Consider the following 288358-nt stretch of genomic DNA (forward strand, 5'->3'; position numbering starts at 1 on the left):
CCTTGGGGCGTGATTATCATTTTAAAAACAGTTACGTTATATATGTATGCATATAAATATGTTATTTCATTTTAATAGAAAATAACTAGTGTATTAAAGCCACAAGAGTAGACAAAGGCAAACTAACAACCGACATTGAATTGGCGCGATATCATTGGTCGAGATTTTGAGTTATCTGTGATATTCATTATGGACTTGCGAAAAAATTGCGTTTTATCCGAGAAAGTAGTTAAGCTGAGCTATTAGCGACTATCACGGGATATGGAAATATAAAGTTAGTTTATATTTACTCCTACGATTGGAATATACTAAATATACATTTCAACTAATTGTAAATGGTGTATTAAATTCAATATTAACACGTACATAGTGCTATTTTGATTTTAAATAAGAATATTTAATTTAAATCTCAGTTTATTTGAAATTTTAAGTCAACTAACTTCTAAATAAGTTATTATTATAACAATTTAACATACGATAAGATTATCATAGTCGTGTCACCGTGGCGTCACGGAAGGGTAGATAGGCAAACATGGTATAACTAAGAATTTAATGTTTTTGAATGTACATATTTTCAAATATAAAGACATAACCTTTTACTGTTGCGATTTCTGTTTCTCTTTTTTAATTTCAAATGAAATTTTGGTGGTAATTCTCCACCGCGTCATTGGCGTTTTAAGAAATATTAACCATCATTTATATTGTCAATGTGCCACCAACATTGGGAACCAAGATGTAATATCCATTGTGTATGTACGTTATTCCATAAATCTAGTCATATAATTATTTAATATTAACTAGAAATTGGATGTATGTGTGTACATACATAATTTATATTATTATATATATATATTTATATATTGCAATATTATTTATACATAAGCATAGACGTTTTGCATGTATGTTATATACGTAATAAAAACTCTGACACTGATTAATTAACTGACTGAATAAAAATGAGTTATGAGTGAAAATTTGCTCGATCACATATGATGGTTTATTAAAAATTTGTCCGCTAGTGTTAAATATATGAAAGTTTATATGGATGGTCCACATTTTTTTTATACAGTGTTGCCAACTTGGGGGTTTTCCCCCTAAAGAGGGCTATGTCAGATGAAATCAAATAGGATATTTTCTGGTTAGACATTTTTTAGGAGGAACATTTTTTAAAGAAATTCTCTCCGGGGATTAACTCTTCAGCTTCATTTAATTGAGTATATTTCAAGTTTACTAATGCTACTTGCAGTACTTGATTTGCTTTTTTTTAACATCATTTTATAAATGTATTTTGTATTTGTTTCAATTCATCCGTCAGGAGGATGCTTCTAAGAGGTTGGCAACACTGTTTTTATGTAACATAAAAATACCATCATCGATTGTCGTTTTTTGTAATTTAATCCGCAAGGCGAAACGCCCCCCATGCAATCATGAAGTGAACACGACAAGAAAACTGGTTACAGATACAATTAATATATTTAATTTATCTAGAATATTCTAGAGAGATCTTGAATTTTACATTGGAGCCGTGTTCTATAGAATTCATGGTATGTACGGGAAGGTTTGCGTGACCCGGCCAATGGCTCTGTAACAAAACAATTTCGTTAATATATAAAATGGCTGTTTGTGTATCTTTTTGTGATTAATAGAGTTCGGACCGTTTGAATCACCATCATAGTTGAAATTTAGATGTATGTCTCATGGATGATTTTATAATATCCACTTCGTTGTAACGCCGCTAGATGGCGCTGTACCACATTAACAGCCACCTTCCGGGTTTTGCTAGTAAAGTACAAAAGTGTCTGTTGGTCGAAGATATCTCTTCTTAAGAACAAAACTTATTCCAACATGATTCAAAACAGTTACAGTATATAAATGTCCCACAGCTGGGCTTAAACCTCTCCTTCTCAGGAGAAGGTTTGAGCTTATTCCACAACCTGCTTCGATGCATGGATTTCCTTCACCGAACACTTATAAATTAAATTTGTGAAAGTCAGTGGAGCTAGCAATCTCGAATACCAACACTGAGCTGACGATATACTTTATTGGCTCAACAATTCAACTGTAATTAGAAGTTATCGTTGGGTTCGTTGAGCGGTACCTGGTCCCCAGCCCCGCCGTGAACAGCAGCCGGCGGCCCCGCACGAGGTACTCCGGACAGCGGGCGAACCTGAACAGCACGGAGGCCCCCTCGCCCGCCCTCAGCACGTTGTTCGGAGACATTATACCCTAAAGCGAAAAATATACCCGTGGTCAGCGATGAGATGAGCTACCCGATGTGATAAGTGGTCACCACCGCCCATAGACATTGACACCGCAATAAATATTAACCATCGCGTACATCACCAATGCGTCACCAACCTTGGGAACTAAGATGTTATGTCCCTCGTGCCTGTAGATACACTGTTTTACTCACCAACAACAATGCTATTGCTGTTTGGCGGCAGAATATATTATAAGTGTGTGTGGTAACTGGTGGTAAGGGAATTGTGCAAACCCGCCTGGGTAGGTACCACCCACTCATCAGATATTCTACCGCTAAACAGGAATATAACATAAAAATTAAATATCATTATCATACTTAAGTATTTTACGTAACACCACAAATGATACCAAAATTAAACTATTTAATTCCATTCCGCAAAGTGAGTTTAATATATGTATTCGTTACCTCGATAATGGCCGTCTGACGCACGTTCCCGACATGCACAGAGCACTGGAACCCTGGGTAGATGGCCGTGGAGTGTCTCAGGACATGCACGGATACCTGTTACATTCAATCAAATTTAATTCATGACCGCATTACATATTATATTGCACAGTCTGTGCTAATATTGCTAGCATATAAAAAAAACAGCCAAGATGGTTCAGGCACCACTGAATTTTCATGTACTTAATTTGTGATTATAATTCATCTCGTACTTTACGATGAAGGAAAACATCGTGAGGAAACCTGCCTGTGTCTAATTTCACTGAAATTCTGCCACATGTGCATTTACCAAACCGCACTGGAGCAGCGTGATGGAATAAGCTCCAAACCTTCTCCTCAAAAAAGGGAGAGGAGGCCTTTAGCCCAGCAGTAGGACATTTTATATATGGTTTGTAAGCAAGTTATTGGTCGGTATTTATCTGGATTTGTGGTATCATGTTTATCTTTAGGTACTAAGTATGTGATTCCATGTGTTATATATTTCGGTAGTAAATGTGGTGATTGAATGAATGTATTTAAGTACTTATGTATGTATGAGTGTATGCTACTAAATTTCTTGTACCAATAGTTGTGAATATTGTCTGAGCCTGGGGATTTCCAATTGTGCATTCGTTTGATGACATCTATAAATGTTTCTATTGGTATGAAGTTGAACTCCATCTCTGGAATATGTGTAGTTATTTCGTTAACCCAGTCTGCATGTTCGTTATGTTCTATGGGGTTTTCCCATGTCTTAGCCCAGAATTGTCGAAATATTTCAGGGGGAGGTATTTCTAGATTTTGCTCATTATCTTTGCAGTTAGATAATAAATTCTATAGAAGATTTTTTCATTGTTAGCAAATGTTTTGTTTTCTATTTTACGGGCAGTACACGTCAAATATCTCTTAAGTCTACTAGCTGCTGCATTGAGTTTCTGTTTTAAGGTATCTAAGAAGTGTTCTATATGCGTGTTTGTATTTTCATATTGTGCGTGTGATTGATATTGTGTCTTTATGAGTTCTACTGCAGCTACTACTTTTCGGTTTCTATTTCCTCTAATAAATTGTGTTAACCTGCCTATATTGGCTCGCAACTTCCTTATTTTATTTTCTAATCTTCTTTGCCAACTAGGTTTTCTGTATGATTTGTTTTGGTGGTTGTTTTGTGTTAAGAATGTCATTCTTGCCCCATTACATTTAGCTGCTGTCCATGCTGCACAGTAAATTATTGTCTGTAGAGTGATAAAATCAGTATCAGTGCTTACAAATTTTGTCAGTATCATCGTATCTATGTATTTCATTATTAATGAAAACTTTTTAGAAGTCCTTTGTTTAGGAATGTATGGTCTGCTAGTTGGTTCAGTATCACAAAAATGTTCTAGAGCATGAACGAATGTGTTCTCTATTTCAGTGTTTACTTCTAAAGTCATATCATGATCGTGGGTGATACTTTCTATGTTTTGTTCATCGATAGGGGTTGATGTAACGGAATCAGTGCATGTAACTCTAGTGTTTTGCATTTTCCTAGCTTGTGAGTTTGTTTTAATGCATTGCTGAATTAGATTTGAATGCATCGTAGTGTGTAATATTACTTTGTTCTGTTGTTTGTAAATGTTCATTATCTGTGTCTTCCGTTAGTGTGTGTGTATAATGTTGTAGTGTTATGTACAATTAAGAAGGAGTGTTGAGCGAGTAAAAGTTGAAGAGAAAGAGTTTATAGATAGAAAAGACAGTTTATTGAAAGTCACAAGCACACACACACTAAAAGTCAGAAGAAGAAGAATGAGTTTAGAAGAGGCACAGAATTACACAGAGACAGTTACAAATTATAAATTATATAAATAGGACGCGGCGGATACAATTTACTTAGAATTTCGAATTGAGTTAATAGCGTGTAAGCGTACAGCTGACTGACTCGATCGGCCGGTGCATCGTCCATCCGCGCGGCGCAAGCGCCGCCCCTCTGTGACGTAGTCGTTCGAGACAATGGGACCGGGCAGCGGCCGATCTATTTATTAACTACTAATAATTATGTTTGCGTGTCCGCTTTACATACAAATAAATATGTGTATTATTTTACAATATATTTTTTTATATTTATTTATTTTTATATTTATGAAAATATATAATTATGCTACATCACCCCCCTTCAGAGACCGGGTTACGGGCGATAATAGTCGGGAAATTTTACAATGCGGCCCGAGTGTGTTTTCTTAATATTATCACCGGCAAAAGATAACCTCTGATGTTTCTCTCGTGTGTTGTGATGATGAGTGTGAACGTTGGATGGTGGTGTATTGTGATGGTGTGTGAGAGTGTAGGATGGTAGTGTGTTTGTTGGATCACTAAGTATGTAGGCCGGTTTTAAGCGATCTATCGATACTGTAACCTGTTTACCATTTACCATGATTTTGTACACCTTGTCGCTACGTGAAATAACTAAGTGAGGTCCGAAGTATGCTGGTGTTAGGGATCGTTTAGTGGTGTCGTCTCTGAGAAAAACGTGAGATGATGTGGGTAAGTCCTTATTTTTTTTTTTTTTTTTTTTTTTTTTTTTTTTTTTTTTTTTTTTTTTTTTTTTTTTTTTTTAAATAAGTTTACAAAACTGACTTACAACTAGTGCATACAAAATAAAATCTACGCTAAACAGAGTGTTAATAAGTTGCAGTCTTCTGGATGTAAACCTAGCATGCTTTAAAAAAACATATTTAACAAGAACAGTACTTGTGCAATTACTAACTAGTTAATTATTTCATTATTACATAAACTAATGTGATTTTGTTTTAAGTTTATTCTTAAGAGAACCAACAGATTCACTAAAGACATCTAGGTGTTGACGACTACAATTCGCAAGCGAGCAAATACGGTAAATTGGCGAATGTTGACCAAGATTTGATTTGACATCAGGTAGGCTAAATATTTTACGATTTTGTAAACGGCTACCTTGACGCGGAATGTAGAAACTAATTTTAGCAAGTAGATCAGGTGCATCAATATATCCGTGCAATAATTTGTATAAAAAAAGAAAGTCAGCAGCTTCTCTTCTATATTTAAGAGTTTGCACTTTATAATTAATTAGGCGTGCATCGTAAGAGTTAAAATTCTTAGCATTTAGATCTGTGTACGCTAAGTAATATAGAAAACGTTTTTGTACACGTTCTATTCTATCAGAGTGCACCTCATACCCAGGACTCCAAGCAACTGAACAATATTCTAGGATACTCCTTATTATACTATTGAAAACTAATATTGTCAAGCTTGGATCTTTAAAGATTTTCATTAATCTTAACACCAGACCAGATACTTGCGAGGCTTTTGATATGATGTAATCAATGTGATCTCTAAAGCTTAAGGTGTTATCTATTATCACCCCGAGATCCCTTACACTCGTTGACTCCGTAAGGGGCGTACCGTCGATGTAGTAAGTGTGTTTTAGTGGTTTTCGTTTTCTACTAAATGTAATATGAACACATTTATCCTTATTTAGAGTCATACGATTTGCAAGACACCAACAAACAAGGTTGTCGATGTCACTTTGCAGGATTTCTATATCCTCTGGTGATTTAATTTCCCTGTATATTTTTAAATCATCTGCGTATATTTGATATTTGGATTTAAGTACTTTTCCAACATCATTAATGAAAACAAGGAAAAACAAAGGTCCTAGGTGTGACCCTTGCGGTACACCAGAGGGTATATTACATTCGAGAGATTTAAAACCTTTCATGGCAACTAATTGGGATCGATTCTTTAAGTATGACTCACACCAACGTAACAAGGAACCATGAATACCCATACATTCCAATTTGGTTATAAGAATGTCGTGGTGGACTAAGTCGAACGCTTTTTTAAAATCCAGATATATAGCATGTACCTCATTATTCTTATCCACAGCTTCAGAAATATCAGATATGTAACTAACTAGATTAGATGTTGTGGATTTATGTGGACAAAAGCCATGCTGGTATGAATCAAAGTAAGGTTTTAAATGAGAATACATCTTTTTTTGAATTAGTGACTCAAAAACTTTCCCAAAAGTAGATAGTATGGATATTGGTCTGTAATTAGTTATATTATTAATGTCTCCAGACTTATGAATTGGTGTTATATAAGCAACTTTCCATTTAGCTGGGAATATTCCCGATTGAAGTGATTTATTATATATAGTTGTAAGAGGGTTAACTAAAACTTTAGCACAATTTTTAATAAATATAGGTGGTATTAGATCGGGTCCCGCCCCTTTATTGCAATTTAAGGATAGAAGCTGTGTTTTAACCTCATGGTCTGTTACAGAACATTTGGCGTATGTGTTATTAGTACATTTAATACTAGTTAAATATTTTGGGTTGAAAGGTGGTAACTTATGTGTGGTATCATAGATCGACTGAAAATTATAGGAAAAAAGATTACATATTTCCTGTCCTCCTGTAGCTTTTCTATCATTTAATATCATTTGATTGGGAATCGACTTAGAATTGCATTTTCTGTCTTTAAAATATTTCCAAAAGTATGTAGGGTTGTTACGAATATGGTCTGATATATTTTTTTTGAAGAAATCATAGCATTCAAATATCATTTCGTTTGAGCGATCTCTTAGGAGATCATAAGTGTATTTATCCATAGGATTTTTATACTTCTTGAATACTTTATGATATTTTGATTTTTCCTTAAGAGTACGTATTAGAGAACGTGAATACCATATGGGATGCTTGCCATCACGGGGTTTGGATTTTGGGGTATTTTTGTAAATAGCATTTAGTAAAGTTTCATAAAAAACTTCTATCATTTCATCTACAGAGCCACAATTTTTCCATAAATGTGCCCAATCAATTTTTGAAAGTTCCTCAATAACAGTATTATAGTCGCAAAAAGCAAAATTATATTTAGGTTCAGTGTTACTTTTAAGATAGTGTTTTTGAGTAGAATACTGTAGATCTATTAATAAGGCTGGGTGATGACAATCAAGCGGAACTAAGGGTTTTTCTTCAGATACCGTAAGAAAAGATGGATGTGAGCTAAGTACTAGGTCGAGAATTCTATCGTTATTATTAGAAATTGAGTTGCATTGATGTAGGTTGCAAAAAAATATTGTGTCAATAAATAAAGAATCCACATTATTGTTTGTACGTACAGGTATTAGACTACGACTGTAAGTGCTATATTCCCAGACAATATTGCTCAAATTGAAATCCCCAATCACCACGTTTATTGTGCCGTCATCTGTATTAGAGTTAATAACTTGTGCAGTATTTTTAAGACAGTAATTAAGTTCCAACTCCTTTACTGGAGGTGGAATATAGACACCACAAATATTAATTTGAGTACTTTGACCTATTTTAAATGAAACCCAAAGATCTTCACATACAGATTCCCAAGTGATTTTTCTCAGACTCTCAAACTTTTTGTGTATGGCAATTACAACACCACCACCATCTTTCAAATAAGATGAAGTTGTACTACGATCGCGCCTAAATACTGAATATCGAGTGTCAAATAATTCATGATCAAATATTGTATCATTCAGCCAAGTTTCCGTAAGAATAATGACATCATAATCACAACAGAGAACAGATAGATATACCGTTTACTTGTCTAGTTAAAGAATTTATTAATATTTTTTGTAACAGCAATATTTCAATAAATGATAAAATAGAAAAGTTAGCAAAATTATGTGTCGAGTGGATTATCTCTTGGATATTACAAAACATCTCAAGTTTGCCTTTTTTTCAAAGATTAATATTTAATTATGAACAGTATTAATATTAATATATTGCAATGGAATGCACAAAGCTTAAAACCAAAAATACTTGAGTTGGAACAATTACTGTGTCAGGAAAAAATACATTTTGCTTCATTGTGTGAAACGTGGCTTAGTTCAGTAAATACATTCAAACTTACAAACTTTAATATTTACAGGTTGGACCGGGATGACTCTTATGGGGGTGTCGCTATAGTGGCTCATAGATCCTTTAAAACAGAGCCTCTGTCAATTCAAAGTGGAAATACTGCCATTGAGATTATTTCTGTTAGGGTATTGAACTGTGAAAGATTAGAAAACATAATTTCAGTGTACTGCCCCCCGAGTGTTGTACAACAAACGCAGATTGGGATTTTATATTCTCAATTTCTCATAGAAGGACTATAATACTCGGTGACTTCAATGGACACCACCCAAACTGGTCCAATAAAACTGACGTCAGAGGAATGCAAATATTTGACGCACTAATGGACCATGATTTTGTTACGCTTAATGATGATAGACATACGCGCATAAAACTTGCAAATGGTGTATTACAAAAGTCGAGTCCTGACATCTCTATAGTTTCGTCGGATATTGCATTGGGGTTCTCCTGGAATGTTACCAATGAATGTCTAGGCAGCGACCACCTCATCATAAAATTATCAACATCTTCTAACTATAACCCTATATTTAACAAAAAACGGAATTACAAATTAGCAGATTGGGAAAAATATAGGAAATCGATAGAAAATGACCTAGTACAAATAAGTTTGCCAGTTGAACCCCAAAAAGCTTACGATGTTTTTGTTAACATAATTAATAAAGCAGCAAATTTATGCATTCCATATACTAAGGTATGTGTCAACCCTAGTCCTAAATTTGTCACAAAAACCTACTGGAAACCGGAACTTTCTAAAGCCGTAGCGGAAAGGAGACTGGCATTATTAGAGTTTCGGAAAAACCCAACACCTATTAAATTAGAAGAACTGAAAGCCAAAATATCTGACGTTCAAAGGCTCATTAGAAAAGCAAAGAATAAGGAATGGTGGGACTATTGCTCTTCAATAAATGAGGAAACTTCTGTTAATCAAATGTGGATGCGAATGAGATGGATAAAAGGACACAAATTTGCTAAGCGAATGGTGGGCAAAACTGTAGGCGAAACGATGTTAAATAACCTCACACCCGATTTTGTTACTCCATGCCACCCTCGCTGTACATCTCGAAACTTAAAATTAGAATCCATCATTTCGACACATGAATTAGAAAAATGTTTAAAATCTAAGGACACGGCACCAGGTTTAGACGATGTCTCATATTCAATGATTTTTAATTTACCTACTATAGGAAAGACTACGTTACTAAAAAATTATAATATGTTCCTCAATAGTAATATAGTTCCTAATCAATGGCGATACATTCGCATACTTCTCATTCCTAAGCCTGGCCGGGACTGTACCCAAGTATCATCTCTTAGGCCAATATCCCTGATGTCATGTATATGCAAAATTTTTCATGCTATCTTAAAGAATAGAATCGAATGGTATCTTGAAAAAAATCATATATTTTCCGAACAAACAAAAGGGTTTAGAAAAACCCGCTCTTGCTTAGATAATCTAACAGACTTCGTATCTAGTGTACAAATTGGATTTAGTAAAAATCTAATGACAGTGGGGTGTTTTATAGACGTAGAAAATGCTTATAACAATGTTGATGTTACATATCTTATTTGTAAATTAGATCAATTAGGTGTAGGCAGTATGCTTTGTAATTATTTGTGGGATTTTTTACATAAACGATGTCTGATTATTGAAGGCCAAGACTTTAAAATTGTAAGATGTACGGGAGTAGGCCTTGCACAGGGAGATCCTATATCTCCATTACTATTTAATGTTGCAACAATTGATATATGTGATACTATTAATTCGATGGATTATATTAGTTTTTCGTAATATGCCGATGACTTTGTAATATTTACTTCTTCTGATAATTTAGTTGACATTCAAAGCCGATTACAAACTGCTTTTGATTGTATAGCCAAAAAATTCCATGATATTAATTTAGAAATTTCATCAACAAAAAGCAAAATATGTATTTCTTCAAGAGGGCACAAATTGCACAATATTACTATTACTCTAAATGATGTAGTTTTGGAAGTCGTGGATAATGTTAAGTACCTGGGGATGTGGCTGGATCGCGGTCTTAGATGGACTAAACATATTAAAGAGATTGTGTCTAGGGTGTCTAAGTTTTTAAATATATTTAAGGTGTTAACAGGATCAGGTTGGGGAGTCCATCCAAAACATGACTTCATTTTTGTATGACAACTGTTGTAAAACCAATTTATCGAAATTGGACAAAATTCAAAATCAAGCAATGCGAAACATTGGAGGGTTTATAAGGACCACTCCCATACATGTGATGGAGAGTGAACTTTGTTTACCTCCTTTGTATTTAAGAAGATTATATTTGGCAGGAAAATTTTGGCTTAAAAACAGATCATTCTATAATAATACTTCTTTTTCATTAATTAATCAATTAACAGATCTGACACATAACAGATTCTGGACTAACAAGAAAAAACCTCAGTACAGTACAGTAACAGCCTGTTAATGTCCCACTGCTGGGCTAAGGCCTCCTCTCCCTTTTGAGGAGAAGGTTTGGAGCTTATTCCACCACGCTGCTCCAATGCGGGTTGGTAGAATTCACATGTGGCAGAATTTCAATGAAATTAGACACATGCAGGTTTCCTCATGATGTTTTCCTTCACCGTTAAGCACGAGATGAATTATAAACACAAATTAAGCACATGAAAATTCAGTGGTGCTTGCCCGGGTTTGAACCCACGATCATCGGTTAAGATTCACGCGTTCTTACCACTAGGCCATCTCGGCTTTAGCAACAAGAAAAAACCTTTACTTACACAAATTTCCGAGATGTACAAATCTCAACCATGCAACTCTTTCTCAAGTTTAGGCATGTTTTCATTAGATCAATGGGCAACTAGTATTGATATGTCAAGCATTTTAAAAACAAATATCGAAGGATTTACCGGTTCTAAGCGAGGCTATTTTAGAGGCTTTAGGCTATATTGAGTGTACAAGCTACAGTAAAGTAGTTATCTTGTCAGACTCCAAAAGCGCGCTTCAACACCTAGCTCGGTGTACCTCGATCTGTCGAGGGTTACCTGTAGCTTACGCGATTCTAAAGCTTCTATCTAAGTTACAATCAGATGACAAAGTAATTTTCTTTCAATGGATACCATCTCACGTAGGCATAGAAGGGAATGAACAAGTAGATGTACTAGCCAAAGAAGCTATATCTGACGGTGTTGAAGTCCTCTTTACACCTTCATTTGAAAGTTACTTGCCAAATCTAAAAGTGCATTGCTATGATTTATGGAAAGAGTACTTTGACGAAAGAGCTAAGGAGAAAGGTATATGGTACCGTACGATCCAGCCTCATCCATGCAGATATCCTTGGATTGAGAATAGTAAAATGAATTTTAATGAAACGAAATTAATTCTGCGGCTTCGGTCTGGGCACATCCCATGCAATAAATTTGCATTTCTGATGCGGAAATCAACTTCTCCAAACTGCTCAACTTGTAATGTACCTGATGATCTTTTGCACGTATTGATGGAATGTGCTCAGAACGAATCTCTTAGAACTAGACTTAATTTGGATATAAAGTCTGTTGGACAATGCAATGTCATTCTGTCAGATCCGACGTCAAATCTCGCAAAAATGTTGTCCAAATTAAGTCTTAGATCTGTGATTAATTAAGGTATTTTTAAGTTTAATATATTATATTTTGTACCCTCCTAAGAATTCTCAACCAGGGCGGCATGTTCGCTTATGCGAAAAAGCCCTTAAAAATTAACAAAAAACATCACTTACGTATCATCGCAGAAGTCTTCCATATCATCAGAGCTGTAGAAGAAGTCACTCTCCAAGTCCTCGGAATTGAAATCACCAGCTAAATACATATCGTCCTTTATCCTGACCTTCTCCAACTTATCGATGACATTGTACACTCTATCGGCAAACTTTGTCCCACTTCTCGTTGCATCCTCATCATCATTGGTCGGTTTCCTCTTCGTCTTCTTAAAATCGTCTTCCGATTTCAAAACGTTGACGTTCTTTCCGATTTTCTCGTCACAGACCTTTGGTATCGACGATTGATTATTCAACGGTTCCGGTACTTCTTGTGATGAACTCTGCCATGCTGTTGTTAGGACGTCCTTCGCTGGCGATACTTTGTTCTTCTTAATTCTGTTCTTTCTGCCCGAGTTCCTTCTGCAGGGTTAAATTTTCAAAAATCCTTCCTAAGTGCTAACCTATTGCGTAAAAGGAACCCGTATGCAAATTTTCATGTCGCAGTAGTTTGGGCTGTGCGTTTATATGTCAGTATGTTATATATATGTAAATGAAGCTCTTTGGGCTCTTCATTAAATTTAAATTGCACGTGCATTAACTTCGACTTAATACGTCCAAGTATTATCTATTGTGGCAACACTTTGCATTATGTCATGTGTCATTCTATAATTAGAGAAATTCACACTGGCTTAATATAATAAAAAGTTAACGACGTTTTTTTAAAAAAGAAACAATTCAGATTGTAAAAAAATATTTGAAGCAATAGCTTTTAATGTTGTTTCTTTTTACGGGTTAGTAAATAATTATAATTTGTACTCATACTTTGTTTGCAGAAGTAATTTGTGATATGATATAAAAAAGAATTAATTTCGCTTAACAGAGCAACGACTTTAGTTTTTATTTCAATAAATAAACTTATTACATATATACAAAGGTTTGTACATACCCTTGAGTGCGTCTGGGTTCTTCCTGCCGTTCTCTTGATCGTTTTTATGTTTTTTCTTATTATTCTGTCTGTTCGTATTGCCATCTGACGGATCGAAGAGGCTGAAGAACGAGTCCATTTTTGTCTGAAAAATTAGATTACCCATTATTGTTCGAATAATAATAATATCCTGGGACATTATTCCCACACGGCCATCTGATCCCAAACTAAGCAGAGCTCGTACTACGGAAATCAGACAACTGATATACTACATATACTACTTTTCTTTTACCCAGACTAGGGACAAACAGACATGTTCATGCACACGAATATCTGTCCTGGTGGGAATCGAACCAACAACCTTCGGCGTGAAAGGTAAGTGTCTACCAACCACGCCAACCGGCCCGTCAATAATGAAATTTAAATATTAAACAAATGGAAGAAATATGTATAATCCGCGCGCGATTAGAATGGTATAAGACATTTTGGAACCAAGACTCGCGTGGATTTTTGCTTATTATTTGTTATTTTATTGATTTATGGTTAGACAATTATTTTAGAATGTCTTACTTATACTTTTAGATTTAGTTATGTTTATTAAGCTTATTTTTGTTTTGCTTTTAGAATACTAGTTAACACTCGCAGTTTCGCACGCGTTTTATAGGAGGGTGGTTAAGCCGTGAAAGCGTAACAGACATACAGTTACTTTCGCATTTATAATATTAAGTATAGATGATATTTTTGTTCAGAACTTCATTGCTTACGTTTCAACAATACAACAACAACCGAAGGGAGTCCAAGCGCTTGACCAACGGCTTTACGTGCTTTCCGAGGCACGGGTATGAACACACATCTAACATCCAAACTCCGAGCTGCTATTGAGAATTTTCAAAAGAATAACCCAATAACTTTCTATCAGCCCCACCCGGGGATTGAACTGAGGACCTCGAGATCAGCGGCCTTATATATCGCTTCTAGACCAACAGGGTCAAAAGAATCCTTACTAATATTACGAATGTGAAAGTGTGTTTGTTTCTTTGTTACGCTTTTACGTTTTAACTTCTCGACCGATTATCATGACCGAAAAAATGTTGACATTGTAACAGAAAAGGACAAAGGACATACATCTGTCTCAGTCCCTCAAACATGGGTCAAGCTGCGGGCGAAAACTATTATTATATAAATAGATGTACTTCGCAGTGTCACCCTCTTTTTTTTTTTTTTTTTTATAGTAAAGGAAGGCGGACGAGCATATGGGCCACCTGATGGTAAGTGGTCACCAACGCTCTTAGACATTGGCATTGTAAGAAATGTCAACCATCGCTTACATATCCAATGCGCCACCAACCTTGGGAACTAAGATTTTATGTCCCTTGTGCCTGTAATTACACTGGCTCACTCACCCTTCAAACCGGAACACAACAATATCAAGTATTGCTGTTTTGCGGTAGAATATCTGATGAGTGGGTGGTACCTACCCAGACGAGCTTGCACAAAGCCCTACCACCAGTAAAAATTTAATCTTTAAATTTAGACTCTTAACGTGACAATCGTGAATTTTCTTATTATAAATAAATTTAAATAGAGTTCACTGACACGATAAAAATAAAATTAGCATGCTTTGAATCCGTAACAGCCTGTGAATGTCCCACTGCTGGGCTAAAGTCCTCCTCTCCTCTTTTTGAGGAGAAGGTTTGCAGCTTATTCCACAACGCTGCTCCGATGCCGGTTGGTGGAATACACATGTGGCAGAATTTCAGTGTAATCAGACACATGCAGATTTCCTCACGATGTTTTCCTTCACCGTAAAGCAAGAGATGAATTATAATCACAAATTAAGCACATGAAAATTCAGTGGTGCTTGGCCGGCTTTGAACCCACTATCATCGGTTAAGATTCACGCGTTGTTACCACTGGGCCATGTCGGCTCTATGTTTTGAATAAAACTACTAATATACATAATAACATTAAGCATATTAATAAATGAAAAGGAATGTTTGTAAGTATGTTTGTCGTTATGTAAACGTTCTTGAACTAATCATTCGATTGTGTATGAGTTTTGGTGAGGTGTTCTGTGTAAAACTGCGAAGATTTCTGACTCAAAAATAAGTAATTTTTTTTTGTCTGCCCTTCCGTAAAAACATTTTATTTAAGCCCTTAAAATATTACGGAGTTAGTAATCTATATAATAACGCGCTTCTAACCACGAGGGTAATGCAGTAACCTGAGACAGCTCCTAACCTTCATAGAGGGATATAAGACCTTAAAGCTTAAAGCAGCAGTAGATACTTGTCTTTTTTGTATCTTGTAAAATGCTCGAATTCAGGGTGTCATTTTTTTTGACGTCAAAAAAAAAATCTGTCATAGTTTTTTCTTATAATCATTGTATTAAAGAAAAATCATGACGGCAACTTTAAAATAACATATATACTAATATTATCGACATTAGCTAGCCCTTACTACATCTATAAACATACTTACACAGGTACAAGTTCTGTAGACATATATGAATTTGCATATTTCGACCGTAATTTTTTCTACTCTTTAATTTTTTTTTATGAATAACACTAAAGCTCAAAAAAAAGAATCCTTTAACAAAGGAGATGAAGGCACTGAACTGTTTTATCTAAAGTCTATATAATCTGATACAGTGAAGTGGCATAATTTCATCGGACTCACGTGTGGATTCTACCGAGACGATACGACACGAAATTAAATATAAGTATATTGTTTTATATTAATAATTACTACCTAACGTTGAAAATAACAAAAATTAAAACAAACTAAGCCTTAATTTAAAATTGGAACTCAATTTGAAAGCGAATATTTATTTGCTCATACAATAGACATACGATAACGCGACCACAGAACCGCCAACTAATATTTATTGTATAGCTCTATGTATAATAATAATAATAATATCCTGGGACTTTATTCACACACGGCCATCTGATCCCAAATTAAGCAGAGCTTGGGCCATGGAAACCAGACAACTGATATACTACATATGTATACTACTTTTCTTTTGTAAATACATACTTATATAGATAATTACACCCAGACTCAGGACAAACAGACATGTTCATGCACACAAATGTCTGTCCTGGGTGGGAATCGAACCCACAACCTTCGGCGTGTAAGGCAGGTACCTACCAACCAGGCCAAACGGCTCGTCATATAATATAAATACTACTGCTAGGCTTCAAATTAGTTCCGCCCGAGGTTTTATTCACATTCCTTTTTTTATAAACAAATTGGTCTCGTAAAAGGCTCGAATTCAGGGCGTCATTTTGTTTAACTTCAATTGGATAGAATGCGAATAAAACTGCGGGACAGCGCTTGTATATTTTGAAGTTTTATTTTAACAAATAAATATTGAAAATCGATTTCATAATTATAGTATTATTGTAAAATAAAAGCTTTATAAATTGTTTTGGCAACACACCATATTTTCATTTCTGACATTGGTTATTTTTTTTTATTGAAGTGGTATATTGCCAATTTCTGTATTTATTCTGGATGTTCCGAAAATGTCATTATATGTAACAGAGTCGAACAAGCAATGTAATTCAAAATTATTTTATGTTATTTTTAGGAAGTACGAGTAAGCTGGCTGGTTAAGGTCTGTTCTACCTTTTTGGATAATACACAGTGGATTGTTTAGCAGAATTTCAGTGAAATTTGATAATTATAAATGCAGGCTGTCTCACGATATTTTTAAACGCAAACTAATCACATGAAAATTCACTGGTGCTTGTTTAGGTTTGAAACAGTCATTATTGTTTAAGGTAGTGTTATATGTATTTCACTATGCCTGCTCGATATATATATTTAAAAAAACACACAGAAAGTGACTTGGGAACAGATAAGTAACGTTTCTTTTGAATACAATAACATAATATAATACAATAAAATAATGACAAATTTCATTATCAAAATAATCACAACAGATAACCGATACGGCATTTTAATGTTTTTATTAGTCATAACAGATTCAATCAACAGCCAATCGTTGTCCACTGCTGAACATAGGCCTCTCCCAAGGTGCGCCAAAGCTCCCTGTCCTCCGCCTTCCGCATCCAGTTGGTGCCCGCCACCTTCTTAAGGTCGTCGGTCCACCTGGCTGGAGGGCGCCCTACGCTGCGCTTGCCGATTCGCGGTCTCCACTCTAGGACTCGTCTGCTCCAACGGCCATCGGTCCTACGACATACGTGACCAGCCCACTGCCACTTCAGCCTGCTAATTTTGCAAGCTATGTCGGTGACTCCGGTTCTTTTCCGGATAATCTCATTTCTGATCTTATCCTTCAAAGATACTCCGAGCATAGCTCGCTCCATAGCACGCTGAGCGACTTTGAATTTGTGGACTAGTCCCGCAGTTAGTGTCCACGTTTCGGCACCGTATGTCATGGCAGGTAAGACGCATTGGTTGAAGACTTTCGTCTTCAAACATTGCGGTATAGACGACTTGAGGACTTGACGAAGGTTGCCAAATGCTGCCCATCCCAAGCGAATTCTTCGATCGGCTTCCTTCTCGAAGTTGTTCCTACCGACTTGTATTATCTGTCCTAGGTAGGTATATTCACTAACAACTTCGAGAGGTTTCCCCTCGACGTATATCGGTCCCGGCACGACATGCCTATTGAACATGACCTTGGTCTTGTCCAAGTTCATACCGAGACCGACACATCGGGAAGACTCGCCTAGGCTACGCAGCATTTCGGTGAGTTGTTCCAGCGACTCTGCTATGATGACGATATCGTCGGCAAATCGAAGGTGTGAGATGTACTCGCCATTTACATTGACTCCATACCTAGTCCAATCCAGCGTTTTGAAAACGTCTTCCAACGCGTTGGTGAACAGTTTCGGGGATATTACATCCCCCTGTCTCACCCCTCTGCGCAGTTGGATCGCCTTCGTCTTACAGTCCTGGATGTGGACAGTCATTGTAGCGGCGTTGTACAGACATCTCAGTACCTCGATATATCTCCAATCGATATGACATCTCTGCAATGAGTCGAGCACTGCCCAGGTTTCGATGGAGTCGAAGGCTTTCTCGTAGTCCACAAATGCCATACACAGCGGCTGATTGTACTCTTCGGTCTTCTGCACAATCTGCCGAACAGTATGGATGTGGTCCACGGTGCTGTAGCCTGATCGAAAGCCGGCTTGCTCTGGGGGCTGGAACTCGTCAAGTCGTCTGGCGAGACGGTTCGTGACGACTCTTGAGAACAGCTTATACACGTGACTCAGGAGGGAGATTGGTCTGTAGTTTTTCAAGAGGGTTTTATCACCTTTCTTGAAAAACAGTACCACCTCACTCCCGCTCCACGTTTCCGGGGTCTTGCCATGTTGGATGACGGAATTAAAGAGGCTTGCTAGCTCTTTCAGGACCGGAGTCCCGCCTGCCTTAAGCAACTCTGTTGTGATTCCGTCATCTCCCGGAGCTTTGTTGTTTTTAAGCTGTTCTAGAGCCGCCCTAATCTCTCCTTGGTCAACGACCGGGAGCTCCTCGGAGTAATGGCGCATAAGAGGGGCGCGCTGGTCATCAATACTGATTCCCACGGGTTTATCCGATCTTGAAGAGAACAACTGCCCATAAAACCTCTCTACTTCTCCGATAATCTCAGGCCTAGAGGTAACGACCCCACCATTTTCAGTTTTAAGTTTTGTCAGACGCGGCCTCCCAAACTTGCGAGCGAACACTTTCGATCCCCGATTTTGCTCAATCGCAGCCTTGATGGCACGGGTATTGGAGCGTCGGAGATCGCGTCGCGTCAGCGTTTTTATTGTTCGGTTTAAGGCCTTATCTGACAAAAACGATGGTAGTTCTCGTCGTTTTCTCATGAGCTCGAATGTCTCAGCAGAGAGTTTTGGTGCGTTGTCTCTTCTCTGTGGCGGAAAACACTTGCGGGATGTGTTTTGCAGTATTTTGACCAGCGTGTCGGTTCTCTCATCAATGCTGCTTATGGTTTCCAACGCGGTGAATTGATTTTGAAGTTCCATTTGGAACTTTTCGGAGCCTTGAGCAGCTTGGAGCATGGTAGGTCGGAGAGTAGACCTCATCATTCTCGATCTTTCGGCTTTTAAGTTGATATTTAGAGTGCCTCGAACCAAGCGGTGATCACTTCCGGTATTAAACCTGTTGATCACTGAAACATCTCTAAATATGTGCCTTTTATTCGAAATGATAAAGTCTATCTCGTTCCTTGTCACGTTATCGGGGCTTCGCCAGGTCCACCTCCTCTGAGGCTTCTTTTGAAAGAAAGAATTCATCAAAAAAAGCCCCTGCGCTTCGAGAAAGTTTACCAGCATTTGCCCCCTGTGATTTCTGCAGCCCAAGCCGTAAGGTCCGACTTTCGATTCACCGCTATCTTGTACTCCCACTTTAGCATTAAAGTCTCCCATAACAACATTGTAGTGGGCCCTCGAGGTGTCGTTGAGGGCCTTTGCGATGTCCTCGTACATCGCTTCGACCACATCATCAGAGTATGTCGAAGTTGGCGCATATACCTGTACAACCTTCAGGGAGTACCTGTCGGAAAGTTTTAGGACAAGGTACGCTACCCGATTCGACACACTACTGATTTCCACAACGCTGCTAATGAGATCCTTTTTGACAAGAAAACCGACACCACCCTGGGAGAGGTTATCACCTTCGCGGAAGTAGAGTAAGTTACCGGACTCTAGAGTTATCGTGTCCTCCCCCTGTCTTCGGACTTCAGATAACCCCAGTATATGCCAGTTTATATGACTTAACTCTACTTCTAATTCGGCGAGGTGATGGTCCAGCCTCATCGAGCGTCCATTATACGTTGCCATTTTCAGTCGTTTTATACGGTAGCCTGCCGTGAACCGGTGATTCTTAGCACCCCCTGCCCTGCCGATACCGCGACCGCTACCTTGGTCGGGCCTAGCGGGCTTGCCGGTAACTGGGGGCCTTTTTTTTGGGCGCATCTGCCATTAAGGGAGGGGTTTGCCCATACTCGCCGCGCTGGGCAGGCGTGTTGGCGAGCGCAGTAGGGGGTAAGATGTTTATGGGAGGGGGGACGCTGCTGCCCATCCCCCCTTTTCCCCGTCCCTCAGTCGCCTCTTACGACACCCACGGGATGAGATTGGGGGAGTACTATTCTAAGCCGGTACTCCACGGAAGTACAAAAAGTTATATATATATATTACAACCATTTTGGTTGAATATATTAAAAATAAAATTCTTCAACTTTGACTTCGTTTAAAAATTATACAACAGAAATGACACTTTTTTCATAATTTCTCTCATTGTTTTATAATAATATCAAAAGATTATAACAATTTTTATTTAATCTGTAAACACATTAACATTAAGCTTAAAAGTTAACATTTTTTTATTAACTAAGCAAATTGATAAAATATTTTTAAAACAAATGTATACAGTGGTGGTCATATATTAAGAACGCTTATTTAAAGGTTTTTTTTTTCAAACTAAAAAGTATATTATAATTGCATGTAATTTTTTGTATTTGTCTTGGTATCGCAAAAGTTTTTCAAACTAGCGCTTCATTCGTTGATATAAAAATCGATTGGCTAAATAATAAATGGGTAAACTTTATACATTAGATCTGAACCTTGTGTTACTACTTACTGGCTCACATAATTAAGAACGTTGAATAGTTAATTTTTTTTTTTTAATTTAAATAGGGAACACTCTTTGGGTCTGTGGTTGTAGGTCACTATTCGTATAATTTAGGCTCCATCTAGTGCTGTAAAAGTCTAAAAACTTGCTTCATATGAAAACAATGGGGAAAAATATTAGTTGTGAAAAATCTATAAGGTAAGTAATAATAAAACTTCGCGAGAAGAATTGATCGTGTAAAAAGATAACCTACCATCTGTAATTCTCAAAAACGATGGTTTTCCATGCTGTGAAGCATTTTGCCACGTATCAAACTACTCAAATGTTCCGCGTGTACTTAAATAGAGAAAGTCATCTCGTCGAGATGGTCGACATATTGTTCGTGTAAAAAAAATTTAGTTAAATTGTTCTTAATTATATGACCATAACTGTATATATTTGTCGATAAAAATCCTTCATGTTGAAGCATGTACATTGTACAGATAAAATATATAGTACATAACAGATTAGAAAAAGTTAAATTAAAAAAAATCTTTTTGTATGTTTACTATAAAATATGTTTATAAATGTTATATTATTTTATAAGAAAGGGGGGTAAGGGGGGAACGGAACTACCATCTAAACCGACCCAATTGCCAACCTCACCTGCACGTGGTGCTCCCTGCTAGATAACAGACGAGGCTCTGGCGACCGATCAATGGCGGTATAACCATACGCACCATGATTGGAAAAAGGGAAACAGCGACCTTGAGGTACAAGTAACCTCTAAAATGTCTGGTGCAGAAGGCAAGGGGAAACCACTGCACTATTATTCCCTAGTTATCGTCAGCTTTATGGAAACGTCTAAGAAAGAAATGGCCCCGAGTTCCTGGCGTCCCTTAGATGGGACAGGGGTGATAAGAATCTCCAGGTGGAAAAAACAACAAATGAAGATAGGAACGTGGAACGTCAGAAGCTTGAAGAGTCCTGAAAAAGTCTATAATGTCTGCAAAGAAATGCAACGAATGAAGATTAACATCATGGGACTAAGTGAGATTAGATGGATAGGCAAAGGTAAACACCAAATAGATAATAATTACACCATGTATTACTCTGGTTCCGAGGATAGCTCCAACAAGTATGGAGTGGGAGTAATCATAAACACAAAATACATTAATGCACCTGTTAACTTAGTACCAAAATCAAACCGATCCATGTTAATATCATGTAGACTCAAACAACTAAAGAAGAGAACACAGTACCACGCAATAGACGTGAGGAAACTTAAAGAACTTAACATCCAAGATAAAGTGGCGAAAGAAATAAACGAGTGGGCAGCAGATGAGAAACCTGGGATAATGCGTACGGTGGAGGAAGAGTGGTGTTCAATGAAGAACAAAATATTAAACATCAATAAGACACACTTGAAAAGAGATTGGATTCCTAAGCAGAGTGGGATGACAGAAAAAATATATGATCTTATCGAAGAAAGGAGAATCTACAAGAATTCCGACAATAGCAAGTATACTGAGATTGATAAGAAAATTCGGCGTGAAGTTCGTTATGCTAGAGATGCTTGGTATCAGTGCAAGTGTGATTTTGTGGAGGACCTTTATGCTAAACATCATGCATTTAACCTGCATAAGGAAATAAAATCTTTGGTAGGACACAAAAAGACGACTCACCAACTTACGGATGAAAATAATATTCCCATATTAGATATATCAGGAAAAAAACACCTATGGGAACAATACATTTCATCAATATACCGACGATTTCGATTTAGACGATTAAGAAAAATGCCAGCAGGTCATTTACCAGTTGATGTTGATGTTGATGACAGCTGTAACGGTATTGACGAGTAAGCTTAATGTGTGTAGACGAGTAAGGGGTGCTAGCGGCCGTATTGCGTTCGACCGTACCTGTAGTTATTACGTAGTCGTAGCCCGGTAGAAGTCGGTAACTCTTGAGGCAACTCAAGTAGACCGTGGGTGCGCGGTGCGCGTTTAACTCAGGCGGAGGTCGGGGTCTAAGAGAGACCACAATGGTGTGTAGTCACGGGGTGATACACATGGACACATGCAAGTTTTCGATCCACGCGGTGGATGCGGCAGGGCAATGTGATTGCCAGTCGGCTAGAGCCGTGGCGCTAGAGGTTTTTACTCGTAGAGTTTTGTAAACTTTAAAGATAATGTTGCAGTATAGTGTTAATGTGGAATAAAATGACTGTGGTATCTGGCCTGGCGTGGTGATCTTGACTGTAATTGTAATTTTGATTATTTTGAATTCCTATTGTTCGATATTGTTTTAAAGTAGAGTTGAAGTTGAGTTGTTAATAGAAATTAAACTGTAGTGATCTAAGAGTTTCTTTATTTATCCGATGTGTATGTAATGTCAGAAGTGGCCGAGCAGAACAAGGTTTTCCTGTGGTATGTTTTGTCGGCAGGTTAACAATCACACGTGGGCGTGTGCAAGCAGGATGGCCGTGTCGCAACCGGGTGAATTATTTCGGTCAACGCCATCTAGTGGTATACGTTCGAGACTACGTTATGGAATCGTTTCCGGAACGCCAGCGCCACGTAGCGGCACTCGATGGAGTTTGTGTAAGCATGCGCCAGAGGGGAACGTCCTACCACCAGATCGTCGCCATAAACAGGATGCAACGCGTGTTGGATCTGATACCGGATTGGCTAGACAAGTGGAGGATGGCTGTCAACGTTGGTAAGACGGCCGCTCTGCTTGTCGGTGCTGATAAGCCGATGCGTCGGCTCACCTTCCGAGGCCAGGAAGTGTGATGGCAGACCTCAGTCTGCTACTTGGGGTGTCACTTGGACCGCAGGCTGCGCATGATACCCACCGTTAACAAGGTGGTGAGTCATGCCGCGGCTGCCCGGTCTAAGCTGCACACCCTCTTCACGTCGCGGCTTCCGTTGAAGACCAGACTGAGGGTCTACGGTGCCTACGTCCGCTCGCGCCTGACGTATGCGGCCCCCGCCTGGTACGCACTCTGCTCAGCGTACCAGAAACGGAGGATTCAGATCCAACGGAACCGATGCCTACGCTTGATTGTAGGAGCTCCAAAGTACGTCAGAAATGATGTCATCCATAGAGACACCAGGACACCCACCGTGGAGGAGTTCGTCCACAAGCTCGCTCGCTCGCTATTTGCTAAGGCAGATATAGCAGTGCGAGCGTACACCTCCACGGTATAGCACCACTGCATGCCAGACCACCTGAGGGGCGTCCGTTACCTCGTGAGTCCCTACTGTCGCCGACCATCAGCGCCGATGCGGGCATCGGTGAAGAGGACGACGACGATCTGGAGATCAATTCCTTTTCCTTATCAGATAGAGATCAATTCCGATTCCTTTGTCATGACCTTATTTCGCATCCTAGGGGCTCCCGTAGTGTATGGCCATAGCCAACGCCCATAGACATTGGCATTGCAAGAAATGTTAACCATCGCTTACATCGCCAATGCGCCACCAACCTTGGGAACTAAGATGTTATGTCCCTTGTGCCTGTAATTAAATACTCAATATTATAACAAAGAAACTAGCGCCATCTCAAACCCAACCATAGAACTTAGTTAAACCTTTCATCACTAGATGGTGCTTTACGATACGCGACCAAAGCTGAAACGCGCTGGCAAGATTCGCTCACGAATAATGACCTGCTCGGTGTGTTTAAATATTTGTATCGAGTCTTAGGGATCTTGATAGCTGCAAGATAGTGCTTCCACACCTGCTGGGACATTATTTGAAGGCTTTCTAAGAAAATACTCGCTTCTAGATACGAGTGCTACCGGCTACTTCCACCTGGTGGGATAGTCTGCTGGCTCCGTACTTAGAGGTGCATTCGCCTATTTGTTAAGTGTAACCACCCGCATGATGGAAAATAAACCGCATTTGTAAGAGCAATTAGTCTTGTTTTTCCAAAGAGTATCCTCCACCAGACACCAGCCCATTACAATATTTAATTTAGTTACTAGAACTCACGACTTCAACAAGATAATAACGAACGTACCTTGAGTGAGAACGCCTATGAGCGTCGACTTGCCCGCCTCGTTCGCCCCCATCACTGCAACCCGCAGCACGACGCTCTGCTGCGTGTCCGCCAGCTGCGAACCGAGTACGTACTGTAGCGTAGACAGGTTTAGACAGAGATAGAATTATCAAATCTTTTGACCCTTATCGTGTAACCAGTGTTGGTGTTTGTTTCGTTACTTAAGTAGCGAAACAAACTTGACAGTTGGTGCGTTCATTGTGTTTTATGTTCAATTTTCGCTTATATTTATGTTAGAAAACGATTCTAATCCAGTGTAAAGGCCGAGAAACAATCCTTATATCATATCGATGGTTATACAGTGGTGCAGTGTCGTATTATTTCATGTTAAAGCGACAGCAAGAAGAAAATTGCCGGCGTGTGTTTTCACGCGTAAGTACGACTATTTTGTCTCAAAATATAGTTTCTCAGTGATGTTTATTTATGCCATAGCATGACGGAACCTTATATCGCATTAAAATCCTAAAGATAATATGATTTTCCAGTTTTTATTATTCATAACCTATAATTATTTATCATGTAAGTGCTGAAAGCATCGGCTAAAAAAAGTCCCGATATTCGATAAAAAATATCGACTCGTCGACAATGAAACAAATAAATACGGAGTCCATTAATAAACTAAAGTGCTTCGTTATATGTATATATGATATTTTAATTTATTCGTTATCCTATTTATAGTTTTCTAACGACAACATGATTTAACATTCTTCATGAATTTATAATATTATTAGATTCCGAGTCAAGAGGGTAACATAGAAATATATGTGGCAACCATTCTTTATGAGGAGAACGCTAATCCAGTACCATATAAAGATGCCGAAGTACTATTGATAACGGAAACAAAAACAAACAATGCAACGGTTTTCGGGTGTAGGAGGATAACAAAAAAATATTATAATTAAAAAAATGTATAATAAACATTAAAAAGTAAAATTTAATAACCCTATTTAGTTTTAATTAAGTCCCGAAAATCTCCCAAAACAGGGAACGCGGGTACTATGGCAACGTTATAAGCACACATCGACAAACCATCTCCGTCTCGATCGCGGCCTCGCGGCCCCTCGGTGTACCAGTTCCAGGCGTGCCCACCTTGCGGATGTACACCTCGGCGACGGCGCGCGCGGGCGCCACGCGGCGGGCCCGCGCGCCCACGAGCGCGGCGCCGAGCGCGTGCGCCATGTCCCGCAGCGCGCCCGCCCGCAGCCCGCGCAGCGCGCCGCAGTCGCGCACACCCACCACGTACACCGCCGCGCCACCGCCCGAGCGCAGCCACCACTTCAGCTGCGGGGGGGGGGGGGGGGGGCACGTGTTGAGGTGTCGGGGTGACAATACGATATATTTTTACTGGTGGGAGAGCTTTGTGCGAGCCCGTCCGGGTAGGTCCCACCCCCTCGTCAGATATTCTACCGCAGACCAGCGGTACTCGGTATTGTTGTGTTCCGGTTTGAAGGGTGAGTGAGCCAGTGTAAATACAGGCACGGGGGACATAGCATCTTAGTTCCCGAGGTTGGTGGCACATTGATGATGTGAGCGATGATTAACATTTCTTACAATGCCAATGTCTATGGACGCCGATGACCACTTCCCATCGGGTGGCCCATATGCTCGTCCGCCTTCCTATTCTATAAAAAAAAAAAAATATCTCGCTGAATGTCAACCGCCTATCAAAATTCATTTTAATTAAACGATTCGCTAACTAACAGCTTCACACGTGTGTATCCGGGGCATTATTATGCTTTTGACATGCCGCTTAACGTTGTACGTCACTCGAAACGGCGCCACCTATCGGCCCCGAGTGGAACTACGAGCATCGCATCGATATATTTCACGAGCACAACCTCAATAAAATTGTTTGTATTATACGCTCAAATTGAATATACATATATATTGCTTAAACGACATATAAAAACGCTATTGTTTTTTTTTAATCCGTGTTATAAAATGAATTACCTCATGGCGTTGAGCTGTCAAGACCACAGGTTCCCGAAACGAGGCTCCGGGGGTAGACTCTAGCACTCGTCGCCGGAATCGTCGGCGTCGGATGTTCTGAGCTCCAAATCGAATATATTTAACATTGATCTTATTATTATTATAACATTGATCTTATATATTAGATAAAAAGAGTCAATTAGTTTCAGATAGGATTACAGTGTTAATGTACTAGGAGATCATAAACAGTGAGTCGGTCTTACCGAACGATTAGATTAAAAGAGTTAATTTTGACTAGACGTTTAGCGCGGTTGGTAGATACTTGCCTTTTCACGCCGAAGGTTGTGGTTTCGATTCCCACCCAGGACAGACATTTGTGTGCATGAACATGTCGGTTTGTCCTGAGTCTGAGTGTAATTTTCTGTATAAGTATGTATTTACAAAAGAAAAGTAGTATATGTAGTATATCAGTTGTCTGGTTTCCATAGCACGAGTTTTGTACAAGCTTAATTTGGGATCAGATGGCCGTGTGTGAAAAATGTCCCAGGATATTATTATTATTAGTTTCAAATATTTAGAATAAGGATTACGATGTTAATGTACCAGGAGAACATAAACAGTGAGACGGTTTCACCGAACGATTAGATTAAAAGAGTCAATTAGTTTCAGTTAGGATTACAGTGTTAATGTACCAGGAGATCATAAACAGTGTGTCGGTCTCACCTAACGATTAGATTAAAAGAGTCAATTAGTTTCAGTTAGGATTACAGTGCTTGCATTTGTGTGCATGAACATGTCTGTTTGTCCTGAGTTTGGGTGTAATTTTCTGTATAAATATGTATTTACATAAGAAAAGTAGTATATGTAGTATATCAGTTGTCTGGTTTCCATAGCACGAGTTTTGTACAAGCTTAATTTGGGATCAGATGGCCGTGTGTGAAAAATGTCCCAGAATGTTATTATTATTAGTTTCAAAGATTTAGAATTAGGATAACGTTGTTAATGTACCAGAAGAACATAAACAGTGAGACGGTTTCATCGAACGATTAGATTAAAAGAGTCAATTAGTTTCAGTTAGGATTACAGTGTTAATGTACCAGGAGATCATAAACAGTGAATCGGTAGCACCGAACGATTAAATTAAAAGAGTCAATTAGTTCCAGTTAGGATTACATTGTTAATGTACCAGGAGATCATAAACAGTGAGTCGGTCTCACCGAACGATTAGATTAAAAGAATCAATTAGTTTCAGTTAGGATTACAGTGTTAATGTACCAGGAGATCATAAACAGTGAGTCGGTCTCACCGAACGATTAGATTAAAAGAGTCAATTAGTTCCAGTTATAATTACAGTGTTAATGTACCAGGAGATCATAAACAGTGAGTCGGTCTCACCGAACGATTAAATTAAAAGAGTCAATTAGTTCCAGTTAGGATTACAGTGTTAATGTACCAGGAGATCATAAACATTGAGTCGGTCTCACCGAACGATTAGATTAAAAGAGTCAATTAGTTTCAGATAGGATTACAGTGTTAATGTACTAGGAGATCATAAACAGTGAGTCGGTCTTACCGAACGATTATATTAAAAGATTTAATTTTGACTAGACGTTTGGCGCGGTTGGTAGATACTTGCCTTTTCACGCCGAAGGTTGTGGTTTCGATTCCCACTCAAGACAGACATTTGTGTGCATGAACATGTCTGTTTGTCCTGAGTCTGAGTGTAATTTTCTGTATAAGTATGTATTTACAAAAGAAAAGTAGTATATGTAGTGTGGGGCCTACATTACCTACCACACGCAGCGTCCATACAAAACATCAAGCATATGACCGTCGCGAGCCGAAGGCGCGCGGTTACTAAAACGTAGGAGCGCATACGCCGAGTTTTGTATGGACACAGATAGGCGCGTATTTATATGGTGCCCCCCGCGGCGACGGTGCGCCCCTCACCTCTCGTACAATTCGTAAGAAATAATTATAGTTCTTACATACTCACTCGCTATTGGTAGAAAAGCCAATGTTTTTATTTGTACATAATTTTCTTAAAGAATTTTATTCTTGTTATAGCCCTTCCGATTGGTAAACCGGTAATTAAATTGTAACTCACATTATAATCCAATTTCATTGGTTATAATGTGAAACTTTTTATTGGAGACGAATTTCTGTAAATATTGTTTATTGGTTATTAATAATTGTCATTTTTGTATATATATCTGTGTAAATTTCAAATAAATCATTCCACCTGAAGCATAAACAAGTTTATTACGATACTCAAGAAACCTCCGAAATAGTTAGGGAAGCAATAGCCCCTACAGTGGTGACCTACCGACGTTGAGAAAATGGATCAAGATACTGCTGCTCAAGACCCCAAACCTCTGGCCGAGGTAGACCTGGCAGCCATCTCCGTACAGTCACGGATACTACCATTCTGGAGGGACCTTCCACGAGCCTGGTTCATACAATTTGAAGCTGTCGTCGACCCCTTGAAGACGTCCGATGATCAGAAGTTCCGTTACGTCCTGCAACAGCTGCAAGCCACGGACCTGCAACACGTCACCGACATTCTATACGACACGCCGGCTACTGATAAATACATCACATTGAAGAACCGACTACTCGCCGTATATGAAAAATCAGACGTAAAGAACTTCCAGAAGCTCGTCAGCGGTCTACAGCTGGGTGACCAGAAACTCTCTCAATTACTTCGCAAGATGCGAGAACTAAGCGCCGGTATGATTACGAACGAAGGGCTCCGTATCGAGTGGCTTAACCATTTACCTACTCAGATACGCGTTGTTCTATCCGTAAATACCGAGTCATCACTCGACACACTCGCCGCCATGGCCGACAAGATGGCGGAATACTCCGAGCTCGCGATGATCGCCGCTGTATCGACCGTAACAACAACTACGAACGACGCCGTATCAACACAAATAGCAATGTTATCGAAGCAGCTAGAAAAATTGTCGCTAGAAATCAACGAAATACGCGGCCGCTCCACACATCGTCAATACCGTCGCTATCGCTCCCAGTCAAGGCCACGATCCAATTCAAACTCAACAAGAAACAAATCATCTGTGAAGCCCGGCGATGCCACGTGGGAATGTAAATACCATTACCGATTCGGCGATAAAGCGAAGCGTTGCGAATCGCCGTGTTGCCGAAGAAACAAAGCTTTAAACTAGCTCCGACATCGACTACGGCGGACCTCGATGTCCCTACTGCCAGCAACCGCCTATGTATCTACGATCGCAACACTCGAGAACGTTTCCTCGTGGATACCGGCGCCGATATATCCGTATTATCAGCATCAAATTATAGAAGCAATACAAAAATCGAAAACGCCTGCAGATTATTTGCCGCAAACAACACACCTATCAAGACGTATGGCGAAAAAACGTTAAGATTGGATTTTGGTTTACGACGAAACTTTCTATGGACATTCATCATCGCTGACGTCAAAACATCGATCTTGGGAGCTGACTTTCTACGACACTTCAAACTATTAGTAGACCTGCATAAGAAGAAACTAATAGATAAAGTCACCGAACTTTCCGTCGATGCTATTGAAATTTCTACAGGCGCTGAAACAGAAACAGAAAAGGTACACGTAATCGGCACAAACCAAGCCTTTTACCACGTACTGAAGCAATATCCAGATGTACTTCGACCCATGTCACTCAAACAACCTTCGAAGCATAACGTCGTCCACCATATCGAGACAACTGGCCCGCCACTCTACGCCCGTCCGCGTCCGCTTCCACCGGATAAGTATAAAGCTGCAAAGACTGAGTAAGAGAATATGCTGGAAATGGGCATCTGCAAACCGTCAAACAGTCCCTGGGCGAGCCCGCTACACGTTGTGAAGAAGAAGGACGGCGGCTTACGAGTTTGCGGTGACTACAGACGTCTAAATGCGATCACACTACCCGACCGCTATCCGATACCTCGCATACAAGACTTCACATATCAACTTCATAACAAGACAATATTCTCGAAGATCGACTTAAAAATGGCTTACTACTGGATACCAATTGCTGAGGAAGACGCACAGAAAACCGCGATTATAACTCCATTCGGTTTGTTTGAATTCAACTGCATGACCTTTGGACTACGTAACGCGAGCCAGACATTCCAGCGATTTATGCACGAAGTACTCCGAGGCGTCGAAAACTGCTTCTGTTTCGTCGATGACATCTTATTATATTCCGAAAACGAAGAAAAACACATTGAATTATTACATCAAGTATTACAGCGATTAGAAAAATTTGGCGTCACACTGAAAATAGAAAAATGCGAATTCGGAAAAAGCAAAATTAATTTTCTCGGTTACGAAGTCTCAGCGGACGGAATCAAACCGACTGAAGATCGCATCGAAGCCATTTCAAAATATCCGAAACCGAAAACCATCGTCGAGTTACGTCGCTTCCTAGGCATGTTGAATTTCTATCGAGACTGCCTACCACATCAAGCCGAACTTCAACACGAACTCAACAAATATTTGCACAACCGTAAGAAAAACGACAAAACCCCGATCGAGTGGACACCGGAAGCCGACGTAGCCTTTGAAAATTGCCGTCAAAGCATTTTAAAAGCTACAACTTTGACTCATCCGCTACCCGGTACACAACTCAGCATCATGACTGACGCTTCAGATCACAGTCTCGGCACCATACTACAACAGAAAGTAAACAACGAATGGAAACCGCTCGCATACTTCTCAAAAGCAATGAGTGCTACACAACGCCGCTACAGTGTATACGATCGCGAATTACTAGCGATCTATACAGCTGTAAAACACTTCCGACGACTCATCGAGGGATGCGAAGTGACTGTGTACACCGATCACAAGCCACTTGCCTACGCACTACATCGCCAAGCAAATAGTACCGACACTCCGAGAAGAGAACGACAACTACATTTCATTAGTCAATTCTGCTCAAATATCAAATACATACAAGGGGAAGAAAACACAGTCGCCGACGCTCTCTCACGCATAGAAGACATTCAATGCCCGACGATCATCGATTTCAATCAATTAGCCATCGATCAACATAACGACGAAGAACTAAAATCATTACGAAGACAACCTAACTTGAAATTCGCCGACATCGCGATGCCTGGGATACAGCAGCCAATTACATGCGAGCTGTCTACCGCGACGCCGCGACCGTACCTACCGAGCATTTATCGCTACGCAGCATTCAAAGCGCAACACGATCTATGCCACCCGAGCGTGCGGACATCAAGAAAACAAATAAGTTCGAAATACTTTTGGCCGAACATGAACACAGACATCGGTACATGGACTAAGGCGTGTATTAATTGTCAACGAGCAAAAATACATCGACACGTCATCACACCCTTAGGCGAGTTCCCGCCGTCACAGCGCTTCGAACATATACACATCGACATAGTCGGACCGCTAAGACCGTCGAAGGAGTGTCGATATCTAGTGACTATGATCGATCGCTGTACGAAGTGGCCCGAAGCAGTACCGATACAAGATATAACAGCTGAAAACGTCGCAAAAGCCTTATACGAACAATGGATCGCACGTTTCGGTTGCCCGCTGCGTATATCAACGGATCAAGGACGTCAGTTCGAATCCGAGCTATTCAATTCTCTCATGAAAAGATTCGGAATTACAAGAATTCGAACTACTGCATACCACCCGCAATCGAATGGCCAAATTGAGCGATGGCACCGAACCCTGAAAGCTGCACTGATAGCGCGCGAAGCTACAATTCAATGGACGGACGAGTTACCCACCGTGCTACTCGGTTTACGCACGGCGTTACGCAGCGATAACAACTTTAGTCCGGCAATTATGACCTACGGTACTACTCTGCGCATACCTGCGGATTTCTTCGTACCTACACAGTCGAAGATTGACGACGCCGAGTATGTACGCCGCCTCACCGAGAACATGGCAACGCTACAACCAACGCCGCGCTCGCACACGCCGCAAAACAAACCATTTGTTTACAAAGACCTAGCGACGTGTACGCATGTATTCGTGCGCAATGATACAGTTCGAGCTCCACTAACTTCGCCGTACGATGGGCCTTACGAAGTTTTGAAACGCTACGACAAGTACTTCCAGATACATCTGCCAACACGCACGACAGTTGTCACATTGGACCGACTCAAGCCAGCATATACATACAACGAGTCGCCATCGTCTGAGGACCCACCGGTCAGCAGCAGATGCCAGGACAACTCTCCGACCTACACGACGAGATCTGGAAGAAAAGTCAAGCCATCCGTACGATTTTCTTGAGGGGGAGTGATGTGGGACCTACATTACCTAACCACACGCAGCGTCCATACAAAACATCAAGCATATGACCGTCGCGAGCCGAAGGCGCGCGGTTACTAAAACGTAGGAGCACATACGCCGAGTTTTGTATGGACACAGATAGGCGCGTATTTATATGGTGCCCCCCGCGGCGACGGTGCGCCCCTCACCTCTCGTACAATTTGTAAGAAATAATTATAGTTCTTACATACTCACTCGCTATTGGTAGAAAAGCCAATGTTTTGATTTGTACATAATTTTCTTAAAGAATTTTATTCTTGTTATAGCCCTTCCGATTGGTAAACCGGTAATTAAATTGTAACTCATCACAAAGTTTTTATTTTTATTGGAGACGAATTTCTGTAAATATTGTTTATTGGTTATTAATAATTGTCATTTTTGTATATATATCTGTGTAAATTTCAAATAAATCATTCCACCTGAAGCATCAACAAGTTTATTACGATACTTAAGAAACCTCCGAAATAGTATTATTATATATAATAGTATTATAACTTTTTATTGGAGACGAATTTCTGTAAATATTGTTTATTGGTTATTAATAATTGTCATTTTTGTATATATATCTGTGTAAATTTCAAATAAATCATTCCACCTGAAGCATCAACAAGTTTATTACGATACTCAAGAAACCTCCGAAATAGTTAGGGCAGCAATAGCCCCTACAGTAGTATATCAGTTGTCAGGTTTCCATAGCAAGAGTTTTGTACAAGCTTAATTTGGAATCAGATGGCCGTGTGAAAAATGTCCCAGGATATTATTATTATTAGTTTCAAAGATTTAGAATTAGGATTACGTTGTTAATGTACCAGGAGATCATAAACAGTGAGACGGTTTCACCGAACGATTAGATTAAAAGAGTCAATTAGTTTCAGTTATGATTACTGTGTTAATGTACCAGAAGTTTTACAGTTTTAATCTAACCGTTCGGTGAGACCGACTCACTGTTTATGATCTCCTGGTACATTAACACTGTAATCATAACTGGAACTAATTGACTTTTTTAATCTAATCGTTCGGTGAGACCGTCTCACTGTTTATGATCTCCTGGTACATTAACACTGTAATCCTAACTGAAACTAATTGACTCTTTTAATCTAATCGTTCGGTGAAACCGTCTCACTGTTTATGTTCTCCTGGTACATTAACAACGTTATCCTAATTCTAAATCTTTGAAACTAATAATAATAACATCCTGGGACATTTTTCACACACGGCCATCTGATCCCAAATTAAGCTTGTACAAAACTCGTGCTGTGGAAACCAGACAACTGATATACTACATATACTACTTTTCTTATGTAAATACATATTTATAAAGAAAATTACACCCAGACTCAGGACAAACAGACATGTTGATGCACACAAATGCAAACACTGTAATCCTAACTGAAACTAATTGACTCTTTTAATCTAATCGTTCGGTGAGACCGACTCACTGTTGATGATCTCCTGGTACATTAACACTGTAATCCTAACTGAAACTAATTGACTCTTTTAATCTAATCGTTCGGTGAAACCGTCTCACTGTTTATGTTCTCCTGGTACATTAACACCGTTATCCTAATTCTAAATCTTTGAAACTAATAATAATAACATCCTGGGACATTTTTCACACACGGCCATCTGATCCCAAATTAAGCTTGTACAAAACTCGTGCTATGGAAACCAGACAACTGATATACTACATATACTACTTTTCTTATGTAAATACATACTTATACAGAAAATTACACCCAGCTCAGGACAAACAGATATGTTCATGCACACAAATGTCTGTCCTGGGTGGGAATCGAACCCACAACCTTCGGCGTGAAAAGGCAAGTATCTACTAACCGCGCCCAACGTCTCGTCCAAATTAACTCTTTTAATCTAATCGTTCTGTGAGACCGTTTCACTGTTTATGATCTCCTGGTACATTAACACTGTAATCCTAACTGAAACTAATTGACTCTTTTAAACTTATCGTTCGGTGAGACCGACTCACTGTTTATGATCTCCTGGTACATTAACACTGTAATCCTAACTGAAACTAATTGACTCTTTTAATCTAATCGTTCGGTGAGACCGACTCACTGTTTATGATCTCCTGGTACATTAACACTGTAATCCTAACTGAAACTAATTGACTCTTTTAATGTAGATGTTAGTTAATGAGCTTAAATATAAAGCCTTGATTGAAATCCCGGATGAAGCGAATAGATATGTTATTGTTTCTTGCTCTTCCATACCGTGGAAAGCAAAGCAAAGCCTTAAGAAAAAACGTATAATTACCCAAAATTACAACACATAAGAGATGAGATGGTCTTGTGGTAAGAACGCGTGAATCTTGAACGATGATCGTGGGTTCAAGCCCGGGCAAGCATCACTGAATTTTCATGTGCTTAATTTGTCATTATAATTCATCTCGTGCTTTACGATGAAGGAAAACATCGTGAGGAAACCTGCATGTGTCTAATTTCACTGAAATTTTGCCGCATGTGTATTCCACCAACCCGCATTGGAGCAGCGTGGTGGAACAAGCTCCATACCTTCTCTTCAAAAAGGGAGAGGAGATCTTAGCCCAGCAGTGGGACAAACACAGGCTGTTACTTTACTTTACAACACATAAATTATAATACTTTTTTTTAATTAACAAAAAACAGTATAATTTCAATTGTTATATTGCTTGGACGTGTTTCATTGTTTTTATTATATTGTGAGTATCGCTTATCAGTTCTCGGAATTGTTTGCTAACGGCCGGTTCTAGTGGACTGGACCGGTTAGTGATATTTAGACCTTATCGCAATGAATGTGGATCCAATCTTGAGTGAAGTGGGAGAAGTATGCGAGGAAGAAATAATAGTACCCTCACCAATTATTGAATACGGCGAAAAAAGACTAGCTAAAAGAAGCAGGGAAGATGAAGGGGATGAGGAATGGGTTGAAATCAGAAATAGAAAAGCAAGGCGAAGGGAAGTGAGGGGTATTATAGATATTTGCATTTCCTCAACAAATATTTTACCCAAACAATTTGCTTTAGCCAAAATATTCAGGGATCAGGGAATCACCGACATAAGCCGCGTTAAATATATAAACCCATATAAAATAATCGTGGAGGTAACTAACGCGTGCAGTATGGAGAAATTAACTTCCTGCGAATACCTTCTCGGGTTGGTATGGAGATTTCAACGACCGATGGAAGTTGCTCTTTCCTATGGCGTTATCAAACATATAGAGCTGAATTTGTCTGAAGAAGAATTGCTAGATGCGATCACTAGCGTATATGAGGTAGCTAGTTTGAAAAGACTTAAGCGTCGGTCTGAAGTAGAGGGAGGTTGGACAGACAGTGAAGCAGTCATTCTTGGATTTAAAGGGCCGTCTTTGCCTGCCTACATACACATTTATAGCATGCAAGTGAAAGTTGAGCCCTATATGTTTCCAGTGACGCAATGCTCTAGATGCTGGCGGTTCGGGCATACTATTAAGATGTGTCCTACGAAAACAGTATTTTGTCCAAAGTGTGGTGGGAAACATGATAACTGCCCAACGACAGTGTATAAGTGCATTAACTGCTCTAAAGACCACATGGCGTTAGATCGTAGCTGCCCGGAATATCGTAGGGAAAAAAAGATACGGGAAATAATGGCCGAGTTTAATGTCTCATACCGAAAAGCTATTACAATGTATGTTCCGCCGCAACTTAATGCAAAGGAGGCTACGCTCCCAGCGAACCAAAGTTATCCTGATCCTCGTGCCCCAACGCCGGCACCTACAAATCATCAATCCCCGGCGAAATCTACCACAGAAGCCCTGACGTATGCACAAGTTGCATCAACTCGTGCGAGGAAGACAGAAATTACTAATAAAGTAAAGAATAGAAACACAAGTGACGCTAAAAAGAAGAACAAAGAAAAGGAAAAAAAACAAGAACTGGAAGCAAACAGCGATGAAGAAAATATGATGGTTATAGACTCCGAGGAAAGTGTGTCTTATTATTCGAAAAGGGAAAAGAGTAGGCAAAAGGGAAAGAGACTATCAAGAGATTTTTTTTTTTTTTTTTTTAATAAAAAGTTTACAAAACTGACTTACAACTAGTGCATACAAAATAAAATCTACGCTAAACAGAGTGTTAATAAGTTGCAGTCTTCTGGATGTAAACCTAGCATGCTTTAAAAAAACATATTTAACAAGAACAGTACTTGTGCAATTACTAACTAGTTAATTATTTAATTATTACATAAACTAATGTGATTTTGTTTTAAGTTTATTCTTAAGAGAACCAACAGATTCACTAAAGACATCTAGGTGTTGACGACTACAATTCGCAAGCGAGCAAATACGGTAAATTGGCGAATGTTGACCAAGATTTGATTTGACATCAGGTAGGCTAAATATTTTACGATTTTGTAAACGGCTACCTTGACGCGGAATGTAGAAACTAATTTTAGCAAGTAGATCAGGTGCATCAATATATCCGTGCAATAATTTGTATAAAAAAAGAAAGTCAGCAGCTTCTCTTCTATATTTAAGAGTTTGCACTTTATAATTAATTAGGCGTGCATCGTAAGAGTTAAAATTCTTAGCATTTAGATCTGTGTACGCTAAGTAATATAGAAAACGTTTTTGTACACGTTCTATTCTATCAGAGTGCACCTCATACCCAGGACTCCAAGCAACTGAACAATATTCTAGGATACTCCTTATTATACTATTGAAAACTAATATTGTCAAGCTTGGATCTTTAAAGATTTTCATTAATCTTAACACCAGACCAGATACTTGCGAGGCTTTTGATATGATGTAATCAATGTGATCTCTAAAGCTTAAGGTGTTATCTATTATCACCCCGAGATCCCTTACACTCGTTGACTCCGTAAGGGGCGTACCGTCGATGTAGTAAGTGTGTTTTAGTGGTTTTCGTTTTCTACTAAATGTAATATGAACACATTTATCCTTATTTAGAGTCATACGATTTGCAAGACACCAACAAACAAGGTTGTCGATGTCACTTTGCAGGATTTCTATATCCTCTGGTGATTTAATTTCCCTGTATATTTTTAAATCATCTGCGTATATTTGATATTTGGATTTAAGTACTTTTCCAACATCATTAATGAAAACAAGGAAAAACAAAGGTCCTAGGTGTGACCCTTGCGGTACACCAGAGGGTATATTACATTCGAGAGATTTAAAACCTTTCATGGCAACTAATTGGGATCGATTCTTTAAGTATGACTCACACCAACGTAACAAGGAACCATGAATACCCATACATTCCAATTTGGTTATAAGAATGTCGTGGTGGACTAAGTCGAACGCTTTTTTAAAATCCAGATATATAGCATGTACCTCATTATTCTTATCCACAGCTTCAGAAATATCAGATATGTAACTAACTAGATTAGATGTTGTGGATTTATGTGGACAAAAGCCATGCTGGTATGAATCAAAGTAAGGTTTTAAATGAGAATACATCTTTTTTTGAATTAGTGACTCAAAAACTTTCCCAAAAGTAGATAGTATGGATATTGGTCTGTAATTAGTTATATTATTAATGTCTCCAGACTTATGAATTGGTGTTATATAAGCAACTTTCCATTTAGCTGGGAATATTCCCGATTGAAGTGATTTATTATATATAGTTGTAAGAGGGTTAACTAAAACTTTAGCACAATTTTTAATAAATATAGGTGGTATTAGATCGGGTCCCGCCCCTTTATTGCAATTTAAGGATAGAAGCTGTGTTTTAACCTCATGGTCTGTTACAGAACATTTGGCGTATGTGTTATTAGTACATTTAATACTAGTTAAATATTTTGGGTTGAAAGGTGGTAACTTATGTGTGGTATCATAGATCGACTGAAAATTATAGGAAAAAAGATTACATATTTCCTGTCCTCCTGTAGCTTTTCTATCATTTAATATCATTTGATTGGGAATCGACTTAGAATTGCATTTTCTGTCTTTAAAATATTTCCAAAAGTATGTAGGGTTGTTACGAATATGGTCTGATATATTTTTTTTGAAGAAATCATAGCATTCAAATATCATTTCGTTTGAGCGATCTCTTAGGAGATCATAAGTGTATTTATCCATAGGATTTTTATACTTCTTGAATACTTTATGATATTTTGATTTTTCCTTAAGAGTACGTATTAGAGAACGTGAATACCATATGGGATGCTTGCCATCACGGGGTTTGGATTTTGGGGTATTTTTGTAAATAGCATTTAGTAAAGTTTCATAAAAAACTTCTATCATTTCATCTACAGAGCCACAATTTTTCCATAAATGTGCCCAATCAATCTTTGAAAGTTCCTCAATAACAGTATTATAGTCGCAAAAAGCAAAATTATATTTAGGTTCAGTGTTACTTTTAAGATAGTGTTTTTGAGTAGAATACTGTAGGTCTATTAATAAGGCTGGGTGATGACAATCAAGCGGAACTAAGGGTTTTTCTTCAGATACCGTAAGAAAAGATGGATGTGAGCTAAGTACTAGGTCGAGAATTCTATCGTTATTATTAGAAATTGAGTTGCATTGATGTAGGTTGCAAAAAAATATTGTGTCAATAAATAAAGAATCCACATTATTGTTTGTACGTACAGGTATTAGACTACGACTGTAAGTGCTATATTCCCAGACAATATTGCTCAAATTGAAATCCCCAATCACCACGTTTATTGTGCCGTCATCTGTATTAGAGTTAATAACTTGTGCAGTATTTTTAAGACAGTAATTAAGTTCCAACTCCTTTACTGGAGGTGGAATATAGACACCACAAATATTAATTTGAGTACTTTGACCTATTTTAAATGAAACCCAAAGATCTTCACATACAGATTCCCAAGTGATTTTTCTCAGACTCTCAAACTTTTTGTGTATGGCAATTACAACACCACCACCATCTTTCAAATAAGATGAAGTTGTACTACGATCGCGCCTAAATACTGAATATCGAGTGTCAAATAATTCATGATCAAATATTGTATCATTCAGCCAAGTTTCCGTAAGAATAATGACATCATAATCACAACAGAGAACAGATAGATATACCGTTTACTTGTCTAGTTAAAGAATTTATTAATATTTTTTGTAACAGCAATATTTCAATAAATGATAAAATAGAAAAGTTAGCAAAATTATGTGTCGAGTGGATTATCTCTTGGATATTACAAAACATCTCAAGTTTGCCTTTTTTTCAAAGATTAATATTTAATTATGAACAGTATTAATATTAATATATTGCAATGGAATGCACAAAGCTTAAAACCAAAAATACTTGAGTTGGAACAATTACTGTGTCAGGAAAAAATACATTTTGCTTCATTGTGTGAAACGTGGCTTAGTTCAGTAAATACATTCAAACTTACAAACTTTAATATTTACAGGTTGGACCGGGATGACTCTTATGGGGGTGTCGCTATAGTGGCTCATAGATCCTTTAAAACAGAGCCTCTGTCAATTCAAAGTGGAAATACTGCCATTGAGATTATTTCTGTTAGGGTATTGAACTGTGAAAGATTAGAAAACATAATTTCAGTGTACTGCCCCCCGAGTGTTGTACAACAAACGCAGATTGGGATTTTATATTCTCAATTTCTCATAGAAGGACTATAATACTCGGTGACTTCAATGGACACCACCCAAACTGGTCCAATAAAACTGACGTCAGAGGAATGCAAATATTTGACGCACTAATGGACCATGATTTTGTTACGCTTAATGATGGTAGACATACGCGCATAAAACTTGCAAATGGTGTATTACAAAAGTCGAGTCCTGACATCTCTATAGTTTCGTCGGATATTGCATTGGGGTTCTCCTGGAATGTTACCAATGAATGTCTAGGCAGCGACCACCTCATCATAAAATTATCAACATCTTCTAACTATAACCCTATATTTAACAAAAAACGGAATTACAAATTAGCAGATTGGGAAAAATATAGGAAATCGATAGAAAATGACCTAGTACAAATAAGTTTGCCAGTTGAACCCCAAAAAGCTTACGATGTTTTTGTTAACATAATTAATAAAGCAGCAAATTTATGCATTCCATATACTAAGGTATGTGTCAACCCTAGTCCTAAATTTGTCACAAAAACCTACTGGAAACCGGAACTTTCTAAAGCCGTAGCGGAAAGGAGACTGGCATTATTAGAGTTTCGGAAAAACCCAACACCTATTAAATTAGAAGAACTGAAAGCCAAAATATCTGACGTTCAAAGGCTCATTAGAAAAGCAAAGAATAAGGAATGGTGGGACTTTTGCTCTTCAATAAATGAGGAAACTTCTGTTAATCAAATGTGGATGCGAATGAGATGGATAAAAGGACACAAATTTGCTAAGCGAATGGTGGGCAAAACTGTAGGCGAAACGATGTTAAATAACCTCACACCCGATTTTGTTACTCCATGCCACCCTCGCTGTACATCTCGAAACTTAAAATTAGAATCCATCATTTCGACACATGAATTAGAAAAATGTTTAAAATCTAAGGACACGGCACCAGGTTTAGACGATGTCTCATATTCAATGATTTTTAATTTACCTACTATAGGAAAGACTACGTTACTAAAAAATTATAATATGTTCCTCAATAGTAATATAGTTCCTAATCAATGGCGATACATTCGCATACTTCTCATTCCTAAGCCTGGCCGGGACTGTACCCAAGTATCATCTCTTAGGCCAATATCCCTGATGTCATGTATATGCAAAATTTTTCATGCTATCTTAAAGAATAGAATCGAATGGTATCTTGAAAAAAATCATATATTTTCCGAACAAACAAAAGGGTTTAGAAAAACCCGCTCTTGCTTAGATAATCTAACAGACTTCGTATCTAGTGTACAAATTGGATTTAGTAAAAATCTAATGACAGTGGGGTGTTTTATAGACGTAGAAAATGCTTATAACAATGTTGATGTTACATATCTTATTTGTAAATTAGATCAATTAGGTGTAGGCAGTATGCTTTGTAATTATTTGTGGGATTTTTTACATAAACGATGTCTGATTATTGAAGGCCAAGACTTTAAAATTGTAAGATGTACGGGAGTAGGCCTTGCACAGGGAGATCCTATATCTCCATTACTATTTAATGTTGCAACAATTGATATATGTGATACTATTAATTCGATGGATTATATTAGTTTTTCGTAATATGCCGATGACTTTGTAATATTTACTTCTTCTGATAATTTAGTTGACATTCAAAGCCGATTACAAACTGCTTTTGATTGTATAGCCAAAAAATTCCATGATATTAATTTAGAAATTTCATCAACAAAAAGCAAAATATGTATTTCTTCAAGAGGGCACAAATTGCACAATATTACTATTACTCTAAATGATGTAGTTTTGGAAGTCGTGGATAATGTTAAGTACCTGGGGATGTGGCTGGATCGCGGTCTTAGATGGACTAAACATATTAAAGAGATTGTGTCTAGGGTGTCTAAGTTTTTAAATATATTTAAGGTGTTAACAGGATCAGGTTGGGGAGTCCATCCAAAACATATTCGTAAGCTGTATATAACGTTACTTAGAAGTAGATTAGATTATGGTTCATTTTTGTATGACAACTGTTGTAAAACCAATTTATCGAAATTGGACAAAATTCAAAATCAAGCAATGCGAAACATTGGAGGGTTTATAAGGACCACTCCCATACATGTGATGGAGAGTGAACTTTGTTTACCTCCTTTGTATTTAAGAAGATTATATTTGGCAGGAAAATTTTGGCTTAAAAACAGATCATTCTATAATAATACTTCTTTTTCATTAATTAATCAATTAACAGATCTGACACATAACAGATTCTGGACTAACAAGAAAAAACCTCAGTACAGTACAGTAACAGCCTGTTAATGTCCCACTGCTGGGCTAAGGCCTCCTCTCCCTTTTGAGGAGAAGGTTTGGAGCTTATTCCACCACGCTGCTCCAATGCGGGTTGGTAGAATTCACATGTGGCAGAATTTCAATGAAATTAGACACATGCAGGTTTCCTCACGATGTTTTCCTTCACCGTTAAGCACGAGATGAATTATAAACACAAATTAAGCACATGAAAATTCAGTGGTGCTTGCCCGGGTTTGAACCCACGATCATCGGTTAAGATTCACGCGTTCTTACCACTAGGCCATCTCGGCTTTAGCAACAAGAAAAAACCTTTACTTACACAAATTTCCGAGATGTACAAATCTCAACCATGCAACTCTTTCTCAAGTTTAGGCATGTTTTCATTAGATCAATGGGCAACTAGTATTGATATGTCAAGCATTTTAAAAACAAATATCGAAGGATTTACCGGTTCTAAGCGAGGCTATTTTAGAGGCTTTAGGCTATATAGAATGTACAAGCTACAGTAAAGTAGTTATCTTGTCAGACTCCAAAAGCGCGCTTCAACACCTAGCTCGGTGTACCTCGATCTGTCGAGGGTTACCTGTAGCTTACGCGATTCTAAAGCTTCTATCTAAGTTACAATCAGATGACAAAGTAATTTTCTTTCAATGGATACCATCTCACGTAGGCATAGAAGGGAATGAACAAGTAGATGTACTAGCCAAAGAAGCTATATCTGACGGTGTTGAAGTCCTCTTTACACCTTCATTTGAAAGTTACTTGCCAAATCTAAAAGTGCATTGCTATGATTTATGGAAAGAGTACTTTGACGAAAGAGCTAAGGAGAAAGGTATATGGTACCGTACGATCCAGCCTCATCCATGCAGATATCCTTGGATTGAGAATAGTAACATGAATTTTAATGAAACGAAATTAATTCTGCGGCTTCGGTCTGGGCACATCCCATGCAATAAATTTGCATTTCTGATGCGGAAATCAACTTCTCCAAACTGCTCAACTTGTAATGTACCTGATGATCTTTTGCACGTATTGATGGAATGTGCTCAGAACGAATCTCTTAGAACTAGACTTAATTTGGATATAAAGTCTGTTGGACAATGCAATGTCATTCTGTCAGATCCGACGTCAAATCTCGCAAAAATGTTGTCCAAATTAAGTCTTAGATCTGTGATTAATTAAGGTATTTTTAAGTTTAATATATTATATTTTGTACCCTCCTAAGAATTCTCAACCAGGGCGGCATGTTCGCTTATGCGAAAAAGCCCTTAAAAATTAACAAAAAACATCACTTACGTATCATCGCAGAAGTCTTCCATATCATCAGAGCTGTAGAAGAAGTCACTCTCCAAGTCCTCGGAATTGAAATCACCAGCTAAATACATATCGTCCTTTATCCTGACCTTCTCCAACTTATCGATGACATTGTACACTCTATCGGCAAACTTTGTCCCACTTCTCGTTGCATCCTCATCATCATTGGTCGGTTTCCTCTTCGTCTTCTTAAAATCGTCTTCCGATTTCAAAACGTTGACGTTCTTTCCGATTTTCTCGTCACAGACCTTTGGTATCGACGATTGATTATTCAACGGTTCCGGTACTTCTTGTGATGAACTCTGCCATGCTGTTGTTAGGACGTCCTTCGCTGGCGATACTTTGTTCTTCTTAATTCTGTTCTTTCTGCCCGAGTTCCTTCTGCAGGGTTAAATTTTCAAAAATCCTTCCTAAGTGCTAACCTATTGCGTAAAAGGAACCCGTATGCAAATTTTCATGTCGCAGTAGTTTGGGCTGTGCGTTTATATGTCAGTATGTTATATATATGTAAATGAAGCTCTTTGGGCTCTTCATTAAATTTAAATTGCACGTGCATTAACTTCGACTTAATACGTCCAAGTATTATCTATTGTGGCAACACTTTGCATTATGTCATGTGTCATTCTATAATTAGAGAAATTCACACTGGCTTAATATAATAAAAAGTTAACGACGTTTTTTTAAAAAAGAAACAATTCAGATTGTAAAAAAATATTTGAAGCAATAGCTTTTAATGTTGTTTCTTTTTACGGGTTAGTAAATAATTATAATTTGTACTCATACTTTGTTTGCAGAAGTAATTTGTGATATGATATAAAAAAGAATTAATTTCGCTTAACAGAGCAACGACTTTAGTTTTTATTTCAATAAATAAACTTATTACATATATACAAAGGTTTGTACATACCCTTGAGTGCGTCTGGGTTCTTCCTGCCGTTCTCTTGATCGTTTTTATGTTTTTTCTTATTATTCTGTCTGTTCGTATTGCCATCTGACGGATCGAAGAGGCTGAAGAACGAGTCCATTTTTGTCTGAAAAATTAGATTACCCATTATTGTTCGAATAATAATAATATCCTGGGACATTATTCCCACACGGCCATCTGATCCCAAACTAAGCAGAGCTCGTACTACGGAAATCAGACAACTGATATACTACATATACTACTTTTCTTTTACCCAGACTAGGGACAAACAGACATGTTCATGCACACGAATATCTGTCCTGGTGGGAATCGAACCAACAACCTTCGGCGTGAAAGGTAAGTGTCTACCAACCACGCCAACCGGCCCGTCAATAATGAAATTTAAATATTAAACAAATGGAAGAAATATGTATAATCCGCGCGCGATTAGAATGGTATAAAACATTTTGGAACCAAGACTCGCGTGGATTTTTGCTTTTTATTTGTTATTTTATTGATTTATGGTTAGACAATTATTTTAGAATGTCTTACTTATACTTTTAGATTTAGTTATGTTTATTAAGCTTATTTTTTTTTTGCTTTTAGAATACTAGTTAACACTCGCAGTTTCGCACGCGTTTTATAGGAGGGTGGTTAAGCCGTGAAAGCGTAACAGACATACAGTTACTTTCGCATTTATAATATTAAGTATAGATGATATTTTTGTTCAGAACTTCATTGCTTACGTTTCAACAATACAACAACAACCGAAGGGAGTCCAAGCGCTTGACCAACGGCTTTACGTGCTTTCCGAGGCACGGGTATGAACACACATCTAACATCCAAACTCCGAGCTGCTATTGAGAATTTTCAAAAGAATAACCCAATAACTTTCTATCAGCCCCACCCGGGGATTGAACTGAGGACCTCGAGATCAGCGGCCTTATATATCGCTTCTAGACCAACAGGGTCAAAAGAATCCTTACTAATATTACGAATGTGAAAGTGTGTTTGTTTCTTTGTTACGCTTTTACGTTTTAACTTCTCGACCGATTATCATGACCGAAAAAATGTTGACATTGTAACAGAAAAGGACAAAGGACATACATCTGTCTCAGTCCCTCAAACATGGGTCAAGCTGCGGGCGAAAACTATTATTATATAAATAGATGTACTTCGCAGTGTCACCCTCTTTAAATTTAGACTCTTAACGTGACAATCGTGAATTTTCTTATTATAAATAAATTTAAATAGAGTTCACTGACACGATAAAAATAAAATTAGCATGCTTTGAATCCGTAACAGCCTGTGAATGTCCCACTGCTGGGCTAAAGTCCTCCTCTCCTCTTTTTGAGGAGAAGGTTTGCAGCTTATTCCACAACGCTGCTCCGATGCCGGTTGGTGGAATACACATGTGGCAGAATTTCAGTGTAATCAGACACATGCAGATTTCCTCACGATGTTTTCCTTCACCGTAAAGCAAGAGATGAATTATAATCACAAATTAAGCACATGAAAATTCAGTGGTGCTTGGCCGGCTTTGAACCCACTATCATCGGTTAAGATTCACGCGTTGTTACCACTGGGCCATGTCGGCTCTATGTTTTGAATAAAACTACTAATATACATAATAACATTAAGCATATTAATAAATGAAAAGGAATGTTTGTAAGTATGTTTGTCGTTATGTAAACGTTCTTGAACTAATCATTCGATTGTGTATGAGTTTTGGTGAGGTGTTCTGTGTAAAACTGCGAAGATTTCTGACTCAAAAATAAGTAATTTTTTTTTGTCTGCCCTTCCGTAAAAACATTTTATTTAAGCCCTTAAAATATTACGGAGTTAGTAATCTATATAATAACGCGCTTCTAACCACGAGGGTAATGCAGTAACCTGAGACAGCTCCTAACCTTCATAGAGGGATATAAGACCTTAAAGCTTAAAGCAGCAGTAGATACTTGTCTTTTTTTGTATCTTGTAAAATGCTCGAATTCAGGGTGTCATTTTCTTTGACGTCAAAAAAAAAATCTGTCATAGTTTTTTCTTATAATCATTGTATTAAAGAAAAATCATGACGGCAACTTTAAAATAACATATATACTAATATTATCGACATTAGCTAGCCCTTACTACATCTATAAACATACTTACACAGGTACAAGTTCTGTAGACATATATGAATTTGCATATTTCGACCGTAATTTTTTCTACTCTTTAATTTTTTTTTATGAATAACACTAAAGCTCAAAAAAAAGAATCCTTTAACAAAGGAGAAGAAGGCACTGAACTGTTTTATCTGAAGTCTATATAATCTGATACAGTGAAGTGGCATAATTTCATCGGACTCACGTGTGGATTCTACCGAGACGATACGACACGAAATTAAATATAAGTATATTGTTTTATATTAATAATTACTACCTAACGTTGAAAATAACAAAAATTAAAACAAACTAAGCCTTTATTTAAAATTGGAACTCAATTTGAAAGCGAATATTTATTTGCTCATACAATAGACATACGATAACGCGACCACAGAACCGCCAACTAATATTTATTGTATAGCTCTATGTATAATAATAATAATAATAATATCCTGGGACTTTATTCACGCACGGCCATCTGATCCCAAATTGAGCAGAGCTTGTGCCATGGAAACCAGACAACTGATATACTACATATACTACTTTTCTTTTGTAAATACATACTTATATAGATAATTACACCCAGACTCAGGACAAACAGACATGTTCATGCACACAAATGTCTGTCCTGGGTGGGAATCGAACCCACAACCTTCGGCGTGAAAGGCAGGTACCTACCAACCACGCCAAACGGCTCGTCATATAATATAAATACTACTGCTAGGCTTCAAATTAGTTCCGCCCGAGGTTTTATTCACATTCCTTTTTTTATAAACAAATTAGTCTCATAAAAGGCTCGAATTCAGGGCGTCATTTTGTTTAACTTCAATTGGATAGAATGCGAATAAAACTGCGGGACAGCGCTTGTATATTTTGAAGTTTTATTTTAACAAATAAATATTGAAAATCGATTTCATAATTATAGTATTATTGTAAAATAAAAGCTTTATAAATTGTTTTGGCAACACACCATATTTTCATTTCTGGCATTGGTTATTTTTTTTTTATTGAAGTGGTATATTGCCAATTCTTGCAGCTTCAATGCGGGTTGATGGATATACATAGCAATACTTCATCCCATAAAAGCAGATCTCCTGACAATGTGCCCATTAATTAAGCACATCAAAGTGCAGTGGTGTTTGCCCGGGCTTTCCAAGTGGGTGGGGGATTATTCTTAATTTAAATAAACGTCAAAATAATCATTAGCGCACCTGAGCATCGAAGCCGAGTATCTCGTGGCTGAGCGAGGACGTCCTACCACTTTTCACTTCGTGCAAATGCCTGAACATGTTCAGGCGAGCGCTCCCTCTACCGTTATCGAGTTCACCTGTAGAAAAGAAAAACTATTGTATTGCGCACTACAAACAGCTCACATACCATCAACCAATGACGTCATTACAATTTCAAGATCAAATTTTATACTGCCATTGTAATTACAACTCAGTTTCTTGACCATAAAATATTTATCTGAGGATAAAATAAATGATATTACAATATAATATTAACAAAGTCGATTTTTGTCCCGACTGAGTAGGTATCATTTAATTTGTTTAAAAATGTAACAGCATTTTTACCCACAGCTGGGATAAGGCGTCATCTCCTTATTACGAGTACACACGTATAGGATCTCTACATGATAATCGAATCAAAAACTTCTGGATACGAAGCCTTATAAATATTTTTTTTTTATAGAATAGGAAGGCGGACGAGCATATGGGCCACCTGATGGTAAGTGGTCACCAACGCCCATAGACATTGGCATTGAAAGAAATTTTAACCATCGCTTACATCGCCAATGCGCCACCAACCTTGGGAACTAAGATGTTATGTCCCTTGTGCCTGTAATTAAATACTCAATATTTAATTTAGTTACTAGAACTCACGACTTCAACAAGATAATAACGAACGTACCTTGAGTGAGAACGCCTATGAGCGTCGACTTGCCCGCCTCGTTCGCCCCCATCACCGCGACCCGCAGCTCGACGCTCTGCTGCGTGTCCGCCAGCTGCGAACCGAGTACGTACTGTAGCGTAGACAGGTTTAGACAGAGATAGAATTATCAAATCTTTTGACCCTTATCGTGTAACCAGTGTTGGTGTTTGTTGAAACTTGACAGTTGGTGCGTTCATTGTGTTTTATGTTCAATTTTCGCTTATATTTATGTTAGAAAACGATTCTAATCCAGTGTAAAGGCCGAGAAACAATCCTTACATCATATCGATGGTTATACAGTGGTGCAGTGTCGTATTATTTCATGTTAAAGCGACAGATAATATAGTTTCTCAGTGATGTTTATTTATGCCATAGCATGAGGGAACCTTATATCGCATTAAAATCCTAAAGATAATATGATTTTCCAGTTTTTATTATTCATAACCTATAATTATTTATCATGTGAGTGCTGCCAGCATCGGCTAAAAAAAGTCCCGATATTCGATAAAAAATATCGACTCGTCGACAATGAAACAAATAAATACGGAGTCCATTAATAAACTAAGTGCTTCGTTATATGTATATATGTTATTTTAATTTATTCGTTATCCTATTTATAAATTTCTAACGACAACATTATTTAACATTCTTCATGAATTTATAATATTATTAGATTCCGAGTCAAGAGGGTAACATAGAAATATATGTGGCAACCATTCTTTATGAGGAGAACGCTAATCCAGTACCATATAAAGATGCCGAAGTACTATTGATAACGGAAACAAAAACAAACAATGCAACGGTTTTCGGGTGTAGGAGGAAAACAAAAAATATTATAATTAAAAAAAATGTATAATAAACATTAAAAAGTAAAATTTAATAACTCTATTTAGTTTTAATTAAGTCCCGAAAATCTCCCAAAACAGGGAACGCGGGCCCACCTTGCGGATGTACACCTCGGTGACGGCGCGCGCGGGCGCCACGCGGTGGGCCCGCGCGCCCACGAGCGCGGCGCCGAGCGCGCGCGCCATGTCCCGCAGCGCGCGCAGCGACGCCCGCAGCCCGCGCAGCGCGCCGCAGTCGTGCACGCCCGCAGACCGCGCAGCGCGCCGCAGTCGTGCACGCCCACCACGTACACCGCCGCGCCGCCGCCCGAGCGCAGCTGCCACTTCAGCTGCGGGGGGGGGGGGGGCAAGTGTTGAGGTGTCGGGGTGACAATACGATATATTTTTACTGGTGGGAGAGCTTTGTGCGAGCCCGTCCGGGTAGGTCCCACCCCCTCGTCAGATATTCTACCGCAGACCAGCGGTACTCGGTATTGTTGTGTTCCTGTTTGAAGGGTGAGTGAGCCAGTGTAAATACAGGCACGGGGGACATAGCATCTTAGTTCCCGAGGTTGGTGGCGCATTGATGATGTGAGCGATGATTAACATTTCTTACAATGCCAATGTCTATGGACGTCGATGACCACTTCCCATCGGGTGGCCCATATGCTCGTCCGCCTTCCTATTCTATAAAAAAAAAATATCTCGCTGAATGTCAACCGCCTATCAAAATTCATTTTAATTAAACGATTCGCTAACTAACAGCTCCACACGTGTGTATCCGGGGCATTATTATGCTTTTGACATGCCGCTTAACGTTGTACGTCACTCGAAACGGCGCCACCTATCGGCCCCGAGTGGAACTACGAGCATCGCATCGATATATTTCACGAGCACAACCTCAATAAAATTGTTTGTATTATACGCTCAAATTGAATATACATATATATTGCTTAAACGACATATAAAAACGCTATTGTTTTTTTTTAATCCGTGTTATAAAATGAATTACCTCATGGCGTTGAGCTGTCAAGACCACAGGGTCTGTATGAAAGCACGCACTGTAGCTCGTGGTTGCGTTTTATCAGCGTTAACAGTCAAAATTAGCATATTTTTAAAACCTTCGTGATTTAATAAAATATTTCGAACAAGGAAAATGTTTTCCTAATAAAGTGTTTGTTTTATATCAATTAATAACCTTTGTGTGATATCAAAGGTATTTTTTTTTTATAGAATAGGAAAGCGGACGAGCATATGGGCCACCTGATGGTAAGTGGTCACTAACGCCCATAGACATAGGCATTGTAAGAAATGTTAACCATCGCTTACATCGCAAATGCGCCACCAACCTTGGGAACTGAGACGTTATGTCCCTTGTGCCTGTAATTATACTGTCTCTCTCACCCTTCAAACCGGAACACAACAATACCAAGTACTGCTGTTTTGCGGTAGAATATCTGATGAGTGGGTGATACCTACCCAGTTAGCTACCTAAGTTATATATAATGTTATACATTTAATATTATTTATTATTCACTTGCGTCACCAGGTGCTGGGAGCGTCGCTCGCATGGCGAGACCAGCTGCAGTTGGTACTCGACGTTCCCGAAACGAGGCTCCGGGGGTAGACTCCCGTAGCACTCGTCACCGGAATCGTCGGCGTCGGATGTTCTGAGGGCCAAATCGAATTTATTTAACATTGATCTTATTTCGATTAATGCCATCCGCGTTCGGTGAGACCGACTCACTGTTTATGATCTCCTGGTACATTAACATCGTGATCCTAATTCTAAATCTTTGAAACTAATAATAATAATATCCTGGGACATTTTTCACACACGGCCATCTGATCCCAAATTAAGCTCATACAAAACTCGTGCTATGAAAACCAGACAACTGATATACTACATATACTACTTTTCTTTTGTAAATACATACTTATACAGAAAATTACACCCAGACTCAGGACAAACACAAATGTTCATGAACACAAATGTCTGTCCTGGGTGGGAATCGAACCCACAACCTTCGGCGTGAAAAGGCAAGTATCTACCAACCGCGCCAAACGTCTCGTCAAAATTAACTCTTTTAATCTAATCGTTCGGTGAGACCGACTCACTGTTTATGATCTCCTGGTACATTAACACTGTAATCATAACTGGAACTAATTGACTCTTTTAATCTAATCGTTCGGTGAGACCGACACACTGTTTATGATCTCCTGGTACATTAACACTGTAATCCTAACTGAAACTAATTGACTCTTTTAATCTAATCGTTCGGTGAGACCGACTCACTGTTTATGATCTCCTGGTACATTAACACTGTAATCCTAACTGGAACTAATTGACTCTTTTAATTTAATCGTTCGGTGAGACCGACTCACTGTTTATGATCTCCTGGTACATTAACACTGTAATCATAACTGGAACTAATTGACTCTTTTAATCTAATCGTTCGGTGAGACCGTCTCACTGTTTATGATCTCCTGGTACATTAACACTGTAATCCTAACTGAAACTAATTGACTCTTTTTATCTAATCGTTCGGTGAGACCGACTCACTGTTTATGATCTCCTGGTACATTAAGACTGTAATCCTAACTGGAACTAATTGACTCTTTTAATTTAATCGTTCGGTGCTACCGACTCACTGTTTATGATCTCCTGGTACATTAACACTGTAATCCTAACTGAAACTAATTGACTCTTTTAATCTAATCGTTCGATGAAACCGTCTCACTGTTTATGTTCTTCTGGTACATTAACAACGTTATCCTGATTCTAAATCTTTGAAACTAATAATAATAACATTCTGGGACATTTTTCACACACGGCCATCTGATCCCAAATTAAGCTTGTACAAAACTCGTGCTATGGAAACCAGACAACTGATATACTACATATACTACTTTTCTTATGTAAATACATATTTATACAGAAAATTACACCCAAACTCAGGACAAACAGACATGTTCATGCACACAAATGCAAGCACTGTAATCCTAACTGAAACTAATTGACTCTTTTAATCTAATCGTTAGGTGAGACCGACACACTGTTTATGATCTCCTGGTACATTAACACTGTAATCCTAACTGAAACTAATTGACTCTTTTAATCTAATCGTTCGGTGAAACCGTCTCACTGTTTATGTTCTCCTGGTACATTAACATCGTAATCCTTATTCTAAATATTTGAAACTAATAATAATAATATCCTGGGACATTTTTCACACACGGCCATCTGATCCCAAATTAAGCTTGTACAAAACTCGTGCTATGGAAACCAGACAACTGATATACTACATATACTACTTTTCTTTTGTAAATACATACGTATACAGAAAATTACACTCAGACTCAGGACAAACCGACATGTTCATGCACACAAATGTCTGTCCTGGGTGGGAATCGAAACCACAACCTTCGGCGTGAAAAGGCAAGTATCTACCAACCGCGCTAAACGTTTAGTCAAAATTAACTCTTTTAATCTAATCGTTCGGTAAGACCGACTCACTGTTTATGATCTCCTAGTACATTAACACTGTAATCCTATCTGAAACTAATTGACTCTTTTAATCTAATATATAAGATCAATGTTATAATAATAATAAGATCAATGTTAAATATATTCGATTTGGAGCTCAGAACATCCGACGCCGACGATTCCGGCGACGAGTGCTACGGGAGTCTACCCCCGGAGCCTCGTTTCGGGAACGTCGAGTACAAACTGCAGCTGGTCTCGCCGTGCGAGCGACGCTTCCAGCACCTGGTGACGCAAGTGAATAATAAATAATATTAAATATATAACATTATATATAACTTAGGTAGCTAACTGGGTAGGTATCACCCACTCATCAGATATTCTACCGCAAAACAGCAGTACTTGGTATTGTTGTGTTCCGGTTTGAAGGGTGAGAGAGACAGTATAATTACAGGCACAAGGGACATAACGTCTCAGTTCCCAAGGTTGGTGGCGCATTTGCGATGTAAGCGATGGTTAACATTTCTTACAATGCCTATGTCTATGGGCGTTAGTGACCACTTACCATCAGGTGTCCCATATGCTCGTCCGCTTTCCTATTCTATAAAAAAAAAATACCTTTGATATCACACAACGGTTATTAATTGATATAAAACAAACACTTTATTAGGAAAACATTTTCCTTGTTCGAAATATTTTATTAAATCACGAAGGTTTTAAAAATATGCTAATTTTGACTGTTAACGCTGATAAAACGCAACCACGAGCTACAGTGCGTGCTTTCATACAGACCCTGTGGTCTTGACAGCTCAACGCCATGAGGTAATTCATTTTATAACACGGATTAAAAAAAAACAATAGCGTTTTTATATGTCGTTTAAGCAATATATATGTATATTCAATTTGAGCGTATAATATGTACAAACAATTTTATTGAGGTTGTGCTCGTGAAATATATCGATGCGATGCTCGTAGTTCCACTCGGGGCCGATAGGTGGCGCCGTTTCGAGTGACGTACAACGTTAAGCGGCATGTCAAAAGCATAATAATGCCCCGGATACACACGTGTGAAGCTGTTAGTTAGCGAATCGTTTAATTAAAATGAATTTTGATAGGCGGTTGACATTCAGCGAGATATTTTTTTTTTTTTATAGAATAGGAAGGCGGACGAGCATATGGGCCACCCGATGGGAAGTGGTCATCGGCGTCCATAGACATTGGCATTGTAAGAAATGTTAATCATCGCTCACATCATCAATGCGCCACCAACCTCGGGAACTAAGATGCTATGTCCCCCGTGCCTGTATTTACACTGGCTCACTCACCCTTCAAACCGGAACACAACAATACCGAGTACCGCTGGTCTGCGGTAGAATATCTGACGAGGGGGTGGGACCTACCCGGACGGGCTCGCACAAAGCTCTCCCACCAGTAAAAATATATCGTATTGTCACCCCGACACCTCAACACGTGCCCCCCCCCCCCACCGCAGCTGAAGTGGTGGCTGCGCTCGGGCGGTGGCGCGGCGGTGTACGTGGTGGGTGTGCGCGACTGCGGCGCGCTGCGCGGGCTGCGGGCGGGCGCGCTGCGGGACATGGCGCACGCGCTCGGCGCCGCGCTCGTGGGCGCGCGGGCCCGCCGCGTGGCGCCCGCGCGCGCCGTCGCCGAGGTGTACATCCGCAAGGTGGGCACGCCTGGAACTGGTACACCGAGGGGCCGCGAGGCCGCGATCGAGACGGAGATGGTTTGTCGATGTGTGCTTATAACGTTGCCATAGTACCCGCGTTCCCTGTTTTGGGAGATTTTCGGGACTTAATTAAAACTAAATAGGGTTATTAAATTTTACTTTTTAATGTTTATTATACATTTTTTTAATTATAATATTTTTTTGTTATCCTCCTACACCCGAAAACCGTTGCATTGTTTGTTTTTGTTTCCGTTATCAATAGTACTTCGGCATCTTTATATGGTACTGGATTAGCGTTCTCCTCATAAAGAATGGTTGCCACATATATTTCTATGTTACCCTCTTGACTCGGAATCTAATAATATTATAAATTCATGAAGAATGTTAAATCATGTTGTCGTTAGAAAACTATAAATAGGATAACGAATAAATTAAAATATCATATATACATATAACGAAGCACTTTAGTTTATTAATGGACTCCGTATTTATTTGTTTCATTGTCGACGAGTCGATATTTTTTATCGAATATCGGGACTTTTTTTAGCCGATACTTTCAGCACTTACATGATAAATAATTATAGGTTATGAATAATAAAAACTGGAAAATCATATTATCTTTAGGATTTTAATGCGATATAAGGTTCCGTCATGCTATGGCATAAATAAACATCACTGAGAAACTATATTTTGAGACAAAATAGTCGTACTTACGCGTGAAAACACACGCCGGCAATTTTCTTCTTGCTGTCGCTTTAACATGAAATAATACGACACTGCACCGTTGTATAACCATCGATATGATATAAGGATTGTTTCTCGGCCTTTACACTGGATTAGAATCGTTTTCTAACATAAATATAAGCGAAAATTGAACATAAAACACAATGAACGCACCAACTGTCAAGTTTGTTTCGCTACTTAAGTAGCGAAACAAACACCAACACTGGTTACACGATAAGGGTCAAAAGATTTGATAATTCTATCTCTGTCTAAACCTGTCTACGCTACAGTACGTACTCGGTTCGCAGCTGGCGGACACGCAGCAGAGCGTCGAGCTGCGGGTCGCGGTGATGGGGGCGAACGAGGCGGGCAAGTCGACGCTCATAGGCGTTCTCACTCAAGGTACGTTCGTTATTATCTTGTTGAAGTCGTGAGTTCTAGTAACTAAATTAAATATTGAGTATTTAATTACAGGCACAAGGGACATAACAGCTTAGTTCCCAAGGTTGGTGGCGCATTGGCGATGTAAGCGATGGTTAACATTTCTTGCAATGCCAATGTCTATGGGCGTTGGTGACCACTTACCATCAGGTGGCCCATATGCTATAAGAACAATCCCCCACCCACTTGCAAAGCCCGGGCAAACACCACTGCACTTTGATGTGCTTAATTAATGGCGCACATTGTCAGGAGATCTGCTTTTATGGGATGAAGTATTGCTATGTATATCCATCAACCCGCATTGAAACAGCAATTTAGAGCTCCAAATCACAAGTGGAGGGGAGGGCTTAGCCCAGCAGAGGCGTTATTTTTTTATAATAAGTAAATAGAAAAGAAAAGTAAAAGTAAGTTGTACACTAGAAGTGAGATTTGGAAGCATGTAAAGACATTGTTTGCGCCTGAACTCTCTCTAATTTTCACCCTGGGATTTTATGTAAATGTCTATGTCCCACGGCTGGGCTAATCCCTACCTCTTCTCCCTTTGATGAGGAGCTTATTCCAATACGCTGTTCCAATTTAGTGGTGCTAATCTGGGTTTTAACACGCTATCATTGGTAACGATTTACACATTCTATTCACTACCATCTCGGTTCTCAATAGGATTAAGAGTGTGTGGGAATAGAGACTGTCTGTGCTTGCACGCACACACAAGTACCATTATTAGTCCCGTGCAGTTGTCTAAGCCGTTCGTTTCCGTAACAGCCTGTGAATGTCCCACTGCTGGGCTAAAGGCGGGTTGGTGGAATACACATGTGGCAGAATTTCAGTGAAATTAGACACATGCAGGTTTCCCCACGGTGTTTTCCTTCACCGTCAAGCAGAGATGAATTATAATCACAAATTAAGCACATGAAAATTCAGTGGTGCTTGCCCGGGTTTGAACTCACGATCATCGGTTAAGATTCACGCGTTCTTACCACTGGGCCATCTCGGCTACAAGCTGTCTAAACATCTTTATCTAGTTTTCATACTCATTTTTCAATTATATTAATCTTTGTAAAAGCTTCCGTTATTCTATTATCCAGTTGTATGATGGCGTATGTTACACCCCGTTAACGATAGATGGCGCTCATTCGAAATGTCACATTTCTGAATCGCGCTGTCTAGATATTCGCTACTGAGTATATATAGTGTAGAAGTGATTGTTCTAGTGATCTAATAAATTGTAGTTTCATTTACCTAATCCCAGGTATCAGTGTTGCAGAACTATCGATAGTTTGACCTCGAAAACTATTATCGACAGTACTTCCGAAAGTATCGTCTTGTGTCAATATTGTCGATATTATCGATAGTTACTATAGCTCTCTGTTCACAATACTATTGATAACTCGTTTGCCTGCCTCGTTGGTCTAGTGGCTTGATATAAGACCGCAGACCCCGGAGGTCCTGGGTTCAATACCCAGGTCGGGCCAATAAAAAGTTATTGGGTTTTTCTGTCAGAAAATTCTCAGTAGCAGCCCGGAGTCTGGAAGTTGGAAGTGTGTACACTCCCGTGCCTCGGAAAGCACGTAAAGCCGTTGGTCCTGCGCCTGAACTCTTTCCGGTCGTATCGGATCGCCGTCCCATCGGATTATGGGAGTTAGGGAATAGAGAGTGCACCTGTGTTTGCGCACACACTTGTGCACTATAATATCTCCTGCGTAGTTTGCTAATCTCTCTTGAGATTGGCCGCCGTGGCCGAAATCGGTCTGGAGGACATTATTATTATTAATACTATTGATAACAGCAATCCATAGGTATTCATTCGATAGTAACGATTTAATAAAACTTCATTAATAATAGTGTTGTTACTGGGCCTACGACATTACTTATCTTGAGAAAGCAATAATATAATAATAATAATAATAATAATAATAATAATAATAATAATAATAATAATAATAATAATAACCCCACCGACGTATCTTTACGTTGCCGACGTGGGGGGGCATGTTTTTTTTTTTTTTATATGTCCGGGATGGCAAATGACTCTACTCCACCTGATGGTAAGTGTTAGTAGATTCCAAACGCGACGACGGCCAGTACAGTCGGGAAGAATGTTCTGTACTAGCCGTCACCGCCTTGCCGGCCCGCAAGATGCCTCTTCACGCCTCGTTTGAAGGAACCCGGGTTGTAAGAGGAGGGGAACACGTGAGCTGGTAAGGAATTCCATTTTTTGGTAGTGCGACAAAGAAAGGAGTTGCCAAATTTCTTTGTGCGCGATGGAATTGATGTCACAGTTAGGCGGTGAGGCTATCATTGAAGCGCACAGTTGTGCGCTTCAATGATTCTTAGGGCTATGCCAATAGAGCTACTCATGTTGGATTGGCCTAAGATGAGAAGACAGACCAAGAGAGATACAACCCAAGCCAAGGTGGGCGAGGGCTCCATGGCTAAGGGGGTGCTTAGTCGTTAGTATGCGAACTTTAGAGACAAGGCGACCTCTAATTTAATTTACCCTTATCACAGTGAATGCAGGGCTCTGCTATGATTGACTTTTATGTCCCTAGCTACTCGTGGGAATAATATGATAACTAGGTCTAAAACTTAAAAATATATACAGGCGAACGAGCCATCGTTAGAAGAAGAGTCCACGCAGACTTCTAATTCATCCTCCAAATCTTTATTCCCATCAATACCCTCTTCATCACCAATTTTGTATGCATCTTCACCAAATTCATCATCAACCGGTGCTCAACTGGCGGATGTTGCACAGGAGACAAATTTTGTCAGTGAACCTGTGCCCACCACCAGTGGCGTAAAAAAACGTAAAAAATGGAGTATGGAAATGAATAAGTTCATCCTACGTACCTACCTATATCTTACAAATTTAGAATCATACACAAATTCATATATTTCTTCATTACATATAAAATTTATAGATAAATATCCACATATGAAAGTAAGCAGACAGATAATTGGTGACCAACGTAGAGCTATTATACAAAAGAAATTATTATCACAAGAAACCATTGATCAGATTTACGATGAAGTTAGAACAGAATTGCAAGTAATCCAAACTCAGATACAACAAAACGCCACAAATCTTAAAACATCCCTTAACACACTAACAGGAAAACGTATGAAATGGACAAATGAATGCAATGAAGCAATTATTAGGATTTATTTCAAAATAACACAATTAGAGACTAATAAGACCGCTTATAGAGAACGTTTGTATGAAGAGTTTATAAACTTATACCCAGAGTTTACACACATTACAGAGCAAAGATTAGCGGATCAACGAAGGGCAATAATAAATAATAAATATATTAAACAAGATAGATTAACACTGATTAAACAACAAGTAGCAGATGAATTACATTATACACACACACTAACGGAAGACACAGATAATGAACATTTACAAACAACAGAACAAAGTAATATTACACACTACGATGCATTCAAATCTAATTCAGAAACAAACTCACAAGCTAGGAAAATGCAAAACACTACAGTTACATGCACTGATTCCGTTACATCAACCCCTATCGATGAACAAAACGTAGAAAGTATCACCCACGATCATGATGTGACCTTAGAAGTAAACACTGAAATAGAGAACACATTCGTTCATGCTCTAGAACATTTTTGTGATACTGAACCAACTAGCAGACCATACATTCCTAAACAAAAAACTTCTAAAAAGTTTTCATTAATAATGAAATACATAGATACAATGATACTGAAAAAATTTGTAAACACTGATACTGATTTTATCACTCTACAGACAATAATTTACTGTGCAGCATGGACAGCAGCTAAATGTAATGGGGCAAGAATGACATTCTTAACACAAAACAACCATCAAAACAAATCATACAGAAAACCTAGCTGGCAAAGAAGATTAGAAAATAAAATAAGGAAGTTGCGAGTCAATATAGGCAGGTTAACACAATTTATTAGAGGAAATAGAAACCGAAAAGTAGTAGCTGCAGTAGAACTCATAAAGACACAATATCAATCACACGCACAATATGAAATACAAACACGCATATAGAACACTTCTTAGATACCTTAAAACAGAAACTCAATGCAGCAGCTAGTAGACTTAAGAGATATTTGACGTGTACTGCCCGTAAAATAGAAAACAAAACATTTGCTAACAATGAAAAAATCTTCTATAGAATTTATTATCTAACTGCAAAGATAATGAGCAAAATCTAGAAATACCTCCCCCTGAAATATTTCGACAATTCTGGGCTAAGACATGGGAAAACCCCATAGAACATAATGAACATGCAGACTGGGTTAACGAAATAACTACACATATTCCAGAGAGCAGCAATACTTGATATTGTTGTGTTTCGGTTTGAAGGGTGAGTGAGCCAGTGTAATTACAGGCACAAGGGACATAAAATCTTAGTTCCCAAGGTTGGTGGCGCATTTGCTATAAGCGATGGTTGACATTTCTTACAATGCCAATGTCTAAGAGCGTTTGGTGACCACTTACCATCAGGTGGCCCATATGCTCGTCCACCTTCCTATTCTATAAAAAAAAAAAAAAAGATGGAGTTCAACTTCATACCAATAGAAACATTTATAGATGTCATCAAACGAATGCACAATTGGAAATCCCCAGGCTCAGACAATATTCACAACTATTGGTTGAAATTTAGTAGCATACACTCATACATACATAAGTACTTAAATACATTCATTCAATCACCACATTTACTACCGAAATATATAACACATGGAATCACATACTTAGTACCTAAAGATAAACATGATACCACAAATCCAGATAAATACCGACCAATAACTTGCTTACAAACCATATATAAAATTTTATCAGCTTGCATAAGTGAAGAAATATACAAACATTTAACTAAACATAATATATTAGCCGAACAGCAAAAGGGGTGTAGAAAAAATAGCCAAGGTTGTAAGGAGCAGCTTACTTTTGATGCAATCATTTTAAGTAGTGCGGTAAAATCAAAATCAGATATCCATACTATGTTTATTGATTATCAAAAAGCCTTTGATTCAGTCCCGCATAGCTGGTTATTGTATGTCTTAAAATTGCATAAAATAAACCCAACCCTCATATCATTTCTTCAAAATTCTATGCAAAACTGGCAAACTGTATTAAAAATAAAACAATCGTCCATGAAATCTCTAACTACTGATCCAATTCCTATCCAACGAGGAGTTTTTCAAGGAGACGCTCTGAGCCCCCTCTGGTTTTGCTTGGCCTTAAATCCTCTTTCACTCTTGTTAAATAAAACCAATACAGGATTCACACTTTACGGTAATAACACCCAATATAACTTATCACACCTCATGTACATGGACGATATAAAACTTTACTCCACTGACAAAAACACGCTGCTTGAGTTAGCAAGCATTACGGAACAGTTCTCCAAAGATATTCATATGAAATTCGGTGTCGACAAGTGCAAAATTCTGTCAATCTCGAAAGGAAAAATCCTTAATAATAGCTACACACTCGAAACTGGTGAACAAATTGAACCAATGGATGAACAAAGCACATATAAATACCTTGGTTTTAAACAATCTAGGCAAATACTACAAACTACGACAAAACAAGAACTGCTTACAAAATTCTCGCACCGATTAAATCTCGTATTAAAGACACACCTTAACTCTAAAAACACAATAAAAGCTATTAACACATTTGCCATACCCTTACTCTTTCGGAATAATACAATGGTCAAAAAGTGACATAAAAAAATTGCAGCGTACTATAAACACTCACTTCACTAAATATGGGAAACATCATCCAAAATCTTGTATTCAAAGGCTCACACTATCACGCAAAGAAGGAGGAAGGGGATTAATCGACATACACAATTTACACAATAAGCAGATACTCTCACTCAGACCATACTTCCATGATAAATTCGAACACTCACCTCTACATAGACACGCAACAGAAATAGACAAAAAGCTTACACCATTAAACCTACATGACAAAAACACTCAAGTAAACGAACATATCATAAGTACACATTTGCCGTGGAGTACCGGCTTAGAATAGTACTCTCTCAATCTCATCCCGTGGGTGTCGTAAGAGGCGACTGAGGGACGGGGAAAAGGGGGGATGGGCAGCAGCGTCCCCCCTCCCATAAACATCTTACCCCCCTACTGCGCTCGCCAAAACGCCTGCCCAGCGCGGCGAGTAATGGGCAAACCCCTCCATTAATGGCAGATGCGCCCAAAAAAAGGCCCCCAGTTACCGGCAAGCCCGCTAGGCCCGACCAAGGTAGCGGTCGCGGTATCGGCAGGGCAGAGGGTGCTAAGAATCACCGGTTCACGGCAGGCTACCGTATAAAACGACTGAAAATGGCAACGTATAATGGACGCTCGATGAGGCTGGACCATCACCTCGCCGAATTAGAAGTAGAGTTAAGTCATATAAACTGGCATATACTGGGGTTATCTGAAGTCCGAAGACAGGGGGAGGACACGATAACTCTAGAGTCCGGTAACTTACTCTACTTCCGCGAAGGTGATAACCTCTCCCAGGGTGGTGTCGGTTTTCTAGTCAAAAAGGATCTCATTAGCAGCATTGTGGAAATCAGTAGTGTGTCGAACCGGGTACCTTGTCCTAAAACTTTCCGACAGGTACTCCCTGAAGGTCGTACAGGTATATGCGCCAACTTCGACATACTCTGATGATGTGGTCGAAGCGATGTACGAGGACATCGCAAAGGCCCTCAACGACACCTCGAGGGCCCACTACAATGTTGTTATGGGAGACTTTAATGCTAAAGTGGGAGTACAAGATAGCGGTGAATCGAAAGTCGGACCTTACGGCTTGGGCTGCAGAAATCACAGGGGGCAAATGCTGGTAAACTTTCTCGAAGCGCAGGGGCTTTTTTTGATGAATTCTTTCTTTCAAAAGAAGCCTCAGAGGAGGTGGACCTGGCGAAGCCCCGATAACGTGACAAGGAACGAGATAGACTTTATCATTTCGAATAAAAGGCACATATTTAGAGATGTTTCAGTGATCAACAGGTTTAATACCGGAAGTGATCACCGCTTGGTTCGAAGCACTCTAAATATCAACTTAAAAGCCGAAAGATCGAGAATGATGAGGTCTACTCTCCGACCTACCATGCTCCAAGCTGCTCAAGGCTCCGAAAAGTTCCAAATGGAACTTCAAAATCATTTCACCGCGTTGGAAACCATAAGCAGCATTGATAAGAGAACCGACACGCTGGTCAAAATACTGCAAAACACATCCCGCAAGTGTTTTCCGCCACAGAGAAGAGACAACGCACCAAAACTCTCCGCTGAGACACTCGAGCTCATGAGAAAACGACGAGAACTACCATCGTTTTTGTCAGATAAGGCCTTAAACTGAACAATAAAAACGCTGACGCGACGCGATCTCCGACGCTCCAATACCCGTGCCATCAAGGCTGCGATTGAGCAAAATCGGGGATCGAAAGTGTTCGCTCGCAAGTTTGGGAGGCCGCGTCTGACAAAACTTAAAACTGAAAATGGTGGGGTCGTTACCTCTAGGCCTGAGATTGTCGGAGAAGTAGAGAGGTTTTATGGGCAGTTGTTCTCTTCAAGATCGGATAAACCCGTGGGAATCAGTATTGATGACCAGCGCGCCCCTCTTATGCGCCATTACTCCGAGGAGCTCCCGGTCGTTGACCAAGGAGAGATTAGGGCGGCTCTAGAACAGCTTAAAAACAACAAAGCTCCGGGAGATGACGGAATCACAACAGAGTTGCATAAGGCAGGCGGGACTCCGGTCCTGAAAGAGCTAGCAAGCCTCTTTAATTCCGTCATCCAACATGGCAAGACCCCGGAAACGTGGAGCGGGAGTGAGGTGGTACTGTTTTTCAAGAAAGGTGATAAAACCCTCTTGAAAAACTACAGACCAATCTCCCTCCTGAGTCACGTGTATAAGCTGTTCTCAAGAGTCGTCACGAACCGTCTCGCCAGACGACTTGACGAGTTCCAGCCCCCAGAGCAAGCCGGCTTTCGATCAGGCTACAGCACCGTGGACCACATCCATACTGTTCGGCAGATTGTGCAGAAGACCGAAGAGTACAATCAGCCGCTGTGTATGGCATTTGTGGACTACGAGAAAGCCTTCGACTCCATCGAAACCTAGGCAGTGCTCGACTCATTGCAGAGATGTCATATCGATTGGAGATATATCGAGGTACTGAGATGTCTGTACAACGCCGCTACAATGACTGTCCACATCCAGGACTGTAAGATGAAGGCGATCCAATTGCGCAGAGGGGTGAGACAGGGGGATGTAATATCCCCGAAACTGTTCACCAACGCGTTGGAAGACGTTTTCAAAACGCTGGATTGGACTAGGTATGGAGTCAATGTAAACGGCGAGTACATCTCACACCTTCGATTTGCCGACGATATCGTCATCATAGCAGAGTCGCTGGAACAACTCACCGAAATGCTGCGTAGCCTAGGCGAGTCTTCCCGGTGTGTCGGTCTCGGTATGAACTTGGAGGTCAAAGGCCAAGGTCATGTTCAATAGGCATGTCGTGCCGGGACCGATATACGTCGAGGGGAAACCTCTCGAAGTTGTTAGTGAATATACCTACCTAGGACAGATAATACAAGTCGGTAGGAACAACTTCGAGAAGGAAGCCGATCGAAGAATTCGCTTGGGATGGGCAGCATTTGGCAACCTTCGTCAAGTCCTCAAGTCGTCTATACCGCAATGTTTGAAGACGAAAGTCTTCAACCAATGCGTCTTACCTGCCATGACATACGGTGCCGAAACGTGGACACTAACTGCGGGACTAGTCCACAAATTCAAAGTCGCTCAGCGTGCTATGGAGCGAGCTATGCTCGGAGTATCTTTGAAGGATAAGATCAGAAATGAGATTATCCGGAAAAGAACCGGAGTCACCGACATAGCTTGCAAAATTAGCAGGCTGAAGTGGCAGTGGGCTGGTCACGTATGTCGTAGGACCGATGGCCGTTGGAGCAGACGAGTCCTAGAGTGGAGACCGCGAATCGGCAAGCGCAGCGTAGGGCGCCCTCCAGCCAGGTGGACCGACGACCTTAAGAAGGTGGCGGGCACCAACTGGATGCGGAAGGCGGAGGACAGGGAGGTTTGGCGCACCTTGGGAGAGGCCTATGTTCAGCAGTGGACAACGATTGGCTGTTGATTGATTGATTGATAAGTACACAACAACAAATGTTGGCATGGACTGAAAAAACACTGCATGGGAGGCACCGAGCCTATTTGAACCAACCCCACGTCGACAAAGAGAAGTCGAACGAATGGCTCAAACGAGGTGAACTGCTCCCTGAGACCGAAGGTTTTATGCTCGCCATTCAAGACCAAATAATAGCAACTCGTAACTATAGGAAGTACATAATGAAGGATAATAATCAACCTACTGACTTATGTAGACAATGGCGTTCCTTTAAAGAAAACCAACCTGGTTCGTGATTTAGGCGTTCTCCTAGACTCGAAACTGCTATTTAATCATCACATAGATTATATAACTAATAAGGCCTATAAACTACTAGGTTTTATAAATAGAACATGCAAACCTTTTCGCGACATTAATTGTCTAAAAATAGCCTATTTCTCTTATGTGAGAAGCATATTAGAGTATGCTAGTTGTGTTTGGAATCCTCAATATTTTAAATATATCGAAGGAGTTGAGGCCATACAAAAGAAATTTATTAAATATCTGAACTTTAAAACTTACAATAACACAAACTACAGGGATGCTTGTAATCTTTATCGCATATCCAGCTTGACAGATCGACGTGAAACCATCATTTATATTGTCAATGTGCCACCAACATTGGGAACCAAGATGTAATATCTATTGTGTATGTACGTTATTCCATAAATCTAGTCATATAATTATTTAATATTAACTAGAAATTGGATGTATGTGTGTACATACATAAGAAGCCATTAGTTCCATATTATATTTTCATATATATATATAAGCCTTTATATATTGCAATATTATTTATACATAAGCATAGACGTTTTGCATGTATGTTATATACGTAATAAAAACTCTGACACTGATTAATTAACTGACTGAATAAAAATGAGTTAAGAGTGAAAATTTGCTCGATCACATATGATGGTTTATTAAAAATTTGTCCGCTAGTGTTAAATATATGAAAGTTTATATGGATGGTCCACATTTTTTTTATACAGTGTTGCCAACTTGGGGGTTTTCCCCCTAAATAGGGCTATGTCAGATGAAATCAAATAGGATATTTTCAGGTCAGACATTTTTTAGGAGGAACATTTTTTTAAAGAAATTCTCTCCGGGGATTAACTCTTCAGCTTCATTTAATTGAGTATATTTCAAGTTTACTAATGCTACTTGCAGTACTTGATTTGCTTTTTTTTAACATCATATTATAAATGTATTTTGTATTTGTTTCAATTCATCCGTCAGGAGGATGCTACTAAGAGGTTGGCAACACTGTTTTTATGTAACATAAAAATACCATCATCGTTTGTCGTTTTTTGTAATTTAATCCGCAAGGCGAAACGCCTCCCACGCAATGATGAAGTGAACACGACAAGAAAACTGGTTACAGATACAATTAATATATTTAATTTATCTAGAATATTCTAGAGAGATCTCGAATTTTACATTGGAGCCGTGTTCTATAGAATTCATGGTATGTACGGGAAGGTTTGCGTGACCCGGCCGATGGCTCTGTAACAAAACAATTTCGTTAATATATAAAAATGGCTGTTTGTGTATCTGTTTGTGATTAATAGAGTTCGGACCGTTTGAATTACCATCATAGTTGAAATTTAGATGTATGTCTCATGGAAGATTTTATAATATCCACTTCGTTGTAACGCCGCTAGATGGCGCTGTACCACATTAACAGCCACCTACCGGGTTTTGCTAGTAAAGTACAAAAGTGTCTGTTGGTCGAAGATATCTCTTCTTAAGAACAAAACTTATTCCAACATGATTCAAAACAGTTACAGTATATAAATGTCCCACAGCTGGGCTAAAACCTCTCCTTCTCAGGAGAAGGTTTGAGCTTATTCCACAACCTGCTTCGATGCATGGATTTCCTTCACCGAACACTTATAAATTAAATATGTGAAAGTCGGTGGAGCTAGCGATCTCGTATACCAACACTGAGCTGACGATATACTTTATTGGCTCAACAATTCAACTGTAATTAGAAGTTATCGTTGGGTTCGTTGAGCGGTACCTGGTCCCCAGCCCCGCCGTGAACAGCAGCCGGCGGCCCCGCACGAGGTACTCCGGACAGCGGGCGAACCTGAACAGCACGGAGGCCCCCTCGCCCGCCCTCAGCACGTTGTTCGGAGACATTATACCCTAAAGCGAAAAATATATCCGTGGTCAGCGATGAGATGAGCAACCCGATGGTAAGTGGTCACCACCGCCCATAGACATTGACACCGCAATAAATATTAACCATCGCTTACATCAACAATGCGTCACCAACCTTGGGAACTAAGATGTTATGTCCCTCGTGCCTGTAGTTACACTGTTTTACTCACCAACAACAATGCTATTGCTGTTTGGCGGCAGAATATATTATAAGTGTGTGTGGTAACTGGTGGTAAGGGCATTGTGCAAACCCGCCTGGGTAGGTACCACCCACTCATCAGATATTCTACCGCTAAACAGGAATATAACATAAAAAAATAAATATCATTATTATACTTAAGTATTTTACGCAACACCACAAATTATACCAAAATTAAACTATTTAATTCCATTCCGCAAAGTGAGTTTGATGTATGTATTCTTTTGTATTGTGTCTGACGCACGTTCCCGACATGCACAGAGCACTGGAACCCTGGGTAGATGGCCGTGGAGTGTCTCAGGACATGCACGGATGCCTGTTACATTCAATCAAATTTAATTCATGACCGCATTACATATTATATTGCACAGTCTGTGCTAATATTGCTAGCATATAAAAAAAACAGCCAAGATGGTTCAGGCACCACTGAATTTTCATGTACTTAATTTGTGATTATAATTCATTTCGTACTTTACGATGAAGGAAAACATCGTGAGGAAACCTGCATGTGTCTAATTTCACTGAAATTCTGCCACATGTGTATTTACCAAACCGCACTGGAGCAGCGTGGTGGAATAAGTTCCAAACCTTCTCCTCAAAAAAGGGAGAGGAGGCCTTTCGCCTAGCAGTAGGACATTCACGTGCTGTTACGGATAAAAAAACACACACACACACAATGTGCTGTGCAAACATATACAAGTCTATAGTCGATTCCAATAGCAAGTAGAGTATATAAGCAACTTTGAAATTTGGTCGAAATCTTAATAATCTGTGGTATTGACTATGGATTCGCGAAAAATTTAGCCTTTTGGTTATCTGTGAAGTTGTTATCGGAACTTTGTAAGTAAAACTAAAGTGTATATAAGTGGTTAAGTGTAACAGTGTCGTGTTATATATAGAGATATATTGATCGAGAAGTGTTTGTGGTGTACAATACAGCAGAGCTGGTAGCGAATCGCGTTGAATCACATATCTAAGGTTTGCTAATCTTTTAAAAACGAGTAGAGTTTTCTGCTCACCTGAAAGTATATACAGCGTCTAGGGTCGTTTGGGTCTTCGAGGAACACCAGGTCGTCACACACGCACTTTTCCTGCGTGTCGCTCGACACGTGCGCGTCGCTGTACTTGCTCCCGTCGTCCGACACGTACACGTTCGTGCACTTCGTGTCCGATGTCTTCGTGAGGCTGTTCTTCACGTTGGCGATGTCCTGGAGGATATTTTTGTTCTGTCTCCTCGCGTTCTTTCGATTCTTCTCCGAAGCTTGCGACGAAGGACGAGGAGTTTTACAGTTTTAATCTAATCGTTCGGTGAGACCGACACACTGTTTATGATCTCCTGGTACATTAACACTGTAATCATAACTGGAACTAATTGACTCTTTTAATCTAATCGTTCGGTGAGACCGTCTCACTGTTTATGATCTCCTGGTACATTAACACTGTAATCCTAACTGAAACTAATTGACTCTTTTAATCTAATCGTTCGGTGAGACCGACTCACTGTTTATGATCTCCTGGTACATTAACACTGTAATCCTAACTGGAACTAATTGACTCTTGTAATATAATCGTTCGGTGAGACCGACACACTGTTTATGATCTCCTGGTACATTATCACTGTAATCATAACTGGAACTAATTAACTCTTTTAATCTAATCATTCGGTGAGACCGACACACTATTTATGATCTCCTGGTACACTAACACTGTAATCCTAACTGAAACTAATTGACTCTTTTAATCTAATCGTTCGGTGAGACCGACTCACTGTTTATGATCTCCTGGTACATTAACACTGTAATCCTAACTGAAACTAATTGACTCTTTTAATTTAATCGTCCGGTGAGACCGACTCACTGTTTATGATCTCCTGGTACATTAACACTGTAATCATAACTGGAACTAATTGACTCTTTTAATCTAATCGTTCGGTGAGACCGTCTCACTGTTTATGATCTCCTGGTACATTAACACTGTAATCCTAACTGAAACTAATTGGCTCTTTTAATCTAATCGTTCGGTGAGACCGACTCACTGTTTATGATCTCCTGGTACATTAACACTGTAATCCTAACTGGAACTAATTGACTCTTTTAATGTAATCGTTCGGTGAGACCGACTCACTGTTTATGATCTCTTGGTACATTAACACTGTAATCATAACTGGAACTAATTGACTCTTTTAATCTAATCGTTCGGTGAGACCGTCTCACTGTTTATGATCTCCTGGTACATTAACACTGTAATCCTAACTGAAACTAATTGACTCTTTTAATCTAATCAATCGGTGAGACCGACTCACTGTTTATGATCTCCTGGTACATTAACACTGTAATCCTAACTGAAACTAATTGACTCTTTTAATCTAATCGTTCGGTGAGACCGACTCACTGTTTATGATCTCCTGGTACATTAACACTGTAATCCTATCTGAATCTAATTGACTCTTTTAATCTAATCGTTCGGTGAGACCGACTCACTGTTTATGATCTCCTGGTACATTAACACTGTAATCCTAACTGAAACTAATTGACTCTTTTAATCTAATCATTTAACACAATTTATGACTTTAAACAAACATAAAATAATTAGTAATATAATTAAATCGGTAATTATTCCGGCAGAGCTTCCGCACACTTCAAAAGTTAACGTAATAATGAGCTCTTATCGCCAACATCTCGTCTTATATAGGCAGGTGTGGTGTTGCTGAATTAAAATATTAGTCTTCCTCCAACACGGCCTCTCCTGACGGGGCTGCGTCCCTGAAGCCCTCAGATGAACTTGTGGATGGACCGGTAACACCCACAACATCCGATAACTGCTCAGCATTGTCATCATTGGTTTCTGAGGAAATAAACACACAAAAATCCATCATTAGTCACGTCTGTTCTATTACTCAACAAGGCATATATTTGTATATTTGTCAACTACACAAGTCAGTTTGAATAGACTACATAGGTTTTACACAGGTCTGGTCCCACGCAACCGAATACCTCGCACAAAGTCGTGTGTACGAACAGGTTTTATATCAGTCTATAGTAGGTCACCCCAGATACCTATACATCATGGATTTACACAGGTCTGTTGTCAGCTGCGCAACCGACTCACCCCAGAAACCATTGTGGTCAACCCAATACCGCGCGCACAGGTTTTACATGGGTCTTTTCCACTAGCACGTCTCACATTTACATGCTACAATAAATAAATAAAGTCAAGACAAACTCATGCACAACAAGTAAATACCTTCAAAAAATGCAGCACAAGTTTCAGGTGTCCATTCACCCTTCCATAAAACCATATATGTTGCAGCTACCCGAGTAGTTTTGCCATAGGCACCAGCCAACAATTGGACTTCGTATCTATCATTAGGGAGCGCCTTCGTTACTTTATAAGGGCCTCTCATACCACTATCAAGTTTCCCGGTGCTTTGAGAATTCTTGATCACGTAAACCAAGTCATTTACTTGATACATTTTAGGAGGTTTTCTATTTTTATTAACATAAGCATCTTGTTTGTTTCTATTATCGCGAATAAGCTCTTCAGCTCGTTGCCTTTTTAATTCGCGAGTCGCGTCGCGATTTGGATTTGAACCTTCGTAGGTTATGTCTTTAATCAAGCTATTTATTAACGGAGTAGTCGAATCGGTGCCAATGAGAAGATTAAGTGCCGGGTATTGGGTTGTCTTATGTTTAGTGATATTTAATACTAGTTGTAATTTCCACAATACTTTTGACCAATCATTTTTATTATAATTTACTTCAACCCTTATCATATTAAGTACTGTGCGGCAGTAACGTTCAACTTGGCCGTTTTCTTGGTGCATTTCGGGAGTAATAAAATGCACTTCGACACCGTAACCAGATATCCAGTTAATAAATTCGTATTTATCAAACATACGACTTCTATCGCACACTAGCTTTTTAAAAGTACCGAACAGCGATATAATTTGAGTTATTACACGCTTTAGCTCACTACTATCTTGGCGTGTTAACGCGAACAGTAAACAATATTTTGTATATGCGTCAATTATAATGAGTACGTGTTTATGACCATCGCTATCTCTCAGCGTCTCGAGTACGTCGGCGTGTATCACGTCAAATGGTACCGAATCTTTTTGCCACGAAGATATAGGTTGTAAAGGTGCTCGGGGAGTTTGTTTATGAGAAATGCAAATAACGCAGTGTGTTGTCACACATATTTCGCGACAAATCGTCTTAGACCGGGGAACCAAAAGTGCCGTAGGATCAGATCAATCGTCTTGTCTATACCGATGTGTTCATGCTCATCGTGGAAAACGCGTAACAAGCTTAATCTAAATGCTTTTGGTACATAACACAAGAATCGCGCTTGCTTACCCGTGACGTCGTATTTATAATACAAGAGGTCATTACGTTTTACATAACGCATGTTATCTAATTCACCGTTATTTAATTTCTCTAACAAAGAAATAGTTTCCTCGTCACCTGCTTGTGCCACTTGAGCCCAATTTTGGGGCTTTCGAATGATATCGACAACATTGACCGGGTTTCTGCTTAAATAATCGACATGTGACATAAGTGTGCCCTTACGATATTCTAGCGAGAAATCAAAATCCTGCATATACATCCACCACCTTGCAACTCTGGGTTGGAGATCCTTTTTGCGTTGCGTCATTTTTAGCGCATTACAATCTGTGATTATTTTAAAAGTTTTGCCAATTAAATATTGTCTAAAATGTTGCAATGATTTTACTACGGCAAGGGTCTCCAACTCATAGCTGTGGTATTTGGACTCCGCGCCGGCAGTTAATTTACTAAAATATACGACTACCCGCCTACAACCGTCTTTATGTATTTGCATAAGAATACCGCCATAGCCAATTGAACTGGCATCAGTATGTAATTCGGTCATTAAGTCAGGGTCGAATATAGCTAGAATTGGTTCATTTGTTAAATAAGAAATTATTTCCTGACGTGCGTTTTCATGTTCGTCGGTCCAGTCAAAAATTATTCCCTTTCTAGTTAGGGCTGCAATGCGCGCGGTCTTAATCGCGTGATTAGATATGTATCTACGAAAATACCCAGCGAGGCCTAGGAATTGCCGCACCTGTTTGACATTATTCGGGGGTGGTGATTTAACTAACGCGTCAATTTTATAAGTGCTCGGCCTAACCTGACCATCGCGTATAATCCTACCGAGATATTCGATTTCATTGGTTAGAAAAGTGCATTTCTTTAAGTTGATAGAAAATCCTGCCTCTGTCAAAGTTTTAATTACCGAATCTAATAAAATAAGGTTTTCGTTAATGCTTTGTGTCAATATAAGTACGTCATCGATATAGACTACAACCTGTCCGGCCTCAATAAAGGATTTTAGCGTCTTAGCAATAGTTTTCTGATAAAAAATCGGTGCATTTGCTAATCCGTAGGGGACCTTACAATATTCGTAGTGGCCTTCCGGGGTAACAAATGCCGTCTTATGAATAGACTCCTCAGCAACTCTAAGTCGGTGAAACCCAGATACCATATCTAAGGAACTAAACCAGCGAGATTTACCTAATCGGTCTATGTAGTCATTAATCAACGGTAGGGGATGTCTAGTTTTATCAGTAATCCGATTCAGTGCACGGTAGTCCACCACCATTCTATCAGAACCATCTGTCTTTTTCACCAATAGAATTGGGCTAGCGTACTCCGAGTCAGATTCACGAATTATACTTTTATTAAGCAAATCTTTAACTATTTCGCGAACTTTTAATTTTTCATCGTGTGATAATTTATAGGGTCTATAATACACGGGTACATTAGTTGTCAGTTTAATATGCATTTCACTATTCTTTACAGTTGTGATCGCGGTACCACTTAAAAAGAATTTTGAATACTTGGCTAGAATCTTTAATAATCGTTCCCTATCTTTTCCAGACACAGACGTATTTACTTGTTCGGATAAACAAATTGAATTTACTGGCAAAATATTGCTTTCAATAGGTTCACTACGAATTATACGCTGACAATCACCGGTATCATCGACGATATAAAAATCAATTTCTATTGTTAAGTCACTGAATTCAACGGGCAACGTTACATATGATTCTGATTTCACTTCCATATCACCTAAGCCACGTAATAATTGATTTGTAGGTCTTAATTGACATGAAAAATGTTTAACAATATTTTTCGACATTAGAGAGACTCATGAACTACTATCGATCAAAAAATCTAACGGAATTCCCGAGATAACAGCAGTTGTTACGTCACGATTTTTATAACTACCCACAAGTTCGCGACAAAAATTAACACCATTATTGTTTCGTGAACTCGACCGTTCTTTGGCAAAACACATATTCTCGGAATGACCTACTTTTTTACAAAATGTACACTTCAACACATCAACACGAGACGTTGCCGGTAGCGCGATTGCTCTTTCGTTGTTATTATTATTTGTAGTTGTATTCAATCGTTTACTACAATCTACACTTTTATGGCCAAATTGCTTACAATTATAACATTTAATTGATTTTGAATCGTTTGAACTGTATTTGCGTTTTAAAAGGTTGCGATTTAAATTATTATTATTAGAGAATTTATCAAACCGACTATAGTTAGTAGATATTTTTCTATTTGAATTGTTAGAAGTTTTAACAAAGCTAGACAAAAACTCCACTATAAAATCGGGCGATAATTTAGCGTTAATAGCCATAGCGCGGATTTGTGGGTCTACGATTCCACGTATAATAATGGCAGTAAGTAGCTCGTTGCTTAGACCTTTAACTATGCGTAACCTTAAAAGCGATCTATGAGCATATTCGGCGTATGTGGAGTATTTGTCGGACTCTGTTCGCATAACGTCATAAAGAATATTCGTGACATCGACAGAGCGTGGGCATAAGGCTTTTAATTCTAGTTTGAAATTGGACCATGTGCGAATATCACTTGTCCATTGGCTAAGCCAGGTACGAGATTCCCCTTTTAGACAATGTCCGATGCGAGCAAGGCATTCTTTGTCGCCCCATTGGTTCAAAATACGCGCTCTTTCTACCTCATCACACCACGTGTCGAAGTCATGAACACTCGGATCAAAATCAGAGACAAAATATCGATTGGATCTGACCTGAGCACAGCTGATAGCGGTCAAGAGCCGCTCGGTAGCAATCGTCACCACATCTTCGGACTGCGATAACCCCGTCTGGCTGGTTTGCGGAGTCGGTGGCGGCGTAACCACGTGGTCGCGTGGCGGAGTCGACGTCCCAGGCGTCGATGCGGCTGCTGGTGTGGCGCTTTGCAGCGCGACAGAGCGACTAGTGCCAGCACTGACTGATGCACTGGCTTGCGTCTCCACAGACGCACGAGACTGCTCCTCCAAAGCGCGCAGTCTGGTCAGGATCTCTTCCATTGAGTTGGGTGGAGTTTGTCCTCGACGTCTTCGTTTGTTACGTTTATCGTTGTTCGACATTACACTGATGGAAGCATTGCCTGAATATTTAAATTACTAAGCCGCGTGGGAGGGTAGAATTAAGTTTCATCTATAGCACCAGAAATGTGTTTGCGGCTATAACAGCCTTCGAATCCCACTTCTGATGTTATAAATCAAACAATTATTAAAATAAAAAAAAGATTTATTTTGCCTTCGGCCTCAAGTACATACACAATTTATGACTTTAAACAAACATAAAATAATTAGTAATTTAATTAAATCGGTAATTATTCGGGCAGAGCTTCCGCACACTTCAAAAGTTAACGTAATAATGAGCTCTTATCGCCAACATCTCGTCTTATATAGGCAGGTGTGGTGTTGCTGAATTAAAATATTAGTCTTCCTCCAACACTACATATACTACTTTTCTTATGTAAATACATATTTATACAGAAAATTACACCCAGACTCAGGACAAACAGACATGTTCATGCACACAAATGCAAACACTGTAATCCTAACTGAAACTAATTGACTCTTTTAATCTAATCGTTCGGTGAGACCGACTCACTGTATATGATCTCCTGGTACATTAACACTGTAATCCTAACTGAAACTAATTGACTCTTTTAATCTAATCGTTCGGTGAAACCGTCTCACTGTTTATGTTCTCCTGGTACATTAACAACGTAATCCTAATTCTAAATCTTTGAAACTAATAATAATAATATCCTGGGACATTTTTCACACACGGCCATCTGATCCCAAATTAAGCTTGTACAAAACTCGTGCTATGGAAACCTGACAACTGATATACTACATATACTACTATTCTTTTGTAAATACATACTTATACAGAAAATGTAACCAGAAAATATAACCTAACCTGTCCTAACCTAACCTAACAGTGTGTCGGTCTCACCGAACGATTAGATTAAAGAGTTAATTTTGACGAGACGTTTGGCGCGGTTGGTAGATACTTGCCCGTGGCGCCCGCGCGCGCCGTCGCCGAGGTGTACATCCGCAAGGTGGGCACGCCTGGAACTGGTACACCGAGGGGCCGCGAGGCCGCGATCGAGACGGAGATGGTTTGTCGATGTGTGCTTATAACGTTGCCATAGTACCCGCGTTCTCTGTTTTGGGAGATTTTCGGGACTTAATTAAAACTAAATAGGGTTATTAAATTTTACTTTTTAATGTTTATTATACATTTTTTTTAATTATAATATTTTTTGTTTTCCTCCTACACCCGAAAACCGTTGCATTGTTTGTTTTTGTTTCCGTTATCAATAGTACTTCGGCATCTTTATATGGTACTGGATTAGCGTTCTCCTCATAAAGAATGGTTGCCACATATATTTCTATGTTACCCTCTTGACTCGGAATCTAATAATATTATAAATTCATGAAGAATGTTAAATCATGTTGTCGTTAGAAAACTATAAATAGGATAACGAATAAATTAAAATATCATATATACATATAACGAAGCACTTTAGTTTATTAATGGACTCCGTATTTATTTGTTTCATTGTCGACGAGTCGATATTTTTTATCGAATATCGGGACTTTTTTTAGCCGATACTTTCAGCACTTACATGATAAATAATTATAGGTTATGAATAATAAAAACTGGAAAATCATATTATCTTTAGGATTTTAATGCGATATAAGGTTCCGTCATGCTATGGCATAAATAAACATCACTGAGAAACTATATTTTGAGACAAAATAGTCGTACTTACGCGTGAAAACACACGCCGGCAATTTTCTTCTTGCTGTCGCTTTAACATGAAATAATACGACACTGCACCGTTGTATAACCATCGATATGATATAAGGATTGTTTCTCGGCCTTTACACTGGATTAGAATCGTTTTCTAACATAAATATAAGCGAAAATTGAACATAAAACACAATGAACGCACCAACTGTCAAGTTTGTTTCGCTACTTAAGTAGCGAAACAAACACCAACACTGGTTACACGATAAGGGTCAAAAGATTTGATAATTCTATCTCTGTCTAAACCTGTCTACGCTACAGTACGTACTCGGTTCGCAGCTGGCGGACACGCAGCAGAGCGTCGAGCTGCGGGTCGCGGTGATGGGGGCGAACGAGGCGGGCAAGTCGACGCTCATAGGCGTTCTCACTCAAGGTACGTTCGTTATTATCTTGTTGAAGTCGTGAGTTCTAGTAACTAAATTAAATATTGAGTATTTAATTACAGGCACAAGGGACATAACAGCTTAGTTCCCAAGGTTGGTGGCGCATTGGCGATGTAAGCGATGGTTAACATTTCTTGCAATGCCAATGTCTATGGGCGTTGGTGACCACTTACCATCAGGTGGCCCATATGCTATAAGAACAATCCCCCACCCACTTGCAAAGCCCGGGCAAACACCACTGCACTTTGATGTGCTTAATTAATGGCGCACATTGACAGGAGATCTGCTTTTATGGGATGAAGTATTGCTATGTATATCCATCAACCCGCATTGAAACAGCAATTTAGAGCTCCAAATCACAAGTGGAGGGGAGGGCTTAGCCCAGCAGAGGCGTTATTTTTTTATAATAAGTAAATAGAAAAGAAAAGTAAAAGTAAGTTGTACACTAGAAGTGAGATTTGGAAGCATGTAAAGACATTGTTTGCGCCTGAACTCTCTCTAATTTTCACCCTGGGATTTTATGTAAATGTCTATGTCCCACGGCTGGGCTAATCCCTACCTCTTCTCCCTTTGATGAGGAGCTTATTCCAATACGCTGTTCCAATTTAGTGGTGCTAATCTGGGTTTTAACACGCTATCATTGGTAACGATTTACACATTCTATTCACTACCATCTCGGTTCTCAATAGGATTAAGAGTGTGTGGGAATAGAGACTGTCTGTGCTTGCACGCACACACAAGTACCATTATTAGTCCCGTGCAGTTGTCTAAGCCGTTCGTTTCCGTAACAGCCTGTGAATGTCCCACTGCTGGGCTAAAGGCGGGTTGGTGGAATACACATGTGGCAGAATTTCAGTGAAATTAGACACATGCAGGTTTCCTCACGGTGTTTTCCTTCACCGTCAAGCAGAGATGAATCAATCAATCAACAGCCAATCGTTGTCCACTGCTGAACATAGGCCTCTCCCAAGGTGCGCCAAAGCTCCCTGTCCTCCGCCTTCCGCATCCAGTTGGTGCCCGCCACCTTCTTAAGGTCGTCGGTCCACCTGGCTGGAGGGCGCCCTACGCTGCGCTTGCCGATTCGCGGTCTCCACTCTAGGACTCGTCTGCTCCAACGGCCATCGGTCCTACGACATACGTGACCAGCCCACTGCCACTTCAGCCTGCTAATTTTGCAAGCTATGTCGGTGACTCCGGTTCTTTTCCGGATAATCTCATTTCTGATCTTATCCTTCAAAGATACTCCGAGCATAGCTCGCTCCATAGCACGCTGAGCGACTTTGAATTTGTGGACTAGTCCCGCAGTTAGTGTCCACGTTTCGGCACCGTATGTCATGGCAGGTAAGACGCATTGGTTGAAGACTTTCGTCTTCAAACATTGCGGTATAGACGACTTGAGGACTTGACGAAGGTTGCCAAATGCTGCCCATCCCAAGCGAATTCTTCGATCGGCTTCCTTCTCGAAGTTGTTCCTACCGACTTGTATTATCTGTCCTAGGTAGGTATATTCACTAACAACTTCGAGAGGTTTCCCCTCGACGTATATCGGTCCCGGCACGACATGCCTATTGAACATGACCTTGGTCTTGTCCAAGTTCATACCGAGACCGACACACCGGGAAGACTCGCCTAGGCTACGCAGCATTTCGGTGAGTTGTTCCAGCGACTCTGCTATGATGACGATATCGTCGGCAAATCGAAGGTGTGAGATGTACTCGCCGTTTACATTGACTCCATACCTAGTCCAATCCAGCGTTTTGAAAACGTCTTCCAACGCGTTGGTGAACAGTTTCGGGGATATTACATCCCCCTGTATCACCCCTCTGCGCAGTTGGATCGCCTTCGTCTTACAGTCCTGGATGTGGACAGTCATTGTAGCGGCGTTGTACAGACATCTCAGTACCTCGATATATCTCCAATCGATATGACATCTCTGCAATGAGTCGAGCACTGCCCAGGTTTCGATGGAGTCGAAGGCTTTCTCGTAGTCCACAAATGCCATACACAGCGGCTGATTGTACTCTTCGGTCTTCTGCACAATCTGCCGAACAGTATGGATGTGGTCCACGGTGCTGTAGCCTGATCGAAAGCCGGCTTGCTCTGGGGGCTGGAACTCGTCAAGTCGTCTGGCGAGACGGTTCGTGACGACTCTTGAGAACAGCTTATACACGTGACTCAGGAGGGAGATTGGTCTGTAGTTTTTCAAGAGGGTTTTATCACCTTTCTTGAAAAACAGTACCACCTCACTCCCGCTCCACGTTTCCGGGGTCTTGCCATGTTGGATGACGGAATTAAAGAGGCTTGCTAGCTCTTTCAGGACCGGAGTCCCGCCTGCCTTAAGCAACTCTGTTGTGATTCCGTCATCTCCCGGAGCTTTGTTGTTTTTAAGCTGTTCTAGAGCCGCCCTAATCTCTCCTTGGTCAACGACCGGGAGCTCCTCGGAGTAATGGCGCATAAGAGGGGCGCGCTGGTCATCAATACTGATTCCCACGGGTTTATCCGATCTTGAAGAGAACAACTGCCCATAAAACCTCTCTACTTCTCCGATAATCTCAGGCCTAGAGGTAACGACCCCACCATTTTCAGTTTTAAGTTTTGTCAGACGCGGCCTCCCAAACTTGCGAGCGAACACTTTCGATCCCCGATTTTGCTCAATCGCAGCCTTGATGGCACGGGTATTGGAGGGTCGGAGATCGCGTCGCGTCAGCGTTTTTATTGTTCGGTTTAAGGCCTTATCTGACAAAAACGATGGTAGTTCTCGTCGTTTTCTCATGAGCTCGAGTGTCTCAGCAGAGAGTTTTGGTGCGTTGTCTCTTCTCTGTGGCGGAAAACACTTGCGGGATGTGTTTTGCAGTATTTTGACCAGCGTGTCGGTTCTCTCATCAATGCTGCTTATAGATGAATTATAATCACAAATTAAGCACATGAAAATTCAGTGGTGCTTGCCCGGGTTTGAACTCACGATCATCGGTTAAGATTCACGCGTTCTTACTACTGGGCCATCTCGGCTACAAGTTGTCTAAACATCTGTATCTAGTTTTCATACTCATTTTTCAATTATATTAATCTTTGTAAAAGCTTCCGTTATTCTATTATCCAGTTGTATGATGGCGTATGTTACACCCCGTTAACGATAGATGGCGCTGATTCGAAATGTCACATTCCTGAATCGCGCTGTCTAGATATTCGCTACGGAGTGTATATAGTGTAGAAGTGATTGTTTTTGTAATCTAATAATTTGTAGTTTCATTTACCTAATCCCAGGTATCAGTGTTGCAGAACTATCGATAGTTTGACCTCGAAAACTATTATCGACAGTACTTCCGAAAGTATCGTCTTGTGTCAATATTGTCGATATTATCGATAGTTACTATAGCTCTCTGTTCACAATACTATTGATAACTCGTTTGCCTGCCTCGTTGGTCTAGTGGCTTGATATAAGACCGCAGACCCCGGAGGTCCTGGGTTCAATTCCCAGATCGGGCCAATAAAAAGTTATTGGGTTTTTCTGTTAGAAAATTCTCAGTAGCAGCCCGGAGTCCGGAAGTTGGAAGTGTGTACACTCCCGTGCCTCGGAAAGCACGTAAAGCCGTTGGTCCTGCGCCTGAACTCTTTCCGGTGGTGTCGGGTCGCCGTCCCATCGGATTATGAGAGTTAGGGAGTAGAGAGTGCACCTGTGTTTGCGCACACACTTGTGCACTATAATATCTCCTGCGTAGTTGGCTAATCTCTCTTGAGATTGGCCGCCGTGGCCGAAATCGGTCTGGAGGACATTATTATTATTATTAATAATATTGATAACAGCAATCCATAGGTATTCATTCGATAGTAACGATTTAATAAAACTTCATTAATAATAGTGTTGTTACTGGGCCTACTACATTACTTATCTTGAGAAAGCAATTATAATATAATAATTATAATAACCCCACCGACGTATCTTTACGTTGCCGACGTGGTGGTGCTTGTTTTTTTTTTTTTTTATATGTCCGGGATGGCAAATGACTCTACTCCACCTGATGGTAAGTGGTAGTAGAGTCTAAACGCGACGACGGCCAGTACAGTCGGGAAGAATGTTCTGTACTAGCCGTCACCGCCTTGCCGGCCCGCAAGATGCCTCTTCACGCCTCGTTTGAAGGAACCCGGGTTGTAAGAGGAGGGGAACACGTGAGCTGGTAAGGAATTCCATTTTTTGGTAGTGCGTCAAAGAAAGGAGTTGCCAAATTTCTTTGTGCGCGATGGAATTGATGTCACAGTTAGGCGGTGAGGCTATCATTGAAGCGCACAGTTGTCCGCTTCAATGATTCTTAGGGCTATGCCAATAGAGCTACTCATGTTGGATTGGCCTAAGATGAGAAGACAGACCAAGAGAGATACAACCCAAGCCAAGGTGGAACAGCGTACGCCGAGGGCTCCATGGCTATGGGGGTGCTTAGTCGTTAGTATGCGAACTTTAGAGACAAGGGGACCTCTAATTTAATTTACCCTTATCACAGTGAATGCAGGGCTCTGCTGTGATTGACTTTTATGTCCCTAGCTACTCGTGGGAATAATATGATAACTAGGTCTAAAACTTAAAAATATATACAGGCGAACGAGCCATCGTTAGAAGAAGAGTCCACGCAGACTTCTAATTCATCCTCCAAATCTTTATTCCCATCAATACCCTCTTCATCACCAATTTTGTATGCATCTTCACCAAATTCATCATCAACCGGTGCTCAACTGGCGGATGTTGCACAGGAGACAAATTTTGTCAGTGAACCTGTGCCCACCACCAGTGGCGTAAAAAAACGTAAAAAATAGAGTATGGAAATGAATAAGTTCATCCTACGTATCTACCTATATCTTACAAATTTAGAATCAGACACAAATTCATATCTTTCTTCATTACATATAAAATTTATAGATAAATATCCACATATGGAAGTAAGCAGACAGAGAATTGGTGACCAACGTAGAGCTATTATACAAAAGAAATTATTATCACAAGAAACCATTGATCAGATTTACGATGAAGTTAGAACAGAATTGCAAGTAATCCAAACTCAGATACAACAAAACGCCACAAATCTTAAAACATCCCTTAACACACTAACAGGAAAACGTATGAAATGGACAAATGAATGCAATGAAGCAATTATTAGGATTTATTTCAAAATAACACAATTAGAGACTAATAAGACCGCTTATAGAAAACGTTTGTATGAAGAGTTGATAAACTTATACCCAGAGTTTACACACATTACAGAGCAAAGATTAGCGGATCAACGAAGGGCAATAATAAATAATAAATATATTAAACAAGATAGATTAACACTGATTAAACAACAAGTAGCAGATGAATTACATTATACACACACACTAACGGAAGACACAGATAATGAACATTTACAAACAACAGAACAAAGTAATATTACACACTACGATGCATTCAAATCTAATTCAGAAACAAACTCACAAGCTAGGAAAATGCAAAACACTACAGTTACATGCACTGATTCCGTTACATCAACCCCTATCGATGAACAAAACATAGAAAGTATCACCCACGATCATGATATGACTTTAGAAGAAAACACTGAAATAGAGAACACATTCGTTCATGCTCTAGAACATTTTTGTGATACTGAACCAACTAGCAGACCATACATTCCTAAACAAAGGACTTCTAAAATGTTTTCATTAATAATGAAATACATAGATACGATGATACTGACAAAATTTGTAAACACTGATACTGATTTTATCACTCTACAGACAATAATTTACTGTGCAGCATGGACAGCAGCTAAATGTAATGGGGCAAGAATGACATTCTTAACACAAAACAACCATCAAAACAAATCATACAGAAAACCTAGCTGGCAAAGAAGATTAGAAAATAAAATAAGGAAGTTGCGAGTCAATATAGGCAGGTTAACACAATTTATTAGAGGAAATAGAAACCGAAAAGTAGTAGCTGCAGTAGAACTCATAAAGACACAATATCAATCACACGCACAATATGAAAATACAAACACGCATATAGAACACTTCTTAGATACCTTAAAACAGAAACTCAATGCAGCAGCTAGTAGACTTAAGAGATATTTGACGTGTACTGCCCGTAAAATAGAAAACAAAACATTTGCTAACAATGAAAAAATCTTCTATAGAATTTATTATCTAACTGCAAAGATAATGAGCAAAATCTAGAAATACCTCCCCCTGAAATATTTCGACAATTCTGGGCATTCGACAAGACATGGGAAAACCCCATAGAACATAATGAACATGCAGACTGGGTTAACGATATAACTACACATATTCCAGAGATGGAGTTCAACTTCCTACCAATAGAAACATTTATAGATGTCATCAAACGAATGCACAATTGGAAATCCCCAGGCTCAGACAATATTCACAACTATTGGTACAAGAAATTTAGTAGCATACACTCATACATACATAAGTACTTAAATACATTCATTCAATCACCACATTTACTACCGAAATATATAACACATGGAATCACATACTTAGTACCTAAAGATAAACATGATACCACAAATCCAGATAAATAACGACCAATAACTTGCTTACAAACCATATATAAAATTTTATCAGCTTGCATAAGTGAAGAAATATACAAACATTTAACTAAACATAATATATTAGCCGAACAGCAAAAGGGGTGTAGAAAAAATAGCCAAGGTTGTAAGGAGCAGCTTACTTTTGATGCAATCATTTTAAGTAGTGCGGTAAAATCAAAATCAGATATCCATACTATGTTTATTGATTATCAAAAAGCCTTTGATTCAGTCCCGCGTAGCTGGTTATTGTATGTCTTAAAATTGTATAAAATAAACCCAACCCTCATATCATTTCTTCAAAATTCTATGCAAAACTGGCAAACTGTATTAAAAATAAAACAATCGTCCATGAAATCTCTAACTACTGAACCAATTCGTATCCAACGAGGAGTTTTTCAAGGAGACGTTCTGAGCCCCCTCTGGTTTTGCTTGGCCTTAAATCCTCTTTCACTCTTGTTAAATAAAACCAATACAGGATTCACACTTTACGGTAATAACACCCAATATAACTTATCACACCTCATGTACATGGACGATATAAAACTTTACTCCACTGACAAAAACACGCTGCTTGAGCAAGCATTACGGAACAGTTCTCCAAAGATATTCATATGAAATTCGGTTTTGACAAGTGCAAAATTCTGTCAATCTCGAAAGGAAAAATCCTTAATAATAGCTACACACTCGAAACTGGTGAACAAATTGAACCAATGGATGAACAAAGCACCTTGGTTTTAAACAATCTAGGCAAATACTACAAACTACGACAAAACAAGAACTGCTTACAAAATTCTCGCACCGATTAAATCTCGTATTAAAGACACACCTTAACTCTAAAAACACAATAAAAGCTATTAACACATTTGCCATACCCTTACTTACGTACTCTTTCGGAATAATACAATGGTCAAAAAGTGACATAAAAAAATTGCAGCGTACTATAAACACTCACTTCACTAAATATAGGAAACATCATCCAAAATCTTGTATTCAAAGGCTCACACTACCACGCAAAGAAGGAGGAAGGGTATTAATAGACATACACAATTTACACAATAAGCAGATACTCTCACTCAGACCATACTTCCATGATAAATCCGAACACTCACCTCTACATAGACACGCAACAGAAATAGACAAAAAGCTTACACCATTAAACCTACATGACAAAAACACTCAAGTAAACGAACATATCATAAGTACACAACAACAAATGTTGGCATGTACTGAAAAAACACTGCATGGGAGGCACCGAGCCTATTTGAACCAACCCCACGTCGACAAAGAGAAGTCGAACGAATGGCTCAAACGAGGTGAACTGTTCCCTGAGACCGAAGGTTTTATGCTCGCCATTCAAGACCAAATAATAGCAACTCGTAACTATAGGAAGTACATAATGAAGGATAATAATCAACCTACTGACTTATGTAGACAATGTAACGCAGCCTCTGAAACTATTCAGCACATAACGGGGGCTTGCAAATCTCTCGCACAGACCGATTATAAGCATCGACATGATCAAGTGGCTGCAATCATACACCAACATTTAGCATACAAATATAAACTTATAACAGAAATGAATCCATATTACAAATATAAACCGGAAAGTGTATTAGACACTAGAAACCACAAAATCTACTGGGATAGAATAATAATAACTGACAAAACTATCTGTTATAACAGACCAGATATTACCGTTCATGATAAAATCAATAGAATCATTTATCTTATCGATATAGCCGTTCCTAATTCACATAACATACAAACCACAATATCTGAAAAGTTAAGTAAATATCAAGATCTCGCCATAGAAATTAAAACGCAATGGAAAGCACAAACAGTACACATAGTCCCTATAGTCCTATCATCCACAGGTATCGTGCCAAAATCCTTGACGCAAAGTCTGAACACCTTACAAATGCCAGCGTATATCCTCCATATACTTCAAAAAGCCATAATCCTTAACACCTGCCGTATCACCCGAAAGTTTATATCATCATCCACTTTATCATCAACGTTTTTAATATAAGCAACACTCCTTAACGCTTGGCTGCAGCCCGCGTTTTCGGTTTAAACCCTTTGAAAGAAGAGAAACTTTAAAAGTTAAATAGAAATAATAATAATAATAATATTGGACATTATTCACACACGGTCATCTGATCCCAAATTAAGCAGAGCTTGTGTTATGGAAACCAGACAACTGATATACTACATATACTACTTTTCTTTTGTAAATACATACTTATATAGATAATTACACCCAGACTCAGGACAAACAGACATGTTCATGCACACAAATATCTGTCCTGGGTGGGAATCGAACCCACGACCTTTGGCATGAAAGGCAAGTAACTACCAACCACGCCCACCGGCTCGTGAAAAAATCAATACGTCAATACTATCGAAAAATCATTGATTATCGATAGTCCAAAACTATCGATTTTATCGATAATGGACTATCGACATGCAACACTACCCGGTATTACTTATACCTAAAATGAAAGTCATGTAATGTATTACATTCATATAATCGGGGTAATGTCGTCAACTACGGTTGTTCCGAGCTGATGACAGCGGAGCGCATCGGAGAGAGGAGCGCCAAGCTGGTGTCTTTCCTGGACCTGGCGGGCCACAGCAAGTACCAACGCACCACGCTCCACGGGCTCACGGGTTACTCCCCGCACTACGCCATGCTCGTTGTAAGTATGTTTATTTATTACTAGTTCCCATAAGTGTGGGGGGGGGCTCAGATTTTAGGTATCCTAAGTCTTATTCTATAGCCCTGATAACGTGTTTTCAAATTATTATTAGGTAAGGATTTTTTTGGAGTCCTGACATATCAAACCAAAAGTTAATTTTCATTTTATTGAATAAATATCTTATCTTATTAATACATTTTTACAAACAGCTCAAAATCAAAATAATTTATTCAGGTAATAATATATAAACCTAACACTGGCTCAAACTGTAGATCCTACTAAAAATAATCGGCAAAAAACTAAACTCTTTTGCTACAATTAAACTATGTAAGAGTTTAAACACAATTTTTTATCATATTTATAAACCCTTATCGAGCAATACGTCTTATTAATGAAAGTTTTTTAAGAGAGAGAGTTGGTTCCTCCTAACTGGCCTAGGCCAGTCTGGGTACGGGCCGCGGGGTTGCCCCCTAACCTGTCGTGTCTTTAATTTTTGGCCCAAGGGGCCAGGGTAACAGCGACCCAGTGGCTGTAAGTTTTTTAATTCAGCTACAAGATAATATTATAGATGGCACTGTAGTCATATTATCAACTTATACTATAAAGTTTTTTTTTTTAAAACATCTTAGTTCCCAAGGTTGGTGACGCATTGTTGATGTAAGCGATGGTTAATATTTATTGCGGTGTCAATGTCTATGGGCGGTGGTGACCACTTACCATCGGGTTGCTCATCTCATCGCTGACCACGGATATATTTTTTGCTTTAGGGTATAATGTCTCCGAACAACGTGCTGAGGGCGGGCGAAGGGGCCTCCGTGCTGTTCAGGTTCGCCCGCTGTCCGGAGTACCTCGTGCGGGGCCGCCGGCTGCTGTTCACGGCGGGGCTGGGGACCAGGTACCGCTCAACGAACCCAACGATAACTTCTAATTACAGTTGAATTGTGGAGCCAATAAAGTATATCGTCAGCTCAGTGTTGGTATCCGAGATCGCTAGCTCCACTGACTTTCACACATTTAATTTATAAGTGTTCGGTGAAGGAAATCCATGCATCGAAGCAGGTTGTGGAATAAGCTCAAACCTTCTCCTGAGAAGGAGAGGTTTTAGCCCAGCTGTGGGACATTTATATACTGTAACTGTTTTGAATCATGTTGGAATAAGTTTTGTTCTTAAGAAGAGATATCTTCGACCAACAGACACTTTTGTACTTTACTAGCAAAACCCGGAAGGTGGCTGTTAATGTGGTACAGCGCCATCTAGCGGCGTTACAACGAAGTGGATATTATAAAATCATCCATGAGACATACATCTAAATTTCAACTATGATGGTGATTCAAACGGTCCGAACTCTATTAATCACAAACAGATACACAAACAGCCATTTTTATATATTAACGAAATTGTTTTGTTACAGAGCCATCGGCCGGGTCACGCAAACCTTCCCGTACATACCATGAATTCTATAGAACACGGCTCCAATGTAAAATTCGAGATCTCTCTAGAATATTCTAGATAAATTAAATATATTAATTGTATCTGTAACCAGTTTTCTTGTCGTGTTCACTTCATGATTGCGTGGGAGGCGTTTCGCCTTGCGGATTAAATTACAAAATACGACAAACGATGATGGTATTTTTATGTTACATAAAAACAGTGTTGCCAACCTCTTAGAAGCATCCTCCTGACGGATGAATTGAAACAAATACAAAATACATTTATAATATGATGTTAAAAAAAAGCAAATCAAGTACTGCAAGTAGCATTAGTAAACTTGAAATATACTCAATTAAATGAAGCTGAAGAGTTAATCCCCGGAGAGAATTTCTTTAAAAAAATGTTCCTCCTAAAAAATGTCTGACCTAAAAATATCCTATTTGATTTCATCTGACATAGCCCTATTTAGGGGGAAAACCCCCAAGTTGGCAACACTGTATAAAAAAATGTGGACCATCCATATAAACTTTCATATATTTAACACTAGAGGACAAATTTTTAATAAACCATCATATGTGATCGAGCAAATTTTCACTCATAACTCATTTTTATTCAGTCAGTTAATTAATCAGTGTCAGAGTTTTTAGTACGTATATAACATACATGCAAAACGTCTATGCTTATGTATAAATAATATTGCAATATATAAAGGCTTATATATATATATATATATATATATATATATATATATATATATATATATATATATATATATATAAAATTCATATATATATATATATATATATATATATATATATATATATATATATATATATATATGAAAATATAATATGGAACTAATGGCTTCTTATGTATGTACACACATACATCCAATTTCTAGTTAATATTAAATAATTATATAACTAGGTTTATGAAATAACGTACATACACAATGGATATTACATCTTGGTTCCCAATGTTGGTGGCACATTGACAATATAAATGATGGTTAATATTTCTTAAAACGCCAATGACGCGGTGGAGAATTACCACCAAAATTACATTAGCCTTCCTATTCGAAATTAAAAAAGAGAAACAGAAATTGCAACAGTAAAAGGTTATAAGTCTTTATATTTGAAAATATGTACATTCAAAAACATTAAATTCTTAGTTATACCATGTTTGCCTATCTACCCTTCCGTGACGCCACGGTGACAGGACTATGATAATCTTATCGTATGTTAAATTGTTACAATAATAACTTATTTAGAAGTTAGTTGACTTAAAATTTCAAATAAACTGAGATTTAAATTAAATATTCTTATTTAAAATCAAAATAGCACTATGTACGTGTTAATATTGTATTTAATACACCTTTTACAATTAGTTGAAATGTATGTTTAGTATATTCCAATCGTAGGAGTAAATATAAACTAGCTTTATATTTCCATATCCCGTGATAGTCGCTAACAGCTCAGCTTAACTACTTTCTCGAATAAAACGCAATTTTTTCGCAAATCCATAATGAATATCACAGATAACTCAAAATCTCGACCAATGATATCGCGCCAATTCAATGTCGGTTGTTAATTTGCCTTTGTCTACTCTTGTGGCTTTAATACACTAGTTATTTTCTATTTAAATGAAATAACATATTTATATGCATACATATATAACGTAACTGTTTTTAAAATGATAATCACGCCCCAAGAAACAAATCTTTAGGTTTGTATTTTTTTTTTTTTTGGTAATGGTAGCTCTTACAATGCCGATGTTACTTTTGCATTAAGCCGCGCTGATATGTAAGACTCCAATAAAAATTGATTTTAAATTTAAAACAATAATGTTGTACGGTAAAATAATTTTTGTATTTATTTAAAAAAAAACATGCTTAGCATTTTAAAAACACAAACGTCATGACGCCAGTTTGAATTACAATTTTGGCGCCATTAATATAATCACTACCTCAAGAGGTAAACCAAAATTAGCTTTCATATTTTTGTATTTAAACTTTGTACATTAAATGATATATCCAGTTCCTGTTTATAAATTGCAATTTTAAGTTAATGATACATATTTATATAACATTACGATATCTAACTATCAATGATCGGATTATTTAATGCCGATTTTACTTTAGACGATATGACATTGAATTTTTATGATTTGTATTAATTAATATTTTTATAGCTATCTGAATAGTACTCCCCCAATCTCATCCCGTGGGTGTCGTAAGAGGCGACTGAGGGACGGGGAAAAGGGGGGATGGGCAGCAGCGTCCCCCCTCCCATAAACATCTTACCCCCTACTGCGCTCGCCAACACGCCTGCCCAGCGCGGCGAGTATGGGCAAACCACCTCCCTAAATGGCAGATGCGCCCAAAAAAAGGCCCCCAGTTACCGGCAAGCCCGCTAGGCCCGACCAAGGTAGCGGTCGCGGTATCGGCAGGGCAGGGGGTGCTAAGAATCACCGGTTCACGGCAGGCTACCGTATAAAACGACTGAAAATGGCAACGTATAATGGACGCTCGATGAGGCTGGACCATCACCTCGCCGAATTAGAAGTAGAGTTAAGTCATATAAACTGGCATATACTGGGGTTATCTGAAGTCCGAAGACAGGGGGAGGACACGATAACTCTAGAGTCCGGTAACTTACTCTACTTCCGCGAAGGTGATAACCTCTCCCAGGGTGGTGTCGGTTTTCTAGTCAAAAAGGATCTCATTAGCAGCATTGTGGAAATCAGTAGTGTGTCGAACCGGGTACCTTGTCCTAAAACTTTCCGACAGGTACTCCCTGAAGGTCGTACAGGTATATGCGCCAACTTCGACATACTCTGATGATGTGGTCGAAGCGATGTACGAGGACATCGCAAAGGCCCTCAACGACACCTCGAGGGCCCACTACAATGTTGTTATGGGAGACTTTAATGCTAAAGTGGGAGTACAAGATAGCGGTGAATCGAAAGTCGGACCTTACGGCTTGGGCTGCAGAAATCACAGGGGGCAAATGCTGGTAAACTTTCTCGAAGCGCAGGGGCTTTTTTTGATGAATTCTTTCTTTCAAAAGAAGCCTCAGAGGAGGTGGACCTGGCGAAGCCCCGATAACGTGACAAGGAACGAGATAGACTTTATCATCTCGAATAAAAGGCACATATTTAGAGATGTTTCAGTGATCAACAGGTTTAATACCGGAAGTGATCACCGCTTGGTTCGAGGCACTCTAAATATCAACTTAAAAGCCGAAAGATCGAGAATGATGAGGTCTACTCTCCGACCTACCATGCTCCAAGCTGCTCAAGGCTCCGAAAAGTTCCAAATGGAACTTCAAAATCAATTCACCGCGTTGGAAACCATAAGCAGCATTGATAAGAGAACCGACACGCTGGTCAAAATACTGCAAAACACATCCCGCAAGTGTTTTCCGCCACAGAGAAGAGACAACGCACCAAAACTCTCCGCTGAGACACTCGAGCTCATGAGAAAACGACGAGAACTACCATCGTTTTTGTCAGATAAGGCCTTAAACCGAACAATAAAAACGCTGACGCGACGCGATCTCCGACGCTCCAATACCCGTGCCATCAAGGCTGCGATTGAGCAAAATCGGGGATCGAAAGTGTTCGCTCGCAAGTTTGGGAGGCCGCGTCTGACAAAACTTAAAACTGAAAATGGTGGGGTCGTTACCTCTAGGCCTGAGATTATCGGAGAAGTAGAGAGGTTTTATGGGCAGTTGTTCTCTTCAAGATCGGATAAACCCATGGGAATCAGTATTGATGACCAGCGCGCCCCTCTTATGCGCCATTACTCCGAGGAGCTCCCGGTCGTTGACCAAGGAGAGATTAGGGCGGCTCTAGAACAGCTTAAAAACAACAAATCTCCGGGAGATGACGGAATCACAACAGAGTTGCTTAAGGCAGGCGGGACTCCGGTCCTGAAAGAGCTAGCAAGCCTCTTTAATTCCGTCATCCAACATGGCAAGACCCCGGAAACGTGGAGCGGGAGTGAGGTGGTACTGTTTTTCAAGAAAGGTGATAAAACCCTCTTGAAAAACTACAGACCAATCTCCCTCCTGAGTCACGTGTATAAGCTGTTCTCAAGAGTCGTCACGAACCGTCTCGCCAGACGACTTGACGAGTTCCAGCCCCCAGAGCAAGCCGGCTTTCGATCAGGCTACAGCACCGTGGACCACATCCATACTGTTCGGCAGATTGTGCAGAAGACCGAAGAGTACAATCAGCCGCTGTGTATGGCATTTGTGGACTACGAGAAAGCCTTCGACTCCATCGAAACCTGGGCAGTGCTCGACTCATTGCAGAGATGTCATATCGATTGGAGATATATCGAGGTACTGAGATGTCTGTACAACGCCGCTACAATGACTGTCCACATCCAGGACTGTAAGACGAAGGCGATCCAATTGCGCAGAGGGGTGAGACAGGGGGATGTAATATCCCCGAAACTGTTCACCAACGCGTTGGAAGACGTTTTCAAAACGCTGGATTGGACTAGGTATGGAGTCAATGTAAACGGCGAGTACATCTCACACCTTCGATTTGCCGACGATATCGTCATCATAGCAGAGTCGCTGGAACAACTCACCGAAATGCTGCGTAGCCTAGGCGAGTCTTCCCGGTGTGTCGGTCTCGGCATGAACTTGGACAAGACCAAGGTCATGTTCAATAGGCATGTCGTGCCGGGACCGATATACGTCGAGGGGAAACCTCTCGAAGTTGTTAGTGAATATACCTACCTAGGACAGATTATACAAATCGGTAGGAACAACTTCGAGAAGGAAGCCGATCGAAGAATTCGCTTGGGATGGGCAGCATTTGGCAACCTTCGTCAAGTCCTCAAGTCGTCTATACCGCAATGTTTGAAGACGAAAGTCTTCAACCAATGCGTCTTACCTGCCATGACATACGGTGCCGAAACGTGGACACTAACTGCGGGACTAGTCCACAAATTCAAAGTCGCTCAGCGTGCTATGGAGCGAGCTATGCTCGGAGTATCTTTGAAGGATAAGATCAGAATTGAGATTATCCGGAAAAGAACCGGAGTCACCGACATAGCTTGCAAAATTAGCAGGCTGAAGTGGCAGTGGGCTGGTCACGTATGTCGTAGGACCGATGGCCGTTGGAGCAGACGAGTCCTAGAGTGGAGACCGCGAATCGGCAAGCGCAGCGTAGGGCGCCCTCCAGCCAGGTGGACCGACGACCTTAAGAAGGTGGCGGGCACCAACTGGATGCGGAAGGCGGAGGACAGGGAGCTTTGGCGCACCTTGGGAGAGGCCTATGTTCAGCAGTGGACAACGATTGGCTGTTGATTGATAGCTATCTGTGGTATCGATATTAATTAAACTACAATAATATTAAACATAATTTAATAAAAGCAATTAATGGTTGATAAGTATGGAATAAATCGTTTTTCAATATAAGGGCGCAATAAGATTTTTTTTAAACAAAGATAATTAGTATCATTTACGTTTTTGGTCTAAGAAAACGTGTCGCGTTAAAAGTTATTTTTTTAAATAAAAAAACATATTCAAACCTTTACTAACCTGATTATTATATTACACATAACAAATTTAAAAAAATTGCAGCATAAAATAATGTTAATTATATATAAATTAAAAAATAAACATCCAGGTATTTAGGTATAAGTTGTAATAACTCGGTCATATTTTTTTGAGAACTTCAGGCATTATAAGCACGAACTATTCCCGTCAATCTTATTCTGATCAGCTATAAATATAAATGAAATTTCGTCTATTACCTAACTTATGCAATACTAAATTTGAATATGTACCAAAACAAAATTATATATTACTATTTTGGTAAATTTTTACAAAATTCAAGCGATTCATCACTGCTTGAAAATTATATTTTATTCTTATTAGGCGCCATTTTGAAAATATAAGGAATGGCCTGTGTTTAAGACTCTGCGGCAACATGAATGGAAAAAAATACCGCTAAGCTAAATAACAATAATTATTAAAAGAATAGCAGACCTAACATCAGAAATAGCATTTGAGTGATAACCATCCTCAAGAATATTAAAAAAATGCTCTGTATGTCATATTCTGTTATTTTGAAAAGACCCCATTTTCAAATTCGTATTGTGTTATTTAAATTTATTAAAATATTAAATATTTTCAAACATAATCATGACGCCATTTTAAATTTAAATTTTGGCGCGATTCATATTATTGTATTGTTGTATACATATCTTTTGTCGAAGTATTTAAATTTTGTACATTAAATCTAAATGATTTTTCTAGTTCCTGTAAGCTGATATAACTTGCTATTTTAAGTTAAATATACGTATTTATGTAACACAAACGTAAGACATTATTAAGTGACACCATTTTGAAATTCAGAAATATTTATGGGAACAAAATTAATTAAATAATTTGCTGTTTCGTTTTTCATATATATTATTTTATATATATTCCACTAAGATTCATTTTAACTTTTATCTTCTTCTTAACGACTTTAAAATTTTCTTACATATCTTATTGTTTATACAAAAATAGTCCTTATTACATAAATTTTAAGTACGTATTTTATTAGATCTCTTTGCCTCAAAGTATCAATTAATCCGAATTAATTTAATTTGATAAAGTAATGGTAAGCGATGAAATGATGGTGTTAAATAATTAATTGTGTATTATCTGTGGCAGTTCGCTTAGAATATTAATTTGAAACGTGTGTTTCTTTAATTTTTTAATTTTGTCAGAGTAAACGGCCAATTAATAAAAGTTAGCTTCATGTCATCGATTTATGAAAATTTTAGGGTGTTATTAGACTAAATTAATCTTTTTATTTAATTATGCTTTGAATAAAACGTGTGATTGTGACTTAAAAAATAAAACTCCTGGTACATTAAAACTGTAATCCTAACTGAAACTAATTGACCGACTCACTGTTTATGATCTCCTGGTACATTAACACTGTAATCCTAACTAAAACTAATTTACTCTTTTAATCTAATCGTTCGGTGAGACCGACTCACTGTTTATGATCTCCTGGTACATTAACAACGTAATCCTAATTCTAAATATTTGAAACTACTAATAATAATATCCTGGGACATTTTTCACACACGGCCTTCTGATCCCAAATTAAGCTTGTACAAAACTCGTGCTATGGAAACCAGACAACTGATATACTACATATACTACTTTTCTTTTGTAAATACAGAAAATTACACCCAGACTCAAGACAAACAGACATGTTCATGCACACAAATGTCTGTCCTGGGTGGGAATCGAACCCACAACCTTCGGCGTGAAAAGGCAAGTGTCTACCAGCGCGCGCCAAACGTCTCGTCAAAATTAACTCTTTTAAACTAATCGTTCGGTGAGACCGACTCACTGTTTATGATCTCCTGGTACATTAACACTGTAATCCTAACTGAAACTAATTGACTCTTTTAATCTAATATTTCGGTGAGACCGACTCACTGTTTATGATCTCCTGGTACATTAACACTGTATTCCTAACTAGAGCTAATTGACTCTTTTAATCTAATCGTTCGGTGAGACCGACTCCCTGTTTATGATCTCCTGGTACATTAACACTGTAATCCTAACTGAAACTAATTGACTCTTTTAATCTAATCGTTCGGTGAGACCGACTCACTGTTTATGATCTCCTGGTACATTAACACTGTAATCATAACTGGAACTAATTGACTCTTTTAATCTAATCGTTCGGTGAGACCGTCTCACTGTTTATGATCTCCTGGTACATTAACACTGTAATCCTAACTGAAACTAATTGACTCTTTTAATCTAATCGTTCGGTGAGACCGACTCACTGTTTATGATCTCCTGGTACATTAACACTGTAATTTATTTATTTATTTATTAGGGAAACATACAGCATATCGTATATTACAACTTAATATAATAATCATATTTTAACACTTATGCCAGTTAAGTTTCCACTACTGTTTTAACAGGGAAGTGGACTAATTTTGATGTTACATAAAATATAACTATTTATGACAAAGTAAAATTTTAACGTAAATATGGTTATGGTTAATTACTAATAAGTATTTTTCACAAGATTATAAAATTTACTTATACTATTTTTAAACAGATCAATGTGTTTATATTTTCTATTATGACTATTACAAGATCTTAGAATAAAAGAATTTTTGAAATAATTAGTTTTATAAATGGGTATTGAAAAAGTATCCTGAGAGCGAGCGTTAAAACGAGGACACTTAAATAAAATCTCACTGAGCAGATATGGAGAATCAATTAAATTATTTAATATTTTGTAAAGAAACATTTGTTCTCTACGTTCTTCAAGTGGCATAAAAACAGAGTCATGAAAAGTAAATTTGTATCGCAACCTCCTGATAAATTTGTTTTGTATATTTTCAATTAAGTTGACATATTTTGCATATTGTGGATTCCAAACAGTTGACGCATACTCTAAATGTGATCTAACGAAAGCATTGTACAAAATTACAAAGGTATGAATATTTTTAAAATCTGCCCCTTGCCGAAAGATAAATCCAAGCATTTTATACGACTTCATCACTATTTCCTCAATATGCTTATCGAATATAAGTTTGTTGTCTAGTTGTACCCCAAGGTCTCTCACCTCGGTTACCCTTTTTAATTTAGTATTAAATATGGAATAGTCAAAAATTATTTGTTCTTTTTTTTTCGAAAATGTAATTACACAGCACTTGTCAACATTAAGCTGCAAATTATTAGCAATGCAATATTGTCCTAATTTATTTAAATCCTCTTGTAAATGAAAACAGTCTTGATTATTTTTTATTATCTTAAAAATTTTAGTGTCATCAGCGTATAATAAAACTTGAGAATTTTTGAAACAATTAGTTACGTCATTAATAAAAATGTTAAAAAGTAAAGGGCCAAGGTGAGAACCTTGTGGTACACCCGATGTTACAGGAATAAAACTAGACGTATATCCTTTAATAGCAACGGCTTGAGATCTTTCGCGGAGATAAGATGTAAGCCAACGTAGAAGGTCACCATGTATACCGATGTTGTTAAGTTTTTGTAATAACAAATTGTGCGATATCTTATCAAATGCTTTCGAGTAATCAGTGTATACGACATCTACCTGAAAACCAACTTCCATAGCACTCAATACTGTTTGCAAGAACTCACACAGATTGGACTCAGTGGATCGCTTATTAATAAAACCATGTTGGTTACAGGTAAGTAGAGGCCTTAATAATGGAAATATCGTATCATAGACAATCTTTTCAAAAAGTTTTGGAATAACTGACAATTTAGAAATACCACGATAGTTTTTTATATCGTTTTTATTTCCAGACTTATAAATCGGCGTAATTAAAGATTTTTTCCAAATAGTTGGTAATAATCCGTTGTCCGATGATTTTTTGAAAAGCATTGTTAAAGGCACACATAACACTTTACTGCAGTTTTTTAAGAAAATGGGATGTATTCCATCTGGACCATAACCCTTGGATGTATCTATGTTCGATAAATTTCGTTCCACTTTTATGTCAACAATCTCGATAGAGCTGATGATAGTCTGATTTGCGCTAGTAGAATAGTGATCCATTGTTTGATTTCCACTATTATCCTCAAAAACTGAATGAAAATAAGAATTAAACATATTTGCTATATCGTGTCCATTGTATCCAACCTGAGAGTTAAAATACATTACATTAGGTACAGATGTATGGACCTTTTTTAGTCTTTATATAGGACCAAAACTGTTTTGAGCTAAAACGAATATTATTCTCTGCTCGTTCCAGAAACTCATTATAACACGTTCCTTCTAAGTTTTTTGATTGTAGTCGTAATTCAGAGAACTTGTTATAATCGTTTTGTTGGCCATAAATTTTCCACTTTTTGTGGAATTTTAATTTTTTATTAATTAATTTTATCAAGGGTCGCGTAAACCAGCGTGGATATTTATTGATCTCATTTATACACTTAGACGGGACAAATGTCTCTATAATGTGATTTACGATAAGATAGAACGTATCAACTGCCTGACTAATATCTTTGTTTTTAAATTCGTGTTGCCAGTTGACTTTAGCTAATTCAAAATTAATTTTATCATAATCAGCGCTGTGAAAGCGACGTACAACACGAATAGCTGGATTTAAATTTCGCTCAATGGTATTCATATCAACTTTAATACAAAGGAAAGGATGATGTTCATCTTCAGGTTCTGATAAAGGGTCCACACGAGATATGTTACAATTCAGATTGGAAAGTACTAATCCTAACTTTTTTTTTTTTTTTTATATGTCCGGTATGGCAAATGACTCTACTCCACCTAATGGTAAGTGGTAGTAGAGTCCCAACGCGACGACGGCCAGTACAGTCGGGAAGAATGTTCTGAACTAGCCGTCACCACCTTGCCGGCCCGCAAGATGCCTCTTCACGCCTCGTTTGAAGGAACCCGGGTTGTAAGAGGAGGGGAACACGTGAGCTGGTAAGGAATTCCATTTTTTGGTAGTGCGATAAAGAAAGGAGTTGCCAAATTTCTTTGTGCGCGATCGAATTGATGTCACAGTTAGGCGGTGACATCGAGAACCAGCTCGCGTGGACTTAAGAAGGAAGGGGGAAGCAGGAATTAGAGAGAATAATTCCTCAGAGCACTCGCCGTGATACAGTCGATAGAAAGCGCTCAGTGCTGCTATCTCGCGACGCAATTGTAAAGGTTCAAGGGTGTTTGTGACCTTTACGTCGCTAATAATGCGTACTGCATGTCGCTGCAACCGGTCCAAGGCCTCCAGTAGGTACTTAGCGGAGTCATCCCAAAGGTGCGAGTAATATTCAACGCAAGATCGTACCTGTGTTTTGTATAACAGGCACAGTTGTTGTGGCGTTAAAAAAACGCCGCACCTTGTTCAGAACTCCGAGTTTTCGTGAAGCTTTTTTTATAATAGCCTCGATGTAATTATATGCCCTTGGACTAAGGTCGCAGCGAACGTCCATCCCCAGCATGGCGATTTTGCTTTGTATCATCAGCGGTATGCCACAGAGGGAGGGATGAGGGTAAAATGGTGACTTTTTCGCTGTGAGAGCGCATACCTGTGTTTTCTTGGCATTAAACTCAACAAGATTATCAGAACCCCATTTGGCAATGAGCTCTAACGTCCTATCGAGTTCAATGACAAGATTCTCCCGCCTCTCCTCAGTTTCCGCCCGCCCAGCCACTGCGCGTCCGTGGTATCCACCATGCACTGTACTATCATCTGCATAGCAATGTATGTTCCCAAGGGAGAGCATGTCATTGATATGCAAAAGAAAGAGTGTGGGAGATAGCACAGATCCCTGGGGGACCCCAGCATTCACTACATAGAATTGTGAAGCGCAACCATCTACTAAAACACGAAGGCTACGCTTGTGTAGGAAGCTGGCAATCCAGGTGCATAGCTGAACAGGCAGACCATATGCCAGTAGCTTGGAGAGAAGACTTCTGTGCCAGACCCTGTCGAAAGCCTTGGAGAAATCGAGGCTGACAGCCAACGATTCTCCATGCTTGTCGATAGCTTCACCCCAGAGGTGTGTTACGTACGCTAGAAGATCACCTGTGGACCGTTTTGGTCGAAACCCGTACTGACGATCATTAATTAGACAGTGATCTTCTAGGTAATGGATCAGTTGGTTGTTTAAAATCCGTTCAATCACCTTACAAAGTACTGAGGTGATAGCTATTGGTCGATAATTTGCCGGGTCAGACCGATCCCCTTTTTTGGGAACCGCTTGCACATTAGCTCTTCTCCAAGCCTCCGGCACACATCCCAAAGAAAGAGAAAGTTGGAACAGGCGCGTTAATACAGGAGACAGCTCCGCCGTGCACTTCTTCAGCACAATGGCTGGTATTCCATCAGGACCGCTAGCTTTCCGTATATCAAGTGATTGCAGCTCCGCACGCACATCACGTTGCCTGATTTTGATGTCAGGCATCGTGTGGCCACATGAAGGTATTGTTGGTGGCTGCGCACTACAATCATCGATCACAGAGTTGTCGGCAAAGAGTTTAACCAGGAGGTCGGCTTTTTCCTGCGCACTGTGAGCTAGCGATCCGTCCGGATTTCTGAGCGGTGGCAGCGAAGGTTGACAGAAATTGTTTTGCTTAGGCTTGGTCAGACGCCAGAAGCTACGGGAGCCCCTAGGATGCGAAATAAGGTCATGACCAATCTGTACAATGTACTGTGCATCCGCTCTCGTGTATGCCTTCCTACAGGACTTGGAATTTTTATTGTAGTTTGCTTTCAGTGAGTCAATGTTAGATGCCCCGCTAATGCAGCCGTTGATCCACTTGCGATATGCCGCCTGCTTAGATGATACAGCGTCGGCACATTCACGAGTGAACCAACGGTTACGCGTACCCCTATTGATGAGATCTGAGGTAGGAATGTAGTATTCCATTCCTAACATGATCTCATCAGCAACAGCAGCGGCACTAGCTGTCGGGTCATTCCCACTGAAGCAACGTTCCTTCCAAGGGACTGACGCATAGTAATCCTGACATTCCACAACCTGATATTGTATGTATTTACAAAAGAAAAGTAGTATATGTAGTATATCAGTTGTCAGGTTTCCAAAGCACGAGATTTGTACAAGCTTAATTTGGGATCAGATGGCCGTGTGTGAAAAATGTCCCAGGATATTATTATTATTAGTTTCAAAGATTTAGAATTAGGATTACGATGTTAATGTACCCGGAGAACATAAACAGTGAGACGGTTTCACCGAACGATTAGATTAAAAAAGTCAATTAGTTTCAGTTAGGATTACAGTGTTAATGTAACAGAAGATCATAAACAGTGAGTCGGTCTCAGCGAACGATTAGATTAAAAGAGTCAATTAGTTTCAGTTAGGATTACAGTGTTAATGTACCAGGAAATCATAAACAGTGAGTCGGTCCCACCGAACGTGGATGGCATTAATCGAAATAAGATCAATGTTAAATAAATTCGATTTGGCCCTCAGAACATCCGACGCCGACGATTCCGGCGAACAGTGCTACGGGAGTCTACCCCCGGAGCCTCGTTTCGATAACGTCGAGTACAAACTGCAGCTGGTCTCACCGTGCGAGCGACGCTTCCAGCACCTGGTGACGCAAGTGAATAATAAATAATATTAAATATATAACATTATATATAACTTAGGTAGCTAACTGGGTAGGTATCACCCACTCATCAGATATTCTACCGCAAAACAGCAGTACTTGGTATTGTTGTGTTCCGGTTTGAAGGGTGAGTGAGACAGTATAATTACAGGCACAAGGGACATAACGTCTCAGTTCCCAAGGTTGGTGACGCATTTGCGATGTAAGCGATGGTTAACATTTCTTACAATGCCTATGTCTATGGGCGTTAGTGACCACTTACCATCAGGTGGCCCATATGCTCGTCCGCTTTCCTATTCTATATAAAAAAAAATACCTTTGATATCACACAACGGTTATTAATTGATACAAAAGAAACACTTTATTAGGAAAACATTTTCCTTGTTCGAAATATTTTATTAAATCACGACGGTTTTAAAAATATATTAATTTTAACTTTTAACGCTGATAAAACGCAACCACGAGCTACAGTGTGTGCTTTCATACAGACCCTGTGGTCTTGACAGCTCAACGCCACGAGGTAATTCATTTTATAACACGGATTAAAAAAAAACAATAGCGTTTTTATATGTCGTTTAAGCAATATATATGTATATTCAATTTGAGCGTATAATACAAACAATTTTATTGAGGTTGTGCTCGTGAAATATATCGATGCGATGCTCGTAGTTCCACTCGGGGCCGATAGGTGGCGCCGTTTCGAGTGACGTACAACGTTAAGCGGCATGTCAAAAGCATAATAATGCCCCGGATACACACGTGTGGAGCTGTTAGTTAGCGAATCGTTTAATTAAAATGAATTTTGATAGGCGATTGACATTCAGCGAGATATTTTTTTTTTTTATAGAATAGGAAGGCGGACGAGCATATGGGCCACCCGATGGGAAGTGGTCATCGACGTCCATAGGCATTGGCATTGTAAGAAATGTTAATCATCGCTCACATCATCAATGCGGCACCAACCTCGGGAAAACATCACTGAGAAACTATATTTTGAGACAAAATAGTCGTACTTACGCGTGAAAACACACGCCGGCAATTTTCTTCTTGCTGTCGCTTTAACATGAAATAATACGACACTGCACCATTGTATAACCATCGATATGATATAAGGATTGTTTCTCGGCCTTTACACTGGATAAGAATCGTTTTCTAACATAAATATAAGCGAAATTTGAACATAAAACACAATGAACGCACCAACTGTCAAGTTTGTTTCGCTACTTAAGTAGCGAAACAAACACCAACACTGGTTACACGATAAGGGTCAAAAGATTTGATACTTCTATCTCTGTCTAAACCTGTCTACGCTACAGTACGTACTCGGTTCGCAGCTGGCGGACACGCAGCAGAGCGTCGAGCTGCGGGTCGCGGTGATGGGGGCGAACGAGGCGGGCAAGTCGACGCTCATAGGCGTTCTCACTCAAGGTACGTTCGTTATTATCTTGTTGAAGTCGTGAGTTCTAGTAACTAAATTAAATATTGAGTATTTAATTACAGGCACAAGGGACATAACATCTTAGTTCCCAAGGTTGGTGGCGCATTGGCGATGTAAGCGATGGTTAACATTTCTTGCAATGCCAATGTCTATGGGCGTTGGTGACCACTTACCATCAGGTGGCCCATATGCTATAAGAACAATCCCCCACCCACTTGCAAAGCCCGGGCAAACACCACTGCACTTTGATGTGCTTAATTAATGGGCACATTGTCAGGAGATCTGCTTTTATTGGATGAAGTATTGCTATGTATATCCATCAACCCGCATTGAAACTGCAATTTAGAGCTCCAAATCACAAGTGGAGGGGAGGGCTTAGCCCAGCAGAGGCGTTATTTTTTTATAATAAGTAAATAGAAAAGAAAAGTAAAAGTAAGTTGTACACTAGAAGTGCTAATCTGGGTTTTAACACGCTATCATTGGTAACGATTTACACATTCTATTCACTACCATCTCGGTTCTCAATAGGATTAAGAGTGTGTGGGAATAGAGACTGTCTGTGCTTGCACGCACACACAAGTACCATTATTAGTCCCGTGCAGTTGTCTAAACCGTTCGTATTCGTAACAGCCTGTGAATGTCCCACTGCTGGGCTAAAGGCGGGTTGGTGGAATACACATGTGGCAGAATTTCAGTGAAATTAGACACATGCAGGTTTCCTCACGGTGTTTTCCTTCACCGTCAAGCAGAGATGAATTATAATCACAAATTAAGCACATGAAAATTCAGTGGTGCTTGCCCGGGTTTGAACTCACGATCATCGGTTAAGATTCACGCGTTCTTACTACTGGGCCATCTCGGCTACAAGTTGTCTAAACATCTGTATCTAGTTTTCATACTCATTTTTCAATTATATTAATCTTTGTAAAAGCTTCCGTTATTCTATTATCCAGTTGTATGATGGCGTATGTTACACCCCGTTAACGATAGATGGCGCTGATTCGAAATGTCACATTCCTGAATCGCGCTGTCTAGATATTCGCTACGGAGTGTATATAGTGTAGAAGTGATTGTAATCTAATAATTTGTAGTTTCATTTACCTAATCCCAGGTATCAGTGTTGCAGAACTATCGATAGTTTGACCTCGAAAACTATTATCGACAGTACTTCCGAAAGTATCGTCTTGTGTCAATATTGTCGATATTATCGATAGTTACTATAGCTCTCTGTTCACAATACTATTGATAACTCGTTTGCCTGCCTCGTTGGTCTAGTGGCTTGATATAAGACCGCAGACCCCGGAGGTCCTGGGTTCAATTCCCAGATCGGGCCAATAAAAAGTTATTGGGTTTTTCTGTTAGAAAATTCTCAGTAGCAGCCCGGAGTCCGGAAGTTGGAAGTGTGTACACTCCCGTGCCTCGGAAAGCACGTAAAGCCGTTGGTCCTGCGCCTGAACTCTTTCCGGTGGTGTTGGGTCGCCGTCCCATCGGATTATGAGAGTTAGGGAGTAGAGAGTGCACCTGTGTTTGCGCACACACTTGTGCACTATAATATCTCCTGCGTAGTTGGCTAATCTCTCTTGAGATTGGCCGCCGTGGCCGAAATCGGTCTGGAGGACATTATTATTATTATTAATAATATTGATAACAGCAATCCATAGGTATTCATTCGATAGTAACGATTTAATAAAACTTCATTAATAATAGTGTTGTTACTGGGCCTACTACATTACTTATCTTGAGAAAGCAATTATAATATAATAATTATAATAACCCCACCGACGTATCTTTACGTTGCCGACGTGGTGGTGCTTGTTTTTTTTTTTTTTTATATGTCCGGGATGGCAAATGACTCTACTCCACCTGATGGTAAGTGGTAGTAGAGTCCAAACGCGACGACGGCCAGTACAGTCGGGAAGAATGTTCTGTACTAGCCGTCACCGCCTTGCCGGCCCGCAAGATGCCTCTTCACGCCTCGTTTGAAGGAACCCGGGTTGTAAGAGGAGGGGAACACGTGAGCTGGTAAGGAATTCCATTTTTTGGTAGTGCGTCAAAGAAAGGAGTTGCCAAATTTCTTTGTGCGCGATGGAATTGATGTCACAGTTAGGCGGTGAGGCTATCATTGAAGCGCACAGTTGTCCGCTTCAATGATTCTTAGGGCTATGCCAATAGAGCTACTCATGTTGGATTGGCCTAAGATGAGAAGACAGACCAAGAGAGATACAACCCAAGCCAAGGTGGAACAGCGTACGCCGAGGGCTCCATGGCTAAGGGGGTGCTTAGTCGTTAGTATGCGAACTTTAGAGACAAGGGGACCTCTAATTTAATTTACCCTTATCACAGTGAATGCAGGGCTCTGCTGTGATTGACTTTTATGTCCCTAGCTACTCGTGGGAATAATATGATAACTAGGTCTAAAACTTAAAAATATATACAGGCGAACGAGCCATCGTTAGAAGAAGAGTCCACGCAGACTTCTAATTCATCCTCCAAATCTTTATTCCCATCAATACCCTCTTCATCACCAATTTTGTATGCATCTTCACCAAATTCATCATCAACCGGTGCTCAACTGGCGGATGTTGCACAGGAGACAAATTTTGTCAGTGAACCTGTGCCCACCACCAGTGGCGTAAAAAAACGTAAAAAATAGAGTATGGAAATGAATAAGTTCATCCTACGTATCTACCTATATCTTACAAATTTAGAATCAGACACAAATTCATATCTTTCTTCATTACATATAAAATTTATAGATAAATATCCACATATGGAAGTAAGCAGACAGAGAATTGGTGACCAACGTAGAGCTATTATACAAAAGAAATTATTATCACAAGAAACCATTGATCAGATTTACGATGAAGTTAGAACAGAATTGCAAGTAATCCAAACTCAGATACAACAAAACGCCACAAATCTTAAAACATCCCTTAACACACTAACAGGAAAACGTATGAAATGGACAAATGAATGCAATGAAGCAATTATTAGGATTTATTTCAAAATAACACAATTAGAGACTAATAAGACCGCTTATAGAAAACGTTTGTATGAAGAGTTGATAAACTTATACCCAGAGTTTACACACATTACAGAGCAAAGATTAGCGGATCAACGAAGGGCAATAATAAATAATAAATATATTAAACAAGATAGATTAACACTGATTAAACAACAAGTAGCAGATGAATTACATTATACACACACACTAACGGAAGACACAGATAATGAACATTTACAAACAACAGAACAAAGTAATATTACACACTACGATGCATTCAAATCTAATTCAGAAACAAACTCACAAGCTAGGAAAATGCAAAACACTACAGTTACATGCACTGATTCCGTTACATCAACCCCTATCGATGAACAAAACATAGAAAGTATCACCCACGATCATGATATGACTAGAAGAAAACACTGAAATAGAGAACACATTCGTTCATGCTCTAGAACATTTTTGTGATACTGAACCAACTAGCAGACCATACATTCCTAAACAAAGGACTTCTAAAATGTTTTCATTAATAATGAAATACATAGATACGATGATACTGACAAAATTTGTAAACACTGATACTGATTTTATCACTCTACAGACAATAATTTACTGTGCAGCATGGACAGCAGCTAAATGTAATGGGGCAAGAATGACATTCTTAACACAAAACAACCATCAAAACAAATCATACAGAAAACCTAGCTGGCAAAGAAGATTAGAAAATAAAATAAGGAAGTTGCGAGCCAATATAGGCAGGTTAACACAATTTATTAGAGGAAATAGAAACCGAAAAGTAGTAGCTGCAGTAGAACTCATAAAGACACAATATCAATCACACGCACAATATGAAAATACAAACACGCATATAGAACACTTCTTAGATACCTTAAAACAGAAACTCAATGCAGCAGCTAGTAGACTTAAGAGATATTTGACGTGTACTGCCCGTAAAATAGAAAACAAAACATTTGCTAACAATGAAAAAATCTTCTATAGAATTTATTATCTAACTGCAAAGATAATGAGCAAAATCTAGAAATACCTCCCCCTGAAATATTTCAACAATTCTGGGCATTCGACAAGACATGGGAAAACCCCATAGAACATAATGAACATGCAGACTGGGTTAACGATATAACTACACATATTCCAGAGATGGAGTTCAACTTCCTACCAATAGAAACATTTATAGATGTCATCAAACGAATGCACAATTGGAAATCCCCAGGCTCAGACAATATTCACAACTATTGGTACAAGAAATTTAGTAGCATACACTCATACATACATAAGTACTTAAATACATTCATTCAATCACCACATTTACTACCGAAATATATAACACATGGAATCACATACTTAGTACCTAAAGATAAACATGATACCACAAATCCAGATAAATAACGACCAATAACTTGCTTACAAACCATATATAAAATTTTATCAGCTTGCATAAGTGAAGAAATATACAAACATTTAACTAAACATAATATATTAGCCGAACAGCAAAAGGGGTGTAGAAAAAATAGCCAAGGTTGTAAGGAGCAGCTTACTTTTGATGCAATCATTTTAAGTAGTGCGGTAAAATCAAAATCAGATATCCATACTATGTTTATTGATTATCAAAAAGCCTTTGATTCAGTCCCGCGTAGCTGGTTATTGTATGTCTTAAAATTGTATAAAATAAACCCAACCCTCATATCATTTCTTCAAAATTCTATGCAAAACTGGCAAACTGTATTAAAAATAAAACAATCGTCCATGAAATCTCTAACTACTGAACCAATTCGTATCCAACGAGGAGTTTTTCAAGGAGACGTTCTGAGCCCCCTCTGGTTTTGCTTGGCCTTAAATCCTCTTTCACTCTTGTTAAATAAAACCAATACAGGATTCACACTTTACGGTAATAACACCCAATATAACTTATCACACCTCATGTACATGGACGATATAAAACTTTACTCCACTGACAAAAACACGCTGCTTGAGTTAGCAAGCATTACGGAACAGTTCTCCAAAGATATTCATATGAAATTCGGTGTCGACAAGTGCAAAATTCTGTCAATCTCGAAAGGAAAAATCCTTAATAATAGCTACACACTCGAAACTGGTGAACAAATTGAACCAATGGATGAACAAAGCACATATAAATACCTTGGTTTTAAACAATCTAGGCAAATACTACAAACTACGACAAAACAAGAACTGCTTACAAAATTCTCGCACCGATTAAATCTCGTATTAAAGACACACCTTAACTCTAAAAACACAATAAAAGCTATTAACACATTTGCCATACCCTTACTTACGTACTCTTTCGGAATAATACAATGGTCAAAAAGTGACATAAAAAAATTGCAGCGTACTATAAACACTCACTTCACTAAATATAGGAAACATCATCCAAAATCTTGTATTCAAAGGCTCACACTACCACGCAAAGAAGGAGGAAGGGTATTAATAGACATACACAATTTACACAATAAGCAGATACTCTCACTCAGACCATACTTCCATGATAAATCCGAACACTCACCTCTACATAGACACGCAACAGAAATAGACAAAAAGCTTACACCATTAAACCTACATGACAAAAACACTCAAGTAAACGAACATATCATAAGTACACAACAACAAATGTTGGCATGGACTGAAAAAACACTGCATGGGAGGCACCGAGCCTATTTGAACCAACCCCACGTCGACAAAGAGAAGTCGAACGAATGGCTCAAACGAGGTGAACTGTTCCCTGAGACCGAAGGTTTTATGCTCGCCATTCAAGACCAAATAATAGCAACTCGTAACTATAGGAAGTACATAATGAAGGATAATAATCAACCTACTGACTTATGTAGACAATGTAACGCAGCCTCTGAAACTATTCAGCACATAACGGGGGCTTGCAAATCTCTCGCACAGACCGATTATAAGCATCGACATGATCAAGTGGCTGCAATCATACACCAACATTTAGCATACAATTATAAACTTATAACAGAAATGAATCCATATTACAAATATAAACCGGAAAGTGTATTAGACACTAGAAACCACAAAATCTACTGGGATAGAACAATAATAACTGACAAAACTATCTGTTATAACATACCAGTTATTACCGTTCATGATAAAATCAATAGAATCGTTTATCTTATCGATATAGCCGTTCCTAATTCACATAACATACAAACCACAATATCTGAAAAGTTAAGTAAATATCAAGATCTCGCCATAGAAATTAAAACGCAATGGAAAGCACAAACAGTACACATAGTCCCAATAGTCCTATCATCCACAGGTATCGTGCCAAAATCCTTGACACAAAGTCTTAACACCTTACAAATGCCAGCGTATATCCTCCATATACTTCAAAAAGCCATAATCCTTAACACCTGCCGTATCACCCGAAAGTTTATATCATCATCCACTTTATCATCAACGTTTTTAATATAAGCAACACTCCTTAACGCTTGGCTGCAGCCCGCGTTTTCGGTTTAAACCCTTCGAAAGAAGAGAAACTTTAAAAGTTAAATAAAAATAATAATAATAATAATATTGGACATTATTCACACACGGTCATCTGATCCCAAATTAAGCAGAGCTTGTGTTATGGAAACCAGACAACTGATATACTACATAAACTACTTTTCTTTTGTAAATACATACTTATATAGATAATTACACCCAGACTCAGGACAAACAGACATGTTCATGCACACAAATGTCTGTCCTGGATGGGAATCGAACCCACGACCTTTGGCATGAAAGGCAAGTAACTACCAACCACGCCAACCGGCTCGTCAAAAAATCAATACGTCAATACTATCGAAAAATCATTGATTATCGATAGTCCAAAACTATCGATTTTATCGATAATGGACTATCGACATGCAACACTACCCGGTATTACTTATACCTAAAATGAAAGTCATATAATGTATTACATTCATATAATCAGGGTAATGTCGTCAACTACGGTTGTTCCGAGCTGATGACAGCGGAGCGCATCGGAGAGAGGAGCGCCAAGCTGGTGTCTTTCCTGGACCTGGCGGGCCATAGCAAGTACCAACGCACCACGCTCCACGGGCTCACGGGTTACTCCCCGCACTACGCCATGCTCGTTGTAAGTATGTTTATTTATTACAAGTTCCCATACGTGTGGGGGGGGGTTCAGATTTTAGGTATCCTAAGTCTTTTTCTATAGCCCTGATAACGTGTTTTCAAATTATTATTAGGTAAGGATTTTTTTGGAGTCCTGACATATCAAACCAAAAGTTAATTTTCATTTTATTGAATAAATATCTTATATTAATAATACATTTTTACAAACAGCTCAAAATCAAAATAATTTATTCAGGTAATAATATATAAACCTAACACCGGCTCAAACTGTAGATCCTACTAAAAATAATCGGCAAAAAACTAAACTCATTTGCTACAATTAAACTATGTAAGAGTTTAAACACAATTTTTTATCATATTTATAAACCCTTATCGAGCAATACGTCTTATTAATGAAAGTTTTTTAAGAGAGAGAGTTGGTTCCTCCTAACTGGCCTAGGCCAGTCTGGGTACGGGCTGCGGGGTTGCCCCCTAACATGTCGTGTCTTTAATTTTTGGCCCGAGGGGCCAGGGTCACAGCGACCCAGTGGGTGTAAGTTTTTTAATTCAGCTACAAGATAATATTATAGATGGCACTGTAGTCATATTATCAACTTACACTGTAAAGTTTTTTTTATTTTTTTAATTTAATTTTTAAAGGCTTATAGAAAATATAATATGGAACTAATGGCTTCTTATGTATGTACACACATACATCCAATTTCTAGTTAATATTAAATAATTATATGACTAGATTTATGGAATAACGTACATACACAATGGATATTACATCTTGGTTCCCAATGTTGGTGGCACATTGACAATATAAATGATGGTTAATATTTCTTAAAACGCCAATGACGCGGTGGAGAATTACCACCAAAATTACATTAGCCTTCCTATTCGAAATTAAAAAAGAAAAACAGAAATCGCAACAGTAAAAGGTTATAAGTCTTTATATTTGAAAATATGTACGTTCAATAACATTAAATTCTTAGTTATACCATGTTTGCCTATCTACCCTTCCGTGACGCCACGGTGACAGGACTATGATAATCTTATCGTATGTTAAATTGTAAATTAAATAAGAAAATTATGTACAAATCAAAACATTGGCTTTTCTACCAATAGCGAGTGAGTATGTAAGAACAATAATTATTTCTTACGAATTGTACGAGAGGTGAGGGGCGCACCGTCGCCGCGGGGGGCACCATATAAATACGCGCCTATCTGTGTCCATACAAAACTCGGCGTATGTGCTCCTACGTTTTAGTAACCGCGCGCCTTCGGCTCGCGACGGTCATATGCTTGATGTTTTGTATGGACGCTGCGTGTGGTAGGTAATGTAGGTCCCACATCACTCCCCCTCAAGAAAATCGTACGGATGGCTTGACTTTTCTTCCAGATCTCGTCGTGTAGGTCGGAGAGTTGTCCTGGTATCTGCTGCTGACCGGTGGGTCCTCAGACGATGGCGACTCGTTGTATGTATATGCTGGCTTGAGTCGGTCCAATGTGACAACTGTCGTGCGTGTTGGCAGTTGTATCTGGAAGTACTTGTCGTAGCGTTTCAAAACTTCGTAAGGCCCATCGTACGGCGGAGTTAGTGGAGCTCGAACTGTATCGTTGCGCACGAATACATGCGTACACGTCGCTAGGTCTTTATAAACAAATGGTTTGTTTTGCGGCGTGTGCGAGCGCGGCGTTGGTTGTAGCGTTGCCATGGTCTCGATGAGGCGGCGTACATACTCGGCGTCGTCAATCTTCGACTGTGTAGGTACGAAGAAATCCGCGGGTATGCGCAGAGTAGTACCGTAGGTCATAATTGCCGGACTAAAGTTGTTATCGCTGCGTAACGCCGTGCGTAAACCGAGTAGCACGGTGGGTAACTCGTCCGTCCATTGAATTGTAGCTTCGCGCGCTATCAGTGCAGCTTTCAGGGTTCGGTGCCATCGCTCAATTTGGCCATTCGATTGCGGGTGGTATGCAGTAGTTCGAATTCTTGTAATTCCGAATCTTTTCATGAGAGAATTGAATAGCTCGGATTCGAACTGACGTCCTTGATCCGTTGATTTGGTTTTGTCGTTTTTCTTACGGTTGTGCAAATATTTGTTGAGTTCGTGTTGAAGTTCGGCTTGATGTGGTAGGCAGTCTCGATAGAAATTCAACATGCCTAGGAAGCGACGTAACTCGACGATGGTTTTCGGTTTCGGATATTTTGAAATGGCTTCGATGCGATCTTCAGTCGGTTTGATTCCGTCCGCTGAGACTTCGTAACCGAGAAAATTAATTTTGCTTTTTCCGAATTCGCATTTTTCTATTTTCAGTGTGACGCCAAATTTTTCTAATCGCTGTAATACTTGATGTAATAATTCAATGTGTTTTTCTTCGTTTTCGGAATATAATAAGATGTCATCGACGAAACAGAAGCAGTTTTCGACGCCTCGGAGTACTTCGTGCATAAATCGCTGGAATGTCTGGCTCGCGTTACGTAGTCCAAAGGTCATGCAGTTGAATTCAAACAAACCGAATGGAGTTATAATCGCGGTTTTCTGTGCGTCTTCCTCAGCAATTGGTATCCAGTAGTAAGCCATTTTTAAGTCGATCTTCGAGAATATTGTCTTGTTATGAAGTTGATATGTGAAGTCTTGTATGCAAGGTATCGGATAGCGGTCGGGTAGTGTGATCGCATTTAGACGTCTGTAGTCACCGCAAACTCGTAAGCCGCCGTCCTTCTTCTTCACAACGTGTAGCGGGCTCGCCCAGGGACTGTTTGACGGTTTGCAGATGCCCATTTCCAGCATCTTCTCGAACTCAGTCTTTGCAGCTTTATACTTATCCGGTGGAAGCGGACGCGGACGGGCGTAGAGTGGCGGGCCAGTTGTCTCGATATGGTGGACGACGTTATGCTTCGAAGGTTGTTTGAGTGACATGGGTCGAAGTACATCTGGATATTGCTTCAGTACGTGGTAATAGGCTTGGTTTGTGCCGATTACCTGTACCATTATATGTACCTTGCGATGATGATGAATGTCCATAGAAAGTTTCGTCGTAAACCAAAATCCAATCTTAACGTTTTTTCGCCATACGTCTTGATAGGTGTGTTGTTTGCGGCAAATAATCTGCAGGCGTTTTCGATTTTTGTATTGCTTCTATAATTTGATGCTGATAATACGGATATATCGGCGCCGGTATCCACGAGGAAACGTTCTCGAGTGTTGCGATCGTAGATACATAGGCGGTTGCTGGCAGTAGGGACATCGAGGTCCGCCGTAGTCGATGTCGGAGCTAGTTTAAAGCTTTGTTTCTTCGGCAACACGGCGATTCGCAACGCTTCGCTTTATCGCCGAATCGGTAATGGTATTTACATTCCCACGTGGCATCGCCGGGCTTCACAGATGATTTGTTTCTTGTTGAGTTTGAATTGGATCGTGGCCTTGACTGGGAGCGATAGCGACGGTATTGACGATGTGTGGAGCGGCCGCGTATTTCGTTGATTTCTAGCGACAATTTTTCTAGCTGCTTCGATAACATTGCTATTTGTGTTGATACGGCGTCGTTCGTAGTTGTTGTTGCGGTCGATACAGCGGCGATCATCGCGGGCTCGGAGTATTCCGCCATCTTGTCGGCCATGGCGGCGAGTGTGTCGAGTGATGACTCGGTATTTACGGATAGAACAACGCGTATCTGAGTAGGTAAATGCTTAAGCCACTCGATACGGAGCCCTTCGTTCGTAATCATACCGGCGCTTAGTTCTCGCATCTTGCGAAGTAATTGAGAGGGTTTCTGGTCACCCAGCTGTAGACCGCTGACGAGCTTCTGGAAGTTCTTTACGTCTGATTTTTCATATACGGCGAGTAGTCGGTTCTTCAATGTGATATATTAATCAGTAGCCGGCGTGTCGTATAGAATGTCGGTGACGTGTTGCAGGTCCGTGGCTTGCAGCTGTTGCAGGACGTAACGGAACTTCTGATCATCGGAAGTCTTCAAGGGGTCGACGACAGCTTCAAATTGTATGAACCAGGCTCGTGGAAGGTCCCTCCAGAATGGTAGTATCCGTGACTGTACGGAGATGGCTGCCAGGTCTACCTCGGCCAGAGGTTTGGGGTCTTGAGCAGCAGTATCTTGATCCATTTTCTCAACGTCGGTAGGTCACCACTGTAGGGGCTCTTGCTTCCCTAACTATTTCGGAGGTTTCTTGAGTATCGTAATAAACTTGTTGATGCTTCAGGTGGAATGATTTTATTTGAAATTTACACAGATATATATACAAAAATGAAAATTATTAATAACCAATAAACAATATTTACAGAAATTCGTCTCCAATAAAAAGTTTCACATTATAACCAATGAAATTGGATTATAATGTGAGTTACAATTTAATTACCGGTTTACCAATCGGAAGGGCTATAACAAGAATAAAATTCTTTAAGAAAATTATGTACAAATCAAAACATTGGCTTTTCTACCAATAGCGAGTGAGTATGTAAGAACAATAATTATTTCTTACGAATTGTACGAGAGGTGAGGGGCGCACCGTCGCCGCGGGGGGCACCATATAAATACGCGCCTATCTGTGTCCATACAAAACTCGGCGTATGTGCTCCTACGTTTTAGTAACCGCGCGCCTTCGGCTCGCGACGGTCATATGCTTGATGTTTTGTATGGACACTGCGTGTGGTAGGTAATGTAGGTCCCACAGTGCTATTTTGATTTTAAATAAGAATATTTAATTTAAATCTCAGTTTATTTGAAATTTTAAGTCAACTAACTTCTAAATAAGTTATTATTATAACAATTTAACATACGATAATATTATCATAGTCGTGTCACCGTGGCGTCACGGAAGGGTAGATAGGCAAACATGGTATAACTAAGAATTTATTTTATTTATATACTCTTTATTGCACACCAATATAGACAAAAATAATAGGAGTAAAACAAAACAAAGAAAAGAAAAATGTACAATAGGCGGCCTTATCGCTAAAACAGCGATCTCTTCCAGGCAACCTTTGGTAGAGGAGAGAGATAGGATGGTAGGGGTGTGCAATTATTTAATACATAAAAAAAAAAAAATAGATACAATATATATATATGTATATATACGATACATAAATAAATATTCCATAAATATATAATTATATAATAATATAATATACATACACATTATAAATATATACATTTACATACTATAGATACTTACATAATAAATAAAATATTTAATTGCAGTATTTCTTCATGAAGCAAGATAGTGCTCTTTTATCATTTTTTTAAAAGAAGTAATAGTTGGTGCACGTCTTGCTTCTAGTGGAAGAGAGTTCCAAAGACGAATTGAATGGACTGTAAATGAGTCACTATAAAAAGATGTTGTATGAGGTGGTATTTTTAAAATCAAATTCTCTTCAGAACGAAGATTATGGCTATGTGAAGAACTAAGAAATTGAAAACGTTCTTTTAGATATGAAGGAGAAGACGGATTGAACAGACTACAGTACAGAAGTTGAAGGATGTGAGTATTCCTGCGAAGCCGGATTGGGAGCCACTTGAGCTTTTTACGAAATTCAGAAACGTGATCATATTTACGAAGACCAAATATGAATCGGATGCAAAGATTTTGGAGACGCTCAAGTTTATTAAATTAATGTTTTTGAATGTACATATTTTCAAATATAAAGACATAACCTTTTACTGTTGCGATTTCTGTTTCTCTTTTTTAATTTCAAATGAAATTTTGGTGGTAATTCTCCACCGCGTCATTGGCGTTTTAAGAAATATTAACCATCATTTATATTGTCAATGTGCCACCAACACCAACAATCCATTGTGTATGTACGTTATTCCATAAATCTAGTCATATAATTATTTAATATTAACTAGAAATTGGATGTATGTGTGTACATACATAAGAAGCCATTAGTTCCATATTATATTTTCATATATATATATATATATATATAAGCCTTTATATATTGCAATATTATTTATACATAAGCATAGACGTTTTGCATGTATGTTATATACGTACTAAAAACTCTGACACTGATTAATTAACTGACTGAATAACAATGAGTTATGAGTGAAAATTTGCTCGATCACATATGATGGTTTATTAAAAATTTGTCCGCTAGTGTTAAATATATGAAAGTTTATATGGATGGTCCACTTTTTTTTTATACAGTGTTGCCAACTTGGGGGTTTTTCCCCTAAATAGGGCTATGTCAGATGAAATCAAATAGGATATTTTCAGGTCAGACATTTTTTAGGAGGAACATTTTTTTAAAGAAATTCTCTCCGGGGATTAACTCTTCAGCTTCATTTAATTGAGTATATTTCAAGTTTACTAATGCTACTTGCAGTACTTGATTTGCTTTTTTTTAACATCATATTATAAATGTATTTTGTATTTGTTTCAATTCATCCGTCAGGAGGATGCTTCTAAGAGGTTGGCAACACTGTTTTTATGTAACATAAAAATACCATCATCGTTTGTCGTTTTTTGTGTCCCTCGTGCCTGTAGTTACACTGTTTTACTCACCAACAATAATGCTATTGCTGTTTGGCGGCAGAATATATTATAAGTGTGTGTGGTAACTGGTGGTAAGGACATTGTGCAAACCCGCCTGGGTAGGTACCACCCACTCATCAGATATTCTACCGCTGAACAGGAATATAACATAAAAAAATAAATATCATTATCATACTTAAGTATTTTACGCAACACCACAAATTATACCAAAATTAAACTATTTAATTCCATTCCGCAAAGTGAGTTTGATGTATGTATTCGTTACCTCGATAATGGCCGTCTAACGCACGTTCCCGACATGCACAGAGTACTGGAACCCTGGGTAGATGGCCGTGGAATGTCTCAGGACATGCACGGATGCCTGTTACATTCAATCAAATTTAATTCATGACCGCATTACATATTATATTGCACAGTCTGTGCTAATATTGCTAGCATATAAAAAAAACAGCCAAGATGGTTCAGGCACCACTGAATTTTCATGTACTTAATTTGTGATTATAATTCATCTCGTACTTTACGATGAAGGAAAACATCGTGAGGAAACCTGCATGTGTCTAATTTCACTGAAATTCTGCCACATGTGTATTTACCAAACCGCACTGGAGCAGCGTGGTGGAATAAACTCCAAACCTTCTCCTCAAAAAAGGGAGAGGAGGCCTTTAGCCCAGCAGTAGGACATTCACGTGCTGTTACGGATAAAAAAAAACACACACACAATGTGCTGTGCAAACATATACAAGTCTATAGTCGATTCCAATAGCAAGTAGAGTATATAAGCAACTTTGACCTTGAAATTTGGTCGAAATCTTAATATTCTGTGGTATTGACTATGGATTCGCGAAAAATTTACCGTTTTGGTTATCTGTGAAGTTGTTATCGGAACTTTGTAAGTAAAACTAAAGTGTATATAAGTAGTTAAGTGTAACAGTGTCGTGTTATATATAGAGATATATTGATCGAGAAGTGTTTGTGGTGTACAATACAGCAGAGCTGGTAGCGAATCGCGTGGAATCGCATATCTAAGGTTTGCTAATCTTTTAAAAACGAGTAGAGTTTTCTGCTCACCTGAAAGTATATACAGCGTCTAGGGTCGTTTGGGTCTTCGAGGAACACCAGGTCGTCACACACGCACTTGTCCTGCGTGTCGCTCGACACGTGCGCGTCGCTGTACTTGCTCCCGTCGTCCGACACGTACACGTTCGTGCACTTCGTGTCCGATGTCTTCGTGAGGCTGGTCTTCACGTTGGCGATGTCCTGGAGGATATTCTTGTTCTGTCTCCTTGCGTTCTTTCGATTCTTCTCGGAAGCTTGCGACGAGTGGACTAGTTCTGATATCTGTAACAATGAATTTTGAAAATAAAAAATATATCACTTTTTTAATTTCGTATAGGTACGCTGGCAAATGACCACCTTATGGTAAGTGGTCGTCACTACCCATAAACTTTGTCACAGTCTATTAACCACCCCTAACATCGAAATGCGCCGTCAACCTTGGGAACTAAGATATTAAGTCTCTTGTGCCTATAGTTACACTGTCTAACTCATCTTTCAAACTAGCACACAATAATACTAAGTATTGCCATGGCGGTAGAAACGTTATTCAAAAAAGCCTTTTTAAATCGTTTGTATAATATAATTTTAAATATAAAGCTACAACCAGTATGGCTACTCTGTAAGAACATTCTCTCACTCATCATCATCATGTCAACATTTCAACGGAGAGTGATGAATCTAAGATTCTAGAATAGCACTACTGGCCGCGTATATATATTCTGTCTTAAATACATGTAAGTTTTTATTTAGTAATAAGGTTTGAATTAGCGACCCACCTGTCGTCCTCTGCAAGTCCCGCGCGGACAGCCTCCGAAGGTGGGCCGCTCGTGTCCCGCGGCGTAGCCCCCCGGCCGCGCTAGCAGCACCATGCCCTGCCGCAGTCCCGGCGGGAAGCGACCCAGGCCCAGCGACGCCGACTGTCCCGCGCGCACGCTGCCGCACGGGACCCGGTTGCGGTATATCGTGAGCACGGATATCTCCGAGAACTCGCCGGACTCCAGAGGTTCTGCAGGGGGGGGGGGTGTTAAATGTACGTCGCTCTATTCATCTCACAACTAACAGAACGCAACGCACCTATGACAAGTTCGTCGCCCTCGTAGAGTCGCCCTCGCGCGAGCAGTCCCCCCACGACGGGCCCCGTCGAGTCCCCTACGTGGAAAATTTCGTCTATTTGAAACTCGCACGCCTCCTGTAAAGTGACATAAATTATAACATTTATAATTTAATAAAAAGGATACTAGTCAACTGCGCAACATATGGTTCACTCACGTCCTCGGAGCGCTGCAGGTCACGGCGCGGCGCCAGCGCCAGCAGGCACGCGTGCAGCGCGTTGAGGCCGGCGCCGCGCGCGCAGCTCACCGGGAACACGGCCACCCTGCCGGCCGACACTACCGTGATTTGCGTTCAACTATATATATATATATATCTGATCCGAAACTAAGCAGAGCTTGTACTATGGCAACCAGACAACTGATATACTATTGTATAGACAATTACACACAGACTCAGGTAAAACAGACATGTTAATGCATGATATATATTGGTATTATTACAGAAACCGCTGTTAATAACTGACGAGAATATGGCAAGGAACTGCGTCGCGCCGCAAAAGTCGATACTGGACACCATAGATAATGTAGACAAGGAAATCAAAAAGGATGAGGAGTGAGTAGCTTCACAAGCCTTTATTTATTTATTTATTTATTTATTTTTTAAGGACCACTAGTAGCTACTACATGTTTTAATGACAAATGTAAAACAATTTAGTGAAAATAGCTAACATGTGAAGCTTTTTAAAGTAGCCACAACAATTACAATATTTGTTTTAAAAATACATTAACACATAATTATAGCAACATGAGTAGAAAGATTAAAAAAAAAAAAAGTCCAAATTGGTACAAATTAAAGATCATAAAAAAATAAACATGCACTTAATAAAATTAAAATTAATAACACAAATAGTTTGAAATTGATATAGGTACAAATTAAAATTAAATAATTCATTAAATTCATGCAAAGTTTACGTTACAAAAAAATTACTAAAAATATACTAATTAATACAAAATAAAATTAAGATAACATTATTTATTATTTATTTATTTATTTATTATTTATTTGCATCTCTCAACAATTCTAGCGCCCGTTTACGATAAATCATGGCAGAGTCATTAAAAATATCTAGATCTTGACAAAAACCATTGTACAACCGTGATGATCTAGGCATTGGTGCATTACATCCTAATTTCGTTTTTGATATTCTGACATCAAAAGTGCCCAGAAAACTACGAACATTGCGCCCTGGAATACGATAGTATATCTTTTCAAGTAAGTAAGTACAGTCGATCTCGTTACGAATTATCTTAAATAGGAAAGAGAGATCTAATAATTGTCTGCGTACAGAGAGACTATCCATATTAAAGTCTTTCAAGAGATTGCTGTAATTTTTATTAGATTTATTGTATGAGGTTTTTTTGTTTCTGGATAGATGATATACAAATCGCTTCTGTATTCTCTCTATACGCAGACGATGTACATTGTAACAAGGATTCCACACAACACTACCGTACTCCAGTACACTACGCACGTAAGCGTTATAGATTATTTTTTTCGTGTTATTCGTGAAGTGTTTACCATTTCTAATTAAAAATCCTAACGTTTTGGAACTTTTCGTAATTATTTTATTGAAGTGCGGGACAAAAGTAAGCTTGTCATCAAAAATGACACCCAAATCACTTATTTCAAAAACTTCCTCCAACTTGATGTTATCAATGCTATATATTGTTTTGATTATATTGAGCTTCCGCGTAAATTTTATATGCTTGCATTTACTGACGTTTAATTCCATTTTATTATTTTTACACCAATTATATATAGCATTAATATCCACCTGTAAGAGCTCTGAGTCAGCTAAGTTGTTTATTACTTTTGTTAATTTTAAATCGTCCGCAAATAAAAATACTCTACTATAATGTACCGTATCGCAAATATCATTAATGAAGATATTAAAGAGCCAAGGTCCTAAGTGTGACCCTTGAGGAACCCCGAAGCAGGCTTTATATAGACTCGAGCTAAAACCTTTTAAGACAACAAATTGTTGTCTATTGTATAAATATGATTTGAACCACTCAAGCATATTACCATTGAATCCGTACTTGCTTAGTTTTAAGAGTAAAATATCGTGCGAAACTTTGTCGAAAGCCTTGGTTAAATCGGTATAAAGTCGTCGGTATAAAGCGTCAACTTGCTTGTGATTATCAATAGCTGGCACAATGAATTCACTGTACGAAACAAGATTTGATGTTGTAGATCGACCCTTTATAAAGCCATGCTGGTAATTATTATTCATTTGCTTTACATGACATTCTAGATATGGGTAAACTATTGCTTCAAATACTTTGGCAAAAGTGGAAAGTATGGAAATCGGTCTATAATTCTCAATGCACTCACTACCCTTGGACTTATATACTGGTACGATCCTAGCTATTTTCCACTTATCGGGAAAAACACCTGAGCGAAGTGATTCGTTGTATAATAAATATAAAGGGAAACTTAACTTTATTTAACCCGAAGTGTTTCTGGGTGAACTCTTATGTATGACCTTAAAACGAGTTCCATACTATTGGTAATGGTAATAGTATTGTCTATAGCTACGCCAACCACCCTTGCTAGATACTTGCCTTTCATGCCAAAGGTCGTGGGTTCGATTCCCACCCAGGACAGACATTTGTGTGCATGAACATGTCTGTTTGTCCTGAGTCTGGGTGTAATTATCTATATAAGTATGTATTTACAAAAGAAAAGTAGTATATGTATTATATCAGTTGTCTGGTTTCCATAACACAAGCTCTGCTTAATTTGGGATCAGATGACCGCGTGTGAATAATGTCCAATATTATTATTTTTTTTTATTATTATTATTATTATTATATTATTGCTTTCTCAAGATAAGTAATGTAGTAGGCCCAGTAACAACACTATTATTAATGAAGTTTTATTAAATCGTTACTATCGAATGAATTTCTATGGATTGCTGTTATCAATAGTATTAATAATAATAATGTCCTCCAGACCGATTTCAACGACGGCGGCCAATCTGAAGAGAGATTAGCCAACTACGCAGGAGATATTATAGTGCACAAGTGTGTGCGCAAACACAGGTGCACTCTCTACTCCCAAACTCTCATAATCCGATGGGACGGCGACCCGACACGACCGGAAAGAGTTCAGGCGCAGTTTTTTTAACGGTTTTACGTGCTTTCCGAGGCACGGGAGTGTACACACTTCCAACTTCCAGACTCCGGGCTGCTACTGAGAATTTTCTAACAGAAAAACCCAATAACTTTTTATTGTCCCGATCTGGGAATTGAACTCAGGACCTCCGGGGTCTGCGGTCTTATATGAAGCCACTAGACTACCGAGGCAGGCAAATGAGTTACCAATAGTATTGTGAACAGAGAGCTATAGTAACTATCGATAATATCGACAATATTGACACAAGACGATACTTTCGGAAGTACTGTCGATAATAGTTTTCGAGGTCAAACTATCGATAGTTCTGCAACACTGATACCTGGGATTAGGTAAATGAAACTACAATTTATTAGATTACAAAAACAATCACTTCTACACTATATATACTCCGTAGCGCTTTCTATCGACTGTATCACGGCGAGTGCTCTGAGGAATTATTCTCTCTAATTCCTGCTTCCCCCTTCCTTCTTAAGTCCACGCGAGCTGGTTCTCGATGTCACCGCCTACCTGTAACATCAATTCCATCGCGAACAAAGAAATTGGGCAACTCCTTTCTTTGTCGCACTTCCAAAAAATGGAATTCCTTACCAGCTCACGTGTTCCCCTCCTCTTACAACCCGGGTTCCTTCAAACGAGGCGTGAAGAGGCATCTTGCGGGCCGGCAAGGCGAAGGCGGCTAGTGCAGAACGTTTTTCCCGTCTGTACTGGCCGTCGTCGCGTTTGGACTCTACTACCACTTACCAACAGGTGGAGTAGAGTCATTTGCCCTCCCGGAGAATATAAAAAAAAAAAAGCGAATATCTAGACAGCGCGATTCAGGAATGTGACATTTCGAATGAGCGCCATCTATCGTTAACGGGGTGTAACATACGCCATCATACAACTGGATAATAGAATAACGGAAGCTTTTACAAAGATTAATATAATTGAAAAATGAGTATGAAAACTAGATACACATGTTTAGACAACTTGTAGCCGAGATGGCCCAGTGGTAAGAACGCGTGAATCTTAACCGATGATCGTGAGTTCAAACCCGGGCAAGCACCACTGAATTTTCATGTGCTTAATTTGTGATTATAATTCATCTCTGCTTGACGGTGAAGGAAAACATCGTGAGGAAACCTGTATGTGTCTAATTTCACTGAAATTAGACACATACAGGTTTTAGGAGTACACAAGTAGTAGGTGTATTCCACCAACCCGCATTGGTGCAGCGTGCTGGAAAAAGCTCCAAACCTTCTTAAAAAAAGGGAGAGGAGGCTTTAGCCCAGCAGTGGGACATTCACAGGCTGTTACGGATACGAACGGTTTAGACAACTGCACGGGACTAATAATGGTACTTGTGTGTGCGTGCAAGCACAGACAGTTTCTATTCCCACACACTCTTAATCCTATTGAGAACCGAGATGGTAGTGAATAGAATGTGTAAATCGTTACCAATGATAGCGTGTTAAAACCCAGATTAGCACCTCTAAATTGGAACAGCGTATTGGAATAAGCTCCTCATCAAAGGGAGAAGAGGGATTAGCCCAGCAGTGGGACTTAGACATTTACATAATCCCAGGGTGAAAATTAGAGAGAGTTCAGGCGCAAACAATGTCTTTACATGCTTCCAAATCTCACTTCTAGTGTACAACTTACTTTTACTTTTCTTTTCTATTTACTTATTATAAAAAAAATAACGCCTCTGCTGGGCTAAGGCCTCCCCTCCACTTGTGATTTGGAGCTCTAGCTTGCTGCTTCAATGCGGGTTGATGGATATACATAGCAATACTTCATCCCATAAAAGCAGATCTCCTGACAATGTGCCCATTAATTAAGCACATCAAAGTGCAGTGGTGTTTGCCCGGGCTTTGCAAGTGGGTGGGGGATTGTTCTTAATTTAAATAAATGTCAAAATAATCATTAGCGCACCTGAGCATCGAAGCCGAGTATCTCGTGGCTGAGCAAGGACGTCCTACCACTTTTCACTTCGTGCAAATGCCTGAACATGTTCAGGCGAGCGAACCCTCTACCGTTATCGAGTTCAACTGTAGAAAAGAAAAATTATTGTATTGCGCACTACAAACAGCTAACATACCATCAACCAATGAAGTCATTACAATTTCAAGATCAAATTTTATACTGCCATTGTAATTACAACTAAGTTTCTTGACCATAAAATATTTATCTGAGGATAAAATAAATGATATTACAATATAATATTAACAAAGTCGGTTTTTGTCGCGACTGAGTAGGTATCATTTAATTTGTTTAAAAATGAAACAGCATTTTTACCCACAGCTGGGATAAGGCGTCATCTCCTTATTACGAGTACACACGTATAGGATCTCTACATGATAATCGAATCAAAAACTTCTGGATACGAAGCCTTATAAATATTTTTTTTTTATAGAATAGGAAGGCGGACGAGCATATGGACCACCTGATGGTGAGTGGTCACTAACGCCCATAGACATAGGCATTGTAAGAAATGTTAACCATCGCTTACATCGCAAATGCGCCACCAACCTTGGGAACTGAGACGTTATGTCCCTTGTGCCTGTAATTATACTGTCTCACTCACCCTTCAAACCGGAACACAACAATACCAAGTACTGCTGTTTTGCGGTAGAATATCTGATGAGTGGGTGATACCTACCCAGTTAGCTACCTAAGTTATATATAATGTTATATATTTAATATTATTTATTATTCACTTGCGTCACCAGGTGCTGGAAGCGTTGCTCGCACGGCGAGACCAGCTGCAGTTTGTACTCGACGTTCCCGAAACGAGGCTGCGGGGGTAGACTCCCGTAGCACTCTTCGCCGGAATAGTCGGCGTCGGATGTTCTGAGGGCCAAATCGAATATATTTAACATTGATCTTATTTCGATTAATGCCATCCGCGTTCGGTGAGACCGACTCACTGTTTATGATCTCCTGGTACATTAACACTGTAATCCTAACTGAAACTAATTGACTCTTTTAATCTAATCGTTCGGTGAGACCGACTCACTGTTTATGATCTCGTGGTACATTAACACTGTAATCCTAACTGAAACTAATTGACTCTTTTAATCTAATCGTTCGGTGAGACCGACTCACTGTTTATGATCTCCTGGTACATTAACACTGTAATCCTAACTGGAACTAATTGACTCTTTTAATCTAATCGTTCGGTGAGACCGACACACTGTTTATGATCTCCTGGTACATTAACACTCTAATCCTAACTGAAACTAATTGACTCTTTTAATCTAATCATTCGGTGAGACCGACTCACTGTTTATGATCTCCTGGTACATTAACACTGTAATCCTAACTGGAACTAATTGACTCTTTTAATCTAATCGTTCGGTGAGACCGACTCACTGTTTATGATCTCCTGGTACATTAACACTGTCATCCTAACTGAAACTAATTGACTCTTTTAATCTAATCGTTCGGTGAGACCGACTCACTGTTTATGTTCTCCTGGTACATTAACAACGTAATCCTAATTCTAAATTTGCACTGTTTGTTACATAGCGACAAGACGTATTGACTATTGGTGCTTTAATATTGTTATAAAAATCAGTGATTTTGCTAACAGTTTTCTCGAAAATTAAGATATAAATACGTAGTATATCTTCGTTTAAAAGAATAAGTAAACTTATAACAATTTCAGTGCCAAAATATAATAGTTTTCAACAATAACTTTGCAAATATAAAAGTGATTTACATATGTTTAACGTTGGACAAGTGCATCGTGATCTACTTCGTGCGTCAAGACGTTAATGAGCTTCATATTGAAAAAACATACCGCAACCGATAGGTCATTGACCACACATAAACAACGTACAAAACTGATAACTATTTTTGCCCGGTCAACTTAAACAGTTGTTGGAACAGAGGTTTCGAACGCACCGCATACGCAGTCGATACAGGTTCAAATCTCACTTGTGCGCATCGTTACTTTTTTTTTTTTTTTTGGTTACGAAGTAATAATATGGAGTTCGCCTGCTGTAGCAAATCAATAAAAGATGCTGAAGATCCTATTGTATGTACATCTTGCGATAGGGAATTCCATGTAGCTTGTATGCTACAGCTAAAAGATCAAGAACTAAAACCGGACGATGATCTTAGACTCTCCTGGCGGTGTTCATCGTGTACCTCAAATAATTCTCGGGACAACAAATCTGATACCCCAATTCGCAATGTCACAAAGCGGTCCAAGCAAAAAACTGATAAGAGTACGTCTTCTGAAAAAAATACACATAAGGTAAATCTCACTGCGCTACAAATATCAAGAGATGAAATTCGAAATATTATTAAATCTGAGTTTAAAGAGGCTTTTTCTGGATTTCAAAATATCCTTGAGGATGTTAAAAAGGAAATTTTGTCACTCCAAAACTCTGTGAAATTTTTAAGTGATACTCATGATGCGATTCTTAAGAGACTAGAAACAGCCGAGAATGGGATAAAAAAGTGTGGTGCATTATATTCCGATGTAAAAAACTGCCAATTATCTATGATAAACCTCCAAAATGAAATTAATAATAAGGAACAATGGTCCAGGCGTTCTAATGTTGAGATTATTGGCCTTCCCGAATCCAAAAACGAAAATTTAATGACAACAATGAATAAGTTATCGGAACTGGTGGATCACTCAGCTTACAGTCATTCGGACATCGATTTTATAACACGCGTGGCCCCTAAAAACAATGATTCTAAAAAACCAAGACCCGTAATTATTCGATTTTTGTCTAGATGGAAGAAGGATGATTTCCTTGCTAGATTACGAGCAAAGAAGAATATCAGGGCTTGCGACCTTGGCTACGTGGGAAATACTAATCGTGTTTACTTTAACGATCATCTCACAAGTGCTAATAAGGCGCTTCTTCGTAAAACAAAAGAAATAGCTCGCGATAAAAAATATACGTATATTTGGGTAAAAAACTGTTCTATTATGGCTAGAAAAACTGACACTAGCCCAGTTATTCATATACTTAACGAATGTGATTTAAAAAAATTGTAATACGCGCAATTAATTTATCCAACATATTATATATAAGTACGTTTGGTGGCTTCTTTATAAATTTACTAAAATTATGTTGGCTTTTCTATTTGATTGTAATTTTATTAGGCTTTGAGAGAGAGATGAAACTGCTAAATCTGTTTAAGGTTTATTCTATTTGTATAATTTTAGAAAGGAGAATTATTATAATTAATTTAGATGAAATGGTCAGTTTAAATGTATTTAGTATAATTCTTAAGTCTTATATGATTTATAAATTACTTATTTCGCAATGGTATCCAAAATAGCGATTTTGTACCAAAACGTGCGAGGTCTTAGAACAAAAACTTCTGAGTTTTTTTCGAATATATTAAATTGTGAACATGACATAATTTGTCTAACTGAAACGTGGTTATTACCTGGAATTTTTGATTCAGAAATTTTTGATAGTCGCTACTCGGTCTATAGATGTGATCGTAACTACAATGAACGTAACGATAAAATGGGAGGCGGTGTCCTGATTGCGGTGCGTAACGGACTCGTTGTTAAAGACCCTGTCTTTTTGCCGTCAAACGATATTGTTTCCTGTGACGTTTTTTCATTATGCGTAGCTTTAAGGACAAAAGGTAAGCCCGTTAATTGTAGATTTTTTTGTTGTTATTTTCCTCAGTCGGGTTCACAATTTCAAGATCAGTTGAACTTTTATGAACGTATCTCTGAATTAGTGATATTGAATCCGAAAGATATATTTTTAATAGTTGGTGATTTTAATGTTCCCAGTGCTATTTGGTCTCCTTCGTCCACATCCGCTGAGCTCTGTGAGAATATTGGAAACTCAATGGTCAATGCAATGTCTTCCTTCATGTCCTTAAATAACTTTTCCCAATATAACTTAGTCTCAAACATCAATAATCGCCAATTAGACCTTGTCTTCAGTAACTCAAATTGTAGGGTTATGCGCTGTGAAACACCTTTAGTAAAGGAAGATTTACACCATCCCACGTTGGATATTATGTTAATAGATATTAACATTAGTAGCCCTCCTCGTATTGTTAAACTTTTTCATAAAGCTGACTATAAAATAATTAATGAATTATTGGCTAACATTGATTGGTCGGTTATTTCTGATTACTATGATATTGACACATCCGTTGAGAAATTCTATTACATAATCAATGATATAATTACAAAGAATATTCCTTCTAAAGTGGTTGTTGATCTTAGTAAGTATCCAGCGTGGTATTCTCCTGCACTTATTAAAATTATTAAAGAAAAACTAAAATATCACAAAAAATGGAAAATGTATGATAATTACAGTGATTACAGTACGTTTAAATTACTTCGTGATAGACAAAAAAGGGTTGAAAAGACATGCTACGATAACTATCTTGATTTTGCGGAAAATAATATTTTGAGAAACTCTAAGTGTTTTTGGACATTTGTCAAGACCAAACAGAATACAAATGACATACCTGAGCGGCTATATTATAACGATATCTCAACAAGTGACGGTCAGCAAATAAGCAATCTATTTAATGAATATTTCTATACATCCTTTGAACATAGTACACATCTTAACAATTTTTCCTGTAACAGTCAAAATAATAGTGGATATGCTAATACAATTAATTTGTCATCTGTTGATATTTCACTTGCTGATGTTCGTAAGTATTTGAAAACCTTAAATATTAAAAAAGGTAGCGGACCCGACGGTATACCACCTCTTTTTCTAAGTAAATGCTATATGACTATATCTATTCCTTTACATTTATTGTTTTGTATTTCCCTTCATACATGTACTATGCCTTCAATTTGGAAACAGTCTTATGTTGTGTTTATTTTTAAAAATGGAGATAGACATGAAATCAAAAATTATCGTCCTATTTCGAAATTAAGTTCAATTCCAAAACTTTTTGAACGTATAATTTATGACAAAATCTTTCCAAGCATACGTCCCATAATTATTGACCAGCAGCATGGATTTATTAACAAGAAATCAACTGAAACTAATTTGTGTGAATTCACTGACTATGTTTTGACTGCAATGGACAAAGGATATCAGGTGGACGTTGTGTACACCGATTACTCCAAAGCGTTTGACAAAATCTCTCATTCTATCTTAATAGCAAAAATGGAGTTCATCGGTGTACATGGTGACCTCCTTAGATGGATCAAGTCATATTTATGGAATAGAAGTCAAGCCGTTACTGTGAAAGGATATTGCTCATCTTTTCTACCCGTTCCATCTGGAGTCCCTCAAGGCTCACATCTTGGACCACTGTTTTTTAATATATATATAAATAATGTTGTTTCGGTATTTGCATCTTCTAAATTTCTATTATATGCTGATGATACAAAAACTTATAAAATTATTAAGAGTGTTGATGATTGTATTAGTCTGCAAAAAGATTTGAACTTACTTAGCGATTATTGTACTACCAATTCGCTGTTTTTGAATATAAAGAAATGTAATTGTATAACATATACCAGAAAAAGAAAAGTGATCATTTACAACTACCGATTTAAGGAAGATGATATAAAACGTGTATCAGTGGTCAAAGATCTTGGAATAACACTCGATTCTAAACTTCTTTTCGATGAACACATAAATTCCATAACTTCTAAAGCGTTTCGTATGCTAGGATTTGTGCTGAGGATTTCCAGAGAGTTTAAGCGTGTTTCAACTTTTGCTCTTTTATATAAATCATTTGTGAGACCTATTCTAGAATACGCTTGCACTGTCTGGAATCCACGGTATAGTAAATATATAGAATTCATCGAAAATATTCAGGAAAAGTTTTTAAAATATTTAAAATTTTCGTCTATAAATAATTTGAATCAAATAGAAAAGATACCGACAACTGAACAGAGACGACTTGAACGTGATATGGTGTTTTTATATAAATTGATCCACAACATATTTGATTCCCCTTATCTCCTTTCTAAAATAAATATCAAGTGTCCTCGCCCTGGTAGTCGCAATAAATCTATTTTTGATTTTCCATTGACAAAGACTAAATATGCAGCAAATGCATTTATTAATAGATCATCTAAACAGTACAATAAAACATTTATTGAATGTGATATATTTCATCTCTCCCTTAAAAAATTCAAACTGCAAGTAAAAGAAATATTATACTCTCAAGAGCCTTAATTTACTCATGCATTTTTAATTAATTAATTATAAATTGATTATTTATTATTAAATTATATTTTCTTGATTTAAAAATTAAATTTATATTAAATTAAATTATATAAATGAATTATATAATTTCATGTACCTATTAAATATAAAAAATGTCTTGTTTTGTAATTACTTATGATTAATTTATAAATGGAAACTGTTTTGGTTTATGAATTGTTTTATATTTTTTATTTTATTGTAATTATTTCACTGTTTGTTTCCTGTACACTAAATAAATAAATAAATAAATAAATCCTTGAAACTAATAATAAAAACATCCTGGGACATTTTTCACACACGGCCATCTGATCCCAAATTAGCTTGTACAAAACTCGTGCTATGGAAACCAGACAACTGATATACTACATATACTACTTTTCTTATGTAAATACATATTTATACAGAAAATTACACCCAGACTCAGGACAAACAGACATGTTCATGCAAACAAATGCAAACACTGTAATCCTAACTGAAACTAATTGACTCTTTTAATCTAATCGTTCGGTAAGACCGACGCACTGTTTATGATCTCCTGGTACATTAACACTGTAATCCTAACTGAAACTAATTGACTCTTTTAATCTAATCGTTCGGTGAGACCGACTCACTGCTTATGATCTCCTTGTACATTAACACTGTAATCCTAACTGGAACTAATTGACTCTTTTAATCTAATCGTTCGGTGAGACCGACTCACTGTTTATGATCTCCTGGTACATTAACACTCTAATCCTAACTGAAACTAATTGACTCTTTTAATCTAATCGTTCGGTGAGACCGACTCACTGTTTATGTTCTCCTGGTACATTAACAACGTAATCCTAATTCTAAATCTTTGAAACTAATAATAAAAACATCCTGGGACATTTTTCACACACGGCCATCTGATCCCAAATTAAGCTTGTACAAAACTCGTGCTATGGAAACAAGACAACTGATATACTACATATACTACTTTTCTTATGTAAATACATTGATTGTCACAGTTAGGAATTGATGTCACAGTTAGGCGGTGACATCGAGAACCAGCTCGCGTGGACTTAAGAAGGAAGGGGGAAGCAGGAATTAGAGAGAATAATTCCTCAGAGCACTCGCCGTGATACAGTCGATAGAAAGCGCTCAGTGCTGCTATCTCGCGACGCAATTGTAAAGGTTCAAGGGTGTTTGTTACCTTTACGTCGCCAATAATGCGTACTGCATGTCACTGCAACCGGTCCAAGGCCTCCAGTAGGTACTTAGCGGAGCCATCCCAAAGGTGCGAGCAATATTCAACGGAAGATCGTACCTGTGTTTTGTATAACAGGCACAGTTGTTTTGGCGTGAAAAAACGCCGCACCTTGTTCAGAACTCCGAGTTTTCGTGAAGATTTTTTTATCATAGCCTCGATGTAATTATATGCCCTTGGACTAAGGTCGCAGCGAACGTCCATCCCCAGCATGGCGATTTTGCTTTGTATCATCAGCGGTATGCCACAGAGTGAGGGATGAGGGTAAAATGGTGACTTTTTCGCTGTGAGAGCGCATACCTGTGTTTTCTTGGCATTAAATTCAACAAGATTATCAGAACCCCATTTGGCAATGAGCTCTAACGTCCTATCGAGTTCAATGACAAGATTCTCCCGCCTCTCCTCAGTTTCCGCCCGCCCAGCCACTGCGCGTCCGTGGTATGCACCATGCACTGTACTATCATCTGCATAGCAATGTATGTTCCCAAGGGAGAGCATATCATTGATATGCAAAAGAAAGAGTGTGGGAGATAGCACAGATCCCTGGGGGACCCCAGCATTCACTACATAGAATTGTGAAGCGCAACCATCTACTAAAACACGAAGGCTACGCTTGTGTAGGAAGCTGGCAATCCAGGTGCATAGCTGAGCAGGCAGACCATATGCCAGTAGCTTGGAGAGAAGACTTCTGTGCCAGACCCAAAAAGGCGGCGTAAGCGCACGGAACTATATAGCTCCGTAAAAAAAAATTGTTTTAAAAATATAAGGACTGTGTTTTGAAATCATAAAACGTAGATATGTGTAAATAACAAAGACAGTGTGTGATCTATATAAAAACATTATTGTTTGAATAAGTTTAATACGCAAAAGGGTGAAACGATAATTATATAATATAGGTACTTTTACTGAGGGCAGTGACTTATTTTACGAGCAAAATAAGTTAAGAAAGTAGTGTATTAATAAAAATAAATGCTTTATAAAACGATTTTAAGAAACACTTAAAGTTCTAGTAATTTATTTTAAAACAAAGAAATACTTTAAAAAATATACAGTGACCTATTTCAATTTATTTATTTTTCTGTTAAGAAGTTGCTGTTATAGTCGTTACTAAGTAAGAATGATTCCACAGAAAAAAAAAATAACAACAAGAAATAATACTTCTCCAGAATCTTACAATGTGACAAATCGGCAAAAAAGCAAACAGTCTGAAAAGTGGTCGCCTGCATCAGAACAACTTACTAAACAAGACGTTGAACAAATCATTCGTAATTAGATTCAGGCCTTTAAAAAAATTTACTATTGGAAGATATCACTAACATGTTAAACAAAATGATTCAAGAAAATCTTAAACCTATAAAAGAGCAAATATCTACTATTGAAAACTCGATGACTTTTTTGAGCGAAGAATACGAATCTACTAAAAAAATAATTGCAAGTTACGACGATAAATTTGCGGAAATGGAAAGAGAGAAAAATGCACTAAAAAATGTAACATCTGATTTGCAAAAACGAATACATACTATGGAGCAGTATAATCGATCAAATAACATTGAAATACAAATGATTCCTGAGCATAAAAATGAAAATTTAATTAGTGCAGTAATGCAACTGAGTAAAGCAATATCATGTGATCTAAAGGAGTCTGATATACATCACTGTACTAGAGTTGCAAAATTGAACAACAGCGACAAAAGACCCAGATCTGTGATTGTAAAGCTATCCACACCACGAATGAGAGACACGATGCTAGCATGTGTCATCAATTACAATAAATCGCATCCTGACGATAAACTGAACACAAGTCACATAGGTATTGCAGCAGATAAGCAGCCAATATATGTTATGGAACACTTGTCACCGGCTATTAAGTCTTTACATGCAGCAGCTCGAATTAAATCTAAAGAAAAAAAATACAGATTTGTGTGGGTTAGACAGGGCAAGGTATTTATGAGAAAGACAGAACATTCAGAATGTATTTATGTAAAAAATCATACTGTTTTGAATAATATCCAGTAAATTGCTTTGCTCTCTAAACTCATAGATCATTTTAGTGTTTCATGTTATAAAATTCAACGGTCTTAATATATACTACCAGAACGTCCGAGGTCTCCGTACTAAAACACATGACTTCATCTGCAATTTATCGTGTACAAATTATGATGTTATTATATTAACAGAAACGTGGCTTAAGAATTGTATAGTGCGGTCGCGTGCGGTCGGTCACGGGTCAGTGACCTCCGTCGGTATGGATACGTTAAAGTGTAATAATTGTAACATTGTGATAAACGAGGTGCTTAGTTTCATTCAAAACAAATTAGATGTTATGAACAATGTAAGCTTGGCCCTTATATGCCGCCAATCCTTTGATGAACAGGAAATTCTTAAAGCCAAGTGTTTATTGTTTCAATCGATTCCGCAACGGCTAGTTAAAAGGAAAGGTGAAGACCGAAGACAGAAAAATATTGATGATATAATTGGGGTGTTAAGGAGTATAGATCCCGAAAATATCCCCATATTTGTGGCAAAAGACTTGCAAAAGTTACCGCCTGTTACGTTTGATCATATAGATGTAACGCGACTACTAAAGGATATTGTTAAGCTTCAAAGTCAAGTCCAGGCCATAGAAAATCAAAAGGAAGAATATATCACAAAAAGTGTATTTGAAAAATATTTTAGTGAAAAAGAAAAGAAACAAGCATCAGAAGTTGTATCAAGGGACAATGGTCAGTATGTAAATACAAAGAGAGGTGGTTTCTGCATGCGGGATAGTCCCGATTACGCTAGCGAATCGATGGGGTCAACGAACGAACTAGAGAATATTGCAACAAAGAGAATGACTGTGCAAAAACAGGTTCCGGATCATCCATCGCCGACGCACGCATGCACTCCGGCAATAGTAAATGATACAGCTATCTCTGTCACCCCGCTGATGCAACACGTGGAGGCTCACCGCGGCAATAATTCGCATCGACGGAACGACGTGCGTGAGGCACCGTTACCGGTGCCGATAGCGGCAGATGGTTTAGTGACGTCACACGATGTAATAATGTGCGAGCAAGACGGAGTGGCGGACACTCACAGTGGCGGTGAAGGCGAATGGATTCGAGTTACAAAGCGTAAATCGTTGCGTTTTAAAGGGATGCGAGGTACTGCCGTCTCGAGTTCAACTACAAAATTAAAAGCGGCAGACATTCAAATTCCGTTATATATTTACAATATTTCAAAAGAAAACACGGAGCAAGATATAGCGGATTATATATATGAAAAGACGCAGATAAAAATATTGCCAGAGAAAGTACATACGAAAGGTTCAAGAAATTATCTATCTTTCAAATTTTATATACCACGAAGTAAATTGGCCGTATTTACTAACGCTAATTTATGGCCGGAAGATATTTATTTCAGAAAGTATATATATTTTAGACATGGAAAAAAGGCTTCAGTAAATTTAAACAAACAAAATGGATAAGAATAACTTAAAAAGTCATAAAATAAAGGTGGTGAGCTTTAATTGTAAATTTCTTAAGCGTTCAATAGACAGTGTGAGAAGACTTTGCTTGAGTGCCGACGTAGTGGCACTACAGGAGACTTGGTTACTACCTCATGACCTTACCTACCTCGGCACTGTTCACGACGAGTTTGAATCTACTGGTACGTCGGCTGTGGACACCAGTGCCAGCATTCTGCTAGGCAGACCCTATGGTGGCGTCGCGCTCTTATGGCGAAAGGGTGTTTTTTCTTCTGTGTCAGTGGTTAAATGTAATAACGTGAGGCTGTGCGCGATCAAATGTAAACTTCGTGAGTATAATATACTATATTTTTCTGTTTACATGCCTACAGACTGTGCAGATAATTTAATAGAATACACAGAGTGCCTGAGTGAAATTAATGCAATTGTTGAGGATTGTGGAATTAGTATAGTTTTTGTATTAGGAGACTTTAATGCGCATCCTAAAGAGTTATTTTTTAATGAAATGATGCAATTTTGTACTGATCAGTCTTATGTATGTGCTGACTATGAAATGCTTGCTAATAAGAACAATGTTTACACATATGTTAGTGACAGTCATGGGTCCTCGCGGTGGTTAGATCACTGCATTGTAACGGAACTAGCTAGAAGGCATATACAAAGTATCAATGTTATAAATAATGTGTCATGGCCTGATCACTATCCTCTGGAAGTCCATTGTAGTTTTAACTATAATGCACAAGCCAATCATAAAAAACTAGAATCGACCCCGCTCTCTACTAACAAAATAATATGGGGTCATAGGGATAGTGACCAGATTAAACTATATACTGAATTATGTAACAATAGGTTAAGTTTAGTTAATTTTCCAATAGAAATGATCGATTGTTGCAATAACGTATGTAATAAGTCCGAGCATAAAGTAATTATAGATAAACTGTATAGTGATATTATAGGTATATTGCAGGAGGCTGCAATATTATCCAGCCACAAAACTGTAAAGCGTAGTAAGAAAGAATATGTTATGGGATGGAATAAGCACGTTAGGATGGCTCATTTGAAAACTCGTAATTGCTTTCAGTCGTGGATATTAGCTGGAAGGCCGACATGTGGAGGACGTACGACGAGATGCGAGAATCACGTAAGGTTTTTAAGAGCAAATTAAAGTGGTGCCAAGACAATGCCGAAACAATAAAAATGGATATCCTCGCCTCGTCGTATGAGGCTAAACATTTCAGTAAATTTTGGGAACAAACTAACAGGCTGAATGCAAAGGCGAGCCTTCCGGCTGAGATAGGAGGTACCAGTGGCTCTAAAAATATTGCTAATATGTTTAAAGCCCAGTTTAGCGTGGACCCATGTGAAATTTGTGACTGTGGGGATGAGAGCGATGCTGGGGGTGTTAGTGTCGCTGGTGAGGGTCCGGTCTGTTTCACAAGAAATGACATAATGAAAGCGTTAAACAGCATGAAACGTGGGAAATCGCCGGGTCACGACGGCCTCAGCATCGATCATTTAAAGTATGCCGGTATTCACCTTTCCAGAGTTCTCAGGTTACTCTATAATCTTTGTTGTAGCCATGTTTATCTACCAGATGCAATGATGATGACTGTTGTGGTGCCCATAGTTAAAAACAGAACAGGGGATATGGCAGACGGGTCAAATTACAGGCCGATATCACTGGCGACAATCACAGCAAAGGTCCTGGACAGTCTTCTTGATGCACAGTTAAATAATTCAGTCAAAATTCACGACGCGCAGTTTGGCTTTAAGCCTGAATTATCAACTGAGACCGCAATACTGTGCCTCAAGCAGACTGTGAGGTACTACACTGACAGGAAATCGCCGGTATACGCTTGTTTTTTGGACCTGTCTAAAGCTTTTGATCGAGTGTCATATAAAATTCTTTGGCAAAAGCTCAAAACCGAAACTAGCTTAAGATCCAAACAAATCTCATTGCCTAAGTACTGGTATGAAAACCAAACGAACGTGGTGAGATGGGGACAGTCACTAAGCGATTCATACAAATTGAAGTGCGGAGTAAGACAGGGTGGCCTCACATCGCCCAGGCTTTTCAATTTGTATGTGAACCAACTGATTCGGAGGCTGAGTGGAGCCGGAGTTGGATGTTCCATCGATGGCGTGGCTATGAACAATTTCAGCTACGCGGACGACATGGTTCTGCTGAGCCCTTCAGTCAGTGGTCTCAAAAAATTGCTAAAGATCTGTGAGGACTATGCCAGGGTGAATGGACTCAGTTACAATGTGAAGAAAAGTGAATTTATAATTTTCAGGGGTAGGAACAAGCCGATAAATTGTAATCCTGACATAAGACTATATGGCACACCCCTGAAATAGGTAACTGATTTCAGATACCTTGGTCACATAGTTAATGAAAACCTCAGTGATAACAGTGACATTGAACGTGAGCGTAGGGCTCTGTCGGTCCGAGGTAATATGTTGGCTCGCAGATTTGCACGGTGTACGACACCTGTAAAGCTGGCCCTGTTTCGAGCATATTGCCAATCATTTTACACGTGCAGTCTGTGGACGAACTATACGCTGAGGGCCTACAGTGCCCTACGCGTCCAATACAACAATGTGTTGAGGGCGGTGTTGAGGAAACCTCGACACTGCACTACAGTGTCGAGGTTTCCTCAACGGCAATGTTCGCTGATGCTCGCGTGGACGATTTTTTCTCTATAATACGCAAGCGTGTCGCCTCCATTATGAGCAGAACTTCGAAAAGTACCAACACCCTCCTCAGCACATTGGCTTGTAAATTGGACAGTCACTTCTGGGAACACTGGAATGGTGTACATGTGAAGCGGGTCTAATTCTAGGATTAAGTACTAACATAGTTTAAGCATTCGTTACTAATCTATTTAATTTTAATTTTAATTATTTATTTTAATTTATTTGTTATTATTTTTTTAATTTTATTTGAATTTAATGTTAATTTTAATTTAATATGGATTGTTTAATCTGAAATAAAGTATTATTATTATTATTATTATTATTAATAATAATAATAAAATAGAGAACCATGAAGTATTCGACAACCGTTATACAGTATACAGAAGAGATCGTGATAGTTCACTTTTACATTGTAAAAAAGATGGTGGTGGAGTTTTAGTGGCGGTCTCAAATAAACTGAAATCAATGCGACTCAGTTTTTGTGAAAGTCAGTGTGAAGATCTTTGGATAAATATTGAACGAGAAAATTGTCACGATGAGTGTAACTCAATTGCATTATGTGCAGTTTATTTGCCTCCTCCCGTTAGCCGTAATATGCTATCTAATTTTATCAAAAATTTTAATAGTAGAATTGCAGAGAATAGACAAAATGTTATGCTCGTGGGTGATTTTAATTTAAGTAATATCAATTGGTTCGCTACTGATGATAATGTTATTTCTAATAGTTCCTTAGGAAATTTGCTAGTTGATTTTGCATCTCTCAATAATTTAGTTCAACATAATAACATTTGTAATAACAATAATAAAATATAAGACTTAATATTCAGTAATCATAATAACATAAAAATTAGTAAGTCTATTTTGCCAATAGTGCCTCCAGATCACCACCATCCTCCCTTAGATATATTAGTTTCTTATTCATCAAGAACTTCTTTAAAAAGTAATGTTATTGGTGAAAAGAAGAACTATTTTAAAGCTGTATGTAAGTATAATTTCAGAATTAGATAATATCAATTGGTTAAGCGAATTTTGTAATTGTAAGTCAATAAACTTAATGATCGATAAATTTTATAAAATTTGGAACAAATTGATCGAAAAATATGTACCAAAGAAGAAACAAAAAGGTAAACAATATCCTCCATGGTTCACTAAGGAAATGATAAATTTATATAACGAGAAACAAGTTTTTTTAAATAAATACAAAATATATAAAAACCCACTTGATGAAATTTCATTACGTCTTTTGAGCAAACGTTGTGCAGATTTATCGAAAATTTGCTACAATAATTACATTAAGATTGTTGAAGAAAATATTAGTAGAAATCCTAAATATTTTTGGTCATACCTTAAGGGCAAACAAGATAATAGTACCGCACTCCCAGGCATAATGACTTACAAACAAAAAGTAATGAAATCGGGATCAGAAATTTGTAACGAATTTGCCTCGTATTTCGCTTCTGTTTACACACAATCTCAAAGTTCATATACATTACCATCTTATAATAATCAATGTAAACATGACTTTGGAGCGTTCACTAATTTTGTAATATCGCGAAGACAGATTTATCAATACTCAAAAAGACTTGATACAACTAAAGGGACAGGTTATGATAATATCCCTCCTATATTTATTTCTAAATGTGCATGGGTACTAAGTTTCCCTTTATATTTATTATACAACGAATCACTTCGCTCAGGTGTTTTTCCCGATAAGTGGAAAATAGCTAGGATCGTACCGGTATATAAGTCCAAGGGTAGTGAGTGCATTGAGAATTATAGACCGATTTCCATACTTTCCACTTTTGCCAAAGTATTTGAAGCAATAGTTTACCCATATCTAGAATGTCATGTTAAGCAAATGATTAATAATAACCAGCACGGCTTTATAAAGGGTCGATCTACAACATCAAATCTTGTTTCGTACAGTGAATTCATTGTGCCAGCTATTGATTACCACAAGCAATTTGACGCAATTTATACCGATTTAACCAAGGCTTTCGACAAAGTTTCGCACGATATTTTACTCTTAAAACTAAGCAAGTACGGATTCAATGGTAATATGCTTGAGTGGTTCAAATCATATTTATACAATAGACAACAATTTGTTGTCTTAAAAGGTTTTAGCTCGAGTCTATATAAAGCCTGCTCCGGGGTTCCTCAAGGGTCACACTTAGGACCTTGGCTCTTTAATATCTTCATTAATGATATTTGTGATACGGTACATTATAGTAGAGTATTTTTATTTGCGGACGATTTAAAATTAACAAAAGTAATAAACAACTTAGCTGACTCAGAGCTCTTACAGGCGGATATTAATGCTATATATAATTGGTGTAAAAATAATAAAATGGAATTAAACGTCAGTAAGTGCAAGCATATAAAATTTACGCGAAAGCTCAATATAATCAAAACAATATATAGCATTGATAACATCAAGTTGGAGGAAGTTTTTGAAATAAGTGATTTGGGTGTCATTTTTGATGACAAGCTTACTTTTGTCCCGCACTTCAATAAAATAATTACGAAAAGTTCCAAAACGTTAGGATTTTTAATTAGAAATGGTAAACACTTCACGAATAACACGAAAAAAATAATCTATAACGCTTACGTGCGTAGTGTACTGGAGTACGGTAGTGTTGTGTGGAATCCTTGTTACAATGTACATCGTCCGCGTATAGAGAGAATACAGAAGCGATTTGTATATCATCTATCCAGAAACAAAAAAACCTCATACAATAAATCTAATAAAAATTACAGCAATCTCTTGAAAGACTTTAATATGGACAGTCTCTCTGTACGCAGACAATTATTAGATCTCTCTTTCCTATTTAAGATAATTCGTAACGAGATCGACTGTACTTACTTACTTGAAAAGATATACTATCGTATTCCAAGGCGCAATGTTCGTAGTTTTCTGGGCACTTTTGATGTCAGAATATCAAAAACGAAATTAGGATGTAATGCACCAATGCCTAGATCATCACGGTTGTACAATGGTTTTTGTCAAGATCTAGATATTTTTAATGACTCTGCCATGATTTATCGTAAACGGGCGCTAGAATTGTTGAGAGATGCAAATAAATAATAAATAAATAAATAAATAATAAATAATGTTATCTTAATTTTTAATTTGTTGTTGAAATAGTTGTTGAATTATTTAATTTTAATTTGTACCTATATCAATTTCAAACTATTTGTGTTATTAATTTTAATTTTATTAAGTGCATGTTTATTTTTTTATGATCTTTAATTTGTACCAATTTGGACTGCTTTTTTTTTTTTTTTTAATCTTTCTACTCATGTTGCTATAATTATGTGTTAATGTATTTTTAAAACAAATATTGTAATTGTTGTGGCTACTTTAAAAAGCTTCACATGTTAGCTATTTTCACTAAATTGTTTTACATTTGTCATTAAAACATGTAGTAGCTACTAGTGGTCCTTAAAATAAATAAATATTGCTAGCATATAAAAAAAACAGCCAAGATGGTTCAGGCACCACTGAATTTTCATGTACTTAATTTGTGATTATAATTCATCTCGTACTTTACGATGAAAGAAAACATCGTGAGGAAACCTGCATGTTTCTAATTTCACTGAAATTCTGCCACATGTGTATTTACCAAACCGCACTGGAGCAGCGTGGTGGAATAAGCTCCAAACCTTCTCCTCAAAAAAGGGAGAGGAGGCCTTTAGCCCAGCAGTAGGACATTCACGTGCTGTTACGGATAAAAAAACACACACACACACAATGTGCTGTGCAAACATATACAAGTCTATAGTCGATTCCAATAGCAAGTAGAGTATATAAGCAACTTTGACCTTGAAATTTGGTCGAAATCTTAATATTCTGTGGTATTGACTATGGATTCGCGAAAAATTTACCGTTTTGGTTATCTGTGAAGTTGTTATCGGAACTTTGTAAGTAAAACTAAAGTGTATATAAGTAGTTAAGTGTAACAGTGTCGTGTTATATATAGAGATATATTGATCGAGAAGTGTTTGTGGTGTACAATACAGCAGAGCTGGTAGCGAATCGCGTGGAATCGCTATACTAGTCAACTGCGCAACATATGGTTCACTCACGTCCTCGGGGCGCTGCAGGACGCGGCGCGGCGCCAGCGCCAGCAGGCACGCGTGCAGCGCGTTGAGGCCGGCGCCGCGCACGCAGCTCACCGGGAACACGGCCACCCTGCCGGCCGACACTACTGTGATTTGCGTTCAACTATATATATATATATATATCTGATCCGAAACTAAGCAGAGCTTGTACTATGGCAACCAGACAACTGATATACTATTGTATAGACAATTACACACAGACTCAGTATCTAGCAAGGCAAGTATCTAGCAAGGGTGGTTGGCGTAGCTATAGACAATATTATTACCATTACCAATAGTATGGAACTCGTTTTAAAGTCATATATAAGAGTTCACCCAGAAACACTTCGGGTTAAATAAAGGCTTGTGAAGCTACTCACTCCTGATCCTTTTTGATTTCCTCGTCTACATTGTCTATGGTGTCCAGTATCGACTTTTGCGGCGCAACGCAGTTCCTTGCCATATTCTCGTCAGTTATTAACAGCGGTTTCTGTAATAATACCAATATATACCATTACTTTAAATTTAAATAAATCTATATATTATACAGCATCCCTGATTTATCATCTCGTGCTCCTTGAAGAACATCGCGAGGAAACCTGCATGTTTCGAATTACAATATAAACTAATATTATAAATGGGAAAGTAAATATATCTATTTATCTGTTAAACTTTCCCCCCCCCCCCCGGCTTCTCTTTATGTTATATGTGTGTGGACGGGCAATTGGGCCACCTGATGGTAAGTGGTCACCATCACCCAAAAGCATTGATGTAAGAAATAATAACCTAGTTTATAAGCTAGTCTTTATAGATGCTATTTAAAATAAAATTACTGACCTTATTAGCGGGTTCCAACAATTGAGCCAGCCTCGCTACAACAGCATTGATGTTGCTAACCAGTTCACACTTGTAGATGACTGCGAAGAATGGCATGTCCAAAGCCAGCAGAAGACCGATGTGTTCTTCTGTGATGCGAGTTATACCGGCTGTTGCCGAAATCTAGAAATAAAAAAAAACTTTATAGTACAAGTTGATAATATGACTACAGTGCCATCTATAATATTATCTTGTAGCTGATTTAAAAAACTTACAGCCACTGGGTCGCTGTTACCCTGGCCCCTCGGGCAAAAAATTAAAGACACGACAGGTTAGGGGGCAACCCTGCGGCCCGTACCCAGACTGGCCAAGGCCAGTTAGGAGGAACCAACTCTCTCTCTTAAAAAACTTTCATTAATAAGACGTATTGCTCGATAAGGGTTTATAAATATGATAAAAAATTGTGTTTAAACTCTTACATAGTTTAATTGTAGCAAAAGAGTTTAGTTTTTTGCCGATTATTTTTAGTAGGATCTACAGTTTGAGCCGGTGTTAGGTTTATATATTATTACCTGAATAAATTATTTTGATTTTGAGCTGTTTGTAAAAATGTATTATTAAGATAAGATATTTATTCAATAAAATGAAAATTAACTTTTGGTTTGATATGTCAGGACTCCAAAAAAATCCTTACCTAATAATAATTTGAAAACACGTTATCAGGGCTATAGAAAAAGACTTAGGATACCTAAAATCTGAGCCCCCCCCCACACTTATGGGAACTAGTAATAAATAAACATACTTACAACGAGCATGGCGTAGTGCAGGGACTAACCCATGAGCCCGTGGAGCGTGGTGCGTTGGTACTTGCTGTGGCCCGCCAGGTCCAGGAAAGACACCAGCTTGGCGCTCCTCTCTCCGATGCGCTCCGCTGTCATCAGCTCGGAACAACCGTAGTTGACGACATTACCCTGATTAGATGAATGTAATACATTATATGACTTTCATTTTAGGTATAAGTAATACCGGGTAGTGTTGCATGTCGATAGTCCATTATCGATAAAATCGATAGTTTTGGACTATCGATAATCAATGATTTTTCGATAGTATTGACGTATTGATTTTTTGACGAGCCGGTTGGCGTGGTTGGTAGTTACTTGCCTTTCATGCCAAAGGTCGTGGGTTCGATTCCCACCCAGGACAGACATTTGTGTGCATGAACATGTCTGTTTGTCCTGAGTCTGGGTGTAATTATCTATATAAGTATGTATTTACAAAAGAAAAGTAGTTTATGTAGTATATCAGTTGTCTGGTTTCCATAACACAAGCTCTGCTTAATTTGGGATCAGATGACCGTGTGTGAATAATGTCCAATATTATTATTATTATTTCTATTTAACTTTTAGTTTCTCTTCTTTCGAAGAGTTTAAACCGAAAACGCGGGCTGCAGCCAAGCGTTAAGGAGTGTTGCTTATATTAAAAACGTTGATGATAAAGTGGATGATGATATAAACTTTCGGGTGATACGGCAGGTGTTAAGGATTATGGCTTTTTGAAGTATATGGAGGATATACGCTGGCATTTGTAAGGTGTTCAGACTTTGTGTCAAGGATTTTAGCACGATACCTGTGGATGATAGGACTATTGGGACTATGTGTACTGTTTGTGCTTTCCATTGCGTTTTAATTTCTATGGCGAGATCTTGATATTTACTTAACTTTTCAGATATTGTGGTTTGTATGTTATGTGAATTAGGAACGGCTATATCGATAAGATAAACGATTCTATTGATTTTATCATGAACGGTAATATTTGGTCTATTATAACAGATAGTTTTGTCAGTTATTATTGTTCTATCCCAGTAGATTTTGTGGTTTCTAGTGTCTAATACACTTTCCGGTTTATATTTGTAATATGGATTCATTTCTGTTATAAGTTTATATTTGTATGCTAAATGTTGGTGTATGATTGCAGCAACTTGATCATGTCGATGCTTATAATCGGTCTGTGCGAGAGATTTGCAAGCCCCCGTTATGTGCTGAATAGTTTCAGAGGCTGCGTTACATTGTCTACATAAGTCAGTAGGTTGATTATTATCCTTCATTATGTACTTCCTATAGTTACGAGTTTCTATTATTTGGTCTTGAATGGCGAGCATAAAACCTTCGGTCTCAGGGAACAGTTCACCTCGATTGAGCCATTCGTTCGACTTCTCTTTGTCGACGTGGGGTTGGTTCAAATAGGCTCGGTGCCTCCCATGCAGTATTTTTTCAGCCCATGCCAACATTTGTTGTTGTTTACTTATGATATGTTCGTTTACTTGAGTGTTTTGTCATGTAGGTTTAATGGTGTAAGCTTTTTGTCTATTTCTGTTGCGTGTCTATGTAGAGGTGAGTGTTCGGATTTATCATGGAAGTATGGTCTGAGTGAGAGTATCTGCTTATTGTGTAAATTGTGTATGTCTATTATTCCCCTTCCTCCTTCTTTGCGTGGTAGTGTGAGCCTTTGAATACAAGATTTTGAATGATGTTTCCTATATTTAGTGAAGTGAGTGCTTATAGTTCGCTGCAATTTTTTTATGTCACTTTTTGAATTTGTATTATTCCGAAAGAGTACGTAAGTAAGGGTATGGCATATGTGTTAATAGCTTTTATTGTGTTTTTAGAGTTAAGGTGTGTCTTTAATACGAGATTTAATCGGTGCGAGAATTTTGTAAGCAATTCTTGTTTTGTCGTAGTTTGTAGTATTTGCCTAGATTGTTTAAAACCAAGGTATTTATATGTGCTTAGTTCATCCATTGGTTCAATTTGTTCACCAGTTTCGAGTGTGTAGCTATTATTAAGGATTTTTCCTTTCGAGATTGACAGAATTTTGCACTTGTCGACACCGAATTTCATATGAATATCTTTGGAGAACTGTTCCGTAATGCTTGCTAACTCAAGCAGCGTGTTTTTGTCAGTGGAGTAAAGTTTTATATCGTCCATGTACATGAGGTGTGATAAGTTATATTGGGTGTTATTACCGTAAAGTGTGAATCCTGTATTGGTTTTATTTAACAAGAGTGAAAGAGGATTTAAGGCCAAGCAAAACCAGAGGGGGTTCAGAGCGTCTCCTTGAAAAATTCCTCGTTGGATACGGATTGGTTCAGTAGTTAGAGATTTCATAGATGATTGTTTTATTTTTAATACAGTTTGCCAGTTTTGCATCGAATTTTTAAGAAACGATATGAGGGTAGGGTTTATTTTATACAATTTTAAGACATACAATAACCAGCTATGCGGGACTGAATCAAAGGCTTTTTGATAATCAATAAACATAGTATGGATATCTGTTTTTGATTTTACCGCACTATTTAAAATGATTGCATCAAAAGTAAGCTGCTCCTTACAACCTTGGCTATTTTTTCTACACCCCTTTTGCTGTTCGGCTAATATATTATGTTTAGTTAAATGTTTGTATATTTCTTCACTTATGCAAGCTGATAAAATTTTATATATGGTTTGTAAGCAAGTTATTGGTCGGTATTTATCTGGATTTGTGGTATCATGTTTATCTTTAGATACTAAGTATGTGATTCCATGTGTTATATATTTCGGTAGTAAATGTGGTGATTGAATGAATGTATTTAAGTACTTATGTATGTATGAGTGTGTGCTACTAAATTTCTTTTACCAATAGTTGTGAATATTGTCTGAGCCTGGGGATTTCCAATTGTGCATTCGTTTGATGACATCTATAAATGTTTCTATTGGTATGAAGTTGAACTCCATCTCTGGAATATGTGTAGTTATATCGTTAACCCAGTCTGCATGTTCATTATGTTCTATGGGGTTTTCCCATGTCTTGTCGAATGCCCAGAATTGTCGAAATATTTCAGGGGGAGGTATTTCTAGATTTTGCTCATTATCTTTGCAGTTAGATAATAAATTTCTATAGAAGATTTTTTCATTGTTAGCAAATGTTTTGTTTTCTATTTTACGGGCAGTACACGTCAAATATCTCTTAAGTCTACTAGCTGCTGCATTGAGTTTCTGTTTTAAGGTATCTAAGAAGTGTTCTATATGCGTGTTGGTATTTTCATATTGTGCGTGTGATTGATATTGTGTCTTTATGAGATCTACTGCAGCTACTACTTTTGGGTTTCTATTTCCTCTAATAAATTGTGTTAACCTGCCTATATTGGCTCGCAACTTCCTTATTTTATTTTCTAATCTTCTTTGCCAACTAGGTTTTCTGTATGATTTGTTTTGGTGGTTGTTTTGGGTTAAGAATGTCATTCTTGCACATTTAGCTGCTGTCCATGCTGCACAGTAAATTATTTTCTGTAGAGTGATAAAATCAGTATCAATGTTTACAAATTTTGTCAGTATCATCGTATCTATGTATTTCATTATTAATGAAAACTTTTTAGAAGTCCTTTGTTTAGGAATGTATGGTCTGCTAGTTGGTTCAATATCACAAAAATGTTCTAGAGCACGAACAAATGTGTTCTCTATTTCAGTGTTTTCTTCTAAAGTCATATCATGATCGTGGGTGATACTTTCTATGTTTTGTTCATCGATAGGGCTTGATGTAACGGAATCAGTGCATGTAACTGTAGTGTTTTGCATTTTCCTAGCTTGTGAGTTTGTTTCTGAATTAGATTTGAATGCATCGTTGTGTAATATTACTTTGTTATGTTGTTTGTAAATGTTCATTATATGTGTCTTCCGTTAGTGTGTGTGTATAATGTAATTCATCTGCTACTTGTTGTTTAATCAGTGTTAATCTATCTTGTTTAATATATTTATTATTTATTATTGCCCTTCGTTGATCCGCTAATCTTTGCTCTGTAATGTGTGTAAACTCTGGGTATAAGTTTATAAACTCTTCATACAAACGTTTTCTATAAGCGGTCTTATTAGTCTCTAATTGTGTTATTTTGAAATAAATCCTAATAATTGCTTCATTGCATTCATTTGTCCATTTCATACGTTTTCCTGTTAGCGTGTGTTTTATTGACCCGACCTGAGAATTGAACCCAGGACCTCCGGGGTCTGCGGTCTTATATCAAGCCACTAGACCAACGAGGCAGGCAAACGAGTTATCAATAGTATTGTGAACAGAGATCCCCCATCACCGCGACCCGCAGCTCGACGCTCTGCTGCGTGTCCGCCAGCTGCGAACCGAGTACGTACTGTAGCGTAGACAGGTTTAGACAGAGATAGAATTATCAAATCTTTTGACCCTTATCTTGTAAACAGTGTTGGTGTTAGTTGAAACTGGACAGTTGGTGCGTTCATTGTGTTTTATGTTCAATTTTCGCTTATATTTATGTTAGAAAACGATTCTAATCCAGTGTAAAGGCCGAGAAACAATCCTTACATCATATCGATGTTTATACAGTGGTGCAGTGTCGTATTATTTCATGTTAAAGCGACAGATAATATAGTTTCTCAGTGATGTTTATTTATGCCATAGCATGAGGGAACCTTATATTTATTTATTTATTTATTTATTTATTTATTTATTTATTTATTTATTTATTTATTTATTGGAAATAGTTACACCATCGACTTATCACTAACACATTCACTTAGCATTAGATACAGGGTATTAAATCTAGGTGAATAAATCATTACAGGTGTAAACAACATTGACCTTAAGATAAGACTATACTAACCTAATTATGTCTTAACTAAAAATTAAAAAAGATAAATAAATTATAGATAATCAAACAAAACATAAAATAAAATTTAAATACAACAACAAAAATCTAAAAGGGTTGAAATAATTAATTTATGAATAAAATGGTTTTAAAGTTATACTATGAGATCTTTACAGAGCTTCACAAAAGTTGGCTTGCTTTGGGCAAAGATGTCGATATTGACGTTAGAAGAATATTCATTATAAGAATTAATTATTCTGTTGAGGGGTGCATGTTTACCTAAATTTGTTTAAAAAGCTGTAGTTCTAAAAGGTTTTTTTATTGGGTGTCTAGGAATTTTGCGGGGAACAACTAAATTGATTTGCTGAAGTAGTTCGGATGACATTATTTGACCATGGATCAGTTTGTGTAGGGTCAAAACATCGCTGATTTCACGGCGACTTTTAAGTGATATCATTTTAAAATGTTTTAGCCTATTGTTGTAGTCAGCGCGATAAGGACAACTAGTATCCTTGTATGCAAGAAAACGGGTAAAATTTTGTTGTATTCGCTCTAGTCTTTCGATATGAGTGTTATAAAAAGGGTTCCATATATTTGATGCATACTCTAAATTGGAACGTACAAGAGAATTATAAATGCAGAGCAATGAGCGAGTATTCTTAAAATCCTTGCATGTTCGTTTTACAAATCCTAACATTTTCCAAGCTTTTGATATTATTTTGTCTAGATGATTAATAAATGATTATATCGCATTAAAATCCTAAAGATAATATGATTTTCCAGTTTTTATTATTCATAACCTATAATTATTTATCATGTGAGTGCTGCCAGCATCGGCTAAAAAAAGTCCCGATATTCGATAAAAAATATCGACTCGTCGACAATGAAACAAATAAATACGGAGTCCATTAATAAACTAAAGTGCTTCGTTATATGTATATATGTTATTTTAATTTATTCGTTATCCTATTTATAGTTTTCTAACGACAACATGATTATAACAACATAGAAATATATGTGGCAACCATTCTTTATGAGGAGAACGCTAATCCAGTACCATATAAAGATGCCGAAGTACTATTGATAACGGAAACAAAAACAAACAATGCAACGGTTTTCAGGTGTAGGAGGAAAACAAAAAATATTATAATTAAAAAAAATGTATAATAAACATTAAAAAGTAAAATTTAATAACCCTATTTAGTTTTAATTAAGTCCCGAAAATCTCCCAAAACAGGGAACGCGGGTACTATGGCAACGTTATAAGCACACATCGACAAACCATCTCCGTCTCGATCGTGGCCTCGCGGCCCCTCGGTGTACCAGTTCCAGGCGTGCCCACCTTGCGGATGTACACCTCGGTGACGGCGCGCGCGGGCGCCACGCGGCGGGCCCGCGCGCCCACGAGTGCGGCGCCGAGCGCGCGCGCCATGTCCCGCAGCGCGCGCAGCGACGCCCGCAGCACGTGTTGAGGTGTCGGGGTGACAATACGATATATTTTTACTGGTGGGAGAGCTTTGTGCGAGCCCGTCCGGGTAGGTCCCACCCCCTCGTCAGATATTCTACCGCAGACCAGCGGTACTCGGTATTGTTGTGTTCCTGTTTGAAGGGTGAGTGAGCCAGTGTAAATACAGGCACGGGGGACATAGCATCTTAGTTCCCGAGGTTGGTGGCGCATTGATGATGTGAGCGATGATTAACATTTCTTACAATGCCAATGTCTATGGACGTCGATGACCACTTCCCATCGGGTGGCCCATATGCTCGTCCGCCTTCCTATTCTATTAAAAAAAAAAATATCTCGCTGAATGTCAACCGCCTATCAAAATTCATTTTAATTAAACGATTCGCTAACTAACAGCTCCACACGTGTGTATCCAGGGCATTATTATGCTTTTGACATGCCGCTTAACGTTGTACGTCGAAACGGCGCCACCTATCGGCCCCGAGTGGAACTACGAGCATCGCATCGATATATTTCACGAGCACAACCTCAATAAAATTGTTTGTATTATACGCTTAAATTGAATATACATATATATTGCTTAAACGACACATAAAAACGCTATTGTTTTTTCTTAATCCGTGTTATAAAATGAATTACCTCGTGGCGTTGAGCTGTCAAGACCACAGGGTCTGTATGAAAGCACACACTGTAGCTCGTGGTTGCGTTTTATCAGCGTTAACAGTCAAAATTAGCATATTTTTAAAACCTTCGTGATTTAATAAAATATTTCGAGCAAGTAAAATGTTTTCCTAATAAATTGTTTGTTTTATATCAATTAATAACCGTTGTGTGATATCAAAGGTATTTTTTTTTTTATAGAATAGGAAAGCGGACGAGCATATGGGCCACCTGATGGTAAGTGGTCACTAACGCCCATAGACATAGGCATTGTAAGAAATGTTAACCATCGCTTACATCGCAAATGCGCCACCAACCTTGGGAACTGAGACGTTATGTCCCTTGTGCCTGTAATTATACTGTCTCACTCACCCTTCAAACCGGAACACAACAATACCAAGTACTGCTGTTTTGCGGTAGAATATCTGATGAGTGGGTGATACCTACCCAGTTAGCTACCTAAGTTATATATAATGTTATATATTTAATATTATTTATTATTCACTTGCTTCACCAGGTGCTGGGAGCGTCGCTCGCACGGTGAGACCAGCTGCAGTTTGTACTCGACGTTCCCGAAACGAGGCTCCGGGGGTAGACTCCCGTAGCACTCGTCACCGGAATCGTCGGCGTCGGATGTTCTGAGGGCCAAATCGAATTTATTTAAAATTGATCTTATTTCGATTAATGCCATCCGCGTTCGGTGAGACCGACTCACTGTTTATGATCTCCTGGTACATTAACATCGTGATCCTAATTCTAAATCTTTGAAACTAATAATAATAATATCCTGGGACATTTTTCACACACGGCCATCTGATCCCAAATTAAGCTCGTACAAAACTCGTGCTATGAAAACCAGACAACTGATATACTACATATACTACTTTTCTTTTGTAAATACATACTTATACAGAAAATTACACCCAGACTCAGGACAAACAGACATGTTCATGCACACAAATGTCTGTCCTGGGTGGGAATCGAACCCACAACCTTCGGCGTGAAAAGGCAAGTATCTACCAACCGCGCCAAACGTCTCGTCAAAATTAACTCTTTTAATCAAATCGTTCGGTGAGACCGACTCACTGTTTATGATCTCCTGGTACATTAACACTGTAATCCTAACTGAAACTAATTGACTCTTTTAATCTAATTGTTCGGTGAGACCGACTCACTGTTTATGATCTCCTGGTACATTAACACTGTAATCCTAACTGAAACTAATTGACTCTTTTAATCTAATCGTTCGGTGAAACCGTCTCACTGTTTATGTTCTCCTGGTACATTAACATCGTAATCCTAATTCTAAATCTTTGAAACTAATAATAATAATATCCTGGGACATTTTTCACACACGGCCATCTGATCCCAAATTAAGCTTGTACAAAACTCGTGCTATGGAAACCAGACAACTGATATACTACATATACTACTTTTCTTATGTAAATACATATTTATACAGAAAATTACACCCAGACTCAGGACAAACACACATGTTCATGCACACAAATGCAAACACTGTAATCCTTACTGAAACTAATTGACTCTTTTAATCTAATCGTTTGGTGAGACCGACTTACTGTTTATGATCTCCTGGTACATTAACACTGTAATCCTAACTGAAACTAATTGACTCTTTTAATCTAATCGTTCGGTGAGACCGACTCACTGTTTATGATCTCCTGGTACATTAACACTGTAATCCTAACTGAAACTAATTGACTCTTTTAATCTAATCCTTCGGTGAGACCGACTCACTGTTTATGATCTCCTGGTACATTAACACTGTAATCCTAACTGAAACTAATTGACTCTTTTAATCTAATCCTTCGGTGAGACCGACTCACTGTTTATGATCTCCTGGTACATTAACACTGTAATCCTAACTGAAACTTATTGACTCTTTTAATCTAATCGTTCGGTGAGACCGACTCACTGTTTATGATCTCCTGGTACATTAACACTGTAATCCTAACTGAAACTAATTGACTCTTTTAATCTAATCGTTCGGTGAGACCGACTCACTGTTTATGATCTCCTGGTACATTAACACTGTAATCCTAATTCTACATCTCTGAAACTAATTGACTCTTTTAATCGAGATGTTAGTTAATGAGCTTAAATATAAAGCCTTGATTGAAATCCCGGGTGAAGCGAATAGATATGTTATTGTTTCTTGCTCTTCCATACCGTGGAAAGCAAGCAAAGCCTTAAGAAAAAACGTATAATTACCCAAAATTACAATACATAAGAGATGAGATGGTCTAGTGGTAAGAACGCATGAATCTTGAACGATGATCGTGAGTTCAAGCCCGGGCAAGCACCACTGAATTTTCATGTACTTAATTTGTCATTATAATTCATCTCGTGCTTTACGGTGAAGGAAAACATCGTGAGGAAACCTGCAATCAATCAAATCAATCAACAGCCAATCGTTGTCCATTGCTGAACATAGGCCTCTCCCAAGGTGCGCCAAAGCTCCCTGTCCTCCGCCTTCCGCATCCAGTTGGTGCCCGCCACCTTTTTAAGGTCGTCGGTCCACCTGGCTGGAGGGCGCCCTACGCTGCGCTTGCCGATTCGCGGTCTCCACTCTAGGACTCGTCTGCTCCAACGGCCATCGGTCCTACGACATACGTGACCAGCCCACTGCCACTTCAGCCTGCTAATTTTGCAAGCTATGTCGGTGACTCCGGTTCTTTTCCGGATAATCTCATTTCTGATCTTATCCTTCAAAGATACTCCGAGCATAGCTCGCTCCATAGCACGCTGAGCGACTTTGAATTTGTGGACTAGTCCCGCAGTTAGTGTCCACGTTTCGGCACCGTATGTCATGGCAGGTAAGACGCATTGGTTGAAGACTTTCGTCTTCAAACATTGCGGTATAGACGACTTGAGGACTTGACGAAGGTTGCCAAATGCTGCCCATCCCAAGCGAATACTTCGATCGGCTTCCTTCTCGAAGTTGTTCCTACCGACTTGTATTATCTGTCCTAGGTAGGTATATTCACTAACAACTTCGAGAGGTTTCCCCTCGACGTATATCGGTCCCGGCACGACATGCCTATTGAACATGACCTTGGTCTTGTCCAAGTTCATACCGAGACCGACACACCGGGAAGACTCGCCTAGGCTACGCAGCATTTCGGTGAGTTGTTCCAGCGACTCTGCTATGATGACGATATCGTCGGCAAATCGAAGGTGTGAGATGTACTCGCCGTTTACATTGACTCCATACCTAGTCCAATCCAGCGTTTTGAAAACGTCTTCCAACGCGTTGGTGAACAGTTTCGGGGATATTAAATCCCCCTGTCTCACCCCTCTGCGCAGTTGGATCGCCTTCGTCTTACAGTCCTGGATGTGGACAGTCATTGTAGCGGCGTTGTACAGACATCTCAGTACCTCGATATATCTCCAATCGATATGACATCTCTGCAATGAGTCGAGCACTGCCCAGGTTTCGATGGAGTCGAAGGCTTTCTCGTAGTCCACAAATGCCATACACAGCGGCTGATTGTACTCTTCGGTCTTCTGCACAATCTGCCGAACAGTATGGATGTGGTCCACGGTGCTGTAGCCTGATCGAAAGCCGGCTTGCTCTGGGGGCTGGAACTCGTCAAGTCGTCTGGCGAGACGGTTCGTGACGACTCTTGAGAACAGCTTATACACGTGACTCAGGAGGGAGATTGGTCTGTAGTTTTTCAAGAGGGTTTTATCACCTTTCTTGAAAAACAGTACCACCTCACTCCCGCTCCACGTTTCCGGGGTCTTGCCATGTTGGATGACGGAATTAAAGAGGCTTGCTAGCTCTTTCAGGACCGGAGTCCCGCCTGCCTTAAGCAACTCTGTTGTGATTCCGTCATCTCCCGGAGCTTTGTTGTTTTTAAGCTGTTCTAGAGCCGCCCTAATCTCTCCTTGGTCAACGACCGGGAGCTCCTCGGAGTAATGGCGCATAAGAGGGGCGCGCTGGTCATCAATACTGATTCCCACGGGTTTATCCGATCTTGAAGAGAACAACTGCCCATAAAACCTCTCTACTTCTCCGATAATCTCAGGCCTAGAGGTAACGACCCCACCATTTTCAGTTTTAAGTTTTGTCAGACGCGGCCTCCCAAACTTGCGAGCGAACACTTTCGATCCCCGATTTTGCTCAATCGCAGCCTTGATGGCACGGGTATTGGAGCGTCGGAGATCGCGTCGCGTCAGCGTTTTTATTGTTCGGTTTAAGGCCTTATCTGACAAAAACGATGGTAGTTCTCGTCGTTTTCTCATGAGCTCGAGTGTCTCAGCAGAGAGTTTTGGTGCGTTGTCTCTTCTCTGTGGCGGAAAATACTTGCGGGATGTGTTTTGCAGTATTTTGACCAGCGTGTCGGTTCTCTCATCAATGCTGCTTATGGTTTCCAACGCGGTGAATTGATTTTGAAGTTCCATTTGGAACTTTTCGGAGCCTTGAGCAGCTTGGAGCATGGTAGGTCGGAGAGTAGACCTCGTCATTCTCGATCTTTCGGCTTTTAAGTTGATATTTAGAGTGCCTCGAACCAAGCGGTGATCACTTCCGGTATTAAACCTGTTGATCACTGAAACATCTCTAAATATGTGCCTTTTATTCGAAATGATAAAGTCTATCTCGTTCCTTGTCACGTTATCGGGGCTTCGCCAGGTCCACCTCCTCTGAGGCTTCTTTTGAAAGAAAGAATTCATCAAAAAAAGCCCCTGCGCTTCGAGAAAGTTTACCAGCATTTGCCCCCTGTGATTTCTGCAGCCCAAGCCGTAAGGTCCGACTTTCGATTCACCGCTATCTTGTACTCCCACTTTAGCATTAAAGTCTCCCATAACAACATTATAGTGGGCCCTCGAGGTGTCGTTGAGGGCCTTTGCGATGTCCTCGTACATCGCTTCGACCACATCATCAGAGTATGTCGAAGTTGGCGCATATACCTGTACAACCTTCAGGGAGTACCTGTCGGAAAGTTTTAGGACAAGGTACGCTACCCGGTTCGACACACTACTGATTTCCACAATGCTGCTAATGAGATCCTTTTTGACTAGAAAACCGACACCACCCTGGGAGAGGTTATCACCTTCGCGGAAGTAGAGTAAGTTACCGGACTCTAGAGTTATCGTGTCCTCCCCCTGTCTTCGGACTTCAGATAACCCCAGTATATGCCAGTTTATATGACTTAACTCTACTTCTAATTCGGCGAGGTGATGGTCCAGCCTCATCGAGCGTCCATTATACGTTGCCATTTTCAGTCGCTTTATACGGTAGCCTGCCGTGAACCGGTGATTCTTAGCACCCCCTGCCCTGCCAATACCGCGACCGCTACCTTGGTCGGGCCTAGCGGGCTTGCCGGTAACTGGGGGCCTTTTTTTGGGCGCATCTGCCATTAAGGGAGGGGTTTGCCCATACTCGCCGCGCTGGGCAGGCGTGTTGGCGAGCGCAGTAGGGGGTAAGATGTTTATGGGAGGGGGGACGCTGCTGCCCATCCCCCCTTTTCCCCGTCCCTCAGTCGCCTCTTACGACAGCCACGGGATGAGATTGGGGGAGTACTATTCTAAGCCGGTACTCCACGGCGCCTGGAAACCTGCATGTGTCTAATTTCACTGAAATTTTGCCACATGTGTATTCCACCAACCCGCATTGGAGCAGCGTGGTGGAACAAGCTCCATACCTTCTCTTCAAAAAGGGAGAGGAGATCTTAGCCCAGCAGTGGGACATACACAGGCTGTTACTTTACTTTACTACTTTACAACACATAAATTATAATACTTTTTTTTAATTATCAAAAAACATCACTTACGTATCATCGCAGAAGTCTTCCATATCATCAGAGCTGTAGAAGAAGTCACTCTCCAAGTCCTCGGAATTGAAATCACCAGCTAAATACATATCGTCCTTTATCCTGACCTTCTCCAACTTATCGATGACATTGTACACTCTATCGGCAAACTTTGTCCCACTTCTCGTTGCATCCTCATCATCATTGGTCGGTTGCCTCTTCGTCTTCTTAAAATCGTCTTCCGATTTCAAATCGTTGACGTTCTTTCCGATTTTCTCGTCACAGACCTTTGGTATCGACGATTGATTATTCAACGGTTCCGGTACTTCTTGTGATGAACTCTGCCATGCTGTTGTTAGGACGTCCTTCGCTGGCGATACTTTGTTCTTCTTCCTTCTGTTCTTCCTGCCCGAGTTCCTTCTGCAGCGTTAAATTTTCAAAAATCCTTCCTAAGTGCTAACCTATTGCGTAAAAGTAACCCGTATGCAAATTTTCATGTCGCAGTAGTTTGGGCTGTGCGTTTATATGTCAGTATGTTATATATATGTAAATGAAGCTCTTTGGGCTCTTCATTAAATTTAAATTGCACGTGCATTAACTTCGACTTAATACGTCCAAGTATTATCTATTGTGGCAACACTTTGCATTATGTCATGTGTCATTCTATAATTAGAGAAATTCACACTGGCTTAATATAATAAAAAGTTAACGACGTTTTTTTAAAAAAGAAACAATTCAGATTGTAAAAAAATATTTGAAGCAATAGCTTTTAATGTTGTTTCTTTTTACGGGTTAGTAAATAATTATAATTTGTACTCATACTTTGTTTGTAGAAGTAATTTGTGATATGATATAAAAAAGAATTAATTTCGCTTAACAGAGCAACGACTTTAGTTTTTATTTCAATAAATAAACTTATTACATATATACAAAGGTTTGTACATACCCTTGGGTGCGTCTGGGTTCTTCCTGCCGTTCTCTTGATCGTTTTTATGTTTTTTCTTATTATTCTGTCTGTTCGTATTGCCATCTGACGGATCGAAGAGGCTGAAGAACGAGTCCATTTTTGTCTGAAAAATTAGATTACCCATTATTGTTCGAATAATAATAATATCCTGGGACATTATTCCCACACGGCTATCTGATCCCAAACTAAGCAGAGCTCGTACTACGGAAATCAGACAACTGATATACTACATATACTACTTTTCTTTTGTAAATACATACTTATATAGATAATTACACCCAGACTAGGGACAAACAGACATGTTCATGCACACGAATATCTGTCCTGGTGGGAATCGAACCAACAACCTTCGGCGTGAAAGGTAAGTGTTTACCAACCACGCCAACCGGCCCGTCAATAATGAAATTTAAATATTAAACAAATGGAAGAAATATGTATAATCCGCGCGCGATTAGAATGGTATAAGACATTTTGGAACCAAGACTCGCGTGGATTTTTGCTTTTTATCTGTTATTTTATTGATTTATGGTTAGACAATTATTTTAGAATGTCTTACTTATACTTTTAGATTTAGTTATTAAGCTTGTTTTTGTTTTGCTTTTAGAATACTAGTTAACACTCGCAGTTTCGCACGCGTGTTATAGGGGGATGGTTAAGCCGTGAAAGCGTAACAGACATACAGTTACTTTCGCATTTATAATATTAAGTATAGATGATATTTTTGTTCAGAACTTCATTGCTTACGTTTCAACAATACAACAACAACCGAAGGGAGTCCAAGCGCTTGACCAACGGCTTTACGTGCTTTCCGAGGCACGGGTATGAACACACATCTAACATCCAAACTCCGAGCTGCTATTGAGAATTTTCAAAAGAATAACCCAATAACTTTCTATCAGCCCCACCCGGGGATTGAACTGAGGACCTCGAGATCAGCGGCCTTATATATAGCTTCTAGACCAACAGGGTCAAAAGAATACTTACTAATATTACGAATGTGAAAGTGTGTTTGTTTCTTTGTTACGCTTTTACGTTTTAACTTCTCGACCGATTATCATGACCGAAAAAATGTTGACATTGTAACAGAAAAGGACAAAGGACATACATCTGTCTCAGTCCCTCAAACATGGGTCAAGCTGCGGGCGAAAACTATTATTATATAAATAGATGTACTTCGCAGTGTCACCCTCTTTAAATTTAGACTCTTAACGTGACAATCGTGAATTTTCTTATTATAAATAAATTTAAGTAGAGTTCACTGACACGATAAAAATAAAATTAGCATGCTTTGAATCCGTAACAGCCTGTGAATGTCCCACTGCTGGGCTAAAGTCCTCCTCTCCTCTTTTTGAGGAGAAGGTTTGCAGCTTATTCCACAACGCTGCTCCGATGCCGGTTGGTGGAATACACATGTGGCAGAATTTCAATGTAATCAGACACATGCAGATTTCCTCACGATGTTTTCCTTCACCGTAAAGCAAGAGATGAATTATAATCACAAATTAAGCACATGAAAATTCAGTGGTGCTTGGCCGGCTTTGAACCCACTATCATCGGTTAAGATTCACGCGTTGTTACCACTGGGCCATGTCGGCTCTATGTTTTGAATAAAACTACTAATATACATAATAACATTAAGCATATTAATAAATGAAAAGGAATGTTTGTAAGTATGTTTGTCGTTATGTAAACGTTCTTGAACTAATCATTCGATTGTGTATGAGTTTTGGTGAGGTGTTCTGTGTAAAACTGCGAAGATTTCTGACTCAAAAATAAGTAATTTTTTTTTGTCTGTCCTTCCGTAAAAACATTTTATTTAAGCCCTTAAAATATTACGGAGTTAGTAATCTATATAATAACGCGCTTTTAACCACGAGGGTAATGCAGTAACCTGAGACAGCTCCTAACCTTCATAGAGGGATTTAAGACCTTAAAGCTTAAAGCAGCAGTAGATACTTGTCTTTTTTTTGTATCTTGTAAAATGCTCGAATTCAGGGCGTCATTTTCTTTGACGTCAAAAAAAAAATCTGTCATAGTTTTTTCTTATAATCATTGTATTAAAGAAAAATCATGACGGCAACTTTAAAATAACATATATACTAATATTATCGACATTAGCTAGCCCTTACTACATCTATAAACATACTTACATAGGTACAAGTTCTGTAGACATATATGAATTTGCATATTTCGACCGTAATTTTTTCTACTCTTTAATTTTTTTTATGAATAACACTAAAGCTCAAAAAAAAGAATCCTTTAACAAAGGAGAAGAAGGCACTGAACTGTTTTATCTAAAGTCTATATAATCTGATACAGTGAAGTGGCATAATTTCATCGGACTCACGTGTGGATTCTACCGAGACGATACGACACGAAATCAAATATAAGTATATTGTTTTATATTAATAATTACTACCTAACGTTGAAAATAACAAAAATTAAAACAAACTAAGCCTTAATTTAAAATTGGAACTCAATTTGAAAGCGAATATTTATTTGCTCATACAATAGACATACGATAACGCGACCACAGAACCGCCGACTAAGATTTATTGTATAGCTCTATGTATAATAATAATAATAATATCCTGGGACTTTATTCACACACGGCCATCTGATCCCAAATTAAGCAGAGCTTGGGCCATGGAAACCAGACAACTGATATACTACATATGTATACTACTTTTCTTTTGTAAATACATACTTATATAGATAATTACACCCAGACTCAGGACAAACAGACATGTTCATGCACACAAATGTCTGTCCTGGGTGGGAATCGAACCCACAACCTTCGGCGTGTAAGGCAGGTACCTACCAACCACGCCAAACGGCTCGTCATATAATATAAATACTACTGCTAGGCTTCAAATTAGTTCCGCCCGAGGTTTTATTCACATTCCTTTTTTTATAAGCAAATTGGTCTCATAAAAGGCTCGAATTCAGGGCGTCATTTTGTTTAACTTCAATTGGATAGAATGCGAATAAAACTGCGGGACAGCGCTTGTATATTTTGAAGTTTTATTTTAACAAATAAATATTGAAAATCGATTTCATAATTATAGTATTATTGTAAAATAAAAGCTTTATAAATTGTTTTGGCAACACACCATATTTTCATTTCTGACATTGGTTATTTTTTTTTTATTGAAGTGGTATATTGCCAATTTCTGTATTTATTCTGGATGTTCCGAAAATGTCATTATATGTAACAGAGTCGAACAAGCAATGTAATTCAAAATTATTTTATGTTATTTTTAGGAAGTACGAGTAAGCTGGCTGGTTAAGGTCTGTTCTACCTTTTTGGATAATACACAGTGGATTGTTTAGCAGAATTTCAGTGAAATTTGATAATTATAAATGCAGGCTGTCTCACGATATTTTTAAACGCAAACTAATCACATGAAAATTCACTGGTGCTTGTTTAGGTTTGAAACAGTCATTATTGTTTAAGGTAGTGTTATATGTATTTCACTATGCCTGCTCGATATATATATTTAAAAAAAACACACAGAAAGTGACTTGGGAACAGATAAGTAACGTTTCTTTTGAATACAATAACATAATATAATACAATAAAATAATGACAAATTTCATTATCAAAATAATCACAACAGATAACCGATACGGCATTTTAATGTTTTTATTAGTCATAACAGATTAGAAAAAGTTAAATTTAAAAAAAACTTTTTGTATGTTTACTATAAAATATGTTTATAAATGTTATATTATTTTATAAGAAAGGGGGGTAAGGGGGGAACGGAACTACCATCTAAACCGACCCAATTGCCAACCTCACCTGCACGTGGTGCTCCCTGCTAGATAACAGACGAGGCTCTGGCGACCGATCAATGGCGGTATAACCATACGCACCATGATTGGAAAAAGGGAAACAGCGACCTTGAGGTACAAGTAACCTCTAAAATGTCTGTTGCAGAAGGCAAGGGGAAACCACTGCACTATTATTCCCTAGTTATCGTCAGCTTTATGGAAACGTCTAAGAAAGAAATGGCCCCGAGTTCCTGGCGTCCCTTAGATGGGACAGGGGTGCTAAGAATCTCCAGGTGGAAAAAACAACAAATGAAGATAGGAACGTGGAACGTCAGAAGCTTGAAGAGTCCTGAAAAAGTCTACAATGTCTGCAAAGAAATGCAACGAATGAAGATTAACATCATGGGACTAAGTGAGATTAGATGGATAGGCAAAGGTAAACACCAAATAGATAATAATTACACCATGTATTACTCTGGTTCCGAGGATAGCTCCAACAAGTATGGAGTGGGAGTAATCATAAACACAAAATACATTAATGCACCTGTTAACTTAGTACCAAAATCAAACCGATCCATGTTAATATCATGTAGACTCAAACAACTAAAGAAGAGAACACAGTACCACGCAATAGACGTGAGGAAACTTAAAGAACTTAACATCCAAGATAAAGTGGCGAAAGAAATAAACGAGTGGGCAGCAGATGAGAAACCTGGGATAATGCGTACGGTGGAGGAAGAGTGGTGTTCAATGAAGAACAAAATATTAAACATCAATAAGACACACTTGAAAAGAGATTGGATTCCTAAGCAGAGTGGGATGACAGAAAAAATATATGATCTTATCGAAGAAAGGAGAATCTACAAGAATTCCGACAATAGCAAGTATACTGATGTGGCGAGTGCACAATGCGTCTAAACGCAGCACAAACATCACCTGATCAACCACGTCATGGATCAGGTGATGTTGCAGTGGTCTGATGTATGTCGTCACACGTATGGATACGCCCCTTCGGCAATATGGTCGCATGCGCATCTATTGTCCTCGCAGCGACGTCACACGCTTGACCACACCCCCAGCAAGATGGCCGCATGCATCGCTTTTGTTTTCGCCTAGGAGGAGGTCCCAAAAGTGGCAAGCACGCGTGGTGGTCATCGTGAGAGGGGAATGCCTATATAAGCGCTGTTGTTGTTGTTTATTTTTAATAAATTAATTATTTCATCTATTTTTACTGTGCGCTCTAATGTAAACATTGTTGACTTGTCACAATAAATAATTCTTAAAGTCTGCCGGAGTTTTTAATTGGTGGTTAAGTTGCGATCCTCTTCACTGGTGACCCCGACGTTTGAAGAACGAAGAAGAAGAAGACCTTTCAAGATGTCAATGCCGGACGCTCCATTATCACGTGACGCCACAGCTGTTACCGCCCTTCCGGCCACTGGAGAAACGATGCGAGTTGGAGTGAGAGTACCTGTATTCAACCCAGATGATCCAGAATTATGGTTCGCACAGCTCGAAGGCCAATTCACCCTGTCCGGCATCCGAGAAGACTCCACGAAGTTCTATTACGTACTAGCGCAACTGGAACCACAGCACACGGCGGAAATAAGGGACCTGGTCGTAGCTCCACCTTCCACCGGCAGTTTGAGTCGGGCGCTTTCAAAGAACTGGTCAAGCTCATCGGTGCCAACCATCATACCACAACGGCATATCATCCGACAGCTAATGGTATGGTAGAAAGACTACACCGTCAATTAAAAGCCGCAATTGCCTGTCATTCTACTCCGAACTGGGTAGAAGTGTTACCTTGGGTATTACTAGGTATACGCAGCGCATTCAAGGATGACATTAAAGCTTCAACGGCCGAACTTGTCTATGGGGAACCACTGCGGTTACCTGGACAGTTCTTCTCATCAGCACCCCCAACCATCGAGGACATCACCGAATTCATTGGTAGAATCCGAACACATGTCAATAAATTAAGGCCACAACCATCATCTTGGCACACAAGTTCTAATCAAACTTTTTACATACCAAAAGACCTTAGGCTTACCTCGCACGTATTTATCCGGCAGGGTCCCCATCGGAAACCCCTTCAAGCACCTTATTCAGGTCCATACAGGGTGCTGCGACGCGAGGAGAAAACCTTTGACATCGACGTACAAGGCAAAACGCAGCGAATCAGCATAGACAGACTGAAACCAGCTTACATACTCGCTGAGGACCAGACAGACCAGAATATCAAAGTTCAGGAGAAGTCTGATGCCATCCCTGCCAGTAAAACCAGGAGTGGTAGAGTGGTCAGATTCCCAAACTACTATCGCCCGTAGTCACGGTCTCGGCGGGGGAGTAGTGTGGCGAGTGCACAATGCGTCTAAACGCAGCACAAACATCACCTGATCAACCACGTCATGGATCAGGTGATGTTGCAGTGGTCTGATGTATGTCGTCACACGTATGGATACGCCCCTTCGGCAATATGGTCGCATGCGCATCTATTGTCCTCGCAGCGACGTCACACGCTTGACCACACCCCCAGCAAGATGGCCGCATGCATCGCTTTTGTTTTCGCCTAGGAGGAGGTCCCAAAAGTGGCAAGCACGCGTGGTGGTCATCGTGAGAGGGGAATGCCTATATAAGCGCTGTTGTTGTTGTTTATTTTTAATAAATTAATTATTTCATCTATTTTTACTGTGCGCTCTAATGTAAACATTGTTGACTTGTCACAATAAATAATTCTTAAAGTCTGCCGGAGTTTTTAATTGGTGGTTAAGTTGCGATCCTCTTCACTGAGATTGATAAGAAAATTCGGCGTGAAGTTCGTTATGCTAGAGATGCTTGGTATCAGTGCAAGTGTGATTTTGTGGAGGACCTTTATGCTAAACATCATGCATTTAACCTGCATAAGGAAATAAAATCTTTGGTAGGACACAAAAAGACGACTCACCAACTTACGGATGAAAATAATATTCCCATATTAGATATATCAGGAAAAAAACACCTATGGGAACAATACATTTCATCAATATACCGACGATTTCGATTTAGACGATTAAGAAAAATGCCAGCAGGTCATTTACCAGTTGATGTTGATGTTGATGACAGCTGTAACGGTATTGACGAGTAAGCTTAATGTGTGTAGACGAGTAAGGGGTGCTAGCGGCCGTATTGCGTTCGACCGTACCTGTAGTTATTACGTAGTCGTAGCCCGGTAGAAGTCGGTAACTCTTGAGGCAACTCAAGTAGACCGTGGGTGCGCGGTGCGCGTTTAACTCAGGCGGAGGTCGGGGTCTAAGAGAGACCACAATGGTGTGTAGTCACGGGGTGATACACATGGACACATGCAAGTTTTCGATCCACGCGGTGGATGCGGCAGGGCAATGTGATTGCCAGTCGGCTAGAGCCGTGGCGCTAGAGGTTTTTACTCGTAGAGTTTTGTAAACTTTAAAGATAATGTTGCAGTATAGTGTTAATGTGGAATAAAATGACTGTGGTATCTGGCCTGGCGTGGTGATCTTGACTGTAATTGTAATTTTGATTATTTTGAATTCCTATTGTTCGATATTGTTTTAAAGTAGAGTTGAAGTTGAGTTGTTAATAGAAATTAAACTGTAGTGATCTAAGAGTTTCTTTATTTATCCGATGTGTATGTAATGTCAGAAGTGGCCGAGCAGAACAAGGTTTTCCTGTGGTATGTTTTGTCGGCAGGTTAACAATCACACGTGGGCGTGTGCAAGCAGGATGGCCGTGTCGCAACCGGGTGAATTATTTCGGTCAACGCCATCTAGTGGTATACGTTCGAGACTACGTTATGGAATCGTCCCGGAACGCCAGCGCCACGTAGCGGCACTCGATGGAGTTTGTGTAAGCATGCGCCAGAGGGGAACGTCCTACCACCAGATCGTCGCCATAAACAGGATGCAACGCGTGTTGGATCTGATACCGGATTGGCTAGACAAGTGGAGGATGGCTGTCAACGTTGGTAAGACGGCCGCTCTGCTTGTCGGTGCTGATAAGCCGATGCGTCGGCTCACCTTCCGAGGCCAGGAAGTGTGATGGCAGACCTCAGTCTGCTACTTGGGGTGTCACTTGGACCGCAGGCTGCGCATGATACCCACCGTTAACAAGGTGGTGAGTCATGCCGCGGCTGCCCGGTCTAAGCTGCACACCCTCTTCACGTCGCGGCTTCCGTTGAAGACCAGACTGAGGGTCTACGGTGCCTACGTCCGCTCGCGCCTGACGTATGCGGCCCCCGCCTGGTACGCACTCTGCTCAGCGTACCAGAAGCGGAGGATTCAGATCCAACAGAACCGATGCCTACGCTTGATTGTAGGAGCTCCAAAGTACGTCAGAAATGATGTCATCCATAGAGACACCAGGACACCCACCGTGGAGGAGTTCGTCCACAAGCTCGCTCGCTCGCTATTTGCTAAGGCAGATATAGCAGTGCGAGCGTACACCTCCACGGTATAGCACCGCTGCATGCTCTGGCATGCAGCGGTGCACCACCTGAGGGGCGTCCGTTACCTCGTGAGTCCCTACTGTCGCCGACCATCAGCGCCGATGCGGCCATCGGTGAAGAGGACGACGACGATCTGGAGATCAATTCCTTTTCCTTATCAGATAGAGATCAATTCCGATTCCTTTATACAGAAAATGTAACCTATAAGTATGTATTTACAAAAGAAAAGTTGTATATGTAGTATATCAGTTGTCAGGTTTCCATAGCACGAGTTTTGTACAAGCTTAATTTGGGATCAGATGGCCGTGTGTGAAAAATGTCCCAGGATATTATTATTATTAGTTTCAAACATTTAGAATTAGGATTACGTTGTTAATGTACCAGGAGAACATAAACAGTGAGACGGTTTCACCGAACAGTTAGATTAAAAGAGTCAATTAGTTTCAATTATAATCAATGCTGTTTCTCACGGAGACGCAAATACTCCGCCCTGCCGACACCAGCTACCTTAACAATCCCGGCTACATGCTAGAAGAATCTTTTAAAGGGAAAGCCGGAGTATGCTTGTTCGTCAGGGCGGGTGTTTGTTATCACCGATTGCGCTGCTTGGAGGACCCCTCCTTCTCCATGTTGGTGGTACGTGTGGACCTGGTTCGTCAGAGTCGAGTCTACGTGTGCCTCTACAGATCTCACAATGGTGACTTGGAGACAAGCCGATTATTTGACCATCTTAGTCGGGTGACAGATGCTGCGCAAGAGCAGTTTCCTAACGCGGAATTGGTGTTTTTGGGGGATTTTAATGCTCACCATGAATCATGGTTGAAATCCCTCAAAACTGACCATGCTGGAAGAACTGCTCATGCTTTTGCTCTCACACACGACTTGACCCAACTGGTTGATCAGCCCACCAGGATCCCAGACATTGATGGGCAAGCGCCTTCTCTACTGGATCTTCTGCTGACTTCTCACCCGGTGGAATATCAGGTTGTGGTTCAAGCTCCACTTGGTTCTTCGGATCACAGCCTTATATCTACCAAAGTGCCACAGGCCAAGCTGCCGCCATCAGCGGTATGCAAACGTCGCGTTTGCTGCCGCGACTTGTAGCTGCTGCCGACTTATAGTGCCAAAGCACTATAAGTCGGCAGATTGGGACGGTATGCGCGATTACTATGCGTCAGTCCCTTGGAAGGAACGTCGCTTCAGTGGGAATGACCCGACAGCTAGTGCCGCTGCTGTTGCTGATGAGATCATGTTAGGAATGGAATACTACATTCCTACCTCAGATCTCATCAATAGGGGTACGCGTAACCGTTGGTTCACTCGTGAATGTGCCGACGCTGTATCATCTAAGCAGGCGGCATATCGCACGTGGATCAACAGCTGCATTAGCGGGGCATCTAACATTGACTCACTGAATGCAAACTACAATAAAAATTCCAAGTCATGTAGGAAGGCATACACGAGAGCGGATGCACAGCGCATTGTACAGATTGGTCATGACCTTATTTCGCATCCTAGGGGCTCCCGTAGTGTATGGCCATAGCCAACGCCCATAGACATTGGCATTGCAAGAAATGTTAACCATCGCTTACATCGCCAATGCGCCACCAACCTTGGGAACTAAGATGTTATGTCCCTTGTGCCTGTAATTAAATACTCAATATTATAACAAAGAAACTAGCGCCATCTCAAACCCAACCATAGAACTTAGTTAAACCTTTCATCACTAGATGGTGCTTTACGATACGCGACCAAAGCTGAAACGCGCTGGCAAGATTCGCTCACGAATAATGACCTGCTCGGTGTGTTTAAATATTTGTATCGAGTCTTAGGGATCTTGATAGCTGCAAGATAGTGCTTCCACACCTGCTGGGACATTATTTGAAGGCTTTCTAAGAAAATACTCGCTTCTAGATACGAGTGCTACCGGCTACTTCCACCTGGTGGGATAGTCTGCTGGCTCCGTACTTAGAGGTGCATTCGCCTATTTGTTAAGTGTAACCACCCGCATGATGGAAAATAAACCGCATTTGTAAGAGCAATTAGTCTTGTTTTTCCAAAGAGTATCCTCCACCAGACACCAGCCCATTACAATATTTAATTTAGTTACTAGAACTCACGACTTCAACAAGATAATAACGAACGTACCTTGAGTGAGAACGCCTATGAGCGTCGACTTGCCCGCCTCGTTCGCCCCCATCACTGCAACCCGCAGCACGACGCTCTGCTGCGTGTCCGCCAGCTGCGAACCGAGTACGTACTGTAGCGTAGACAGGTTTAGACAGAGATAGAATTATCAAATCTTTTGACCCTTATCGTGTAACCAGTGTTGGTGTTTGTTTCGCTACTTAAGTAGCGAAACAAACTTGACAGTTGGTGCGTTCATTGTGTTTTATGTTCATTTTTCGCTTATATTTATGTTAGAAAACGATTCTAGTCTAGTGTAAAGGCCGAGAAACAATCTTTATATCATATCGATGGTTATACAGTGGTGCAGTGTCGTATTATTTCATGTTAAAGCGACAGCAAGAAGAAAATTGCCGGCGTGTGTTTTCACGCGTAAGTACGACTATTTTGTCTCAAAATATAGTTTCTCAGTGATGTTTATTTATGCCATAGCATGACGGAACCTTATATCGCATTAAAATCCTAAAGATAATATGATTTTCCAGTTTTTATTATTCATAACCTATAATTATTTATCATGTAAGTGCTGAAAGCATCGGCTAAAAAAAGTCCCGATATTCGATAAAAAATATCGACTCGTCGACAATGAAACAAATAAATACGGAGTCCATTAATAAACTAAAGTGCTTCGTTATATTTATTCGTTATCCTATTTATAGTTTTCTAACGACAACATGATTTAACATTCTTCATGAATTTATAATATTATTAGATTCCGAGTCAAGAGGGTAACATAGAAATATATGTGGCAACCATTCTTTATGAGGAGAACGCTAATCCAGTACCATATAAAGATGCCGAAGTACTATTGATAACGGAAACAAAAACAAACAATGCAACGGTTTTCGGGTGTAGGAGGAGGAACAAAAAAATATTATAATTAAAAAAATGTATAATAAACATTAAAAAGTAAAATTTAATAACCCTATTTAGTTTTAATTAAGTCCCGAAAATCTCCCAAAACAGGGAACGCGGGTACTATGGCAACGTTATAAGCACACATCGACAAACCATCTCCGTCTCGATCGCGGCCTCGCGGCCCCTCGGTGTACCAGTTCCAGGCGTGCCCACCTTGCGGATGTACACCTCGGCGACGGCGCGCGCGGGCGCCCAAGGCGGGCCCGCGCGCCCACGAGCGCGGCGCCGAGCGCGTGCGCCATGTCCCGCAGCGCGCCCGCCCGCAGCCCGCGCAGCGCGCCTCAGTCGCGCACACCCACCACGTACACCGCCGCGCCACCGCCCGAGCGCAGCCACCACTTCAGCTGCGGTGGGGGGGAGGCACGTGTTGAGGTGTCGGGGTGACAATACGATATATTTTTACTGGTGGGAGAGCTTTGTGCGAGCCCGTCCGGGTAGGTCCCACCCCCTCGTCAGATATTCTACCGCAGACCAGCGGTACTCGGTATTGTTGTGTTCCGGTTTGAAGGGTGAGTGAGCCAATGTAAATACAGGCACGGGGGACATAGCATCTTAGTTCCCGAGGTTGGTGGCGCATTGATGATGTGAGCGATGATTAACATTTCTTACAATGCCAATGATTAAAAGAGTCAATTAGTTCCAGTTATGATTACAGTGTTAATGTACCAGGAGATCATAAACAGTGAGTCGGTCTCACCGAACGATTAAATTAAAAGAGTCAATTAGTTCCAGTTAGTATTACAGTGTTAATGTACCAGGAGATCATAAACAGTGAGTCGGTCTCACCGAACGATTAGATTAAAAGAGTCAATTAGTTTCAGTTAGGATTACAGTGTTAATGTACCAGGACATCATAAACAGTGTGTCGGTCTCACCGAACGATTAGATTAAAAGAGTCAATTAGTTCCAGTTATGATTACAGTGTTAATGTACCAGGAGATCATAAACAGTGAGTCGGTCTCACCCAACGATTAAATTACAAGAGTCAATTAGTTCCAGTTAGGATTACATTGTTAATGTACCAGGAGATCATAAACAGTGAGTCGGTCTTACCGAACGATTATATTAAAAGATTTAATTTTGACTAGACGTTTGGCGCGGTTGGTAGATACTTGCCTTTTCACGCCGAAGGTTGTGGTTTCGATTCGCACCCAGGACAGACATTTGTGTGCATGAACATGTCTGTTTGTCCTGAGTCTGAGTGTAATTTTCTGTATAAGTATGTATTTACAAAAGAAAAGTAGTATATGTAGTGTGGGGCCTACATTACCTACCACACGCAGCGTCCATACAAAACATCAAGCATATGACCGCCGCGAGCCGAAGGCGCGCGGTTACTAAAACGTAGGAGCACATACGCCGAGTTTTGTATGGACACAGATAGGCGCGTATTTATATGGTGCCCCCCGCGGCGACGGTGCGCCCCTCACCTCTCGTACAATTCGTAAGAAATAATTATTGTTCTTACATACTCACTCGCTATTGGTAGAAAAGCCAATGTTTTTATTTGTACATAATATTCTTAAAGAATTTTATTCTTGTTATAGCCCTTCCGATTGGTAAACCGGTAATTAAATTGTAACTCACATTATAATCCAATTTCATTGGTTATAATGTGAAACTTTTTATTGGAGACGAATTTCTGTAAATATTGTTTATTGGTTATTAATAATTGTCATTTTTGTATATATATCTGTGTAAATTTCAAATAAATCATTCCACCTGAAGCATAAACAAGTTTATTACGATACTCAAGAAACCTCCGAAATAGTTAGGGAAGCAATAGCCCCTACAGTGGTGACCTACCGACGTTGAGAAAATGGATCAAGATACTGCTGCTCAAGACCCCAAACCTCTGGCCGAGGTAGACCTGGCAGCCATCTCCGTACAGTCACGGATACTACCATTCTGGAGGGACCTTCCACGAGCCTGGTTCATACAATTTGAAGCTGTCGTCGACCCCTTGAAGACGTCCGATGATCAGAAGTTCCGTTACGTCCTGCAACAGCTGCAAGCCACGGACCTGCAACACGTCACCGACATTCTATACGACACGCCGTCTACTGATAAATACATCACATTGAAGAACCGACTACTCGCCGTATATGAAAAATCAGACGTAAAGAACTTCCAGAAGCTCGTCAGCGGTCTACAGCTGGGTGACCAGAAACTCTCTCAATTACTTCGCAAGATGCGAGAACTAAGCGCCGGTATGATTACGAACGAAGGGCTCCGTATCGAGTGGCTTAACCATTTACCTACTCAGATACGCGTTGTTCTATCCGTAAATACCGAGTCATCACTCGACACACTCGCCGCCATGGCCGACAAGATGGCGGAATACTCCGAGCTCGCGATGATCGCCGCTGTATCGACCGCAACAACAACTACGAACGACGCCGTATCAACACAAATAGCAATGTTATCGAAGCAGCTAGAAAAATTGTCGCTAGAAATCAACGAAATACGCGGCCGCTCCACACATCGTCAATACCGTCGCTATCGCTCCCAGTCAAGGCCACGATCCAATTCAAACTCAACAAGAAACAAATCATCTGTGAAGCCCGGCGATGCCACGTGGGAATGTAAATACCATTACCGATTCGGCGATAAAGCGAAGCGTTGCGAATCGCCGTGTTGCCGAAGAAACAAAGCTTTAAACTAGCTCCGACATCGACTACGGCGGACCTCGATGTCCCTACTGCCAGCAACCGCCTATGTATCTACGATCGCAACACTCGAGAACGTTTCCTCGTGGATACCGGCGCCGATATATCCGTATTATCAGCATCAAATTATAGAAGCAATACAAAAATCGAAAACGCCTGCAGATTATTTGCCGCAAACAACACACCTATCAAGACGTATGGCGAAAAAACGTTAAGATTGGATTTTGGTTTACGACGAAACTTTCTATGGACATTCATCATCGCTGACGTCAAAACATCGATCTTGGGAGCTGACTTTCTACGACACTTCAAACTATTAGTAGACCTGCATAAGAAGAAACTAATAGATAAAGTCACCGAACTTTCCGTCGATGCTATTGAAATTTCTACAGGCGCTGAAACAGAAACATAAAAGGTACACGTAATCGGCACAAACCAAGCCTATTACCACGTACTGAAGCAATATCCAGATGTACTTCGACCCATGTCACTCAAACAACCTTCGAAGCATAACGTCGTCCACCATATCGAGACAACTGGCCCGCCACTCTACGCCCGTCCGCGTCCGCTTCCACCGGATAAGTATAAAGCTGCAAAGACTGAGGAAGAGAATATTCTGGAAATGGGCATCTGCAAACCGTCAAACAGTCCCTGGGCGAGCCCGCTACACGTTGTGAAGAAGAAGGACGGCGGCTTACGAGTTTGCGGTGACTACAGACGTCTAAATGCGATCACACTACCCGACCGCTATCCGATACCTTGCATACAAGACTTCACATATCAACTTCATAACAAGACAATATTCTCGAAGATCGACTTAAAAATGGCTTACTACTGGATACCAATTGCTGAGGAAGACGCACAGAAAACCGCGATTATAACTCCATTCGGTTTGTTTGAATTCAACTGCATGACCTTTGGACTACGTAACGCGAGCCAGACATTCCAGCGATTTATGCACGAAGTACTCCGAGGCGTCGAAAACTGCTTCTGTTTCGTCGATGACATCTTATTATATTCCGAAAACGAAGAAAAACACATTGAATTATTACATCAAGTATTACAGCGATTAGAAAAATTTGGCGTCACACTGAAATTAGAAAAATGCGAATTCGGAAAAAGCAAAATTAATTTTCTCGGTTACGAAGTCTCAGCGGACGGAATCAAACTGACTGAAGATCGCATCGAAGCCATTTCAAAATATCCGAAACCGAAAACCATCGTCGAGTTACGTCGCTTCCTAGGCATGTTGAATTTCTATCGAGACTGCCTACCACATCAAGCCGAACTTCAACACGAACTCAACAAATATTTGCACAACCGTAAGAAAAACGACAAAACCCCGATCGAGTGGACACCGGAAGCCGACGTAGCCTTTGAAAATTGCCGTCAAAGCATTTTAAAAGCTACAACTTTGACTCATCCGCTACCCGGTACACAACTCAGCATCATGACTGACGCTTCAGATCACAGTCTCGGCACCATACTACAACAGAAAGTAAACAACGAATGGAAACCGCTCGCATACTTCTCAAAAGCAATGAGTGCTACACAACGCCGCTACAGTGTATACGATCGCGAATTACTAGCGATCTATACAGCTGTAAAACACTTCCGATGACTCATCGAGGGATGCGAAGTGACTGTGTACACCGATCACAAGCCACTTGCCTACGCACTACATCGCCAAGCAAATAGTACCGACACTCTGAGAAGAGAACGACAACTACATTTCATTAGTCAATTCTGCTCAAATATCAAATACATACAAGGGGAAGAAAACACAGTCGCCGACGCTCTCTCACGCATAGAAGACATTCAATGCCCGACGATCATCGATTTCAATCAATTAGCCATCGATCAACATAACGACGAAGAACTAAAATCATTACGAAGACAACCTAACTTGAAATTCGCCGACGTCGCGATGCCTGGGATACAGCAGCCAATTACATGCGAGCTGTCTACCGCGACGCCGCGACCGTACCTACCGAGCATTTATCGCTACGCAGCATTCAAAGCGCAACACGATCTATGCCACCCGAGCGTGCGGACATCAAGAAAACAAATAAGTTCGAAATACTTTTGGCCGAACATGAACACAGACATCGGTACATGGACTAAGGCGTGTATTAATTGTCAACGAGCAAAAATACATCGACACGTCATCACACCCTTAGGCGAGTTCCCGCCGTCACAGCGCTTCGAACATATACACATCGACATAGTCGGACCGCTAAGACCGTCGAAGGAGTGTCGATATCTAGTGACTATGATCGATCGCTGTACGAAGTGGCCCGAAGCAGTACCGATACAAGATATAACAGCTGAAAACGTCGCAAAAGCCTTATACGAACAATGGATCGCACGTTTCGGTTGCCCGCTGCGTATATCAACGGATCAAGGACGTCAGTTCGAATCCGAGCTATTCAATTCTCTCATGAAAAGATTCGGAATTACAAGAATTCGAACTACTGCATACCACCCGCAATCGAATGGCCAAATTGAGCGATGGCACCGAACCCTGAAAGCTGCACTGATAGCGCGCGAAGCTACAATTCAATGGACGGACGAGTTACCCACCATGCTACTCGGTTTACGCACGGCGTTACGCAGCGATAACAACTTTAGTCCGGCAATTATTACCTACGGTACTACTCTGCGCATACCTGCAGATTTCTTCGTACCTACACAGTCGAAGATTGACGACGCCGAGTATGTACGCCGCCTCACCGAGAACATGGCAACGCTACAACCAACGCCGCGCTCGCACACGCCGCAAAACAAACCATTTGTTTACAAAGACCTAGCGACGTGTACGCATGTATTCGTGCGCAACGATACAGTTCGAGCTCCACTAACTTCGCCGTACGATGGGCCTTACGAAATTTTGAAACGCTACGACAAGTACTTCCAGATACATCTGCCAACACGCACGACAGTTGTCGCATTGGACAGACTCAAGCCAGCATATACATACAACGAGTCGCCATCGTCTGAGGACCCACCGGTCAGCAGCAGATGCCAGGACAACTCTCCGACCTACACGACGAGATCTGGAAGAAAAGTCAAGCCATCCGTACGATTTTCTTGAGGGGGAGTGATGTGGGACCTACATTACCTACCACACGCAGCGTCCATACAAAACATCAAGCATATGACCGTCGCGAGCCGAAGGCGCGCGGTTACTAAAACGTAGGAGCACATACGCCGAGTTTTGTATGGACACAGATAGGCGCGTATTTATATGGTGCCCCCCGCGGCGACGGTGCGCCCCTCACCTCTCGTACAATTCGTAAGAAATAATTATAGTTCTTACATACTCACTCGCTATTGGTAGAAAAGCCAATGTTTTGATTTGTACATAATTTTCTTAAAGAATTTTATTCTTGTTATAGCCCTTCCGATTGGTAAACCGGTAATTAAATTGTAACTCATCACAAAGTTTCACATTATAACCAATTTCATTGGTTATAATGTGAAACTTTTTATTGGAGACGAATTTCTGTAAATATTGTTTATTGGTTATTAATAATTGTCATTTTTGTATATATATCTGTGTAAATTTCAAATAAATCATTCCACCTGAAGCATCAACAAGTTTATTACGATACTCAAGAAACCTCCGAAATAGTTAGGGCAGCAATAGCCCCTACAGTAGTATATAAGTTGTCAGGCTTTTTTAATCTAATCGTTCGGTGAGACCGTCTCACTGTTTATGATCTCCTGGTACATTAACACCGTAATCCTAACTGAAACTAATTGACTCTTTTAATCTAATCGTTCGGTGAAACCGTCTCACTGTTTATGTTCTCCTGGTACATTAACATCGTAATCCTAATTCTAAATCTTTGAAACTAATAATAATAATATCCTGGGACATTTTTCACACACGGCCATCTGATCCCAAATTAAGCTTGTACAAAACTCGTGCTATGGAAACCAGACAACTGATATACTACATATACTACTTTTCTTTTGTAAATACATACTTATACAGAAAATCACACTCAGACTCAGGACAAACAGACATGTTCATGCACACAAATGTCTGTCCTGGGTGGGAATCGAACCCACAACCTTCGTCTTGTCAAAATTAACTCTTTTAATCTAATCGTTCGGTGACACCGACTCACTGTTTATGATCTCCTGGTACATTTACACTCTAATCCTAACTGAAACTAATTGCCTTTTTTAATCTAATCGTTCGGTGAAACCGACTCACTGTTTATGATCTCCTGGTACATTAACACTGTAATCCTAACTGAAACTAATTGACTGTTTTAATCTAATCGTTCGGTGAGACCGACTCACTGTTTATGATCTCCTGGTACATTAACATCGTAATCCTAATTCTAAATCTTTGAAACTAATAATAATAATATCCTGGGACATTTTTCACATTAACACTGTAATCCTAACTGAAACTAATTGACTCTTTTAATGTAGATGTTAGTTAATGAGCTTAAATATAAAGCCTTGATTGAAATCCCGGATGAAGCGAATAGATATGTTATTGTTTCTTGCTCTTCCATACCGTGGAAAGCAAGCAAAGCCTTAAGAAAAAACGTATAATTACCGAAAATTACAACACATAAGAGATGAGATGGTCTTGTGGTAAGAACGCGTGAATCTTGAACGATGATCGTGGGTTCAAGCCCGGGCAAGCACCACTGAATTTTCATGTACTTAATTTGTCATTATAATTCATCTCGTGCTTTACGGTGAAGGAAAACATCGTGAGGAAACCTGCATGTGTCTAATTTCACTGAAATTTTGCCACATGTGTATTCCACCAACCCGCATTGGAGCAGCGTGGTGGAACAAGCTCCATACCTTCTCTTCAAAAAGGGAGAGGAGATCTTAGCCCAGCAGTGGGACATACACAGGCTGTTACTTTACTTTACTACTTTACAACACATAAATTATAATACTTTTTTTTAATTAACAAAAAACATCACTTACGTATCATCGCAGAAGTCTTCCATATCATCAGAGCTGTAGAAGACGTCACTCTCCAAGTCCTCGGAATTGAAATCACCAGCTAAATACATATCGTCCTTTATCCTGACCTTCTCCAACTTATCGATGACATTGTACACTCTATCGGCAAACTTTGTCCCACTTCTCGTTGCATCCTCATCATCATTGGTCGGTTTCCTCTTCGTCTTCTTAAAATCGTTTTCCGATTTCAAATCGTTGACGTTCTTTCCGATTTTCTCGTCACAGACCTTTGGTATCGACGATTGATTATTCAACGGTTCCGGTACTTCTTGTGATGAACTCTGCCATGCTGTTGTTAGGACGTCCTTCGCTGGCGATACTTTGTTCTTCTTCCTTCTGTTCTTCCTGCCCGAGTTCCTTCTGCAGCGTTAAATTTTCAAAAATCCTTCCTAAGTGCTAACCTATTGCGTAAAAGTAACCCGTATGCAAATTTTCATGTCGCAGTAGTTTGGGCTGTGCGTTTATATGTCAGTATGTTATATATATGTAAATGAAGCTCTTTGGGCTCTTCATTAAATTTAAATTGCACGTGCATTAACTTCGACTTAATACGTCCAAGTATTATCTATTGTGGCAACACTTTGCATTATGTCATGTGTCATTCTATAATTAGAGAAATTCACACTGGCTTAATATAATAAAAAGTTAACGACGTTTTTTTAAAAAAGAAACAATTCAGATTGTAAAAAAATATTTGAAGCAATAGCTTTTAATGTTGTTTCTTTTTACGGGTTAGTAAATAATTATAATTTGTACTCATACTTTGTTTGTAGAAGTAATTTGTGATATGATATAAAAAAGAATTAATTTCGCTTAACAGAGCAACGACTTTAGTTTTTATTTCAATAAATAAACTTATTACATATATACAAAGGTTTGTACATACCCTTGGGTGCGTCTGGGTTCTTCCTGCCGTTCTCTTGATCGTTTTTATGTTTTTTCTTATTATTCTGTCTGTTCGTATTGCCATCTGACGGATCGAAGAGGCTGAAGAACGAGTCCATTTTTGTCTGAAAAATTAGATTACCCATTATTGTTCGAATAATAATAATATCCTGGGACATTATTCCCACACGGCTATCTGATCCCAAACTAAGCAGAGCTCGTACTACGGAAATCAGACAACTGATATACTACATATACTACTTTTCTTTTACCCAGACTAGGGACAAACAGACATGTTCATGCACACGAATATCTGTCCTGGTGGGAATCGAACCAACAACCTTCGGCGTGAAAGGTAAGTGTCTACCAACCACGCCAACCGGCCCGTCAATAATGAAATTTAAATATTAAACAAATGGAAGAAATATGTATAATCCGTGCGCGATTAGAATGGTATAAGACATTTTGGAACCAAGACTCGCGTGGATTTTTGCTTTTTATTTGTTATTTTATTGATTTATGGTTAGACAATTATTTTAGAATGTCTTACTTATACTTTTAGATTTAGTTATGTTTATTAAGCTTATTTTTGTTTTGCTTTTAGAATACTAGTTAACACTCGCAGTTTCGCACGCGTGTTATAGGGGGGTGGTTAAGCCGTGAAAGCGTAACAGACATACAGTTACTTTCGCATTTATAATATTAAGTATAGATGATATTTTTGTTCAGAACTTCATTGCTTACGTTTCAACAATACAACAACAACCGAAGGGAGTCCAAGCGCTTGACCAACGGCTTTTCGTGCTTTCCGAGGCACGGGTATGAACACACATCTAACATCCAAACTCCGAGCTGCTATTGAGAATTTTCAAAAGAATAACCCAATAAATTTCTATCAGCCCCACCCGGGGATTGAACTGAGGACCTCGAGATCAGCGGCCTTATATATCGCTTCTAGACCAACAGGGTCAAAAGAATCCTTACTAATATTACGAATGTGAAAGTGTGTTTGTTTCTTTGTTACGCTTTTACGTTTTAACTTCTCGACCGATTATCAGGACCGAAAAAATGTTGACATTGTAACAGAAAAGGACAAAGGACATACATCTGTCTCAGTCCCTCAAACATGGGTCAAGCTGCGGGCGAAAACTATTATTATATAAATAGATGTACTTCGCAGTGTCACCCTCTTTAAATTTAGACTCTTAACGTGACAATCGTGAATTTTCTTATTATAAATAAATTTAAATAGAGTTCACTGACACGATAAAAATAAAATTAGCATGCTTTGAATCCGTAACAGCCTGTGAATGTCCCACTGCTGGGCTAAAGTCCTCCTCTCCTCTTTTTGAGGAGAAGGTTTGCAGCTTATTCCACAACGCTGCTCCGATGCCGGTTGGTGGAATACACATGTGGCAGAATTTCAATGTAATCAGACACATGCAGATTTCCTCACGATGTTTTCCTTCACCGTAAAGCAAGAGATGAATTATAATCACAAATTAAGCACATGAAAATTCAGTGGTGCTTGGCCGGCTTTGAACCCACTATCATCGGTTAAGATTCACGCGTTGTTACCACTGGGCCATGTCGGCTCTATGTTTTGAATAAAACTACTAATATACATAATAACATTAAGCATATTAATAAATGAAAAGGAATTTTTGTAAGTATGTTTGTCGTTATGTAAACGTTCTTGAACTAATCATTCGATTGTGTATGAGTTTTGGTGAGGTGTTCTGTGTAAAACTGCGAAGATTTCTGACTCAAAAATAAGTAATTTTTTTTTGTCTGCCCTTCCGTAAAAACATTTTATTTAAGCCCTTAAAATATTACGGAGTTAGTAATCTATATAATAACGCGCTTCTAACCACGAGGGTAATGCAGTAACCTGAGACAGCTCCTAACCTTCATAGAGGGATATAAGACCTTAAAGCTTAAAGCAGCAGTAGATACTTGTCTTTTTTTGTATCTTGTAAAATGCTCGAATTCAGGGTGTCATTTTCTTTGACGTCAAAAAAAAAATCTGTCATAGTTTTTTCTTATAATCATTGTATTAAAGAAAAATCATGACGGCAACTTTAAAATAACATATATACTAATATTATCGACATTAGCTAGCCCTTACTACATCTATAAACATACTTACACAGGTACAAGTTCTGTAGACATATATGAATTTGCATATTTCGACCGTAATTTTTTCTACTCTTTAATTTTTTTTTATGAATAACACTAAAGCTCAAAAAAAAGAATCCTTTAACAAAGGAGAAGAAGGCACTGAACTGTTTTATCTAAAGTCTATATAATCTGATACAGTGAAGTGGCATAATTTCATCGGACTCACGTGTGGATTCTACCGAGATGATACGACACGAAATTAAATATAAGTATATTGTTTTATATTAATAATTACTACCTAACGTTGAAAATAACAAAAATTAAAACAAACTAAGCCTTTATTTAAAATTGGAACTCAATTTGAAAGCGAATATTTATTTGCTCATACAATAGACATACGATAACGCGACCACAGAACCGCCAACTAATATTTATTGTATAGCTCTATGTATAATAATAATAATAATAATATCCTGGGACTTTATTCACGCACGGCCATCTGATCCCAAATTGAGCAGAGCTTGTGCCATGGAAACCAGACAACTGATATACTACATATGTATACTACTTTTCTTTTGTAAATACATACTTATATAGATAATTACACCCAGACTCAGGACAAACAGACATGTTCATGCACACAAATGTCTGTCCTGGGTGGGAATCGAACCCACAACCTTCGGCGTGAAAGGCAGGTACCTACCAACCACGCCAAACGGCTCGTCATATAATATAAATACAACTGCTAGGCTTCAAATTAGTTCCGCCCGAGGTTTTATTCACATTCCTTTTTTTATAAACAAATTAGTCTCATAAAAGGCTCGAATTCAGGGCGTCATTTTGTTTAACTTCAATTGGATAGAATGCGAATAAAACTGCGGGACAGCGCTTGTATATTTTGAAGTTTTATTTTAACAAATAAATATTGAAAATCGATTTCATAATTATAGTATTATTGTAAAATAAAAGCTTTATAAATTGTTTTGGCAACACACCATATTTTCATTTCTGGCATTGGTTATTTTTTTTTTTATTGAAGTGGTATATTGCCAATTTCTGTATTTATTCTGGATGTTCCGAAAATGTCATTATATGTAACAGAGTCGAACAAGCAATGTAATTCAAAATTATTTTATGTTATTTTTAGGAAGTACGAGTAAGCTGGCTGGTTAAGGTCTGTTCTACCTTTTTGGATAATACACAGTGGATTGTTTAGCAGAATTTCAGTGAAATTTGATAATTATAAATGCAGGCTGTCTCACGATATTTTTAAACGCAAACTAATCACATGAAAATTCACTGGTGCTTGTTTAGGTTTGAAACAGTCATTATTGTTTAAGGTAGTGTTATATGTATTTCACTATGCCTGCTCGATATATATATTTAAAAAAAACACACAGAAAGTGACTTGGGAACAGATAAGTAACATTCCTTTTGAATACAATAACATAACATGAATGACAAATTTCATTATCAAAATAATCACAACAGATAACCGATAAGGCATTTTAATGTTTTTATTAGTCATAACAGATTAGAAAAAGTTAAATTAAAAAAAATCTTTTTGTATGTTTACTATAAAATATGTTTATAAATGTTATACTATTTTATAAGAAAGGGGGGTAAGGGGGGAACGGAACTACCATCTAAACCGACCCAATTGCCAACCTCACCTGCACGTGGTGCTCCCTGCTAGATTACAGACGAGGCTCTGGCGACCGATCAATGGCGGTATAACCATACGCACCATGATTGGAAAAAGGGAAACAGCGACCTTGAGGTACAAGTAACCTCTAAAATGTCTGGTGCAGAAGGCAAGGGGAAACTACTGCACTATTATTCCCTAGTTATCGTCAGCTTTATGGAAAAGTCTAAGAAAGAAATGGCCCCGAGTTCCTGGCGTCCCTTAGATGGGACAGGGGTGCTAAGAATCTCCAGGTGGAAAAAACAACAAATGAAGATAGGAACGTGGAACTTCAGAAGCTTGAAACTTCGAGAGGTTTCCCCTCGACGTATATCGGTCCCGGCACGACATGCCTATTGAACATGACCTTGGTCTTGTCCAAGTTCATGCCGAGACCGACACACCGGGAAGACTCGCCTAGGCTACGCAGCATTTCGGTGAGTTGTTCCAGCGACTCTGCTATGATGACGATATCGTCGGCAAATCGAAGGTGTGAGATGTACTCGCCGTTTACATTGACTCCATACCTAGTCCAATCCAGCGTTTTGAAAACGTCTTCCAACGCGTTGGTGAACAGTTTCGGGGATATTACATCCCCCTGTCTCACCCCTCTGCGCAATTGGATCGCCTTCGTCTTACAGTCCTGGATGTGGACAGTCATTGTAGCGGCGTTGTACAGACATCTCAGTACCTCGATATATCTCCAATCGATATGACATCTCTGCAATGAGTCGAGCACTGCCCAGGTTTCGATGGAGTCGAAGGCTTTCTCGTAGTCCACAAATGCCATACACAGCGGCTGATTGTACTCTTCGGTCTTCTGCACAATCTGCCGAACAGTATGGATGTGGTCCACGGTGCTGTAGCCTGATCGAAAGCCGGCTTGCTCTGGGGGCTGGAACTCGTCAAGTCGTCTGGCGAGACGGTTCGTGACGACTCTTGAGAACAGCTTATACACGTGACTCAGGAGGGAGATTGGTCTGTAGTTTTTCAAGAGGGTTTTATCACCTTTCTTGAAAAACAGTACCACCTCACTCCCGCTCCACGTTTCCGGGGTCTTGCCATGTTGGATGACGGAATTAAAGAGGCTTGCTAGCTCTTTCAGGACCGGAGTCCCGCCTGCCTTAAGCAACTCTGTTGTGATTCCGTCATCTCCCGGAGATTTGTTGTTTTTAAGCTGTTCTAGAGCCGCCCTAATCTCTCCTTGGTCAACGACCGGGAGCTCCTCGGAGTAATGGCGCATAAGAGGGGCGCGCTGGTCATCAATACTGATTCCCATGGGTTTATCCGATCTTGAAGAGAACAACTGCCCATAAAACCTCTCTACTTCTCCGATAATCTCAGGCCTAGAGGTAACGACCCCACCATTTTCAGTTTTAAGTTTTGTCAGACGCGGCCTCCTAAACTTGCGAGCGAACACTTTCGATCCCCGATTTTGCTCAATCGCAGCCTTGATGGCACGGGTATTGGAGCGTCGGAGATCGCGTCGCGTCAGCGTTTTTATTGTTCGGTTTAAGGCCTTATCTGACAAAAACGATGGTAGTTCTCGTCGTTTTCTCATGAGCTCGAGTGTCTCAGCAGAGAGTTTTGGTGCGTTGTCTCTTCTCTGTGGCGGAAAACACTTGCGGGATGTGTTTTGCAGTATTTTGATCAGCGTGTCGGTTCTCTCATCAATGCTGCTTATGGTTTCCAACGCGGTGAATTGATTTTGAAGTTCCATTTGGAACTTTTCGGAGCCTTGGGCAGCTTGGAGCATGGTAGGTCGGAGAGTAGACCTCATCATTCTCGATCTTTCGGCTTTTAAGTTGATATTTAGAGTGCCTCGAACCAAGCGGTGATCACTTCCGGTATTAAACCTGTTGATCACTGAAACATCTCTAAATATGTGCCTTTTATTCGAGATGATAAAGTCTATCTCGTTCCTTGTCACGTTATCGGGGCTTCGCCAGGTCCACCTCCTCTGAGGCTTCTTTTGAAAGAAAGAATTCATCAAAAAAAAAGCCCCTGCGCTTCGAGAAAGTTTACCAGCATTTGCCCCCTGTGATTTCTGCAGCCCAAGCCGTAAGGTCCGACTTTCGATTCACCGCTATCTTGTACTCCCACTTTAGCATTAAAGTCTCCCATAACAACATTGTAGTGGGCCCTCGAGGTGTCGTTGAGGGCCTTTGCGATGTCCTCGTACATCGCTTCGACCACATCATCAGAGTATGTCGAAGTTGGCGTATATACCTGTACAACCTTCAGGGAGTACCTGTCGGAAAGTTTTAGGACAAGGTACGCTACCCGGTTCGACACACTACTGATTTCCACAATGCTGCTAATGAGATCCTTTTTGACTAGAAAACCGACACCACCCTGGGAGAGGTTATCACCTTCGCGGAAGTAGAGTAAGTTACCGGACTCTAGAGTTATCGTGTCCTCCCCCTGTCTTCGGACTTCAGATAACCCCAGTATATGCCAGTTTATATGACTTAACTCTACTTCTAATTCGGCGAGGTGATGGTCCAGCCTCATCGAGCGTCCATTATACGTTGCCATTTTCAGTCGTTTTATACGGTAGCCTGCCGTGAACCGGTGATTCTTAGCACCCCCTGCCCTGCCGATACCGCGACCGCTACCTTGGTCGGGCCTAGCGGGCTTGCCGGTAACTGGGGGCCTTTTTTTGGGCGCATCTGCCATTTAGGGAGGGGTTTGCCCATACTCGCCGCGCTGGGCAGGCGTGTTGGCGAGCGCAGTAGGGGGTAAGATGTTTATGGGAGGGGGGACGCTGCTGCCCATCCCCCCTTTTCCCCGTCCCTCAGTCGCCTCTTACGACACCCACGGGATGAGATTGGGGGAGTACTATTCTAAGCCGGTACTCCACGGCATACACAGGCCATTCCTTATATATTCAAAATGGCGCCTAATAAGAATATAATATAATTTTCAAGCAGTGATGAATCGCTTGAATTTTGTAAAAAATTACCAAAATAGTAATATATAATTTTGGTTTGGTACATATTCAAATTTAGTATTGCATAAGTTAGGTAATAGACGAAATTTCATTTATATTTATAACTGATCAGAATATGATTGACGGGAATAGTTCGTGCTTATAATGCCTGAAGTTCTCAAAAAAATATGACCGAGTTATTACAACTTATACCTAAATACCTGGATGTTTATTTTTTAATTTATATATAATTAACATTATTTTATGCTGCAATTTTTTTAAATTTGTTATGAGTAATATAATAATCAGGTTAGTAAAGGTTTGAATATGTTTTTTTATTTAAAAAAATAACTTTTAACGCGACACGTTTTCTTAGACCAAAAACGTTAATGATACTAATTATCTTTGTTTAAAAAAATCTTATTCAACCATTAATTGCTTTTATTAAATTATGTTTAATATTATTGTAGTTTAATTAATATCGATGCCACAGATAGCTATAAAAATATTAATTAATACAAATCATAAAAAGTCAATGTCATATCGTCTAAAGTAAAATCGGCATTAAATAATCCGATCATTGATAGTTAGATATCGTAATGTTATATAAATATGTATCATTAACTTAAAATTGCAATTTATAAACAGGAACTGGATATATCATTTAATGTACAAAGTTTAAATACTAACAATATGAAAGCTAATTTTGGTTTACCTCTTGAGGTAGTTATTATATTAATGGCGCCAAAATTGTAATTCAAAATGGCGTCATGACGTTTGTGTTTTTAAAATGCCAAGCATGTTTTTTTTTTTTAAATAAATACAAAAATTATTTTACCGTACAACATTATTGTTTTAAATTTATAATCAATTGTTATTGGAGTCTTACATATCAGCGCGGCTTAATGCAAAAGTAACATCGGCATTGTAAGAGCTACCATTAACAAAAAAAAAAAAAAAATACAAACCTAAAGATTTGTTCCTTGGGGCGTGATTATCATTTTAAAAATGTTACGTTATATATGTATGCATATAAATATGTTATTTCATTTAAATAGAAAATAACTAGTGTATTAAAGCCACAAGAGTAGACAAAGGCAAATTAACAACCGACATTGAATTGGCGCGATATCATTGGTCGAGATTTTGAATTATCTGTGATTTTTGCGAAAAAATTGCGTTTTATTCGGGAAAGTAGTTAAGCTGAACTGTTAGCGAATATCACGGGATATGGAAATATAAAGTTAGTTTATATTTACTCCTACGATTGGAATATACTAAATATACATTTCAACTAATTGTAAAAGGTGTATTAAATACAATATTAACACGTACATAGTGCTATTTTGATTTTAAATAAGAATATTTAATTTAAATCTCAGTTTATTTGAAACTTTAAGTCAACTAACTTCTAAATAAGTTATTATTGTAACAATTTAACATACGATAAGATTATCATAGTCCTGTCACCGTGGCGTCACGGAAGGGTAGATAGGCAAACATGGTATAACTAAGAATTTAATGTTATTGAACGTACATATTTTCAAATATAAAGACTTATAACCTTTTACTGTTGCGATTTCTGTTTTTCTTTTTTAATTTCGAATAGGAAGGCTAATGTAATTTTGGTGGTAATTCTCCACCGCGTCATTGGCGTTTTAAGAAATATTAACCATCATTTATATTGTCAATGTGCCACCAACATTGGGAACCAAGATGTAATATCCATTGTGTATGTACGTTATTCCATAAATCTAGTCATATAATTATTTAATATTAACTAGAAATTGGATGTATGTGTGTACATACATAAGAAGCCATTAGTTCCATATTATATTTTCATATATATATATATATATATATAAGCCTTTATATATTGCAATATTATTTATACATAAGCATAGACGTTTTGCATGTATGTTATATACGTACTAAAAACTCTGACACTGATTAATTAACTGACTGAATAAAAATGAGTTATGAGTGAAAATTTGCTCGATCACATATGATGGTTTATTAAAAATTTGTCCGCTAGTGTTAAATATATGAAAGTTTATATGGATGGTCCGCATTTTTTTTATACAGTGTTGCCGACTTGGGGGTTTTCCCCCTAAATAGGGCTATGTCAGATGAAATCAAATAGGATATTTTCAGGTCAGACATTTTTAGGAGGAACATTTTTTTAAAGAAATTCTCTCCGGGCATTAACTCTTCAGCTTCATTTAGTTGAGTATATTTCAAGTTTACTAATGCTACTTGCAGTACTTGATTTGCTTTTTTTTAACATCATATTATAAATGTATTTTGTATTTGTTTTAATTCATCCGTCAGGAGGAAACGGGTTACTTACGAGATGGTGCTAGGGGAGGATGCTTCTAAGAGGTTGGCAACACTGTTTTTATGTAACATAAAAATACCATCATCGTTTGTCGTTTTTTGTAATTAAATCCGCAAGGCGAAACGTCCCCCACGCAATCATGAAGTGAACACTACAAGAAAAATGGTTACAGATACAATTAATATATTTAATTTATCAAGAATATTCTAGAGAGATCTCGAATTTTACAATGGAGCCGTGTTCTATAGAATTCATGGTATGTACGGGAAGGTTTGCGTGACCCGGCCAATGGCTCTGTAACAAAACAATTTCGTTAATATATAAAAATGGCTGTTAGTGTATCTGTTTGTGATTAATAGAGTTCGGACCGTTTGAATCACCATTATAGTTGAAATTTAGATGTATGTCTCATGGATGATTTTATAATATCCACTTCGTTGTAACGCCGCTAGATGGCGCTGTACCACATCACCGGCCGCCTACCAGGTTTTGCTATTATAGTATAAAAGTGTCAGCTGGTCCAAGACATTTCTTCTTAAGTACAAAACTTATTCCAATATGATTCAAAACAGTAACAGTCTATAAATGTCCCACAGCTGGGCTAAAACCTCTCCTTCTCAGGAGAAGGTTTGAGCTTATTCCACAACCTGCTTCGATGTATGGATTTCCTTCACCGAACACTTATAAATTAAATATGTGAAAGTCAGTGGAGCTAGCGATCTCGGATACCAACACTGAGTTGACGATATACTTTATTGGCTCAACAATTAAACTGTAATTAGAAGTTATCGTTGGGTTCGTTGAGCGGTACCTGGTCCCCAGCCCCGCCGTGAACAGCAGCCGGCGGTCCCGCACGAGGTACTCCGGACAGCGTGCGAACCTGAAAAGCACGGAGGCCCCCTCACCCGCCCTCAGCACGTTGTTCGGAGACATTATACCCTAAAGCGAAAAATATATCCGTGGTCAGCGATGAGATGAGCAACCCGATGGTAAGTGGTCACCACCGCCCATAGACATTGACACCACAATAAATATTAATCATCGCTTACATCAACAATGCGTCACCAACCTTGGGAACTAAGATGTTATGTCCCTCGTGCCTGTAGTAACACTGTTTTACTCACCAACAACAATGCTATTGCTGTTTGGCGGCAGAATATATTATGAGTGTGTGGTAACTGGTGGTAAGGGCATTGTGCAAACCCGTCTGGGTAGGTACCACCCACTCATCAGATATTCTACCGCTAAACAGGAATATAACATAAAAATTAAATATCATTATCATACTTAAGTATTTTACGCAACACCACCAACTATACCAAAATTAAACTATTTAATTCCATTCCGCAAAGTGAGTTTGATGTATGTATTCGTTACCTCGATAATGGCCGTCTGACGCACGTTCCCGACATGCACAGAGCACTGGAACCCTGGGTAGATGGCCGTGGAGTGTCTCAGGACATGCACGGATGCCTGTTACGTTCAATCAAATTTAATTCATTACCACATTACATATTATATTGCACAGTCTGTGCTAATATTGCTAGCATATAAAAAAACAGCCGAGATTATCCAGGCACCACTGAATTTTCATGTACTTAATTTGTGATTGTAATTCATCTCGTACTTTACGATGAAGGAAAACATCGTGAGGAAACCTGCATGTGTCTAATTTCACTGAAATTCTGCCACATGTGTATTCTACCAAACCGCACTGAAGCAGCGTGGTGGAATAAGCTCCAAACCTTCTCCTCAAAAAAGGGAGAGGAGGCCTTTAGCCCAGCAGTAGGACATTCATGTGCTGTTACGGATAAAAAAACACACACACACACACAATGTGCTGTGCAAACATATACAAATCTATAGTCGTATAAATTTAGCGTTTTGGTTATCTGTGAAGTTGTTATCGGAACTTTGTAAGTAAAACTAAAGTGTATATAAGTGGTTAAGTGTAACAGTGTCGTGTTATATATAGAGATATATTGATCGAGAAGTGTTTGTAGTGTACAATACAGCAGAGCTGGTAGCGAATCGCATGGAATCGCATATCTAACGAAAAACGAGTAGAGTTTTCTGCTCACCTGAAAGTATATACAGCCTCTAGGGTCGTTTGGGTCTTCGAGGAACACCAGGTCGTCACACACGCACTTGTCCTGCGTGTCGCTCGACACGTGCGCGTCGCTGTACTTGCTCCCGTCGTCCGACACGTACAAGTTCGTGCACTTCGTGTCCGATGTCTTCGTGAGGCTGTTCTTCACATTGGCGATGTCCTGGAGGATATTCGTGATCTGTATCCTCGCGTTCTTTCGATTCTTATCCGAAGCTTGCGATGAGTGGACTAGTTTTCATATCTAAAACAATGAATTTTGAAAATAAAAAAATATATCACTTTTTTAATTTCGTATAGGTACGCTGGTAAATGACCACCTTATGGTAAGTGGTCGTCACTACCCATAGACTTTGTCACAGTCTATTAACCACCCCTAACATCGAAATGCGCCGTCAACCTTGGGAACTAAGATATTAAGTCTCTTGTGCCTATAGTTACACTGTCTAACTCATCTTTCAAACTAGCACACAATAATACTAAGTATTGCCATGGCGGTAGAAACATTATTCAAAAAAGCATTTTTAAATCGTTTGTATAATATAATTTTAAATATAAAGCTACAACCAATATGGCTACTCTGTAAGAACATTCTCTCACTCATCATCATCATCATCATGTCAACATTTCACCGGAGAGTGATGAATCTAAAATTCTAGAATACTGGCCGCGTATATATATTCTGTCTTAAATACTTGTAAGTTTTTATTTAGTAATAAGGTTTGAATTAGCGACCCACCCGTCGTCCTCTGCAAGTCCCGGGCGGACAGCCTCCGAAGGTGGGCCGCTCGTGTCCCGCGGCGTAGCCCCCTGGCCGCGCCAGCAGCACCATGCCCTGCCGCAGTCCCGGCGGGAAGCGCCCCAGGCCCAGCGACGCCGATTGTCCCGCGCGCACGCTGCCGCACGGGACGCGGTTGCGGTATATCGTGCGCACGGATATCTCCGCGAACTCGCCGGACTCCAGAGGTCCTGGGTAGAGTCGCCCTCGCGCGAGCAGTCCCCCCACGACGGGCCCCGTCGAGTCCCCTACGTGGAAAATGTGTTAATGCACACAATTGTCTGTCCTGAGTGGGAATCGAACCCACAACCTTTGGCGTGAAAGGCAAGTATCTAGCAAGGGTGGTTGACGTAGCTATAGACAATATTATTACCATTACCAATAGTATGGAACTCGTTTTAAAGTCATATATAAGAGTTAACTCAGAAACACTTCGGGTTAAATAAAGGCTTGTGAAGCTATTCACTCCTCATCCTTTTTGATTTCCTCGTCTACATTGTCTATGGTGTCCAGTATCGACTTTTGCGGCGCAACGCAGTTCCTTGCCATATTCTCGTCAGTTATTAACAGCGGTTTCTGTAATAATATTTTGGCTGGATTGACATTCAGCAAGATAATTTTTTTCTTATAGAATAGGAAAGCGGACGAGCATATGGGCCACCTGATGGTAAGTGGTCACTAACGCCCATAGACATAGGCATTGTAAGAAATGTTAACCATCGCTTACATCGCAAATGCGCCACCAACCTTGGGAACTGAGACGTTATGTCCCTTGTGCCTGTAATTATACTGTCTCACTCATCCTTCAAACCGGAACACAACAATACCAAGTACTGCTATTTTGCGGTAGAATATCTGATGAGTGGGTGATACCTACACAGTTAGCTACCTAAGTGATATATAATGTTATATATTTAATATTATTTATTATTCACTTGCGTCACCAGGTGCTGGAAGCGTCGCTCGCACGGCGAGACCAGCTGCAGTTTGTACTCGACGTTCCCGAAACGAGGCTCCGGGGGTAGACTCCCGTAGCACTCGTCGCCGGAATCGTCGGTGTCGGATGTTCTGAGGGCCAAATCGAATATATTTAACATTGATCTTATTTCGATTAATGCCATCCGCGTTCGGTGAGACCGTCTCACTGTTTATGTTCTCCAGGTACAGTACAGTACAGTAACAGCCTGTTAATGTCCCACTGCTGGGCTAAGGCCTCCTCTCCCTTTTGAGGAGAAGGTTTGGAGCTTATTCCACCACGCTGCTCCAATGCGGGTTGGTAGAATACACATGTGGCAGAATTTCAATGAAATTTTTTTTTTTTTTTTATAGAATAGGAAGGCGGACGAGCATATGGGCCACCTGATGCTAAGTGGTCACCAAACGCCCTTAGACATTGGCATTGTAAGAAATGTTAACCATCGCTTACATCACCAATGCGCCACCAACCTTGGGAACTAAGATGTTATGTCCCTTGTGCCTGTAATTACACTGGCTCACTCACCATTCAAACCGGAACACAACAATACCAAGTACTGCTGTTTTGCGGTAGAATATCTGATGAGTGGGTGGTACCTACCCAGACGAGCTTGCACAAAGCTCTACCACCAGTAACCTCACGATGTTTTCCTTCACCGTTAAGCACGAGATGAATTATAAACACAAATTAAGCACATGAAAATTCAGTGGTGCTTGCCCGGGTTTGAACCCACGATCATCGGTTAAGATTCACGCGTTCTTACCACTAGGCCATCTCGGCTTCTCCAGGTACATTAACAACGTAATCCTAACTGGAACTAATTGACTCTTTTAATCTATTCGTTCGGTGAGACCGACACACTGTTTATGATCTCCTGATACATTAACACTGTAATCTTAACTGAAACTAATTGACTCTTTTAATCTAATCGTTCGGTGAAACCGTCTCACTGTTTATGTTCTCCTGGTACATTAACCACGTAATACTAATTCTAAATCTTTGAAACTAATAATAATAATATCCTGGGACATTTTTCACACACGGCCATCTGATCCCAAATTAAGCTTGTACAAAACTCGTCCTATGGAAACCTGACAACTGATATACTACATATACTATTTTTCTTTTGTAAATACATACTTATACAGAAAATTACACCCAGACTCAGGACAAACCGTGGAGTACCGGCTTAGAATAGTACTCCCCCAATCTCATCCCGTGGGTGTCGTAAGAGGCGACTGAGGGACGGGGAAAAGGGGGGATGGGCAGCAGCGTCCCCCCTCCCATAAACATCTTACCCCCTACTGCGCTCGCCAACACGCCTGCCCAGCGCGGCGAGTATGGGCAAACCCCTCCCTAAATGGCAGTTGCGCCCAAAAAAAGGCCCCCAGTTACCGGCAAGCCCGCTAGGCCCGACCAAGGTAGCGGTCGCGGTATCGGCAGGGCAGGGGGTGCTAAGAATCACCGGTTCACGGCAGGCTACCGTATAAAGCGACTGAAAATGGCAACGTATAAAGGACGCTCGATGAGGCTGGACCATCACCTCGCCGAATTAGAAGTAGAGTTAAGTCATATAAACTGGCATATACTGGGGTTATCTGAAGTCCGAAGACAGGGGGAGGACACGATAACTCTAGAGTCCGGTAACTTACTCTACTTCCGCGAAGGTGATAACCTCTCCCAGGGTGGTGTCGGTTTTCTAGTCAAAAAGGATCTCATTAGCAGCATTGTGGAAATCAGTAGTGTGTCGAACCGGGTAGCGTACCTTGTCCTAAAACTTTCCGACAGGTACTCCCTGAAGGTCGTACAGGTATATGCGCCAACTTCGACATACTCTGATGATGTGGTCGAAGCGATGTACGAGGACATCGCAAAGGCCCTCAACGACACCTCGAAGGCCCACTACAATGTTGTTATGGGAGACTTCAATGCTAAAGTCGGAGTACAAGATAGCGGTGAATCGAAAGTCGGACCTTACGGCTTGGGCTGCAGAAATCACAGGGGGCAAATGCTGGTAAACTTTCTCGAAGCGCAGGGGCTTTTTTTGATGAATTCTTTCTTTCAAAAAAAGCCTCAGAGGAGGTGGACCTGGCAAAGCCCCGATAACGTGACAAGGAACGAGATATACTTTATCATTTCGAATAAAAGGCACATATTTAGAGATGTTTCAGTGATCAACAGGTTTAATACCGGAAGTGATCACCGCTTGGTTCGAAGCACTCTAAATCTCAACTTAAAAGCCGAAAGATCGAGAATGATGAGGTCTACTCTCCGACCTACCATGCTCCAAGCTGCTCAAGGCTCCGAAAATTTCCAAATGGAACTTCAAAATCAATTCACCGCGTTGGAAACCATAAGCAGCATTGATGAGAGAACCGACACGCTGGTCAAAATACTGCAAAACACATCCCGCAAGTGTTTTCCGCCACAGAGAAGAGACAACGCACCAAAACTCTCTGCTGAGACACTCGAGCTCATGAGAAAACGACGAGAACTACCATCGTTTTTGTCAGATAAGGCCTTAAACCGAACAATAAAAACGCTGACGCGACGCGATCTCCGACGCTCCAATACCCGTGCCATCAAGGCTGCGATTGAGCAAAATCGGGGATCGAAAGTGTTCGCTCGCAAGTTTGGGAGGCCGCGTCTGACAAAACTTAAAACTGAAAATGGTGGGGTCGTTACCTCTAGGCCTGAGATTATCGGAGAAGTAGAGAGGTTTTATGGGCAGTTGTTCTCTTCAAGATCGGATAAACCCATGGGAATCAGTATTGATGACCAGCGCGCCCCTCTTATGCGCCATTACTCCGAGGAGCTCCCGGTCGTTGACCAAGGAGAGATTAGGGCGGCTCTAGAACAGCTTAAAAACAACAAAGCTCCGGGAGATGACGGAATCACAACAGAGTTGCTTAAGGCAGGCGGGACTCCGGTCCTGAAAGAGCTAGCAAGCCTATTTAATTCCGTCATCCAACATGGCAAGACCCCGGAAACGTGGAGCGGGAGTGAGGTGGTACTGTTTTTCAAGAAAGGTGATAAAACCCTCTTGAAAAACTACAGACCAATCTTCCTCCTGAGTCACGTGTATAAGCTGTTCTCAAGAGTCGTCACGAACCGTCTCGCCAGACGACTTGACGAGTTCCAGCCCCCAGAGCAAGCCGGCTTTCGATCAGGCTACAGCACCGTGGACCACATCCATACTGTTCGGCAGATTGTGCAGAAGACCGAAGAGTACAATCAGCCGCTGTGTATGGCATTTGTTGGCACTCCATCGAAACCTGGGCAGTGCTCGACTCATTGCAGAGATGTCATATCGATTGGAGATACATCGAGGTACTGAGATGTCTGTACAACGCCGCTACAATGACTGTCCACATCCAGGACTGTAAGACGAAGGCGATCCAATTGCGCAGAGGGGTGACACAGGGGGATGTAATATCCCCGAAACTGTTCACCAACGCGTTGGAAGACGTTTTCAAAACGCTGGATTGGACTAGGTATGGAGTCAATGTAAACGGCGAGTACATCTCACACCTTCGATTTGCCGACGATATCGTCATCATAGCAGAGTCGCTGGAACAACTCACCGAAATGCTGCGTAGCCTAGGCGAGTCTTCCCGGTGTGTCGGTCTCGGTATAAACTTGGACAAGACTAAGGTCATGTTCAATAGGCATGTCGTGCCGGGACCGATATACGTCGAGGGGAAACCTCTCGAAGTTGTTAGTGAATATACCTACCTAGGACAGATAATACAAGTCGGTAGGAACAACTTCGAGAAGGAAGCCGATCGAAGAATTCGCTTGGGTTGGGCAGCATTTGGCAACCTTCGTCAAGTCCTCAAGTCGTCTATACCGCAATGTTTGAAGACGAAAGTCTTCAACCAATGCGTCTTACCTGCCATGACATACGGTGCCGAAACGTGGACACTAACTGCAGGACTTGTCCACAAATTCAAAGTCGCTCAGCGTGCTATGGAGCGAGCTATGCTCGGAGTATCTTTGAAGGATAAGATCAGAAATGAGATTATCCGGAAAAGAACCGGAGTCACCGACATAGCTTGCAAAATTAGCAGGCTGAAGTGGCAGTGGGCTGGTCACGTATGTCGTAGGACCGATGGCCGTTGGAGCAGACGAGTCCTAGAGTGGAGACCGCGAATCGGCAAGCGCAGCGTAGGGCGCCCTCCAGCCAGGTGGACCGACGACCTTAAGAAGGTGGAGGGCACCAACTGGATGCGGAAGGCGGAGGACAGGGAGCTTTGGCGCACCTTGGGAGAGGCCTATGTTCAGCAGTGGACAACGATTGGCTGTTGATTGATTGATTGATCAGGACAAACAGACATGTTCATGCACACAAATGTCTGGCCTGGGTGGGAATCGAACCCTCAGCCTTCGGCGTGAAAAGGCAAGTATCTACCAACTGCGCCAAACGTCTCGTCAAAATTAACTCTTTTAATCAAATCGTTCGGTGACACCGTCTCACTGTTTATGATCTCCTGGTACATTAACACTGTAATCCTAACTGAAACTAATTGACTCTTTTAAACTAATCGTTCGGTGAGACCGACTCACTGCTTATGATCTCCTGGTACATTAACACTGTAATCCTAACTGAAACTAATTGACTCTTTTAATCAAATCGTTCGGTGAGACCGACTTACTGTTTATGATCTTTTAATCTAATCGTTCGGTGAGACCGACTCACTGTTTATGATCTTCTGGTACATTAACACTGTAATCCTAACTGGAACTAATTGACTCTTTTAATCTAATCGTTCGATGAGACCGACACACTGTTTATGATCTCCTGGTACATTAACACTGTAATCCTAACTTTTTTTTTATATATATATGTCCGGGATGGCAAATGACTCTACTCCACCTGATGGTAAGTGGTAGTAGAGTCCAAACGCGACGACGGCCAGTACAGTCGGGAAAAACGTTCTGCACTAGCCGCCTTCGCCTTGCCGGCCCGCAAGATGCCTCTTCACGCCTCGTTTGAAGGAACCCGGGTTGTAAGAGGAGGGGAACACGTGAGCTGGTAAGGAATTCCATTTTTTGGTAGTGCGACAAAGAAAGGAGTTGCCAAATTTCTTTGTGCGCGATGGAATTGATGTCACAGTTAGGCGGTGACATCGAGAACCAGCTCGCGTGGACTTAAGAAGGAAGGGGGAAGCAGGAATTAGAGAGAATAATTCCTCAGAGCACTCGCCGTGATACAGTCGATAGAAAGCGCTCAGTGCTGCTATCTCGCGACGCAATTGTAAAGGTTCAAGGGTGTTTGTGACCTTTACGTCGCCAATAATGCGTACTGCACGTCGCTGCAACCGGTCCAAGGTCTCCAGTAGGTACTTAGCGGAGCCATCCCAAAGGTGTGAGCAATATTCAAAGCAAGATCGTACCTGTGTTTTGTATAACAGGCACAGTTGTTGTGGCGTGAAAAAACGCCGCACCTTGTTCAGAACTTCGAGTTTACGTGAAGCTGTTTTTATAATAGCCTCGATGTAATTATATGCCCTTGGACTAAGGTCGCAGCGAACGTCTATCCCCAGCATGGCGATTTTGCTTTGTATCATCAGCGGTATGCCACAGAGGGAGGGATGAGGATAAAATGGTGACTTTTTCGCTGTGAGAGCGCATACCTGTGTTTTCTTGGCATTAAACTCAACAAGATTATCAGAACCCCATTTGGCAATGAGCTCTAACGTCCTATCGAGTTCAATGACAAGATTCTCCCGCCTCTCCTCAGTTTCCGCCCGCCCAGCCACTGCGCGTCCGTGGTATCCACCATGCACTGTACTATTGTCTGCATAGCAATGTATGTTCTCTTCAACTTTTACTCGCTCAACACTCCTTCTTAATTGTACATAACACTACAACATTATACACACACACTAACGGAAGACACAGTTAATGAACATTTACAAACAACAGAACAAAGTAATATTACACACTACGATGCATTCAAATCTAATTCAGAAACAAACTCACAAGCTAGGAAAATGCAAAACACTACAGTTACATGCACTGATTCCGTTACATCAACCCCTATCGATGAACAAAACATAGAAAGTATCACCCACGATCATGATATGACTTTAGAAGTAAACACTGAAATAGAGAACACATTCGTTCATGCTCTAGAACATTTTTGTGATACTGAACCAACTAGCAGACCATACATTCCTAAACAAAGGACTTCTAAAAAGTTTTCATTAATAATGAAATACATAGATACGATGATACTGACAAAATTTGTAAGCACTGATACTGATTTTATCACTCTACAGAAAATAATTTACTGTGCAGCATGGACAGCAGCTAAATGTAATAGGGCAAGAATGACATTCTTAACACAAAACAACCACCAAAACAAATCATACAGAAAACCTAGTTGGCAAAGAAGATTAGAAAATAAAATAAGGAAGTTGCGAGCCAATATAGGCAGGTTAACACAATTTATTAGAGGAAATAGAAACCAAAAAGTAGTAGCTGCAGTAGAACTCATAAAGACACAATATCAATCACACGCACAATATGAAAATACAAACACGCATATAGAACACTTCTTAGATACCTTAAAACAGAAACTCAATGCAGCAGCTAGTAGACTTAAGAGATATTTGACGTGTACTGCCCGTAAAATAGAAAACAAAACATTTGCTAACAATGAAAAAATCTTCTATAGAATTTATTATCTAACTGCAAAGATAATGAGCAAAATCTAGAAATACCTCCCCCTGAAATATTTCGACAATTCTGGGCTAAGACATGGGAAAACCCCATAGAACATAACGAACATGCAGACTGGGTTAACGAAATAACTACACATATTCCAGAGATGGAGTTCAACTTCATACCAATAGAAACATTTATAGATGTCATCAAACGAATGCACAATTGGAAATCCCCAGGCTCAGACAATATTCACAACTATTGGTACAAGAAATTTAGTAGCATACACTCATACATACATAAGTACTTAAATACATTCATTCAATCACCACATTTACTACCGAAATATATAACACATGGAATCACATACTTAGTACCTAAAGATAAACATGATACCACAAATCCAGATAAATAACGACCAATAACTTGCTTACAAACCATATATAAAATTTTATCAGCTTGCATAAGTGAAGAAATATACAAACATTTAACTAAACATAATATATTAGCCGAACAGCAAAAGGGGTGTAGAAAAAATAGCCAAGGTTGTAAGGAGCAGCTTACTTTTGATGCAATCATTTTAAGTAGTGCGGTAAAATCAAAATCAGATATCCATACTATGTTTATTGATTATCAAAAAGCCTTTGATTCAGTCCCGCGTAGCTGGTTATTGTATGTCTTAAAATTGTATAAAATAAACCCAACCCTCATATCATTTCTTCAAAATTCTATGCAAAACTGGCAAACTGTATTAAAAATAAAACAATCGTCCATGAAATCTCTAACTACTGAACCAATTCGTATCCAACGAGGAGTTTTTCAAGGAGACGCTCTGAGCTTCCTCTGGTTTTGCTTGGCCTTAAATCCTCTTTCACTCTTGTTAAATAGAACCAATACAGGATTCACACTTTACGGTAATAACACCCAATATAACTTATCACAACTCATGTACATGGACGATATAAAACTCTACTCCACTGACAAAAACACGCTGCTTGAGTTAGCAAGCATTACGGAACAGTTCTCAAAAGATATTCATATGAAATTCGGAGTTGACAAGTGCAAAATTCTGTCAATCTCGAAAGGAAAAATCCTTAATAATAGCTACACACTCGAAACTGGTGAACAAATTGAACCAATGGATGAACTAAGCACAAATAAATACCTTGGTTTTAAACAATCTAGGCAAATACTACAAACTACGACAAAACAAGAACTGCTTACAAAATTCTCGCACCGATTAAATCTCGTATTAAAGACACACCTTAACTCTAAAAACACAATAAAAGCTATTAACACATTTGCCATACCCTTACTTACGTACTCTTTCGGAATAATACAATGGTCAAAAAGTGACATAAAAAAATTGCAGCGTACTATAAACACTCACTTCTCTAAATATAGGAAACATCATCCAAAATCTTGTATTCAAAGGCTCACACTACCACGCAAAAAAGGAGGAAGGGGATTAATAGACATACACAATTTACACAATAAGCAGATATTCTCACTCAGACCATACTTCCATGATAAATCCGAACACTCACCTCTACATAGACACGCAACAGAAATATACAAAAAGCTTACACCATTAAACCTACATGACAAAAACACTCAAGTAAACGAACATATCATAAGTACACAACAACAAATGTTGGCATGGACTGAAAAAACACTGCATGGGAGGCACCGAGCTTATTTGAACCAACCCCACGTCGACAAAGAGAAGTCGAACGAATGGCTCAAACGAGGTGAACTGTTCCCTGAGACCGAAGGTTTTATGCTCGCCATTCAAGACCAAATAATAGCAACTCGTAACTATAGGAAGTACATAATGAAGGATAATAATCAACCTACTGACTTATGTAGACAATGTAACGCAGCCTCTGAAACTATTCAGCACATAACGGGGGCTTGCAAATCTCTCGCACAGACCGATTATAAGCATCGACATGATCAAGTGGCTGCAATCATACACCAACATTTAGCATACAAATATAAACTTATAACAGAAATTAATCCATATTACAAATATAAACCGGAAAGTGTATTAGACACTAGAAACCACAAAATCTACTGGGATAGAACAATAATAACTGACAAAACTATCTGTTATAATAGACCAGATATTACCGTTCATGATAAAATCAATAGAATCGTTTATCTTATCGATATAGCCGTTCCTAATTCACATAACATACAAACCACAATATCTGAAAAGTTAAGTAAATATCAAGATCTCGCCATAGAAATTAAAACGCAATGGAAAGCACAAACAGTACACATAGTCCCAATAGTCCTATCATCCACAGGTATCGTGCCAAAATCCTTGACACGAAGTCTGAACACCTTACAAATGCCAGCGTATATCCTCCATATACTTCAAAAAGCCATAATCATTAACACCTGCCGTATCACCCGAAAGTTTATATCATCATCCACTTTATCATCAACGTTTATAATATAAGCAACACTCCTTAACGCTTGGCTGCAGCCCGCGTTTTCGGTTTAAACTCTTCGAAAGAAGAGAAACTTTAAAAGTTAAATAGAAATAATAATAATAATAATATTGGACATTATTCACACACGGTCATCTGATCCCAAATCAAGCAGAGCTTGTGTTATGGAAACCAGACAACTGATATACTACATATACTACTTTTCTTTTGTAAATACATACTTATATAGATAATTACACCCAGACTCAGGACAAACAGACATGTTCATGCACACAAATGTCTGTCCTGGATGGGAATCGAACCCACGACCTTTGGCATGAAAGGCAAGTAACTACCAACCACGCCAACCGGCTCGTCAAAAAATGAATACGTCAATACTATCGAAAAATCATTGATTATCGATAGTCCAAAACTATCGATTTTATCGATAATGGACTATCGACATGCAACACTACCCGGTATTACTTATACCTAAAATGAAAGTCATATAATGTATTACATTCATATAATCAGGGTAATGTCGTCAACTACGGTTGTTCCGAGCTGATGACAGCGGAGCGCATCGGAGAGAGGAGCGCCAAGCTGGTGTCTTTCCTGGACCTGGCGGGCCATAGCAAGTACCAACGCACCACGCTCCACGGGCTCACGGGTTACTCCCCGCACTACGCCATGCTCGTTGTAAGTATGTTTATTTATTACAAGTTCCCATACGTGTGGGGGGGGGGTTCAGATTTTAGGTATCCTAAGTCTTTTTCTATAGCCCTGATAACGTGTTTTCAAATTATTATTAGGTAAGGATTTTTTTGGAGTCCTGACATATCAAACCAAAAGTTAATTTTCATTTTATTGAATAAATATCTTATATTAATAATACATTTTTACAAACAGCTCAAAATCAAAATAATTTATTCAGGTAATAATATATAAACCTAACACCGGCTCAAACTGTAGATCCTACTAAAAATAATCGGCAAAAAACTAAACTCTTTTGCTACAATTAAACTATGTAAGAGTTTAAACACAATTTTTTATCATATTTATAAACCCTTATCGAGCAATACGTCTTATTAATGAAAGTTTTTTAAGAGAGAGAGTTGGTTCCTCCTAACTGGCCTAGGCCAGTCTGGGTACGGGCTGCGGGGTTGCCCCCTAACATGTCGTGTCTTTAATTTTTGGCCCGAGGGGCCAGGGTCACAGCGACCCAGTGGGTGTAAGTTTTTTAATTCAGCTACAAGATAATATTATAGATGGCACTGTAGTCATATTATCAACTTACACTGTAAAGTTTTTTTTTTATTTCTAGATTTCGGCAACAGCCGGTATAACTCGCATCACAGAAGAACACATCGGTCTTCTGCTGGCTTTGGACATGCCGTTCTTCGCAGTCATCAACAATTGTGAACTGGTTAGCAACATCAACGCTGTTGTAGCGAGGCTGGCTCAATTGTTGGAACCCGCTAATAAGGTCAGTGATTTTATTTTAAATAGCATCTATAAGGACTAGCTTATAAACTAGGTTATTATTTCTTACATCAATGCTTATGGGTGATGGTGACCACTTACCATCAGGTAGCCCAATTGCCCGTCCACACACATATAACATAAAGGGAAGCCGGGGGGGGGGGCGGAAAGTTTAACAGACAAATGGATATATTTACTTTCCCATTTATAATATTAGTATATATTGTAATTGGAAACATGCAGGTTTCCTCGCGATGTTCTTCAAGGAGCACGAGATGATAAATCAGGGATGCTGTATAATTTATAGATTTATTTAAATTTAAAGTAATGGTATATATTGGTATTACTACAGAAACCGCTGTTAATAACTGACGAGAATATGGCAAGGAACTGCGTTGCGCCGCAAAAGTCGATACTGGACACCATAGACAATGTAGACGAGGAAATCAAAAAGGATGAGGAGTTAGTAGCTTCACAAGCCTTTATTTAACCCGAAGTGTTTCTGGGTGAACTCTTATATATGACTTTAAAACGAGTTCCATACTATTGGTAATGGTAATAATATTGTCTATAGCTACGCCAACCACCCTTGCTAGATACTTGCCTTTCACGCCAAAGGTTGTGGGTTCGGTTCCCACTCAGGACAGACAATTGTGTGCATTAACATGTCTGTTTTTCCTGAGTCTGTGTGTAATTGTCTATACAATAGTATATCAGTTGTCTGGTTGCCATAGTACAAGCTCTGCTTAGTTTCGGTTCAGATATATATATATAGTTGAACGCAAATCACAGTAGTGTCGGCCGACAGGGTGGCCGTTTTCCCGGTGAGCTGCGTGCGCGGCGCCGGCCTCAACGCGCTGCACGCGTGCCTGCTGGCGCTGGCGCCGCGCCGCGACCTGCAGCGCCCCGAGGACGTGAGTGAACCATATGTTGCGCAGTTGACTAATATCCTTTTTATTAAATTATAAATGTTATAATATATGTCACTTTACAGGAGGCGTGCGAGTTTCAAATAGACGAAATTTTCCACGTAAGGGACTCGACGGGGCCCGTCGTGGGGGGACTGCTCGCGCGAGGGCGACTCTACGAGGGCGACGAACTTATCATAGGTGCGTTGCGTTCTGTTAGTTGTGAGATGAATAGAGCGACGTATATTTAACACCCCCCCCAGGACCTCTGGAGTCTGGCGAGTTCGCGGAGATATCCGTGCGCACGATATACCGCAACCGCGTCACGTGCGGCAGCGTGCGCGCGGGACAGTCGGCGTCGCTGGGCCTGGGTCGCTTCCCGCCGGGACTGCGGCAGGGCATGGTGCTGCTAGCGCGGCCGGGGGGCTACGCCGCGGGACTATCAGAACTAGTCCACTTGTCGCAAGCTTCGGAGAAGAATCGAAAGAACGCGAGGAGACAGATCAAGAATATCCTCCAGGACATCGCCAACGTGAAGAACAGCCTCACGAAGACATCGGACACGAAGTGCACGAACGTGTACGTGTCGGACGACGGGAGCAAGTACAGCGACGCGCACGTGTTGAGCGACACGCAGGACAAGTGCGTGTGTGACGACCTGGTGTTCCTCGAAGACCCAAACGACCCTAGACGCTGTATATACTTTCAGGTGAGCAGAAAACTCTACTCGTTTTTAAAAGATTAGCAAACCTTAGATATGCGATTCCACGCGATTCGCTACCAGCTCTGCTGTATTGTACACCACAAACACTTCTCGATCAATATATCTCTATATATAACACGACACTGTTACACTTAACTACTTATATACACTTTAGTTTTACTTACAAAGTTCCGATAACAACTTCACAGATAACCAAAACGGTAATTTTTTCGCGAATCCATAGTCAATACCACAGAATATTAAGATTTCGACCAAATTTCAAGGTCAAAGTTGCTTATATACTCTACTTGCTATTGGAATCGACTATAGACTTGTATATGTTTGCACAGCACATTGTGTGTGTGTGTGTTTTTTTATCCGTAACAGCACGTGAATGTCCTACTGCTGGGCTAAAGGCCTCCTCTCCCTTTTTTGAGGAGAAGGTTTGGAGCTTATTCCACCACGCTGCTCCAGTGCGGTTTGGTAAATACACATGTGGCAGAATTTCAGTGAAATTAGCCACATGCAGGTTTCCTCACGATGTTTTCCTTCATCGTAAAGTACGAGATGAATTATAATCACAAATTAAGTACATGAAAATTCAGTGGTGCCTGAACCATCTTGGCTGTTTTTTTTATATGCTAGCAATATTTATTTATTTTTATTTATTTATTTTAAGGACCACTAGTAGCTACTACATGTTTTAATGACAAATGTAAAACAATTTAGTGAAAATAGCTAACATGTGAAGCTTTTTAAAGTAGCCACAACAATTACAATATTTGTTTTAAAAATACATTAACACATAATTATAGCAACATGAGTAGAAAGATTAAAAAAAAAAAAGTCCAAATTGGTACAAATTAAAGATCATAAAAAAATAAACATGCACTTAATAAAATTAAAATTAATAACACAAATAGTTTGAAATTGATATAGGTACAAATTAAAATTAAATAATTCATTAAATTCATGCAAAGTTTACGTTACAAAAAAATTACTAAAAATATACTAATTAATACAAAATAAAATTAAGATAACATTATTTATTATTTATTTATTTATTTATTATTTATTTGCATCTCTCAACAATTCTAGCGCCCGTTTACGATAAATCATGGCAGAGTCATTAAAAATATCTAGATCTTGACAAAAACCATTGTACAACCGTGATGATCTAGGCATTGGTGCATTACATCCTAATTTCGTTTTTGATATTCTGACATCAAAAGTGCCCAGAAAACTACGAACATTGCGCCTTGGAATACGATAGTATATCTTTTCAAGTAAGTAAGTACAGTCGATCTCGTTACGAATTATCTTAAATAGGAAAGAGAGATCTAATAATTGTCTGTGTACAGAGAGACTATCCATATTAAAGTCTTTCAAGAGATTGCTGTAATTTTTATTAGATTTATTGTATGAGGTTTTTTTGTTTCTGGATAGATGATATACAAATCGCTTCTGTATTCTCTCTATACGCGGACGATGTACATTGTAACAAGGATTCCACACAACACTACCGTACTCCAGTACACTACGCACGTAAGCGTTATAGATTATTTTTTTCGTGTTATTCGTGAAGTGTTTACCATTTCTAATTAAAAATCCTAACGTTTTGGAACTTTTCGTAATTATTTTATTGAAGTGCGGGACAAAAGTAAGCTTGTCATCAAAAATGACACCCAAATCACTTATTTCAAAAACTTCCTCCAACTTGATGTTATCAATGCTATATATTGTTTTGATTATATTGAGCTTTCGCGTAAATTTTATATGCTTGCACTTACTGACGTTTAATTCCATTTTATTATTTTTACACCAATTATATATAGCATTAATATCCGCCTGTAAGAGCTCTGAGTCAGCTAAGTTGTTTATTACTTTTGTTAATTTTAAATCGTCCGCAAATAAAAATACTCTACTATAATGTACCGTATCACAAATATCATTAATGAAGATATTAAAGAGCCAAGGTCCTAAGTGTGACCCTTGAGGAACCCCGGAGCAGGCTTTATATAGACTCGAGCTAAAACCTTTTAAGACAACAAATTGTTGTCTATTGTATAAATATGATTTGAACCACTCAAGCATATTACCATTGAATCCGTACTTGCTTAGTTTTAAGAGTAAAATATCGTGCGAAACTTTGTCGAAAGCCTTGGTTAAATCGGTATAAATTGCGTCAAATTGCTTGTGGTAATCAATAGCTGGCACAATGAATTCACTGTACGAAACAAGATTTGATGTTGTAGATCGACCCTTTATAAAGCCGTGCTGGTTATTATTAATCATTTGCTTAACATGACATTCTAGATATGGGTAAACTATTGCTTCAAATACTTTGGCAAAAGTGGAAAGTATGGAAATCGGTCTATAATTCTCAATGCACTCACTACCCTTGGACTTATATACCGGTACGATCCTAGCTATTTTCCACTTATCGGGAAAAACACCTGAGCGAAGTGATTCGTTGTATAATAAATATAAAGGGAAACTTAGTACCCATGCACATTTAGAAATAAATATAGGAGGGATATTATCATAACCTGTCCCTTTAGTTGTATCAAGTCTTTTTGAGTATTGATAAATCTGTCTTCGCGATATTACAAAATTAGTGAACGCTCCAAAGTCATGTTTACATTGATTATTATAAGATGGTAATGTATATGAACTTTGAGATTGTGTGTAAACAGAAGCGAAATACGAGGTAAATTCGTTACAAATTTCTGATCCCGATTTCATTACTTTTTGTTTGTAAGTCATTATGCCTGGGAGTGCGGTACTATTATCTTGTTTGCCCTTAAGGTATGACCAAAAATATTTAGGATTTCTACTAATATTTTCTTCAACAATCTTAATGTAATTATTGTAGCAAATTTTCGATAAATCTGCACAACGTTTGCTCAAAAGACGTAATGAAATTTCATCAAGTGGGTTTTTATATATTTTGTATTTATTTAAAAAAACTTGTTTCTCGTTATATAAATTTATCATTTCCTTAGTGAACCATGGAGGATATTGTTTACCTTTTTGTTTCTTCTTTGGTACATATTTTTCGATCAATTTGTTCCAAATTTTATAAAATTTATCGATCATTAAGTTTATTGACTTACAATTACAAAATTCGCTTAACCAATTGATATTATCTAATTCTGAAATTATACTTACATAGTCAGCTTTAAAATAGTTCTTCTTTTCACCAATAACATTACTTTTTAAAGAAGTTCTTGATGAATAAGAAACTAATATATCTAAGGGAGGATGGTGGTGATCTGGAGGCACTATTGGCAAAATAGACTTACTAATTTTTATGTTATTATGATTACTGAATATTAAGTCTTATATTTTATTATTGTTATTACAAATGTTATTATGTTGAACTAAATTATTGAGAGATGCAAAATCAACTAGCAAATTTCCTAAGGAACTATTAGAAATAACATTATCATCAGTAGCGAACCAATTGATATTACTTAAATTAAAATCACCCACGAGCATAACATTTTGTCTATTCTCTGCAATTCTACTATTAAAATTTTTGATAAAATTAGATAGCATATTACGGCTAACGGGAGGAGGCAAATAAACTGCACATAATGCAATTGAGTTACACTCATCGTGACAATTTTCTCGTTCAATATTTATCCAAAGATCTTCACACTGACTTTCACAAAAACTGAGTCGCATTGATTTCAGTTTATTTGAGACCGCCACTAAAACTCCACCACCATCTTTTTTACAATGTAAAAGTGAACTATCACGATCTCTTCTGTATACTGTATAACGGTTGTCGAATACTTCATGGTTCTCTATTTTATTATTATTATTAATAATAATAATAATAATAATAATACTTTATTTCAGATTAAACAATCCATATTAAATTAAAATTAACATTAAATTCAAATAAAATTAAAAAAATAATAACAAATAAATTAAAATAAATAATTAAAATTAAAATTAAATAGATTAGTAACGAATGCTTAAACTATGTTAGTACTTAATCCTAGAATTAGACCCGCTTCACATGTACACCATTCCAGTGTTCGCAGAAGTGACTGTCCAATTTACAAGCCAATGTGCTGAGGAGGGTGTTGGTACTTTTCGAAGTTCTGTTCATAATGGAGGCGACACGCTTGCGTATTATAGAGAAAAAATCGTCCACGCGAGCATCAGCGAACATTGCCGACGCACTACAGTGTCGAGGTTTCCTCAACACCGCCCTCAACACATTGTTGTATTGGACGCGTAGGGCACTGTAGGCCCTCAGCGTATAGTTCGTCCACAGACTGCACGTGTAAAATGATTGGCAATATGCTCGAAACAGGGCCAGCTTTACAGGTGTCGTACACCGTGCAAATCTGCGAGCCAACATATTACCTCGGACCGACAGAGCCCTACGCTCACGTTCAATGTCACTGTTATCACTGAGGTTTTCATTAACTATGTGACCAAGGTATCTGAAATCAGTTACCTATTTCAGGGGTGTGCCATATAGTCTTATGTCAGGATTACAATTTATCGGCTTGTTCCTACCCCTGAAAATTATAAATTCACTTCTCTTCGCATTGTAACTGAGTCCATTCACCCTGGCATAGTCCTCACAGATCTTTAGCAATTTTTTGAGACCACTGACTGAAGGGCTCAGCAGAACCATGTCGTCCGCGTAGCTGAAATTGTTCATAGCCACGCCATCGATGGAACATCCAACTCCGGCTCCACTCAGCCTCCGAATCAGTTGGTTCACATACAAATTGAAAAGCCTGGGCGATGTGAGGCCACCCTGTCTTACTCCGCACTTCAATTTGTATGAATCGCTTAGTGACTGTCCCCATCTCACCACGTTCGTTTGGTTTTCATACCAGTACTTAGGCAATGAGATTTGATTGGATCTTAAGCTAGTTTCGGTTTTGAGCTTTTGCCAAAGAATTTTATATGACACTCGATCAAAAGCTTTAGACTGGTCCAAAAAACAAGCGTATACCGGCGATTTCCTGTCAGTGTAGTACCTCACAGTCTGCTTGAGGCACAGTATTGCGGTCTCAGTTGATAATTCAGGCTTAAAGCCAAACTGCGCGTCGTGAATTTTGACTGAATTATTTAACTGTGCATCAAGAAGACTGTCCAGGACCTTTGCTGTGATTGTCGCCAGTGATATCGGCCTGTAATTTGACCCGTCTGCCATATCCCCTGTTCTGTTTTTAACTATGGGCACCACAACAGTCATCATCATTGCATCTGGTAGATAAACATGGCTACAACAAAGATTATAGAGTAACCTGAGAACTCTGGAAAGGTGAATACCGGCATACTTTAAATGATCGATGCTCGTCGAGGCCGTCGTGACCCGGCGATTTCCCACGTTTCATGCTGTTTAACGCTTTCATTATGTCATTTCTTGTGAAACAGACCGGACCCTCACCAGCGACACTAACACCCCCAGCATCGCTCTCATCCCCACAGTCACAAATTTCACATGGGTCCACGCTAAACTGGGCTTTAAACATATTAGCAATATTTTTAGAGCCACTGGTACCTCCTACCTCAGCCGGAAGGCTCGCCTTTGCATTCAGCCTGTTAGTTTGTTCCCAAAATTTACTGAAATGTTTAGCCTCATACGACGAGGCGAGGATATCCATTTTTATTGTTTCGGCATTGTCTTGGCACCACTTTAATTTGCTCTTAAAAACCTTACGTGATTCTCGCATCTCGTCGTACGTCCTCCACATGTCGGCCTTCCAGCTAATATCCACGACTGAAAGCAATTACGAGTTTTCAAATGAGCCATCCTAACGTGCTTATTCCATCCCATAACATATTCTTTCTTACTACGCTTTACAGTTTTGTGGCTGGATAATATTGCAGCCTCCTGCAATATACCTATAATATCACTATACAGTTTATCTATAATTACTTTATGCTCGGACTTATTACATACGTTATTGCAACAATCGATCATTTCTATTGGAAAATTAACTAAACTTAACCTATTGTTACATAATTCAGTATATAGTTTAATCTGGTCACTATCCCTATGACCCCATATTATTTTGTTAGTAGAGAGCGGGGTCGATTCTAGTTTTTTATGATTGGCTTGTGCATTATAGTTAAAACTACAATGGACTTCCAGAGGATAGTGATCAGGCCATGACACATTATTTATAACATTGATACTTTGTATATGCCTTCTAGCTAGTTCCGTTACAATGCAGTGATCTAACCACCGCGAGGACCCATGACTGTCACTAACATATGTGTAAACATTGTTCTTATTAGCAAGCATTTCATAGTCAGCACATACATAAGACTGATCAGTACAAAATTGCATCATTTCATTAAAAAATAACTCTTTAGGATGCGCATTAAAGTCTCCTAATACAAAAACTATACTAATTCCACAATCCTCAACAATTGCATTAATTTCACTCAGGCACTCTGTGTATTCTATTAAATTATCTGCACAGTCTGTAGGCATGTAAACAGAAAAATATAGTATATTATACTCACGAAGTTTACATTTGATCGCGCACAGCCTCACGTTATTACATTTAACCACTGACACAGAAGAAAAAACACCCTTTCGCCATAAGAGCGCGACGCCACCATAGGGTCTGCCTAGCAGAATGCTGGCACTGGTGTCCACAGCCGACGTACCAGTAGATTCAAACTCGTCGTGAACAGTGCCGAGGTAGGTAAGTAAGGTCATGAGGTAGTAACCAAGTCTCCTGTAGTGCCACTACGTCGGCACTCAAGCAAAGTCTTCTCACACTGTCTATTGAACGCTTAAGAAATTTACAATTAAAGCTCACCACCTTTATTTTATGACTTTTTAAGTTATTCTTATCCATTTTGTTTGTTTAAATTTACTGAAGCCTTTTTTCCATGTCTAAAATATATATACTTTCTGAAATAAATATCTTCCGGCCATAAATTAGCGTTAGTAAATACGGCCAATTTACTTCGTGGTATATAAAATTTGAAAGATAGATAATTTCTTGAACCTTTCGTATGTACTTTCTCTGGCAATATTTTTATCTGTGTCTTTTCATATATATAATACGCTATATCTTGCTCCGTGTTTTCTTTTGAAATATTGTAAATATATAACGGAATTTGAATGTCTGCCGCTTTTAATTTTGTAGTTGAACTCGAGACGGCAGTACCTCGCATTCCTTTAAAACGCAACGATTTACGCTTTGTAACTCGAATCCATTCGCCTTCACCGCCACTGTGAGTGTCCGCCACTCCGTCTTGCTCGCACATTATTACATCGTGTGACGTCACTAAACCATCTGCCGCTATCGGCACCGGTAACGGTGCCTCACGCACGTCGTTCCGTCGATGCGAATTATTGCCGCGGTGAGCCTCCACGTGTTGCATCAGCGGGGTGACAGAGATAGCTGTATCATTTACTATTGCCGGAGTGCATGCGTGCGTCGGCGATGGATGATCCGGAACCTGTTTTTGCACAGTCATTCTCTTTGTTGCAATATTCTCTAGTTCGTTCGTTGACCCCATCGATTCGCTAGCGTAATCGGGACTATCCCGCATGCAGAAACCACCTCTCTTTGTATTTACATACTGACCATTGTCCCTTGATACAACTTCTGATGCTTGTTTCTTTTCTTTTTCACTAAAATATTTTTCAAATACACTTTTTGTGATATATTCTTCCTTTTGATTTTCTATGGCCTGGACTTGACTTTGAAGCTTAACAATATCCTTTAGTAGTCGCGTTACATCTATATGATCAAACGTAACAGGCGGTAACTTTTGCAAGTCTTTTGCCACAAATATGGGGATATTTTCGGGATCTATACTCCTTAACACCCCAATTATATCATCAATATTTTTCTGTCTTCGGTCTTCACCTTTCCTTTTAACTAGCCGTTGCGGAATCGATTGAAACAATAAACACTTGGCTTTAAGAATTTCCTGTTCATCAAAGGATTGGCGGCATATAAGGGCCAAGCTTACATTGTTCATAACATCTAATTTGTTTTGAATGAAACTAAGCACCTCGTTTATCACAATGTTACAATTATTACACTTTAACGTATCCATACCGACGGAGGTCACTGACCCGTGACCGACCGCACGCGACCGCACTATACAATTCTTAAGCCACGTTTCTGTTAATATAATAACATCATAATTTGTACACGATAAATTGCAGATGAAGTCATGTGTTTTAGTACGGAGACCTCGGACGTTCTGGTAGTATATATTAAGACCGTTGAATTTTATAACATGAAACACTAAAATGATCTATGAGTTTAGAGAGCAAAGCAATTTACTGGATATTATTCAAAACAGTATGATTTTTTACATAAATACATTCTGAATGTTCTGTCTTTCTCATAAATACCTTGCCCTGTCTAACCCACACAAATCTGTATTTTTTTTCTTTAGATTTTATTCGAGCTGCTGCATGTAAAGACTTAATAGCCGTCGACAAGTGTTCCATAACATATATTGGCTGCTTATCTGCTGCAATACCTATGTGACTTGTGTTCAGTTTATCGTCAGGATGCGATTTATTGTAATTGATGACACATGCTAGCATCGTGTCTCTCATTCGTGGTGTGGATAGCTTTACAATCACAGATCTGGGTCTTTTGTCGCTGTTGTTCAATTTTGCAACTCTAGTACAGTGATGTATATCAGACTCCTTTAGATCACATGATATTGCTTTACTCAGTTGCATTACTGCACTAATTAAATTTTCATTTTTATGCTCAGGAATCATTTGTATTTCAATGTTATTTGATCGATTATACTGCTCCATAGTATGTATTCGTTTTTGCAAATCAGATGTTACATTTTTTAGTGCATTTTTCTCTCTTTCCATTTCCGCAAATTTATCGTCGTAACTTGCAATTATTTTTTTAGTAGATTCGTATTCTTCGCTCAAAAAAGTCATCGAGTTTTCAATAGTAGATATTTGCTCTTTTATAGGTTTAAGATTTTCTTGAATCATTTTGTTTAACATGTTAGTGATATCTTCCAATAGTAAATTTTTTTAAAGGCCTGAATCTAATTACGAATGATTTGTTCAACGTCTTGTTTAGTAAGTTGTTCTGATGCAGGCGACCACTTTTCAGACTGTTTGCTTTTTTGCCGATTTGTCACATTGTAAGATTCTGGAGAAGTATTATTTCTTGTTGTTATTATTTTTTTCTGTGGAATCATTCTTACTTAGTAACGACTATAACAGCAACTTCTTAACAGAAAAATAAATAAATTGAAATAGGTCACTGTATATTTTTTAAAGTATTTCTTTGTTTTAAAATAAATTACTAGAACTTTAAGTGTTTCTTAAAATCGTTTTATAAAGCATTTATTTTTATTAATACACTACTTTCTTAACTTATTTTGCTCGTAAAATAAGTCACTGCCCTCAGTAAAAGTACCTATATTATATAATTATCGTTTCACCCTTTTGCGTATTAAACTTATTCAAACAATAATGTTTTTATATAGATCACACACTGTCTTTGTTATTTACACATATCTACGTTTTATGATTTCAAAACACAGTCCTTATATTTTTAAAACAATTTTTTTTTACGGAGCTATATAGTTCCGTGCGCTTACGCCGCCTTTTTGGGTCTGGCACAGAAGTCTTCTCTCCAAGCTACTGGCATATGGTCTGCCTGCTCAGCTATGCACCTGGATTGCCAGCTTCCTACACAAGCGTAGCCTTCGTGTTTTAGTAGATGGTTGCGCTTCACAATTCTATGTAGTGAATGCTGGGGTCCCCCAGGGATCTGTGCTATCTCCCACACTCTTTCTTTTGCATATCAATGATATGCTCTCCCTTGGGAACATACATTGCTATGCAGATGATAGTACAGTGCATGGTGCATACCACGGACGCGCAGTGGCTGGGCGGGCGGAAACTGAGGAGAGGCGGGAGAATCTTGTCATTGAACTCGATAGGACGTTAGAGCTCATTGCCAAATGGGGTTCTGATAATCTTGTTGAATTTAATGCCAAGAAAACACAGGTATGCGCTCTCACAGCGAAAAAGTCACCATTTTACCCTCATCCCTCACTCTGTGGCATACCGCTGATGATACAAAGCAAAATCGCCATGCTGGGGATGGACGTTCGCTGCGACCTTAGTCCAAGGGCATATAATTACATCGAGGCTATGATAAAAAAAGCTTCACGAAAACTCGGAGTTCTGAACAAGGTGCGGCGTTTTTTCACGCCAAAACAACTGTGCCTGTTATACAAAACACAGGTACGATCTTCCGTTGAATATTGCTCGCACCTTTGGGATGGCTCCGCTAAGTACCTACTGGAGGCCTTGGACCGGTTGCAGTGACATGCAGTACGCATTATTGGCGACGTAAAGGTAACAAACACCCTTGAACCTTTACAATTGCGTCGCGAGATAGCAGCACTGAGCGCTTTCTATCGACTGTATCACGGCGAGTGCTCTGAGGAATTATTCTCTCTAATTCCTGCTTCCCCCTTCCTTCTTAAGTCCACGCGAGCTGGTTCTCGATGTCACCGCCTAACTGTGACATCAATTCCTAACTGTGACAATCAATGTATTTACATAAGAAAAGTAGTATATGTAGTATATCAGTTGTCTTGTTTCCATAGCACGAGTTTTGTACAAGCTTAATTTGGGATCAGATGGCCGTGTGTGAAAAATGTCCCAGGATGTTTTTATTATTAGTTTCAAAGATTTAGAATTAGGATTACGTTGTTAATGTACCAGGAGAACATAAACAGTGAGTCGGTCTCACCGAACGATTAGATTAAAAGAGTCAATTAGTTTCAGTTAGGATTACAGTGTTAATGTACCAGGAGATCATAAACAGTGAGTCGGTCTCACCGAACGATTAGATTAAAAGAGTCAATTAGTTCCAGTTAGGATTACAGTGTTAATGTACAAGGAGATCATAAACAGTGAGTCGGTCTCACCGAACGATTAGATTAAAAGAGTCAATTAGTTTCAGTTAGGATTAGAGTGTTAATGTACCAGGAGATCATAAACAGTGAGTCGGTCTCACCGAACGATTAGATTAAAAGAGTCAATTAGTTCCAGTTAGGATTACAGTGTTAATGTACAAGGAGATCATAAGCAGTGAGTCGGTCTCACCGAACGATTAGATTAAAAGAGTCAATTAGTTTCAGTTAGGATTACAGTGTTAATGTACCAGGAGATCATAAGCAGTGAGTCGGTCTCACCGAGCGATTAGATTAAAAGAGTCAATTAGTTTCAGTTAGGATTACAGTGTTAATGTACCAGGAGATCATAAACAGTGAGTCGGTCTCACCGAACGATTAGATTAAAAGAGTCAATTAGTTCCAGTTAGGATTACAGTGTTAATGTACAAGGAGATCATAAACAGTGAGTCGGTCTCACCGAACGATTAGATTAAAAGAGTCAATTAGTTTCAGTTAGGATTAGAGTGTTAATGTACCAGGAGATCATAAACAGTGAGTCGGTCTCACCGAACGATTAGATTAAAAGAGTCAATTAGTTCCAGTTAGGATTACAGTGTTAATGTACAAGGAGATCATAAGCAGTGAGTCGGTCTCACCGAACGATTAGATTAAAAGAGTCAATTAGTTTCAGTTAGGATTACAGTGTTAATGTACCAGGAGATCATAAACAGTGCGTCGGTCTTACCGAACGATTAGATTAAAAGAGTCAATTAGTTTCAGTTAGGATTACAGTGTTTGCATTTGTTTGCATGAACATGTCTGTTTGTCCTGAGTCTGGGTGTAATTTTCTGTATAAATATGTATTTACATAAGAAAAGTAGTATATGTAGTATATCAGTTGTCTGGTTTCCATAGCACGAGTTTTGTACAAGCTAATTTGGGATCAGATGGCCGTGTGTGAAAAATGTCCCAGGATGTTTTTATTATTAGTTTCAAGGATTTATTTATTTATTTATTTATTTAGTGTACAGGAAACAAACAGTGAAATAATTACAATAAAATAAAAAATATAAAACAATTCATAAACCAAAACAGTTTCCATTTATAAATTAATCATAAGTAATTACAAAACAAGACATTTTTTATATTTAATAGGTACATGAAATTATATAATTCATTTATATAATTTAATTTAATATAAATTTAATTTTTAAATCAAGAAAATATAATTTAATTATAAATAATCAATTTATAATTAATTAATTAAAAATGCATGAGTAAATTAAGGCTCTTGAGAGTATAATATTTCTTTTAGTTGCAGTTTGAATTTTTTAAGGGAGAGATGAAATATATCACATTCAATAAATGTTTTATTGTACTGTTTAGATGATCTATTAATAAATGCATTTGCTGCATATTTAGTCTTTGTCAATGGAAAATCAAAAATAGATTTATTGCGACTACCAGGGCGAGGACACTTGATATTTATTTTAGAAAGGAGATAAGGGGAATCAAATATGTTGTGGATCAATTTATATAAAAACACCATATCACGTTCAAGTCGTCTCTGTTCAGTTGTCGGTATCTTTTCTATTTGATTCAAATTATTTATAGACGAAAATTTTAAATATTTTAAAAACTTTTCCTGAATATTTTCGATGAATTCTATATATTTACTATACCGTGGATTCCAGACAGTGCAAGCGTATTCTAGAATAGGTCTCACAAATGATTTATATAAAAGAGCAAAAGTTGAAACACGCTTAAACTCTCTGGAAATCCTCAGCACAAATCCTAGCATACGAAACGCTTTAGAAGTTATGGAATTTATGTGTTCATCGAAAAGAAGTTTAGAATCGAGTGTTATTCCAAGATCTTTGACCACTGATACACGTTTTATATCATCTTCCTTAAATCGGTAGTTGTAAATGATCACTTTTCTTTTTCTGGTATATGTTATACAATTACATTTCTTTATATTCAAAAACAGCGAATTGGTAGTACAATAATCGCTAAGTAAGTTCAAATCTTTTTGCAGACTAATACAATCATCAACACTCTTAATAATTTTATAAGTTTTTGTATCATCAGCATATAATAGAAATTTAGAAGATGCAAATACCGAAACAACATTATTTATATATATATTAAAAAACAGTGGTCCAAGATGTGAGCCTTGAGGGACTCCAGATGGAACGGGTAGAAAAGATGAGCAATATCCTTTCACAGTAACGGCTTGACTTCTATTCCATAAATATGACTTGATCCATCTAAGGAGGTCACCATGTACACCGATGAACTCCATTTTTGCTATTAAGATAGAATGAGAGATTTTGTCAAACGCTTTGGAGTAATCGGTGTACACAACGTCCACCTGATATCCTTTGTCCATTGCAGTCAAAACATAGTCAGTGAATTCACACAAATTAGTTTCAGTTGATTTCTTGTTAATAAATCCATGCTGCTGGTCAATAATTATGGGACGTATGCTTGGAAAGATTTTGTCATAAATTATACGTTCAAAAAGTTTTGGAATTGAACTTAATTTCGAAATAGGACGATAATTTTTGATTTCATGTCTATCTCCATTTTTAAAAATAAACACAACATAAGACTGTTTCCAAATTGAAGGCATAGTACATGTATGAAGGGAAATACAAAACAATAAATGTAAAGGAATAGATATAGTCATATAGCATTTACTTAGAAAAAGAGGTGGTATACCGTCGGGTCCGCTACCTTTTTTAATATTTAAGGTTTTCAAATACTTACGAACATCAGCAAGTGAAATATCAACAGATGACAAATTAATTGTATTAGCATATCCACTATTATTTTGACTGTTACAGGAAAAATTGTTAAGATGTGTACTATGTTCAAAGGATGTATAGAAATATTCATTAAATAGATTGCTTATTTGCTGACCGTCACTTGTTGAGATATCGTTATAATATAGCCGCTCAGGTATGTCATTTGTATTCTGTTTGGTCTTGACAAATGTCCAAAAACACTTAGAGTTTCTCAAAATATTATTTTCCGCAAAATCAAGATAGTTATCGTAGCATGTCTTTTCAACCCTTTTTTGTCTATCACGAAGTAATTTAAACGTACTGTAATCACTGTAATTATCATACATTTTCCATTTTTTGTGATATTTTAGTTTTTCTTTAATAATTTTAATAAGTGCAGGAGAATACCACGCTGGATACTTACTAAGATCAACAACCACTTTAGAAGGAATATTCTTTGTAATTATATCATTGATTATGTAATAGAATTTCTCAACGGATGTGTCAATATCATAGTAATCAGAAATAACCGACCAATCAATGTTAGCCAATAATTCATTAATTATTTTATAGTCAGCTTTATGAAAAAGTTTAACAATACGAGGAGGGCTACTAATGTTAATATCTATTAACATAATATCCAACGTGGGATGGTGTAAATCTTCCTTTACTAAAGGTGTTTCACAGCGCATAACCCTACAATTTGAGTTACTGAAGACAAGGTCTAATTGGCGATTATTGATGTTTGAGACTAAGTTATATTGGAAAAGTTATTTAAGGACATGAAGGAAGACATTGCATTGACCATTGAGTTTCCAATATTCTCACAGAGCTCAGCGGATGTGGACGAAGGAGACCAAATAGCACTGGGAACATTAAAATCACCAACTATTAAAAATATATCTTTCGGATTCAATATCACTAATTCAGAGATACGTTCATAAAAGTTCAACTGATCTTGAAATTGTGAACCCGACTGAGGAAAATAACAACAAAAAAATCTACAATTAACGGGCTTACCTTTTGTCCTTAAAGCTACGCATAATGAAAAAACGTCACAGGAAACAATATCGTTTGACGGCAAAAAGACAGGGTCTTTAACAACGAGTCCGTTACGCACCGCAATCAGGACACCGCCTCCCATTTTATCGTTACGTTCATTGTAGTTACGATCACATCTATAGACCGAGTAGCGACTATCAAAAATTTCTGAATCAAAAATTCCAGGTAATAACCACGTTTCAGTTAGACAAATTATGTCATGTTCACAATTTAATATATTCGAAAAAAACTCAGAAGTTTTTGTTCTAAGACCTCGCACGTTTTGGTACAAAATCGCTATTTTGGATACCATTGCGAAATAAGTAATTTATAAATCATATAAGACTTAAGAATTATACTAAATACATTTAAACTGACCATTTCATCTAAATTAATTATAATAATTCTCCTTTCTAAAATTATACAAATAGAATAAACCTTAAACAGATTTAGCAGTTTCATCTCTCTCTCAAAGCCTAATAAAATTACAATCAAATAGAAAAGCCAACATAATTTTAGTAAATTTATAAAGAAGCCACCAAACGTACTTATATATAATATGTTGGATAAATTAATTGCGCGTATTACAATTTTTTTAAATCACATTCGTTAAGTATATGAATAACTGGGCTAGTGTCAGTTTTTCTAGCCATAATAGAACAGTTTTTTACCCAAATATACGTATATTTTTTATCGCGAGCTATTTCTTTTGTTTTACGAAGAAGCGCCTTATTAGCACTTGTGAGATGATCGTTAAAGTAAACACGATTAGTATTTCCCACGTAGCCAAGGTCGCAAGCCCTGATATTCTTCTTTGCTCGTAATCTAGCAAGGAAATCATCCTTCTTCCATCTAGACAAAAATCGAATAATTACGGGTCTTGGTTTTTTAGAATCATTGTTTTTAGGGGCCACGCGTGTTATAAAATCGATGTCCGAATGACTGTAAGCTGAGTGATCCACCAGTTCCGATAACTTATTCATTGTTGTCATTAAATTTTCGTTTTTGGATTCGGGAAGGCCAATAATCTCAACATTAGAACGCCTGGACCATTGTTCCTTATTATTAATTTCATTTTGGAGGTTTATCATAGATAATTGGCAGTTTTTTACATCGGAATATAATGCACCACACTTTTTTATCCCATTCTCGGCTGTTTCTAGTCTCTTAAGAATCGCATCATGAGTATCACTTAAAAATTTCACAGAGTTTTGGAGTGACAAAATTTCCTTTTTAACATCCTCAAGGATATTTTGAAATCCAGAAAAAGCCTCTTTAAACTCAGATTTAATAATATTTCGAATTTCATCTCTTGATATTTGTAGCGCAGTGAGATTTACCTTATGTGTATTTTTTTCAGAAGACGTACTCTTATCAGTTTTTTGCTTGGACCGCTTTGTGACATTGCGAATTGGGGTATCAGATTTGTTGTCCCGAGAATTATTTGAGGTACACGATGAACACCGCCAGGAGAGTCTAAGATCATCGTCCGGTTTTAGTTCTTGATCTTTTAGCTGTAGCATACAAGCTACATGGAATTCCCTATCGCAAGATGTACATACAATAGGATCTTCAGCATCTTTTATTGATTTGCTACAGCAGGCGAACTCCATATTATTACTTCGTAACCAAAAAAAAAAAAAAAAGTAACGATGCGCACAAGTGAGATTTGAACCTGTATCGACTGCGTATGCGGTGCGTTCGAAAACTCTGTTCCAACAACTGTTTAAGTTGACCGGGCAAAAATAGTTATCAGTTTTGTACGTTGTTTATGTGTGGTCAATGACCTATCGGTTGCGGTATGTTTTTTCAATATGAAGCTCATTAACGTCTTGACGCACGAAGTAGATCACGATGCACTTGTCCAACGTTAAACATATGTAAATCACTTTTATATTTGCAAAGTTATTGTTGAAAACTATTATATTTTGGCACTGAAATTGTTATAAGTTTACTTATTCTTTTAAACGAAGATATACTACGTATTTATATCTTAATTTTCGAGAAAACTGTTAGCAAAATCACTGATTTTTATAACAATATTAAAGCACCAATAGTCAATACGTCTTGTCGCTATGTAACAAACAGTGCAAATTTAGAATTAGGATTACGTTGTTAATGTACCAGGAGAACATAAACAGTGAGTCGGTCTCACCGAACGATTAGATTAAAAGAGTCAATTAGTTTCAGTTAGGATGACAGTGTTAATGTACCAGGAGATCATAAACAGTGAGTCGGTCTCACCGAACGATTAGATTAAAAGAGTCAATTAGTTCCAGTTAGGATTACAGTGTTAATGTACCAGGAGATCATAAACAGTGAGTCGGTCTCACCGAATGATTAGATTAAAAGAGTCAATTAGTTTCAGTTAGGATTAGAGTGTTAATGTACCAGGAGATCATAAACAGAGTGTCGGTCTCACCGAACGATTAGATTAAAAGAGTCAATTAGTTCCAGTTAGGATTACAGTGTTAATGTACCAGGAGATCATAAACAGTGAGTCGGTCTCACCGAACGATTAGATTAAAAGAGTCAATTAGTTTCAGTTAGGATTACAGTGTTAATGTACCACGAGATCATAAACAGTGAGTCGGTCTCACCGAACGATTAGATTAAAAGAGTCAATTAGTTTCAGTTAGGATTACAGTGTTAATGTACCAGGAGATCATAAACAGTGAGTCGGTCTCACCGAACGCGGATGGCATTAATCGAAATAAGATCAATGTTAAATATATTCGATTTGGCCCTCAGAACATCCGACGCCGACTATTCCGGCGAAGAGTGCTACGGGAGTCTACCCCCGCAGCCTCGTTTCGGGAACGTCGAGTACAAACTGCAGCTGGTCTCGCCGTGCGAGCAACGCTTCCAGCACCTGGTGACGCAAGTGAATAATAAATAATATTAAATATATAACATTATATATAACTTAGGTAGCTAACTGGGTAGGTATCACCCACTCATCAGATATTCTACCGCAAAACAGCAGTACTTGGTATTGTTGTGTTCCGGTTTGAAGGGTGAGTGAGACAGTATAATTACAGGCACAAGGGACATAACGTCTCAGTTCCCAAGGTTGGTGGCGCATTTGCGATGTAAGCGATGGTTAACATTTCTTACAATGCCTATGTCTATGGGCGTTAGTGACCACTCACCATCAGGTGGCCCATATGCTCGTCCGCCTTCCTATTCTATAAAAAAAAAATATTTATAAGGCTTCGTATCCAGAAGTTTTTGATTCGATTATCATGTAGAGATCCTATACGTGTGTACTCGTAATAAGGAGATGACGCCTTATCCCAGCTGTGGGTAAAAATGCTGTTTCATTTTTAAACAAATTAAATGATACCTACTCAGTCGCGACAAAAACCGACTTTGTTAATATTATATTGTAATATCATTTATTTTATCCTCAGATAAATATTTTATGGTCAAGAAACTTAGTTGTAATTACAATGGCAGTATAAAATTTGATCTTGAAATTGTAATGACTTCATTGGTTGATGGTATGTTAGCTGTTTGTAGTGCGCAATACAATAATTTTTCTTTTCTACAGTTGAACTCGATAACGGTAGAGGGTTCGCTCGCCTGAACATGTTCAGGCATTTGCACGAAGTGAAAAGTGGTAGGACGTCCTTGCTCAGCCACGAGATACTCGGCTTCGATGCTCAGGTGCGCTAATGATTATTTTGACATTTATTTAAATTAAGAACAATCCCCCACCCACTTGCAAAGCCCGGGCAAACACCACTGCACTTTGATGTGCTTAATTAATGGGCACATTGTCAGGAGATCTGCTTTTATGGGATGAAGTATTGCTATGTATATCCATCAACCCGCATTGAAGCAGCAAGCTAGAGCTCCAAATCACAAGTGGAGGGGAGGCCTTAGCCCAGCAGAGGCGTTATTTTTTTTATAATAAGTAAATAGAAAAGAAAAGTAAAAGTAAGTTGTACACTAGAAGTGAGATTTGGAAGCATGTAAAGACATTGTTTGCGCCTGAACTCTCTCTAATTTTCACCCTGGGATTATGTAAATGTCTAAGTCCCACTGCTGGGCTAATCCCTCTTCTCCCTTTGATGAGGAGCTTATTCCAATACGCTGTTCCAATTTAGAGGTGCTAATCTGGGTTTTAACACGCTATCATTGGTAACGATTTACACATTCTATTCACTACCATCTCGGTTCTCAATAGGATTAAGAGTGTGTGGGAATAGAAACTGTCTGTGCTTGCACGCACACACAAGTACCATTATTAGTCCCGTGCAGTTGTCTAAACCGTTCGTATCCGTAACAGCCTGTGAATGTCCCACTGCTGGGCTAAAGCCTCCTCTCCCTTTTTTTAAGAAGGTTTGGAGCTTTTTCCAGCACGCTGCACCAATGCGGGTTGGTGGAATACACCTACTACTTGTGTACTCCTAAAACCTGTATGTGTCTAATTTCAGTGAAATTAGACACATACAGGTTTCCTCACGATGTTTTCCTTCACCGTCAAGCAGAGATGAATTATAATCACAAATTAAGCACATGAAAATTCAGTGGTGCTTGCCCGGGTTTGAACTCACGATCATCGGTTAAGATTCACGCGTTCTTACCACTGGGCCATCTCGGCTACAAGTTGTCTAAACATGTGTATCTAGTTTTCATACTCATTTTTCAATTATATTAATCTTTGTAAAAGCTTCCGTTATTCTATTATCCAGTTGTATGATGGCGTATGTTACACCCCGTTAACGATAGATGGCGCTCATTCGAAATGTCACATTCCTGAATCGCGCTGTCTAGATATTCGCTTTTTTTTTTTTATATTCTCCGGGAGGGCAAATGACTCTACTCCACCTGTTGGTAAGTGGTAGTAGAGTCCAAACGCGACGACGGCCAGTACAGACGGGAAAAACGTTCTGCACTAGCCGCCTTCGCCTTGCCGGCCCGCAAGATGCCTCTTCACGCCTCGTTTGAAGGAACCCGGGTTGTAAGAGGAGGGGAACACGTGAGCTGGTAAGGAATTCCATTTTTTGGAAGTGCGACAAAGAAAGGAGTTGCCCAATTTCTTTGTTCGCGATGGAATTGATGTTACAGGTAGGCGGTGACATCGAGAACCAGCTCGCGTGGACTTAAGAAGGAAGGGGGAAGCAGGAATTAGAGAGAATAATTCCTCAGAGCACTCGCCGTGATACAGTCGATAGAAAGCGCTACGGAGTATATATAGTGTAGAAGTGATTGTTTTTGTAATCTAATAAATTGTAGTTTCATTTACCTAATCCCAGGTATCAGTGTTGCAGAACTATCGATAGTTTGACCTCGAAAACTATTATCGACAGTACTTCCGAAAGTATCGTCTTGTGTCAATATTGTCGATATTATCGATAGTTACTATAGCTCTCTGTTCACAATACTATTGGTAACTCATTTGCCTGCCTCGGTAGTCTAGTGGCTTCATATAAGACCGCAGACCCCGGAGGTCCTGAGTTCAATTCCCAGATCGGGACAATAAAAAGTTATTGGGTTTTTCTGTTAGAAAATTCTCAGTAGCAGCCCGGAGTCTGGAAGTTGGAAGTGTGTACACTCCCGTGCCTCGGAAAGCACGTAAAACCGTTGGTCCTGCGCCTGAACTCTTTCCGGTCGTGTCGGGTCGCCGTCCCATCGGATTATGAGAGTTTGGGAGTAGAGAGTGCACCTGTGTTTGCGCACACACTTGTGCACTATAATATCTCCTGCGTAGTTGGCTAATCTCTCTTCAGATTGGCCGCCGTCGTTGAAATCGGTCTGGAGGACATTATTATTATTAATACTATTGATAACAGCAATCCATAGAAATTCATTCGATAGTAACGATTTAATAAAACTTCATTAATAATAGTGTTGTTACTGGGCCTACTACATTACTTATCTTGAGAAAGCAATAATATAATAATAATAATAATAATAAAAAATAATAATAATATTGGACATTATTCACACGCGGTCATCTGATCCCAAATTAAGCAGAGCTTGTGTTATGGAAACCAGACAACTGATATAATACATATACTACTTTTCTTTTGTAAATACATACTTATATAGATAATTACACCCAGACTCAGGACAAACAGACATGTTCATGCACACAAATGTCTGTCCTGGGTGGGAATCGAACCCACGACCTTTGGCATGAAAGGCAAGTATCTAGCAAGGGTGGTTGGCGTAGCTATAGACAATACTATTACCATTACCAATAGTATGGAACTCGTTTTAAGGTCATACATAAGAGTTCACCCAGAAACACTTCGGGTTAAATAAAGTTAAGTTTCCCTTTATATTTATTATACAACGAATCACTTCGCTCAGGTGTTTTTCCCGATAAGTGGAAAATAGCTAGGATCGTACCAGTATATAAGTCCAAGGGTAGTGAGTGCATTGAGAATTATAGACCGATTTCCATACTTTCCACTTTTGCCAAAGTATTTGAAGCAATAGTTTACCCATATCTAGAATGTCATGTAAAGCAAATGAATAATAATAACCAGCATGGCTTTATAAAGGGTCGATCTACAACATCAAATCTTGTTTCGTACAGTGAATTCATTGTGCCAGCTATTGATAATCACAAGCAAGTTGACGCTTTATACCGACGACTTTATACCGATTTAACCAAGGCTTTCGACAAAGTTTCGCACGATATTTTACTCTTAAAACTAAGCAAGTACGGATTCAATGGTAATATGCTTGAGTGGTTCAAATCATATTTATACAATAGACAACAATTTGTTGTCTTAAAAGGTTTTAGCTCGAGTCTATATAAAGCCTGCTTCGGGGTTCCTCAAGGGTCACACTTAGGACCTTGGCTCTTTAATATCTTCATTAATGATATTTGCGATACGGTACATTATAGTAGAGTATTTTTATTTGCGGACGATTTAAAATTAACAAAAGTAATAAACAACTTAGCTGACTCAGAGCTCTTACAGGTGGATATTAATGCTATATATAATTGGTGTAAAAATAATAAAATGGAATTAAACGTCAGTAAATGCAAGCATATAAAATTTACGCGGAAGCTCAATATAATCAAAACAATATATAGCATTGATAACATCAAGTTGGAGGAAGTTTTTGAAATAAGTGATTTGGGTGTCATTTTTGATGACAAGCTTACTTTTGTCCCGCACTTCAATAAAATAATTACGAAAAGTTCCAAAACGTTAGGATTTTTAATTAGAAATGGTAAACACTTCACGAATAACACGAAAAAAATAATCTATAACGCTTACGTGCGTAGTGTACTGGAGTACGGTAGTGTTGTGTGGAATCCTTGTTACAATGTACATCGTCTGCGTATAGAGAGAATACAGAAGCGATTTGTATATCATCTATCCAGAAACAAAAAAACCTCATACAATAAATCTAATAAAAATTACAGCAATCTCTTGAAAGACTTTAATATGGATAGTCTCTCTGTACGCAGACAATTATTAGATCTCTCTTTCCTATTTAAGATAATTCGTAACGAGATCGACTGTACTTACTTACTTGAAAAGATATACTATCGTATTCCAGGGCGCAATGTTCGTAGTTTTCTGGGCACTTTTGATGTCAGAATATCAAAAACGAAATTAGGATGTAATGCACCAATGCCTAGATCATCACGGTTGTACAATGGTTTTTGTCAAGATCTAGATATTTTTAATGACTCTGCCATGATTTATCGTAAACGGGCGCTAGAATTGTTGAGAGATGCAAATAAATAATAAATAAATAAATAAATAATAAATAATGTTATCTTAATTTTATTTTGTATTAATTAGTATATTTTTAGTAATTTTTTTGTAACGTAAACTTTGCATGAATTTAATGAATTATTTAATTTTAATTTGTACCTATATCAATTTCAAACTATTTGTGTTATTAATTTTAATTTTATTAAGTGCATGTTTATTTTTTTATGATCTTTAATTTGTACCAATTTGGACTTTTTTTTTTTTTAATCTTTCTACTCATGTTGCTATAATTATGTGTTAATGTATTTTTAAAACAAATATTGTAATTGTTGTGGCTACTTTAAAAAGCTTCACATGTTAGCTATTTTCACTAAATTGTTTTACATTTGTCATTAAAACATGTAGTAGCTACTAGTGGTCCTTAAAAAATAAATAAATAAATAAATAAATAAATAAATAAATAAAGGCTTGTGAAGCTACTCACTCCTCATCCTTTTTGATTTCCTTGTCTACATTATCTATGGTGTCCAGTATCGACTTTTGCGGCGCGACGCAGTTCCTTGCCATATTCTCGTCAGTTATTAACAGCGGTTTCTGTAATAATACCAATATATATCATGCATTAACATGTCTGTTTTACCTGAGTCTGTGTGTAATTGTCTATACAATAGTATATCAGTTGTCTGGTTGCCATAGTACAAGCTCTGCTTAGTTTCGGATCAGATATATATATATATATAGTTGAACGCAAATCACGGTAGTGTCGGCCGGCAGGGTGGCCGTGTTCCCGGTGAGCTGCGCGCGCGGCGCCGGCCTCAACGCGCTGCACGCGTGCCTGCTGGCGCTGGCGCCGCGCCGTGACCTGCAGCGCTCCGAGGACGTGAGTGAACCATATGTTGCGCAGTTGACTAGTATCCTTTTTATTAAATTATAAATGTTATAATTTATGTCACTTTACAGGAGGCGTGCGAGTTTCAAATAGACGAAATTTTCCACGTAGGGGACTCGACGGGGCCCGTCGTGGGGGGACTGCTCGCGCGAGGGCGACTCTACGAGGGCGACGAACTTGTCATAGGTGCGTTGCGTTCTGTTAGTTGTGAGATGAATAGAGCGACGTACATTTAACACCCCCCCCCCCTGCAGAACCTCTGGAGTCCGGCGAGTTCTCGGAGATATCCGTGCTCACGATATACCGCAACCGGGTCCCGTGCGGCAGCGTGCGCGCGGGACAGTCGGCGTCGCTGGGCCTGGGTCGCTTCCCGCCGGGACTGCGGCAGGGCATGGTGCTGCTAGCGCGGCCGGGGGGCTACGCCGCGGGACACGAGCGGCCCACCTTCGGAGGCTGTCCGCGCGGGACTTGCAGAGGACGACAGGTGGGTCGCTAATTCAAACCTTATTACTAAATAAAAACTTACATGTATTTAAGACAGAATATATATAAGCGGCCAGTAGTGCTATTCTAGAATCTTAGATTCATCACTCTCCGTTGAAATGTTGACATGATGATGATGAGTGAGAGAATGTTCTTACAGAGTAGCCATACTGGTTGTAGCTTTATATTTAAAATTATATTATACAAACGATTTAAAAAGGCTTTTTTGAATAACGTTTCTACCGCCATGGCAATACTTAGTATTATTGTGTGCTAGTTTGAAAGATGAGTTAGACAGTGTAACTATAGGCACAAGAGACTTAATATCTTAGTTCCCAAGGTTGACGGCGCATTTCGATGTTAGGGGTGGTTAATAGACTGTGACAAAGTTTATGGGTAGTGACGACCACTTACCATAAGGTGGTCATTTGCCAGCGTACCTATACGAAATTAAAAAAGTGATATATTTTTTTTTTTCAAAATTCATTGTTACAGATATCAGAACTAGTCCACTCGTCGCAAGCTTCCGAGAAGAATCGAAAGAACGCAAGGAGACAGAACAAGAATATCCTCCAGGACATCGCCAACGTGAAGACCAGCCTCACGAAGACATCGGACACGAAGTGCACGAACGTGTACGTGTCGGACGACGGGAGCAAGTACAGCGACGCGCACGTGTCGAGCGACACGCAGGACAAGTGCGTGTGTGACGACCTGGTGTTCCTCGAAGACCCAAACGACTCTAGACGCTGTATATACTTTCAGGTGAGCAGAAAACTCTACTCGTTTTTAAAAGATTAGCAAACCTTAGATATGCGATTCCACGCGATTCGCTACCAGCTCTGCTGTATTGTACACCACAAACACTTCTCGATCAATATATCTCTATATATAACACGACACTGTTACACTTAACTACTTATATACACTTTAGTTTTACTTACAAAGTTCCGATAACAACTTCACAGATAACCAAAACGGTAAATTTTTCGCGAATCCATAGTCAATACCACAGAATATTAAGATTTCGACCAAATTTCAAGGTCAAAGTTGCTTATATACTCTACTTGCTATTGGAATCGACTATAGACTTGTATATGTTTGCACAGCACATTGTGTGTGTGTTTTTTTTTATCCGTAACAGCACGTGAATGTCCTACTGCTGGGCTAAAGGCCTCCTCTCCCTTTTTTGAGGAGAAGGTTTGGAGTTTATTCCACCACGCTGCTCCAGTGCGGTTTGGTAAATACACATGTGGCAGAATTTCAGTGAAATTAGACACATGCAGGTTTCCTCACGATGTTTTCCTTCATCGTAAAGTACGAGATGAATTATAATCACAAATTAAGTACATGAAAATTCAGTGGTGCCTGAACCATCTTGGCTGTTTTTTTTATATGCTAGCAATATTAGCACAGACTGTGCAATATAATATGTAATGCGGTCATGAATTAAATTTGATTGAATGTAACAGGCATCCGTGCATGTCCTGAGACATTCCACGGCCATCTACCCAGGGTTCCAGTACTCTGTGCATGTCGGGAACGTGCGTTAGACGGCCATTATCGAGGTAACGAATACATACATCAAACTCACTTTGCGGAATGGAATTAAATAGTTTAATTTTGGTATAATTTGTGGTGTTGCGTAAAATACTTAAGTATGATAATGATATTTATTTTTTTATGTTATATTCCTGTTCAGCGGTAGAATATCTGATGAGTGGGTGGTACCTACCCAGGCGGGTTTGCACAATGTCCTTACCACCAGTTACCACACACACTTATAATATATTCTGCCGCCAAACAGCAATAGCATTATTGTTGGTGAGTAAAACAGTGTAACTACAGGCACGAGGGACACAAAAAACGACAAACGATGATGGTATTTTTATGTTACATAAAAACAGTGTTGCCAACCTCTTAGAAGCATCCTCCTGACGGATGAATTGAAACAAATACAAAATACATTTATAATATGATGTTAAAAAAAAGCAAATCAAGTACTGCAAGTAGCATTAGTAAACTTGAAATATACTCAATTAAATGAAGCTGAAGAGTTAATCCCCGGAGAGAATTTCTTTAAAAAAATGTTCCTCCTAAAAAATGTCTGACCTGAAAATATCCTATTTGATTTCATCTGACATAGCCCTATTTAGGGGAAAAACCCCCAAGTTGGCAACACTGTATAAAAAAAAAGTGGACCATCCATATAAACTTTCATATATTTAACACTAGCGGACAAATTTTTAATAAACCATCATATGTGATCGAGCAAATTTTCACTCATAACTCATTGTTATTCAGTCAGTTAATTAATCAGTGTCAGAGTTTTTAGTACGTATATAACATACATGCAAAACGTCTATGCTTATGTATAAATAATATTGCAATATATAAAGGCTTATATATATATATATATATATGAAAATATAATATGGAACTAATGGCTTCTTATGTATGTACACACATACATCCAATTTCTAGTTAATATTAAATAATTATATGACTAGATTTATGGAATAACGTACATACACAATGGATTGTTGGTGTTGGTGGCACATTGACAATATAAATGATGGTTAATATTTCTTAAAACGCCAATGACGCGGTGGAGAATTACCACCAAAATTTCATTTGAAATTAAAAAAGAGAAACAGAAATCGCAACAGTAAAAGGTTATGTCTTTATATTTGAAAATATGTACATTCAAAAACATTAATTTAATAAACTTGAGCGTCTCCAAAATCTTTGCATCCGATTCATATTTGGTCTTCGTAAATATGATCACGTTTCTGAATTTCGTAAAAAGCTCAAGTGGCTCCCAATCCGGCTTCGCAGGAATACTCACATCCTTCAACTTCTGTACTGTATTCTGTTCAATCCGTCTTTTCCTTCATATCTAAAAGAACGTTTTCAATTTCTTAGTTCGTCACATAGCCATAATCTTCGTTCTGAAGAGAATTTGATTTTAAAAATACCACCTCATACAACATCTTTTTATAGTGACTCATTTACAGTCCATTCAATTCGTCTTTGGAACTCTCTTCCACTAGAAGCAAGACGTGCACCAACTATTACTTCTTTTAAAAAAATGATAAAAGAGCACTATCTTGCTTCATGAAGAAATACTGCAATTAAATATTTTATTTATTATGTAAGTATCTATAGTATGTAAATGTATATATTTATAATGTGTATGTATATTATATTATTATATAATTATATATTTATGGAATATTTATTTATGTATCGTATATATACATATATATATATTGTATCTATTTTTTTTTTTTTATGTATTAAATAATTGCACACCCCTACCATCCTATCTCTCTCCTCTACCAAAGGTTGCCTGGAAGAGATCGCTGTTTTAGCGATAAGGCCGCCTATTGTACATTTTTCTTTTCTTTGTTTTGTTTTACTCCTATTATTTTTGTCTATATTGGTGTGCAATAAAGAGTATATAAATAAAATAAATTCTTAGTTATACCAAGTTTGCCTATCTACCCTTCCGTGACGCCACGGTGACACGACTATGATAATATTATCGTATGTTAAATTGTTATAATAATAACTTATTTAGAAGTTAGTTGACTTAAAATTTCAAATAAACTGAGATTTAAATTAAATATTCTTATTTAAAATCAAAATAGCACTGTGGGACCTACATTACCTACCACACGCAGTGTCCATACAAAACATCAAGCATATGACCGTCGCGAGCCGAAGGCGCGCGGTTACTAAAACGTAGGAGCACATACGCCGAGTTTTGTATGGACACAGATAGGCGCGTATTTATATTGTGCCCCCCGCGGCGACGGTGCGCCCCTCACCTCTCGTACAATTCGTAAGAAATAATTATTGTTCTTACATACTCACTCGCTATTGGTAGAAAAGCCAATGTTTTGATTTGTACATAATTTTCTTAAAGAATTTTATTCTTGTTATAGCCCTTCCGATTGGTAAACCGGTAATTAAATTGTAACTCACATTATAATCCAATTTCATTGGTTATAATGTGAAACTTTTTATTGGAGACGAATTTCTGTAAATATTGTTTATTGGTTATTAATAATTTTAATTTTTGTATATATATCTGTGTAAATTTCAAATAAAATCATTCCACCTGAAGCATCAACAAGTTTATTACGATACTCAAGAAACCTCCGAAATAGTTAGGGAAGCAAGAGCCCCTACAGTGGTGACCTACCGACGTTGAGAAAATGGATCAAGATACTGCTGCTCAAGACCCCAAACCTCTGGCCGAGGTAGACCTGGCAGCCATCTCCGTACAGTCACGGATACTACCATTCTGGAGGGACCTTCCACGAGCCTGGTTCATACAATTTGAAGCTGTCGTCGACCCCTTGAAGACGTCCGATGATCAGAAGTTCCGTTACGTCCTGCAACAGCTGCAAGCCACGGACCTGCAACACGTCACCGACATTCTATACGACACGCCGTCTACTGATAAATACATCACATTGAAGAACCGACTACTCGCCGTATATGAAAAATCAGACGTAAAGAACTTCCAGAAGCTCGTCAGCGGTCTACAGCTGGGTGACCAGAAACTCTCTCAATTACTTCGCAAGATGCGAGAACTAAGCGCCGGTATGATTACGAACGAAGGGCTCCGTATCGAGTGGCTTAACCATTTACCTACTCAGATACGCGTTGTTCTATCCGTAAATACCGAGTCATCACTCGACACACTCGCCGCCATGGCCGACAAGATGGCGGAATACTCCGAGCTCGCGATGATCGCCGCTGTATCGACCGCAACAACAACTACGAACGACGCCGTATCAACACAAATAGCAATGTTATCGAAGCAGCTAGAAAAATTGTCGCTAGAAATCAACGAAATACGCGGCCGCTCCACACATCGTCAATACCGTCGCTATCGCTCCCAGTCAAGGCCACGATCCAATTCAAACTCAACAAGAAACAAATCATCTGTGAAGCCCGGCGATGCCACGTGGGAATGTAAATACCATTACCGATTCGGCGATAAAGCGAAGCGTTGCGAATCGCCGTGTTGCCGAAGAAACAAAGCTTTAAACTAGCTCCGACATCGACTACGGCGGACCTCGATGTCCCTACTGCCAGCAACCGCCTATGTATCTACGATCGCAACACTCGAGAACGTTTCCTCGTGGATACCGGCGCCGATATATCCGTATTATCAGCATCAAATTATAGAAGCAATACAAAAATCGAAAACGCCTGCAGATTATTTGCCGCAAACAACACACCTATCAAGACGTATGGCGAAAAAACGTTAAGATTGGATTTTGGTTTACGACGAAACTTTCTATGGACATTCATCATCGCTGACGTCAAAACATCGATCTTGGGAGCTGACTTTCTACGACACTTCAAACTATTAGTAGACCTGCATAAGAAGAAACTAATAGATAAAGTCACCGAACTTTCCGTCGATGCTATTGAAATTTCTACAGGCGCTGAAACAGAAACAGAAAAGGTACACGTAATCGGCACAAACCAAGCCTATTACCACGTACTGAAGCAATATCCAGATGTACTTCGACCCATGTCACTCAAACAACCTTCGAAGCATAACGTCGTCCACCATATCGAGACAACTGGCCCGCCACTCTACGCCCGTCCGCGTCCGCTTCCACCGGATAAGTATAAAGCTGCAAAGACTGAGTTCGAGAATATGCTGGAAATAGGCATCTGCAAACCGTCAAACAGTCCCTGGGCGAGCCCGCTACACGTTGTGAAGAAGAAGGACGGCGGCTTACGAGTTTGCGGTGACTACAGACGTCTAAATGCGATCACACTACCCGACCGCTATCCGATACCTTGCACAACCGTAAGAAAAACGACAAAACCCCGATCGAGTGGACACCGGAAGCCGACGTAGCCTTTGAAAATTGCCGTCAAAGCATTTTAAAAGCTTCAACTTTGACTCATCCGCTACCCGGTACACAACTCAGCATCATGACTGACGCTTCAGATCACAGTCTCGGCGCCATACTACAACAGAAAGTAAACAACGAATGGAAACCGCTCGCATACTTCTCAAAAGCAATGAGTGCTACACAACGCCGCTACAGTGTATACGATCGCGAATTACTAGCGATCTATACGGCTGTAAAACACTTCCGACGACTCATCGAGGGATGCGAAGTGACTGTGTACACCGATCACAAGCCACTTGCCTACGCACTACATCGCCAAGCAAATAGTACCGACACTCCGAGAAGAGAACGACAATTACATTTCATTAGTCAATTCTGCTCAAATATCAAACACATACAAGGGGAAGAAAACACAGTCGCCGACGCTCTCTCACGCATAGAAGACATTCAATGCCCGACGATCATCGATTTCAATCAATTAGCCATCGATCAACATAACGACGAAGAACTAAAATCATTACGAAGACAACCTAACTTGAAATTCGCCGACGTCGCGATGCCTGGGATACAGCAGCCAATTACATGCGAGCTGTCTACCGCGACGCCGCGACCGTACCTACCGAGCATTTATCGCTACGCAGCATTCAAAGCGCAACACGATCTATGCCACCCGAGCGTGCGGACATCAAGAAAACAAATAAGTTCGAAATACTTTTGGCCGAACATGAACACAGACATCGGTACATGGACTAAGGCGTGTATTAATTGTCAACGAGCAAAAATACATCGACACGTCATCACACCCTTAGGCGAGTTCCCGCCGTCACAGCGCTTCGAACATATACACATCGACATAGTCGGACCGCTAAGACCGTCGAAGGAGTGTCGATATCTAGTGACTATGATCGATCGCTGTACGAAGTGGCCCGAAGCAGTACCGATACAAGATATAACAGCTGAAAACGTCGCAAAAGCCTTATACGAACAATGGATCGCACGTTTCGGTTGCCCGCTGCGTATATCAACGGATCAAGGACGTCAGTTCGAATCCGAGCTATTCAATTCTCTCATGAAAAGATTCGGAATTACAAGAATTCGAACTAAAGAAATAATTATAAATTTTTTCACATTATAACCAATTTCATTGGTTATAATGTGAAACTTTTTATTGGAGACGAATTTCTGTAAATATTGTTTATTGGTTATTAATAATTGTCATTTTTGTATATATATCTGTGTAAATTTCAAATAAATCATTCCACCTGAAGCATCAACAAGTTTATTACGATACTCAAGAAACCTCCGAAATAGTTAGGGCAGCAATAGCCCCTACAGTAGTATATCAGTTGTCAGGTTTCCATAGCAAGAGTTTTGTACAAGCTTAATTTGGGATCAGATGGCCGTGTGAAAAATGTCCCAGGATATTATTATTATTAGTTTCAAAGATTTAGAATTAGGATTACGTTGTTAATGTACCAGGAGATCATAAACAGTGAGACGGTTTCACCGAACGATTAGATTAAAAGAGTCAATTAGTTTCAGTTATGATTACTGTGTTAATGTACCAGGAGTTTTACAGTTTTAATCTAACCGTTCGGTGAGACCGACTCACTGTTTATGATCTCCTGGTACATTAACACTGTAATCATAACTGGAACTAATTGACTTTTTTAATCTAATCGTTCGGTGAGACCGTCTCACTGTTTATGATCTCCTGGTACATTAACACTGTAATCCTAACTGAAACTAATTGACTCTTTTAATCTAATCGTTCGGTGAAACCGTCTCACTGTTTATGTTCTCCTGGTACATTAACAACGTTATCCTAATTCTAAATCTTTGAAACTAATAATAATAACATCCTGGGACATTTTTCACACACGGCCATCTGATCCCAAATTAAGCTTGTACAAAACTCGTGCTGTGGAAACCAGACAACTGATATACTACATATACTACTTTTCTTATGTAAATACATATTTATAAAGAAAATTACACCCAGACTCAGGACAAACAGACATGTTGATGCACACAAATGCAAACACTGTAATCCTAACTGAAACTAATTGCCTCTTTTAATCTAATCGTTCGGTGAGACCGACTCACTGTTTATGATCTCCTGGTACATTAACACTGTAATCCTAACTGAAACTAATTGACTGTTTTAATCTAATCGTTCGGTGAGACCGACTCACTGTTTATGATCTCCTGGTACATTAACACTGTAATCCTAACTGAAACTAATTGACTCTTTTAATGTAGATGTTAGTTAATGAGCTTAAATATAAAGCCTTGATTGAAATCCCGGATGAAGCGAATAGATATGTTATTGTTTCTTGCTCTTCCATACCGTGGAAAGCAAGCAAAGCCTTAAGAAAAAACGTATAATTACCCAAAATTACAACACATAAGAGATGAGATGGTCTTGTGGTAAGAACGCGTGAATCTTGAACGATGATCGTGGGTTCAAGCCCGGGCAAGCATCACTGAATTTTCATGTGCTTAATTTGTCATTATAATTCATCTCGTGCATTACGATGAAGGAAAACATCGTGAGGAAACCTGCATGTGTCTAATTTCACTGAAATTTTGCCGCATGTGTATTCCACCAACCCGCATTGGAGCAGCGTGGTGGAACAAGCTCCATACCTTCTCTTCAAAAAGGGAAAGGAGATCTTAGCCCAGCAGTGGGACATACACAGGCTGTTACTTTACTTTACAACACATAAATTATAATACTTTGTTTTAATTAACAAAAAACAGTATAATTTCAATTGTTATATTGCTTGGACGTGTTTCATTGTTTTTATTATATTGTGAGTATCGCTTATCAGTTCTCGGAATTGTTTGCTAACGGCCGGTTCTAGTGGACTGGACCGGTTAGTGATATTTAGACCTTATCGCAATGAGTGTGGATCCAATCTTGAGTGAAGTGGGAGAAGTATGCGAGGAAGAAATAATAGTACCCTCACCAATTATTGAATACGGCGAAAAAAGACTAGCTAAAAGAAGCAGGGAAGATGAAGGGGATGAGGAATGGGTTGAAATCAGAAATAGAAAAGCAAGGCGAAGGGAAGTGAGGGGTATTATAGATATTTGCATTTCCTCAACAAATATTTTACCCAAACAATTTGCTTTAGCCAAAATATTCAGGGATCAGGGAATCACCGACATAAGCCGCGTTAAATATATAAACCCATATAAAATAATCGTGGAGGTAACTAACGCGTGCAGTATGGAGAAATTAACTTCCTGCGAATACCTTCTCGGGTTGGGATGGAGATTTCAACGACCGATGGAAGTTGCTCTTTCCTATGGCGTTATCAAACATATAGAGCTGAATTTGTCTGAAGAAGAATTGCTAGATGCGATCACTAGCGTATATGAGGTAGCTAGTTTGAAAAGACTTAAGCGTCGGTCTGAAGTAGAGGGAGGTTGGACAGACAGTGAAGCAGTCAGGCTTGGATTTAAAGGGCCGTCTTTGCCTGCCTACATACACATTTATAGCATGCAAGTGAAAGTTGAGCCATATATGTTTCCAGTGACGCAATGCTCTAGATGCTGGCGGTTCGGGCATACTATTAAGATGTGTCCTACGAAAACAGTATTTTGTCCAAAGTGTGGTGGGAAACATGATAACTGCCCAACGACAGTGTATAAGTGCATTAACTGCTCTAAAGACCACATGGCGTTAGATCGTAGCTGCCCGGAATATCGTAGGGAAAAAAAGATACGGGAAATAATGGCCGAGTTTAATGTCTTATACCGAAAAGCTATTACAATGTATGTTCCGCCGCAACTTAATGCAAAGGAGGCTACGCTCCCAGCGAACCAAAGTTATCCTGATCCTCGTGCCCCAACGCCGGCACCTACAAATCATCAATCCCCGGCGAAATCTACCACAGAAGCCCTGACGTATGCACAAGTTGCATCAACTCGTGCGAGGAAGACAGAAATTACTAATAAAGTAAAGAATAGAAACACAAGTGACGCTAAAAAGAAGAACAAAGAAAAGGAAAAAAAACAAGAAGTCTAGTTAAAGAATTTATTAATATTTTTTGTAACAGCAATATTTCAATAAATGATAAAATAGAAAAGTTAGCAAAATTATGTGTCGAGTGGATTATCTCTTGGATATTACAAAACATCTCAAGTTTGCCTTTTTTTCAAAGATTAATATTTAATTATGAACAGTATTAATATTAATATATTGCAATGGAATGCACAAAGCTTAAAACCAAAAATACTTGAGTTGGAACAATTACTGTGTCAGGAAAAAATACATTTTGCTTCATTGTGTGAAACGTGGCTTAGTTCAGTAAATACATTCAAACTTACAAACTTTAATATTTACAGGTTGGACCGGGATGACTCTTATGGGGGTGTCGCTATAGTGGCTCATAGATCCTTTAAAACAGAGCCTCTGTCAATTCAAAGTGGAAATACTGCCATTGAGATTATTTCTGTTAGGGTATTGAACTGTGAAAGATTAGAAAACATAATTTCAGTGTACTGCCCCCCGAGTGCTTGTACAACAAACGCAGATTGGGATTTTATATTCTCAATTTCTCATAGAAGGACTATAATACTCGGTGACTTCAATGGACACCACCCAAACTGGTCTAATAAAACTGACGTCAGAGGAATGCAAATATTTGACGCACTAATGGACCATGATTTTGTTACGCTTAATGATGGTAGACATACGCGCATAAAACTTGCAAATGGTGTATTACAAAAGTCGAGTCCTGACATCTCTATAGTTTCGTCGGATATTGCATTGGGGTTCTCCTGGAATGTTACCAATGAATGTCTAGGCAGCGACCACCTCATCATAAAATTATCAACATCTTCTAACTATAACCCTATATTTAACAAAAAACGGAATTACAAATTAGCAGATTGGGAAAAATATAGGAAATCGATAGAAAATGACCTAGTACAAATAAGTTTGCCAGTTGAACCCCAAAAAGCTTAAGATGTTTTTGTTAACATAATTAATAAAGCAGCAAATTTATGCATTCCATATACTAAGGTATGTGTCAACCCTAGTCCTAAATTTGTCACAAAAACCTACTGGAAACCGGAACTTTCTAAAGCCGTAGCGGAAAGGAGACTGGCATTATTAGAGTTTCGGAAAAACCCAACACCTATTAAATTAGAAGAACTGAAAGCCAAAATATCTGACGTTCAAAGGCTCATTAGAAAAGCAAAGAATAAGGAATGGTGGGACTTTTGCTCTTCAATAAATGAGGAAACTTCTGTTAATCAAATGTGGATGCGAATGAGATGGATAAAAGGACACAAATTTGCTAAGCGAATGGTGGGCAAAACTGTAGCGGAAACGATGTTAAATAACCGCACACCCGATTTTGTTACTCCATGCCACCCTCGCTGTACATCTCGAAACTTAAAATTAGAATCCATCATTTCGACACATGAATTAGAAAAATGTTTAAAATCTAAGGACACGGCACCAGGTTTAGACGATGTCTCATATTCAATGATTTTCAATTTACCTACTATAGGAAAGACTACGTTACTAAAAATTTATAATATGTTCCTCAATAGTAATATAGTTCCTAATCAATGGCGATACATTCGCATACTTCTCATTCCTAAGCCTGGCCGGGACTGTACCCAAGTATCATCTCTTAGGCCAATATCCCTGATGTCATGTATATGCAAAATATTTCATGCTATCTTAAAGAATAGAATCGAATGGTATCTTGAAAAAAATCATATATTTTCCGAACAAACAAAAGGGTTTAGAAAAACCCGCTCTTGCTTAGATAATCTAACAGACTTCGTATCTAGTGTACAAATTGGATTTAGTAAAAATCTAATGACAGTGGGGTGTTTTATAGACGTAGAAAATGCTTATAACAATGTTGATGTTACATATCTTATTTGTAAATTAGATCAATTAGGTGTAGGCAGTATGCTTTGTAATTATTTGTGGGATTTTTTACATAAACGATGTCTGATTATTGAAGGCCAAGACTTTAAAATTGTAAGATGTACGGGAGTAGGCCTTGCACAGGGAGATCCTATATCTCCATTACTATTTAATGTTGCAACAATTGATATATGTGATACTATTAATTCGATGGATTATATTAGTTTTTCGTAATATGCCGATGACTTTGTAATATTTACTTCTTCTGATAATTTAGTTGACATTCAAAGCCGATTACAAACTGCTTTTGATTGTATAGCCAAAAAATTCCATGATATTAATTTAGAAATTTCATCAACAAAAAGCAAAATATGTATTTCTTCAAGAGGGCACAAATTGCACAATATTACTATTACTCTAAATGATGTAGTTTTGGAAGTCGTGGATAATGTTAAGTACCTGGGGATGTGGCTGGATCGCGGTCTTAGATGGACTAAACATATTAAAGAGATTGTGTCTAGGGTGTCTAAGTTTTTAAATATATTTAAGGTGTTAACAGGATCAGGTTGGGGAGTCCATCCAAAACATATTCGTAAGCTGTATATAACGTTACTTAGAAGTAGATTAGATTATGGTTCATTTTTGTATGACAACTGTTGTAAAACCAATTTATCGAAATTGGACAAAATTCAAAATCAAGCAATGCGAAACATTGGAGGGTTTATAAGGACCACTCCTTGTCCTTTAGGCATGTTTTCATTAGATCAATGGGCAACTAGTATTGATATGTCAAGCATTTTAAAAACAAATATCGAAGGATTTACCGGTTCTAAGCGAGGCTATTTTAGAGGCTTTAGGCTATATTGAGTGTACAAGCTACAGTAAAGTAGTTATCTTGTCAGACTCCAAAAGCGCGCTTCAACACCTAGCTCGGTGTACCTCGATCTGTCGAGGGTTACCTGTAGCTTACGCGATTCTAAAGCTTCTATCTAAGTTACAATCAGATGACAAAGTAATTTTCTTTCAATGGATACCATCTCACGTAGGCATAGAAGGGAATGAACAAGTAGACGTACTAGCCAAAGAAGCTATATCTGACGGTGTTGAAGTCCTCTTTACACCTTCATTTGAAAGTTACTTGCCAAATCTAAAAGTGCATTGCTATGATTTATGGAAAGAGTACTTTGACGAAAGAGCTAAGGAGAAAGGTATATGGTACCGTACGATCCAGCCTCATCCATGCAGATATCCTTGGATTGAGAATAGTAACATGAATTTTAATGAAACGAAATTAATTCTGCGGCTTCGGTCTGGGCACATCCCATGCAATAAATTTGCATTTCTGATGCGGAAATCAACTTCTCCAAACTGCTCAACTTGTAATGTACCTGATGATCTTTTGCACGTATTGATGGAATGTGCTCAGAACGAATCTCTTAGAACTAGACTTAATTTGGATATAAAGTCTGTTGGACAATGCAATGTCATTCTGTCAGATCCGACGTCAAATCTCGCAAAAATGTTGTCCAAATTAAGTCTTAGATCTGTGATTAATTAAGGTATTTTTAAGTTTAATATATTATATTTTGTACCCTCCTAAGAATTCTCAACCAGGGCGGCATGTTCGCTTATGCGAAAAAGCCCTTAAAAATTAACAAAAAACATCACTTACGTATCATCGCAGAAGTCTTCCATATCATCAGAGCTGTAGAAGAAGTCACTCTCCAAGTCCTCGGAATTGAAATCACCAGCTAAATACATATCGTCCTTTATCCTGACCTTCTCCAACTTATCGATGACATTGTACACTCTATCGGCAAACTTTGTCCCACTTCTCGTTGCATCCTCATCATCATTGGTCGGTTTCCTCTTCGTCTTCTTAAAATCGTCTTCCGATTTCAAAACGTTGACGTTCTTTCCGATTTTCTCGTCACAGACCTTTGGTATCGACGATTGATTATTCAACGGTTCCGGTACTTCTTGTGATGAACTCTGCCATGCTGTTGTTAGGACGTCCTTCGCTGGCGATACTTTGTTCTTCTTAATTCTGTTCTTTCTGCCCGAGTTCCTTCTGCAGGGTTAAATTTTCAAAAATCCTTCCTAAGTGCTAACCTATTGCGTAAAAGAAACCCGTATGCAAATTTTCATGTCGCAGTAGTTTGGGCTGTGCGTTTATATGTCAGTATGTTATATATATGTAAATGAAGCTCTTTGGGCTCTTCATTAAATTTAAATTGCACGTGCATTAACTTCGACTTAATACGTCCAAGTATTATCTATTGTGGCAACACTTTGCATTATGTCATGTGTCATTCTATAATTAGAGAAATTCACACTGGCTTAATATAATAAAAAGTTAACGACGTTTTTTTAAAAAAGAAACAATTCAGATTGTAAAAAAATATTTGAAGCAATAGCTTTTAATGTTGTTTCTTTTTACGGGTTAGTAAATAATTATAATTTGTACTCATACTTTGTTTGCAGTAGGACCGATGGCCGTTGGAGCAGACGAGTCCTAGAGTGGAGACCGCGAATCGGCAAGCGCAGCGTAGGGCGCCCTCCAGCCAGGTGGACCGACGACCTTAAGAAGGTGGCGGGCACCAACTGGATGCGGAAGGCGGAGTACAGGGAGCTTTGGCGCACCTTGGGAGAGGCCTATGTTCAGCAGTGGACAACGATTGGCTGTTGATTGATTGATTGATTGATTGATTTGTTTGCAGAAGTAATTTGTGATATGATATAAAAAAGAATTAATTTCGCTTAACAGAGCAACGACTTTAGTTTTTATTTCAATAAATAAACTTATTACATATATACAAAGGTTTGTACATACCCTTGGGTGCGTCTGGGTTCTTCCTGCCGTTCTCTTGATCGTTTTTATGTTTTTTCTTATTATTCTGTCTGTTCGTATTGCCATCTGACGGATCGAAGAGGCTGAAGAACGAGTCCATTTTTGTCTGAAAAATTAGATTACCCATTATTGTTCGAATAATAATAATATCCTGGGACATTATTCCCACACGGCCATCTGATCCCAAACTAAGCAGAGCTCGTACTACGGAAATCAGACGACTGATATACTACATATACTACTTTTCTTTTACCCAGACTAGGGACAAACAGACATGTTCATGCACACGAATATCTGTCCTGGTGGGAATCGAACCAACAACCTTCGGCATGAAAGGTAAGTGTCTACCAACCACGCCAACCGGCCCGTCAATAATGAAATTTAAATATTAAACAAATGGAAGAAATATGTATAATCCGCGCGCGATTAGAATGGTATAAGACATTTTGGAACCAAGACTCGCGTGGATTTTTGCTTTTTATTTGTTATTTTATTGATTTATGGTTAGACAATTATTTTAGAATGTCTTACTTATACTTTTAGATTTAGTTATGTTTATTAAGCTTATTTTTGTTTTGCTTTTAGAATACTAGTTAACACTCGCAGTTTCGCACGCGTGTTATAGGGGGGTGGTTAAGCCGTGAAAGCGTAACAGACATACAGTTACTTTCGCATTTATAATATTAAGTATAGATGATATTTTTGTTCAGAACTTCATTGCTTACGTTTCAACAATACAACAACAACCGAAGGGAGTCCAAGCGCTTGACCAACGGCTTTTCGTGCTTTCCGAGGCACGGGTATGAACACACATCTAACATCCAAACTCCGAGCTGCTATTGAGAATTTTCAAAAGAATAACCCAATAAATTTCTATCAGCCCCACCCGGGGATTGAACTGAGGACCTCGAGATCAGCGGCCTTATATATCGCTTCTAGACCAACAGGGTCAAAAGAATCCTTACTAATATTACGAATGTGAAAGTGTGTTTGTTTCTTTGTTACGCTTTTACGTTTTAACTTCTCGACCGATTATCAGGACCGAAAAAATGTTGACATTGTAACAGAAAAGGACAAAGGACATACATCTGTCTCAGTCCCTCAAACATGGGTCAAGCTGCGGGCGAAAACTATTATTATATAAATAGATGTACTTCGCAGTGTCACCCTCTTTAAATTTAGACTCTTAACGTGACAATCGTGAATTTTCTTATTATAAATAAATTTAAATAGAGTTCACTGACACGATAAAAATAAAATTAGCATGCTTTGAATCCGTAACAGCCTGTGAATGTCCCACTGCTGGGCTAAAGTCCTCCTCTCCTCTTTTTGAGGAGAAGGTTTGCAGCTTATTCCACAACGCTGCTCCGATGCCGGTTGGTGGAATACACATGTGGCAGAATTTCAGTGTAATCAGACACATGCAGATTTCCTCACGATGTTTTCCTTCACCGTAAAGCAAGAGATGAATTATAATCACAAATTAAGCACATGAAAATTCAGTGGTGCTTGGCCGGGTTTGAACCCACGATCATCGGTTAAGATTCACGCGTTGTTACCACTGGGCCATCTCGGCTCTATGTTTTGAATAAAACTACTAATATACATAATAACATTAAGCATATTTGTTAAGAAATAATCGCAAGACCTCCCCGAACATCGAGCGCTACCAAGAAATACCATACCGTGAGAAATAATCACACCATGCATTCCTTGAAGCTAGCACCTGTTGCCAGCGTCGCTGCTTTGTTTCGCAAGACCTCCCGAACATCGAGTGCTACCAAGAATTACCATACCGTGGGGACCATTCAGTGATTCACCGATTTCGTTATAAATATGTAATTCAGACTACAGATCTTCACTTTTTGTTCTAATATCGAACAGACTGTCACGTATTAGAAATTAGAAATAATTAATTGTTAAATTTAATTACTTAAATAAACGTATAAGTTAAATTCGTTCGGTTTCATTCTGCATCCTCAACGGCAGCCCTACGTAATTGGCGCAGTCGGTAGGATGCTCGCGGAACGTTTCGCGTAGAAGATTTCCGTAATCGTGTGAAGCCCCGCCGTAGCTTGTCTAGCTGCTGCATCCAGAGCATCCGAATCTACGAGTAGTGCTGCACCAGAGGTATCCAGACATCGATAACGCAGAGAGACCGAAACATGTTCATTTGAGTACACTAGATTCTTTTTAGTGGTTGCTCAATCCTAGCCTAACTAACCTGTTAATAAAATTTGCCAAGATTTTTCATTTAAGAAAATCGAAGGAACCTAGGATAGTTATTAGTAGTAGGCAAACTTTCGTAGATAATAGAAGAGATATTAGTTTAAGTAGTATAGAAGAACAAACGGAAATGTCTGAGTTAGACACCATTTATAAAGCCTTAAGGTTGGTACCCGAGTTCGACGGGAACCCAAATGTACTTACTAGATTTTTAAAATTATGTGACCAATTGGTAGGACAGTTTTGTAGTGATAGTAGTAGTGAATTAAGTAGGTGTGCTCTTCTCAACGGAATTCTTAACAAAGTAACAGGCTCTGCTGCTCGCTTAATTAATTCTAATGGGATTCCATCCGACTGGCAAGGCATTCGAACTGCTTTAGTGAACAACTTCGCGGACCAACGAGATGAGACCGCTCTATATAACGATTTAGCTATTTTATCGCAAGGTTCTAGCACCGCGCAGGAGTATTATGAGCGTTGCCAGAATCTATACAGTACTATAATGACCTATGTAAACCTGCATGATACCCTTGAGACCACCATTAATGCTAAACGAGATCTTTATCGTAAATTAACGCTTCAAGCGTATTTGCGAGGTTTGAACGATCCCTTAGGATCGCGCATACGTTGCATGCGCCCTGAGACCATCGAAAAGGCATTAGAATTCGTACATGAGGAGATGAATACTATGTACCTACAAAATCGGAACCAAAGATTACCTGACAAAAAATCTATAAATTCTATGTCCGTACCAAATCATTTTGTAAGTGCCTATAAAATGCCTAACCAACAGTTTTCAATGCCCGCGCCTAAACCTTTTAACTTTAATATACCTGGCCCTTCACGCCCTCATTTCGTTCCACCATCTACACCGCAATGGAGACAGAATCTGTATCAACCCCGCCAATTCGGTCCAACACGTACGCAACAAATTTTTAGATCGTCACCGCCAAATTATAACCCTCAACAAAATAACTTTCAAATAGGTTCACGTCTTAACCACCAAGCTGTTAACCAACCACGTCCTATGAGTGGAGTAAGCCATTATGTTACAAGACCATTGCCGCCTACACAACCAGCAATTACAGGACATAACTGGGCAAAATCCGGGAACCCACCCCCTACGAACTACTTTAAATCTAAAGAAGTAAATTACAATAGTTTCATTGACAATTCTATATACGATGAATATGCCGATTATTACGATCCATTATTCCGTTCTCGATTACGACACTTATATAGTTATGTTAAATAAACTAAAAGGTTTATACAATTCAAATGTAGTGCTAGATATTAATTTTAGGGAATATTTAGATCTATTAAGATTAGGATATTATTATAAAGATAATGATATAATCTTGGTAATTAAGTTTCCAATCATGAATCCCAATAACTACATCCTTTACAAATTGTCCTTAGCCCCTAATAGTAATGATAAAATTATAATCCCTACCTATCCATACGTAGCAATTCACGAGAAAGATCTACTGTATATAGAGACAGAATGTCCGAAGTACAGTCACGGTCATCTTTGCGAGGACAACTTAAACCGACACTATGGAGAGCAAACGAGCTGTATTCAACATCTTATACTCCAGCAACATATCCATGAAACCTGTCGGGTTACTCCAGTAATCTTATCTTCTCAAGCCATGGAACAAATGGATGATCGTCACTATGTTCTGAGCTTTCCCAACTTAACGAAAGTTCATTTAACCTGTTCTCAAGATCAATACAAAAACCTTCTCGGAAGCTATCTAGCTGAAATACCTAAAGGGTGTGCTCTACAAACGTCCATCTTCACCATCACTAACCACCATGATCAAGTAAAAGGACAAGTTTTGAAAATGTTGAATATAGAATATAGTAATGAAGATCCATACAAAGCGACAGCGAAGAACATCTTGAAATTGAACAGTATAGATTTGACTCACTTACATTCACATACTGGTGGTAGGGCTTCGTGCAAGCTCGTCTGGGTAGGTACCACCCACTCATCAGATATTCTACCGCAAAACAGCAATACTTGATATTGTTGTGTTCCGGTTTGAAGGGTGAGTGAGCCAGTGTAATTACAGGCACAAGGGACATAAAATCTTAGTTCCCAAGGTTGGTGGCGCATTGGATATGTAAGCGATGGTTGACATTTCTTACAATGCTAATGTCTAAGAGCGTTGGTGACCACTTACCATCAGGTGGCCCATATGCTCGTCCGCCTTCCTATTCTATAAAAAAAAAAAAACATTCAACCAATACCAGGATTGCCTCTCAAGAACCAGTGACTTTGGAATTGTCGAACTTAGACACGCTCTATCACACGACTATACCTGTCTACCTACTCATCGGTGCATCAGTACTCACTATTAGCATCGTCCTCATTCGTCGCAAATGTATGCTTTCAAAGAATACTAACCAGAAGGAAAATGAGGCAACCAGAACACAAGAAGTCCAGGACAGCCCCAGAGATCCTATGTCTCTATCAGCACTATTTTCGACAAAAGTCTCCAAATAGCTGCTGATCCTGCGGAGGGAGTTGTTAAGAAATAATCGCAAGACCTCCCCGAACATCGAGCGCTACCAAGAAATACCATACCGTGAGAAATAATCACACCATGCATTCCTTGAAGCTAGCACCTGTTGCCAGCGTCGCTGCTTTGTTTCGCAAGACCTCCCGAACATCGAGTGCTACCAAGAATTACCATACCGTGGGGACCATTCAGTGATCGGTGAATCATTTCGTTATAAATATGTAATTCAGACTACAGATCTTCACTTTTTGTTCTAATATCGAACAGACTGTCACGTATTAGAAATTAGAAATAATTAATTGTTAAATTTAATTACTTAAATAAACGTATAAGTTAAATTCGTTCGGTTTCATTCTGCATCCACAACGGCAGCCCTACGTAATTTATTAATAAATGAAAAGGAATGTTTGTAAGTATGTTTGTCGTTATGTAAACCTTCTTGAACTAATCATTCGATTGTGTATGAGTTTTGGTGAGGTGTTCTGTGTAAAACTGCGAAGATTTCTGACTCAAAAATAAGTAATTTTTTTTTGTCTGTCCTTCCGTAAAAACATTTTATTTAAGCCCTTAAAATATTACGGAGTTAGTAATCTATATAATAACGCGCTTCTAACCACGAGGGTAATGCAGTAACCTGAGACAGCTCCTAACCTTCATAGAGGGATATAAGACCTTAAAGCTTAAAGCAGCAGTAGATACTTGTCTTTTTTTTGTATCTTGTAAAATGCTCGAATTCAGGGCGTCATTTTCTTTGACGTCAAAAAAAAAAACCTGTCATAGTTTTTTCTTATAATCATTGTATTAAAGAAAAATCATGACGGCAACTTTAAAATAACATATATGTATACTAATATTATCGACATTAGCTAGCCCTTACTACATCTATAAACATACTTACATAGGTACAAGTTCTGTAGACATATATGAATTTGCATATTTCGACCGTAATTTTTTCTACTCTTTAATTTTTTTTTATGAATAACACTAAAGCTCAAAAAAAAGAATCCTTTAACAAAGGAGAAGAAGGCACTGAACTGTTTTATCTAAAGTCTATATAATCTGATACAGTGAAGTGGCATAATTTCATCGGACTCACGTGTGGATTCTACCGAGACGATACGACACGAAATTAAATATAAGTATATTGTTTTATATTAATAATTACTACCTAACGTTGAAAATAACAAAAATTAAAACAAACTAAGCCTTAATTTAAAATTGGAACTCAATTTGAAAGCGAATATTTATTTGCTCATACAATAGACATACGATAACGCGACCACAGAACCGCCGACTAAGATTTATTGTATAGCTCTATGTATAATAATAATAATAATATCCTGGGACTTTATTCACACACGGCCATCTGATCCCAAATTAAGCAGAGCTTGGGCCATGGAAACCAGACAACTGATATACTACATATGTATACTACTTTTCTTTTGTAAATACATACTTATATAGATAATTACACCCAGACTCAGGACAAACAGACATGTTCATGCACACAAATGTCTGTCCTGGGTGGGAATCGAACCCACAACCTTCGGCGTGAAAGGCAGGACCTACCAACCACGCCAAACGGCTCGTCATATAATATAAATACTACTGCTAGGCTTCAAATTAGTTCCGCCCGAGGTTTTATTCACATTCCTTTTTTTATAAGCAAATTGGTCTCATAAAAGGCTCGAATTCAGGGCGTCATTTTGTTTAACTTCAATTGGATAGAATGCGAATAAAACTGCGGGACAGCGCTTGTATATTTTGAAGTTTTATTTTAACAAATAAATATTGAAAATCGATTTCATAATTATAGTATTATTGTAAAATAAAAGCTTTATAAATTGTTTTGGCAACACACCATATTTTCATTTCTGACATTGGTTATTTTTTTTTATTGAAGTGGTATATTGCCAATTTCTGTATTTATTCTGGATGTTCCGAAAATGTCATTATATGTAACAGAGTCGAACAAGCAATGTAATTCAAAATTATTTTATGTTATTTTTAGGAAGTACGAGTAAGCTGGCTGGTTAAGGTCTGTTCTACCTTTTTGGATAATACACAGTGGATTGTTTAGCAGAATTTCAGTGAAATTTGATAATTATAAATGCAGGCTGTCTCACGATATTTTTAAACGCAAACTAATCACATGAAAATTCACTGGTGCTTGTTTAGGTTTGAAACAGTCATTATTGTTTAAGGTAGTGTTATATGTATTTCACTATGCCTGCTCGATATATATATTTAAAAAAAACACACAGAAAGTGACTTGGGAACAGATAAGTAACATTCCTTTTGAATACAATAACATAACATGAATGACAAATTTCATTATCAAAATAATCACAACAGATAACCGATAAGGCATTTTAATGTTTTTATTAGTCATAACAGATTAGAAAAAGTTAAATTAAAAAAAATCTTTTTGTATGTTTACTATAAAATATGTTTATAAATGTTATACTATTTTATAAGAAAGGGGGGTAAGGGGGGAACGGAACTACCATCTAAACCGACCCAATTGCCAACCTCACCTGCACGTGGTGCTCCCTGCTAGATTACAGACGAGGCTCTGGCGACCGATCAATGGCGGTATAACCATACGCACCATGATTGGAAAAAGGGAAACAGCGACCTTGAGGTACAAGTAACCTCTAAAATGTCTGGTGCAGAAGGCAAGGGGAAACCACTGCACTATTATTCCCTAGTTATCGTCAGCTTTATGGAAACGTCTAAGAAAGAAATGGCCCCGAGTTCCTGGCGTCCCTTAGATGGGACAGGGGTGCTAAGAATCTCCAGGTGGAAAAAACAACAAATGAAGATAGGAACGTGGAACGTCAGAAGCTTGAAGAGTCCTGAAAAAGTCTACAATGTCTGCAAAGAAATGCAACGAATGAAGATTAACATCATGGGACTAAGTGAGATTAGATGGATAGGCAAAGGTAAACACCAAATAGATAATAATTACACCATGTATTACTCTGGTTCCGAGGATAGCTCCAACAAGTATGGAGTGGGAGTAATCATAAACACAAAATACATTAATGCACCTGTTAACTTAGTACCAAAATCAAACCGAACCATGTTAATATCATGTAGACTCAAACAACTAAAGAAGAGAACACAGTACCACGCAATAGACGTGAGGAAACTTAAAGAACTTAACATCCAAGATAAAGTGGCGAAAGAAATAAACGAGTGGGCAGCAGATGAGAAACCTGGGATAATGCGTACGGTGGAGGAAGAGTGGTGTTCAATGAAGAACAAAATATTAAACATCAATAAGACACACTTGAAAAGAGATTGGATTCCTAAGCAGAGTGGGATGACAGAAAAAATATATGATCTTATCGAAGAAAGGAGAATCTACAAGAATTCCGACAATAGCAAGTATACTGAGATTGATAAGAAAATTCGGCGTGAAGTTCGTTATGCTAGAGATGCTTGGTATCAGTGCAAGTGTGATTTTGTGGAGGACCTTTATGCTAAACATGATGCATTTAACCTGCATAAGGAAATAAAATCTTTGGTAGGACACAAAAAGACGACTCACCAACTTACGGATGAAAATAATATTCCCATATTAGATATATCAGGAAAAAAACACCTATGGGAACAATACATTTCATCAATATACCGACGATTTGCGAAGCATAGCGGTAAATTGTGATCCAAATGAGGGATATCCTATCCTGAAAAATGAAGTCACAAACGCTCTTAAAAAAGCTAAAACGGGAAAATCAACCGGACCAGATAATGTTCCCATAGAGGTACTCAAACTTATTGAAGACGAAAATATTAACTTCCTGGTTAAATTCTTTAACTTGGTATACGACTCTGGCCACTTACCCAAAGACTGGCTAACCTCAACTTTTATTACGCTTCCTAAGAAGACCAACGCAAGAAGGTGCGAAGAGTTTCGAACGATTAGCCTTATGAGCCAAGTATTGAAACTATTTCTGAATATCATCCACGAGCGAATAAGAGCTAAATGCGACGAACATCTCGCAGATAGTCAGTTTGGTTTTCGAATAGGAGTGGGCACGAGAGAGTACAAAAATGCAGAGACATGCAACAAGACGTTTTCGTTTGTTTCATCGATTACGAAAAAGCCTTTGACAGAGTACTGCATGACCGTCTAATTGCAATATTACATGATATCGGCTTAGTTGACAAAGATTTACGTATTATCCAGAATCTGTATTGGAACCAGAAGGCTACTGTACGAGTTGACAATGAGGAGACTGATGAGGTAGAAATAAAGAGCGGAGTCCGACAGGGCTGTATATTATCACCCACGCTATTTAATTTGTACTCGGAACAAATAATAGCAGAAGCAATTGAAGGCCAAGAATGTGGAGTCAAAATAAATGGCCGGTATATTAACAACATCAGATACGCTGATGATACAGTCCTAATAGCATCATCTCCTGAAGAGCTGCAATTAATTATGAGCCGTGTTAATGAGTGCAGTGAAAACGCTGGTCTGAGGATGATCCTATCAAAAACGAAGATCATGGTGTTATCTAAACATAGCTTCGATGACATTGCTATCATTGTAGCAGGCCAAAAAATTGAGAGAGTGCGCAAGTACAAATATCTGGGGACATGGCTTAATGACACCTGGAGCTGTGAACAGGAGGTAAAGACTCGCATCGAAATAGCTCGAAGTGCCTTCTGCACGTTGAAAAAAGTACTCTGCAATCGCAGACTTAAGATCCCTGTGCGCATACGACTCCTACATTGTTACATCTGGCCTATACTTCTTTACGGATGCGAGGCGAGGGCAATTAAAGAAGATCTCAAAAAACGTATAGAAGCTTTCGAGATGTGGGCTTATAGACGTATGTTGGCCATTAGTTGGACTCAAAAGGTCTCGAACGTGGAAGTTCTGCGACGCGTCAACCAAAAACGGCAACTTTTGGAGACTGTCAAGAAGAGAAAAGTTGCATATCTCGGACACGTGCTTAGGCATGAAAGATATGAACTTTTGCAACTGATTATGATGGGAAAAGTTGCCGGAAGGAGAGCTGTTGGGCGCAGAAAAAAGTCTTGGCTGTGCAACATCTGTGAATGGACGGGAATCGCGAGTGCTGTCGAACTCTTTCGCCTCGCGAAGAACAAGAAGGATTATTTAAAGCTGACTGCCAACCTTCGCTAGTCGGAGTGGCACTCGAAGAAGAAGAAGAAATGATCCAGAGACTTCATTCGAATTTATTTCTAAATTTGATTTTTTTTACCAGTATCTATGCTAGTTGTGTACAAAACATTCTGCCTTGATAAAAATATATTTGTTGCTTATTACAAAAAGACTACTATTTACTTTATAGACTAATAATCTGAGTTTCTTTCACTGGTTCGACACAGGGCTGGGTGTTACTTTTAACCGGTGGAAGTTTCTAGTTTGACTATCAATAAGCAAGTGTAATGCTTCAATGTTGAATAAAGTATTTTGATATTAATATTGTTTATGTGAACCTAGTGTGTTTGTTAATTCATAATAAAATTTAAATAAAAGATGACCTAGGATAAGGATAAACAAAAATAAATTATGGAAATAAACAGAAAAAATGACTAAATGAGTCATGGAAAACCACTAATGATGGAATTCGATTAACGCTACAAGATTTACTATTGAGTTTCTTTCTTCGGTTCAGTTCTTCTTGGTAGAATCTGCATATATCCACAACTAGTAGCTTTAAACCTTTGTGAAATAATTCGAATGTACTTATAAGTCTACTTGATTAATTATCACCAACTCAGCAAGCTCGCATTGTCGTGAAACTTTCTTATGAACGCGCGTTGACACAATAATTGCCAATTTATTTTTTACAAAGTGTAGCTTAAATTATAAAGATTTTAAATAAAAAAACCAACATACTTTAATTATTTTTATTATAGTCTAATGATGTGCTAAAAAATGTTTTAATTTTTTTTTAAATATTGAATGACTGATTTAAATTTTTTTTTAATCTTTGCTAATATATAAAATTTTTCTAAGTCAGTAAAAAACATTGTTTTATTTTTTAAGTCACAATCACACGTTTTATTCAAAGCATAATTAAATAAAAAGATTAATTTAGTCTAATAACACCCTAAAATTTTCATAAATCGATGACACGAAGCTAACTTTTATTAAAACTGGCCGTTTACTCTGACAAAATTAAATAATTAAAGAAACACACGTTTCAAATTAATATTCTAAGCGAACTGCCACAGATAATACACAATTAATTATTTAACACCATCATTTCATCGCTTACCATTACTTTATCAAATTAAATTAATTCGGATTAATTGATACTTTGAGGCAAAGAGATCTAATAAAATACGTACTTAAAATTTATGTAATAAGGACTATTATTGTATAAACAATAAGATATGTAAAAAAAATTTAAAGTCGTTAAGAAGAAGATAAAAGTTAAAATGAATCTTAGTGGAATATATATATGTCGCAACCTGGTGAATTATTTCGGTCAACGCCATCTAGTGGTATACGTTCGAGACTACGTTATGGAATCGTTTCCGGAACGCCAGCGCCACGTAGCGGCACTCGATGGAGTTTGTGTAAGCATGCGCCAGAGGGGAACGTCGGACAGGACTACTCTCCGAGCGTTCGGCGCGTGCGGTCACAGAACCATCGCTCATTCCGGTCACCTACTTAAACTGTGTTACTGAGTCATTATACTGTGGTTGATTGTACAAGTGTGTTTTCTTGATCCTTCGTCACCCACCGATAGACGCCCACATAAGAAAACCATGAACTATAACTGTGGTGATGGCCCTCCGCCGTCATCAGAAGTGGGATCAGCGTTGGATCAAAACAATGAGACGAACATCTGGCGTGCAATGTTCGAGCAACAAAACCAGAACATGCGAGCATTGATTGAGGCCCTGCAAGCATCTAAGCCGGCCCACCATGAAGAACTACCAGCATTCGATCCTGAGAAAAAGGATGCTGATGCAAGATCCTGGTGCGCGACGGCTGACTTGTGTTTCGCCGAAAATCCTCCAAGCGGCGGTCGACTTGTTTTGGCGGTCAGCAAGGCGCCAAAATGTGAAGCATCAACTTGGTTATCTCAAATAGCCTATGAGGGTATCACGTGGGTTGAATTCAAAGCTCTCTTCGCAACACGATTTATTTCGACCGAAATATTGGCGAGTACCCTCATTAAGATGAGTGCTGAGAAACCAAGTGAAAAAGAAACACTACCCGCATTTGCAAGTCGGTTAATTTCGTCGCTGACCAACCGATGGAAAGACGTAAACAAAGAAGAAATCGCCGTAGCAACAGTACTCGCTCACTTGTCACAGTTCGAGCCGCGACTTCAGCGCATGGCATTTACTACGAACATTACATCGAGAGAGAAATTACAACAAGAACTGAGTGCTTTTTCACATCTCAAGCGCAAAATAAACACCACCAGTGAGCTGTCAAATACAACTGACGTGAAGCGAGCGAGGATGACCCAAGTTCAGTGTTATAATTGAGGCAAAAGTGGTCATAAGCGAGTTGAATGTAGAAGTAAAACGATTGACACGAGAGGACGGCCTACACCTACAACATCGTCGAGTCAAGCATCGCAGCAGCCGGCAGCCAAGACCTTGGTTTGCTTTAAATGTGGCAAGCCGGGTCACATCGCCGCGCGGTGCAGCAGCAGCAGCCACGGCGGCAGCGGGCCCGCCATCGGCAGCGCACACGTCGGCGAGCGACGCGTTGACGTCTGCACGGTGCAGCCACCGTCCGGGACATTAATACACAAAGGCGAATTAATTCAGTTTACATATGATTCTGGTGCTGAATGCTCGTTGGTTAAAGAAAGTTTTTCATCAAAGTTCAGTGGCAAGCGCCACTATAATGTTGTTGCTATGACTGGTATTGGTAAAACACAAGCATTCAGTACAGAACAGATTTTATGTTGTGTAATGATTAACGGTCACCCTCAAGAAATCTTATTACATGTTTTGCCTGATAGCTATTTGCAAAGTAACGTTATGTTAGGCCGTGAGATTTTAAATCGTGGTTTCGCGGTAAATATGACAGCTACCGAGCTTTCGTTCACTAAGGTTTGTTGTGTAAATTCGATCAGTCAAAATAGTGATAATACATTACGATTAGATTTAATTACGACGGGTGTGTCTGGTGAAAACAAATCTAAACTATTGGACGTGCTTAATCAGTTTTCTGAGTATTTTATTACCGGTTTACCTACAACGCGTGTAAACACAGGCGAGCTTAAGATTAAATTAATTTATTCGAATCGAACGGTGCAGCGGCGACCGTATAGAAACTCTCAGTATGTTAGAAAATTCATCGATAATTGCGTTGCATGTAAAGTAGCGAAATCGCATTCTGGTAAAGTTCAAGCCGAATTGCATTCAATACCTAAAGTAACGACGCCATGGCATACGGTTCATATAGACGCGACGGGTAAACTTAGCGGCAAAAACGATAAAAAAGAATACATTTTCGTGTTAATAGATGCGTTTACGAAGTACGTGTTGCTCTTTCATTCGACAAACATTGACTCTAAAAGTAGCATTCACGCCGTAACTAAAAGTACAGCTCTATTTGGTGCTCCAAGTCGCATAATAGCCGACCAAGGACGTTGTTTTGCGAGTAAGGAATTTCGCGATTTTTGTGTTAGTAAAAATATTGACTTACATCTGATAGCGACCGGTTCATCTCGTGCCAACGGGCAAGTAGAGAGAGTTATGAGTGTTCTTAAATCAATGTTAACTGCGGTAGAAACAAGCGGTGATAAATCGTGGCAGGATACTATAGGCGAGGTTCAACTAGCAATAAATTGTACGATGAATAGAGTTACAAAAGCTTCTCCACTTGAACTTTTAATCGGAAAAGTTGCAAGACCGTTGTCATTGATGTGTAGCGAAATAGAGACCGATGTTGATTTGAACGAAATTCGCGATCGCGCGGCTGAGAATATAACAAAAGCTGCGGAATATGATAAGGCTCGATTTGATAAAACAAAGGCTAAAATTAAGAATTTTGCAGTAGGTGACTTTGTATTGTTAGAAAACGAAGAACGGAACCAAACAAAGTTAGATCCGAAGTATAAAGGTCCGTTTAAGGTGATTGAGGTTTTGGATGGTGATCGTTACATGTTAAAGGCTTTAAATTCAAAGCGTACGTACAAATATGCACACGATAGGTTAAGAAAGATGCCAGCAGGTCATTTACCAGTCGATGTTGATGTTGATGACAGCTGTAACGGTATTGACGAGTAAGCTTAATGTGTGTAGACGAGTAAGGGGTGCTAGCGGCCGTATTGCGTTCGACCGTACCTGTAGTTATTACGTAGTCGTAGCCCAGTAGAAGTCGGTATCTCTTGAGGCAACTCAAGTAGACCGTATAACTGTGGTGATGGCCCTCCGCCGTCATATAAAATACAAATTTGATGATAAATATAGAGTAAATGTTAAAAATACACTTATAAATATACATTTGTTTAGTAGGATTACTTTTTAGGTATTTTTAGTTCATACAAATTATAAGTTAAAATATTTACTTACAATTGTTTTTACAGATGAAAAACGAAACAGCAAATTATTTAATTAATTTTGTTCCCATAAATATTTCTGAATTTCAAAATGGTGTCACTTAAAAATGTCTTACGTTTGTGTTACATAAATACGTATATTTAACTTAAAATAGCAAGTTATATCAGCTTACAGGAACTAGAAAAATCATTTAGATTTAATGTACAAAATTTAAATACTTCAACAAAAGATATGTATACAACAATACAATAATATTAATCGCGCCAAAATTTAAATTTAAAATGGCGTCATGATTATGTTTAAAAATATTTAATATTTTAATAAATTTAAATAACACAATACGAATTTGAAAATGGGGTCTTTTCAAAATAACAGAATATGACATAACAGAGCATTTTTTAATATTCTTGAGGATGGTTATCACTCAAATGCTATTTCTGATGTTAGGTCTGCTATTCTTTTAATAATTATTGTTATTTAGCTTAGCGGTATTTTTTTCCATTCATGTTGCCGCAGTCTTAAACACAGGCCATTCCTTATGTATTCAAAATGGCGCCTAATAAGAATAAAATATAATTTTCAAGCAGTGATGAATCGCTTGAATTTTGTAAAAATTTACCAAAATAGTAATATATAATTTTGTTTTGGTACATATTCAAATTTAGTATTGCATAAGTTAGGTAATAGACGAAATTTCATTTATATTTATAACTGATCAGAATATGATTGACGGGAATAGTTCGTGCTTATAATGCCTGAAGTTCTCAAAAAAATATGACCGAGTTATTACAACTTATACCTAAATACCTGGATGTTTATTTTTTAATTTATATATAATTAACATTATTTTATGCTGCAATTTTTTTTAATTTGTTATGTGTAATATAATAATCAGGTTAGTAAAGGTTTGAATATGTTTTTTTATTTAAAAAAATAACTTTTAACGTGACACGTTTTCTTAGACCAAAAACGTTAATGATACTAATTATCTTTGTTTAAAAAAAATCTTATTCAACCATTAATTGCTTTTATTAAATTATGTTTAATATTATTGTAGTTTAATTAATATCGATGCCACAGATAGCTATAAAAATATTAATTAATACAAATCATAAAAAGTCAATGTCATATCGTCTAAAGTAAAATCGGCATTAAATAATCCGATCATTGATAGTTAGATATCGTAATGTTATATAAATATGTATCATTAACTTAAAATTGCAATTTATAAACAGGAACTGGATATATCATTTAATGTACAAAGTTTAAATACTAACAATATGAAAGCTAATTTTGGTTTACCTCTTGAGGTAGTGATTATATTAATGGCGCCAAAATTGTAATTCAAAATGGCGTCAGGACGTTTGTGTTTTTAAAATGCTAAGCATGGTTTTTTTTTAAACAAAAACAAAAATTATTTTACCGTACAACATTATTGTATTAAATTTATAATCAATTGTTATTGGAGTCTTACATATCAGCGCGGCTTAATGCAAAAGTAACATCGGCATTGTAAGCCATTAACAAAAAAAAAAAAAAAATACAAACCTAAAGATTTGTTCCTTGGGGCGTGATTATCATTTTAAAAACAGTTACGTTATATATGTATGCATATAAATATGTTATTTCATTTAAATAGAAAATAACTAGTGTATTAAAGCCACAAGAGTAGACAAAGGCAAATTAACAACCGACATTGAATTGGCGCGATATCATTGGTCGAGATTTTGAGTTATCTGTGATATTCATTATGGATTTGCGAAAAAATTGCGTTTTATTCGAGAAAGTAGTTAAGCTGAGCTGTTAGCGACTATCACGGGATATGGAAATATAAAGCTAGTTTATATTTACTCCTAGTAGCTAGTTTATATTATATATTTACTCCTACGATTGGAATATACTAAATATACATTTCAACTAATTGTAAAAGGTGTATTAAATACAATATTAACACGTACACAGTGCTATTTTGATTTTAAATAAGAATATTTAATTTAAATCTCAGTTTATTTGAAATTTTAAGTCAACTAACTTCTAAATAAGTTATTATTGTAACAATTTAACATACGATAAGATTATCATAGTCCTGTCACCGTGGCGTCACGGAAGGGTAGATAGGCAAACATGGTATAACTAAGAATTTAATGTTTTTGAATGTACATATTTTCAAATATAAAAACTTATAACCTTTTACTGTTGCGATTTCTGTTTCTCTTTTTTAATTTCGGATAGGAAGGCAAATGTAATTTTGGTGGTAATTCTCCACCACGTCATTGGCGTTTTACGAAATATTAACCATCATTTATATTGTCAATGTGCCACCAACATTGGGAACCAAGATGTAATATCCATTGTGTATGTACGTTATTTCATAAACCTAGTTATATAATTATTTAATATTAACTAGAAATTGGATGTATGTGTGTACATACATAAGAAGCCATTAGTTCCATATTATATTTACATATATATATATATATAAGCCTTTATATATTGCAATATTATTTATTCATAAGCATAGACCTTTTGCATGTATGTTATATACATAATAAAAACTCTGACACTGATTAATTAACTGACTGAATAAAAATGGGTTATGAGTGAAAATTTGCTCGATCACATACGATGGTTTATTAAAAATTTGTCCCCTAGTGTTAAATATATGAAAGTTTATATGGATGGTCCACATTTTTTTATACAGTGTTGCCAACTTGGGGGTTTTCCCCCAAAATAGGGCTATGTCAGATGAAATCAAATAGGATATTTTCAGGTTAGACATTTTTTAGGAGGAACATTTTTTTAAAGAAATTCTCTCCGGGGATTAACTCTTCAGCTTCATTTGATTGAGTATATTTCAAGTTTACTAATGCTACTTGCAGTACTTGATTTGCTTTTTTTTAACATCATATTATAAATGTATTTTGTATTTGTTTCAATTCATCCGTCAGGAGACTGTTTTTATGTAACATAAAAATACCATCATCGTTTGTCGTTTTTTGTAATTTAATCCGCAAGGCGAAACGCCTCCCACGCAATCATGAAGTGAACACGACAAGAAAACTGGTTACAGATACAATTAATATATTTAATTTATCTAGAATATTCTAGAGAGATCTCGAATTTTACATTGGAGCCGTGTTCTATAGAATTCATGGTATGTACGGGAAGGTTTGCGTGACCCGGCCGATGGCTCTGTAACAAAACAATTTCGTTAATATATAAAAATGGCTGTTTGTGTATCTGTTTGTGATTAATAGAGTTCGGACCGTTTGAATCACCATTATAGTTGTAATTTAGATGTATGTCTCATGGATGATTTTATAATATCCACTTCGTTGTAACGCCGCTAGATGGCGCTGTACCACATTAACAGCCACCTTCCGGGTTTTGCTAGTAAAGTACAAAAGTGTCTGTTGGTCGAAGATATCTCTTCTTAAGAACAAAACTTATTCCAACATGATTCAAAACAGTTACAGTATATAAATGTCCCACAGCTGGGCTAAAACCTCTCCTTCTCAGGAGAAGGTTTGAGATTATTCCACAACCTGCTTCGATGCATGGATTTCCTTCACCTAACACTTATAAATTAAATGTGTGAAAGTCAGTGGAGCTAGCGATCTCGGATACCAACACTGAGCTGACGATATACTTTATTGGCTCCACAATTCAACTGTAATTAGAAGTTATCGTTGGGTTCGTTGAGAGGTACCTGGTCCCCAGCCCCGCCGTGAACAGCAGCCGGCGGCCCCGCACGAGGTACTCCAGACAGCGGGCGAACCTGAACAGCACGGAGGCCCCCTCGCCCGCCCTCAGCACGTTGTTCGGAGACATTATACCCTAAAGCGAAAAATATACCCGTGGTCAGCGATGAGATGAGCAACCCGATGGTAAGTGGTCACCACCGCCCATAGACATTGACACCGCAATAAATATTAATCATCGCTTACATCACCAATGCGTCACCAACCTTGGGAACTAAGATGTTATGTCCCTCGTGCCTGCAGTTACACTGTTTTACTCACCAACAACAATGCTATTGCTGTTTGACGGCAGAATATATTATGAGTGTGTGGTAACTGGTGGTAAGGGCATTGTGCAAACCCGCCTGGGTAGGTACCACCCACTCATCAGATATTCTACCGCTAAACAGGAATATAACATAAAAAATAAATATCATTATCATACTTAAGTATTTTACGCAACACCACCAACTATACCAAAATTAAACTATTTAATTCCACTCCGCAAAGTGAGTTTGATGTATGTATTCGTTACCTCGATAATGGCCGTCTGACGCACGTTCCCGACATGCACAGAGCACTGGAACCCTGGGTAGATGGCCGTGGAGTGTCTCAGGACATGCACGGATGCCTGTTACATTCAATCAAATTTAATTCATGACCGCATTACATATTATATTGCATCATAACAGCCTGTGAATGTCCCACTGCTGGGCTAAAGGCCTCCTCTCCTCTTTTTGAGGAGAAGGTTTATATTATATTGCACAGTCTGTGCTAATATTGCTAGCATATAAAAAACAGCCGAGATGATCCAGGCACCACTGAATTTTCATGTACTTAATTTGTGATTATAATTCATCTCGTACTTTACGATGAAGGAAAACATCGTGAGGAAACCTGCATGTGTCTAATTTCATTGAAATTCTGCCACATGTGTATTCTACCAAACCGCACTGGAGCAGCTTATTCCACCACGCTGCTCCAATGCGGGTTGGTGGAATACACATGTGGCAGAACTTCGATGAAATTAGACACATGCAGGTTTCCTCACGATGTTTTCCTTTACCGAAAAGCACGAGATGAATTATAACAGAAATTAAGCACATGAAAATTCAGAGGTGCTTGCCCGGGCTTGAACCCACGTTCATCGGTTAAGATTCACGCGTTCTTACCACTGGGCCATCTCGACCTTATAATCGTTATATAAATCGTTTGTATAATATAATTTTAAATATAAAGCTACAACCGGTAAACCAGTACTCTGTAAGAACATTCTCTCACTCACCGCAGAAAACGGTAATAATTGTAACATTTCACCACACGCATCATCATCATGTAAACATTTCACCGAAGAGTGATGAATCTAAAATTCTAGAATAGCACTACTGGCCGCGTATATATATTCTGTCTTAAATACATGTAAGGTTTTATTTAGCAATAAGGTTTGAATTAGCGACCCACCTGTCGTCCTCTGCAAGTCCCGGGCGGACAGCCTCCGAAGGTGGGCCGCTCGTGTCCCGCGGCGTAGCCCCCCGGCCGCGCTAGCAGCACCATGCCCTGCCGCAGTCCCGGCGGGATGCAACCCAGGCCCAGCGACGCCGACTGTCCCGCGCGCACGCTGCCGCACGGGACGCGGTTACGGTATATCGTGCGCACGGATATTTCCACGAACTCGCCGGACTCCAGAGGTCCTGGGGGGGGGGGTGTTAAATATACGTCGCTCTATTCATCTCACAACTAACAGAACGCAACGTACCTATGATAATTTCGTCACCCTCGTAGAGTGCAGTCCCCCCACGACGGGCCCCGTCGAGTCCCCTACGTGGAAAATTTCGTCTATTTGAAACTCGCACGCCTCCTGTAAAGTGACAAAAATTATAACATTTATAATTTAATAAAAAGGATACTAGTCAACTGCGCAACATATGGTTCACTCACGTCCTCGGGGTGTTGCAGGTCGCGGCGCGGCGCCAGCGCCAGCAGGCACGCGTGCAGCGCGTTGAGGCCGGCGCCGCGCACGCAGCTCACAGGGAACACGGCCACCCTGCCGGCCGACACTACTGTGATTTGCGTTCAACTATATATATATATATATATATATATCTGATCCGAAATTAAGCAGAACTTGTACTATGGCAACCAGACAACTGATATACTATTGTATAGACAATTACACACAGACTCAGGAAAAACAGACATGTTAATGCACACAATTGTCTGTCCTGAGTGGGAACCGAACCCACAACCTTTGGCGTGAAAGGCAAGTATCTAGCAAAGGTGGTTGGCGTAGCTATAGACAATACTATTACCATTACCAATAGTATGGAACTCGTTTTAAGGTCATACATAAGAGTTCACCCAGAAACACTTCGGGTTAAATAAAGGCTTGTGAAGCTACTCACTCCTCATCCTTTTTGATTTCCTCGTCTAGATTGTCTATGGTGTCCAGTATCGACTTTTGCGGCGCAACGCAGTTCCTTGCCATATTCTCGTCAGTTATTAACAGCGGTTTCTGTAATAATACCAATATATACCATTACTTTAAATTTAAATAAATCTATAAATTATACAGCATCCCTGATTTATCATCTCGTGCTCCTTGAAGAACATCGCGAGGAAACCTGCATGTTTCCAATTACAATATATACTAATATTATAAATGGGAAAGTAAATATATCTGTTTGTCTGTTAAACTTTCCCCCCCCCCCCGGCTTCTCTTTATGTTATATGTGTGCAATTGGGCCACCTGATGGTAAGTGGTCACCATCACCCATAAGCATTGATGTAAGAAATAATAACCTAGTTTATAAGCTAGTCTTTATAGATGCTATTTAAAATAAAATCACTGATCTTATTAGCGGGTTCTAACAATTGAGCCAGCCTCGCTACAACAGCGTTGATGTTGCTAACCAGTTCACACTTGTTGATGACTGCGAAGAACGGCATGTCCAAAGCCAGCAGAAGACCGATGTGTTCTTCTGTGGTGCGAGTTATACCGGCTGTTGCCGAAATCTAGAAATAAAAAAAAAACTTTATAGTATAAGTTGATAATATGACTACAGTGCCATCTATAATATTATCTTGTAGCTGAATTAAAAAACTTACAGCCACTGGGTCGCTGTGACCCTGGCCCCTCGGGCCTAAAATTAAAGAGACGACAGGTTAGGGGGCAACCCCGCGGCCCGTACCCAGACTGGCCTAGGCCAGTTAGGAGGAACCAACTCTGTCTCTTAAAAAACTTTCATTAATAAGACGTATTGCTCGATAAGGGTTTATAAATATGATAAAAAATTGTGTTTAAACTCTTACATAGTTTAATTATAGCAAAAGAGTTTAGTTTTTTGCCGATTATTTTTAGTAGGATCTACAGTTTGAGCCGGTGTTAGGTTTATATATTATTACCTGAATAAATTATTTTGATTTTGAGCTGTTTGTAAAAATGTATTATTAAGATAAGATATTTATTCAATAAAATGAAAATTAACTTTTGGTTTGATATGTCAGGACTCCAAAAAAATCCTCACCTAATAATAATTTGAAAACACGTTATCAGGGCTATAGAAAAAGACTTAGGATACCTAAAATCTGAACCCCCCCCCCCACACGTATGGGAACTAGTAATAAATAAACATACTTACAACGAGCATGGCGTAGTGCGGGGACTAACCCATGAGCCCGTGGAGCGTGGTGCGTTGGTACTTGCTGTGGCCCACCAGGTCCAGGAAAGACACCAGCTTGGCGCTCCTCTCTCCGATGCGCTCCGCTGTCATCAGCTCGGAACAACCGTAGTTGACGACATTACCCTGATTATATGAATGTAATACATTATATGACTTTCATTTTAGGTATAAGTAATACCGGGTAGTGTTGCATGTCGATAGTCCATTATCGATAAAATCGATAGTTTTGGACTATCGATAATCAATGATTTTTCGATAGTATTGACGTATTGATTTTTTGACGAGCCGGTTGGCGTGGTTGGTAGTTACTTGCCTTTCATGCCAAAGGTCGTGGGTTCGATTCCCACCCAGGACAGACATTTGTGTGCATGAACATGTCTGTTTGTCCTGAGTCTGGGTGTAATTATCTATATAAGTATGTATTTACAAAAGAAAAGTAGTATATGTAGTATATCAGTTGTCTGGTTTCCATAACACAAGCTCTGCTTAATTTGAGATCAGATGACCGTGTTTGAATAATGTCCAATATTATTATTATTATTATTTCTATTTAACTTTTAAAGTATCTCTTCTTTCGAAGAGTTTAAACCGAAAACGCGGGCTGCAGCCAAGCGTTAAGGAGTGTTGCTTATATTAAAAACGTTGATGATAAAGTGGATGATGATAAAAACTTTCGGGTGATACGGCAGGTGTTAAGGATTATGGCTTTTTGAAGTATATGGAGGATATACGCTGGCATTTGTAAGGTGTTCAGACTTTGTGTCAAGGATTTTGGCGCGATACCTGTGGATGATAGGACTATTGAGACTATGTGTACTGTTTGTGCTTTCCATTGCGTTTTAATTTCTATGGCGAGATCTTGATATTTACTTAACTTTTCAGATATTGTGGTTTGTATGTTATGTGAATTAGGAACGGCTATATCGATAAGATAAACGATTCTATTGATTTTATCATGAACGGTAATATCTGGTCTATTATAACAGATAGTTTTGTCAGTTATTATTGTTCTATCCCAGTAGATTTTGTGGTTTCTAGTGTCTAATACACTTTCCGGTTTATATTTGTAATATGGATTCATTTCTGTTATAAGTTTATATTTGTATGCTAAATGTTGGTGTATGATTGCAGCCACTTGATCATGTCGATGCTTATAATCGGTCTGTGCGAGAGATTTGCAAGCCCCCGTTATGCGCCGAATAGTTTCAGAGGCTGCGTTACATTATCTACATAAGTCAGTAGGTTGATTATTATCCTTCATTATGTACTTCCTATAGTTACGAGTTGCTATTATTTGGTCTTGAATGGCGAGCATAAAACCTTCGGTCTCAGGGAACAGTTCACCTCGTTTGAGCCATTCGTTCGACTTCTCTTTGTCGACGTGAGGTTGGTTCAAATAGGCTCGGTGCCTCCCATGCAGTGTTTTTTCAGTCCATGCCAACATTTGTTGTTGTGTACTTATGATATGTTCGTTTACTTGAGTGTTTTTGTCATGTAGGTTTAATGGTGTAAGCTTTTTGTCTATTTCTGTTGCGTGTCTATGTAGAGGTGAGTATTCGGATTTATTTATTTATTTTTATTTATGTACCAACAGAGTATACAGAAAATTATATAAATGAAAAATGTGTACAAAGGGATGACTTATCTCTAACAAGAGATCTCTTCCAGAAACCCTGAATCTAGTGGAGATTATTTGCAATACATATTTATGGTGTAGGTACAATATCAATTAGTTTTATATTATGAAATTCAAGTAGACTTAACGACAAATGAATATATTACACACTAAATACAAATAAATATATTAATATATACCATTATCTATAATATATATATATATATACATTCAACTTACATAGATACAAAAAAATATATATACATACATATAAAATAAATTAAACTTAAGTGGAAAGAAAGTGTTGCTTAACTCTGATTTTAAACGATCTTATTGTAACATTATTATGGAAAATATTATCTGGAAGAGAGTTCCATAGGCGAGCGGCAACAACGGAAAACGAGTTACCAAAGGAAGTAGTATTAAAAAATGGTACCTCAAGAGTTTTCGACGCCACACATGCGCGTACTGGTCTTTCACGAGCAGGACAAAACAGAAAACGCTCATGTAGGTAATCAGGGCTACCATGGTTTAATATATTAAAAAGAAGCGATAATATGTGCAAGCTCCGGCGAAGTCGGATAGGAAGCCACTTTAACTGACGTCGATATTGAGAAATGTGATCAAATTTGCGCAGACCGTAAATGAAACGAATGCACAAATTTTGAAGTCTATCTAGTTTGTCAAGTAGCTCTTCATTCGCATCAAGATAGCAAACATCAGCGTAGTCCAGGAAAGGAAGAAGAAGGGATTGTGCAAGTAAAATTTTTGTTTTGAAAGGAAGGAAATTCTGCAAACGTTTTAGAGAATGCAGAGAGAAATGGACACGTTTACTGACTTCGTTAACCTGAGCTCTCCATGATAAATTGCAATCTATGACTAACCCCAGATTACTAGCTTGGTCACTATACGCAATTTGAGTTCCGTCATAGACAATTGATGGCACAATGTCCCAATTAATCTTGCTACGTAACTGTCTGGTACCTATTATCAATGCCTTCGACTTCAAGGGATTAACAAGAAGCCCAAAGGATGCAGCCTAGTTCTTAATTTTTCAAGATCATAATTGATATCATGTATGGTCGAACACAGATTTGATAAGGTGACGTGTCTATAAAGTTGTAAATCGTCTGCATAGAGATGGTAGTGAGAAGAAATAACTTTGGTAATTTCATTAATGAAGATTGAAAACAGAAGAGGAGAAAGTACGCCGCCTTGCGGAACGCCAGCAGAGAGATCAGCCCAGTCCGAGGAAGCCTCATCAGACTTTACCATCTGCCGACGACCACGAAGATAAGATTGGAACCAATCAATCACAGGCTGAGCTAAGTTAAGTGAGCGAAGGATACCAAGCAATACATCAAAGTCGACTGAATTAAAGGCATTGCTAAAATCGAGCAAAATGAGAATAGTAAACTCACTTTTGTCCATAGCAAAGCGAATGTCTTCAGTGATTTTAAGCAGTGTGGTGGAAGTACTATGACCGGAACGGAAACCGGATTGAAAAGGACTAAGGAGATGATTATGTGCTAGGAATTCTGACAGTTGCTTATGTACAACGTCTTCAAGGATTTTTGATAGGATAGGCAAAATAGAGATGGGACGAAAATGTGAAAATGAAGAGGGATTTGATATTTTAGGTAAAGGAATCACGTGTGCTAACTTCCAAACTGTTGGAAAGGTATTGGATTCAAAGGAAAAGTTTATAATGTGAGTAATAACAGGGTTTAAAGAGTCAAGGACAGGTATTAACATATCCCGACTAATGTTGTCATTACCAACCGCCTTGGAAATGATAGACAGGATGCTTCTCTTGACTTCGCTCTCTGTGACTGTATGAAAATTAAAAGGAATACAATCAGGCGTGATGGCGTTCGCCATCTTTAACAATGTTTCAGCCTTCGTAGAGGCTGAAATTGTTAAAGGGGGAGTAGAAAAATGTTTATTTAGAGAATTCATATCAAATGAATGTTGAGAAGATTTTGAGGGATTACCCACGCCTAAAGATTTAAAAAATCTCCACATTTGTGAAGTAGTCAGTTTATCGATGGAGGAGTGGATGAAACGGCGTTTAGCATCTCTACACATCCTATTGCAGAGATTTCGCAATTTTTTGTACGTCGCAATATTGAGGTCAGTAGGATTCCTTTTAGAGACTCTCTTGGCTTTATCACGTTTTGCCATAATATTTTTAATAGTTTGAGTAAGCCAAGGTGCAGGTAGATGTTTTACCTTAATTTTACTAATTGGAGCGTGCTTGTCATACAACTTTGTTAATGATTCATTAAAATAGGCCACCTTATCGTCAACATACGTAAACGCATAAATATTATTCCAGTCAATGCCATTGGCGTCATAACATAAATTTGCAATATTTATATTTTTCATATTGCGTCTTAAAATTGTTTTGGTCTTGCGCTTTGAGAAGGAGAGTTTATAGCTAACGAAGAGTAAATCATGGAAGGAGAAAGGAGCTGTCAGCTGACCATGAGCTGACACACTGTGAGGGTTGGAGACAATAATGACATCAAGAAGAGACGGAGTACAATTAGGTGAAAAATGAGTTTCTGAGAGAGGAAGAATAGTAAAATTAAAAGAAGACACGATAGATTTTAGATTTGTCGCTCTGTGATCATTTTTCACGAGACAAGTGTTAAGATCACCCATTATGATCACATGTTCATAAGAAGGTGAAAGTTTCTCAAGAAGGTCTTCAAAGGTGTTAAAATAATTAATATTTAAGGAAGGACAATAGAGGACCCCTAAAAGGAGTTTAGTGTGATGGGAAGAAATTTCTATGAAGATTTATCATGGAAGTATGGTCTGAGTGAGAGTATCTGCTTATTGTGTAAATTGTGTATGTCTATTAATCCCCTTCCTCCTTCTTTGCGTGGTAGTGTGAGCCTTTGAATACAAGATTTTGGATGATGTTTCCTATATTTAGTGAGGTGAGTGTTTATAGTACGCTGCAATTTTTTTATGTCACTTTTTGACCATTGTATTATTCCGAAAGAGTAAGGGTATGGCAAATGTGTTAATAGCTTTTATTGTGTTTTTAGAGTTAAGGTGTGTCTTTAATACGAGATTTAATCGGTGCGAGAATTTTGTAAGCAGTTCTTGTTTTGTCGTAGTTTGTAGTATTTGCCTAGATTGTTTAAAACCAAGGTATTTATATGTGCTTTGTTCATCCATTGGTTCAATTTGTTCACCAGTTTCGAGTGTGTAGCTATTATTAAGGATTTTTCCTTTCGAGATTGACAGAATTTTGCACTTGTCGACACCGAATTTCATATGAATATCTTTGGAGAACTGTTCCGTAATGCTTGCTAACTCAAGCAGCGTGTTTTTGTCAGTGGAGTAAAGTTTTATATCGTCCATGTACATGAGGTGTGATAAGTTATATTGGGTGTTATTACCGTAAAGTGTGAATCCTGTATTGGTTTTATTTAACAAGAATGAAAGAGGATTTAAGGCCAAGCAAAACCAGAGGGGGCTCAGAGCGTCTCCTTGAAAAACTCCTCGTTGGATACGAATTGGTTCAGTAGTTAGAGATTTCATGGACGATTGTTTTATTTTTAATACAGTTTGCCAGTTTTGCATAGAATTTTGAAGAAATGATTTGAGGGTTGGGTTTATTTTATACAATTTTAAGACATACAATAACCAGCTATGCGGGACTGAATCAAAGGCTTTTTGATAATCAATAAACATAGTATGGATATCTGATTTTGATTTTACCGCACTACTTAAAATGATTGCATCAAAAGTAAGCTGCTCCTTACAACCTTGGCTATTTTTTCTACACCCCTTTTGCTGTTCGGCTAATGTATTATGTTTAGTTAAATGTTTGTATATTTCTTCACTTATGCAAGCTGATAAAATTTTATATATGGTTTGTAAGCAAGTTATTGATTTGTGGTATCATGTTTATCTTTAGGTACTAAGTATGTGATTCCATGTGTTATATATTTCGGTAGTAAATGTGGTGATTGAAGGAATGTATTTAAGTACTTATGTATGTATGAGTGTATGCTACTAAATTTCTTGTACAATAGTTGTGAATATTGTCTGAGCCTGGGGATTTCCAATTGTGCATTCGTTTGATGACATCTATAAATGTTTCTATTGGTATGAAGTTGAACTCCATCTCTGGAATATGTGTAGTTATTTCGTTAACCCAGTCTGCATGTTCATTATGTTCTATGGGGTTTTCCCATGTCTTAGCCCAGAATTGTCGAAATATTTCAGGGGGAGGTATTTCTAGATTTTGCTCATTATCTTTGCAGTTAGATAATAAATTTCTATAGAAGATTTTTTCATTGTTAGCAAATGTTTTGTTTTCTATTTTACGGGCAGTACACGTCAAATATCTCTTAAGTCTACTAGCTGCTGCATTGAGTTTTTGTTTTAAGGTATCTAAGAAGTGTTCTATATGCGTGTTTGTATTTTCATATTGTGCGTGTGATTGATATTGTGTCTTTATGAGATCTACTGCAGCTACTACTTTTGGGTTTCTATTTCCTCTAATAAATTGTGTTAACCTGCCTATATTGGCTCGCAACTTCCTTATTTTATTTTCTAATCTTCTTTGCCAACTAGGTTTTCTGTATGATTTGTTTTGGTGGTTGTTTTGGGTTAAGAATGTCATTCTTGCCCTATTACATTTAGCTGCTGTCCATGCTGCACAGTAAATTATTTTCTGTAGAGTGATAAAATCAGTATCAATGTTTACAAATTTTGTCAGTATCATCGTATCTATGTATTTCATTATTAATGAAAACTCTTTAGAAGTCCTTTGTTTAGGAATGTATGGTCTGCTAGTTGGTTCAATATCACAAAAATGTTCTAGAGCACGAACAAATGTGTTCTCTATTTCAGTGTTTTCTTCTAAAGTCATATCATGATCGTGGGTGATACTTTCTATGTTTTGTTCATCGATAGGGGTTGATGTAACGGAATCAGTGCATGTAACTGTAGTGTTTTGCATTTTCCTAGCTTGTGAGTTTGTTTCTGAATTAGATTTGAATGCATCGTTGTGTAATATTACTTTGTTCTGTTGTTTGTAAATGTTCATTATCTGTGTCTTCCGTTAGTGTGTGTGTATAATGTAATTCATCTGCTACTTGTTGTTTAATCAGTGTTAATCTATCTTGTTTAATATATTTATTATTTATTATTGCCCTTCGTTGATCCGCTAATCTTTGCTCTGTAATGTGTGTAAACTCTGGGTATAAGTTTATAAACTCTTCATACAAACGTTTTCTATAAGCGGTCTTATTAGTCTCTAATTGTGTTATTTTGAAATAAATCCTAATAATTGCTTCATTGCATTCATTTGTCCATTTCATACGTTTTCCTGTTAGTGTGTGTTTTATTGGCCCGACCTGGGAATTGAACCCAGGACCTCCGGGGTCTGCGGTCTTATATCAAGCCACTAGACCAACGAGGCAGGCAAACGAGTTATCAATAGTATTGTGAACAGAGAGCTATAGTAACTATCGATAATATCGACAATATTGACACAAGACGATACTTTCGGAAGTACTGTCGATAATAGTTTTCGAGGTCAAACTATCGATAGTTCTGCAACACTGATACCTGGGATTAGGTAAATGAAACTACAATTTATTAGATTACAAAAACAATCACTTCTACACTATATACACTCCGTAGCGAATATCTTGACAGCGCGATTCAGGAATGTGACATTTCGATTGAGCGCCATCTATCGTTAACTGGGTGTAACATACGCCATCATACAACTGGATAATAGAATAACGGAAGCTTTTACAAAGATTAATATAATTGAAAAATGAGTATGAAAACTAGATAATGTTTAGACAAGTAGCCGAGATGGCCCAGTGGTAAGAACGCGTGAATCTTAACCGATGATCGTGAGTTCAAACCCGGGCAAGCACCACTGAATTTTCATGTGCTTAATTTGTGATTATAATTCATCTCTGCTTGACGGTGAAGGAAAACACCGTGAGGAAACCTGCATGTGTCTAATTTCACTGAAATTCTGCCACATGTGTATTCCACCAACCCGCCTTTAGCCCAGCAGTGGGACATTCACAGGCTGTTACGAATACGAACGGTTTAGACAACTGCACGGGACTAATAATGGTACTTGTGTGTGCGTGGAAGCACAGATAGTCTCTATTCCCACACACTCTTAATCCTATTGAGAACCGAGATTGTAGTGAATAGAATGTGTAAATCGTTACCAATGATAGCGTGTTAAAACCCAGATTAGCACCACTAAATTGGAACAGCGTATTGGAATAAGCTCCTCATCAAAGGGAGAAGAGGGAGGGATTAGCCCAGCAGTGGGACATAGACATTTACATAATCCCAGGGTGAAAATTAGTTCAGGCGCAAACAATGTCTACGCGCTTCCAAATCTCACTTCTAGTGTACAACTTACTTTTACTTTTTTTTTTCTATTTATTTATTATAAAAAAAATAACACCTCTGCTGGGCTAAGGCCTCCCCTCCACTTGTGATTTGGAGCTCTAACTTGCAGCTTCAATGCGGGTTGATGGATATACATAGCAATACTTCATCCCATAAAAGCAGATCTCCTGACAATGTGCCCATTAATTAAGCACATCAAAGTGCAGTGGTGTTTGCCCGGGCTTTCCAAGTGGGTGGGGGATTATTCTTAATTTAAATAAACGTCAAAATAATCATTAGCGCACCTGAGCATCGAAGCCGAGTATCTCGTGGCTGAGCGAGGACGTCCTACCACTTTTCACTTCGTGCAAATGCCTGAACATGTTCAGGCGAGCGCTCCCTCTACCGTTATCGAGTTCACCTGTAGAAAAAAAAAACTATTGTATTGCGCACTACAAACAGCTCACATACCATCAACCAATGACGTCATTACAATTTCAAGATCAAATTTTATACTGCCATTGTAATTACAACTCAGTTTCTTGACCATAAAATATTTATCTGAGGATAAAATAAATGATATTACAATATAATATTAACAAAGTCGATTTTTGTCCCGACTGAGTAGGTATCATTTAATTTGTTTAAAAATGTAACAGCATTTTTACCCACAGCTGGGATAAGGCGTCATCTCCTTATTACGAGTACACACGTATAGGATCTCTACATGATAATCGAATCAAAAACTTCTGGATACGAAGCCTTATAAATATTTTTTTTTTATAGAATAGGAAGGCGGACGAGCATATGGGCCACCTGATGGTAAGTGGTCACCAACGCCCATAGACATTGGCATTGCAAGAAATGTTAACCATCGCTTACATCGCCAATGCGCCACCAACCTTGGGAACTAAGATGTTATGTCCCTTGTGCCTGTAATTAAATACTCAATATTTAATTTAGTTACTAGAACTCACGACTTCAACAAGATAATAACGAACGTACCTTGAGTGAGAACGCCTATGAGCGTCGACTTGCCCGCCTCGTTCGCCCCCATCACCGCGACCCGCAGCTCGACGCTCTGCTGCGTGTCCGCCAGCTGCGAACCGAGTACGTACTGTAGCGTAGACAGGTTTAGACAGAGATAGAATTATCAACTCTTTTGACCCTTATCTTGTAACCAGTGTTGGTGTTTGTTGAAACTTGACAGTTGGTGCGTTCATTGTGTTTTATGTTCAATTTTCGCTTATATTTATGTTAGAAAACGATTCTAATCCAGTGTAAAGGCCGAGAAACAATCCTTACATCATATCGATGGTTATACAGTGGTGCAGTGTCGTATTATTTCATGTTAAAGCGACAGATAATATAGTTTCTCAGTGATGTTTATTTATGCCATAGCATGAGGGAACCTTATATCGCATTAAAATCCTAAAGATAATATGATTTTCCAGTTTTTATTATTCATAACCTATAATTATTTATCATGTGAGTGCTGCCAGCATCGGCTAAAAAAAGTCCCGATATTCGATAAAAAATATCGACTCGTCGACAATGAAACAAATAAATACGGAGTCCATTAATAAACTAAGTGCTTCGTTATATGTATATATGTTATTTTAATTTATTCGTTATCCTATTTATAAATTTCTAACGACAACATTATTTAACATTCTTCATGAATTTATAATATTATTAGATTCCGAGTCAAGAGGGTAACATAGAAATATATGTGGCAACCATTCTTTATGAGGAGAACGCTAATCCAGTACCATATAAAGATGCCGAAGTACTATTGATAACGGAAACAAAAACAAACAATGCAACGGTTTTCGGGTGTAGGAGGAAAACAAAAAATATTATAATTAAAAAAAAATTATAATAAACATTAAAAAGTAAAATTTAATAACCCTATTTAGTTTTAATTAAGTCCCGAAAATCTCCCAAAACAGGGAACGCGGGCCCACCTTGCGGATGTACACCTCGGTGACGGCGCGCGCGGGCGCCACGCGGCGGGACCGCGCGCCCACGAGCGCGGCGCCGAGCGCGCGCGCCATGTCCCGCAGCGCGCGCAGCGACGCCCGCAGCCCGCGCAGCGCGCCGCAGTCGTGCACGCCCACCACGTACACCGCCGCGCCGCCGCCCGAGCGCAGCTGCCACTTCAGCTGCGGGGGGGGGCAAGTGTTGAGGTGTCGGGGTGACAATACGATATATTTTTACTGGTGGGAGAGCTTTGTGCGAGCCCGTCCGGGTAGGTCCCACCCCCTCGTCAGATATTCTACCGCAGACCAGCGGTACTCGGTATTGTTGTGTTCCTGTTTGAAGGGTGAGTGAGCCAGTGTAAATACAGGCACGGGGGACATAGCATCTTAGTTCCCGAGGTTGGTGGCGCATTGATGATGTGAGCGATGATTAACATTTCTTACAATGCCAATGTCTATGGACGTCGATGACCACTTCCCATCGGGTGGCCCATATGCTCGTCCGCCTTCCTATTCTATAAAAAAAAAATATCTCGCTGAATGTCAACCGCCTATCAAAATTCATTTTAATTAAACGATTCGCTAACTAACAGCTCCACACGTGTGTATCCGGGGCATTATTATGCTTTTGACATGCCGCTTAACGTTGTACGTCACTCGAAACGGCGCCACCTATCGGCCCCGAGTGGAACTACGAGCATCGCATCGATATATTTCACGAGCACAACCTCAATAAAATTGTTTGTATTATACGCTCAAATTGAATATACATATATATTGCTTAAACGACACATAAAAACGCTATTGTTTTTTCTTAATCCGTGTTATAAAATGAATAACCTCGTGGCGTTGAGCTGTCAAGACCACAGGGTCTGTATGAAAGCACACACTGTAGCTCGTGGTTGCGTTTTATCAGCGTTAACAGTCAAAATTAGCATATTTTTAAAACCTTCGTGATTTAATAAAATATTTCGATCAAGTAAAATGTTTTCCTAATAAATTGTTTGTTTTATATCAATTAATAACCGTTGTGTGATATCAAAGGTATTTTTTTTTATAGAATAGGAAAGCGGACGAGCATATGATGTGAAACTAATTGACTCTTTTAATCTAATCGTTCGGTGAGACCGACTCACTGTTTATGATCTCCTGGTACATTAACACTGTAATCCTAACTGAAACTTATTGACTCTTTTAATCTAATCGTTCGGTGAGACCGACTCACTGTTTATGATCTCCTGGTACATTAACACTGTAATCCTAACTGAAACTAATTGACTCTTTTAATCTAATCGTTCGGTGAGACCGACTCACTGTTTATGATCTCCTGGTACATTAACACTGTAAACCTAACTGAAACGAATTGACTCTTTTAATGTAATCGTTCGGTGAGACCGACTCACTGTTTATGATCTCCTGGTACATTAACACTGTAATCCTAATTCTACATCTCTGAAACTAATTGACTCTTTTAATCTAGATGTTAGTTAATGAGCTTAAATATAAAGCTTTGATTGAAATACCGGGTGAAGCGAATAGATATGTTATTGTTTCTTGCTCTTCCATACCGTGGAAAGCAAGCAAAGCCTTAAGAAAAAACGTATAATTACCCAAAATTACAACACATAAGAGATGAGATGGTCTAGTGGTAAGAACGCATGAATCTTGAACGATGATCGTGAGTTCAAGCCCGGGCAAGCACCACTGAATTTTCATGTACTTAATTTGTCATTATAATTCATCTCGTGCTTTACGGTGAAGGAAAACATCGTGAGGAAACCTGCATGTGTCTAATTTCACTGAAATTTTGCCACATGTGTATTCCACCAACCCGCATTGGAGCAGCGTGGTGGAACAAGCTCCATACCTTCTCTTCAAAAAGGGAGAGGAGATCTTAGCCCAGCAGTGGGACATACACAGGCTGTTACTTTACTTTACTACTTTACAACACATAAATTATAATACTTTTTTTTAATTAACAAAAAACATCACTTACGTATCATCGCAGAAGTCTTCCATATCATCAGAGCTGTAGAAGACGTCACTCTCCAAGTCCTCGGAATTGAAATCACCAGCTAAATACATATCGTCCTTTATCCTGACCTTCTCCAACTTATCGATGACATTGTACACTCTATCGGCAAACTTTGTCCCACTTCTCGTTGCATCCTCATCATCATTGGTCGGTTTCCTCTTCGTCTTCTTAAAATCGTCTTCCGATTTCAAATCGTTGACGTTCTTTCCGATTTTCTCGTCACAGACCTTTGGTATCGACGATTGATTATTCAACGGTTCCGGTACTTCTTGTGATGAACTCTGCCATGCTGTTGTTAGGACGTCCTTCGCTGGCGATACTTTGTTCTTCTTCCTTCTGTTCTTCCTGCCCGAGTTCCTTCTGCAGCGTTAAATTTTCAAAAATCCTTCCTAAGTGCTAACCTATTGCGTAAAAGGAACCCGTATGCAAATTTTCATGTCGCAGTAGTTTGGGCTGTGCGTTTATATGCCAGTATGTTATGTATATGTAAATGAAGCTCTTTGTGCGCTTCATTAAATTTAAATTGCACGTGCATTAACTTCGACTTAATACGTCCAAGTATTATCTATTGTGGCAACACTTTGCATTATGTCATGTGTCATTCTATAATTAGAGAAATTCACACTGGCTTAATATAATAAAAAGTTAACGACGTTTTTTTAAAAAAGAAACAATTCAGATTGTAAAAAAATATTTGAAGCAATAGCTTTTAATGTTGTTTCTTTTTACGGGTTAGTAAATAATTATAATTTGTACTCATACTTTGTTTGCAGAAGTAATTTGTGATATGATATAAAAAAGAATTAATTTCGCTTAACAGAGCAACGACTTTAGTTTTTATTTCAATAAATAAACTTATTACATATATACAAAGGTTTGTACATACCCTTGGGTGCGTCTGGGTTCTTCCTGCCGTTCTCTTGATCGTTTTTATGTTTTTTCTTATTATTCTGTCTGTTCGTATTGCCATCTGACGGATCGAAGAGGCTGAAGAACGAGTCCATTTTTGTCTGAAAAATTAGATTACCCATTATTGTTCGAATAATAATAATATCCTGGGACATTATTCCCACACGGCCATCTGATCCCAAACTAAGCAGAGCTCGTACTACGGAAATCAGACGACTGATATACTACATATACTACTTTTCTTTTACCCAGACTAGGGACAAACAGACATGTTCATGCACACGAATATCTGTCCTGGTGGGAATCGAACCAACAACCTTCGGCATGAAAGGTAAGTGTCTACCAACCACGCCAACCGGCCCGTCAATAATGAAATTTAAATATTAAACAAATGGAAGAAATATGTATAATCCGCGCGCGATTAGAATGGTATAAGACATTTTGGAACCAAGACTCGCGTGGATTTTTGCTTTTTATTTGTTATTTTATTGATTTATGGTTAGACAATTATTTTAGAATGTCTTACTTATACTTTTAGATTTAGTTATGTTTATTAAGCTTATTTTTGTTTTGCTTTTAGAATACTAGTTAACACTCGCAGTTTCGCACGCGTGTTATAGGGGGGTGGTTAAGCCGTGAAAGCGTAACAGACATACAGTTACTTTCGCATTTATAATATTAAGTATAGATGATATTTTTGTTCAGAACTTCATTGCTTACGTTTCAACAATACAACAACAACCGAAGGGAGTCCAAGCGCTTGACCAACGGCTTTTCGTGCTTTCCGAGGCACGGGTATGAACACACATCTAACATCCAAACTCCGAGCTGCTATTGAGAATTTTCAAAAGAATAACCCAATAAATTTCTATCAGCCCCACCCGGGGATTGAACTGAGGACCTCGAGATCAGCGGCCTTATATATCGCTTCTAGACCAACAGGGTCAAAAGAATCCTTACTAATATTACGAATGTGAAAGTGTGTTTGTTTCTTTGTTACGCTTTTACGTTTTAACTTCTCGACCGATTATCAGGACCGAAAAAATGTTGACATTGTAACAGAAAAGGACAAAGGACATACATCTGTCTCAGTCCCTCAAACATGGGTCAAGCTGCGGGCGAAAACTATTATTATATAAATAGATGTACTTCGCAGTGTCACCCTCTTTAAATTTAGACTCTTAACGTGACAATCGTGAATTTTCTTATTATAAATAAATTTAAATAGAGTTCACTGACACGATAAAAATAAAATTAGCATGCTTTGAATCCGTAACAGCCTGTGAATGTCCCACTGCTGGGCTAAAGTCCTCCTCTCCTCTTTTTGAGGAGAAGGTTTGCAGCTTATTCCACAACGCTGCTCCGATGCCGGTTGGTGGAATACACATGTGGCAGAATTTCAGTGTAATCAGACACATGCAGATTTCCTCACGATGTTTTCCTTCACCGTAAAGCAAGAGATGAATTATAATCACAAATTAAGCACATGAAAATTCAGTGGTGCTTGGCCGGGTTTGAACCCACGATCATCGGTTAAGATTCACGCGTTGTTACCACTGGGCCATCTCGGCTCTATGTTTTGAATAAAACTACTAATATACATAATAACATTAAGCATATTTGTTAAGAAATAATCGCAAGACCTCCCCGAACATCGAGCGCTACCAAGAAATACCATACCGTGAGAAATAATCACACCATGCATTCCTTGAAGCTAGCACCTGTTGCCAGCGTCGCTGCTTTGTTTCGCAAGACCTCCCGAACATCGAGTGCTACCAAGAATTACCATACCGTGGGGACCATTCAGTGATTCACCGATTTCGTTATAAATATGTAATTCAGACTACAGATCTTCACTTTTTGTTCTAATATCGAACAGACTGTCACGTATTAGAAATTAGAAATAATTAATTGTTAAATTTAATTACTTAAATAAACGTATAAGTTAAATTCGTTCGGTTTCATTCTGCATCCTCAACGGCAGCCCTACGTAATTGGCGCAGTCGGTAGGATGCTCGCGGAACGTTTCGCGTAGAAGATTTCCGTAATCGTGTGAAGCCCCGCCGTAGCTTGTCTAGCTGCTGCATCCAGAGCATCCGAATCTACGAGTAGTGCTGCACCAGAGGTATCCAGACATCGATAACGCAGAGAGACCGAAACATGTTCATTTGAGTACACTAGATTCTTTTTAGTGGTTGCTCAATCCTAGCCTAACTAACCTGTTAATAAAATTTGCCAAGATTTTTCATTTAAGAAAATCGAAGGAACCTAGGATAGTTATTAGTAGTAGGCAAACTTTCGTAGATAATAGAAGAGATATTAGTTTAAGTAGTATAGAAGAACAAACGGAAATGTCTGAGTTAGACACCATTTATAAAGCCTTAAGGTTGGTACCCGAGTTCGACGGGAACCCAAATGTACTTACTAGATTTTTAAAATTATGTGACCAATTGGTAGGACAGTTTTGTAGTGATAGTAGTAGTGAATTAAGTAGGTGTGCTCTTCTCAACGGAATTCTTAACAAAGTAACAGGCTCTGCTGCTCGCTTAATTAATTCTAATGGGATTCCATCCGACTGGCAAGGCATTCGAACTGCTTTAGTGAACAACTTCGCGGACCAACGAGATGAGACCGCTCTATATAACGATTTAGCTATTTTATCGCAAGGTTCTAGCACCGCGCAGGAGTATTATGAGCGTTGCCAGAATCTATACAGTACTATAATGACCTATGTAAACCTGCATGATACCCTTGAGACCACCATTAATGCTAAACGAGATCTTTATCGTAAATTAACGCTTCAAGCGTATTTGCGAGGTTTGAACGATCCCTTAGGATCGCGCATACGTTGCATGCGCCCTGAGACCATCGAAAAGGCATTAGAATTCGTACATGAGGAGATGAATACTATGTACCTACAAAATCGGAACCAAAGATTACCTGACAAAAAATCTATAAATTCTATGTCCGTACCAAATCATTTTGTAAGTGCCTATAAAATGCCTAACCAACAGTTTTCAATGCCCGCGCCTAAACCTTTTAACTTTAATATACCTGGCCCTTCACGCCCTCATTTCGTTCCACCATCTACACCGCAAGGGAGACAGAATCTGTATCAACCCCGCCAATTCGGTCCAACACGTACGCAACAAATTTTTAGATCGTCACCGCCAAATTATAACCCTCAACAAAATAACTTTCAAATAGGTTCACGTCTTAACCACCAAGCTGTTAACCAACCACGTCCTATGAGTGGAGTAAGCCATTATGTTACAAGACCATTGCCGCCTACACAACCAGCAATTACAGGACATAACTGGGCAAAATCCGGGAACCCACCCCCTACGAACTACTTTAAATCTAAAGAAGTAAATTACAATAGTTTCATTGACAATTCTATATACGATGAATATGCCGATTATTACGATCCATTATTCCGTTCTCGATTACGACACTTATATAGTTATGTTAAATAAACTAAAAGGTTTATACAATTCAAATGTAGTGCTAGATATTAATTTTAGGGAATATTTAGATCTATTAAGATTAGGATATTATTATAAAGATAATGATATAATCTTGGTAATTAAGTTTCCAATCATGAATCCCAATAACTACATCCTTTACAAATTGTCCTTAGCCCCTAATAGTAATGATAAAATTATAATCCCTACCTATCCATACGTAGCAATTCACGAGAAAGATCTACTGTATATAGAGACAGAATGTCCGAAGTACAGTCACGGTCATCTTTGCGAGGACAACTTAAACCGACACTATGGAGAGCAAACGAGCTGTATTCAACATCTTATACTCCAGCAACATATCCATGAAACCTGTCGGGTTACTCCAGTAATCTTATCTTCTCAAGCCATGGAACAAATGGATGATCGTCACTATGTTCTGAGCTTTCCCAACTTAACGAAAGTTCATTTAACCTGTTCTCAAGATCAATACAAAAACCTTCTCGGAAGCTATCTAGCTGAAATACCTAAAGGGTGTGCTCTACAAACGTCCATCTTCACCATCACTAACCACCATGATCAAGTAAAAGGACAAGTTTTGAAAATGTTGAATATAGAATATAGTAATGAAGATCCATACAAAGCGACAGCGAAGAACATCTTGAAATTGAACAGTATAGATTTGACTCACTTACATTCACATACTGGTGGTAGGGCTTCGTGCAAGCTCGTCTGGGTAGGTACCACCCACTCATCAGATATTCTACCGCAAAACAGCAATACTTGATATTGTTGTGTTCCGGTTTGAAGGGTGAGTGAGCCAGTGTAATTACAGGCACAAGGGACATAAAATCTTAGTTCCCAAGGTTGGTGGCGCATTGGATATGTAAGCGATGGTTGACATTTCTTACAATGCTAATGTCTAAGAGCGTTGGTGACCACTTACCATCAGGTGGCCCATATGCTCGTCCGCCTTCCTATTCTATAAAAAAAAAAAACATTCAACCAATACCAGGATTGCCTCTCAAGAACCAGTGACTTTGGAATTGTCGAACTTAGACACGCTCTATCACACGACTATACCTGTCTACCTACTCATCGGTGCATCAGTACTCACTATTAGCATCGTCCTCATTCGTCGCAAATGTATGCTTTCAAAGAATACTAACCAGAAGGAAAATGAGGCAACCAGAACACAAGAAGTCCAGGACAGCCCCAGAGATCCTATGTCTCTATCAGCACTATTTTCGACAAAAGTCTCCAAATAGCTGCTGATCCTGCGGAGGGAGTTGTTAAGAAATAATCGCAAGACCTCCCCGAACATCGAGCGCTACCAAGAAATACCATACCGTGAGAAATAATCACACCATGCATTCCTTGAAGCTAGCACCTGTTGCCAGCGTCGCTGCTTTGTTTCGCAAGACCTCCCGAACATCGAGTGCTACCAAGAATTACCATACCGTGGGGACCATTCAGTGATCGGTGAATCATTTCGTTATAAATATGTAATTCAGACTACAGATCTTCACTTTTTGTTCTAATATCGAACAGACTGTCACGTATTAGAAATTAGAAATAATTAATTGTTAAATTTAATTACTTAAATAAACGTATAAGTTAAATTCGTTCGGTTTCATTCTGCATCCACAACGGCAGCCCTACGTAATTTATTAATAAATGAAAAGGAATGTTTGTAAGTATGTTTGTCGTTATGTAAACCTTCTTGAACTAATCATTCGATTGTGTATGAGTTTTGGTGAGGTGTTCTGTGTAAAACTGCGAAGATTTCTGACTCAAAAATAAGTAATTTTTTTTTGTCTGTCCTTCCGTAAAAACATTTTATTTAAGCCCTTAAAATATTACGGAGTTAGTAATCTATATAATAACGCGCTTCTAACCACGAGGGTAATGCAGTAACCTGAGACAGCTCCTAACCTTCATAGAGGGATATAAGACCTTAAAGCTTAAAGCAGCAGTAGATACTTGTCTTTTTTTTGTATCTTGTAAAATGCTCGAATTCAGGGCGTCATTTTCTTTGACGTCAAAAAAAAAAACCTGTCATAGTTTTTTCTTATAATCATTGTATTAAAGAAAAATCATGACGGCAACTTTAAAATAACATATATGTATACTAATATTATCGACATTAGCTAGCCCTTACTACATCTATAAACATACTTACATAGGTACAAGTTCTGTAGACATATATGAATTTGCATATTTCGACCGTAATTTTTTCTACTCTTTAATTTTTTTTTATGAATAACACTAAAGCTCAAAAAAAAGAATCCTTTAACAAAGGAGAAGAAGGCACTGAACTGTTTTATCTAAAGTCTATATAATCTGATACAGTGAAGTGGCATAATTTCATCGGACTCACGTGTGGATTCTACCGAGACGATACGACACGAAATTAAATATAAGTATATTGTTTTATATTAATAATTACTACCTAACGTTGAAAATAACAAAAATTAAAACAAACTAAGCCTTAATTTAAAATTGGAACTCAATTTGAAAGCGAATATTTATTTGCTCATACAATAGACATACGATAACGCGACCACAGAACCGCCGACTAAGATTTATTGTATAGCTCTATGTATAATAATAATAATAATATCCTGGGACTTTATTCACACACGGCCATCTGATCCCAAATTAAGCAGAGCTTGGGCCATGGAAACCAGACAACTGATATACTACATATGTATACTACTTTTCTTTTGTAAATACATACTTATATAGATAATTACACCCAGACTCAGGACAAACAGACATGTTCATGCACACAAATGTCTGTCCTGGGTGGGAATCGAACCCACAACCTTCGGCGTGAAAGGCAGGACCTACCAACCACGCCAAACGGCTCGTCATATAATATAAATACTACTGCTAGGCTTCAAATTAGTTCCGCCCGAGGTTTTATTCACATTCCTTTTTTTATAAGCAAATTGGTCTCATAAAAGGCTCGAATTCAGGGCGTCATTTTGTTTAACTTCAATTGGATAGAATGCGAATAAAACTGCGGGACAGCGCTTGTATATTTTGAAGTTTTATTTTAACAAATAAATATTGAAAATCGATTTCATAATTATAGTATTATTGTAAAATAAAAGCTTTATAAATTGTTTTGGCAACACACCATATTTTCATTTCTGACATTGGTTATTTTTTTTTATTGAAGTGGTATATTGCCAATTTCTGTATTTATTCTGGATGTTCCGAAAATGTCATTATATGTAACAGAGTCGAACAAGCAATGTAATTCAAAATTATTTTATGTTATTTTTAGGAAGTACGAGTAAGCTGGCTGGTTAAGGTCTGTTCTACCTTTTTGGATAATACACAGTGGATTGTTTAGCAGAATTTCAGTGAAATTTGATAATTATAAATGCAGGCTGTCTCACGATATTTTTAAACGCAAACTAATCACATGAAAATTCACTGGTGCTTGTTTAGGTTTGAAACAGTCATTATTGTTTAAGGTAGTGTTATATGTATTTCACTATGCCTGCTCGATATATATATTTAAAAAAAACACACAGAAAGTGACTTGGGAACAGATAAGTAACATTCCTTTTGAATACAATAACATAACATGAATGACAAATTTCATTATCAAAATAATCACAACAGATAACCGATAAGGCATTTTAATGTTTTTATTAGTCATAACAGATTAGAAAAAGTTAAATTAAAAAAAATCTTTTTGTATGTTTACTATAAAATATGTTTATAAATGTTATACTATTTTATAAGAAAGGGGGGTAAGGGGGGAACGGAACTACCATCTAAACCGACCCAATTGCCAACCTCACCTGCACGTGGTGCTCCCTGCTAGATTACAGACGAGGCTCTGGCGACCGATCAATGGCGGTATAACCATACGCACCATGATTGGAAAAAGGGAAACAGCGACCTTGAGGTACAAGTAACCTCTAAAATGTCTGGTGCAGAAGGCAAGGGGAAACCACTGCACTATTATTCCCTAGTTATCGTCAGCTTTATGGAAACGTCTAAGAAAGAAATGGCCCCGAGTTCCTGGCGTCCCTTAGATGGGACAGGGGTGCTAAGAATCTCCAGGTGGAAAAAACAACAAATGAAGATAGGAACGTGGAACGTCAGAAGCTTGAAGAGTCCTGAAAAAGTCTACAATGTCTGCAAAGAAATGCAACGAATGAAGATTAACATCATGGGACTAAGTGAGATTAGATGGATAGGCAAAGGTAAACACCAAATAGATAATAATTACACCATGTATTACTCTGGTTCCGAGGATAGCTCCAACAAGTATGGAGTGGGAGTAATCATAAACACAAAATACATTAATGCACCTGTTAACTTAGTACCAAAATCAAACCGAACCATGTTAATATCATGTAGACTCAAACAACTAAAGAAGAGAACACAGTACCACGCAATAGACGTGAGGAAACTTAAAGAACTTAACATCCAAGATAAAGTGGCGAAAGAAATAAACGAGTGGGCAGCAGATGAGAAACCTGGGATAATGCGTACGGTGGAGGAAGAGTGGTGTTCAATGAAGAACAAAATATTAAACATCAATAAGACACACTTGAAAAGAGATTGGATTCCTAAGCAGAGTGGGATGACAGAAAAAATATATGATCTTATCGAAGAAAGGAGAATCTACAAGAATTCCGACAATAGCAAATATACTGAGATTGATAAGAAAATTCGGCGTGAAGTTCGTTATGCTAGAGATGCTTGGTATCAGTGCAAGTGTGATTTTGTGGAGGACCTTTATGCTAAACATGATGCATTTAACCTGCATAAGGAAATAAAATCTTTGGTAGGACACAAAAAGACGACTCACCAACTTACGGATGAAAATAATATTCCCATATTAGATATATCAGGAAAAAAACACCTATGGGAACAATACATTTCATCAATATACCGACGATTTGCGAAGCATAGCGGTAAATTGTGATCCAAATGAGGGATATCCTATCCTGAAAAATGAAGTCACAAACGCTCTTAAAAAAGCTAAAACGGGAAAATCAACCGGACCAGATAATGTTCCCATAGAGGTACTCAAACTTATTGAAGACGAAAATATTAACTTCCTGGTTAAATTCTTTAACTTGGTATACGACTCTGGCCACTTACCCAAAGACTGGCTAACCTCAACTTTTATTACGCTTCCTAAGAAGACCAACGCAAGAAGGTGCGAAGAGTTTCGAACGATTAGCCTTATGAGCCAAGTATTGAAACTATTTCTGAATATCATCCACGAGCGAATAAGAGCTAAATGCGACGAACATCTCGCAGATAGTCAGTTTGGTTTTCGAATAGGAGTGGGCACGAGAGAGTACAAAAATGCAGAGACATGCAACAAGACGTTTTCGTTTGATTCATCGATTACGAAAAAGCCTTTGACAGAGTACTGCATGACCGTCTAATTGCAATATTACATGATATCGGCTTAGTTGACAAAGATTTACGTATTATCCAGAATCTGTATTGGAACCAGAAGGCTACTGTACGAGTTGACAATGAGGAGACTGATGAGGTAGAAATAAAGAGCGGAGTCCGACAGGGCTGTATATTATCACCCACGCTATTTAATTTGTACTCGGAACAAATAATAGCAGAAGCAATTGAAGGCCAAGAATGTGGAGTCAAAATAAATGGCCGGTATATTAACAACATCAGATACGCTGATGATACAGTCCTAATAGCATCATCTCCTGAAGAGCTGCAATTAATTATGAGCCGTGTTAATGAGTGCAGTGAAAACGCTGGTCTGAGGATGATCCTATCAAAAACGAAGATCATGGTGTTATCTAAACATAGCTTCGATGACATTGCTATCATTGTAGCAGGCCAAAAAATTGAGAGAGTGCGCAAGTACAAATATCTGGGGACATGGCTTAATGACACCTGGAGCTGTGAACAGGAGGTAAAGACTCGCATCGAAATAGCTCGAAGTGCCTTCTGCACGTTGAAAAAAGTACTCTGCAATCGCAGACTTAAGATCCCTGTGCGCATACGACTCCTACATTGTTACATCTGGCCTATACTTCTTTACGGATGCGAGGCGAGGGCAATTAAAGAAGATCTCAAAAAACGTATAGAAGCTTTCGAGATGTGGGCTTATAGACGTATGTTGGCCATTAGTTGGACTCAAAAGGTCTCGAACGTGGAAGTTCTGCGACGCGTCAACCAAAAACGGCAACTTTTGGAGACTGTCAAGAAGAGAAAAGTTGCATATCTCGGACACGTGCTTAGGCATGAAAGATATGAACTTTTGCAACTGATTATGATGGGAAAAGTTGCCGGAAGGAGAGCTGTTGGGCGCAGAAAAAAGTCTTGGCTGTGCAACATCTGTGAATGGACGGGAATCGCGAGTGCTGTCGAACTCTTTCGCCTCGCGAAGAACAAGAAGGATTATTTAAAGCTGACTGCCAACCTTCGCTAGTCGGAGTGGCACTCGAAGAAGAAGAAGAAATGATCCAGAGACTTCATTCGAATTTATTTCTAAATTTGATTTTTTTTACCAGTATCTATGCTAGTTGTGTACAAAACATTCTGCCTTGATAAAAATATATTTGTTGCTTATTACAAAAAGACTACTATTTACTTTATAGACTAATAATCTGAGTTTCTTTCACTGGTTCGACACAGGGCTGGGTGTTACTTTTAACCGGTGGAAGTTTCTAGTTTGACTATCAATAAGCAAGTGTAATGCTTCAATGTTGAATAAAGTATTTTGATATTAATATTGTTTATGTGAACCTAGTGTGTTTGTTAATTCATAATAAAATTTAAATAAAAGATGACCTAGGATAAGGATAAACAAAAATAAATTATGGAAATAAACAGAAAAAATGACTAAATGAGTCATGGAAAACCACTAATGATGGAATTCGATTAACGCTACAAGATTTACTATTGAGTTTCTTTCTTCGGTTCAGTTCTTCTTGGTAGAATCTGCATATATCCACAACTAGTAGCTTTAAACCTTTGTGAAATAATTCGAATGTACTTATAAGTCTACTTGATTAATTATCACCAACTCAGCAAGCTCGCATTGTCGTGAAACTTTCTTATGAACGCGCGTTGACACAATAATTGCCAATTTATTTTTTACAAAGTGTAGCTTAAATTATAAAGATTTTAAATAAAAAAACCAACATACTTTAATTATTTTTATTATAGTCTAATGATGTGCTAAAAAATGTTTTAATTTTTTTTTAAATATTGAATGACTGATTTAAATTTTTTTTTAATCTTTGCTAATATATAAAATTTTTCTAAGTCAGTAAAAAACATTGTTTTATTTTTTAAGTCACAATCACACGTTTTATTCAAAGCATAATTAAATAAAAAGATTAATTTAGTCTAATAACACCCTAAAATTTTCATAAATCGATGACACGAAGCTAACTTTTATTAAAACTGGCCGTTTACTCTGACAAAATTAAATAATTAAAGAAACACACGTTTCAAATTAATATTCTAAGCGAACTGCCACAGATAATACACAATTAATTATTTAACACCATCATTTCATCGCTTACCATTACTTTATCAAATTAAATTAATTCGGATTAATTGATACTTTGAGGCAAAGAGATCTAATAAAATACGTACTTAAAATTTATGTAATAAGGACTATTATTGTATAAACAATAAGATATGTAAAAAAAATTTAAAGTCGTTAAGAAGAAGATAAAAGTTAAAATGAATCTTAGTGGAATATATATATGTCGCAACCTGGTGAATTATTTCGGTCAACGCCATCTAGTGGTATACGTTCGAGACTACGTTATGGAATCGTTTCCGGAACGCCAGCGCCACGTAGCGGCACTCGATGGAGTTTGTGTAAGCATGCGCCAGAGGGGAACGTCGGACAGGACTACTCTCCGAGCGTTCGGCGCGTGCGGTCACAGAACCATCGCTCATTCCGGTCACCTACTTAAACTGTGTTACTGAGTCATTATACTGTGGTTGATTGTACAAGTGTGTTTTCTTGATCCTTCGTCACCCACCGATAGACGCCCACATAAGAAAACCATGAACTATAACTGTGGTGATGGCCCTCCGCCGTCATCAGAAGTGGGATCAGCGTTGGATCAAAACAATGAGACGAACATCTGGCGTGCAATGTTCGAGCAACAAAACCAGAACATGCGAGCATTGATTGAGGCCCTGCAAGCATCTAAGCCGGCCCACCATGAAGAACTACCAGCATTCGATCCTGAGAAAAAGGATGCTGATGCAAGATCCTGGTGCGCGACGGCTGACTTGTGTTTCGCCGAAAATCCTCCAAGCGGCGGTCGACTTGTTTTGGCGGTCAGCAAGGCGCCAAAATGTGAAGCATCAACTTGGTTATCTCAAATAGCCTATGAGGGTATCACGTGGGTTGAATTCAAAGCTCTCTTCGCAACACGATTTATTTCGACCGAAATATTGGCGAGTACCCTCATTAAGATGAGTGCTGAGAAACCAAGTGAAAAAGAAACACTACCCGCATTTGCAAGTCGGTTAATTTCGTCGCTGACCAACCGATGGAAAGACGTAAACAAAGAAGAAATCGCCGTAGCAACAGTACTCGCTCACTTGTCACAGTTCGAGCCGCGACTTCAGCGCATGGCATTTACTACGAACATTACATCGAGAGAGAAATTACAACAAGAACTGAGTGCTTTTTCACATCTCAAGCGCAAAATAAACACCACCAGTGAGCTGTCAAATACAACTGACGTGAAGCGAGCGAGGATGACCCAAGTTCAGTGTTATAATTGAGGCAAAAGTGGTCATAAGCGAGTTGAATGTAGAAGTAAAACGATTGACACGAGAGGACGGCCTACACCTACAACATCGTCGAGTCAAGCATCGCAGCAGCCGGCAGCCAAGACCTTGGTTTGCTTTAAATGTGGCAAGCCGGGTCACATCGCCGCGCGGTGCAGCAGCAGCAGCCACGGCGGCAGCGGGCCCGCCATCGGCAGCGCACACGTCGGCGAGCGACGCGTTGACGTCTGCACGGTGCAGCCACCGTCCGGGACATTAATACACAAAGGCGAATTAATTCAGTTTACATATGATTCTGGTGCTGAATGCTCGTTGGTTAAAGAAAGTTTTTCATCAAAGTTCAGTGGCAAGCGCCACTATAATGTTGTTGCTATGACTGGTATTGGTAAAACACAAGCATTCAGTACAGAACAGATTTTATGTTGTGTAATGATTAACGGTCACCCTCAAGAAATCTTATTACATGTTTTGCCTGATAGCTATTTGCAAAGTAACGTTATGTTAGGCCGTGAGATTTTAAATCGTGGTTTCGCGGTAAATATGACAGCTACCGAGCTTTCGTTCACTAAGGTTTGTTGTGTAAATTCGATCAGTCAAAATAGTGATAATACATTACGATTAGATTTAATTACGACGGGTGTGTCTGGTGAAAACAAATCTAAACTATTGGACGTGCTTAATCAGTTTTCTGAGTATTTTATTACCGGTTTACCTACAACGCGTGTAAACACAGGCGAGCTTAAGATTAAATTAATTTATTCGAATCGAACGGTGCAGCGGCGACCGTATAGAAACTCTCAGTATGTTAGAAAATTCATCGATAATTGCGTTACATGTAAAGTAGCGAAATCGCATTCTGGTAAAGTTCAAGCCGAATTGCATTCAATACCTAAAGTAACGACGCCATGGCATACGGTTCATATAGACGCGACGGGTAAACTTAGCGGCAAAAACGATAAAAAAGAATACATTTTCGTGTTAATAGATGCGTTTACGAAGTACGTGTTGCTCTTTCATTCGACAAACATTGACTCTAAAAGTAGCATTCACGCCGTAACTAAAAGTACAGCTCTATTTGGTGCTCCAAGTCGCATAATAGCCGACCAAGGACGTTGTTTTGCGAGTAAGGAATTTCGCGATTTTTGTGTTAGTAAAAATATTGACTTACATCTGATAGCGACCGGTTCATCTCGTGCCAACGGGCAAGTAGAGAGAGTTATGAGTGTTCTTAAATCAATGTTAACTGC

The 288358-nt window shown here is 38.8% G+C and overlaps 5 protein-coding genes, 2 long non-coding RNA genes and 1 pseudogene across 7 annotated transcripts; 5 read left to right on the plus strand and 3 right to left on the minus strand.

Moving 5' to 3' along the window:
• Window positions 1-1540: 1540 nt before the first annotated feature.
• On the minus strand, window positions 1541-2746 carry LOC126780168 (uncharacterized). The gene is made up of 3 exons (XR_007670450.1): window positions 2669-2746; window positions 2099-2226; window positions 1541-1582 (listed from the first exon to the last, which is right to left on the minus strand). It is a non-coding gene; the product is annotated as an uncharacterized LOC126780168 (long non-coding RNA).
• A 26407-nt stretch (window positions 2747-29153) lies between these two features.
• LOC126779822 (uncharacterized) lies at window positions 29154-29999 on the plus strand. The gene has a single exon (XM_050503940.1). It carries the CDS (start codon window positions 29154-29156, stop codon window positions 29997-29999), a length of 846 nt encoding a protein of 281 aa, XP_050359897.1.
• A 5924-nt stretch (window positions 30000-35923) lies between these two features.
• Window positions 35924-38510, plus strand: LOC126779823 (uncharacterized). The gene is made up of 2 exons (XM_050503942.1): window positions 35924-37100; window positions 38488-38510. The coding sequence occupies exons 1-2, from the start codon at window positions 35924-35926 to the stop codon at window positions 38508-38510; spliced, it is 1200 nt and encodes a 399-aa protein (XP_050359899.1).
• A 28501-nt stretch (window positions 38511-67011) lies between these two features.
• On the minus strand, window positions 67012-155977 carry LOC126779824 (GTP-binding protein 2-like; annotated as a pseudogene).
• Window positions 70614-71863, minus strand: LOC126780102 (uncharacterized). Its single transcript, XM_050504366.1, has 2 exons — window positions 71246-71863; window positions 70614-70846 (listed from the first exon to the last, which is right to left on the minus strand). The coding sequence occupies exons 1-2, from the start codon at window positions 71823-71825 to the stop codon at window positions 70722-70724; spliced, it is 705 nt and encodes a 234-aa protein (XP_050360323.1). The 5' UTR covers window positions 71826-71863; the 3' UTR covers window positions 70614-70721.
• A 6183-nt stretch (window positions 155978-162160) lies between the features above and the next one.
• Window positions 162161-163265, plus strand: LOC126780165 (uncharacterized). Its single transcript, XR_007670448.1, has 2 exons — window positions 162161-162246; window positions 162594-163265. It is a non-coding gene; the product is annotated as an uncharacterized LOC126780165 (long non-coding RNA).
• A 6639-nt stretch (window positions 163266-169904) lies between these two features.
• On the plus strand, window positions 169905-170750 carry LOC126779825 (uncharacterized). Its single transcript, XM_050503943.1, has one exon. The coding sequence runs from the start codon at window positions 169905-169907 to the stop codon at window positions 170748-170750; it is 846 nt and encodes a 281-aa protein (XP_050359900.1).
• Window positions 170751-172849: 2099 nt separating this feature from the next.
• Window positions 172850-173848, plus strand: LOC126779826 (uncharacterized). Its single transcript, XM_050503944.1, has one exon. It carries the CDS (start codon window positions 172850-172852, stop codon window positions 173846-173848), a length of 999 nt encoding a protein of 332 aa, XP_050359901.1.
• The last annotated feature ends 114510 nt before the right edge of the window (window positions 173849-288358 follow it).

This window comes from Nymphalis io, chromosome 30, assembly GCF_905147045.1.
Source record: "Nymphalis io chromosome 30, ilAglIoxx1.1, whole genome shotgun sequence".
Classification (NCBI taxonomy): domain Eukaryota; kingdom Metazoa; phylum Arthropoda; class Insecta; order Lepidoptera; family Nymphalidae; genus Nymphalis; species Nymphalis io.

Bases quoted from the DNA above. Each gene is read 5' to 3' on its own strand.
- LOC126779826 (XM_050503944.1), top strand. From the start codon at position 172,850: ATGAACACAGACATCGGTACATGGACTAAGGCGTGTATTAATTGTCAA.
- LOC126780102 (XM_050504366.1), bottom strand. From the start codon at position 71,825: ATGCACCAAGAAAACGGCCAAGTTGAACGTTACTGCCGCACAGTACTT. The intron at 70,847-71,245 runs GTATTTACTTGT...TTATTTCCTCAG, and splicing joins TTGTGCTGCATTTTTTGAAG to AAACCAATGATGACAATGCT.
- LOC126779823 (XM_050503942.1), top strand. From the start codon at position 35,924: ATGAATGTGGATCCAATCTTGAGTGAAGTGGGAGAAGTATGCGAGGAA. The intron at 37,101-38,487 runs GTGTGTCTTATT...TCTTATCCACAG, and splicing joins GGTTATAGACTCCGAGGAAA to CTTCAGAAATATCAGATATG.
- LOC126779825 (XM_050503943.1), top strand. From the start codon at position 169,905: ATGGATCAAGATACTGCTGCTCAAGACCCCAAACCTCTGGCCGAGGTA.
- LOC126779822 (XM_050503940.1), top strand. From the start codon at position 29,154: ATGGATCAAGATACTGCTGCTCAAGACCCCAAACCTCTGGCCGAGGTA.